Source organism: Dermacentor silvarum, chromosome 1 (assembly GCF_013339745.2).
Source record: "Dermacentor silvarum isolate Dsil-2018 chromosome 1, BIME_Dsil_1.4, whole genome shotgun sequence".
NCBI classification, from domain to species: domain Eukaryota; kingdom Metazoa; phylum Arthropoda; class Arachnida; order Ixodida; family Ixodidae; genus Dermacentor; species Dermacentor silvarum.
In genome coordinates this window covers 215,848,511-216,083,510 of record NC_051154.1, presented here as the reverse complement: position 1 = coordinate 216,083,510, position 235,000 = coordinate 215,848,511, and the positions used below count along the sequence as shown (strand labels likewise).

At 46.9% G+C, this 235,000-nt stretch overlaps 4 protein-coding genes across 4 annotated transcripts in view; 3 read left to right on the top strand and 1 right to left on the bottom strand.

Annotated features, from left to right (window-relative positions):
* LOC119436762 (uncharacterized) overlaps nt 1–2,643 on the top strand; it is a 115,339-nt gene extending 112,696 nt beyond the window's left edge. The window contains exon 5 of the mRNA XM_049659976.1: nt 877–2,643. Within this exon, the coding sequence (XP_049515933.1) occupies nt 877–1,130 (254 nt within the window). The 3' untranslated portion in view covers nt 1,131–2,643. The remainder of the gene's footprint in view (nt 1–876) is intronic.
* Nucleotides 2,644–30,517: 27,874 nt separating this feature from the next.
* LOC119436761 (WD repeat-containing protein 47) lies at nt 30,518–179,355 on the bottom strand. The gene is made up of 11 exons (XM_049659974.1): nt 179,155–179,355; nt 157,225–157,490; nt 156,187–156,430; nt 149,173–150,299; nt 143,419–143,533; nt 61,248–61,463; nt 58,750–58,915; nt 54,237–54,410; nt 52,356–52,496; nt 42,896–43,114; nt 30,518–36,114 (listed from the first exon to the last, which is right to left on the bottom strand). The coding sequence occupies exons 2-11, from the start codon at nt 157,464–157,466 to the stop codon at nt 35,969–35,971; spliced, it is 2,790 nt and encodes a 929-aa protein (XP_049515931.1). The 5' UTR covers nt 157,467–157,490; nt 179,155–179,355; the 3' UTR covers nt 30,518–35,968.
* Nucleotides 179,356–200,351: 20,996 nt separating this feature from the next.
* LOC119436975 (nose resistant to fluoxetine protein 6) overlaps nt 200,352–235,000 on the top strand; it is an 89,859-nt gene continuing 55,210 nt past the window's right edge. The window contains exon 1 of the mRNA XM_049660048.1: nt 200,352–200,754. Within this exon, the coding sequence (XP_049516005.1) occupies nt 200,448–200,754 (307 nt within the window). The 5' untranslated portion in view covers nt 200,352–200,447. The remainder of the gene's footprint in view (nt 200,755–235,000) is intronic.
* Nucleotides 220,771–221,641, top strand: LOC119436760 (S-phase kinase-associated protein 1). The gene has a single exon (XM_037703752.2). It carries the CDS (start codon nt 220,871–220,873, stop codon nt 221,357–221,359), a length of 489 nt encoding a protein of 162 aa, XP_037559680.1. The 5' UTR covers nt 220,771–220,870; the 3' UTR covers nt 221,360–221,641.

Genomic DNA, 235,000 nt, shown 5'->3' with positions numbered 1-235,000 from the left:
GCACACACGCGCGCACGCACGAACACAAACAGATAGAGGGAGAGAAAAAAAGCCCGCCTCCATTCCACCTTGTGAAAGTGGATGCACATCGAAGCTGTTGCGGACGTTAGACAAGCACCACCACCACCACCACCACAAGCGACGTAGTACCTCACGCGCGCACGCACGTGTGCGGAAGTGCAGCATACATCCTCATTCTCCTAGGCCCTCCGCCAAGCGCTAGTGGCTTATTGAACTAATTGAATTTGTCAAAGTAAATTGCGTCAGACAATTCATAAAGTACGACTTGCACACAAGCTGCAGACACGATAGCTTCGGATTGTAATTCGAATATACGAGAAAACATAATGCTGTTACGCGGAAACTCAGACAAAACCCTTTTCCAGCTGCCATTTAAGGTCTGTCTGAGTGGCCGCGGCCACTGGGTGGCGGTACTGTTTTTGGGTGAGCACAGAACGAGCCCACGAAAAGCCCCCACCAACTAAAGGCTTACAGCTTCGCTGTAAACTGAAGCGCGAGCTTATTTTCCAGCCTCGTTGCTGACGCTGCACGCATGCACTCTTTGAAAGCGCACTGATGATCCGAAAGCAGGCATGGCGAACAGGAGTGTTTAGCTGCTCGCGTAACAAGCACACTCGTTTGAGTGTTTGCGTAACAAGCGCTGTTACGCAACGTTTGAAAGTCCCGTGCGTTGTCTAACGGGCCTCGTTTGCCGACTTGTAGTTCCGGTTACAGTTGTCGCCGTCGTACTGTGAGAGAGGCACGAATTAATGAAACGCTAGAAGAGGTCATTCTGCGCAGATAGTTTAAAAGAGTAATGGGGCGCAAGCTGCGACGCCACCCTTCTTCTTTTTTTTTTTTTTTTCTCTCTCGCAGAGGAGACGGGGCAGACGATGGTGGTGCGCAGCTGTGCTCTCGACAGCGGGACGCTGACCGTGGACACGGAGATCGTGCGCATGAGTCACTGCGGCGGCTTCTACTTCGAGGACCGCTACGTGCGGGGCTGCCTGCAGAGCTGCTTCGAGGACGCTTGCAACGCGGCCGGTGGCGGCCCTCACAGGCGTCCACTGCTCATGCTGATCGCGCTCTTCCTCGCCTCAGCCGCCAAGCTCGCGTTGGCACGCTCATAGGACGCCTGGGCGAAGGCTGCTACCAAAGACTTGTTGATGCATCTCATGCCGCGTGCAGTGTTGGCGGCTACAGGCGGGCATGCATGTGTGCGCACGTGCGTGTGTGTCTATGATTCAGCCTCGTGTGTATAGGGGACTCCCGTGTGAGGAAGGGACCAGAAAATAAGCGCGGTGTGTGCTCCCCTTGCTGACGCATCTGTACATCCTATAAAGTGCGCGTGAAAATGTGTGGTCCTGAGTGCCGTCGGCGTTTGCCATTTACGTTTTTATGATTTTTTTTCTTGTTGCACGCTTGTCAGTCACCCGCTCACGGTATCGTCGCTTGTGCTGTATCGCTTTCTCCGCTGTTGCGAGAAAACAGGAGCGAGGGGAAGGGCAGGGTCATCAAACAGATGGGAGTATTTGGTTCGCTACCCTGTGCTGGGGGAGGGAAAACGAGGTAGAAAGATAATCGCAAGAGAGATGGAAATGGCAACTGTGGAAGGCCCGCGCAAAGTGTACCACGCGGTTGGTTGGTGCGCTGCTGCCCATCGCCCTGTGTCCTGTGTTAAGGCTAGCGCCGCATCGAGGCCCTCTGAGGCTTGACGGCTAAGCGCAGCCGGTCGACCGGCTATTTAGCTGAGTCGGAGCCACTGAGCAGCAACCTTGTCATTAAAGCGCGCAGTGACGTCCGCTAGAAGCCACATCCACTGCATTTCCGCTTTTTTCGATGAAAATTGTTGTAACTAAAGAAAACCAACATTCAAATTAACCGCAACAGTAAACATTAGGCCGGCGTCGTATGTTATAACCAGTGATTAAGAATACGGGCTTTACGGCTATTCGCAATACCATTGCGTGAGGTTCATATACAAGCAGAAGCGCCGCATTCTCAAACCAAATAAAACGTCCCAGCGTCACTTGAGTCCTCCCGTGCACGTTTTTAATTATAGCTGTGCCTATAGTTATAACGAATGCGCTATAAAGTAGAAAACGCAAATTAAGCCAAATAATATACAGGGCGCAGCAAATGTTTAAAGACTTTATGGCGCCGTAAAACATAAAATCGGGGCAAATAACTTGGGCGCTCCACTTGTGCCGTTAAAAGCGAGCAAAAAAGAAAAAAAAGAGACATTATTCCCCTTGACTGTAACACAAGTCCTTAGCCGTTTTACGCAGGCATCCATGGAGACCTGAAGGAACACTTTAGGAACATCAAGTCCTATACTATGGAGCAGAGCACAACGTTTTTTTTTTTTTTTTTTTAAGTATTGCGGGTCTCGTTACCCAAATGCCCTCATGTGAAGGTATCGTCATAAATAATTCAAGGCGATTTTAGAGGCAACCATTCTACCGAGACAACTGAAGTTGCGCTGTGTGGGTGCTTTCTGCGGGCGCGCTTCTGTGTCATAGCCATGTACATGAACCTGTAAAAAAAAAAAAATAGCACGACCTCGTTGGTAACCGTATTTGTTAATTGATGAAACGTTGTCATCCATGGACATTTTCCCCTTCTGATCGACTAGAGACACGACTGTATGCCAGTCAGAGAATGCCGCTGCTAAAAACATGGGCCGGTATTCCTTAAATCCTCTTACGCTATAGAGTTGTTGATGCTGGACATATTATTAGCGAATTCGACCAGCTAATGGCAAATAATTCGTGTATACGAACGAAAAGCTTTGTGAATTCGGCGTATCATTTTTTTTTTCGTCACCGGAATCGCCTTCGGTTCACCCAGTAAAGTGTTTTATTCAAAAGATCTGTCATTGTGATCGCCCATTTTCCTTCATGATATGAACCAAAAGACGCGAAGTCTTCCTTCGCGTATTCAAGGACGCCGAATGTCAAGCGTCTAAGGCCCTGTATTGCATTGTTTGGATTGAGCTCCTAAATGTGAATGCTAGACACAGGTTTATGAATGATCATTAATAGTAAAACCGCAAAATATTTTGTGGCTATATAGGGCGTCCCAGCTAGCGTTAGCCAAGGTGTTCAACGAAAAAAATTATTTAAACAACATGGTGAAACATGCCATTATAAAGACCTACGGCGTTCGGTCGTCAGACCTCTCAAAACCGAACATGTAGATCTTATAATTGCATCTTGAACCGTGTCTTTTTTATTCTCATTGAACGGCTTGGCTAACGTCAGCTGGGGCACGCGGTATGTTAAGTCGTCCCAGAATTATGCCGTGGAGTGTCCACATGGGCACTTGCGAACGAAACGCTTTGTGAATGTGGCCTCTCAACATTCTGCACCATAATACATTGTTCTGGCCGTGTTAGCAGCATGCGAGTAATAGCGCAGGCGCACTTGTAGCCTTTTATCCCAAAATAAGTGAAAAAGCTTCGCAGCGTTACACAATGCGTCAGATGCGCCAGATGTGATCGAGAGACAGCCAGTAAGGCTCGACTAATTTCGTGCGTGTTCGACTGAACACGTGCACGAGCAGTCACCAGAAGAGGACAGACGTCTCGCGGATGCTGACATTTTGTTTGCTGCGCTGACCTGAACGTGGCGTCTCAGCGAGTGTCAATGGCCTTTGGAGGCCTGTGACGCAAGGCCAAAGGACACGTGCAATTTGGCTCCGGTTTTTATTAAACGTACACTATGTTCTCGCATTTCCATAAATGTTTGCGTCGAAGTGAGGAATAGGCAGAGGATCCTCGACCACACCTTTTTTAAAATACACGCACGATCAAGCCAAATTATTATTCACCGTTAGCGAGATATATTCGGCTGCGCAGAGTTTCGTTACAGGGTATACAACAGAAAGGAATTTCTTTACATTGCCAGACGTGTGGTTCGAATGGTGGAAACAGATTTAAGCATGACTGGAATGATTTGTTGCAGCGGCACCGAGACAGGCTGAAGGCACGCAATAACTGCGTCTGCACTTCGTTTGTGAATGGGAGGCGTTATACAATCAGCGTATATAATGCGATTTCGTGACAAAGTATGGTATGGCAATTCAATAAAAGTGATGACGACGTACGAGTGCTCTGGCAAGGTAAAAAAGGACGCTTGCGCCATGTTAATGCGTCGGAGCGCGCATTGTTGTGCGTTGCATGAACTTGTTACGGAGTTGGGCCAGTGAGTCGCAGGGTCTTTATGCCCCTTTTCGCGCTATAGATGTATAGCTGAAGTTTTCTACAAGGGGGCCCCGCTAAACAAAGCTCATTTCATTCGTACTTATTTTACCGTCGCTTATACTGTTGTGCCACTTCATATGTGATTAAGCTGTCTACATAGAGCTTTTGCTATTACACTATTATACGCCTTCGCCTGCAGATGCTGACCAAACGTAAAAGCAAGTGCTTATTTTCGCTATTACGAATACTGTAATAAAATAAAACACCATCTACATCGTGTCTTCACGCGAAAATCTTTGTTGTGATGCTTGAAACGCTAGGTAGACCACCGATGTGTGGCGCATAACTCAACCACGCCATGTACCAAAGATGAGGCGGCGCTAAAGTTGCATGAACATTTCCTGCCGATGGTAGCTGATGCGCAAGGTGTGCATTTAAAATTTCTCACGCGGTAGTCTCCGCAGCTCCGAATCCCTGGAACAAAATAGTGCCTCACTTTCGGAAAATGCAACGAAAAAGCTAGCAAGAAGTCTTCTCCTCTACCCCGCACTACTTTGCAGAGAAGCTTGCTTGCGGTGTTTTGAATTTTGAACATGAGGTTTTTCTCACTCGAGCATGCATGGAGCCCGACCGCAAGGCCAAACAACTGAAGTAACTGTTTCCTCCGCAACGCGTCCAATTGGCTGAAATAAAACGGTTATGTAGTATACGAGGGGGTACCCAAAAGAAACCGCAATAGCGCTAGCGCGCTGGGTGGAACTATCGTAGTACGCATTTCCCCCGCTAGGTGAGCATCGAGCAACTCGTTTTGAGATCATTCTACCCAGTGACGTCTCCCGGGAGGGTTTCCTCCGGCTACAGTGATTTCCTTCATGCAAGGAGTTTCGCGCGCTCCTCGTCTTTTGTGATGGCCGATTTAAGTGAACAGCGCGCGGCTGTGAAATTTTGTTTCTTGCTCGGGAAAAATGCCGCCGAAACTGTTGATATGTTAAACACTGCTTACAAGGACGATTACTATAGGAAAAACTCAAGTTAAACTTTTAAAAAATTCAAGTGGTTATCTCGGTTCAAAAAAAGGGAAATGTCGAATCATCACAAACCTCGTTCTGGACGTCCGTCAACTTTACAAACAAATGAAAATATAGAAACAACTGGCGCACTTGTGCTTGAATAGCGACGACGGACCACTGAAGAGCTGGGGAACTTATCTGGACTATCTTCGAGCTCGGTTCAGCGAATTTTAACAGACGATTTGGAAATGAGAATGAACGCTCCGAGATTTGTACCTCGAATTCTGAAAGACCAGCAACAAGATGGTCGAGTGTAAGCATGCCGTGCTTTGAAAGAACAGCTCCAAACCGACCCAGACGTCCTTTCCTAGGTCATTACTGGTGACGAGACATGTACGGCGCTATTCTTAAGACCCCGAAACCAAACATCAATCAAGCCAGTGGAAGATGCGATTGTCACCTCGTCCAAAAAAAGCACGTCAAGTGAAGTCAAACATCAAGACCATGATGATTCGCTTTTTTAGTCATTATTGTTATTATTGTTACGTGAGGGGGACAGTGCATTCGCAGTTCGTTCCACCAGGTCAGATTGCTATTCAAGCTTTCTACTGAGAAGTACTGAAAAGATTGCGTCAGAGAGTGTGATAAAAAGGGCCTGATTTGTGGCAGTCGCGAGACTGATTTTTCCACCACGACAATGCACCAGCTACGCAGCTAAGTAAGTGCGCCAGTTGGCAAAAAATAGCATGACACCGTTACCCCGCGATCCCTACTTACCTGACCTCGCTAGGTGCGACTTTTTTCCTTTTTTATTTATTTTTTTTCTCCAGTGAAGAGGAACACGAAAGGACTGCGATTTCACGAAGTAGAAAAGGTGAAGAAAAAAATGTGAGAGGAGCTATCTGCCGTCTAAACAGACGAGTTTGAGAAATGTTTCCAAGAATGGAATCACAGATTGGACAGATTGGACAATTGAGTGTTTAAGTATAATGGAGAGTACTTTGAAGGTGATAAGGTTGTTTTGTAAGAAAAAATAAATACATAGTATTTTAAAAAGAATTCCGTTTTTTTTTTTTGTACCCCCTCGTATATCGCACGCAGACTGGCAAATACATGCACATCTGCGGCGGAAGTTCTGGAGAATATATTTAAGGAGGCCGGAGGGGGTGGGGGGGGGGGGGTGCTATGCATTGTTTTCGCGCTAATTAGCACACAATTACATACGTCCACTGCAACATGTTGAACAAATTGAATCGGCAGTTTTGTTAAACAAATCCTGTAGTAGCTTTCAAGAGAGCTAATTGGCATATTTCACCCGTTGCATGCAATCACCGGCGTAAGAAACGGCCGGTGATTGAACCTAATTTAAACCTAATTTATCCCAGCAGTAGTTTTTACAAACAAATCGGGTAGTGCTTTGTCAGAGAGCTAATTAGCATCTTTCACCCGTTTCATGAAATCGTGCGCCTTCGTAAGTAACGAAAATTAAAACTTGCTTATCGCAGTACCTCGCCTGTTCCTTTTGGAATTTTGTGCAGCTATGAAAACCGATCCAACGCTAGAGTAACCGCTAATTTTGTGCTCTTACCTCACCACGTCCGGAAAACGCCAGCTGCAGACGCTATACGCTTGCATGTAAGCGAAAATGTCACACAGCTGCCAGTAGTAAAAGTAGTAGTGAGTAGTAAAATGCGCAGCCTTTATCGCACATAGTCGCAGTTAGGTGCAGCTACGACAGTAGCGACGCAGAAGATACTTGTTTTTTTTTTTTTTTTTTTTTTTTTTCTAAGAAGGTTCTTTATGCCAGCTATTTTCAAAGGAATCTTTGCGAATCGAATAAAAAGAAGGCTTTAATAAAACATTTTGCTAGACTTAAAACCACTGCTGTAATGTTCGGCGGACCATTAACGGCAACATCGACGCATCCTGAGTATACTATTCAGCGCTACAGTAAAGGTCGATGATCGAGTTCGCTGCCCCAAGCACCGCCATAGTAAATGAACTTGTTGTTGGGCTAGACAGTGCATGCCATACAAGTCAAAGTATACAGCGCGCAATAAAACACCAACGCACAGACGCTTCTATCATCTTGTCCTTTCTAGTAGCTATTATTCCGCACGGAACCTTCAGTTTTTGTCAAACACCAGTGGAACGCGCAGAGATACACGCATATACCTCATGCTTACGCACGCAAGTTCAAATGGCACATGCCGCGCGATGGTTGAGTTGGATACCTCCGCGCACTATGTGAAAATAAACGAGGGCGCGGAACGTTCAGTCGCAGCCACTGAGTTAGGGGACGCTTAACAGAAGTAGCAACCCGTAACTTGCGTGCGAGTAATGTTCCACGGAATCAGACGGACAATAACTCAACGCCTTCTATAAGGCGTTGTGACATGAGGCCTGGACGTACGCAGGGGCGCTCTAACGTAAAGCTATTCCAAACTTTTCTATTCCAATTCTGCAATCAGCCCACCACGATTGGTTAAAACATTTTCGGGCCACTCCCAACTTCGCCTCTCTGTCACGCGACGTCACGAAAACCGCGATAGCTCCCCATCTGACATAACGTGTACACACTGATTATGCATGATTAAACCGCGCAAAAGGAAAATAATTATTCCTGCTTCGACGCCTTTTCAGCATTAGCCCTCTGATATTGGTCCAATGTTTTCGGGCTGCGCTTACTTCGCCTGTCTGGCACGCGACCTCACAAAACCGCGAAAACTCACCACGTCAAAGTGACGTGTACGCGAAAAAAAATGCATTAATATGCCGAACAATATTGAAACACTTTTCTGAATAGCCACAGACTGCCCCGTTCCGAAAGGAATAGAAGATGGATGCCCGCCGATCACTCAGGCCCTCGCTACTCGCACCTGCCGGTGAGCATGTATTTATTTGCGCATGATAAACCCATTTGCGTGCCAGTAAAACGTTATCGAGCCATTTCGGCACGTATACGACATCGCTCTACCAACGCTTCCTTGCTGAGGATCCGTTTTAGCGGCACTCTTATCCTTCCGTTGCACGCCGCCGTGATTTTCGACCAGCCACCGGAAGCTAAGTAAGGTGAAGCGGACCTTTCGGAGAAGCCGGCACCACCCTCTTCATGAGGTTATCTATTTTCACTGTGCTGGCTCGGCCCCATCGAAACCCTCTCCACTAGAGCGTGCTCCTGGTCTCTTGTCAGCCAATTAGATAAGAAACACCTCTCAGTGCATGCAATGTTATTCGCTTTGAAAGCGAACAAAGGTGACCTCCTATAAACGAGGAGAGTGTTTGGTTGGGTTGCTCAGACAACGCTGCGGGTCACCGCCCGATGCTTGCGACGATGGTTACGTAAATTTGACGTGAGGAGACTGGAATAAAAACAGTTTGGGAATAGCCTTACGTTATAGCGCCCCAGGCTCCCCAGGCTTCGTTAGAGGGCTGATGATTTCGTTAGAAAGCATGCAGTGACGAAAGCCTCAACTCGATACGCTTTACCGTGGACGTCCTGGTTTCCCCCTTTCGTTGCAACTGCTATCAGCCTACTAATGTGGCGTCACGTATCCGGTCTTCCAAACGTTAACTTCAAAGATAAGTTGCTTTAAAGCAATAACCAATGCCATGATTGGGAGAAAACATGCCGTATATTGCTATAAGTTGTTCCTTCGATGGGTCTGCACACTTCCGGACCGCAAAATGCTGAGAGGTGCGCGCCCCAACGCTTGCTTTTGTCACGATTTTTAATTGTTGCGTTAGCACAGAAACATACCCTAAAGCAGTTCTTGTCAACCACGCGGAATCAGCTCCGTTATGAGCTCAGTACGAAATGGGAGGAAAGACAACAGGAGGCGAATCATTGGTAAGAGGAAAACCGGTTTCGGGTTTACCTGGGCGCGAAATTGATTTTGACCACCCACGTCATGTGCAACTCGTTCCCAGATATATCTGTATATGTGGAGCGTAAGTTTGTGATCGCCGGCATTCTAACAGCGCCTCACCGAAGTAATTAGGCACATTTTTCATAAACTCTCTTGTCCTTGTTTACACGCCAAAATTTAGTCAGGCTCATTTTTTCACCAGACTTTTCTAACTTTTTCTTGGCGTCTCTCTCTCTCTCTCTCTCTCTCTCTCTCTCTCTCTCGAAGTTTTACGGTTTCCGCGAAGTGTTAAGAACATATCAGCGCAGTAGTGACCTGGGGGTCGCAACAATGTGCACAATTTGGACGAAGTGGGCCTTGTAGATAACAGAAGTCCTGAGCTCTTTCACTGAATGCGTCCTCTAGGAACTGTTTTACTTAAAAAAATGCTTTGCAAGAAAAAGCAGAGAGAAGGATAATATACGATGATGGTATGCATCGCCCATTGAAATATGCAGTCTCTCGGCCTTTCCATGTGACGTCACGGCTCCAAGTCTGCATGCAGGCCTTATCTTATCTCAAAGGCGTTGAATGAACATCCGCAGCTTCTTCCACGCAAAAGCGTAAGTGTCGGGACACTTTTCATCAAACGGGAATTTCAAACACGAATGTCGCATTCGTTGTAACTGCACGCGCGCAAATATCGAACAGCGATCAGGCGCCCACAGCTTAAGAAGAATTTCATTGCGGTGAGCGCGCTTGCTTTTCGCCATATAAGCGAAAGTCATCGCATGGACTACAGCAGTTGAACGTTTCACCGGGTGACATCGTATATTCTGACGTTACTATAGTCTGACGTTTTAGGTTTTGCGCACCCAAAAGTTGGGGGACGCGATTCGCCCGGCGTACAAAAGGCGTACAAAAGAACGAAAGCAGGCCTTCAATGGGTGCTCAAAGACGCTTGGGTGCACCGTTTCTAAAACGCCCTATTATATACAGTTACGTGGGTTCAAGTTTCGCCGTGAATGTTGTCGTCACTTGTTCTACCACGCCCCTGCTGCGCGCGTATACAAATAAACTATATTGTTTCTCTCACTGGAATCGAGTGCGAACTTCTTTCACGAGCTGGTGCTGCACGCACCCTCGCCGCTCCCCATAAATCCACGACGAAGTGTTTCAACCTCGTTTGCAAGGCAGTCACGCCGTGCGGAACTCGCTACATTTCGAAGCGAGGAACTGCCGCCGAGCAGCTCTCAGCATCTCCGGAGCTAACCCGCTCACTGGCGCGGCGAGCTAAGCGCGCGCAATTAGCGGCACCTGTTGCATCGACGCTCTGGCTGCCACGCAATCAGCGAAAGACGAATTCGTATAGTTACGTGCACAGTATTTACGAGGTGATTAAAGAGTCAGCCGGCACGTGCGACCAAAACTCGCTCAACGTCGTGCAATGCGGCGACGCTATATATGGAGGGCGATGATGACACTCTAGATTACCGGAGCACTGGATATAGACCCACTAGTGCATACGCTACTTCTGACAAATGGGTATACACGTGTCGGACATGGGGAAATTCCTTACAGATGTGGTACAGCTGCACTTTCAATCCATGTCCCGCGTTCCGGTGTTTGTTCCGGTGGCCGACTATAGCGCGCAGAATAACGCAAAGACAGCTCAATACACGTGAACGACTGTGTGTGTTTTTCGTGATCTATAGAGGGTGTTCCAGCTAACGTTAACCAAGCTCTTCAACGGGGCAAAAAAGCGGGGTGTTACAGTCGATTTACTAATAAGTATATCCGCCGGGATACAAACCAACCCGAGTATCAGTTTTGTGTGCATGTGCTACTTTCATGAGGTGATGTTCTCGTAATTTTGCTGGAACACAATGTTCCGTAAATTCACGAGAATGGTACTACGCAATCATGCATGTTTATCTTTCTTTTCTCTTCTTTTTCTTGCGCTCAGGGCGTTTAGTGAAGTGATGGCGAATTTGCCAGGCCAGACAATATAATATCCGGTGCGGACAAAAGCCGGAAAACAATAATACACCTTGCCAATTTAATCTCCTGCGTTTTCTTTTTCACCGGTTCAAACAAGCGCAGTTAGAACAAGCGCAGCGTTTCCTAAGAGACACCGGATTGAACGACAAAATGTGACTGTGCACTGTGTGGCGTTTTATGTCTCAGTGGGACATTGACATTCTATAGGACTATTATCGCGCCTTCCCAGACTGTGGGCAGCGTCCCCTATGCCAATTTCGTATTGTTCAATCCTTCCTTCTTTTCCCTTCTTTTGTACCACTTTCCCCTGCTCCAGAACAGGACAGCCAACCTTCCTGTGTTTACTTTGCTTAAATCTCTTACTCTCGGAAAAGTGTATACTGCCTTCAGCAGGGTTGGCTGCCCAAGCGAGGCCATCAAGACCGTCGCGTAGGCGCCTCCGTTATGAGAGTATTTAGGCATCGCCAGTGGGTGCACCTAGTTCTGCGCATAATACACTGTCTTTTGATTTGAATGTGGAGGCGGCGACATGTGTTTTATGCCGCCAACGCCACGAAGCCAAGCAGCGACATGCGCTTCGATGTCGAGTTTGACGACGCCACGAGGCGGCATGCGTAACATGCGCCGCCCCGCTGGTTGCCGCAGCCGCGCCCAGACTTAAGCAGTTCTTCAGCCAACAAAACTGATGGTGTGCACCTTACGAGTGTAGAAAACCCTGGTGCTACAGAGCGCACTCGGTGCACGTGACTGCTGACGCTGGCGCTGCATCTTGCAAGCTCGTTTTCTTTTTAATGGCTTTTACCCACTAAGAGGGGGTGCGGGTGAGGTGGGTGATGAAATATAAAAAAGTTTGCACATCCGGCGCGATGTGCAAGTCTATATGTGCATGCGAAGCATCTGCTGCACAACGCATGTGCATAAATGTTAAATAATGTTTAACACATAGATACAAAATAATGAGGGATCTCCGTATACGCTGTAGGAAAACGGCGACGGTTGATGTATATATATATATATATATATACATCCCTGTAATGCCCAATGTATCATATATGCTACGCTGAGTTTGATGCCTCAAAACGCTGATTGAAATGCGCGATACCTAATACACAAAGCCCATAGTTGCATTTTTACACGCTGGAGTGAAGTTTCAGCAGTGGACAGTGTAACTAACCATTTGCTAATTAATTAATTAGTACAGTAATTAAGTTATAATTGAAAAACATTTCTTGTTTTTTTTTCTTCTACTTATATGCTCTTCATGACCAGAAATAAATGTCAACAATTTGTTCCAATTTTTCTTGATGTGGAACTGTGTTTGGGCATCACAGGGATATATATTGTAGTGGGGAATATGCATGTAGGCGCCGTGGGCATTGCCATCGCTTCGGCGCGATACCCGAGCTCGAGCTACGGATGCCAACAGCTAGGACTGTGCCTACAAAGCCACTTGCGATCCCTCGGACGAGTCTCAATAAATCCCCCTTTCATTTGGTGGAGGTGCTGGGTAACCTCGAAAACTGGAACTCCGAAGCCGGACGCTACCCACTGCTACGACCATGCCTGACGACACCGCCCAGGAATATACACCTCAGCCTCCAGCGGTCATCGTTTCTGGTGTGTTGCGCCAGCGTGATCCTGCCGTCTTTAGCGGCACCGATGATCATGACGTGGAGGATTGGTTGTCATCGTACGAGCTGGTAAGCCGGCACAATAAGTGGGACGACGCCACCAAGTTGCATAACGTGTTGTTTTACCTTACCGGCGTCGCGAACCTCTGGTTCCGAAACCACGAACACGATTTCACCACATGGACTGCATTCAAGACCAGTTTTGCAGAAGTGTTCGGGCGTCCCGCTGTGCGCAAGCTTCGCGCTGAACAACGCCTACGTGGGCGCGCGCAACTTCACGGTGAAACGTTCACCAGCTATATCGAAGATGTCATTGACCTGTGTAGGCGGGTGAATTCGTCAATGGCAGAACAGGACAAGATAAAACACATTATGAAAGGCATTGATGAGGACGCCTTTCAAATGTTGTTAGCGAAGGATCCGCGTACTGTGGCTGACGTCATCAACTTGTGCCAAAGTTTTGACGAGCTACGGAAACAACGCATCTTAGCTCGACGCCCACCACCCACGGAAGATTCGCTAGCAGCATTGGTTATTGGCGACAACCAGACAACTTTGCTGACTCAGATAAAAGAATTTGTGCGGGAGGAGGTTGCGCGACAGCTCTCCATTTTGCCGACCACGGAGAAGCCTTCTCACTCTTTGGCTCCAGCGATCCGGCAGATGATTCAAGAGCAAGTGACCGAAGCTCTTCCATCTTCGTCTCAGCCGGCTCCCGTGGCCGCACCTCTGACGTATGCTGAGGCGGCTGCACGGGCTCCTCGCCTACCGGTGTTCTCTCCTCCGCCTTCAGCGCCTCGCCCGCCGCTGTTCTCTCCTGCGCCTTTGCCTCGGCAGCCGGCGGCTCACTTCTTCGGTGCACAACAGCAGGATACAAATCCTTGGCGCACTGCTGATAACCGCCCCATATGCTACGCCTGCGGCACCCCGGGACATGTAGCGCGCTTCTGCCGCCGGCGTTTCCCGGCCTTCATGGGCACCACGCGAGCCCCCAACTACGGATTCCGACCATTTCGTATGCCACAACAGCCGCCACCGGAAGTCTACGTTGCTGATGACGTACCAGCTCCAGAGTACCAGCCCTTTGGTGCTCGTCGCTCGCCTTCCCCTCGCCGCCGCTCCCTCTCACCTATGCGTCGTCGGCCCAGCGCCAGTACTGAGGCGGAAAACTGATTTCCGCAGTTCCTGAGGCACGAACTGCGTCGTCGTCGGAAAATCGAAGTCCTCGCTTCTCCCCCGCTAACGTTATTGAAGTGTCAGTGGATGGCATCAAATCTTTTGCGCTCGTCGATACAGGTGCCGCCATATCCGTGATTAGTGAAAAGCTTTGTCGTTTATTACGAAAGTGACCATGACGCCTTCGGTAATATCGCTTCGAACAGCCACCGCTCAACAAGTTCAGCCCGTCGCTATGTGCACTGCCAGGGTGCTGATTCGAGACATTTTGTACTCGATTGAATTCTTTGTGCTAACCTGTTGCTCCCACGATGTGATTCGCGGCTGGGATTTTCTGTCGCGCCCTCATGCCGTCATTGACTGTGCACGTGCTGAGGTTCAGTTCTCCGTTCTGTGCGATTTGCCACCTCACGACTTGCAAGTTCCTGATGTTAGCAGGATCTGTGTAGCTTCAGATACTGACCTTCCTCCACACAGTGCTGTATTTGTCCCTCTTTCATGCACATCGCTTGCCGACGCGACGGTCTTGTTCAAACCCGCTGCCATCTTCAGTCGCCGCCATCCTATATTGTTGCCTTTCGCCCTCCTCACGGTTCACCATGGTGCTGCGGAAATACTGGTTTCTAACCCAAATTCGCACGTTTTGGCTTTGCGCTGTGGCGAGACTATTGGCACCATCCAGACTGTGGACGATGACGTTATTGTGTCTTTCCCTGCTGCCGACGACCAGACTACAACTAACGTAACAGCACTGACGCCCCATGTGCCATCTGACCGGATCTCACCAGATGTTTTTTGTCGCTCTATTGCCGATGACCTCGACCCGACACAACGTGAGCACCTACTTACCCTTTTAACTGACTTTCACGCCTCTTTTGACTTGAACCAAGCGTCATTAGGCCGCACAAGTACCGTTTCTCACCACATTGATACGGGGCGACACGCACCATTACGCCAGCGACCGTACAGCGTGTCATCCACCGAGCGTCGTGTCATTACTGAGCAAGTTGCGGACATGCTTGAACGTGGCGTTATCAGACCTTCATGTAGTCCTTGGTCGTCTCCCGTGGTACTGGTTAAGAAAAAAGATGGCTCGATTCGTTTCTGTGTGGACTATCGTCGCCTTAACAAGATTACACGAAAAGATATCTACCCTCTACCGCGTATAGATGACGCCCTGGATTGTCTGCATGGTGCCGAATTCTTTTCTTCTTTGGACTTGCGATCGGGTTATTGGCAAGTCCTGATGGATGAGTCCGACCGCTCGAAGACAGCTTTCATTACGCCTAACGGCCTGTATGAATTTACGGTGATGTCATTCGGCCTATGCAATGCACCTGCGACATTCGAAAGAATGATGGACAATCTTTTGCGAGACCTCAAATAGAAGACGTGTTTGTGCTACTTAGACGACGTAGTAGTTTTCTCCCCTGATTTCACCACTCACCTTACTCGTCTACGCGAAGTTCTGACTTGCCTTGCCACCGCCGGCCTTCAACTTAACTTGAAAAAGTGCCGCTTCGCAGCCCGCCAGTTGACCATACTTGGTCACGTCGTTTCCAAAGACAGCGTCCGCCACGACCCTGACAAGCTTCGTGCTGTCGCAGAATTTCCGCGGCCGACTACAGTGAAAGAGCTCAGAAGTTTTGTCGGTCTCTGCTCTTATTTTCGTCGCTTTGTGCGCAATTTCGCCTGCATCGTCGCACCTCTGACGAAGCTCCTGGCTGGGCCTGGTGACCTTCGTGATTGGACTCCGGCATGTGAACAAGCCTTCATCACTCTGCGTCGTCTACTTACCTCACCGCCCATTCTCCGTCACTACGACCCGAGTGCTCCGACCGAAGTTCACACGGACGACAGCGGCGTTGGTCTTGGAGCCGTCCTTGCGCAACGCAAGCCTGGCTTCCCGGAATATGTGGCTGCCTACGCTAGTCGTGCCCTCACAAAGGCAGAAACCAATTACTCTGTAACAGAAAAAGAGTGTTTGGCTATAGTTTGGGCTTTAAGCAAATTTCGCCCTTACTTGTATGGCCATCCCTTTGACGTTGTGACAGACCACCACGCGCTGTGCTGGCTTGCGTCACTGAAAGACCCGTCGGGGCGTCTTGGACGTTGGGCTCTTCGACTCCAGGAATTTGACATTCGCGTCATCTATCGCTCCGGGCGTCAACATTCTGACGCGGATGCCCTCTCCCAGTCACCCATGCGATCCGACGACACGCAACCCGCATCCACGGACTGCCCGGTTGCTGCGCTTACTGTTTCTGACATGCCTTCTGAACAAAGAAAGAATCCATGGATTGCGTCTCTCATTGACATTCTAACTACTTCTTCAACGGATACATGCCCTCGAGCCCTTCGCCGCCAAGCCACCCATTTTGTGCTGCGGAACGCCATCTTGTACCGCCGGAAATATCAGCCAGACGGTCGCAAATGGCTGGTCGTCATCCCTCGCCATTGCTACGTATTTTATTAACTTCTATACGTGCTTATGCTACAAGTTTGGCACGCAGAAGAAGAAGTAGTTTATTGATGGGAAAATGGAGTATCTGGCCTGCTACTCTACGTAAGGGAAGGGGAAGAGGGGAAGAAAGAGGGTCACAATGGGGGATGATAATGGGAGAAACGAGGTGAAAGAACGCATCGCATAAATGTTATCATCACAAGCATGAGTCGAGGCCCGTGTCGCCTAACAAACGTGAAAGAGCACGCATTGTCTCTATCGTCTGCCAACTCTGTGGGCATGCGCCTAGCAAGAGGTCCTCCGACAGCGGTCTATTGCCTAATTGCCTCAAGGTAGCTGCCAGTGTCAGTCTTTCGCGCGCATACACAGGGCACACCACGAGCACATGGTCTATACTCCCTACAACGGCACACACTGAACAGTTCCAACACAGCTGGCTAATGCAACTGACCGGTATGAGGTAAGCTCATAAGGAGTGTTTCCAGGCTTCAAGAGAGCAACCAGGCGGCTGATCTTCCACTGCTCCAGAACAATACCTGAAACCCATGTGTCATTGTAATAATTGAGCAGCGCAGTGCGACCAGCCCTGCCAAGGTGAAAAAGAGACGAGTACGAAATACCGTCAGGGCCAGGGGCAGATGAATGCCGACACGACGCAAGAGCAGCCTCTAATTCAGGCATCGTAAAGAGCAAGTCGTAGTGGTCACCAGTGGCGTAGCCAGAAATTTTGTTCGGGGGGGGCTCAGGTTGCAGCGCGGCCTCCTCCTCATAGAATTTGTCGAGGGATCAAATACATGAATAATAACTTCATTGCCAATGCCATATAGTATATAAGATGCTGCAAATGAATTATTGAACGCTACGCACTGTCAAGTAAAATATGCATTTTTTCATAAAAGAATATATTCGTATGTCCTAAAAATTCTGGCAGAAATAACTGATATCAATGCGGCCGTGTTTTTTTTTTCTATTTAATAAGGAAAAAAAATATCACACGGACATTAGAACTATATCAGTTCGAAACCAGCAAAGCAGTGTATACAGCTGATATGAAGAACGTAAAGGCCATGAAATGAATAAGTTGAGGACAAATATTTTCATGAATCTTCGTCATTCAAGAACCTTGTTTACATTTTTGCACATATGCAACGGCCAGGAAAAAACCTCAATGACGCTGTCCCCAGTTGCAATAGATTGCGCAGGAGCAGCTGTTACCGGTCGTGTATTGTAGTTACACCGAGATTATACTCGCAACAGTGAATACAAATAAAAAGTAGGAGAGAGAGAGAAGTCATAAGGGAAAGGCAGGGAGGTTAACTATGCTGAGCCCGGTAGGCTACCCTGCACGGGGGAAGGGGGAGAAGGGATTGAAAGAGAAGGAAGAGAGAAGTTCACAGTTCACACGTTGCATATTTACAGTTAAGCATTCATCGCGGAGTTTCGTCAAAGGCGGTCATACAGGTTTGTGCACTTCAAAAAACACAGCAGCGCCTTTGTAGCCCTGCACATAGCAGACGCACGAGGCCACGCGCCCAAGATCTTTTCCTCCGTAAATGGCATGTCGCCTAAGTGCCCCAAAGCCGTCCGAAGGGCAATCCTCTCATCATCGTATCTGTGGCAGTCGCATAAAAGTAGGAGTTCTGCAAAATATACATTAGAAATGCGAAGATAGAATGGAATATACAAATGCGAAGATACAACTCGCTAAAGGGCAAAAAAGAGTCGCTGGAAACAAAGTTCACTGCTTGTATACACAACACCTCGCAACAAGATATTTAAATATACGTCTAAGTCTCCAATAAATCTGCGTATTTAAGCAAACGTCACTGTATATTGTGCGTCAAACAAGACAAATAAGCACGTTGCGGAGTCAGAGATACGCACAGAAACTTGCGCACAGAAAGACAGATGATCTAGGCAAGAACAAAACAATGATCGCAGAAATCGTGATATGTACTCGGGTCATGCAGCGGTCGCGACAGCACCATACAGGTAGAATAAGAGAGGAATAATGCAAAAATCAGTACGAAAATGTGTAATTTAACTGCCTGCACAGCGGCATCAATTATTCTGCACCCAAAATTAAAGGAGGGTTTTGCTTCGTTTAAAAAAAGAAATAAAAGCAGGTAGGTAAAAAGGAAAGAAAAGGACAAACGAAAGCCACAGATGATGCGGCAAGTTACTACCTAATATCCGAGTGTGTTTTTGGCAAACGCCGCGTGGACCGGGCTTTCAATGAGCAAGGTCGGTCAAAATTGGTTATTGATGTCCTCGTAATTTTCGTATTGGCATGATAATTTTGACCATGATGCTAACTGCTAGAATAAACAGCTAAAATTTCTGCGGTTTTAAAAGCTAACGAACAGTCATACGTTTTCATAATTACGAGCTTATGGACCTGAAGGAACAGAGCTTTTTACTTGCATTGATTTTTGCTGCTTCGCTATCTAAAGGACAAACTTCTCTCGGCGGGGAAGTTGAGCGAAGCGGTCAATGACTTCGGACACGTTGATGCCGACGTCTCTGTGGGTGTATAGAAGCACCAGTCTAACCATGCGTTCCACATACATTGTAGAGCGCAAGTAGTTTTTTAGTAAACTCTTGTTAAAAAATATTCTCTCTGCGCTGGCAGTGGTCACTGGAAGGGTGACTAGAATCTGGAACAGTTTGTACACATTTACACAGAACCTGCAGTCGCAAAGGTAGAGGGCATCTATTCCGGTGATAAAACCTAAAACACTCCCTCGATGTCGTTGGCATCCTTGTTTACTGTTTAGGTACCTTGCACAAACAGTAGACTGTTCGATTCCGGCGATGTCCGTCGTTTCATCAGGAAGTATGGACAAGCAGCCTGCTTTTGCAACTAGACTTTCTTTGATAATTTCGCCACAAACTTCTATAATTTGGTTTTGTGCATCTGGGCTTAAATACGAGGCATTACTGGGGCAACTTTCCAAATGGTTCTTCAGATATGTATTTCCACAATCAGCTCGCATGCGGAGAAGCGCTTTGAAAATACCTGTATTTTCAGGGGGGCCTATGCTTGAATCCATAGGGCCACTGTCCCTCTGGCCAACGAGAGCCAGACCTTGTAGCCCGCAAAAAGAATTTACTCAATAATAGGCCATTTCCTTTCTCCTGTTTTCTCAAATTTTACTTTGCCTGCCCTGGTCCAGCTGATCGATCACATTGGGCACGCGTCCTGAAAATGGTTGGAGAAAATTATCAGCTGCTAGCTCACAGTCACGGTAATATTTAGTATTTTCGTGTTTGTGGAAGATTGCGAGCGCGTGCTTTCATTTCTGGAATGGCTTGGACACGAGGGCTCCAGTACACGCATGTTCGTCCAAGTTTATAACAGCATTAACCCCATAAAGTTCCATAATTGAAAATCTTTTAAAGCACGCCTATGGAAATGTCAGTGCACCTTTCGCGTCAAAAGTTTATGAGAACTTTACACCCATAAAGTTTCGGAATTGAAATCCATGCGTTCCGTAGATTCCGCGGCTGCTGCGAGATGCCGCAACGCGCCCGCTCGCTATCGAAAAGCCCTTGAAAGTTTGTGCTCGGATCCTTGCGTTACGTGACCCCAGGTGCCACGAAATCCACCCCAGGCACCCCAGGTACCACGAAATCCAGCCCTTGTTCGCAATGTTCGTGCCGAAATGTCTTTCGAGCGTGAAAAAGACATTGTAGAGAGAATGCAGAATGATTGAACATAGCTCGCCTACACGAACATGTCGCAGCCTATGACACTAGGACACCTGAACAATGGGACATTCCGCACTCATGAACGAATTATGGCCAACAAATGCTTCGACATACACTTCCGACCTCACTCAATAACCTCGCCTTACGAGAAATAGACCTTCTGTCCTTATGCAGCCTGCACAACTACTTTCAGTCAAACTAATCCTTCTTGTTTAATGAGTTTATTCAGATGCAATCCTGTATGACTTCTCCCCCCTTTATTTGCTTTAGTCTATGCTGCACTGAATATAGTGCTATGTTATGTTTTTTTTTCCTATTTTCTTCCTGTTTTCGTATAATAAGACTTTCTTTATGTAATCTATAATGCTCATGTATAAATTCAATATTTCCTTAGTAATGCAGACTACTTGTTTTTCTGATTGTTAAAGTGTATTACTACCTGTCTCGTATACACATTTTTTTTTTTTGTAAATTGACACCTTCCCATCTGTTTACTCACATGTGAGCGCCCGACGCCCTCTGTTGCCTTTGATGAGTTTTTGGGCTAGTCAAGTTGCCTCCGTGCAACTTTTTATCCAGAACCCCGCCAGGTAATTCTGTTCATGGGAAATAAATTATTATTATTATTATTATTATTATTATTATTATTATTATTATTATTATTATTATTATTATTATTATTATTATTATTATTATTATTATTATTATTATTATTATTATTATTCGCGGTGTCGGTGGTAGTTTTGGTCGGCGGTGTATGCCGGCACGAAAAAATTTCGGGGGGGGCTGAAGCCCCATCAGCCCCCCCCCTGGCTACGCGCCTGGTGGTCACTTGGGGAAGGTGGCGTTTATGCTGAAGTACTGCAGTCAAAGGTGATATGCTGGTTGTCGCGTGCAGAAGAGTGAATAACGGTCTATAAAGGCTGAAATAGGAGGCGTAGGGCGCGGATCTTCAAATTGTGAAATCCGCTTGCGAACACATGCAGAATGACGCCCTTTGTGGGTGCTGTTGGTATTCTTCCCGAGTTTACGAGGTCGAGTGAGCGTTGAACCTGACGACATTGAGTCTTGTCACCGTGTTCATGCTAGAAACAAGCCAGGCTGTATTATTGTACAGTTCATGCGACGACAGAAACGGGATGCCTTGCTTGAGAAGGCGAGAAAGCTGCGCCTTAAGAACAGCGACTTTGGCAATAAATCAGCGTCGCCTGTCTATGTGAATGAGCATTTATGTCCAACACTGAAACGTCTTCTCGGAATGGCTGTGACTAAAAAGCGGGAAAGCGGGTGGAAATACGTATGGTGCCGTTATGGGAAGATCTTTGCTAAAAAATCGGATGGCTCAGAGACACTTGCCATAAGGCAGGAGCACGATCTGGACAAGATCCAATGAACAGCTCTGCATACTTATCGAGTACACTCCGAAATGGAGCAATACGAAGACAGCGGATTACGGCGGCACATTAGTAAGAAAAGCCATATTATAACAGAAGGTGTTGAAGCCAATCGGATAGTACTAAATCTAACGCGAATGCGCAGAACGAGGTGTAAACCTCACATTATTCTTTTATTATATTTTGTAGAAACATGCTATAACGAACATGGATTCTGTTCTTGGCAACGACTGTTATCGTGGATGCATTCATACACGAGGACAGTTTCGCAAGCTGCAATGCTGTCTATATTGAGTACAATAATTGAAATGGGATGGTCATTGCATGATGAAGTCAGATATAGTGTGATGTCAGCTATCATTTTGGTGACGAGCGTGCTGATAATCTTTTTCATGAATTGGCAGACATGGCGCGGTCGTTCATGCGCGGTAATAGTGGTTAAGGCATCCTGGTCAGTCTGTGTTTTTATCGAGCCAGTACTAGAGCAAAAGTGTTGTTTTTCTCGTCCGTGATGGCTTCGTCGACAAATGAAGTTGCAAAACTGATGCAGCTAAGTGACCTAACAGCAGCTGAATTTCAGCAATGCTGTAACTGTGTCCATTTTAATTTGAGATCCGGTCGAAATAAGTACGATGACATTGAATGTTTCTTTGGCGAAGTTAAAATTGTGTTTGACATTGTGATGTTTACGGAAACGTGGTTTACTTGCGAAGAGGATGTGTTTGAAATGCAAGGACATAAGTCTTACTTTGTAAACCGCTACGAGAAGCGCGGCGGAGGCGTATCTATTCTAGCCTCAAAGGAAGTGCAGTGCGAATTACTTTCTGAATTTTGTTGTTCTACTCCTGATTATGAAACACTTGTTCTGAAATCGCGGAAATCTTTATTTTGTGTCTGCTATCGCCCACCTCGCGGTGACGTTTCCTGCTTTTTTAGCTTTTTAGATGCACTCCTTGAATTTGTAAATTATCATACATATCATATAATTTTAGGTGGCGACTTCAATATTAATTTACTTGCAGATAATCCTAATAAAGCTGCCTTTGAGTCTCTCTTAGACATACACAATTGCCAAAATGTAATAACTTCTCCAACGAGGCTGGCAACAACCACAGAAACGCTGCTCGATCTCTTCATTACAAATGTTGATTTGCACCGCGTGCACTCTGGTGTCATTAACTACTGCCTCAGCGACCATCTTCCAATATTTATTTCTGTAAATGAGTCTTCTAAAATTATTGATCACTCTACACCAGTAGGGCAGGTTTCCTACAGATCAATTAACCCTTTAACATTAACCACTTTTCGTGAATCTATCTCACGTATAAACTGGGATGATGTACTGAGTGAATTTGATCCGGAAATCGCTTACGACAGATTCTTAGAAAAGTTTACAGCTGTCTACAATTCATGCTTTCCACAAAAAACATTTAACCAACCGAAGAAAGCTCGTAAGCCATGGATAACGACTGACCTTTTACATCTAATAAGAAAACGGGAACAGCTGTACAAAACATTCATTCAAACTAGATATCCTGGTGCGCTTAGTGCCTTCAAAAAACATAGAAATCACGTGACTAAAGAACTTCGTGCTGCTAAAAACAGATATAATTATAACCGCTTAATTTCTTCGAGTCAACGTTCTGGAGACATGTGGCGCAAATTAAATGCGATATTTGGCAGACGTACTGAACCTATCACAAGGATATCGAAAGACAACGCGGAAATTTCTGGAGTAGAACTAGCAAATGCATTTAATGATTCGTTTCTTTCTAATCTCCCATTATCGTCTGGAGGCGATAGCCTGTCTTACATGCAACCGCGTTGCGAGCATACAATTTTTCTGCGGCCAGTGTCTGAATCGGAAGTTATTACAACCTACACTAGTTTAAAAAACAGCACGGCCACAGATATGATGGATCTGCAGATAAAACCGGTAAAATTCGTTATTGATTTGATCGCACATTGCTTAACGCATATAATTAACAACTGCCTTTCATGTGCAGTCTTTCCTCGTAAAATGCAATGCGCAAAAATTACAGCAATTTACAAAAAAGGTGATAAGAACGACCTTACAAACTATCGTCCAATCTCCATTTTGCCAGTCTTTTCAAAAGGTCTTGAAAAAATAATTTTAACGCGTTTAATTTCATTTACTCATCGCTACAATATAATAACTGACTCGCAATACGGCTTCAGAAAAGATAAATCTACCGAGCTGGCACTGCTCACTCAAAAAGAACTAATACTTGAAATGTTTGAAACTCAGAGCTTGGTCCTTGGCGTCTTTCTAGATTTCACAAAAGCATTCGATCATATTAATCACAACATACTCATTCAAAAATTGCAGCATTATGGCATTCGAGGGAAAGCTCTGTCACTTATTTCTTCGTACCTACAGCATCGGTCGCAGTTTGTTACGATTAATGGTCACCCTTCTTCAGTAAAGCCAGTTAATTTAGGTGTTCCACAGGGAAGCATTCTGGGTCCTTTTCTCTTTGTTCTTTACATTAACGATATTGTTAACATTGATCATACGGCCAAACATATATTATACGCTGACGATACTAGCCTATTTTTTGCCGGCTCGGATGTCGCGTGCCTGTCTTCTCGCGCAAACGAAACACTTCGTCGCATTCATTTATGGGCTACAAATAATGAATTAAAGCTAAACATTAATAAAACTACGGCCGTTTTGTTTCACCCACGAAACAAATTCTGCGAACTCCCCCGACTATTGCTAAACAATTTCGAAATAGAAGTTGTAGAAAGTTTTAAAACGCTCGGCGTAATTTTTTCAAATAATTTGTCCTGGGATGCTCACATTAATTACCTGTCAAAAAAGCTGTCCAAAGTAATTGGTCTTATGCGTCGACATTGCGCTACGTTCCCTCTTTCAGTTAATAATATTCTGTACAATGCTCTATTTTCTTCCGCGCTAAACTACGGTGCACTAGTTTGGGGAACAACAACAAAAGAAAACATAAAGAAACTTCTTTCACTTCGGAAGCGTGCAATACGCCTAGTTTTTAAAGCTCCTTACTTAAGTCACACAGAGGACATGTTCAAAAGGTTTAAGATTGTTAACGTACAATGTATGTACAATTTCAGACTACTTCGGCAACATAAGCTGGAAACAAATAAGAAAAATTACCTTCTGAAATCAATGGCGAGGTTGATAAAAAATTCCCCTACATACCACACACGCTATCCCGAAAAATGGAAAGTTGGCAAATGCCGCACGACCTATGGTAAGCAAATGCTAAGGTACACTTTACCTAACTTGTTAAATGAGTTGGCCAAAAATGGCACAGATGTAGAAATGATCTCTTTTAATGAGCTTCGAAGCTTATACGTATAACTCTCTGTTGTTTTACCTTTTTGTTGAAACGCTAATTGTGTTTCTCGATTAACTCCATTTCTCATTCAGGGAATTTCTCGCAATGTTTTGCATATATTTATGGAATTTATTTATGCACATATTTGCCCACTGTTTGCATTCTTGTACAGTTTTCTGAAGTTTTTTGCGTTTTCTGCATATTGATTTTCTTGTGTACATGTATGGGACTTATACCACTGTATGCCATGCTCTGGTGCACGGACCCAGTCAAGCCTTTTCAGGCTTTTTGTCCGTGCTCCAAACATCTTAGAGATGTTGAATAAAGCTGAATTGAATTGAATTGAGTTCCAGTACCTCCTTTATGAACGCAGGAAACAATTTATTTCTTGCGCCAGAAACCGATGCTAAAATCACCGCTTACGACCATCGGCACATTTTTATCTGCGGCATATATTCTTTTGCCCGATGAATAAATTATAAATAAACCTTTCGTTTTTCGAAGCACTGCGCGTTCTCTATCCCGTTCTTGTCTTACTCGTAAGCCTCGTTGACGCTCTTCGTCGCTTTTCTCCGCAATGTGACGAGGTTTGGTATCAGCACGACGATGTTTATGAAAATTAAATCTGTTGCGCTTGTCAGAGCTCACTTGGGCGCAATTAGATCAATTTTTAGCGGTGAATATTCCGGATCGAAGCGAATACGAATGTTTGAGTAAAACGACCTCCGAATATCAAATCGTATATTGAATATATTAACATTTCAAAACAAAGTGAAATATGAAGTTTGGGCGAGCTCGTCTTTTCAAAAAGAAAAAAAAAATACGAGGGCTATAATACGTTATTCCACATATCTATGCAATATTATTCGCAATTGAACGTCCGAACAATTATTATTATTATTTGTTTTGAAGGCGTATATACACTTGAGAGAAAGGGAAAGCGAGGAACAGGCTGGCAACCGTCACCGAATGGGGCCCAACGCCTGCTTACTCTCCAGAAAGGAGTGGGGGACAGAAACAAAGAAATGTAAACTGAGGAGCCTGTAAACGAGTGAAAACTGCTTTCAGTTATCTGGGGCACCACGACAACGGCAGTAACGAAACAAGGAAAAAGCGCGTCACCGGACGCTCGTAGAGTGTTGTGTTCGTTGAAGGAGAACGATGCGATTCTACAGAACGGCGCAGACATGGCGAGATTGGCCAAATACTAACAAATCGAAACAATAATTAATATACTATAGGCTGCCAAAAAGGCATTTTTATTGAATGACTGGAATTTATTAAGGTGAAAACCTTTGGTGTCTATGTTGGCGGTGCTCTTAATTGGCGGTGACCTTGGCAAAATTGCGCCGTGACGAAAAATGGCCGACGCCGCAAATAGTAAAATCAAGTCAACAAATGTTCCGATTGACGTCATATTTCTCAGTGAGGTTCCTGCAAACAAAATGAGTAAGTGGTTTGAAAAGAAAATTTCGTACATTTCGGCCTGGGTGAGAAACAAACGCAAGGCCTCTGGGGTGCGAGACGAGCACGCTTCCCTGAAGCCACGGCTGCTCCACGGTTCTGGCTTACCAAGGGTGGGCCTAGTGGGTGCCTGATTGCACACGTCACATGGCCACAGAGACGCGCTAGTGTCACTGCTTGCGTGTTCGTCGTCGTCTTCGTCCACAGCTGGCTCCGACGCTGCTCATCATGCCAGCGTTCCCATACTGCCCTTCCCTCTGCAAAAGGCACTGATGGCACTAGCCCACTACCAGTAGGTGAGGCGATTTCGGTGACTTCTGTCGTGCGCTCCGATGGACAGTTGCCACATTTCTTCATAAACGTATCACAATCGTGACAAAAGGTGTGCCAAATGTGCAATCAGGCTTTCACCTTAACGTTTTACAAACATGTAACAGTTGCTTAATTTTTATGTCTCAGTGGGACATTGACATTCTATATGACTATTATCGCGCCTTCCCAGACTGTGGGCAGCGCCCCCTATGCCAATTTCGTATTGTTCAATCCTTCCTTCTTTTGTACCACTTTCTCCTGCTCCAGAACAGGACAGCCAACCTTCCTGTGTTTACTTTGCTTAAATCTCTTCCTCTCGGAAAAGCGTACTGCCTTCAGCAGGGTTGGCTGCCCAAGCGAGGCCATAAAGACCTTCGCGTAGGCGCCTCCGTTATGAAAGTATTTAGGCGTCGCCAGTGGGTGCACCTAGTTCTGCGCATAATACACTGTCTTTTGATTTGAATGTGGAGGCGGCGACATGTGTTTTATGCCGCCAACGCCACGAAGCCAAGCAGCGACATGCGCTTCGATGTCGAGTTTGACGACGCCACGAGGCGGCATGCGTAACATGCGCCGCCCCGCCGGTTGCCGCAGCCGCGCCCAGACTTAAGCAGTTCTTCAGCCAACAAATGATGGTGTGCACCTTACGAGTGTAGAAAACCCTGGTTCTATAGAGCGCGCTCGGTGCACGTGACTGCTGACGCTGGCGCTGCATCTTGCAAGCTTGTTTTCTTTTTAATGGCCTTTACCCACTAAGAGGGTGTGCTGGTGAGGTGGGTGATGAGATATAAAATAGTTTGCACATCCGGCGCGATGTGCAAGTCTATATGTGCATTCGAAGCATCTCCCGCACAACGCATGTGCATAAATGTTAAATAATGTTGAACACATAGATACCAAATAATGAGGGATCTCCGTATACGCTGTAGGAAAACGGCGACGGTTTATATATATGTATATAAATACCGGGCATTCAAAAATAAGCTTTACAGAATTTTTAGAAGTCGCCTGTGGCAGGTAGCACAATTCTTATCGTTGAGCTGTGTTATTCGCAGAGACGGACATTAGTGGCACGAAAAGTCGAAACACATATTCAACTAATTAACACAAATTGGCTAATGAACTTCTTAGGTAAATAATTTACGACGCATATTGCTATTTACGAATTGTAGCCGGTGAGTTTGCAAGATGCATCCACTTGAAATGAATTTCCAGGATGACACCAGTTTCGAGATGTTATTTCCCAAAGTGTGGGACGAAATAAATGGGCGTTCCAGTTACTTTTGTGCTTCAATGTATCAAACAGCATTTTGGTAAAAAAGTAAGTGGAACAACAGTGCATTTTTATGGCTAGTTTGATGTCGCGTATCTCATAACTGGTGTCATTCTGGAAATTCATTCCAAGTGGATACGCCTGACAAGCTCACCAGCTACAACTCGTAAATTGCAATATGTGTCATAAGGTAATTAACTAATAAGTTAATTAGTGAATTTTTACTAATTAGTTTAATATGAGTTTCGATTTTTCGTGCTACTAATGTCCGACTCATCGAATAACAAAGCTCTACGATAAGAATATGCTACCTGCCACAGGCGATTTCTAAATATTCCATAAAACTTAAAGATGACCACCCTGTATGAGTGCAGCGAACGTGGCGGTTTGCAGACGAGTTCCTAGGTGAGGTATATATACTTTGCCACTAATACCGTGAGCTTAAGAAGACTAATTAACAAAAAAAATGTCGCAGTTTCGACCGAAAGGCGAAGCATCTGTTGCGATAGCCAATTAGTGAACAGCTATAAGAAGTAAGGATAGTAATTTTATCGGCCATACAAACTGGCAAACATAGGCGTACTAACTAAATTAAGAAGCATGGTGTCACACGCGCACAAGCAAACATGAACGCATCTCACTCGATGACAGCGGAAACTCACTGTTGAAACGCTGGAGCGAGTATCCCTGCAGCAGCAGCGAGTGAATTGACCTTCGGCTGCCGCTCGCATTAACGCGAACTAAGCCGCGAAAACACAGCGCAAGGCGGGCTTTGTCCCCGCCGCAGATGACTTTCAAGATACAGCGGCCGGGCGGTCGCGCGTGGCATGGCAGATGATGTTAATCATTGTGGGACAAGTTAAGCCCCAAAGGGTGCACAGTTTTTAAGTGTGTAGGTCGAGCGTACACAGGCTCTCTATATAGAAATCGAAATCACCCTAGAATTTAGAAGCTTGTAGCGCTCCGCCGGCACGTTCACGAAACACCTTTAATACTAATACCTGTTCCACCCCGACAACGGTGAAGACGGATTAGTGCTGACAAGAAAGAGCATCTTGTCCCATTGACGGACAAGTGAAAAAGAAAATGAAAAAAAGAAAAAAAAAAAAACCCTTCACGGCCCATTTCGCGGCTCGCTGAGGGCTTTTTCACTTTTCATTGGCTTACCCAGTGGTAATTCAGCGGGCAATACTGGCAGTAAGGGTGGTGAAACGTTATAACAGTCGAATTAAGTTCCGCTACCCTTTCAATGAATTCATTACAAGGATTGACGGCTTTGTATTGTCGGACAACATTCAGTGTTTTTTATAAGCCAGTTCGTTGGCAGTTATAGCCAGATCCAGAGGGAGTAGAGTTAGTTTATATGACTTTGGTAGCATATACAGCAACTATTTTAGTTCACTACAAATAGCTCTAAGAGGGCGTAGAGTTACTGTACATGGCTCCCAAAGGGCACTCTTTGGACAGCACTGGCAAAGAATGAGTTTCAACCGGAGCTAGTGAAGCACAACATTTTCCATGTTTTTTTTTTTTTCTTTTTACATCCTATTAGAAAAATTTTATCATTCAGCGAGGTACATCAGCACGAACTTATATGTGAACAATTCCATAATTACTCCAATGCATTGTTTGATTTCCAGGTTCACCAGTATTCGCAACAGTGGCTTAGTTCAGGCTCCAAAATGTAGACTTGGGACTGCTCCATGCTTAGAAATTGACTACAGAGCGATCACATGTCGCCTTGCCATATAATTATGCGTTTAGTATACTGATGGCACATACAGCTCTGCACTGCTCAATGGATGCATGCTCATTAGAATTGCTTTCTGAAAAGTGTGAAGCCTAGGAAATAAGGTGTTTTATTGTATGTTCAAGAATAGCTTAAATCATTTGTCACTTGTCAAAGTTTATATTAATTGTCTGCACTGTTATATAGAAAAACTGCAATGTGATATTATGAAGTAAATATTTCATGATGATTGAGTTATCGTCATGAACTTTTTTTTTTGTTTACAAATGCCCAATTATGCGCAATTACATGTCTCGTATGACATATTCTATAGCTTGGACATACTCATCATGAATGAAGGTAAAAGAGGACAAGGAAAAGGGATGAATGGATATGTCAAAGTTGCTACACACTTCAACAATACCACTGTCTAAAATGCTTTGGATGGGAGAATGCATACATTCTACTCTAATGCTATTCCTTTTCGTGCTTCAATGGTGGTCTGAGTGGAGCACCCCCCACATTATCATCGGATGAAAGGAATGCTTACATATTGCCGGTCCTGGTTTTGTATACATGCCTGCTGTAGCTACTGAGAAGAACTGGCAACTTGTGTCCTTCACTCCACATCTAGGTTTTTCAAGATTGCATGGGATGCTTTCTTCACTAGCAAACCAACACTTTCAAAACCCTCTGATGTCACAGTTTTTCCCCTGCATAAAACTGCTAGATAATCACTCTAATTTAATGTATTTCTCATAAATAATCAAAAAGTACAAAAAGCAATGCAAAGATACAAGAGGCACATTACGAATGCTGCTGCATTTAACATAGTAACAGACACCATCTCCTGTCCATCACCTGAAAACCGACCAATAAAGAGTCGCAACAGGTGCTCAAATGTACAATGTAGAAGAAAGCCCATGCACATTTACATTTCACTAAGGTTCCGAGGCAGCTCAAAAAAGCAATGTTTATTATGCTGATGTTTATTACAAGCTATACAAGCCGCCATTGCATGTCATACAAACTCCACAGCTGGTAGGCAAAATATTTGTACAACTAAATTATGTTGACACGCAAAAAGCACAAAAAAAAGTATATGTACAATAAAAGACAAATTGCTGTGCTATGTGCAGCAGATCTGTTGAAACTGGCCTGAATGTGCAAAACACTGTGTCTCCGTATATAAACGATTTCACTCCAACACCTTAACGTAAGTCGCCATGCCCCTTTGCCAAAACTGATTCCTTTGTAAAAGACAAGGAGGGAATTCATGCAGTGCTCTGGTGGCTTCAAAGGTGTGTACAGTATGTCTCTTCAATTAGGCTAAAATTGAATATGGACAAACCCTTCTTTCCTTTGCAACAAGCTTACATAAGAAAAAAAAGAACTCTGATCCAAACAATGCAATTTCTTGTTTGCATCATATATATTTAACTGTGGTTTCAAGCCAATATGACAAATTTTTCAAGCTTGGAGGCAAAAGTAGAAGCGTTTCCTCATATTTGAGTAGATACCGCACAACTATAAGCGTTAAATAAGACATCATCTAGGATCTAAGGCAATACAAAGAAAAATCAGATAAAAAGTAAAAACGTCACTGCCTTATGTATGCTAAAAACGCTGTAGGAGAGATTCACAGGTATGCATACTCCGTTTTACTATACTCCAACAAATAAACCTCTTGGAAACACTGAAAAGTGAAATTTCCCTACACTACAGATGCATGACACAATTGGTAGCAAGCAACAAGAAATAAAGTTCTATACCAGCTCTAGAATGATAATTCATGGCACCTTCATGCAAAAAGCAGTCACTCAAGCACTGGTTGATAGGTTGCTGCAGCTTTTGTGGCATTCAAGCCAATAAGCACACTGAAGCCTGTCCGATTATAATTGGGCAGCAGTCCTCACACACGAGGACCTCTGCTCAACATAAACTCAAGTGTTTATAGATATTGTGACCCTTCCATGTTGGGTAAATGCACAGTGCTCACTCACAGAGCCCTAATCTCTGTCACCAGGTGTGCAAGTATAAAAAAAAGAAGTAAAAAAAAATAACAAGGGGGGGGGGGGAGGGAGGGGGGAATGGGGCTACAATACATCTGCGCAATAATTAATCAATATCAAAAACTATGAGTGCACACTCATTCTTCTTTATAATTAAGTATAATTATACTGCTGCACTTATGTACTAAACAGGCAAAAGAAATCATCACTCAAGTAATCCTTCCCACACTGCACCTACATTAACATGGCTACAAACTCAAAGCACACAACTAAAAACAAGAGCTTACACAGCTTATGCACATTATTGCACAAAAGTTTGTTCTCCACCCAATTGGGTAAGTAATAAATCTAAGATGTACCACGATTTTAAAAAAAGTATGGATGGCCAGTCCTTAAGTAGGTTACTTAAGTTACAACTCCCAAGCAGCACTGACCCCATTTAAAAATTTGAAATATGTACTTGCAAGGTTGCGCACTCAGTGATCCTTCTCTAGCTAACCTAGTTCACATTACACAAAATGCTGAAGTGGAACACTGCCGGCCCACCGATAACCTTGAATATTGCCCACCAACATTACTAAAACTAGACATGCTGACTTCTTTCCACAGTAGTGGCTCTTGCAAAACCCACCAAAGGCTGTTCAGAGTGGCAGCCACACACCTGTGTCACAAGGCACTTGTGAAACATCTTTTGGTTTCAGCAGAAGACCAGAAATAGGAAGGATTTGAGGCGCAGCTACAGACAACACGGCTCAAATATAAACTTTCCGACACTATTTCTAGCCTAGTAAATTGGCATAAATAAAAGCTTCGTAGAAGTGATCAGAGATCCAAAAGACTTTCCTTCAGCCCTGAAGTAGGATAGACATGTACCTCATATGCACCACTATTCATAAACATGAACTGACAGATCACAAGGCCAGATCATGGAATATTGTAACCTTAGTGCATCAGTAGCAGTGGATTGTGCTTCTTCTCTTTGTGAATGAACGTTATCTTCTTCCACTGTTCTGTAGCCTGCACTACTAAAGGTCTCCATTATAGCGTGTGATGTTACTGTCAGCACTTCCGCTAGTTAGTAGCTAAGTTCAAAATCAGATTTACAGCAGCTATGAAAACTGCAAGCATTGTCATCAAAACTAAATGTAGCAGCATAGTTAAAAAAGGGAGAGAGAGAAAAAAAGGAAAGGACACACAAATAGCCGAGTAAATGTGCGCACTGAAAACATAACATGTAGCAAACGGGCGTAGGGTGAGCGTAGCAGCTTCTACTTTCTTAAATGTGCGTGGCGGAGTGGGCGTATGTGCAAAACGATCACCAGTTTGAGAACATGCAGCTTCAATCAGGCCCGCAACACATTGAGCTGCTACAATACCACTTGAGACTCGCCACAATATTGCTGGCAGATGATGAAATGCCAAGATGCTAGTATGTGCAATGAACAGCTGTGCTTCCTGCCCAAAGGCTACAGTGACACATGAGTCACCACAAAGGAAATGAAGACACTGCCAACTGAAGGAAACAAAATCAGATCAGCATCACAATGCCAGTTCCACAGCTGGTACCATTAATGACTTTCCAATAACAGTGAAAACAGCTTATGCATCTCACAAAGGTAAAATAATATATATATGCCCAAGCATTAGGAATATCTTCTCATATATTTAATTCAGTGCAGTTCTCCCAGCAGGTATCTTCACTTCAAGGTGAACAGCAGTGCAGGTGAGGTTGCTTCTCGAAGCTTTCGAGGGCTTTAAAGGGGCCCTGAACTATCCCTCGGGCTTGGTGAAATAACATATCCCCCGGGTAGCATATGCTGCTGTGAACATCTCAGTTTTGTTGTCATACGCGGTGCATGGAGCTTGCAAGCGAAGTGCGAAGTCACCTTTCTCTCAAATGCTCTCTTTTCAACAGAAGCCATGATTCTCACTCTTTTCTGGACGCTTTATTTCGTAATAAAGCATATTCCCATATGCGGCTGCTACTGGTTTCTGCGGACGGCTACACCGCAGCCGCCGTAGGATGCCGCCCCGAGTCCATTGGCTAAGCGCACTGCGGCCTGCCGAGGACAACCACGTTTGGCTTACCACGTTTGGCTTATGTTTAGCGCGTTGTAGGCACCAAAATCAGAAGTCGTGGCGTCTATGTTAACCAAAATTAAACTTGAACTGCACGCCACGGTGATATTTCGAAGGTGGAGCGTTGTGGCCACGCCCCACTTTGCCATAGCCTTCACAGTGCAAGGCATTGAAGAAAGAACGGGAGCACAGTGGAGGCCATGTTTGATTGCTAATAACTCCGCTTCTGCTGAACGCGTTGAAGTACTTTTTATGGCAAAGTATTTCTGAAATAGCCTATTTTCACTTGCTCCACTTCGATAAAAAGTGGTTCAGTGCCGCTTTATGTTACTGTATAAAGCTACTATTATACAGCTACTGTATAAACCGAACTATAGGTCAAGTGGGAATATAGGTCGACCCCCTAAGTATAGGTAAAAAAAGAAGATAAAAAAATAAAACAACCAAAAATCGCTGAAACGCATTTATTTTCGAAACTGCACTGCTCACCCACCACCGAAGCCGCAGTCTCCTTTGTGGGAAGTAGCAGCACTGTCCTCGTAAGCCGACCGTTTGTCGCAGGCCGCTTCGAGTCCAGCTTCTCGTGCGAGCTCCGTGGCTTTGCAACGCATTGTACGCACGGTCACCGACAACGAGCGGGCATGAAATTCCCGCACAAAGTGCGCGAGTGTGTCCTCAAGCTGCGGATGAACCGCACTACGCCCACGAAGTGACATTTTGCATGGGATGCAATTCAGCAGCTCTCCTTTCTGCACTCTCCAATACCGCAAGCTTTTTTCCGAAACGCCAAACTGGCACTGAGCGGCCATGTTGCTGTTAGCTTCGGCAAAGTTGCCACAGGTAGCCAGACAACTCACATTCAAAGACCGCTATATAAGACGAGGGGTGACTTTGGCGTGTTTTTATGAAAAAATGTCGACTTATATCCCGGTTTATACGGTACAAGAAAGATTCATCTCGTAGTGTTAGGAAAGTGATAAATCGGTGACAGGGGTATTGAGGTGTCATGTCTGCACAATGCTCTGACACATTCTTTCTCACTGAACAAAGTACTTGGACATGTAATCATTTGCTTTTTGCCGTAACTACCATTGTAAAACCCAGTTCTCATATGCTTGACATGCCCATTTTTTTAAGAGCAGCCTAAGTCAAAAGTAATTTTAGTGGCAGCTGCGACTTCGTTATAAGAGGTTCGATTGTAATCAAGATATTATTATAAAATTAATGAAAATAAAGTTTTGAAAGGATACTTTATCAGATTAAAATGGCTCAGTGTTTCAGTTTAAGTGTCCCTTTAATGGATTACTGTGAACAGCAGATGCAGGCCCCTAACTCCTCAATACGCTTAGACTCCCATGTGATCTCGCGATTTCACTCAAGTGGCACTCCCACACTGTTCTGATGACACACATCACATACGGCCCAGCTCCTTTTCCAGTTTCTGCCCCATCTTAGAGTGCCATCTTACATATAAAGCCTCCCAGCACCTATGCCCTATCTTGCAAAACGATCACTGTTGCTGAAGATTGTATATCATTTTCGAAAAAGACAATGTTTAAGGAAATGCAAAAGGCTTGGATACTCACTGAACACAATGATGCTTTGTCTTTGTCAAATCTTTTAATCTAATTTTCTTGAACAATAAGCTACAAAATCGGATTCGAGTTCCCCATACCACAATGCAACTTCTTTTATGTTTTACGAGAATTATTCGAAATTCTTGTGAATGGATGGACACCTTCAGCTCATTCTCTAGCTCACGGCCGCTGCTCACAGTAAAAAACATAAATTAAATGATATAGACATGAACGAAGCACATCTGAAAACTTCAACAACAAATTAGATGACGCTGTCAAAGCTATTAAGAAATAGCCTTCCAAAGCACATAACACAGAACAAACACGACTGTTCTAATATAGGTGGACATGTTCAAGGAAAGAGCTATGAATTGAACGAACACATAATTAACAACACGTCTACACACAGAAGTGTGGCAGTCAGTGATAAAGCAAAGATGACATTAGCATGTCACCATAGTTGCAAAAAACATGCGTTTTGGTTTGATCATAACACTAGCAGTGCGCAACCTGCAAGACAAAGTAACGAAAATTCAATGACCAACTGGGCTACCAGATAAAAACATGGACGGGCCAGAAAGTAAAAGTTATGGCAGGATGGGCATCAATGCAAAGTTGGTGAAAACAAACTAAAAAGTGAGGGGAGGCAGAGACAGGGTTAGCGAGGTTTATCACAGGGCATAGAGTCCGAGCACCCACACCCCATGGAGGGCGTTTCCTTTCAATTGTGGGATGGGGGAGCCCTTCAGTTGACTGGCAGGGCCCAGAGGACGGCTGTCTTGTCAGCGCTGGTGCTGACAAAGGAGAAGTCACTGGGGTGCCAGCGGGCCTGGATCACCTTGTCTGCATGCTCTGCAACTACCACGCTCGGCAAAGGCTGCGTCAGGTCACCTGTGGCGCAGGAGGCATTGAAGTGACTGAAAACTATCTCTGGAAGGTTTACAGAAACTGCAGCACAAATTAGGGAGATGTGCTTTTATACTGACAGAATTGAGCAAGAGACTGACAGTTAAACAAAATTTCAAACTTCAAATGGACAAACAAAGCTGTGTGACACAGATAAAAATAATTTGGCGGCAAGACTAATAAACCAGCATGCATACAGTGTGCGCAAGGTATTTGACAACGTAATGACAATTTTAGGAGTAGCAACAGCATTTGAGATAAAATTCCATACATTCGTTCAAAATTTTTACAATGTTTCGCTTACTGCTGCTTTCTAAAACTTCCATAAAGTCATCTTCAGCCTCAATAAATGAATAAATTTAGCTTCGATAACGGCTGTATGTGCAGATCGGATAGTGTGTATTGATGTTGGCCAGTGTTTCCACAATGGTAGCCTTCAGTCAGCCTTTAGCATTGTGTGATTGTTTGTTAGACTTCCTCTCAGTAACACTCCTTCCCTCTTTCCATAAATATCAGTGTATGCAGCCAGTTTAAACACTGGAAACAAGAATGCCACATTGAAGGTGACACGGCTATCGCATTTCACCGCCAGCCACTCGAGGGTCACACAGTCCCTGTGGGAGGAAGCAACTTCATTACTTGGAGTGGCATTTAATGACCGCATGCACAGAAGACTCTGCCTCCTGAAGATGCTCCACAATGGCCATCAATGGTTTTTTAGGGTTTTTAGTTACAGTGTACTCCACCTGCTGGAGAAACTAAACTGGATGAATGGCATCTGACAATTGGCAGTGATTATTTCTTTGTCACATATGACAATTGGCTACAGGCTCTTCTCTCACTCTGGAAACAAAAGATTTTGCCACATTCAAGAAGGTGGAGATCCCCAAGTTGCTGTGGCTCGCGTGCAAGGCGATTAAGACTAATATAGCTGCATCTCCTGCGTCAGACTGGAAGCTGCTACCCTAGAATAAATCAGCTAGATAGGTGGCAAAAATGTTGGTGAAGATGAACTTAAGTGGCCTATTGCTGACAGAATGAGAAGGCTAATGTCTATGGCAATTCAAAGCTGCATTTTCAAATACCTCATGCACCCTGTATGTAACGTGCGATGAAACACTCCTATAGGCGCAGTAGTTAATACAGAATGTGTTACAGTTCTGGCTGTAAACATATCACAAATATTTCACCTCCTTTCATAACATCATACATACCCCCATTTCCTGTCCGAAGACACGATTAAGTGTGCTACAACCATCACATGATGATCCGCTTTTATTTGTAAGGAGATTCATGCACCACCATGAATACTATATGAAGCCAACAAATAACAAAGCCAAGAAAACCACATGGGAAATTCTTTGTTTTAACCCATGACAAATTTTGACAAAGTGCGGAATGTCTTTTTACACCTGCATATTTTGCGGCAATCTCTTTCTAAAAAATATGGTACCAGGAATGCCGCATTTTTTACTGGTCTTGCTGAAAAACAATAGCAAAGGTCATTGTGTGTTACTTATTTGTCAAAGTTACAAGAAACTGCACGCATACAGATGTGCAAAAATTGTGGAAAGTTCACGATGAGTTAACTGGTCATCAGCACCAGAGGATGCTCATTGTGATGACGAGTTACACTGTCATCAACTCACCACAACATCATCACATCATATGGGTTAATTGAAATGTAGAGATGATAAGGTAAAGGGAAATGAATGTGGACGAAAAAACAACTTGCTGCCAATGGGAGCCGAACCCACATTTGCATTCTCCACGTAATGTAGAGGATCGGCTATAGTTTGCTTTTCACGCAGAACAATGGTCAGTACAATAAACTGGTGTCTTAATTTCATTCTTCGTCAAGCAATGACGACAGTCTAACTTGCAGCATGAATGAGAGTTGCAATGTGAGGTAAGTTCAACTCTGAGCCACCGTCAGACTGGCGCTCCACTGCATGCAAGATAGCTTAACTGCGTCATGCACTTTTCAGTCTGTATGCCGTGAATAGGCACCCTATCTTCTTTTATCTGTAAATTGACCCAATGAAAGATAAATTGGTTTAAAAATGATGCATTGCAATCGTCGGCAATTGTTTTTCGAGTACCATATGTCATAGCTTCAAAGTGAAGTGGGTTGGGCCTAGCGGCACGCTCGGAGCTCGCTCGGCAACAAGCTGGCCAACAGCGCTGGGTGGCGATGAGCTGCTTGTATGGTCGTCCTGAAAACTCTGTCAGCCGGCAGGGTGTCACACGGAACACTGTTGCGGGAAGCTTGGCACTAGTGTGTTTGCTCGTTAAGAAAAAGAGCATTTTTTGCTCGTTCTGCAAGTGGTCGCAAATAGTTGCATGCAGTGCACGCACGCATGCATGCACCGCGGTAGCAAGGTATGTTACACTATTTGCACCATCTAGATAAAATTTGCCTAAAATTGTGTCTGCTGTAGCCGATAATCCGTTATAGCCAGGTCTGTTAAAAACGGTATTTGTTGTAGAAATAATATAGGCAGACCAAGCTAAGTGAGAAGAATGGCCGGTTATATTTGAAAGTATATTGTATGTGGATCCGTAGTAATGGGCATTGACTGTACTAGCCACCTGAACAACTACAGCTACTGAAGCCCTACAGTTAGTATTGACAGCTGGTGTCATTCAGCAAGACCTACCACAAGTGCACAATGTGCCATTTATGCAACCGTAGACAAACTGTATGTCCATTAGTATGCTGCACAGGCATAGTAAGCTGCACCTGTGAGTTCAATGTTGCTGAGATGTGCCCAAAAAGAAAGAGTGAACTTGGTGCAAAAAACAATACTGTAGACAGTTTCAGTGTTCCTCATTGCTTAGTAAGGCTTAGTTAGAACATGATGCAGAGCAAAACTGTGCTACTAGACAGGAGACAAGGACATCAAAAAGCCAAGGCTATGGACACTTTCTTTCAGACCTGTCGGCTGTCACCACCTGGTTCTTCAACCTTGTCTTCCTCATCAACTAAGCACTTGCCTCTAGCTATCGTCAATGCTATGTTGCAATCTCTAACAGCTTGTCCTTTCCACAGCATTACGATCCAAACAGTACTAGCAGTGAAACAGTGAAACAAAGATTAATAACAATCAATTCAAACACATTGATGCGTGAGTACTATAAAGCTGTATGACAAGGTGATGGGGGAGCAAGGTGATGACTCATGAGACAGGAAGGGCGGGTATGGCAGGTATGCATTACATGAATTCGGCAGTGATTGCCACCAGGTGCATGAGAAGAACAAATATGACCAAAAATCCTTCTGTGTCCTTGAGTTTCTGAAAATGATGTTATTTCAGTTTATTTCACATTAGCGGCTTTCATTAGCATCATTAACTTGATCATTAGGATTTTGAACTAGTATTCCTTTAAATTTCAGTTGTAAGCACCTTTAAAACCAGCCCAATGAAATTAAAGAAGTACACAAAGCTATGGACGTTATGTCAAAACTTCTGCCATCGATCAGTAGCCTTGCACAAATCTGCCTAGTTTAAAGGAAGCCACCGGAAACACTGGGTGAAGTGCATCCTGCGCACTGACTCAACTTCTAAATCAGGCTCAATGTGTTCTGTTGCATAGTAAATTTTATGGCAGAATACTGTACTCGAAATGGGTCAGGAGAGCATCTTACAGTGCAGACCGCTTAAAACGTAAGTCGCCGGAGTCGCGAATATCCGCACTATGAGCGGTACCGCACTATAACCAAAACAACTATTTTATTGCGATAATGGACACTCCAGGCGCATTTCTGCCGTCACTGTCACCATGCTCTAGGTTCCATATTCGCTTATTAAATAAATTAACAAGCACGGTGTCACGCGCGCACAAGCAAACATGAACACATCTCGCTCGTTGACCACGGAAACGAACTGTCAAAACGCTCGAGTGACGAAGCGCGGCAAGCGAATTGACCTTCGTGCTATCATGCCTCTCACTTCAACGCTACCTATAAGCAGCGAAAACACGGCGCGCAGCGGACTTTCCCCGTCGCAGGTTGCTGTCAAGATAGGGCCAAGGCGATTGTATCGCCGAAGTGTATCGTCGCAGACTACGTCCTGCTTCAGTCCACTGAAACCGTTCCACATTGCTTTGCTGGCGAAAATCCTCTCCTTTTGTTTGCGCCAGTCCCGAACGCAAGTTTCGGATTCTCTGAATGCCCGTGATGCGGCCCGATTTCCGTCCGTCTCCGCCCACATGATCACTTTCCTTTTAAATGCGGCATCATGATGAACTCGGTACTTCATGCTGATAGAGCAGACGCAGAGAACGTTAAGACAGACGGTAGACTATTGCCTAAGCCCGTGTACTGCAGCACATGGAGGAAGCTACGGTAGCTAGGCTCGAGAGTAGCTAGGCTCGACGTGCGTGCGAGGCGGCCATTTTGAAATGCCGACGGCTATATGGTAATGCAGATTTAGGGTCGTACTCGATTCTAATGCGCACGCAATTTTTGGACCTGTTTTATCGGAAAAAAAGTGCGCGTTCGATTCAAGCAAATACGGTATTTGTGGCTTGAGGGGAGTGTTTGCCGTCTAGGCTGACTGCCGAACTTGCAGGCAGCCGCACTGTAACCGGTATTTCGTGTCCCGCAACTGCACTATAAGCGATACGTGTATACATAGAGTGCTATGGGAAAATTAATGGGAGTCTGAAAAGACCGTATTATATCCGGTCCTGCACTATAAGTGGTTACATTATAAGTGGTCTATACTGTATAAACTCTTTCACATCTCATCACCTATAAATTGAAACGGTGGCAAATGCAGCTTCAGATGCTCGGTTTTACAAGCGTAATGTTATCATTGGGTTAGGCAGAGTATAATTTTCCCAACGAAGCACACAAGATCATGGGTTTCCATTCTTTCGATGCCTGGGAAAGTTCTTGCAGAAGTCGTATGCTTGCGAATTGCCCATGAGTGCAGTACTATTGCTTTTTGTTGTTTACTCTTGGTGCCTTACTAGCTGCCTATTCTAATGTTTCGTGTGTGCCGGTCTAATCCCATTAGCATTCATACATCAAGTACATACCCGAAAGTACATGCCACAGCTAACTGCTTGTTCAAATTCTTTGTAGTAGTAGTGATTCGGGACGAATATTTTCAAATCGCATATCGAATACCTGTTGTCGCGACTGGGGCTCCCGAAGTATATCTGATGTGTTGGGGGCGACGTCTGGGGGCTCATGTCGCATCATGTAGTTCACCCCTCTCTTTCTCTCTCTCTCTCTCTATATATATATATATATATATATATAATTACTATATTTGACTGCTTATGAAAGCAGATGTTATTAATAAAACACAAAAAGCATGATTTATTTAATGTGCAGTTAATTCTGGTGTCTGGCACTGTTTGGAAAATGCGCAAATTGTGGGTTCATTTACGTACGATATATCTAAGAAATTTCACACGTGCTTCAAATGATAACAAACTGTCAACTCATTCAGATTCCTAAAGGCATCCTAAAGTCGTGGCGCTGAGACTTCCTCCTGCAAGGGCTGCAGAATAGAGCGCGAGCCTTCCCCTCCTCGAGAACCACTTCAAGATGAAAGATACGTTGAACCAGACGAAAACAGGCAGCGCTCTCGACACAGAAAAAGCACTGACAGAGAGAGTCTCACAAGTCACAAGCTTCCAGAAAATTTTGGTTCGTTGGTTGATGGAAGGGAGCACCCTTTAACTAGTCAAAGGAGTTGCTAGCCTCACGGGTGGTGGGAGGGGAGAAGATGGGGGGCGGTCGGAACAGCTTTTAGTTTGGGGGCATGCCTCCACTGGTTTAGAACCTGTGGGGGCGACTGCTCCCACTGAACCCCCAGTTCCGGAGCCACTGTGTGCAGAGAAGTGGCTACAAACTTGTATGCATAGGAACTACTGCATGTTGGAATTAAGGACTTGTTCTGTGGAAGAATGGGAACAAAATTTAGTGCAGCAGAACTCGTTAACTAAATATCAAAGATACAAAGAGGTTAATATTGAATAGCAAAGCATGATGCAACTGCTTTTGTGCATGTAGTAATGAGAATAACAGTTAGGTAAAACAATGTGCAAATAAAAAATGCACACAACTGCAAGAACTAGAGAAAGTGTAAACAGAAGATATTGCCGTACGAATGCTTTTATTTTGATCAGACACCTCAGTTACACTTATTAGATGTCTCGGTGTTCGTACTGTGACCTGAGACAGTTCACACGTATATAAGGAGTGCATAGTTGACCACGTTACAATGCCCGTTTCCACTCCTGCTATGCTTCACTGCACAGCAGATATGCGTCACCGCATAAGACTACTGTATTACGGCGAAGCTGAACATAGAAAATCTATCAATACATTTTAAGAAGTCGAATATTAAATATCTTTTTTGAAGCGAATATAGAATAGCACCATATTCGAAACTACTATGCGGAAATTCAAATATCTGCACGACACTAGGTTTAAGATATGTGCGACGGCCCTACCAACCTGATCCCTTTCACCCTTCACCATGAGATCGAACATCAACACCCCACTATTATTGCCAAAGCTGGCCATTCAAGACAACAGATGATTAAAACAAAACAAATCCAAACCAAAAGAACTGTTGCATTGTCACACAGTACCGAACTGGGTTTCGGAGCAGAGAACATAAGGCCATTTAGAACCAATGCAGGGCTCGAAATTTCTATCTCGAAGATTATACACAATGGTAAAGTCACATTGGCCTCGCCAGCAACTTAATACAACTTGTGTAGAATATGACAGGCCACTTACCCTGCAGATCTGTGAGGACACATTTGCGGTCATATGATGCTGTCAGCAAGTAGTAAGCTCGTGGTGAGAAGCGTACGGACCGCAGGTCAGACGAATGAGGTCGGAACGTCTGGATGGTCCGGCCACCTCGTATGTCGTACAGCATGCACGTGGCATCCTCGTGGCCAGAGACCAGCATGCGCCCAGAGGGATCCACAGCTACAGCAGCCACTGGGCTTCCTATGGAGTAACAAGGTTGGTGTGTCTCGGTTACAAGATTCATGCATCTCAGGACAGGTGAAATTATAAAAAATTGAAACACACAGCCTTGGAAAATTATAGCTCTGTATCAGTTCTGCAAAGACTGAAACGGCAGTGCACAGTACTCATTCATGTTAAATCAATGCAAATCTTATGCTTTTTACACTATCGCCTTCGGGTGCTGTCTACAACTGTGCATGTCAACATAATAACACCTAAAGATCACCCAAGTTGTATAGAAGGTAACCGGCAACCACATATAGAACACATTGTATCAATGTCAAAGAGGTAGGGCCTCATTTTTGGTTTTCTCCCTCTCTCTCAGTTTCACATCTTTTCCCTTAACTCAACCTCAGCCTCACATCATAAAATTTCAATGTCCTCTCTCATGTTCACCCTTACTGCATTATCTTATTTCAGCACTCCCTCACCCTTAAGCTGCTCTTTATTGTTTCAGTGGGCATGCCAGTAGAGAATAAAACCTATATCAATGTGCCATGTGCAGCCTACCAACTAGTGCGTAATTGGAATCCCTAGAAAATTTTGGAGGAAATCAAGTACTCAAAGGAGAGTGGCACTGAACCAGTTGAGTTTGGGCCTGGTGCATTTGCTCTAACCAAATTAATCTGCATATGTTTGTTCTATCTGAAGCATGCTGTCATTATCCATACACAAGCTTTGTTGGTAACACTCAGGTTATCGAACCAAAAGTGAACACCCAAAAAATATATATATTTTGTGTGAACCAGATATGAACCAGAACATTTCTATTTTTTTTCACTCCTGAATGAAACTAAAAAAAAAGTTTTCGGTTCAGGTTGGCAACCTTCTCTCTGGCTTTTGATACATGCATTGCCTGCACTTCCGACTCAATCATGTGACCTCATTTGTAAGTGCACACAAGCTTGCTGTGATTTTAGAAGTGGCAGCACCGTTAGAGCGGATTTCAACATATTGCATTGGCAGGCAGGCATATTAGTAATACACCCATGAGCCCTTCAAATTGGTGACCACCAAAATAGTTCAAATAGCTCTCCAGCAGTGGGAGACCTATATATAATCACTGAAATGAAGCACTTCCTACCTGGGTGGTCGCCTTTGATCGCACTGGTATGTAAGCAGATGTAGGTATAGTTAAAATGACACATTGCTTTTGAGATATATTATGTCTCAGGTGCGCTTTCACAAGTTGATTTTTTTGTAACTACTTGTGGCCTGAAGAACAACATGCGTGCCCTTTTTGGGGCCTTTTCGTGCAGCTCAGAAGCACGCTGAGCTTTTTGTACAAGATAAATTTATGTGCTATATTCTTAGGTTATGTAAAAAAAGACTGGCTAAAACTGGTTTGGACTATCAAGTTTTCATCCTAGAGCTGAACTGGAACTGAACAGTTCTCACTGAACTGGAACGAAAACTGGAACGAAAGAATGTTTTGGTTTGAAACTCTGGTCACGCTGTCTTTATTCATATAAGCAAGCATTTCATACATTTGGGGTTGATATTATTGGGCCCAACTGTATCGTGGAGAGCTGTGAAACAGTGATCAATACAAAGATAATTCAATAATGTTAGTTATTTTTAATGTTAGTTATAAATATTAGTTTACCGACTTTTTATTCAAGTATAATAACCAGGTATGAGATCTGTCAAGTTTTGCATTTTGTCTTTTTCACTTACCAAGCCCTTCTAAGCTATCAATGCAAACATAGCTGAACACATGGCAGACAAAACATATAGCTGGTATGTGACACAATGCTACATATCACTTCTCCCATATGAATGATGAACCAGCAAGCTGTGCTGTCTCTAAATTTCTAATTCTTATTTATGCACTTTCCAATGCAATGTGGATCCATTTTAAGGCTGTAAATTCGATAAATTCACTGGATATAGCAAAGGAAACTGTTGTGACAGCCTAGAAAGAAATCTACAATCAAGAGCCCTTAAGCGCCAAGGCCCAGTGGTGCACCGATGGGGGGGGGGGTTTAGGTGTTGTAAGCCTCCCCTGAGGTTGAGTTACGCCAACCCCCCCCCCCCCCCTACGCGTCCAGCACCACCAGTCCAACGTGTACCTTCAGTGCTCTGTTCGCATCGTCATTACAATTCAGGAGGTGGCTTGAAGTCGAATTTTCCTTATTAACAAAAACACTATATCACTGTCTTGTATTTATTCATTCACTCTTAAATTACTTTGAGTAAAATGCTGACGAAATAAACATCGTCATCATCCTTGGTGTCATTATTATAATGATTAGCCATTTTATTTGCTGTTGGATTCCTCTGGCTAAAGCAAGGAAATTGCATATTATGCAAAGTGCTTGCTTCCCCCCCCGCCACAGAAATTTAACCCCCCCTGGCAGAGATCCTGGGTGCGCTACTGCCAGGGCCCATAGCAAACACTCAGCAAAAGAACTTCTCGAAGAGTAGTGGTGGCATAAATTGTGGCACATGTGCCTGGCTTCTTCCAAAAGGCTATTTCACTGTGTCAGCAGAGAGAGAAAGGGGGGAGAAAAAAAAAAGTAAAAGAAGCAAGTCTGTGACACTATTCAAAGCAACCAATCACTGTCATTTTAGTTTTCAGCATTTTGTGCTTGCTATTGCTTGAGGAAAAGGGAAGTAAAAAAATAAAAAGGCATGCACAAAAGAGGAAGGCATAGGCAAACACAGTGGAGCGTGGTGTGCGGTCACACAGTTGCCATTTGTACAATTGCCTACCTGTGCTTTCTTTGTCCCCACTGGCTTGTTTACCGCACAAAAAATATTGCGAGAGGCGCAATCGTGTGGCGAAATTGACCTTCATGCCTTCTAGCAATACTAACCCTGTTATTGAGACTGACGGCTGCACATGGGTGTTTTCCCATGAATGTGAAGCAGCACCAGCAACGCGAAGAACTAATGTCGATGCCGTCCGCGTTTTCCCCGCGTTCGCACCGAACGCGCGCGGCGTCCGTAACTGTTGCCAGTGCCTCTGGCTGTGGCTCGGAGGTTTTCGACCTGATCAGAAGTGGACAATCGTCGAGCAGCGTCGGAAGTCTTTGCCACCTTCTCGCCTCGCAACGTTTCTATATAAATAAGTTTCTTTTTGTAGATGTGTGCTTACTCATGCTTAAGCAACTTCCTCACGTGCAACACATGCATGCTACATCTACAATAAATGCAAATGTGCATGTTTTTGCGCTGCCACCGTCGTGCTTGTTGGAAACGTCTGGTTCTAGACGCGAGGTGACATATTTTGAATTGCAGTTAGTGAGTGTGGCAGGCTAGAATGCGCGACAAAGCTTTTGCTGCTTGCACTTGTCTCAGAAGTGCGGCAGCATATTATAATTGTTTGGTAGCGAGCATGGCAAGTTTCTTTCATTCTTTTCACTACATCGTTAGCTAGCTTCCTTTTTAAATGAAAGAAGCATGCTATCGCAGAGGAGTGTGACAAACAGGGCACTCAAGAAGGAGGTATCCAAAACAAGCAGTCTAATAAAGACATCATCATGCTGCAAGAGGGTGCTCACTCTCTTGAGATAACTGAGGCTAAGCGGCATTGGACTTTGCCAGTACACAACAGGGAGACCTGAGATGGCTGCCCTTAAGCAAGACAGTTACGGTGTCTGCAACCCGAGATGTCCCTCTCACTCTAAACACCCAACACTTTTTTTACGTTCATGTGACAGAAACAATAACTTTCATGTATGTCACATGCATGACTTCTTCTTGAGCACCTTCTACCATGTACGCTCCTCTGCAATACTGTATTTCAGTCATCAAAAAATGCTAACAAAGAAGTAAAAACAAAAAACTTGCAGCGCTCTCCACCAAAACAAGCACACTATGTACAACAAAACAGGCACAATATATTGACCCTTTTTGCGGAGCAGTTTGTTCTAGAGGAACGAGATGGCGCTTTCGGCGGTGTGCCATAAGTTGCCTCAGCGAATGCGCACGAATACAAAACCATTACTGCTTCTGCCCTGCTGCAGTGTAGACTGCTTATAACATAAGTCGCCGGAAGTCGTGAATATCTGCACTATAAGCAGTACTGCACTATAAGCAAAACAACGATTTTCAAGCTCTGCACGTATGCAAAACATGTAGACCAAGCAGCCACGCGTATCCGAGAATTGAAGCGTGCGACTGGGAGTTTTGCATCCATTTAAATTTACAACTGAAAGGTTAATGTCCAAGTACCCACGATCTTCGCATGAAGCAGACAAAGTAATCATTTTAAAAAAATGTCTCAGTTTCACTCGAAAGGCGAAGCATCAATTGTGATAGCAAATTAGTAGAGAGCTATAAGGAGTAACGATAGTAGTTTTATTGGCTGCATAAACTTGACACATTCGCTTACTAACTGAATTAACAAGCGTGGTGTCAACGCGCACAAGCAAACATGAATAGACTCGATGACCGCAGACAACCACTGTCAAAACACAGGCGTGGGGAAACACGGCTGCTGCACAGGCGAAGGTTCGTGTGGTCTATCGCTTCAACGGAAACTGAGCGGCGTAAGCACAGCGCATACAAAGGTCACAGCCGTGTGGAGATTGCTTTCAAGATATGGTGCGCGCGACAACACCGACAGCCTGCACAGGCACGAACGCATTTGTTGGCAGAGTAGAAGCCGGAAGTCGCGTTCGTGACGGAAGTCGCGTTTGCTCTCCGCTGTGCGTTCGCTCTCAGTGAAGGCGCGCGTCCCCCGCGCGCTATCACTCGCACATACAGCGCGCGGCGATGATTTTATCACCCTTGGACTCATGCTCCACGTCTCATGCTCCTCCTCCGCATCGCCCTCGTTGATCTCCTCTCCTATCGGTGGGTGCACCTCATTGAGAAGCGTGCTCGCTACCACCCTTGTCGGTGAGATTTTCCCGCGGAAGTCACATTATAATCGGTATTTGTCTCACGCGGCTGCACTGTAAGCGGTATACGTATACAGTGAAATCTCGATGATATGAATCTCACGGGGTCACGGAAAATATTCGTATTAGACGAAATTCGTATCATCGAAACACGATTAAAAGTAGCTAAATTAAAGAGTCGGGGGTGAACTCACTCAGGCATGCGCACGTAAAAAGCATTGACGGTATAGATCACTTATAACGTAACTGTTTATAGCGCAGAACTGGCTACAACGCGGCCTTTCTCGACTCCCGTTTACCCTCCCATAGAACTCCATGTATACGCATACCGCTTACAGTGCAGCCGCGTGAGACGAAATACCGGTTATAATGCGGCTTCCGCTGGAAAATCTCGCCGACAAGGGCGGTAGCGAGCACGCTTCTCAACGAGGTGCGCCCACTGACGGGAGAGGAGATCAACGAAGGCGATGCGGAGGAGGAGCATGAGACGTGGAGCATGAGTCCAAGGGCGATAAAATCGTCACTGCGCGTCATATGTGCGAGTGAAAGTGCGCCTTTCGCGCGGGGGACGCACGCCTTCACGCACGGAGAGCGAACGCACAGCGGAGAGCAAATGCGACTTCCGTCACGGCCGGGCGCGCCAGTCGAGCCCGGCCCTGCTTCCCTCGCGCGAAAGCCCGGGGGGTATGGGAGGGAGGGAGGGGGGGAGGCGACGCTGTGCTGCGGGGCACCAAATGCGTATCTTGCAACTGGGCGCAAGGGTAACTGGCGACGCAATCTACCACTGAAAGGAGCAAAAGCGGGAAGGCAACGCAGGAGGGAGGGAAGGAGGGAGGGGGGGCTTCTACTTTGCCAACAAATGCGTTCTTGTACTTTGCGCCTGTGCCGGCTGTCGGGGTTGTCGCGCGCACCGTATCTTGAAAGCGATCGCCACACGGCTCTGACCTTTGTATGCGCTGTGCTTACGCCGCTCAGTTACCGTTGAAGCGATAGAAGGCACGAACATTCGCTCGCTGCAGCGGCCGTGCGCAAAAAGCCAGATAAGCGCCACCGCGTCAACGTCAAACTCTTCGCGCCCAGTCGCGGCCTCCGCGCTGTCCGGCGCCGCATCCGCGCCTCCGCACAAAAGAGAAAGGGAAAAAGCGCGTGACCGCGCGCTGTTCTTTTTCGCGGCCGTCGGTGGGGCAGCATTTATTCGTATCAACCGACGTGGGTCGAAAATCGATTCGTAACAACCCTTCTCTAGCACGTTGCAAAGTAATGGGGCTCAGCCGGGACCACAGAAAAATTCGTATCATCCGGAAATTCGTATTAGTCGTGATCGTATCATCGAGATTCCACTGTACATGGAGTGCTATGGGAAAATTAACGGGAGTCTGAAAAGACCGTGCTATATCCGGTCCTGCACTATAAGCGGTTACATTATAAGTGGTCTATACTCTACTGTGCGATCAGCTGTCAGAAATGCAACTGGATGTTCGCTAATGCACTGTGGCCAATTCATGCTGCAAAATGTGTACCAATAAAGGCAAGACGTGTGCGGTAGTTAGCTGCAAAAATTGTGATTCGCATATAAAGAATGCAAATATATAAGGAATATATAAGGAACGGAATCAACCTGTGTCGCTGCTGCTACATAAGGACTGCCTGTGTTGCTGGCCCTTCGCGATGCACGGCTTTCCTCGAGGATAAAAATAGATAATTCATACACCAGCGCTGTATAGCTAACCTCCAAAGAAAGGACTTCAACTCCGGAACGCCGGCACTTAAGAGTGATTACCACTCGTTACAAAAGGAAGTAGCGCCACTTATTGGCATAGTAAGTTTCTCGCATGTTAAGTACACACATCTACCCCTACTCGCACGCAAGCTTACGCCCACCCTATCACCAACGTATCAATAATACCTAAGTGAATGAGCGCTCACTTGAATCAATGTGCCGAAGCATGAGTGATGGCGACTATACCGACAAGACACGAATGCTGGAAGCTGAGCGTTTCGTGACGGTCCACAGAGTAAGCGAGGGACTAGCGATAATATGTTTTTGCTACAAGCTATCACAAAGTGCAGAACATTTGCATTCCAAGCTTTGTGCACAGCAAGAACAAATCTGTCGCAGCAGAGCCCACCCGTGAGCGATTAGGCTGAAAATAAACAATCAGATAGTGGCCGCACAGAGGAACCGAGGAACTTTACTGAGTCAGAAATATGACAAGCCACTGCTGCAAAATGCTTGCCAAATAGAGCACACTGATCCTGATAATTTAATTCATAAGCAGAAAGTTTGGACCGCTTGAAATACATTTCTAGCCCCGCTTTTAGTGCAAGCACCGTATAAGCAGCTCGCGCCGTTTGGACAAGGCGTAATGAGCTCTGAAAGCACTTACATGTCCTCTAAAGCTGTGGCCAAAGTTTCGTGTCATCCACACAGTCACCGTCAACGATATGCGTCAAAATGGAGGTTTGCTGCGCCGCACCGGCGTCACGTGCTTGCATAGTAAACACGGAGGCAATGGAGGCAGCTGAGGCAAGCTATGGACGTGTAACCACGTGATCAAACATGGCAGTACCCATGGGAGTGCCGGGAAAAGGGTCAATATGTATAACAGAAAAATGGATATGATGAACTGATGGCCACTCCCACGGACCGTGCTATAATTGAGCTAGACTGTATCAAAATAATAATAATTGAAATAATAATAATAATAATCCTGTCGAGAAGCTACATTACGTAAACCCAGTCCTGAACTGCCTACGCGAAGTACTGCTTGAATTGATAAGCACTGCTGCACTCTGCCCTTCATGGTCTAGCACAATGTAAACTTGCATGCAAAAATTTCTGGAACATGTACCAGGTCAGCAAAAAGTTAAATTTCTTCCTCAAAGCAAGCGGCCTGAAATCTAGGCATCAACCATGTACTTGTCTGTGTGAACTAGCATGCGGTGCTTCCTTCAATCCTAGGCACTTTTTATGGGTCACAAGAAAACTTAGGCTGTCTATGAGTTGCTTATCAAAAAAAGCTCTTGTAGCCAAGCCTGTGATTGTAATCAGGAGGAAGGCACTGTGAAGAACCCTGCCAGTTTTCCTCTAGAGCCAGTTCACATATGTTTAACTAAAGCAAACTGGCCCAGCCAACATGCTTCATAGTAGATGGTTTGGTGACCTGAGCATTAAAAAATCATTTTTTTATGCTCCCATTTTTTTTTTTTTTGCTCCACCATCTCAAAGCAGTGGTATGTACAGTGTAGTGTACTGTGAACTGTATTACTTGATATGAAATCTATGAAAATTTCAACCTAATAATGCCCTAAAACACTGTATTGCCTGCTTTCTCTACAAATTATTCTTTTCTATCTGCTACTTTCCATTTCTATAGGGGGCGTTATTCCAAACGAAAATTCATGAACAGTTAACCAACCTGCTTACACACAATTATATCCCAAATACTTTGTGTGGAACTGTGATCAGAAGGCAGTTGATGAAAAAGACATCAACACAGAGAAATCTGCAGAGTGTGCGGAAAACACAGAGCAATGCTTCCAGAACAATGTTACCCTCCAAGTGCACTGATGTGACCTGGCTTTTTTTTTTTTTCTTTCACAATGACAGCTTTTCCTGTGAGAGAGCATTAAAATTAATTGTTCAATGCTATTTTTTTGTGTTTTTTTTTACCAAAGTCGCAAAAAGAATGACAAAATGTTTCTCAGCAGCAACCCGTTTTTCTTATTTTTCCTGATGATTGAGCTGGCTTGATTAGGACAGTTTCTCAGAATCAAAGCAAAATTCTGAAAATCTGGACTTTTCTCTCAGCCTGTATAGATTCAGTATATGCTACAGATTCAGAATAGGAAAGTCAGTGTTCACAGTACAAATCTCTTGACAGATTCAGTGGTGGTGGCGGGGGGGGGGGGGGGGGGGGTGGGGGGGGGGGGAGTGCTTTGGGTCTTCCTCCAACAAGTCTGTTACAGACTTATTGGTGACTGTGGTCTACAGATTAGAAGACAGTGCCTCAAAGAAAAATTCTGCTAAATTAAGATGTTTTGCTTCATTTCTTCCAATGACTCAACTTCTTTTAGCACTCTCGGTGTCATGTTATCATTTCGTAACATATCTTTCTTGAAATGGTATGCAACTGCCTTATTGGCTCCAAGGCTCTAGCAATGTGCCCCACTACCTTCTGAGTACACATCAATCTTCTGAAGCTGCTATTTGAAGGGCACAGAATCTATCAGTTATTCTTTACGTTCACTTTAAAATAATGCGGGCTATAGAGAGTTAACAGTGTGGCTGTACAATCAGAGATCCTTGTTCAAACATACTTTGCATGATCAAAGCTTAGACAAAAGAGATAGAAGGCACACAAACTGACCAGGGCCACTTCCGCTTGCTGGTGGTGCAGTCACTAGGTTGACGCACCCTCTGGTGCGCAGATCCCAGAAGCGGATGGTTCTGTCTTGAGAGCCACTCACAAACATGGCTCCTCCCCATGTGTACAAGGACAAAACATGACCTGCGAAAGAGTAAGAACATACAGGTGAACAATGAAATATCTTTGTTTTTAACTACGACACTGTACTGCTACTGCAGCAGAAAGGTCAAGACTGATGTGTGTAAGAAGAGGCACCCACGCCTAATGTTTTGACCCAGATATTCTAACTGTTCTTAACTTTTTCTTTAAATAATTTCTTTCTGTACACATACAGAAAGTGAAGCAATAGCAAAAGGCTGATCAGCCTGATGGAGGTTTTAGCTTTGTACAAAGTTTGGCACACAGGCCCAGAATACAAATGTTCAAGCAACACCTCTTCTTCAGAACTATCGACAATGTAATAGCTAAACAATTTTAAATACACTTATTTTTCCTTCATTAGCAAAAAGAACAAGTAACAGTTACACAATGTTAACAAAATGGGAAAAAAGACAAAACCCATGAATGCATACAATCACTGATTAATAATAATAAAAAATTTTCGCCTACTAATTAGGTAAATAAAAGCAAGTCGCAAGTAAAACATGCACACGTGTGCACACATACACACACGAGGGAAATTCAGAAAGTACCGAATAATTTTTAAATGAGGCACAAATACTAGAAAATGCAATGTTTAGGTATATATTCAGACAAAGTGATGCATCGCCTATTTCTCCAGGTGGGTGTTTACCACTCTTGTTTATTGCGATAGCAATTATACATAGACGGTCGACGTGCAAAAGCGCCGTCAGTATCGCTGCTGTCGGGCTGTCCCGCTCTACGGAGCATACGCAACTCGCATCCAGAGGGGTCAGAGGGCCTCCAGAGATGCAGAGTGCATTTGGCTGCAACGACGACGAAGCGATATCGACACACTGTCAACGCTATGCTCGAATGCCTCGATGGCGGAGCCAGGGCAGTGTTCTGCCTTCCGCTGCTGGCATGAACGCTCCGAGCATGCCGCTATAAGCAAACTAGCATTCCTGCTGAACTGCTGTGTGTACGCACTCTGAGTGGAACGGGAAGTAATCGTCACGCTAACATTATCTAATATTTCACTGGGTGCTTAATGCCGACGATTTTTTGTTGGTCTCATCTCGTGCACCATCAAGGTACGACGCCTGCAATGCCACTGGCGACTCTCATCACGCCAGCGTAGCGAGACACCTGGTAGCTGTCAGGGCACTGTTCCTTCTACCCAGCAGGAGTTGCCTTGCGTGCTGCATCGCGCGAACATGTAGCGCCCGTGCATAGTTAGAACATTGTTTCAGGAGTTCAAGCGCAATGCTAAACCTTGCTATCACTGTCAATGCCTTGCCCTTTGGGTGAAACTGCGAAATATTTTAGAAATCTGTACTAGCACAACAAAGTTTTATATGACAGGGTCGTGCTAATCTAATCTGCCCACATTGACTGAAACCAAATACATTTGTTTTGAAGGGGTATTATTAAAAAGCCACAATTACGTAAATTACACCAGAATGACAGGGTCAAGTCACAGCAGAGCCAAATGTCACATAGTAGAGAAGTCCTGGTGCAGCATGCACTTGTTGCATGAGCAGATCAAAGTAAATGCACTGCTACATGCGCTGAAGCTTTCAACAACATGATTCAGAATTTCAAATTTGCATTCAGATGTCAGATTCTTGTGATTACAGGTAGGCACAAGCGGGAAACCTTACTTGAATGGGCTGTTGTAAACTCCTTTGTTGTGGTAAATGAGCTGTTGCAGCCCAATATTAGCCCACTTAGCTGCAACCAAGGCAGAGGACAGCTCACCTGAGTGCCCAGACAGTGCCTGGAAAGGTGTGGCGGTCTCACAGTCAGTTACGTAGATCTTGCAGTCTCCTGCTCCACCACTGATAAGCAAGCTTGACCTGTTGCTTAGGTCCTCCACAAAGCAGACGTCACGGACAGTACCATCGTGCATCGTCAGCTCTGCCTCTCCACCAGCTGTTCAGGAACAATGTGAAATGGCAGAATTGGGTTATGACAGTAATCAAAGGTGCTGGTTAGTATGTATCTCGTCACCTTGGTGAAAGTGTAGATACAAACTGTGTATTTGAATTGAATTATAGGTATTAACATCCCAAAACTGCACAGTCGATTATAAAGGACGCTGTAGTGAAGGCTCAAGAATAATTTTGACCACCTCGGGATTCTTTAATGTGCACACAAAGCACAGTACACTAGTGTTTTTGCATTTCGCCCCTATCGAAAGTGGCCACCGCGGGTGAGTATCAAACCTGCAACATCATTCCCAGCAGCAGAATGCCACAGTCACTGTGCCACCGCAGTAGGTTGTTCGTATATTTCTCATCTGTGTCCTGTCCAGGGCACTGCTTTTTGAAAGACAGCCTGGTGATGAAAGAGAGTTAAATGTACTCTTTTATTCAAAAGCTTAAGCATGCCAGAAGTGCTGGAGTAGTTCCTCCTACCTGGTCTCTCACACACATGCATGCAAACACACACATGTAAACACAAACATGGTGGGCTTATACTTTGAAAAAGGCAGTCAACATTCTAAGTAGTGAACTGCCAGTTTGACTCCTTTAATGCCACATAAAAAAAAAAAGAATCCTAAATACAGCTTGAAAAATTACTGCATAGGCCCACACTTCAAGTAACTAGTAATATCCCAAATAACCTGGCATAGTAGCCCAGTGGCTAGGGCGCTGCCCTGCTGAGCTTGAGGTTGCGAGTTTGATATAGGCCACGGCAGCCACATTTTAACAGGGGTGAAATGCAAAAATGCTTGTGTACTTAGATTTAGGTGCACGTTAAAGAAACCCAGGTGGTCAAATATAATCCCAAGTCCCCCACTACAGCGTGCCTCATATTCATATCGCAGTTTTGGCACGTATATCTCCAGAGCTTCATTTTTATTTTAAATATCTCAAATAGAAATGCACAGATGTTCTATTGCAATTTTTCACTGCTACAAGATGACACACATCACAGTGGCATTCCTTATAATTTGCATAATTCGTAGCCACACCAGTGCATATAATTGCTTGCTTACAGCTTGCTTTACAGTGAACAGCCACTGGATATCTGTCCCACATAATGCCTAATATGAATTATATCTGCATGCAAATATTCATATAAATACAGAAGCAGGAAGATAGAATAGAAGAGACTCCTTCTTTTTTGTATTACATGTTTAATTTGAATAAAGGCCTACTTCACACTGACTGTTTGCATGTGTGTCCAGTGAAGCTCAAGGTATTAAAAATAATAAAAATAGAGAGAGAGAGAGAGAGAGAGAGAGAAAGCCCTTGCTGCTGAAAGATGCAGCTGCTGTATCATGTTATTACTCTAAATAATACAAAACATATAGAAGAACAAAGACGCTACATGTCTTACATCATGGACAAGTGCTTGTTGCATATGTAGCCTGCAAGAAAGGTATGCAATCTTTTTCTGGCACCATTTCTTGTTTTCCTTTTGAACTCGTATCAAAAGAACATAACTTGCCCTTGGCGGTTTCATGAGATGTTGTGCATCGTGCATTTTTCTGAGCACACAAAGTACTGGCGATAAAAAAAGTCATGCAAACACTTGCAAAACTGCATTTCCATGTCAAGTATTGTTGCATACGTGCTACTGCTTCCTATGCTATGTATGTGGGTCTTTTCCTTTATTCAATCTGGTGCCTGTTTGCTTGTTATTAAGTATTTGGCAAGTTCCCATTAGACAGGAAAGAATAGAGGCACTTGTCAACAAAAATTGGACGCTTAAGCTTCGCCCTTAAGAGTAGAACGTGATAGCGTTATCGGGACCCGTTCGCATCGCATCGTTCGCACCCAGTAAGCAGGCTTCAATCACTGCAACACAGAACGTGGGAAAGCCAGCTTACAAAGACGAAGCTTACACCGATCCCCTTAAATTCAGCTTCACATTTAAACAGAAATGCATTGCTGGGAAGACGTTTCTCCAGGGGCAATATAAGTCGTCTTATATTAAAATATGAAGGCCCTAGGACCTTTTTTCATCATTTTATTAATTGTTTGCTATTGCCCCAATGCGCGCGCGTGTCCAAAACAGCATTTTTGACCTGCCGCGGATGCCAGCGCCATCTGGATAACATTTTGCAAAGTAGGCTACCAGAGTGAGCTGGTGTTTTTATGGTAGAAATGCTGGCAAAACAGGTTTGTGTTTGAGTTTCCTCATAACAGAATTATGTTTTCTCATACATTCAAATAACAGTTTCACGCCACCATGTCTGTAGGCTGTGCTTAAGTTGTACTTTACCATTTTTCTGACGGATTTCACTGTAAGAAATTCAATTTTTGGTTCACCAAAGGCCTGCACCACAACGAAGGGCCTGCACGGTCGGGGTGGTTCGGAATGATTTTCTCCTGCACTAACACCTTGCGGATGCGGTGGTTGCGGATGATTTTTTCCACCACGGACGACATCAACACTGACGCCAACGCCGGATTTTCTGCGACACGGGGCCTTAACACTATCGTGTTAATATGTCAAGACATGAGTCTGAACTGGAGGTCTGGAATGAGCAACAAGGGTGACTTGGATTGCGAAGGGTCAAGCTGCCTGATGTACTAGCTTTGTCACTCTGCAAGTGACGCGCAAAAAAACAAGATGTGTTGTGTTGTACCCCCCACCTGTCCTGGTTTTTTTGCGCTTCACTTGTAGTATGTCATACCAACAAGGCTGAATTTCTACCCTTTCTTGTCAATCATTGCAGAGCTCCAATTCACATGCAAAAAAGTTTAAAGTGCGGGAACCAGCAATCTGTGTGATATGGCACCAGCAATGTGTGTGATATGTCAAATAGGTCAAGCTTTTGCATGCCCTGTGATCTCTGCATCTAGTAGCCTGCAGAGGTGCTAGATTCAGGGATAACCAAAGAGGATAAACAGGTTAGCTGAGTTCCTGTTACAGGGGAATGTAGTAATCTTGATATGCAGCAATGTGCTTCTAAAAGTACACTTCAATAAAAAATAATTGGCATATTTACCTCAATCTAACACAAACTATTTTTCAGAGAAAATGTGTCTGAAATTACCTACGCGTTACAATCAGATACAATACAAAAACCGTGTTCACAGTGTTGGCAATAGCCTATCATCAGAAACATCAGATGCAGCGTCATCGCCATCACAAAATGGCGACAGAGCATGTTTTTTCAAAGGTTGCCGTTGGTTTATTTCTGCTCGATTACGATCTAGAGCGGTATTCTCGGCCAATAACTTTCAGAGATACTATCGTAAGATTTCATGCGACTTTGCACTGAACACGTCAGTGTAATCGGCCACCAGCATTTCTGGTGCTGTGCTAAGCTCGCTATCTGCGCACAGTGAAAGGAACGCTATCGGCCAGGCACTTCGACAAGTCTGATGCAAAGTCTCATGAAAGTGATAGCAGTATTCAAAGTAATCACTCGAGAATACCATCCCTGTGTACTTGATATCTGTGGCCAATGAAGCGCAAATGGCAGCAACGATGCACTGCTTTCATTATGAAAGCTCATTAAAAAAAACTCCCGTCTGTGAAGGTAAATTCTGTACATCCTTGTACAGAATTTCACATTTCTAAATGTGAACGTGGGGGGCATGCTACATTTTTCTTTTATGAATCGGCGGCATGTTAAATTCAGGTGCACTTTTATTTTCTTACTTTACGGCCATGAAAATTGTGTGCACGTTAGATTTGGGGGCACGTTTTAATCAGGTAAATCCATGTGCTTGCTTTAACAACTGCATCATCAAACTGAGATGTATGCATCATAGATAACAGTGCGACTACTATGTGGTCTCTTACAAACAAGTGCACACCATGACCAAATGATGTTCATGTCGTGTAGTCGAAACCTAAACACTGGGAAGTGTGATCTTGACAGGTGAAATTTGACCAAATTTGTTCTGTGCACAATCTTTAAAGGTGCCCTAAGCTAACTGTGCTGCTGAAATCACTATATGGCATGCAGCTATGCCTGCAGCAAAAGAAGAGATGTCATGGTGCTCTGCACATGACTGGGAGTGTAGAACCTCCATGTAGCAAGAACAAGAGCACCTCATAAACATGGGCCTTTGATCCACCTTGACACTTCAAACAAGGGCCTGTGGAAGTCATTTGGGTACAAGGGGGCAGAATAAACACTTGGTGCATTGAGCATGTTCTTGCACACCCATCTTCAGTGTGTATCGCCTCCTTGTGCCCACATAGTGCTAGTGTAAAACTACTGCACAGAGTTCAAAGGCAAATGAAATCTCAACAAAGGGGATGCCCAACGGAGTAAAAAAACAGGTAGGGGGGCAATTCTCACTGTCAAGGGCACATGTCTCAGACTTGAAACGCATCAGCTTGATTGTCTTGTCATTGGAGCCGGTCGCCAAAAGGTCCCCAGTCTGGTTCCAAGCCAGGCAATAGATAGAGCCCTTGTGGTGCTTCAGCCGCTTGAACAGCACAGTGGGCTGGTGGGCCACGTCTCCCTCCCTGCAAAGCAACAAAAGAGTAACTTGAGTGACTGCAATTATTGGCACAAACTGACATGTCCCACATGTGTACTGACACAGTCTAAGGCACCTGGAAAATCCTGGGATGTTCTCATTTTTCTGTGTAATGGTGCCACCTTAACCCCCACAGGCACTTTCAAATGCAGCTGTATGAATGTTCTAACATTTCTATGTTGGCCATAACACTAGGCATCAGTGGAATAGTTAGAGTGCTCTTACAGCTCAAAATAATGACATCCCAGGCCTTTAGTTAAAATCAGCTAGGTAGGTTGCTTGTTGGTACTAATGTTGATTTTTTTTTCTTATCAGCGCTTTGAAACTTCACCTTTTCAACCAAAATACCATCGAACAGCTGTGGCTTCTAGCTACAACTGCAGGTGCCTGTTAAATTGAGCATATATATCTCTGAAAGAATGCTTTCCTGTAACAAAGCTGGGTGTAGTTTTAAGTGGCACTCTGCTCCGTGTAAAAGAACCTTTGAAACCAAAATGTTACAAAAACAGGGTAACCAATGCTTGATAAAAAGTTGTTTTAAGCAGGGTTCGGTATTCCAAATCAGACATGAAAATCAATGCTTGAATTTCAGCATCACATCTGTTGCTAACACTAAGTACTGGAACATCAACCCGCTTGTTTCACTGTGTGAGGGGGTTCCTGGTATCTGGTGTTTGTTTTATAGTTGTGTTGTTAAGTGCCGAACTCAATACGCTAACTTTTTTTTTTTTTGCAAAGAAAGTGCAATAATTCATATGACACAAGTAGTGACATTTAATATAAGCAAAGCTCCACTATATATGCAGCACAAATATAGTGAGGTCTAGTATACTGGGTGTGCGAGGTATTTGAGAACACTATTCCTTATCACCATAGACACCTGCAGGCTCATCATATCTATCTAGGCGTGCAGCTTCTTGTTGGTTGACCCCTTATCATTCATACTGCGCAGTTTGCTCAAAGATGGAAGCGTACAGGTTGACGCAGGAAATGAAACGCCATGCAGTCCTCGTCGCCCTGGCCGCACACCACAGAGACTTGTAAATTGCCACCTTTCTGAACGTAGTGAAGTCTTTCGTCTACAAGGTGCAGACAGAACTGATGTGTTCTGGCGGTGACGTGGCATCAGTGGCGAAAAGGAAATAGCACAGTCAGTGGTCAGACGTTGTCAGAACCCTTGATTTTCTCTGGCGGCTGCAAGTAATCGCGAGTGACGACCCAGGGAAGTCAATGCAGGCCATTGCAAAGGAGCTCCAAGTCGCAGAGTCGACTGTCAGGATTGCTGTGCATGAAGACTTGAGGTACCATTCCTATGTCATGAGGAGGGGGGGCAATTCATGTCCGATAAAAGTCAGGAGAATCGTCTGCTCCGGTCCGTCATCTGCGATGGTGTTAGCCGTCGTCTGCAATGAGGGTGATGTCATGCCACCACACTTTTTTGCAGAAGGACTCCGCGTTAATGCTGCCGCGTACGTGGAGGTGCTTGCCACCATTGTAAAGCCCTGGATAGAGGCTGTTTCGAAAGGAAGACCTTATGTCTTTCAGTAAGATTTGCTTCCGCCCACACCGCCTGCGTCACCCAGGAGTGGCTGGCTGACAACTTCTACGACCACGTCACTCTCAACTTGTGGCCTCCTAGTTCTCAGGATTTAAATCTGCTCGACTACTATCTGGGGCATCGTTGAGAGAGAGGCCAACAAACAGCCACATAATAAAAAAGACTCGCTGAAGGCTGTCATTGCTGACTCAATGGCCAACATCTCTAAGGACCACCTGATCCGTGCATGCAGCCGTTTCTGAAGCCGAATTGAATCGGTTATTGCTGTGGATGGCGGATTCATTGAGTAATTGAGGAAATAAACTGTAAGAGAAGTATTTCCCAAAGTTTGGTAAAATATGTCTATTTTTGCTGGAGATATTCTTCTCTGCCTGAAGCCAACATTGTGTTCTCAAATACCTCGCACACCTGGTACTGTATGGTGTTCTTGCATTCATACCAAACTATGACTACGCACATGCATCGCACAAATGTGGTGATGATGTACAGCCTCCCGCATTTTTAGCTATATCGCATCAGAACACTATAATATGGTCGTACGTCATTCTAAGGAAACAACGCATTAGACGACTCATGCACAGGAGAGCGCTTAGTACACTTGAGAGTACTTCTGCCGGTCTCGCTGATTATCGCTGCTTAAAGGCGCTAAAATGACACGTGATGGACGCTCGCGCGATATAGATAAAAATGCGGGCGGCTGTACATAGCTAGAAACTAAGAGGAAACTTTAAGCCAAGCCAAGCAGTAATGGAAAACATGCCTGAGATCAGTGATGGTTGGGTAGCCACAGATGCGAAGCGTTTTGGAGTTGGAGCCAACAGCGTAGAATTGCCCACTAGGATGGAAGTCACAGGCACGCACCACCTGGGCATCCTCCAAGTTGGTGACCTGCACAAACTTTGGCTTCCGTGGCTCATCAGTCGCATGTGCTGCCTGCTGTTGCTGGTTTTGGCTTCCATGATTTGCAGAGTACTGCATGTAAAGAGATACAGAAACTTGCGTGAGAAACAAATTGTTATAATGCTAGGCTGACTTTTGCAATATTCCATTTAGTTACTATAATGTGGAGCAATAATGAAGGCAGGTTAACAAAGCACAGGTGAATGATGGCACACAATGTCTTTGACCACAATCATAACACCTGCCTCTGCCTAATCAGTTGCAATTCTTGGGGTCACTGTTCAGGAATTACAGCTGCCTATTTAAACCTGAATACCTAGTAGATCCAAGCTAAGTCAAGACATGAGGCCAGAAATTGAGTAACAAGATTTTAGCTGGTTCTTCATAAGGATTTCTAAAATCTTGTCATGCATGAATGATGAAAGACAGTGCAACTGAAAATGTCTTTTTTTTTTACCAACTAATATCAGCTGTAGTGCCCTATAGCAAGCTCAATTTAATCGACACCCACTATAGCGGACTGTATAATCCAATGAGAAAGGTTCGTTACATATATGAAGTTCATTATACCCAAAACTATTGACCCTTTTCGCGGAGCAGTTTGCTCTACAGGAACGAGATGGCGCTTTCGGCCGCGCGCCATGCGTTGCCTCAGCGAATGCGCACGAATACGAAACCATTACTGCTTCTACCCTGCTACTGTGCGATCAGCTGTCGAAAATGCACTGGGTGTGCGCTAATGCACTGTGCCCAATTCATATTGCAAAATGTGTAACGATAAATGGAAGACGTGTGCGGTAGTTCGCTACAAAAATAGTGATTCACATATTAATGAATGGAATCAACCTGTGTCGCCGCTGCTACATAAGGGCTGCCTGTGTTGCCGCCCTTCGCGATGCACGGCTTTCCTCAAGGATAAAAAAATATAATTCATCCGCCTGCGCTGTATAACTAATCTCCAAAGAAAGGACTTCAACCCCGGAACGTCGGCACTTCAGAGTGAGTACCGCTCGTTACAAAATGAAGTGGACATTTTCCTTCGTAGCAATTCCAAACTCTGGTTGAGTCCGGCACACGACTGTGCTGTGCATCGACGGCGAACACCAACGCAGTGGCGTGTGCACACTCGCCGCCACCGACGGCTCCCGTCGCGCTAAGCTATATAAAATGGGCCGTGACTGAAGATTGGGCTAGTTTATAAGCAATTAAGAATGGGAAACCATTGCAAAGATAAAAGAACTACAACGGACAAAGAATGACTGACACATGTCCGATCGGCGAAGCAGCTCAAGAAACAGAATAAGGAAGACGTATGTCTCTTTTTTTTTTCTCTCCATAATTTTTGTGTTCTTCGCCTATTTACATGATTAAATACGCGAGAATGTTAACGCGCACAGCAAAATAACATTTGGAATATAACTGCTGGAGTTCCACGTGTTATCTTGCCGCGGTGAGCTCCGTTCGCGTGGTGCATTTGCATCGCAATTTGCGCTCGTTTTCTGCTTTATATACTACTTGATGCCACGAATGTGATCTGCCTTTACTGACGACCTCTAAAAGCAGACAAGCCGCTGGTTCAAATGCGTTTTCCGGTGCGTCAGCCCTTAAACAGAACCCGCAAAATCACTGCACGAGCGCCGATTTAATTCGTCCCGTCGTCTGCTTCACATGCCAGTGCTCTGACAGGTGCCGTTCGCGGCGCTGTTCGCCAGCATATCGCCGGCGCGCCGCTGGCGCCTTTCAAACTCAATTAATCGACGCCCATTTTAGACTGTAATGAGCTCCAGTGAGAAGGTTCGTTACATATGAAGTTCATGTCCCAAAGCTGTGACATGTTGTGAAAAGACGGGACACATACACTGCTAGTCTAATGTTCGCCTGGAGACCATCGAAAACAAAATTAAATTTAAAAAAAAGTTGTCACAGTTTCATAAAGGCGAAGCATACGATAGCGTAGAAACCCTGTACGGCGCCGGCGTTTTCTTTGCACGCGGAGGCATGACTGGAGGCGGCTGAGGAGTGACGAGATCACCACGTGATCAAACATGGCAGCGCCCACGGGAGCGCCGCGAAAAGGGTCAATAGGTCTGCGGCATGTTGTGAAAAGACGGGACTTCGCATATACTGCAGTCTAATGTTCGATTATTGGAGCCTGGAGACCATCGAAAACAAAATTTAATTTAAAAAGAGACGCTTTATGCGATAATCGTACAAACACAGCTAGCGGCATGGCACGCTGTCCCACCGTTTTCCGGATGCTGGCTGTCGACAAAGAAAATGTTTCATAGTTCCCCGTACAACGGCAAGATTTTCTTCTGGCGAAAAAATGAGCCCAAGCGACATTAACGCCATTGCGGCCAGCACCCTGCGAGCCGGCCGGCCAGCCCGAGTACGTCGCCGCCGCCGATACGGTACGAACATTTGCTACGGTTTGCTTTTCACACAAAAACCATGGTCGATAGAAATAAACACACGTCTTAATTTTGTAACGACCACTGTCAAACCTTTAGCACCAGCGAGAGCGGCGATACCAGGAAAGTTCAACTCGGAGCTCGTGAGCGGACGCCGCGATGCACGGTTCAGAGAATGCCTTTAACCTGCCTAAAACTAAATTTATATGCTAGCTTACTTGCGAAAACACACACGCTGAAAGCAATGACATATTATAACAGTACTTCCTAAAGCATACACGAGCATAACCAATTGTATTAAGAGAACTTGTGTCGATAAGGGTTGTTTTACTGAAAGGAAGCAAAGCGTTAATATATAGCATTGGCTCAAAAAAAAAAAAAAAAAAAAAGTGCGGGGGCTCTGCTCCTACATAAACACCGATATTACTAAGAAAATTGTTCCCTTTCGAGTTGATGACGTGGCATTTACAGTTCAACTCTTCTAAATGAAAAGCACCGACTAAAATGTCTAAGTCCTGCGGCGCTACCTGCATTCGAAGCGACCTCAGCTACAGAACCAAAGCCCTCAAGAGGAAAAATAAAGAGAAAAGCATGCCACAAAAGTTGGTCTGTGCCATAAAAGAGGATTTCTTTTTTTTCGCGGAATAGTGGTTACGAGAAAATGGCATTTACACCTCATTTAGAGCATTCCGACTTCTCCGCAAAACATGCGAAGGTTCGCATTCAATCTGCACGCATTGAGAGAACAAGTGGGCAGTAATTCGGGCTACTTGGTCAGTCATATACCTGGAATCCGAGTAGCACTAAAACGACAAGAACGGACATAAAATACGACAGATATAGCGTTGTGTGTTGCATCTTAATTATGCCCATCCCTCTTAGAGCTACTCAGATTCCCAGAATAAATGGGTTCTATTAGTGATAATTAGGCTTCATTATCATTGTTACGGTGTGCTTGTCGCGATAAAACTTTGTTGATGTCGTACTTGACCTTTGAATTGTCTAACGCTATGAAATTATCGGTAGAAGATGCCACAAGTTTAAAGATATCGACAATTGTTCAGACGGTCACTAGAAGTTGTGATGTTAATGGTAAGATTGTCTCACAATGATGAAAATAAGCATGATTTTATGATAAACGAGTAACTGTATTTTTTAATTGGCACAGAACGTTGCACAAAATGACATGATCGAGCTAACATAAATGTACACGTGCACTTCTGTTCTTGCTAAGTGCACTTTCTTTTACATAAAAAAATAAACAAGTTCCTCGATAGCTTTGTTTTTCCCTATCCAGCAAAATTCACTTGCTAACAAAAAAGAAGTCGCTGAAAATCGGTTGTTGCATGCATTGAGGCACCGGTGCATATAGCTGGCCACCGACAAATTCGGAACATCAAAACGACTAGCTGACAAGGTGAGCCACTGCCTCAAAGCAAAACGCAGATGCAAGCATTGCATGTGCATATTAACTGTATGGTCCGTCTCGATCAAACAAACATATTATGCCCGCGGTTACAGATTCACCGAGAAAAACAATTCCATCTTCCGCTCAACATCCCAGATATGTAAGTTTACTTCGATTCCGTCTTTCTAGAACGGCACTGCAACGCGCTGGGCGCCATGAAACAAATCGAGCAGTCAGTGAACGTGCGAAGCTAATTTCGGTTCAGCTACGTAAAAATGAGCCCCGCCTCAATGCGTTGGGTGACATGAAAACAAAAAGGGCGCCTACAGCTCTGTTGACGACAGCAAATGCGCGCAGGGTTCCTCCGCTAGTGACAACGCCAGCGTCAACACCGGAGTGCCTACGCCACGCACGTTAACCCACAGCAGTGGCGCCTTTCCGGCGAACTGCGACTGTCAAGGGCGCGCTGCCACCCGCCATCGGCGCTCGTGAATATTCAGCCGCGACGACGGATACAGAGAGACGCACAACGCGCTCGGGATGCTTCAGCCCCGCTCGTTCGTGCACGGACGAACCAGCGCGACTTCCGATCCGATTCTATTCTAATCACTGCCACCGCGACAAACTCTCAGGCTCCGGAGCGCGCGACGCCTGCAGCCGGTGCAGGCCAGGGGCCCGGAGCAGGCGTCACGCTTCGCAGGCAAATATGTGGGTCGCATATCCGCCACGGGGCGCAACCATGCGCACGTACCGTCGGCTTCGAAGTGACCGTGCAGTAAACGCTTACGAGGGATGACATACTCGGAAGGAAGCGGCACGCGCGCGCGATTTTCTCCACACCGACATCGTTCGAGCCACTTCCTGCGCGAATTAAACCACGACACCGGATCAATCGAAACAGGTCAGGCAGTAAATGCGGGACCGCCTCTCTTAACCCTGCTTGTTCACCACAAGAATACCAATGAAATGGCCACGTGGGCAAGTTGATAAGGACTCAATGTTAGCGCGAAGTGACAGGACGACTGAAGAACACGGCATATATACAAGCGCTTACTACCAACTGAAACAAATTTTATTACAAACCTACACCCGTGAGCAAAAGTATACGGACCACAGGGTGACCGAAAAAAAGCTGAACTTCTTCGTCATTAACATACATAAACTGAAATTGACGAGTGTACTGGAAAGTTCGCAATGCCAAGTTTGGACTGCAGTCTTTAATTTCAATATAAATTCACAGGCAGAAGAGAAAATCAGCGTTATTGCGCAATCCTTGGTCCGTATACTTTTGCTCACGGGTGTACGTGTATGGTATATGAACCACAATGCGTGCACAGGTCGAAAGACTAAAGCGTGTCATCATCTTGCCATCTACCAACTGTAGCCCATCTAAGAACTGCTGTAATAGCCTGTCAGAGGCGCGGACGAAAGCACATCCTCAAATGATAACCCCCTTGTCCCTTCGCGATTTTCTAAACATAGAGATATTAATGAAAACGCAGTTTTCTTGCTTTAGTTTCAATTGTATGAAGAGAGACAAAGTCCTAATGCTTATCAAGGTGTGGAAACGTCATTTTCCACCTAAACTATACAAGGTCCTTTAAAATGGGGCTACAACCGGCGCATATTTGGTAACGGAAGGAATAACAACGCCGTGGGTAAACAAACGGTTAATGGCGATACAACGCCTTAGAGGAGGCGTTGGGCGATAACTGAATTTGCCACGCTCCTTAGCCCTCAGAAGACGGAAGCGTGACATCAAGCAGGGGCGGCTCTACAGCGCGGCTCCACAGGGGAAGGGGGGGTGAGCGACCGACCCACCAAAATTTCCAGTCGTCTCAAAGAGCTAGTTGGCGTAGGCACGAGAGAAACATGCGTGGGATCGTGGCCTAACGGTTAGAGCATCAGTATATTGCATTCGAGTTAGCGGTTCGATCCCACCATCGGTCACTTTGAAGTTTCTTTTATTGAAGAGGCCAAAAACGAGGCGAGACAGGAACCTACCTACAGCAAAGTGTCAGGGATGAGCCAAATAATGTCGCGCATCAAAAAGAAAAGGAAAATTGATCGGCACTCGCCGTTCCCCTTTCCATTCTAAGTCGATAGCTTGAAGTGAAGTTTTTGTTAAAGCAATGCAGAATTGATACTGCCTAAGCACCTTCAGATATGCGACGTTGCGGGAACAGGGCAGCAAGTACGTGACTCGGCATACCTGTAGCATCAAAATTATCTCGAAACCTAGCGAGGATTCTACGTTCATCAACTCGACTATGAAGTTAGCTCGGACTAAGTTTGCGCTGTCGACCTTTTCTTTACCGGGCGCATTAGAAACAAAGGACGCTATATACTATCGATATCACGGCTCCGTTCCGAGTCGTGATTTCAACCTCATTTGCTCGACTCCGCGTGTGTGCTTCACCAACAAAATGTCGTTTTATATTGTGCTTTCGTTGACGCGGAAAAGTAATTAATATCTCGAAACTGCAGGTGTCATCCGGAGAATTCGTTCCAAGAGGATCCGCCTTGCGAACTCCACGGCTATAATTTGTAAATTGCTATATGGGCCATAAGGTAATTACCATAATATGGGCTATAATATTGACCATAATGTAATTAGTTAAAATTAATTAGTGATTTTTGTTAATTATTCGATTATGCATTTCATTTTTTTTTGTGCGAGTAATGTCCGCCTCTTAGAGTAGACCAGCTCATGAACTAGAATTGTGCTATCCGCCACAGGCAGCCCTTACATTTTTTTTAAAGTGTTCGCTGGAACACACGGTATAGCTCACACATGAAAGCCTCATTATGCATTGGTATTCTTTTGGCTCTTAGGAACCTTGCGATCTTTCGACACCGTTCGCTCCTGTGGGACCTTCAGACACGCCCTGGCTTACTTGATTTCGCTCGACGAAACACGGCAATGTCTACTCCCTGGGGATTCTACTTCTCTAACCTCCTATATTGGTGTAAAGAAGGAAGTGCTGATACGTAAGTTCATCTACGGCTTCAAGAACGCTAATCCCATCGAGGTGACTACATATCTTGCACCACTGCTCAATGCGCTATCCAATTAATGACAACTTCAGTGCATACAAAGTTAGCTCACTTTTTAACTAGTGGCGGAGACGTAAGGATTAAGAAATGAACAAAGCAGTGTGCTGTTGAGAAAGTTCTCAGACACAGAAAGAGAAAGTGCAGAACATGCTAGGTCCTCACGGAATGCCATAATGTCTAGTCGAGAAACTTGAGAATGGAAGAGCTTCAATGTACCTCACTGCTGAGAAAGTGTGCGAAATTTATGCACAAGGAAGGGCCGAATGTGGCACATTAATGGTTAATACAACAAAATAGAAGTTGAAAAAAAGAAAGAAAGAAATAGAAAACCGACCTCTACAATAGCAGATACACACACAACTTTTGACAGGTCATCAACGAAACAAGAACACCAATGTGTGGAGAAATATGCCGCGCTGGAGACGTTTAGTTCCCCAGCGTAATGAATTCTAAACAAAAAGCCCCAAATGGTTATGGTGGCATTCCTCAAAGAGCACTTCAGCGCTCAATTCTGCTCGTTTCGGACTCCGGCGAAACCACGGGCGCTGCAACTAGCTCGCGTTCCCCGGTCATTTTTTAAATATTTGCATATCCAAAGCTGTATATATAAATATTGTGGTCAAACAGAGCGCTCCGGCGCTAAGACAACCAGGATTTCAGTTACACTCCAGTAAGCGATGACCGCATGCAAAGGGCCGGGGCGGAAATGCAAAATAGCACATAGAAGCGCCGTAATCCGGAAATCCGCCCAAACCACATATTGCGGCACTTTTTTTTTTTTTTTTTTTGCTCTCTCTATCCTGTGCAGGCGAAGGAAAACAGGTCATTGCCGGCATTCCGAAAACTCTCGAACTACAGCATTTCTGACAGTTGTGCTGCTTTCGGAAGCAAGGCGTGACACATTTCAAAGACAAGCGCCGCTCGTTTTCCAGCATGCTCTGGAGCCGCTGCCGACACAACCGACTTCACAAGAACATGCAACATGTTTTCCGGGACGCTCAATCCCCACACGGTTCGCCAAAATTACACGCATTGCGTGTCGGAGTTCACATGGTCAATGCGGGACCAGCGCCCACGACCGCACCGCTCTGAACAGCAGCGATGATTGCAGCTCTGCAGCACGCGATAACACAGCACAGAAACTCTGTAAAAATTAAAGCAAGCGTGAATGTTTTATGTAAGCGGTAAATAAAACAAGTAAAAATAAAAACTAGAACAGGGGCATGTATACCGCGCCAATAAATCTCAAAGTTACGTGAGAATGCAATTTCTACGAGTGTCAGGCTCAGCACTTCGCCACGCGAGGAACTCCGCGGATATACAAGTCGTGCTCAGGACATGGCCCGTCTTCGGTAAGAACGTAGAAAGACCTCATGCATGCGTAAGAAGTCGCGGACCCCGTTGTATATCTTGGCGCCAAGTTCCACAGCTAACGTGCTAAGGATGGCTTCAAGCGAGACGTTGTCATATGCCCCTCAGGCATCCACAAACGCGGCGCCAGACAATCGCTTGAGGGAATTCTGATGTTGGACAAATGTCCCCAAATCAATCACACTATCTACGTTTAGAGGAACAGCCACGACGAAAGTCTACCATAGCGTACGGGCCCACTCGGTGATGTTCCACAAACCATTCCGTGCCAGAATCATTCCGTGCTAGAACCATTCCCTCCTTTACCTTCCCAAGAGAACTGGCAAGTGCGATGGGAAAGTACGACGCGACGTCCAGGGGTGACTTGCCAGGCTTGAGAAAAGAAATCAAGAGACTTTCCTTTAAATATTTAGGAACCGTACTAGTCTGCCATGAGTCGTTGTGGAGTCACAAGAGTTCCTTTCGCACTAGTTCACCGAGGAGACAAAGATATCGCTGTATCAGATCTTCCGTCCGGTCCTGGGGGCGCCGAACACATGCAGAAAGGAAGCGCCCCTTCAAGTTCATCCATGAAGAACGGACAATCCATGCGTGGGCGTCAATTTTCTCGCAGAACACGCCTGCAATGTGTCGATTTCTCCGTACTGTTGGTAGATCACCAGCGCTCGGAATAGGTGGTATTGACCAGGACTCATTCGTAGACAATGAAACAGCTCACCACATGCGCGATAGCGGTTTTGTGGGATCCCCCAATGAATGGCAGAAATTCATCCAACGTTAAGACGCCAGATGATGCAGCACTGTATTTTCTTCTGCATGCGTCTGCCAAATCTCAAGTCATGATAGACTTTTCGTGTCTGTATGTCCCCCTTCTGCGTACCAACGAATAACCTAAGATCTCTTCGATTTCAGTCCTCGCGCCTACGTGTTTGTGGTAGTGATTGCTTAGCGTACCGCAGAGTGCCCTTGACGACCCCGCGTCTAGACCGGATGACAAACCATCCGGAGATCCATGTCTTCCACCATAGGTTTAAACACCGGTCAATCAACACATTTGATGGATCCAGGTAACGTTGAATTAGTTAGTCCTTCAACCCTCGGGTAAGTGGGGAGAGGTGGCCACTTAGGTTTGTTTTGAGGTCCATGGACCATCGCACCTTCGGAGTAGGTGAAACGACATGAAACAAATGTTAAATCAAGGCAGCTGCTGTACACGGAACCGCGTAGGAAGGTTGGACTCCCCATCGTTTAACAATGTTCCTCATTAGTAGCCAAAAATAATCAGGCATTTACCTCTAGAATTAACATTTGCGCTCACCCATGGAAGTGGTGGGAGTTTTCAGTGATTATCCCCGGACGAGACATCGCCGTCAAATGCGGACAAGTCTGCTAAACGAAGGTATATGTAAGCTCCCAGAAGCAGAGCATGCCCTTTTTCACAGTAAGGCAAACGTACTGACTGTTGTCATCAGGTGGCACTGCTGAAGAACATTGCATAAGATCACAGTGTGTACATGTATACAGTGACCTTACTGATCCGCCCATGACATAAAGGCCTCATAAAACAGAGTATAATCGAGGTTGAAATTGAATGCACAAGTACGTCCAAATAAAAAAGGAAAAAACAACACTGTTCACAATACTTCTGCGGCCGTCCTCAAAGTAACACGCTCTGCGACACTTGAATTACCTAAGGGCCCATAAAAGTGCCGTTGCGCTGTAATGCTATCAGGAAAGCCGAGATATGCCGTCACATAGCAGACAGTGAATTTAAATGTAGCAGATCTTCCGTCTCAGGACCGGCACTATATACTACATCGGAAAAGTGAAATGATCCCTCCTGATTACTTAAAACACCAATACGATATAGAGCACTGAAGCTTAACGCGCGTTTCAGGTGCAATCGCGGTACAATGAAAGCTGCACGGTACGATGCACATTGCACACAGAAAATGTAGCGTCAATAATAGCTGTGGATGTCAAAGTACGTGGAATCCGATGCGAAACTTGAGCCAACTTTATCTTATTACTGCTATCCTTAAGGTCAGCTTTTACTCCATGTAGTTTTGATTCCTTAATTGTCAGAGAACATGAATGGCTACATCAGTCCACCATACGAAATTCTCTGTGGCACGCAATAGTATTAACAACCATACGAGAGTCAGACTATTCCACATACTCCATGTTTAGAAGTCTTATTATTATTATTTTTTTTTTTGCTATATCCATGCCCCCAACCCCAGCTTCTTTTTTTTTTTTCTTCCTCCGAGAGCTGCCCCTTACATGCGAAAAGTAGATGCGCGCAATGGTGGGAGTTGGTGTTAGTTTCACTTTTTCTTCGAATAGCTTACATAATCTTAGACCTGGAAAGGAAACGCTAGCAAACAACCACACTAAAGTACCAACCGTTGCTGTCATTTCCCGCAGGAGCTCGAAACGGGACTAGTTGGCAATGCAATCGACACAACTGTGCAGAGTAATACGTAAGATTCTATTACTGATGTCTCATACCGATTTTCAAAAATGTGCAACTGCGTCGAGTTCGCCACTATCAGGAATGCCATGGCCACGCGCATTATTCGTTACCGTAGCCCAGTTGGCACTCTACTTGATTGAATGTATTGTTTTCAATGATATTCGCTTTCCCTTCTGCGCAACGCTTGAGGAAATGCCCGATAATGCAAACTGAAGAGCTGATAATCGGCGACCGAGCTTTACGTGTGCTCTTTCGTCTTTGTTGTGCATTTCACGCAGGACTCCACGCACACTGCAAAGCAACTACATCACGCCGAAAAACACCCGGCATAAACTCCTTCGAAGAGCTCCCCGAATTACACGTCTCGCGAAGAAGACCCTGATTAAAAAAAGTAAGCCGGGCCAAATTGCGGCAAAACATCTGACGGTGCGTGTGCTTGCATGCGGTGCAGAAGTAAAAGCCGTTGAAGATGCAGGTGTGGACATGCAAGCGATGTGACAAATATATTAAAGTTATAGTCCGAGATGATCACACTTCGCGTCCTGCGCAAGGGAATGCTAGCGCATGTGTTAGAACTCCCCTGCGCAAGGCGTAGTATAAGGTGAGACGGTGCTACAAGAATAAGTATGAGGAACTGTCAGCAGTCTTGACCCGCAGTGCTGGATAGTTCGCTCGAGGAGCGCACACAGCTGCGTGCACAGAGTCGACGAGGAGTTACGGGCAAGGCAAAAAAAAAAAGAAAAGCGAAAGTCGAGCGCGGCTGATCACAACGTGCGAGAGCCTACCGTCGCCGACGCCGGCGCGGGCGACCGAGGCTTCTGCGGTCCATTTGCCGGTGCAGCTGCCGGCGGTGGTATCTCCAAGGGCCTGTTGCGGCCGATCTCACTGCGCGGGCACAAGCGAAACGGTAGCTGAGCGTAGCTCGGGTAACAGAAGCGACTCATCCGGACCGCTCCCGACGCCCGGGCTCAGGGGGTCCACAGCACAGCACGGCGGGGGGCGGCGACGACGGCTGCTCTAGGGTCGCTGCCGCACGGGACTGTTCATCGCGCGGTGGACTCGTGGCTCCGGCAGTGCGTGCGTGTGTGCAGAGACCCGCGCGCGCGGGGCGAACCACGCCGAAGGCCGGAAGCAGACGACAAGAGATGCGCGCCGCACGACGCCGCCGATTCCGCGTCAGAGGAGGACCTCGCGGCGCGGCGGCGGCGGCCAAAGCAAAGCCGACAGCATAATAATGCGGGGCGAGGGTGAACCACCGCCAGGTCCAGACGTCTTGGTGCGGGGACGACGCGCTAGACAATGCACAGAAACCGCTGTCTCGGCCGAGGACAGCGCGATGCACGCAGCGCTCGACGCCGAGAGCAAAACGAGTTCCCCGCCGCGGCCGGCCGGCGATCTGACGTCACGGGGCGGCGCTAGGTGGCTTGCGGACGGCGGCGGCGAAGGACCCGGCGGCACCAGTGCACGGAGACTGCCTGCTGACACAAGGACGTCGTCGACGGTCGCTGCATCTATAAACTGTCTTTATCAAGCGCACGCCGTTGGCGGCATTGTTCGCGCTACGCGAACCGCGCGCGCGAGCAGCGAGCGAGCGTGCGACGCGAAACTTGCGCTGCACGCGTTTCAGGGCGGAGGCGGCACGCAGCGGCCGAGGGAGAGGGCAGGCAGGAAAGAACGCGCGAGCGTACAACGAACGGCTTTCGCTATTGTTACACAGGTGCCTTTTTGATTTCTCTCTCTTTTTTTTTTTTTTTTCCTTTCCCGAGCTGTGCTTTCCCTTCTGCGCGTCCGTGGTTGACTGGCGCTGACGACTTCCGACGCGGCCGCCACGCAAACACAACTCCGCGAGCTCGTCGCGTTAACGCTCGCCGCTCGGACCTGACGGCACGCAGGCAGCAGGTGCGCCGGAGGATGCCTTCTCCTCGCGACTTCTCCGCATCAAGACAGAGGGAGAGAGAGAGAGAAGCGAGCGAGGTCCCACCAGAGCCCCTTTCTTCATTTCCTCTCCTTTTTTCCCATATGCTTCAGCGCTAGCTGGTTTTTCGTATCGCGTTGTGGCCTCGGCGTCGTGACCTGTCCGGCGACGCGCGTCTGCGCTTCTCCGCGGCCCTTTTACACGCTATAGGGAAAGCAAGAACGAAAGAAAGAAAGCCGACGCAGCGGGGAGACCGCACCGGCCCACGCCTATGCAGACACGTGCGGACACACGCAACGCGGACCACGCCCCCTTCCACGCTCCGTTCCCAGGTCTTCTTCTCACGCCCGACAGCTAAAGATCTGTCCCCTTCATTTTCTCGCACATCTAAACAACAACGAAGGAACTGCTTCGATCCCACCGAGCCGAAGACGAGGTTTTCCTGCGAGACGGTTCAACCGGAGCGAACGCACCGCCTCCGTCCAAACCCTTTTCGGTTCTCCGTCCTTCCGACGCCTCGGTGCCACGGCTATTCTGATAGGAGAGGCGAGGTAAATAAAACCAACGAGAGCTAGCGGCAGGTAGGCTCAGACGAAGGGAGCAAACAAACAAACGAAAAGGCTCCAGGGTGAAAGGAGAAAAATACTATCAAACGAATTCGGAGGACTGACCGGACGATGGCAACCGATTCGCCACGCGCCCAGTCAAGCAAGCAAGAAAGAGCAAGAAGAACAAATAAAAGCACGACGGGTGTAGGCCGGTGAAGTGCGAATGCGACGGACGCTCAATGCTGATCGAACGAGTCGAGTTAAAGGAACCTACCAAACAGGATCTCAAAAACACGTTTGGTTCGACGTCTCCTGGGGCGTGTGACAACCAATAGTAGAAGTAACTATGAAGTTAACGACAATCCGCGACTTCAGGTGGTTTACACAACCGTGCAGTAATAACAGAAAGCATTTAGAAATAGCCCGCCTGGTAGTTGCGACCAGTTTGTAAGAACGTCGCGCATAATTTTGCTGTGCCACATGGCAAGTTCTGAGCCAAGTACAATAACACCAGTCTAATAACTTTCCAACTATACATAGTATCTTATATTGCGCCCTCAACGAATCACGCTTGGCTTACACGACCCTCGCTTTCGCACACGAAGTGTCTTCGACTATGCTTCTTCTACAGAACATGTTATTTTAGTAAGAACCTTAAAATCGAGTTGCTCTGTCAGACAACGTATACGTTACATCAATACTTACTAGGACTCATTTGCACACCAACCTCAGAGGACTGAAACCATACACTTTCCGTGCCCTCATCTATCTCCAACGCCAACAACTACAAGACAGCCGGTAACACTAGCGTCTGTTATTGACCCTCCTCTCTCGTAAAGTCTTCGGGCTGTTAAGAGAGTGCGAAAATATTAAACATGACCAGTCCGGTTGCGCGAACGTCAGCGTGCATTGCAGTTCCTTTCCTACTCACGGCGCTATCCTCTACATGAAGCAGCCGATCCTATTCGAGTGTGAGTGAAAAAAAAAAAAAAAAAAATACAGCTTGCCAAGTTCCACTGAACATGCGGATACACAGGGTGTAAAAATAATAATAATAATTTGTCGGGCTTAACATCCCGAAACGCCACAGCTGGTTATGAGAGACACTGTAAGGTACAGGGCTGAATATTAATTCTGGTTCCTTGTAAGGTTCTTTGACGGGCACCCAGAGCACGGAACACGAGCGTTATCGAATTTCTTCCCCGTCGGAATGCGGCCACCGCGCCCGGAATCGAAACCACGACCTCGTGCTCAGCAGCGCAACGCCTTGGCCAATGGGATACCGCGGGCGGGTAAGGGTAACAGAGGGACAGCTACAGTATTTTGTGATGCCGAGGAGTCAAAAAGCCGACTATTTCCGAACTTGCGCACATGGTAAATACGCTGTATACGGCGAATACCTATAGTACAGCCACTCGTTTGAAGGCAGTCGTCGTTCGTTCCTACACGGTTGACGCTTCTGCTGAGCGCACGGTCAATCCCACGAGTGCGAGGAAGGAGACGGGAAGACTCCGACAGCACGGCCGTCGCGCGATGTCCACTGGCCGCCGCGTATTATCTGTGACCACCGGCGCGCGGAGATGCCGGCCGCCGCGGAACACCTTGGCCTCAGACCGCTAGCAAAACAGCACGCATCGACGAGGAAAAAAAATACGCTGGACGCGAGAATGTATGGGAGAAAGAAGGACCACTGTCACCTGACTGCAACTCGAGTACATTCAGCGGGGAAAAAAAAAAAAAAAAAAGGCGTAAAAGCCCCGCACAGCTTCGACTGCCTGCCGTTTACGCAGAAGGACACGCAAATAGCTACCGGCGAAAATGCTATAATCATTTTGCCTTCACGGTAAAACGCATGTTAATTCCCCTCTGGTCACTGCCAGCATTGAGCAGGAACACAGGAGAAACAGCGGGAGTGAACGCTTTTTTTTTTTTTTTGCACACGAATCTCGCGATGTCAAGCGAAGTTTCATGGCGCCAAGATGGTTGGGTTTTATTGTTAAAAAACTAAACAAAAAAGAAAAGAAAAAAAAGAAAGAAAAAGAAAGAAAGGAGGAAAATAATGTAAGAGTCGCAATGCTTGCCTGCAGGCAAGCATTGCGACTGTCTCAACCGTTGGTGGACACACCTTACCTGACCCGCGCGAACAAGAAACAGAGACAGTGGAGAAAAAAGAAAAAAGAAAAAGAACAAAGGAAAGAAAAAGAGAGGAGATAGAGGGGTATTGCGCTTTCACCTCGGCGAAGGCTTGTTGCCGAGCCAGAAAACATCGCACGCGTCTCAAAATTTTATTAATGATTCGCGCGTTTAACGTCCAGATGCAACACACGGGCTATTGTGAGAGTCGCCACAATGGAGTGCACCAGCCTCGCACTCAAACCTCTCAAGGTTCTCAACAATCGCGCTACCAGCGCATCGTATTTGGTTGCGTAAGCAATCAATTTACCACCCGGCCCACATCTACAATATAATTTAAATGAGTATTAAATAACATAGGACCAAGAATGCTGTCTTCTTGTCGACCAGCGACTGCAGGTGACGCCTCTGATAAATTACTGTCTCGATGCTTAACCACTTGGCTTTGGTATAGAAGAAATAAGAACCGATCAGTGGGAAACAGCCTTTCCACAATAGCCGTAACGTAATATATATAGCTTTGTAACAATTCACGATTCACAGTAGAGTGCATCATTGAAATCTACGAAGATCCTAAGTACCAGTTTACCTTATTTCTCCAATTTTTTACTATGTTTTGCCTGTGTTAGCGGGGCACATCCTACGAGAACCGAAATGAAAATTTGGAAAACTTTATTTGGTTCAAACGTCGTAAATCATTTTAAAACGACTCTTTCGAGGGTTTTTGAAAATAAAGCACTCATAGCTATTAATCACCCAGATACATGTATACATGGTTGTCGTTTTTTTTTTTTTAATGTAATACAGCTACACAAGCAGCTTGCTTCTTTTCCTTTTAATTTTTGAAGCAGCGCGTGTAAAACATTCTGTGCGAATTTTAGTTAAATTAACAAATTTAGCTGTTAGAAGAATTAAAAGTTCTCCAAAAGAGAGTGTTTCACATAGTATGTCTAAGTTAGAACCTGCCGAACGGACACACAACTCGCCACATATACACTAACCTTGAAATCATAAAACATTACCCAACACACACACACACACACACACACACACACACGCATATATATATATATATATATATATATATATATATATATATATATATATATATATATACAGGTTATTAAAGCGCTTCAAAATACAGCAAAACACAAATTCAAACTCATTAAACCAGTTAGCCTCTATGCGGCTGTATGAATCACCTTACACACATCGCCATCAACCCCACTGGATACTAATTTTCACAAGGAATAATTACGACCGTCAAATAGTTATCAATTACCACTTATAGTAAACAAAGTTATCGCTTCCGACGTTAACTATCCTCATATTGCTTTGTCGTCAGACCTCTGAAAAATTCATTTTCTTTACATATTGTTTGCGGCATTGCCTACAAAACATCATCCTCATCATCTATCTTGCGCTAGCTGATTCCAACTTGCGCCTGCAAATTTCCTAACTTCACCACCCCACCTAGTTTTCTGTCATCCTCGACTGCGCTTACCTTCTGTTGGTATCCATTCTGTAACTCTAATGGTCCACCGGTTATCCATCCTACGCATTACATGGCCTGCCAAGCTCCATTTTTCCCTCTTCATGTCAACTAGAATATCGGCTATCCCCGTTTGCTCTCTGACCCACAGCCCTGTCTTCCTGTCTCCTAACGTTACGCCTAGCATTTTTCGTTCCATCGCTCTTTGTGCGGTCCTTAACTTGTTCTCGAGCTTCTTTGTTAACCTCCAAGTTTCTGACCCATATGTTAGGACCGGTAGAATGCAATGATTGTACACGTTTCTTTTCAACGACAGTGGTAAGCTCCCAGTCAGGATTTGGTAATGCCTGCCGTATGCACTCCAACCCAATTTTATTCTTCTGTAAATTTCCTTCTCATGATCAGGGTCCCCTGTGAGTAATTGACCTAGATAAACGTACTCCTTTGTAGACTCTCTAGAGGCCGACTGACGATCCTGAATTCTTGTTTTCTTGCCAGGCTATTGAACATTATCTTTGTCTTCTGCATATTCATCTTCAACCCCACTCTTGCACTTTCTCGGTTAAGGTCCTCAATCATTTGTTGTCTTTCGTCCTCACTGCTGCTGAATAGGACAATATCATCTGCAAACCGAAGATTGTTGAGATATTCGCCATTGATGCTCACTCCTAAGCATTCCCAGTCTAAGAGCTTGAATACTTCTTCTAAGCATGCAGTGAATAGCATTGGATAGATTGTGTCTCCTTGCCTGACCCCTTTCTTGATAGGTAACTTTCTACTTTTCTTGTGGAGAACCAAGGTAGCTGTGGAATCCTTGTAGATGTTGGCCAATATATTCCCGTATGCCTCCTGTACTCCTTGACTACGCAATGCCTTTATGACTGCTGGTATCTCTATACTGAATCCAATGCCTTTTCATAATCTATGAAAGCCATATAGAGAGGTTGACTGTACTCCGCAGATTTCTCGATTACCTGACTGATGACCCGGATATGACCCAGTGTAGAATATCTCTTCCTGCAGCCAGCCTGTTCTCTTGGTTTATGGAAGTCAAGTGTTGCCCTGATTATATTGGAAATTATCTTGGTGAATATTTTATACAATACTAAAAGCAAGCTAATGGGTCTATAATTCTTCAATTCTTTAACATCTCCTTTCTTATGGATTAGTATAATGTTGGCGTTCTCCCAGCTCTCAGGTACACTTGAAGGAAACATACAAACATATTAGTCACTAAACCCAGTTACCAAGTGTTCCTTTACTAATTGTGCATAACGCCGCTCGATATAACTTTACCGTGTGCGCTGTCAATGTTTTTGATGATGCGTTCTTGATGCCTTGTTAGAAATGTGGCCTCATTAGTGAACAGTGCATTGACTTACTGTTGTCTGTCTGTCGATTGTTGCCACAGTTCACAAGGCGTATCTACTTAGAATGATTTCTCAGGATGATACCAGTTTTGAAATATTTCTTCCTAAAGTGTGCGACGAAATACTTAGTGTCCTAGTAATTTTGTGCTTCGATGAATAAACAGTGTTTTGTTAAAAACAGTAAGTAGAACAACAGTGCATTTTTACCCCAAGTCTGACGGCGTATGTCTCAAAACCGGTACGTGCCATCTTTGGAATTCGTTCCAAGTGGATGTCTTGCAAACTCACCGACTACAATGTGTAAAGTACAATATGCGCCGTAAAGTAATTAGTTAAAAACTTAATTGATGAAAATTTGTTTAATAGTAGATTATGTATTTCGATTTCTCGTGCAAGTAATATCCACCACTTCGAGTAATACAGCGTAAGGAGTGAAATTGTGCTATCTGCCACAGGCTATTTTTTAAAAAAAGCATGTACAATGTAAAAGATACTTGATATATATATATATATATATATATATATATATATAATCGATTAAAATTTCACGCTTCATGTCCTGTGGTAGATATAGTAATTTTGTCACGTTCGCTGGATTGCTTGAAAATGCAGATACTACTTGCAAGACAAATTCCAAAGTAACGTTAGCTAATAAGCATTGCTAAATAATTAACATTTTACTTATTCACTTTATAGCCGATGTCTCAATGGCAGAATTGAAGGCGAGAAGTAATAAAGTCCTATTCATTTAGTAGAAATCCTTGCTGAGCACCAGTTTCGAGAGACACGTTTTCGAAATCTTCAGCTAAATGAAATGATGTTCCAGTTAATACTTATTAGCACTGCGAAATATGGAGTACTGATAAGTTGAACTAGTGGAACATGAATGTATTTCGCTTTGATGTTCCAGTTATCAGTCAATCAAAGTTGAACCCACAAAATATTAGTATTTTTTATTATTATTTTTTTTTTCACAACAGTAAACTACAGGGTTTAACGTACGTCTCGAAACTGCCCAGTCGGTTATGAGGGAAGCCATAGTGGAGTAGCTCTGGATTAATTCTGAACACCTGCGGTTAATATTTAACGTGCACCAAATGCACGAGCATTTTTTGCAATGCGCCCCCATCGGAATGCGGCTGCCGCGGCCAGGGATTGAACCCGCGACCTCGTGCTCAGCAGCGCCATAGCCACTGAGCCGTGCACCGCGGCGGGCCATGGCGCGCACAGGCAGTCAGCGTCTATACACGCAGACAATTTCCTGCCCGAAGAGCGCACCTATGAGCTTCCAAACTCGGCACTCTTGTACCCTTTAGAAATCAGCGCGCGTCTGCAGCCTGTCAACCAGAACAGCAGGAGTGCAACCCAGAACGACCCGAACGCTGCAGGGCAGGCGACAACGGCACTGCCAGCGCCCATACTCACAATTAGGTTACAAACGCTCCTATCGCAGAGACTATAGGAGGATGTTGCAGCAGCACAGAAAGGTATGGTTGCACTGCATCCGTAGCCAGTACCGTACGCTAGCGATACCTCCCCCCTCTGTGTTTCGGTGTAGTATGCCTCCTTTGTTTCAAACGCCAGGAAAAAACGATTTCACACACGCGTCGTGATTCGCATTGCGCAAGAAAAAGGCGTTGCATGCAGGATCGGCGGCCGAGCGCGAGCGCGCACCAACCCCGATACATGCATATCCGGCGCCGGGGCGTGCGCTCGCGCAACGAAAGGGAAAACGAAGAGCGACGACGCGCTCATTGGGAACCGCGCGCGCGGCACACGTGCTGCCCGATGAGAGGGACGCGCACGTCCCGATCTCTGCACGCGCAGAGAATCAGGGCAGGAGAGCGAGGGGGGCCGCCAACTGCCTGCCGGTGGCGGCACTCAGTCGTAGGAGGGAAAGGGCGCGCGCATAAACGACGAGGAACGCGCCTATGTGGAATAGCAAAAAAAAAAAAAAAAAAAGAACAGGAGGAATCGTCGTTTAAACGCGGTTGGGCGCAGCGCGGACTGTGCGCCAGTGGGAAAGACATGACCAACGCTGGGGAGTGTGCAGCAATGCGTCGAACAGTTAAAGAGGGAATGGGCTGCACACCCGATAGGCAACGCTGACGTATGGTGAGAGATAAAGGGAAAAAAAAAAAAAAAAACGAAAAGCAATTTAACATTTTTAACGTAGCTTGCCTGCGCACACGGCTAATTCAATAAATGTTGGCGTGTCGCGAGGAGAAAAAAAAAAGGAAAAGAAAAAAAAGGATCAGTTACGAAAGCAAACGGCACACATAACGAGCCCCCACAGTTCATGTCAAGCGTACGTGGTGCAAAAAAGTGGAGGATGTGGGGGGGGGGGGGGGGGGGGGGACGGAAGAGCAAAGAGAAAAGGAGCGCCACGGGTCGAGAGGAAAGAGTGCCCGCAGAGCGAAGGGCGGCAGCCTTGATACGAAGTAGGTCGTCCTTCACTTTTCAAAAACGCCACGCATGGCAGGAACAACAACACTGCTCGGCGGGAGGTGCCCCCCCCCCCTCCCCTCTTCGCCCCTCGCCCACGCCTGCCCCGCAGAGTGTGCAGTCACGAAAATTAGGGAGGCTCAGCGCGGAACGAAGATCTCGCCGACGCCATCTGCGTATACGATTGCGGCCTGACTGATTGAAATTGCCTCAAGGACGCAAAATCACGCTCCCAAAGAGGACAGCGCGAGACTGCCGGTTCCGCTGCACGGCTCGTCCCCGCAGCTTGCGTTCGATGTCGAGGGGGGTGGGGGGAGGTACGCCAGGTAAGCGCGCCGCAGCGCTCACGTGCTTGCGACCCACACGAGGCTATATTGTACTCGTAGGTGGCGTATACTCGTAGGCGAACACTATAGCAAGAGCACGTCTCAAAAGACGTGCGTGCGCCACGTATAATGTCGCCGGCCGAAACGCAGAGCCCACTTTCAGGCGACACGAACAGCGTCTCCATTGTGTTCTTAACGGGCGTCGTGCGTGGACGCTCGCAGGAGGAGGAGGAGGAGGCCCTCGTAGGTCAAGGGCGCAGCGCGCCACGGATCGGGGCGACCGCACGGAACGGCAAACACGGTGCCGCAAGACAGGATAGCTTAAAAAGGAAGCCTGAGAGCGAACGAAAACGGGTTAATTCCATGCGCGCTGTCGCACCATATATACGACGGTTTGTCGCGTGTTCCGTGGCGCAAACGACCTGACATCACATGCACGCACTGCGGGCTCCACTGCCGCGTGGACCTTAGCCGTTTAACCTGGCAATACAAGCCGCATTCAAGAACGGGAGAATGGCCGTACAATCACTCGAAAACACAGATTATTCGGACACGCATCGTTTATTTGCCAGAGATCGGAACCAAAGCAGCCGGCTATAAGAGCGGTGTATACGAGGCTGATTAATCCTTATTATGACCGGGTGCGGCCTCAGCACAACAGACCACTCTTCGGCTGACTCGGACACTGGCCAAGACGACATCCTGGGATCCAATGCATGAACCAGTACAGTCTGACAACGCTTCCTCTTCCTCCACAGAAGCGTTGTGCCTCCCCCTTTAATAGTAAATGAATTTCGATCAAACAATATGTACAGCTGTGCGTTGCGCTTTGATTAGCTCAATAATCAAGAAAGGTTTAGGATCAGAAACTCTGCTTTTGGAAGCGGTCAGATAAGGTCCCTTGTGACGACGACCGAGCCCATATCGCATTAATCTTCAGTTAGAAACACCGAAACAATCGTTTTTCCTGCTTCATATAATAACTGATTTTGACTTCGTCTATGAAAGAACCCGTAGTGACGGGGGGGGGGGGGGGTGCCCGGATAAATTTAGAAGATGGTTGTGCTTTCGACGTGGACCGAAATAACGGTATGCCGCCCCATTTTTGCATCCCAACCATATATAACAAGCGGAGGCGCTGCGGGCGCGAAATGAACCCGCGACAAGGTAATACGCCGCAGCAGAATGTCACAGCCGCTGAGCCAGCGTATAGGGGCTGTTACTTAATCGATCGATCAGTCAATCAAGCAATCAATCAATCAGAATTTTATTATTACAAGGTGAAAAAGAGATTCACACAAAAATATTTAGACCAATAGCCTTTCCTGCTGTGTTTTTCTTTACGCGCCATTACGTACGTTACCTGGTCCAGAATAGCAACCCGGGGAGGTTACAAAAAGTGTCTCATGTTCCGCGATTACAACCTCGTGAAGCTAGACACGATCTACAATGCTACCAGAAAGAACCAGAAACCCAGTGGAGCAGAAACGTTTCGCTGTTGTATCCAAGAGGGTGCTTGGATGCCAGCACAAGAACTTGAATCACAGAAGCGGAATTCGCTCACTATAGGCGCGGTATGGTTATATTTCTGTCAAAGAAACGCGCTCAAATCCTACAATCACTTTCACTTCAACACCTTTCGCTGCCGCGACGGAACCTGCCAAAAGAATAGAAAATAAAGGAACTTGCGGACACCAGCAGCTATTTCTTGCACGATCGAGAACAGTCTTAAATTCTGAAGTCTGAAAGGAATAGGAAAATTTTCAGGCAGCTGAAGCACATGCTGAAGAAGAGGTCTATACACCGCGTATATTAACGACCGTGAGAACCACAGCAGAAAACAGCGAGGCATAACTCTTTATTCTGGTTCGCATTCAGCGCTTTTGGACACTCAAAGGGCAGCAATACTCGCTTGTCAAAAGCTGTGGTGCAAATAGCATTGCCTGCAGAACCACCACGGCTCGTAAAGACGTACTTCGGAACTGTATATATACGTATGTCTGTTTGCGGAAAGCGATCTTGCGCGGCCGACGACGATCGACTATACGGAATCACGAAATTACACCTGGAACACAATCTTAAAACAACCTGCGCCACAGAAGTGCCCTCTTGCGTTCAACAATAATTACCTACGTTTTTTTTTTTTTTTTTTTTTTTTTTTGCCGGATGCCTAAGACACGAAGTGAATGACCTTTGGGCCAAAGAGTCAAGCGTCTCCCCGGTCCGTTTGTGCGCATAGTTTTTTTTTTCCCCCGATGCTTTGTCATACGATATCAAACTGAACGCCCATAGAGACGGCAACAAGAATAATCTGGCTTATGTAAATACGTACGCACGCACACGCGAAACGGGGCACATAGCATAAACGCGAAGAACGCACGCTTATCAGATAGGCACTCGTTACTCACACCGCATCCTTTTAGCGCTAACTTCACTAGGCTGCTATAAGAAAGCTTTTCCAGATACGCGTTACGGCTCCGAAATGGTAATACAGCCAGTCCTGCTTCCCAGACCGGCGAGAGAAAGTAAACGACACACTTTGCGGCGTCACTTTACGACGATGGGCGGAACTGGCGGAGTGAGGAACGTGCGAAGAAACATTGGTCACTCGCTGCCTTTCTTGCGCCGCAAGCATGCACGCTGAGAAACGGACTTTTCAGTGTTTTTTTTTTTTTTTCTCTTTTTTTTTTTTTTTTTGATGCGCTTGAGATACGCTCGTTTTGCCGCTTGCTCTTAAGCTACTCTGTGATGGTGGGATCAAAATATAAACTGAACAAAGCAATGAGTTCGGCTGCCTTTCCAGGATTTTTGGGGCCGAGATGCGGATGCTGTGTCCTTTTCGTCATCGAGGTCATTTTCGCCACCTCGAACCTTCCTCTTTCAAGACTCCATCTCGCGGATTTCCGCTGAACTTATTTGGCTAAACGACGTCGCTTCTATATCGTATGGTTGGCGATTATACTTCCCTCTTCTGGTTTGTTTAAATTGTGCGAGCGAATGTTCAAGTGGTGGTCCCGCGTTTGATGCACGGACCAGGACGACCTTTTCCTCAAATGCGAAGTTTTTTTTTATTTTTCGGCCCGAGCTTCGTTTTTAGCTCCGCGCTACGTGTAAGGTGGAGCCTTCACACACACACACACACACACACACACACACACACATATATATATATATATATATATATATATATATATATATATTATATATATATATACTCGGCAGTGCTTCTTTCAAGCGGCGCACTCCATGCACACTGATTACCTATCAACAAAGACGATTACGCTAGCGCTGGTGCATTTTCCAAGGCTGATGCACAATTAGGCACGTGAAAAGACAACGGAACAGAAGAAACATACTAGGCAGAGCGCTGACTTCTACTGCATTTTATATACTGATCACGCAGATAAACAATTTAAACAGTGTTTTTTTAGGCTGACGTACTATTAGTGCATGCCAATGTATGCGTCAAACGCGTCTCTGCGACGAGAGTTGCGTATTGTATAAATTGCGCATCGGTGTGACCTGTACTAGTCCACTAATTGAATAAGGTACCACTTGCCAAGGTGTTTTGCTTGCGTGCGTGCGTGTGCGTGCGTGTGTCCCATCAAACGTCGAATTTCAATGCTCAAATGCAATAGATCCGCCTGCCACACGCTTAAGAAGTGACTTTACCGTCCCATGTTTCTATAGATCTAACATAATAATAATAATAATAATAATAATAATAATAATAATAATAATAATAATAATAATAATAATAATAATAATAATAAACGATGAGCCTTTTAGCAATGGACGTCCTAACATTGGTTTAAAACATGCTGGTCACTCTGCGAAAACACTGGGCGTTGTTCTTCAGCGCTGGCGAACACGTTCGGCATAATCGCTGTCACACGTAACTTGTGCGAGCGCGACGTAGCTGGACAGAAACAAGTTAATGTTGTTTGCCATCGCTTGGAGCGAGTCAGACTATTTTGAGTCACACGTAAAAAAAAAAAAAAAAAAGCCCGCACTTCTTGCGGGCCTTCTTTTAGGCTCGGGAAAAAAAAAACAGAAAAAAAAATACATTTATGTAGCACGTATAGAACAACAAAAAGATGGATCAGGAATTTCTAATGACGGCCTACAATTTTCGGATTGACAATTTTGCTCTCACGCTAATATTTGAGAAGTTAATTAATTAATAATAGCTAATAACGTAATTAGGCGAAATACAAAAAAAATTGACTTGCTCCAAGCGACGGCAAACATTACCTTGTTTCTGTCCAGCTACGTGGCAATCGCATACTTTTAAATTTTGGCACAAATTACGTGGGACACCCTTAGAGACTCTCGGGCTTCTTTAAAGACCGCGCCGTGGAAATAAGTGATGTTGTTTTCTTTTCTTTTTTTTTGGGGGGGGGGGGCGCATTACTAGTGATGGCTAGTGTCAGTAAATCCATGATAATCGCTGATAAACAACTGAGATGTTCTGCCGAACATTAATTCATCACTCTAGGGCACATAACTTCAGAATCAAAGCCGATCAGTGCTCGAGGCATGTCCACTTGCTATGGGAATCCCGAGACTATAGCATCAGTTTCGAAATTTTCCTCGCTAAACCAGCGGTTTAGCGAGGATACTTTCCAAAATAGTTTCCAAAAACTTAATCTCCCTCGCTCAATATGAGACAAATCTAAGTCGAACACGAATGCATTTCGTGACACAGTTTGAGGACGAGCCTTTCTTAACTGGAGTTATATACATGACTCCTATACTACATGGTTCCAGCACTGATCGGCTTCAATTCCGCCACATCAATATGCGACCTCAAGTAATTATTCAGAAAAAAATGAGGTAATATTAGTTAATTACTAATTAGCTATGACCACATATTTCAGTGGTATAGCAGTCGGACGACTGACTGCGCACTTTATTATCCAGAGGCTCAATTTGGTCAGACTATATATACATCGCATATCACGTTTTTCCCGCCACCTGCAGCGTATCATCCGAACGGTCACAACAGCGGCAAACGTGCCATTACAGAACACTTTAGCGAGGAAACATAGAGGCCACAAAGGGGTTTATCTAATCCCCGATAAAGCGTTCGGTAATAACCACTAGTACAATGCAGTTATACAGTCGTTCGGCCTAACGTGCGTGCGAGCGCACGGCCACGTATATGCACTCATGCACGCATACAAACACACACAAACGAAACGCAAAAAATAATACCGATGGCAAGACGCACGCGTCCAGCGTTTCCGCGAGATTATGCCTCGATAGGGGGCAAGGAAATGTTCGCCTCGCGCACAGACAAGGAAAGGCAGAAGAAAAATTGGGGCAGAGGCATTCCACTATTTACGCCAGCGCAGATAAGCCGAGGCCACATGTCGGGGAGAGAAAAAAAAAAAAAAAAAAAAGAGCCGGCTTTGTCGGGAAGCACGTGCTCTGGAGACGCGGCTGAGGCAGAGGAGAGCGTGGGGGGCGCAAAAATCATGCGCCGGTACACGCGATGTATCTTTTTGCTACCCCAACGGGTGGACAAATTGGAACGCAGCGAAGGCGCGCGAAACGCAGAGTCGAATGAGTAAGCAACCGCGAAGCTACGCCCCCCCCCCCCTCCCCTCTCAGCCACACACATACACACATACACACACACACGCACATGCACGCACGCACGCACGCACGCACATACGGACATGTACAGAGACCGAGGAAGCGCGCGGTATAAATAGAAAACGATAGAGATTACACAGGATCTCGCATCTGGGAATCGGCAATGAACTGCTCCGTTTCAATTCGGGCTGTCCTCCACAAAGCTGCGATTTCCGTGCATCTGGGAATCGGCAATGAACTGCTCCGTTTCAATTCGGGCTGTCCTCCACAAAGCTGCGATTTCCGTAGGGAGGGTGGAATGAGACGAGGGGGGGGGGGGGGGGGGTTAATGTGAACCGCCCAGAGCGCCACGCGTGACCTGAGGCCGTTCTCGACCGGACCGTGAGCGCAATTTTTTGCGCACTTGAAGACAAAGGAAAAGACGGTGCGCGGCTGGCTGAAGTTTAATTACGAGGCGGAGGGAGCTTCCGGCGCGTGGCGTGTGCGTTCGATGTCTACGCGTATATGGAAGGGTTTTTATCGGCTCAAGAGACAAGCGCCTTTTGTTACTGTTCGCTGATGAACGTGGAAGAAAGAAAAGGTGAACGGCGGTCGCAAAGTCAGCTGTTCAGGACCTTGATGCTATTTCGAACAGATATTGTTCCAAAGACGTACACCAACAAGCTTTCGCCCCAAGAAGCGCGCAGCGTATTGAGCAGAGGAAAAGAGTTATCCAGAAGTTCTCACAACTTGAATACAACCAATGAATACAACCCCGAAATTTCCCCCAATATACCACCACCTTGTGAACGTTTGTAACGACAGTCAACAGCAAGTCAAAATGAGTTCTGAGAGAAATGCCAAATGAGCCTAATATTAACGCAACGCCGGTACGCATATTCTCGCGCAGACTGTTGAGACTATACTATATAGTGCTCCTCAGGCTCATTTGCGCGACGAAACGCGTCCGATTTTATTAAAATACATTCCGTAGTTTTACGCGCTAAATCCACAATCTGAGTATGCGGCACGCCGCGGTGCAGGATTCCGGGTTAATTTTGACGCCATATCTATAGGGTTCTTTAACGTGCACCCAATGCACGGTACACGGCTCGTTCTCGCACTTAGCCCCCGTCGAAATGCGGCCGCCGTGGCCGGGATTTGATCCCGCGACCTCGGGATATAGGAGCGCAACGCCAAAGCCACTAGGCCACCACGGCGGGTGCGTCCGTCTTTCGCACACAACTTCTCAGTGTCGCGCTAGATCGTTCGCGATAATGTCCCACCGCGAGTCCAGAAAGAGAAGCCGCGCGAAACAGGTATTTTCCAGGCAAACACGGAAACAAGACCACGACACGGCGCGCACACTTTCCCCTACAGCTGATTGGATAGTTAGGATGACGGGCGCGAAACATGATACGAGCAGCGCCTTCGACACGACGAAGAAGAAACGAGACATAGGAGGGCATGGGCGGCAAACTCCGTGCGGTATTATACGATATACACTTCCTGATGCAGACTAAATGCAGCCACAGTTCAATCATCCCACTTACTATATACCGTGACACGTGTGTCTCCGGCCGTGAAGCAAATACGAGCGCAGGGCAAGTGAACAGCTGGGCCTTCCATCACGACGGCCCACTATATCGCCGTGCAGCTGCGTTTGACAAACCGCAACGCGGCACTTTTTTTTTTTTTTTTCGATTTACAGTACACGCGACTCCATTCGCTTTGCTGCTTCAGAACAGAAATCAAGGCCAGACATGAGAGAGAAGACTGCGCTAATGGAAAGCGCCACGCAGCAAAAATTGGCTTCTGAGAAGTAAGCGCCTTCCCCAAACGGCAGAGCCAGTTTGGTGTACACTTGTTCACCGCGGTTCACAAGTATGGGAATAAAGCGGCATGGATAGACGCATACAGTCCTCTAACGCAAACACTCATTTTCGTGCAAACTAGACGCGAGCTTTCGGAACGCTCGATATTTACGGTAGGAAAAAAAAAAAAAAAAAAAAAAAACATCACGGGAAATATATATAGTACCTTGCTAATGTCTCGGGAACACGAGTGCCTTACTTCGAGGCACACACAAAAAAGCTCCAATCTACCACTGCACTCGCGCTATTTCACCCATATGAACAAAAAGTGAACGACGGCCAAGGAATTCCGAGAAACGATAGTTCCAATAAACCTGCGCGGCAGAAAGCTCACAACCGTGTGAATTCGCATTGCAGTGCTAATCAAACAAGCGTTACGCACGCCAAGAGTCTGCGTACTACACGACGCCAAAGTGACCATGCAGAGCCCGATGTATATAGGCGTGACACGTCTGGCTTCCGTACGAGCTGCTCCGGCCGGCATGCCAAGGTAGAAAGGGGCCTTTTGCACCAGCAAGGTGCGCACGTGCCTAAAGTTGCAGTTCGGCGGAACGTGGAGGTGCGGGCATCGAATAAACCAAGCAACGGGAGATGTCTTCCTGCTAAAACGCACCAACGAGAAGTTGTGCGCAAGGATTCCCACGGTCAGACTGCAGATACCAACAAAACATGGGCGCCAGTTTGTCCTTACTATATAGAGAAAAAGATTAAAACGACCGCTCCGCCAGCCGGTCGCCAGTCATGCGTTCAAAGAGACCGGAGGCAGAGCGGGAACAGAATACCCTGGCAGTAAAGGGCAGAAACATGTCTAGTACCTGCGTTGCGCACGTGTAAAACGTAGCTGGAAATACGTTCCCCGACCTCCCGCATGCTAGACTCGAATTAGCCACGGTGGAATGTCGTACGCAGAAAACAAATGAGCGAAACAAAACGAAACTAAGCACAGAAGCCGAACCACGAAGCTATAACTTATAGTAGGGTGCCAAATGACCTATCGGTCTGGCAAAATAACCCCTCATTCCGCCCGTGACCTGCTTCCTGCTTCGTATAGTCTCTCACTGGTCCCCTTTAGGACACGCAATTTTCTTTTTGCCTTCAAGCAGGCGTTTGACACGTAACAAGAAAAGAAATCCCACCCAACAACGGTGTGTACGAGACCCACACGATGGCGCCACTTGCCAGCTCTGCAGTGCCGCGGTGCATTCGCGGTTGCTCCACGCGGTCAGGCGAGACAGAAATGGCGGGAGTTTAAAAGGCAACGCATGAGTCCACCTTCTGCTTACCTCGACCATCGTATATATAGGAAACGCTGCCCTAGCTCCAGCAGAGGCGATTGAGAGGAGCCTCGAACTGCCTGGCTTCGTTGCTTTAGAAGCCAAACGCACTTCGCGTCTCTGGAGGCTTTCTAATCCTACACGCGCGGGAGCTTTCACTCGCATTATTACTTTACTGCGACGAAAAGCGTTGTAGGCCTCCCCAGACATAGCTCCCCCCCCCCCCCCTTTATTTCTCTGTATTTGTCCCCCATTATTGTTTCTTCATTTAGTGCCAGGAAACCACGTCACCGCACAGCAGTGACGGCTTCGCTTTAGCTTGGAGGGCTTTGTTATAGCAACATAAGATACATATTTAACTTGTAAGCGGTATGTAGCCAGAACTAAGCCAGCCAGTGTCTAATTAAACACGAAAAATATCACAGTGTTCCAAATACACAGGTCTGGGAATATGAAACGACGTACGCACATATATAGGTACGAGGGGGACCGAAATGTAACGAGAATTTTCTTTTCTCATGAAGCGGAGTGGAAGTTAATACCGACGACTACCACTATGCAAACGTACTACACTATCGTCTCCATCACTAGGCAGAGTCCTTATGTGAAGTCTCGTCTGCTCCCTGTATGGCTTCTTTTCTTTAACCTCTGTTGCTGTCTGCGTCGGTTTTTCGATGTCGGACGTCAAGGAACAACGTGTGTAGTAGCACGTTCTGTTCTCTCCTCTTGGGAATTTTTTCGGTATTAAAGAGCTTGTTCATTTTAAATTCGTACCAGACAAAGTGAGATAGTCAAGCAGCATTTTTATGTTGAACTGCCCGAGCGGTTGTGTGATGCCAGTTTGACGAAAACACACCAATGTGTAGAGCTCAAGCGATCAGCTTGAGCACCACGACAACGCTCAGACCCACACCGCACTGAGCGGGCAGCTCTTCTTGACAAAAATGAAATGGATGGCAATGCTACCTCATTCTCCACATATACTACCCGTATCATATACGCCTTACGATTTACAAAAGTGAGACGAGACCTCAAAGGAAATAGCTTACAAGATGTGGAGGAGGCAATGAAGAAAAAGATCGAAGTATTGAGGGGAATCAGTTTGCAGGAGTAGCTGAACAATTTGAACAACGGATAAGGCGGTGGGACAAGTACATGGCGTTTCAGGGAGAGTATACTATAAACGTGTTGAAAGTTTGGGAATGTTCGCGTTCGAAGAACTACGCTATGTAAAAACAAACAAACAAACAGAACGAACGAAATCGTCAATCGATGTCACTCAGTCATGAGAAGCTTCACAACTCGTCGCAGTGCGGTGCAATACATTTCCACCAAATTTAACCCGTCGCGCACTAGCTGACAATATCGCTATTTTCCAGCCGAACGCCTTCATAACGAAGTGCTAGGGGCCTCCGAAATAATTCGTTATACAGGTCACTCCGCTGTAAAGGTCGTGAATGCATAGCTCACAATAGAACCGGGACAGAATTATTCCTTCGTTATACAGGTCATTTCGTTGCAGAGGCGTTCTTTGTAGAGGCGCTCGGCTGAATAGGTAGAGTCACGGCGCCGCGACTGCCGCCTAAACGCTTAATTAACATGTTTATTTTTTTCTCTGCACGGATAAAATCATCGCTTTATTTTGGTGATATGGATGAACGCGGAAGGGGTGCGGTACGTGTAAGGATTAGAGGTATTAGGGTTAGAATCGATATGGTTAGGTATTAGGATCGCTTGTACGTATACGTATACATACAGGAGCACGCTCTCAAAAAAAAAAAAAAAAAAAAAAAGACATTTTTCTTGGACGACCCCCCGCGGTAGGCCAGGCGTGGCACGCTGCTGAGCTCGAAGTCGCGGGTTCAATCCCGGCCGCAGCGGCCGCATTTTTATGAGGGCGCAATACAAAAACACTCGCGCATTTAAGTTTAGGTGCAAGTTAGAGCACCGGCAAAGTGATCAAAATTATTCCATGGTCCCTCAATACGGCGTGCCTCATAATCAGATCAAGGTAATGGGACGTAAAACTCCAGAATTTAATTTCAATCTTGTTTCTTGATTGTCCCTGACAGGTTGATGGCTTAGCCGCGAGCGAAGCTTGGTGGGTATACGAGTGACGCACGGGAGCAAGCGTGAAACACATTTAAGAAGCAGAACTGCGCTGGTACTGCTGTTCCAACCCTTCGCAACCTTAACTAGGACCGATTTATCTGCTTATAGACGTTTGTGTGACTATACCTCAGCCGGAAATAAGTTGTGAACCAACGCTTCCGATATAACGGTACTGATCGGTGCGGCGATGAATTGGACCCTGGAGGATCGCTGCTTCTGCTCTGATCGAGCGCCCCAATGTCGCTGTTGACTCTTTTTTACGTGCCACATACTTCAATCAAGACCTGCAGAATTTATTCTGTTCGTGTACCTCTTTTTTGATACAAAGCGTGTTTTCTTTCTTTCACGAATGAGCGGATTTGCAGCCTTTTTTATTTTTAAAAATATTTATTAGTTTCTGTTCTTTTTCCCATTTCCCTCTATTTAATTGTGTGGAAGCAGCATGACAGGCATTTGGATAGGATATATCTCTAGAGCCCTCATTAACATCTCTCTCTCGGACGCATGTTGTCGACCCCGGTGTAAGCTTTCACAAGTACTCGAATGATCGACAAGAAGCGGTAGCAAGTTGGGTTATTCGAGCTGTAACAATTCCGAGCAAGGTATTCCACAAAGATTATTTTCTCTACGAACTAAGGTACAAGGTGTAGACAACACGCACGCTGTGAAGTGTGAAACGCGTTATTGGGCAGCCTGTCGAATTAAGAGCACACATATATAACATCACGCACTGTGCCTTAACCAGCGGCTTATCGTTGAGGGACAATGTTGGTTTATGGACACAAATTATGCAATATCGAAAGCGTCCAAGAAGAACGAGAGAGAAAACAAGAAAAAAAAAAACAGAGAGAGAGAGAGAGAGAGGAAAAAAAAGTAATTCTAACCAAAGATAACGATGACATTAGGTCGTCAGTGTAGTTGGATCGGTCGAGAGATACTGTAACCATACACTGTGACGTAAAGCACATCACAAATTTCTGCGCCAGGAATATGTTGCGTGTGCAAATTAGATCTTTTACAGGTCCTGCCACAAGTTCAGGGATACGCTCATGGTAGTTAATCAAAATTTGCTCACTCACAAACTGCGTTGCAAGCGCTTGCTGCGTCTATATACCTTTTTGTTGTCTACGCACACAGGTCCCGAAAGACTTCCTTTCGGTTATATAAGAAAAATATTTCAACGATTAACGATACGAGTCTAGAAAGGCACGACGACCGCAGAATACCACCCGGACGATACGATAGTGGCAACTGTATAGGCACTACGTAGATGGTTGGCGTTTCACCCTCATAAACGACCTTTTGATGCGAAGGTTGCGGGTTCGGTAACGTGATACTTTCTTTCATTAACCTCGTCTTCATTATTTTCTACATTTCAATTTCAACCACAGCCAATTACCCCTATGCTTTCCTTGGTTTCATAGCCTGTTGGTTTTATATGGTCCTATTAAATACAAGTTGAAATCGCCTGCAAATAAATAAGCGTCAATCAACAGATGAGCATGGGGGAAAAGAAGAAAGAAAAAGAGAAGAAAAAAAAAAAGAAAACGCGATCGATGAGGTCCATACAGCGCTACACAGTGCTCTAATACCACGGTCCACTTTCGCCAATTCGCAATATTTAAAACGGATGTTACATACGACAGGGCGCCAATTGTATCAGTACGTGCGTGACATGTCGCCTCACGTGGCTGAGCGCAGTGTCGCGACGACCTTATTTCGCCAATGCACGACGACTGCATCCCACGGCAGAGCAGAAGTGCATTAATACTTGGTCAAGGGCGTCGCTGTCCTTGAGGAAACCGTTCAAGTAGCAGGTGCACCGCCTTTCTCGACGCGCTGCTTTTGATGCGCTGCTTTTGCCCGGACGAGAAACATAAGTGATAAAAATGTCGACGCGCAGATAACCCCACGAAGATATATAACAGACAATGAATCCCAGCAAATCATATGGAAAATCAGATGTGGTGCTCACTCGGAATGTGGCAATAATAAGGAAAAGGCAAATGAATGTGGACGAAAAGACAACTTGCCGCCGCTGGGAGACGAAACCACGTGTCGACATCTTGCCTTGACGCGAATATAACCCCATATAGTATATTATACCTTTATTATACTTTATTATAGACGTCGCCTGTACGCAGCCGGTTTGATGCCCTCGAGGAGCGGATGACTTATGTAATTGTCGTCATGACCCCACGACCAAGATCCTTAGATTTTAGCTATCGCACTGCCAGAGAGTAACAAGGGGGATCGGTAAATAGGTAATAAAACAAGAAAACAAATGTATATATAACATAGAACTGAACGGAGCAAGTGCTGCAACGATCGAGCGCTACCTACCAGGTGGGTTGCTCGCCACCGTCACGAACTCGCGGGTTGCATGTGATAACGCGCCTAATAACGTAAGGCGCTGTGCAAGTTCTGCACTTTCCCAGGTAGACCTTTTCGCCAAACCTCAGGAAAGCTCATTGGCCCAGCCAAGTCGGTGGCAAGTCCTGGGACTAGGAGGCGTCCGTTCCTAACCGGAGACGGAAGAGATGAAAAATAAATAAATAAATAAATAAATAAATAAATAAATAAATAAATAAATAAATAAATAAATAAATAAATAAATAAATAAACTACTGGAGTGGCCGTGCCTGCATCCACCAAGAAGACAGCTGAAGCTATAGAGGCAACTGCACACATTCATGGAAAAGAGCCAGTCGCCGCTGCTCTTCCCGATTAAATTCCAGACGTATGGGACGTAGATAAAACCTGCTACGGCGTTAAATTATCACCTGGAAAGCTGTGACACAAATACGTATGTCAAGCAAGGCGCCTACGGTCCCGCTTGCACATTAGACCAGGCAGGAAGCGTGAAGCGAACGCTTCCTTCGGGTCGCTGGATGCTACGGGCCACTGGCTCTTCTGGCACGGGGGCGCCGGTACGGCTTCACTTTCGGGACGCCTTCTACTTTCCAGTTTCATTCTTTTTTCTCTTTTTTATGAGCTCCTCGCTGGAGACCCACTGCAACCGTCGACGAGGCTGACCTCCGCATCGTGGACTGCCGAGCTGTTGCCGCGGAAGGCGGAAGGAGCACAGATGCCCTGTCGCTTGCGCAGAGTTACAGGGCAGGCAGCTACGGCTGTGAGCTCGGCAGGCATATATGCGCTGAAGCTCCACGCTTCAGGTGCAAACCCATCTTCAGTGCCACGATCACTAACATGCATCGTCGATGACGCGGCAGTATCAGTATACAGCTTTAGCTTATCTGTAAACTTCTGACCGTCTATGGATTACCGGGTTACCGGAGCAATGGGGGGCCTTAGCAAAGCTGGTGGAGACATCTTGCGACGCTTTGCACGACTACAATGAATTTGAATTTTCTTCTGTACGAGTGTTCTCGTTGAAGGGAAATCATAAAAGGACTGCACGTTTACGATTATGTTGCTACCAACGCTTGACACCAGCAGCTGGGTAGAATATGATATGTCACTGCAGTATTAGCTTTGCGCACCCTCTGGTGAAACTATGCGTCACAAGATGTCGCTATACCAGCGTTGTTGCCGCCGTACACCTCTCCACTAACCGGTATTCTGCGAAGAGTCATACGTTTAGGACAAGCTATAACCATCTTATTCCGAGTGCCCGCGGAGTCGTTGTGAAGATTGGTGCATAGTGTCAATCTGTCAAAGGCAGCATCAGTAAGAAGCGATCCAGCTGGTGCTGCTGCCAGAGCAAATGAGGTCATGTTGCCGTAGTCGTCGCACTGCGCAGCGCTGAGCGACGCGACGGGACCGACTTCCTAGAAGCAAATGATATATGGACCACCCAGGCAGCAGGTTACATTGGCCGTTTTTGAGTTCGGGCGGTTCGCGAGCGTCTCCGTCGCGGATTACAGGACGCGGAGGAACGATGTAATTTCATGTACAGGCAGAATACGCAGAAGCACAATATTTACTGCAACGCAGAACCAGGCGCATGCAATATCATACGAAGAGCGAACTAATTGAACCCACTAAGAGAAGTAAAAAAAAAAAAAAAAAGAAAGACGAGAGAGAAAAAAAAGAGGGTTGTCAATTAAAGATAGCAATTAAGTGACAGTTGCAACATTTACTTGCATAGTTTGCAGCGACAATCAACGTACGCTGGTGACTAATCAGGATTCATAGTACTACACAGACAATGCGGCTTAAAGGGACACTAAAGAGAAAAATGATTTCTTCGGTATCAGTAGATTATCCTTCCACAATACCGAAAACACCACTCTTACCGCGATAAGCCGCTTGGTAAGCCAGAAAGAAATGAAAAACACAAAAGGCGAGTGGCGACGCCACCTTGAAGTATAACCCGCACCAGCTCACCTTGACGTCATGGATTTTGACAGCGTCTTCTAGGTCTCGGTTAATTCTTCATCGGTAAAGATTGACTACATTGTAGTTCTAAAGGAGCCCAAGACCGAATATGGCAAGTTTCGCGAACTTTTACTGAGCCAACGTGGCCCAAATACGAAAAATAACTTTAGAAGTCGTGACGTCACACTGAAGAACTGACGTCAAGGTTTCCGGGCGAAATAAAAAAAAAAATAACTTTGAGCTTCATTTTCTCTTCTAATAATTGACCTATTGCTTGTGTAATTAACGACAGCAGAAATTTCGAATACTTTATCAGTCTAAGTTGATTTACTGTGTTGCTTTAGTGTCCCTTCAGGGTTTGTTTATTATTTGCTTACTTATTTATTCAGTTATTTATCACGCACTCAAGGCTTTACAGCATTGTACCACTATTGATCTTCACGTCAGCTAACAACTCTCGAAAGACGCGCCTCCACCCGCATAGGCGGCGAACACGATGGAGTCGTGTCACTAGCTCTCAACACACGACGCACGCACGCGCGCAGTGTTCATCGAAACGGACAGAATAGAAGCCTACGCCAACAGTAACTCAGTATATAGGCATCCCGGAAAACGCCTGGCGTCACGCAAATGCAAAACTCGCAGTCTCCGCGATCGGTGGCATGCATATGATTTGAAGCAGCACGTGCGGTTATCGCAGCTGCGAAAAACAGTACAATATCGGTGCATGCGAAACAAAGGCTTTTACTGGTAAACTGCCACCTCAGTCTCTACATCGCGTCAGGCACGTTCTGGTCAATTAAGTGCGACGGCGGCTGCATATATAGGCACAACGAGCGTTTTGGTTGGCGTTGGCCCAGCAAGATGCCGCCCGTGCCGTCAACGCTTCGCGGGATTGGGCTTCAGCCCAAACTAGGAGCGAGAATCGGCGAGAACGAGAGAGAGAGAGAGTATCTATGTTAAGGTACTCTCGAGAGAAGAAAGCGAAGACAGGATCGACACGCGGCCGCCTCTCCCTCCACAAGCATGAAATTAGCCTGCCTCGCTACATCAGAAGCGCCGCCGAGAACTCCAATCTGCGCGCACTCACGTACACACACGGCAGATGCGCACACACGAGTGATTAACATTTCTCACGAGGCCGAAACTGACACGCCGGGCCGCGCTAGCTCGAATTAATGGCTTTCTTATTTTTTTTTTTTTTCCAGTCACGAATTCCCCGACGAACAAAAGGAACGCGCTTCACTCTTGCGAGGACCACGTATAGTTGAGCGCATATCGGAGCTATAGCTGTTGCTCACGGGTGTCCTCCGCGCTCTCGCATCGTAAAACCCGTGAAAGTTTGTACAAAGGCGCAAGACGTGAACGCCGGAAAAGAAGACGCAGTTATAGTGCTTTTTTCGTTGTTGTTATAGTTGTTGTTCATTTGCTCTGGATCGCGTCGTGCATGCATCGCGAGATTCATTATCGCCGGAAAGCATCACAACATTCCAATCGAAACAGCTAAAGTCAGCAGCAAGCGCGCTTACGTATACAATATGCGCATACTAAGTCGCGCTGGAAGCTCCAACGTTGCATGACATGCATTTTATTTCATTTGGTTTGAACATTTAGGGCGCAGAGAAAGCATATAATGAAACGATACGGATACAAGAAGCGGCTCCAGACATTCAGATACTTTGCGTCTTGCTACACCCATGTCTTCGTTTGAGCAACACCCTCATACCACATTGCATCTACTATACTGGCGCGTAAGATGCCATAATTTAACATCTCTACAACGCCTACAAAGCTCAAAAATAATCATTGCGTCTTACGCCAGATATCTTCGAAGAAACGCCGCAGCTCCAAACACAGACGAAGCTGTTTGGGCGAGTTGGTTTTGAAGCACCTTGAGTGAAAGCGCAAAACGTTTGACAGCACAATTAAGATATTGACGAAGCTTGCAGGAGAAGCAAGCTGCAGGCGAGCAGGCACATTGAACTCAGCCCACCCTCGAAAAACCATCCTGAGATAATGGATAGAAGTATAGAGAAAGGGATCATAGAAGTATAGAGAAAGGGATCGAAGGACGTAACAACTCCACTAAGAAGTAACACATGTTTTTGTCATTTCGACAGCCAATGAAGTCTGTAGGCATTCGGGCAAAGGACAAACCATAAACGCACGATAGAACACGGGGCACTTCAATGGCAGCGGTCCAACCGACATAAAAGAAGACAGAAAAAAAAAAAGTACACTACATAAAGAAACGCGAATGACATTGGCTGGCGCAGTGTATACATAGACGCAAACGCGGGGAGAACAGGCAGAGAATAACCCGAAAGCAAACACCGGGAACAACGGGCTAAATACACGGCGAGTAGTAGCGGAGTCGCCCCTCGCTGCAGGTATAAAAGGAAGTCGGCGTCGTTATCTCAGTGAAATTGCACGGCTACAGCACCGTCATGCGCGACTGAGGACCTGCGACAGTGCGGCTCGACAAGAGACGCGCGCCAAGATGGATACATTAACAACTTACCACACAAGGACAAACAGCAAACACTATTGGCAGATCTGTGTACATTTTATACACCACATTTATTTGCTACGCGGTGTACTCGAGGGAAAAAAAAGAAAGCAAGAACACACACACACAGGAGAAGGCGGGTGCGACGCAAAGCGATGTGTTTATTTATTACGGCCAGCAGCGTGAAGAAATTCTCAATACAACGCCATCAAATTTGACAACGGAGCCAATTATCAAGGAACCAGAGTCGACGCAACACGGCAGTGCTGCTGCGCGGTCACTCGGTGACGGGCTTCGTCGATTTCAGAGCCACGCCGAGACGATGCTCAAATCAGTCCGTGAAGGAGTGTTCACCCCACGGGTTCGCTTGATCGCCTTAAGCGGACAACTTCGCTGCGCTTGTTCGGTGCGGCACTAAGCGATTTGTCAGCGCGTTCTGTTCTATCGCCAACAGCGGACACGATGCCGCAGGCGCAAGGACGCGACTTCGCGCTCTAGGACAACCGCGACTTTCGAGAACCGGCGCGCCACGACCGAGGTGGCATTGGGTGAAGCCGCATACTCTGTGGAACCGCACGTTCGTACACAAAGCGCTGCGGACAGCTGCACATTTCGAACGCGGTCCAGACACTCGTCGAGTTTTCGCGCAGTGGCACCATTTCGAGTCCGCGCGGTGAAGCATACAAGACCGGCTAACGGGCCGTTCCGAAGCTCTTTTATCTCGAAGTTGGCAGGTGCGCGCGACGAGTTGAACCACGAAGGAGACGGGGAAAGAAAAAAAAAGTACAACAACAATAAACAGCGTACACGCCCTCGATTGTCAGCGCGCCCGCATCCACCTGCAGCCCCGCCCACGTTTGCCGAACGGGTACTCCCGTTGACCATGATCTGGCGAGCGAGCGGGAACCCACAACGCGAAGAGGAGCCCGCGCTCTTCGAAGCGAAGCGTCATTGACAGCTGACGAGGCCTTGGTGCAGGCCCGCGTAAGGAGGTACACAGCCACGAGCTATTTGCCTCTTCCTTTGTTTCCAGATTCTTCATCTCGTTCTCACCATATTTGCGTCCGGCTCTCAGTTGACCTTTTTCAGTCGTAGTCCCCACTACAAGCTACGTGTCTGTCTGGTGATCGTTCCACAATAGACCCGGATGCACTGCGATATGACGACAACAATGACGTAGAATTTAGCGCGTACGTAATCACGTGCGCGAAGAGGTGGTGCAGTTCTACACCGCAGAAACGCTAGGCGCACGGAAATATCAATGTGGTGCATTCGGAAAAGTTAAAAATTTAAGACTTCCAGCTGCACGTGAGAGACCAAGCTACGTCTTGCTTCCCCTGTAAAAATAAACCGAGCAAATGTGTTCCGTAAACCACTACAACCTTAGACTCAAGTTTTGAAATCGCACTCAACATAAGCGAAAAATCACTTATGGGGGAGGTTAACAAGATGTATTTCTGGTTGGCTACCCTGCACAGAGAGGTAAGAGATGAGTTATAACAGGGATGAGTGAGCATTATTTTGCATGATCTTTGCTATCTCGTGGTTTGGCGTATGTGGTAATCGTATCTAAAAGTGGAGTTCAAGTAACGTTCCACTGTAGCCCAGTTTACTCAATGTAGCGAAGAAAGCAAAATAAATCAACAGCCTTTTATTTGATACCGAAGACAAACCAACGCCGAGCGGAATGGATCACGACACTCTCAGAACATGATCCGAACTCGCCTGGCGTAGTTATACGTTCACGAAGGCGTTCTGTTCATACGAGTTTCATTCAGTCGAGCTTCGGAACCGAGGGCCCCGAGTGCAAAATCATAACACGTTACCTGTCCATGAAACCTCGTGATATGACAATCGAGAAAAATTGCCTCATATGCTGACGGACTTTGTAGACTGCCCAAACGAACTCATCACAGCGCGCGCAAGACACACCGAGCACGTTAGACCTCGCCGCGGCTTCATCCGTAATTTGGGAATTTAGCGCTTACTGAAGCGCTAGTGAGCAGTTGCCAAACTTGTCCCTTTGAGCTGCGAGACTGGGTCTAGCCAGCTGTGGGAACTCATCCTGCAGTCTTCGCTACAGCACGCCGAGAGAAAAAAAAAAAAAAAAAGAGAGAGAGAGAGAGAAAGGAAATGCCAGTTTACTATAAGGAGCACAGCCGACTTTTTTACAAGCTGGCACGGAGCATGAGACAATCATGGCTAACCTATTAGAAATTCATAATATAGGCACTATACATTTGTAACGCATTTAAAAGGACAAAGCGAGTCGATTAAACAGCCGAAAACCAAGCAAAATGTGGTACGGCGAAGCGCGGCGCCCCAGTGGCAGCGGCGCCTTGATACACAGTTCGCACATGCAAGGCTCGCAGAGCTGGTCATGGTCTCCAGCGCCAGGCATGCCGCCATCATCTCTCAGCGTCGGAGCCTCGGGCGTGCCATCGTTGACAAGACAATACGCGATTGTCGTACAACGAGCTCCGCCCCAGCGGCGCTGCAGGACGCCTCACGATGCACATTGACGCGCCACTTGGCCGGGCGCCCGGGTGCATATACATGATCGGGAAGACACCGTTACTTTGTCTCTTCGGCGTTGGTCTCACGCGCACGGACCCGTCAGACGCGTACTATAAGGAAACGTGAAAAACGCCTGATAAGGGAACCACAGGCGCGGGCGGGGAGACTCTCTCGTTTCGCGCTTGCGCGAACGTTCATACTGTATACTCGCTCTAGCCTGCAGTATAACACCGGTCACTTACAGAAGCGGGCTGTTTCCCACAAAGCACTTTGCTGGGGAGAAGCCAGCTTTGACGATAACAGTTTTTTGGCTACAAAGGCGTAGACACCATCGAAACCACGTCGCAGTTCGCATGTACAGGTCGCTGCCTGTAAAACAAGTAATTATACTTACTGCCTCCCCTCGATGAGACTAATTATTTACGTGCAGCCTACAACAAAAAAACAACAAAAAAAAAGATAATAAAGGCCAGTTGGCTGGCAACGGAGCAGTGGCATTTACTTTTGTGCGCGGTATATAGGCTGTACATCACTACTGCACAAGGATGATAGCAGCGCGCACTAAACAACACAAAGAGAAAAATACGGGACAAGCGCTGTCCTGTCTTCCTCTGAGTTGTTTACTGCAATGTGCTATCGTGGATCACCATAACTTAGCCGCAAATGATTAATACTCCATAAACATGGTGTGACCCGACAGAAGACTGCACAACAGCCACCGAAAGCGCATCACATATGTGCCTTCTCTGCTAGTGTCAAGTCGCGCTGCTTTCTATTTGTCCCAGTTCTCGCAAATGCTCATTCAACTACACGGGGCTAAACAGGAGAACGGCGAGGCAGCGGCACGTCTCCTGCGCCGCTTGGCCACGTACATGAGATCGCAAATTTATACGAGGGAGCGGCATTCACTTGGACACACAGTTTTTTTTGCTCAACTCGCCTATCTTGCGGCATGAAATCGCAGCACAGACAGCGGTGGCATTGGGACCAAATATCCAGCAGCAGCAGCGCAAGAAAACAGATAATGTAAAGTTCTGCAGATATTCTGACGCAAATTACAGTGAGGTGCAGCGCGCGGCAAACGGCAGCAGCACATGCACCCGAAAGCAACAAGTCGAACCAAGAACGGATGCCACGTATAATACAGAAGTCCGACCCTGGTGTCACACGGAATACAGACTGCACTACCGCAGTTGCCGCGCGGATATACCGAAGTCGGGGAACAATGACAATGTTTCGAAGCTTCACAATGGGCTACGAGGTACGCCGTATATGGGAAAGGATCCGGATTAATTTTGACCCCCTAGGGTTCTTTTATTAATGCGCACTCAGATATAAAGGAACACGAATATAACACAGTTACATTTACAGTTACAGATATAGTTACATTTCACACCCACTGAAATGCGGCTGGCGCGGTCGGGAATCGAGCCAGCGACCTTGTGCCCAGATGCATAACGCCGTATATACCCACTAAGCTTCCGCGGCGCGGCTAAGGCAGAGAAAGTGTACAAGAGAGGGAGGATAATAATGATTTGCAACGAGCATTAGTCAGAAGCACTGAGGCTGCGAGGGAAAGTTAGCTACAAAAGACAAAACCACGCGGAGATGTACACAGGGATACATGTATAATGACGGAGGCAGCAGAAGCCAGCGGAAACAAAAGCGAGCGATGCGTGTACACACGCCACTCCACTGGAACCGCGTTGTTGTTCGCATCAACCCAGCTGAGAAAGCCCACCGAATACAAGCGCAGGGGAAAGACGCCGCAATTAGCGACAGCGCGGCCCTCTGCCCTTGGTGAAGAGATGGCGACAAGCCGCAATGAAACGACGCGTATCTTGACGGCCAACGAGCGTGCCTCGTAGGAGAAGCGTGGGACGCGGCGCGTATATTATGCGCCACCCACGTTGCCCTGGCCGCATGCTAGCTACCGCCCGCGATACTTGGCCGTAAACAGACGCTGTGCGAACGCCTGTATGTATACCTGCGAACACGCACAGAGAATAAGGACGCTACTAAGAGCGACATAAAAGGCAACGGCTCGGCTATGTGTCTACGTGTATCTAGATGCATATCCAATATCGCTTGGGATACAAAATCAATTCAAAGTGCATTTAGTGCTCGTTCAGCTCGGTATAGCTGTTGTATAGAATGCAATTGCGCGCACGCAGACATCACAACCCGAAGCGAACAACATACTGAGAAACCTCGATCTGCTTTTCTCTGTATGCTATGAAGGCTTATCTCTAACGAAACGTAAAATCGACGGAGCGTGACACTTACCACGCATTATATTAGCATTATACTTATTATAGGCGCGTAATCCTTGAGCGGAGCAGGAGGCATTAAACACTCTGCTGAAGCAACACATGTACCAATAGTAACAATGTGAAAATCGAGGGCCACGAAGGGCGCCGCAGTGGAAGGCTTCAAATTAAGTTTAACTGCTCGGAGTTCTTCGGCGCATACTTAAATATTGCTATACAAGAGCGATAATTTTTTGTTTCTTAATTCCGCCCCGACTGGAACGCGGACATGCCACCGAAAGTTCTGAGCACGTGCCCGGGAGTGAGAAAGGGGTCGGGGGAGGGGGGTGAGTTCAGAATTTGAGAGTATCCACAGGCGCAGCGTGCATGCTGCAAGAAAAAGTACAATTTTTATACGTCCGACAGTAGAGCACTGTAAAGGCAGGCTGTGTGGTGTTTCACCCAAGCGCGACTGTCGACGTTTGTGGCTGTTCGAACTAAAGTACACGTATATACGCGTACCCCCACGTGATATATCCCGCTCTCATGGATGTATGAGTGTACTTGCCGGCGTGTGTGCGCATCTGTAAACTGTCAGCTGCTAGACCAGAAAAGGTTCAAGATAGTGAGCAGAAGAATACCGCTAGCACAGTGACTCACTCGCAGTGACAACAGTTCATGTCTCCAGAAGGAATAGCAGAAGCTCAACCGCTCTCCACAACAGGTTATGTTCTGTGCATCTCGACCTGACCAAAAATACTCGGCGCGCCCGCTAAAGGGCCCAATCCATTGAAAAGAATCTTCCGGATCCCGTTTTGCGGAGAGGGCTTGCACTTTTTGTTCAGGCGCGAAAACCCGACCCCAGTGCACGCCGTTAGTCGAACGAGAATTGTTAAGAGCTTTCAGAGAGGGGAGCGCAGGCACGGTTTTAAAGAGACTCAGAAGGAGGAGGAAAAAAAGAAAAAAAGAAAGCGCCTTCCGCCTGTGCGTTGGATCTTTAGGCGCCCAAGAAAAGGGTCAGCGCGAAACGCCCACTTCGGCCTTCGCGAACAAACGTGACGAAAAAGAAAAATAATAAAAAAAGATCGCGACCATAAAGGAGCTACTGTGTACGGCAGCCCAACTTGACGGCTCAATCGAGTCGCTCCACACTAAAGCGTTTGCGAAACGCGCACGCACACATCTCTCTCTCACACACACACACCATAAATAGCGGCGGCGCACGAAAGGTTTTCGCGGCCGCCATCAACATGCCGACGTCAAAACAACGAGGCAGGAGCCGCCGCTGCCGTGCACCAATTTAGGTAGAATAAGAAAGGGCGAGCTACAGCGCGCGCCGCCCTCCTGCCAATCCGTTTCTGCGCGACGAAGAGTACCGCCGCGGCTGCAGCAGCTCCAGCTTTTAACCTTGCCGCCCGAGATTGAGCGCTTAACTATATATGGACGGATCGGCAATGCAGGATTCAGCAATATATATATAATTCACACACACGAGCCGCGCTACGCATTGCATATCGCGTGCGTAATCAGGGAAGTTCAACGAAAATTTGATGCCAGTTAATGCGAACTATATGGCCATTTTGAAATGTCCCTACACGGAACTACCCTTCTATAGCGATTCCCTTCAACTTTGCGATATAAACATGTGCCGTACTTTTGTACTTGAGAAGTTAATTGACACCCGCCGTGGTTGCTCAGTGGTTATGGTGTTGGGCTGCTGATCACAAGGTCGCGGGATCGAATCCCGGCCACGGCGGCCGCATTTCGATGGGGGCGAAATGCAGTAAACACCCGTGTACCCAGACTTAAGGGCACGGTAAAGAACCCCAGGTGGTACAAATTAATCCGGGGTCCCCCACTACGGCGTGCCTCATAATCAAATGGTGGTTTTGGCACGTAAAACCCCATAATTTATAAGAGAAGTTAATTGATGTAATTAGTGAATATATTACTTTGGTTTTTCTAGCAAATTAGGTCCGCCTGGACAGATATTGCATCTGTTGTGCCGTGATTCGAGGAAATTTTATAGGCTATAAAAAAAGAAAAGTGTTCCTAAGAAAAAAAAAAAACAATAGTTTATATATGCGTAAAGTTTACAACGCCGAATGCGCGAGCAGGCGACGCGGGTCGGCAATAAAGCTTGTATTCGGGGCAAGAAGCCTTCTGAGGCGGCCTACGTCGCATTAAAAGCTTGAAAGGTTCCGAATATAACGCTTAATTAAAGATAGGTAAAAGAAGCAACCACTGTTGACCGAAAGCTCTTCCGCATGCAGGTGACGCCACGGTATGCCCTGGCGCACACATGTGATGGTCAGTACTTCGAAATGTCAATCGCCCGGTCCATCGTTCCATTATTCCAGCACAACGATTACAACGATGCTGACCAGGCAATGCTGAAAAAGCAAAGCAAACGCATCCAGACCACGCGCACACCACGACGACGACAGATTCCCTGGGCCCTTTTCTGCTTGAACCTTCGAGACCAATGCTGGGCTTAAACACGGACGTCCCACCTACCCCAGGCCCCATCCAGCGGTCAGCCTAACGTATACCTAGCGATATTACTGGCTGCAACGACCGTATCACGACACAGGTGAAACGCAGACACTAACCAGATCACTACAATTCCTCTGTATATACACGCCAGCGATCCACCGGCTGGCCAGGCGAGAAGAAATCACTACATGGGGCGCGTATATACGACTCGGCCTGTTTGATACTTTGGGAGCTAAGTGGCTGTCGGGCTTGGGTATACAGTCGGACGTATTTGGAGCCGCTCGCGTGTCATTTGGCGAACTCGTTTTCCTGTTCTCTCTCTATACAGCCAACTCCAAAATTAACTCCCATCGGACCAAATTTCCTCCGGGCCAGTATTTGATGCCCAGAAGGATGTGCTTCTATAGAACAACGTGCGCATTATAACGGCTATTATTAAAACGCACGAACGCACCAGAAAGCAGGCTCCGGCCGTTGCGACACGCGGAAGAGGCGCAAGCGGCGCGAGGAAAATTAAACCCCTGGGCACCCTTTCTCTGCTGTTGTGGGCCACCGAACGGCGCGTCAAGGTGCTCGGGGCTGCTCCTCGGCCGGGTCCGCTCTTTGCGCGAACAAAGCCCGCTGACAGTGACCCACCACGCGGAATGGGACAGGGACGGCCGCGCCTAGTTTGATTTCGCTGTCCCACCTCTCACCGTCTTTACTGTACAGGTCAGTCCACTGTTAAAGGGAAACATGTGCGGCTATCACTTTCTATAGTTGGTGCTTTGCCTGCAAATATGGACTGAACTTATGTCAGTGCACTACACAGGGGTGTACATAAATGCTAGCGCTACCAATCGCACGTCATCTGCTGCAAAAGCCAGGTGATCCTACACATGCCAGAGAAAAACGAAAAAAGAACGTCTGTTTCCTCTAAAAGTGGGCCCAACTGTACATTCAACTACATGAGTCGGGCGAGCTAGATGGCAAACAGGCACGGTGTGGCGTCACATTGTACAGACGCGCATAACCATATATGGTAGCGTATATATGCACGCTCTTAATTATTACATGCGCGGCGTGCTAAATAGCAAAGGGTGAGCAACGTTTCAAGCAAGCCGTCGCAACGTGGAACCTCAAATTACACGTATACGCACCTCAGTTAGCGCTGGGATATGCAGAAAAATTATTAGCGTGGCGCAGCGATATCAAATGACGTTCTTTGTCGGATATGGCTGGCAATACCGCTTTATGGTTAGGTCTGGAACTTGATGTCTAAGTCTGTAACGGAACTTGCCATTCTTGGTAAAAATTCAAATCAATGCATAAGGTGAAAAAACGTCGCAGGTTATATATATATATATATATATATATATATATATATATATATATATTCCTTGCCGTTCACCCCCCCCATGGCATCGTACTTCTTCCCCTAATTTCTTTGATTTCATATTTCGCGCACCTGTAGACTTCGCGTTCCCTCATGTCCATTGTCATGCATTTATTAGACAGAACCGTTTTATGGCCTTGTCTCCTACTAAGTGACCGCCTCATGAATTCTCGCGCAATCATTGGAACATGATCTGAATCGGCGCGCGCGCGCGTGTGCGTGTGTGTGTGTGCGTGTGCGTGCGTGTGTGTGCGCGTGCGTGCGTGCGTGTGTGTGTGTGTGTGTGTGTGTGTGTGTGTGTGTGTGTGTGTGTGTGTGTGTGTGTGTTTTTCGTTTCACACACATAGCCATACCACTTGACGCTGTCATAAAATTATTCATCACGCGCGCTATAGTTCTGCGTTAACGTACCTTTATCTGTGGTAAAGTACTGTCATAAACCTGTCTTGACAAAACGCCGCGCGTACCGTTCCAGTTCAATGCACCAAAGCGCTTATATCCGTCCTCCAAACATTGGCCTCAGCGGCGACGCAGGTTGTGTGCTGGTTTCGCGTTTTGTTCACAGTGCATTCGAATAATCTTTCCTTATTTATTTTTTTTTCTGAGATCTGTTTTATCGAGGACACTCGTCGGGCGCCCTGTCAATCATTCGGAGCGACCGCAATTTGATCGTTGGAGCGCGGCTGCCGCAGTAAGCGCGACGGATCCAATTGTTCGAGCCTCAAATGCATTCAATAACGTGAACATTGTTATAAAAAATAATTTGTTATCAACATCAGCGCCGCGTCCTAAATTTCTTCGATGTCCGTATATACTTCCACGCAAGCCACAATTACGAAAACGAAGACTAACACCTAAAACAGCTAGCTTTCCTTCTCTTTGAGATGCTGCCGGGAATTAGGGGGGGGGGGGGGGGGGGAGAGAAAGATACCAAGTACGAGGTGTATAGCGCAGTAAACACTAAAGCCCGGCCCACACAACAACGTAGTCACTGCTGTTTCCTGCTTTCTGCATTTTTTTTTTTTTTTTTCTCATTTCGTTGCCCCTAACTTTCGTTCCCTGTTCCTAGCGGTGCGCCGCAATTCACTCCGCAATCAGGATATAAGACGCGCGGGCCGCCTCCAAACCCGCCAATTCTTCCCACAACAGGTGGCTCCAAGGCACACGTGCGCGAGCACGCAGGGGGGAGGGGGGGGGGGGTGGCGCGCGGAAGCTTCGAAAAAATATACGCTCGCAGCACACAAGAAGCCACCGCTTCCTATTTAACGCGAAGCAGAGAGAAGGCGCTGGAGCGTGTCCGCGGTTAATACGCCCTGCTATCGGCCCGAATGTAGGCCACATATACAGTGGCGATCGCCGTACGCGGCGGTGGCTGACGACCAGCGCCCTCGCATGACAAATTGTGTTCGCTATATCACGCAGCCTGCGCTGTGACCGCTATAGCCCACTCCCTCACAAGAAGTCACAGAGAAAGCCACCCGGTGCGAAGCGGGCGCTGCAAGAACAAGACGCGTCCGACTATATGAAACATACCTTTCCTACATGTAAGCGTTACAGGGGGCTCACGCGTTCAATGCCGTTGCTGAAATAAAACAGGGGGGGGGGGGGGGGGGGGGGGGGGGATGAAGTGCTACTCGGTTTCGGGGACGAAAAATGTAAACGAACACAGAAACACATATGACGAGCATTCTTATAGGACACCCAGATCGAGCGTATACGGGGGTACACTATATAGAGCACGACGACACTCGAATGCCTGTTAGCGATGACGTATAAGCTACGCCACACACTCTGACAGGATGCCGGCGGAGAGACACATAGCAAGGATGAAGTACTACACAGAAGGGCTTGCGTGCGGCATAAGAGGGGAGTAGGGTTGGCAACCTTTTTACTCAGCTGAATCAATGGCTGCATCCCGGTAACGGCATAGGCGAATGGTATACACAGCTGAAGATCAGCCTCTGGTAGACCGTTTAATCTTTACTATTAATCCCTAATTAAAATATCCGCCAGCGGTAACAAGGGTCGCCTTATAGATTTTGATAGAAAGTTACTGGTGGGACACATACAAAGAGAGAGAGAGAGAAATAAAAAGGAATATGATATAAATATAGCAGCATGTAGGCGTGCCACTAAATTGTCGAAAAAAAGCGCGAGTATCCGATCAGCCAAGACTTGTTTCATTCTATTGAAATGAAAACAAACGAATTCAGGAGAACCTCGTCGTCGTATATACGTAGGTGAAATCTACTAAAAAGTAGTCATATTGGGAAGAAAAATAGACTTTAAAAAACTTGAGGCAACCACCACTATATTACAAGATGAAGTTAAAATACTGCGCACAATGTCCAATATTTTTTTTTCAATTTTATTTTTTATTTTTTACCGTGGAAGTGGTCATCGCCTGGAGAATCCCAGGGTTACCGTGCTCGCGAAGCGCGCTGTATTGTAGTCACGGATGTTTGTCCGTGAGCGTTAAATTCCATTCAAAGTCAACAAGCTTCTTTAAACACACGTCAATGAAACACCTTAGACTGAACTGCTAGCGCGACTAAAGAAGAGCCTAATATTAAGCCACTATTACAGACATTCAGCTATATAGGTCTGCCGGCAGCGTGTAGTAAGTGCCAACAACCCACAAATTAGTTGTGCGATGTACACGACAGCACGCGCACACAAACACCAAAGAAAGAAAGAATGAAAAAAAAAAACCTTAAGTATGCAACGCCGTTCGTCGGCGAAGAATATGCGTTGGCGACGAAGGAATACCACACTGAGAAGTGTTCACACAACGATCTAGCCAATCCATTTTGTTGCCACTTCGCGTAGCTTTCCGCCCGATCAACGATCACTGATTGAAGTTATCTTAGCCCAGATACAGGTACTTGTACGCGTGCGCTCCGTGTACTCGTCCGCCCTTGAATGGCGTAGTACAGATAATAAAAAAAGAAAAGAAACACGTATACACATCATACGACCACTACACCTGATAAGATATGCGACGACAAATTAGTGCCGACGACTGCGCAACTTAAAACAAAGGCTTTACGCTGCCATTAAACCTGCAATCTCGCTGTTCGAATTTCACCTCCATAGTAATTGCGCGACCAGTCAATTTGAGCACGTTTCAGTTTGTCCTACAGTAGAGTTCGAGTGGCGAAAGGTATACAGCAAACGTGCACAACACGTTTGCGCAACACAGTGCTACGCGCAATAGACTGTGCGTCCTCGAAAATGGCACTTCCGAAAATGGTAAATCACGAGTGTCACATTGATGTTGCAGTTTGTCTCCTCTCAGAATAAATGCAAGCAAAGTCAGCAAGTGTGAGTTACGACGTAAAATGTGTAACCCGCCGAGTCACACTTTTTCGTTGCCGAGAAAGAAGAATGGAGAACCTTGCTAAGGATGTGAAAAAATACTCATTTTTAGGCGTCATTTTACGACACACACGCACACACAATGTCCGTCGTGTCCCTTTTCAAGAACGTGGCGTTGAACCTATAGCGGTAGGGACGACCAGGAGTACCCTTGAATGAAGTTAGTTCATTACGTTGTAGTAATAAGCGACGAAGCGTAAACACTCCGAACCTACTCTATCGCGTCACGCTGACACAATGGTCAGGAATAGCAACGGCAACTAACTTGCTTGGACGAAGGGAGTTAGAACCATTACGCAGCGTAGGCGACGGCGAACAAGACAAGCAATCGAGAAAAAAAAAATGGTAGTTGACACGCACACGCATGTACGCAAAGAGACAGAGCGAATGAGGGGAGGGATCACATGCTTGCGATATCTCCACAGAGCATGCTCAGTCTTGACCACGCCACATAGGAACGCGACACACAGGCTTCCCACGAAAAGACCCGACAGCAAGGGCGTGTTTACAAATGGTCCTACGACATGATGCGTGGGCGCAGCTGAGGCCCGCTTGCGCACACACATACACGCTACGCGGTCACGTGGGAGTAGAAACCCTTTCAGTTTCTACAAAAATGGAAGCGCGCTCGGCCGTGCAGCCTCCGCCAAGACCACGAAAGGCACGGAGGAGTACCTTACGCGGTACACGAAAAAATAGTGCGCCCGCCCGAAAATGCAGCGTTGCCTGAAGCTGCCACAAGCATCGTTAGGCGAAGCAGGTGCAGAGGAAACGCGACGCTCGATATGCTGCTGCCTTGCTAGAGGGAAATCGTAAGTCCCTCTAACAAGGGAAGACGTGTGTTTGTCGTTGGATCAGCTACACAGACGCGCGGTTTGGATACTCGTAAAGCAGCTAACTTTCGCCGGTACATCGTCGAAGTAGGTAACTGCAGCCGTGAAGCTCTTTGGCTCGTATACATGGACGAAAAATGAATTCGCGCGACCTTAGGCACATGCACCCACCAGCTCTGCGAATGCTCGTTACTGTGCAGATTGTCGTTAGCGTCGTCGAACCCCCGGCACCTGTAGCAGCCATTCCTGAGATTCACCGCACTGAGGACACGTATACACGGATTCGTACAGCGCACCTGGTATCGCGACTTATAGACACGGGGTCAGTAAACGGAGAATTCTTAAGTATACGGCGGTTAGTGGCCGGGTCACACTGACCTCCCAGTAGTGCTGGTAAGTCTTGCCGGGCCCCACGGGGGATCGCGGAGGCGGCGAAGGCGACGCCATCCTGCACGGCGGGGTGTGAGTCCTGATGATGGTCGAGCCCATGGGGCTCGTGGGCCTGGGGCTGGGACTGCGCAGCCGTCGCCGTTCGGCGTCGAACAGTTCCTGAAGACGCTTGCGCGTGCGCACCGTGTTCATGATGGCTGGCTGGCTGGGACTCTAATGACCGCAGAGAAAGAAAAGCAGACGCGTGGGAGACCTATACGAGTGTCCTTCTATATACGTCCAGCGAGGCTACTGAATGACCGTTCCAGATAATGCTATACACACACCACAGTAGTAGTCAGGAATGCAGTTTGGGACGTCCCGTAGCGTAAATCACAGTCCACGAGGTCTACCGAGGAGGGCTGATCTTTGGACCAACTCGAATGCCAGCGGGGGAAATTCTCCTTCGCAGAACGCAGTGCCAGGCTTGGCAGCTTATGCCGTACAAACTCACGAAAATCGCTCGGCGAGGGTAAAAGGCAAGAAAGAAAAGTTGGCAACGCGAACAGGATCGAAGAACGCGTCAGAGTTGTAAGGTACACAACTAAGTCGCACACGTCGCAGTGAGGCCCCGTCCACGAAGATGTGCCAAGGCGGAGGCGAGGCTAGAGGACTCGGGGCGGTTCAGAGAGCAGCACGGTCGGACGTCGGTGGCTGCTGTCTTGCACGCACGCGCGCACGCTTCACAACACGGATATACTTCTAGAAGAAGCCGACACTCGTATGGCAGTTCTCACGTCGGAGGTCCATGGTGCGACTGTGTTTCCACGACCACCGAAAGCACGCAGAGGCGGCGCTCCTTGTTGACCCTCTTTGAGCGCGCTGCGTCACGCAAGGACCGCGCGAGTGGGCGCACAGCGTTGGCGGCCGCGGCAGCCAGCCCGTGCGCGTATACAGTGGCAGCCGCCGCCAATGGATCCTGGAAAGGAGCGCTCAAGGACTGCGGCGACCACCGTCACTCGAACGCGTTTTGCAACCAGCTATACGCGCACGCACACCTCCTTGCAGCAGCAGCGAAGTAAAGTCGTTCGAGAGGCAGCCACGCGCTCGCAGACAAAAGGATACAGGGCGGCCCCGACGCCGAGAGCTTTGCGCTACGGAGGCACGCATACCGCGTCGCCGCTTGGCCTTGCATATAGGTCTCCGAGGCGAAAGCGACTACTGACGACGAAAGTGATGTCGCCCAGACTCGCCTCTCTTCTCCTTCGAGGAGCTCGTCACTTTTTATTTTATTGTACCCACGATGCCTCTCGCGTACGTACTACGGGATCACGAAAAAAGAAACAGAAGAGTCGACAGGAAATCAACAAGGGTGGCTCTGTATGCAGTTCTGAAATCCCGGCGCGTCAGGTTTCCCGTTGACTCACGCATACGCTCAGATTCTAAACTAGGCGTGCCCGTAATACGCCCCGCCATGCCAGCCAACGAGCTAGGCTCCGCATCGATGTCGGATTGCGCGACCGCGTCAAAGACGAAACACAGGCATTCAAGAAGCAACTGACACTCACGTATTCAGGAGGTCAGCGACGTTAATGACCTAAATGGAAGCGAGGTCGAAGTCAAAAAGCGATTCCTGTAGCCGTAAACGCTTCAACGTACAAAGTAAACAGGTGTGCGCATACTTCATATATAAACATTACGAAAACGCACAGTACATGTGGTCGCCATACTCTGAGCGCGGCAACAAGGGATATAATGACCAACAGTCGCGATGCTTACTCTCTTGCACTGTTTCTGATTGAGGCGGTGCCTCTCAAAGTGACGAGAAAACTAACAAACTTATTATAAACCATGTTTTTGTTAGGCTGCAAGTTTCACTTTTCCATGCACAAATTTTGCTTTTCTGAAAAAAAAAAAAAAAACATCGATTATCATTCATAGAAACAGTAAGATGGACTAACCCCCGTATTCCGGAACATTCATCCACTCAACAGTCCGCCTCGACTCAAGAAACTAGATGGCAGTGGCGCCCCTCGACAGAAGTGGTCACGGCGCTTCATTTGCACCCCACCGCAATTCTTCATAAACGCAGCGTCTTCTTCAGACGAGGGGCGGCGCTTTGCTCAAGTCGTTTGAGAATACGGAGTTAAGAATACGGAGCCAAGTTAAGGGACACCTCACTGCATGCGCCTGTTCTACTCACGCAGTAAAAGAGCACAAAGCTTACACACGCGCGCATTTCGGCTGCCCAAACCGCACGCGGAAAGATTTGTCACTCGCGGACACTCGCTTCTTCGAACGGACAGAAAGTGATGCGCGCTCTTAAAATATACTTTTGGGTTTTCCCAAGTTAATACGAAGAAAAAAAAATTTCGGCTACTCGAGCTGACATTGCTGGCGATGAGAAACGAACGAAATTTTGCTTACAAGGGATCGAAGCAGGGAGAAAGTGACTAACAGTTTCGATTTGCAAGACCAGATATAGGCGGGACACAGATAACCAGGGAAGACGAGGCAACTTTCACGGCAATGCTCACTTCGCCTACCATCTCTTCAAGGAGAATGAGGCATAGCTAGAATAATCTAATTTTGTTTTCACTTTCGCATCAAGTATATCACTCGCAATGGGATGACGCGGTCGCTCCACGGTAGAGCAAAAAGAAAAAAAAGACCATGAAGCAGTACAGCATTAACGAGTGACAACCGAACGAATAGGATGCCTGTATGCAGCGACGGATAGACTGATAAGAAAACTGGTGGATAATTTATTCGCGTCGGCGAACAATAAGCCGAGCCTTAAGTTCCCGTAAAAACCCCACTCACACACGTCAATGAACTCAATGTCATCACGCCGGTTTTGTTCCCAGCGGAACGCTGCGCTAAGCTCTCACCCTTCAGAAAAATAAGAGAAAGGAAAAACAATCCCTAATCGGGTCAACATGTAGACGGGAGGGCACCGGCGGTGACACTTCTCAGGGATTATAGCGACCGCCGTTCCATCATTCTGCATGAGCAAATGGCGGGGAATGTTCGTCGCTGTGCCGTTGCTCTTCTCTGCGTCCGCACGAGCATGCGCGGAATGCCGACCTCTGTGCATTCGGCACAGCAGCTCACCGTCAAAATCGTGTCTACGGCCGCACCTATATACGTATACATACTGCATAGTTCGTCGACACCCAGAAGCAATTTTCCTATCCCTGCTGCCACAGACGGTGAGATCATTTGAAAGCGAACAATGCACATTATGCCCGGCAGGAAGCAGTACGAGTGTAGGAGAAACGCACTAAAATACACGTGCAACTTGCAGGCATAGGAGGTTTGCAAGCAACGCTTAGCATGGTCATACGCAATCCGCACAACGAAGGCTGCCATTTTGGAAGAGGGCTTTCGGCACAAAAACTCGAAACCGGGAGCATTCGCGATTTTCCGCGCCTCACACGAGACTGGTCGAATGAACGCAACAAATGAGAACACACATGTTAAAAAGGCACGATTCCGGACAAAGTATATATAGAGAGGGATACGATTTCGCGACGCTGAGCCATCAGACTCGAACGAGCCGCAGACATCATGACGGCGAGCTCACGCGGCGAGCTAATAGTTGCATCACAAAAGCAGTATCCTCGCTGCGGCCTGAAAAGTCACAGCCGTAAAGTACGCAACTGGTCCTCTGCAGAGGTCTACACGCGCGCGCGCACGCCATCCCAGAGGGACACCGTCACAGAAGCACGGAAACACAAGATGTATACGGTCTCCGACTGCTCATGCAAAGACTGCGCAGAGCGAGAATTAAAAAAAAAAAAAAGTCGACATATCTTCACAAGAAATACCATCTGAGGATTTCCGCCGGAAATTCGTTAATGCCGTGCTATGGAAGCTACGCCAAGAGAAGAAGAGTGGAGACCAGTGGCGTTGTGAGAGGCATCCTGCGTACAGTCGCCCCGATTCTTCGAGCCACCTTATTTATGCCGTTTAATGTCACTACACACAGATGACGGTGCCATCCCATTAGGCATACAGGCGACACCTATGCACGAAATCAAATAAGGTGACGCCCTTTCTTGCAAGCGATGCTCTATCAACATCAACCAATACCGACATCGCCTCGAGCTGGTGGTACCCGCGGAGGTGGCTTAGTGGCTACGGCATTGCGCTGCTAAAAACAAGGACGCGGGTTCGATTTCCGGCCGGCGGCGGCCGCATTCCGACGGGGCGAAATGCAGAAACGCCCGCGTACAGTGGCTTACGTTAAAGAACCATGTGGTCCAAATTATTCCGGAGTCCCCCACTACGGAATGCCTCATATTCAGATTGTGGTTTCGGCACGTAAAATCCCCAAATTATTTTTTTTTCGAGCTGATGGCAGAATGCACAGAACACACGAAGCTCGTCCCCGACCATTCGGGAAATCTCAAATCGACCGAATGCACGTGGGCCACGTCCACTACCGGCGAACTCAGTGGCTCCGCTGCGAGCATCAGAAGTTAACGGGCGCGTGAGTGATCGTTCTCTCAACAATCATCAATCAACCACGTGGCGGCTCTCACAGACGCGCACTTTTCCTACACCTTCGATCCCTTTAGCATCACATCTACTCCGATGCCTTCACACCACACTGCGAAACCTGCCACGCGCAGATCTCGACCACGTTATCTGGGCACGCCCCGCAGCACCACACAGCATCAAACACAACCTATATCCAGAATCACCACGCCCGAGCAGTGAGAGGCCTCAGCGAATGCCTGAAGGACCAACTCTGGGTGAGCAGCCTCTTCCCGAAAGACAGACCTTGAGCGAGGTGGCTGCGTGTTCTGTCGATCAGTCAAGACTTCAAGTGGTATTCGATTCTCAAAGCGAATGACACGAGGGAGCGCCTCAATTTGATGGTCTCGACCTCCGGCCTCAGTATAATATATATATATCAGCTGCAATATTACTCCGAGCCGCACTCGTTGTAAAACTCACATACTGAAAAATGGCGGGAGTTCGCTGCACCTCAGTGTCAAGCAGCGCCGTTTCCAAGCCTGCCGATGAACGTCCCCGTACGCCAGACAAGCGCTTCACATTCCTGGCACGAACCCCAGAGCAGCCATGCTTGCGGCGCGTTGCCCGGTATCATTTTTATTTCAAGGTTGCATTAGGTGCATGGTATAAGGACGGCTCAGCGGGAATGTGCATAGATGCGCGGGGCTAATTATGCAGGTACAAAAGGACGCGCGCGCTGCCCTGCTCATTTCTTCCGTATGCATGGCGCGGAATCGCGCGGACGGAACGTGTTTCGACGCCTGAGCACCGCTTCCACTCGCTCTGAACGCGAAGGACAAGGCCACAATAGGCACGCGCAAGCGTGCATTATATGTTGGGTGCCGGAGGAGGGCCTCACGTTGTACTACACCTCATAAATGAGGGGAGGAAAAAAATGCAGATATAAGCTTCGACTCCGATAATTTTTTTTTAAATTATACCAAGCGGCAAGGGTTGGCTCTTCTTTGCATCGTGCACGTCTTTGATGCTGAACGTTTGAGGAAACAAGACACACAATACGGACAGAGGCTCTGTCGTATGTGTCCAGGCCACTGCGCCAGTGACAAGTTCTATCGCCGAGCCCTGCCGCAGGGATTTTGTAAGACATCAAGCACATGAGGGTGAGCAGCATCGTCCTTCGGAGCAACGATTGTTCTTGAGCGGCCCCAGAGCACAATACGGAAGAACATGCACGAACTCAACACGCACACGAACGCACACACACACACACACACACACACACACACACACACACACACACACACACACACACACACACACACACACACACACACACACACACACACACACACACACACACACACACACACACACACACACACACACGTCACGCAAGCAAGCAAGCAATTGCGCTTTAAGTGTGTGTGCATGAAGTGCATTGAAGTTCATGCCTTTTTTTTTTTCTTTTTTTTTTGTCTTCAGCTCCCGTATGGAGTACCAACGTGCGCAAACCGCCACCACACGACACAACGACAGATGAGAGTGAGGCTTGCTACACTACACTACACGTCACCGCGCAGACATGTTTCGACTTCTACAGTACAGGCTCCTTCGTGCTTAAGATACATAAGCACAGGTCAGACAAGTTTAAAAAGCACATGTCTGCGCGCAGACGTGCGGGAGCACGTCACGTATCGACCTCTTGCGCGTATAGCGCATGACAATATATAAGTTAAGACATTGCGACACACTATCTCAATGCAATGTATTTCACGGCAGTCTCCGCCCACTGCGGAGATCGTTGAAAATGATACGATCAATATTGGATGTACTTACTCGCCATTTCACAACGGTATACGACACTGACGACGCTCTGACGCGGAAAAACACGCGATACGAACATACGCATTCGTATGATCACGCTCCCGATTGGCTGATGCTAGTCGTAGCGGCCACTCCAACGCCACATTACTGTGAAGCAAAGTATAAGAGTTCGATGAAACATTAGCCACACTGAAACTGCATTCGAAGTGTTCCGAAACAGAGTAGCTTCTGCAGTCGACAAATGGCAAAGTACTGCGCGAACGTCGCACGTTTCTCTTCTCCGCAACTTCCCCAGCGCAATAAAGTGCCCACTGCAGCAGCCACAACTATGACAATCGGCCGACTGATAAAGCCCGTTCTATCTAATGCTTGCAACCATCAGCGCCAAGACTACAACAGTGAAGGAGACGAGGACAGCGCTAAATTTCTGGTTCCCTAAAGCTTTCAAGTCGCATTCGAAGTGCGCAGCCTAAAAGCTCATGTTCAAGGGGGTCCAGAGCTTAGCGAGCTCCGTTAGTGCCATTTCTCCACGTTTCAAAAACTCTAGGTGGCAGTCTAAATAAGATGCGCATACTAAAGCATTTATGACCACGCCAGCAGAACTCGACGGAAGGCGTCGGCGGGCGTACTCACATTCCTACTTCGGGGTCCGGACTTGCACCAGTGCGGCGTCACGCACGTCGGAGACGTCGACCTGCGAACGGGTCGCACCATCGGGGGCGGCGGAGGCGGCGGTGGAGGAGGTGGTGGTGGCGGGGCACGCGAGTAGAGCTCCGGCTTGCACGGCGGCGCGGCCGGGGGCACAACGCGGCAGCTGACCACGAACTGGTCCCACAGGGGCACCGTCTTGAGCTTTCGCACGCGGGGAGGCGGGCTCGGCGGCGCCCTCGGCAATGCCGTGTTGGACGACGCAGACGCCGGCGTCTTTGCTTGGGACGTCCCGGGGCGCCGGCACCAGACGTAGAGACGCCGCGGCATGACCGCGCCGCCGAACACTTGGCGTCCCGGCAAACTGTATTCCTTCTTCACGTGAACTGAGTTGGAGGCACGGAGTCGAGAGCCAGCATTCACGGGACAGCGGCGGTCGGCGAAGCGTCGGTGCACGCACTTGTATGCTCCGAGCAGTTCCGACCGGTCAGCGAACACCGATGTTCGTGACTACGTGCGGTACGGTCGCACCCGCCGCATCGGTCGGGATCCGCAAGAAGACAGTGCCAGTCAAGACGGCTTCAGCTTTCCGCCGACCTGTGCAAGTCGCACTCGAGAGTCGGGCAGCGACTGGCAGGACTCGAGCGTCAGGAACTCGTGATGGCAGGTTGTCGACTCCGGTCCCCGCGCTGGCTTCGTAGTTCAGAGGATTTAAGAAGGAAGCGCCCCGCCAGGTGCCGGGGACTCAGCTGCCGAGAGCAAGCATAACCATCCAGCGGAGCGTGTAGTGCAGTCAAGTGTCTCCGTTCCGCGGATCTCGTGTCCGAAAGCAGCGTGACGACGTCGATACAGGACCGCAGACGAGACGGCCACACGTGCGTATATGGCGCCGGCACAACGAGCCGTACCGCACCGAAGTGTATGGTGGCGTCTCAGAAAGCGAAACCCTTCAGCATCCGCGTGCGAGCGGCCGGCTGCCGAAGCGGATCGCTGGCTTTCTGGAGCGTCTCCGCTCTGTCCGCTAGGAGCGAAAAACACACGAGTCTCGGCCAAAAGAAAGCAAGGGGCTGCTGAAAAGGACAACACCTCGGAGTTGTTGCGAGAGGGGAACAACGAAGACACGAGGGGCCCCAGAAGCGGCCGCGGAGAGAAGAACAGGGAGGAACAGAGAGGGCGAAAAAAAAAAAAAAAAAAAAAAAAAAAAAAACGTACGAAATAGGAAACCGTAAATGGCGAGCGGAGAAAATGAGTGCGAGCCTGCGAGCGGTGCAAGAGCGCACGGCACCGGCGAGTGAGAGGATGAGAGTGCGAACAAGTGAAATTGCGGATTCGCTCGGGCCAGCAGAGACAGCGGCTCCTGAACAAGATCGACGAACCGGCAGCGGACGAGGGCAACGCTACAGCAACGCGGTAGAGCCGGGAGGAGGTCTTTCTTTCTTGGATTTCCTTTTTTTATTATTGTTATTTCCCGCAACGCCCTCGACCCCGTTTGCGGCCCTTTCACTGTTTCAGGTTGGTCGGACCAACTTACGTCTGTGCGTGTGCGTTTAGCGTGTGCAGAACAAAAGATGGTCCACTGGTCGGCGAGACACACGCGCGACAGAAAGTCACCTTCGTTATGCACGGGGTCAAATGCGAAAGTCTCGCCACTTTCGCCTCATTTCGCACTCCCTCTAGTGGCAATTTGCATGCCTTTAGATCCCAAGGCAAGCCATAAGCTGGCGCGCGCTCCGATCGTGTCTGCTGAGCAGTGGTTAACAAGAGTTGTACACGAGAGCCAGGGTCGGCATTCTCGCCTCATCACTTTTGTGCGCGTTGCAACGGATAATCCGGCGGAAATGAGCGTGACGTATGGAAAGGCACCTTCTAGCTCCCACCATCGTTATTTTCACGCGCGGCACAGTACTCGAGCGCGTTGGTGCCCGACGTCGCTCCGGTGAGAAGTCGAGCTTGACGTCAAGCCAAAAAATAAATAAATAATAATAATTAAAAAATGGTATACCCGAAGATGATCGACCGAAAAATCGAACGTAGGGTTTAGATAAAATACTCTAACCACGCGATACCATTTAGCAGTAGCGTCGATTTTGTGACAACGAAATTTTCAGGATCACTTTGACTGAATCAAGATAAGGAAGCGCTTTCCTTAAACGACACACACACACGTACACACACACACACGCGCGCGCGCGCGCGCAAGTACGCGAGCATTGCGTGTAGCAGTTTAGTAATGCAGAATCAAGAACAACACCATGCAGCATTTTTCCTATAAACGTGTCACTCCTTACAGAACATAATTTTAGCAAGGTGAGGGAGACGCAGTCGTGCCAGTTTCTACGAATCATCAGATCTGGGGCATAACCATTTACGACGCGCAAATGAATCATGCGCTCAAAAAAAGGGGGGGGAATGGACTATTTAGCGCGCACGATGCGGCACGAGTACAAAAACGAAGCTCCTTTGCACAGCAATTCTCTCCCGGGCATCATTTAAGCCCCCGCTTTTCAAAAGCCTACGAGAGCGCTCGCCTCTCCGAAGACGCTGTATATACGCTGCATCAGAAAACATGACCTTGCTCCTAGGCGGCAAAGTATACGTATACCGGAGAAAAGCAACGCCGCGCAACAAGGTTAAGGCAGGCACCGTTATGTTTCGTTTCATTCAAGCTTTTGGAAGTGGCATATACACCTCGATTCGTGACGATGGCGAAAGAACGAGATCGGCAGTGGATGGGGGGTCGTCTTCTGGCTGACGAACGAGGTCCGGCGCGAACCAAAAAAACGCGGGGTGAAACGGTGACCGCAAGTGAACTATACATTAACCTCCGCGCGCTTCTTGCAAAGTTGCAGCGCATGTGAGAGCCCTGCAGACGAACGCTTCTTCTTTTAGTTTGCGCCAGCAAAGGAATGACGCAAAAACAATAAAGTAACTCACACAGGACAAGAGGGAGAGAGAACACAGAAGTGAGTGGAGGGGGTAGAGGGGAAAGAGGGCGTCGTAAAACCGCGCAAGTATACCTGCGGTCTCCGGAGACCACGAAATTCCACGAGCGTGCATAAAATGCCACTCACGCCACGCTCGCTGCCCCGCGCACAGCCAGAGCAGTTTGGGCGCCTCGCAGGCCTGGAAACGCCATATAGGAGAAGCACTGCGCGCAGGAACGCGCCTCGAGCTTCCAAAAGCAGGAAGACGACGTATATATATATACGGCATCATGCTCTTGCGCTCGGAGCGAATGCCGCGCTTTCTCCGCCACAGCAGACGCATGCGGGAAGCCATCGCGCAGGCCGCGGACACCGGCAGTTATCTACGTATACAGCACGCTGTACAGTTTCTCGGCGGTGGGAGACATCCTATAGGCGACGTGCTCTTGTCCAAGGCGAGGTCCGTTTCGCTCCAGCATGCGCGGCGATACTATCGCGAGCGAGTGTTCAACGCGAACAGCGCGTGTGCTGTGGCGACAGTAATTGCGTCTATAGATGCGACAACAGAGCCGAGCGAGCCGCTAAGGGTTGGAAACAATTAGAAAGATGCGACACAGGAAGGAAACTGTCAGGACCCAGCGCTGCCGGTATCCAGCGTTTCCTACAGGTGTCCATGTGCGTGCCTGCGTATATAATGCGCGTGTGTGTGTGCGGAGGGAAATGAGATGTTGGAAAAGGTACGCACACGTACGTCAGGTACGCACACGCACAGCACACACACGAAAGAAAGAAAGAAAGAAAGAAAGAAAGAAAGAAAGAAAGAAAGAAAGAAAGAAAGAAAGAAAGAAAGAAGAAAGAAAGAAAGAAAGAAAGAAAGAAAGAAAGAAAGAAAGAAAGAAAGAAAGATTAAAAGGACAAGAAATAACAATACATCGGTAACTCTGAGGACATAGGGACAATGTTAAGTTCTGCGCCGGAAGACGCGGTAATAAATTTAACAGGCGGTTATCTAGCCGTCCCAAGCTTGCGGAAACGATATGCCGGCAGCAAAACAATGATTTTCCTTACAACCGCAATAGATATATTTGCATGAGTAACACGGGACGACGCCAGGAATTCTGGGGCGGAAAGCACACAGGAAAGATCGCCAGCCTATATACGCGAACGCTCTGCTGTATACCATGCATGAACCTATCGAAACATTTATGCCTGTTTTATTGCTACGTTGTATGCAAACACAGACGTGCTCATTAGAATAGAATTGTGGAGTTGAGGAATTTGTTTCGAATTATAAACCTAACTTTGGCATATAGCCATGCAAGCAGAAAGAGCCGAGTGAGACCTCGACCCTGCAGTGGTTGAACGTATCGGTGCTTCATTACTTAGACAAATACACCTAGATGGAACGAGGTGGTTCTGGACTGTAGCTGGACAGTAAGCAGTGACCGAAGTTCTTGTTTCCTCTCTCTCTCTCATGTCAATGCGACCAGATTTTCTATCAGCACTGATTCGATAATCCGGGCATAGGCACAAAGATCGAGCACGTAAGGGGACGCGGCCCGACTATATTTGCTTGTTCTCATTAAACTTCGCACACGAAACAAACATGAAAACATGTCACATCTATAGCCTTGTATTATGGCCGAACCACCGCCGGAGCTTTTTACATAATATATATATATATAATTCCATTACATGCATAGCACAGTTTTCATGGCACCAATAAACTAGATTCTGTAAATGGAGGGATATCAAGCCGTTCCGCTTTTTCACTCCATTTCTCCAAGAACGGGAAATCACGCCTATTTACTTTTTGCTCGAGTGGTGCTTTGGATATTTTGAGCTGTGAAGTTTTACAATATATAGTTTAGCCATCAAAATGCCTACAGTGAAATATGTGTAGCCACGGGGTCTTCTCTGATGAATCGTTTTCTCGCACAAACGCTAAATGTCATCCTATATATACGCTCCAGCAAAACCTACGTTTCGAACCTCACGCTATACGGCTGCGAGCCCTGAACAACCTGCTCTCGCCCTCATCAAGCGACTACGCCACTGCGGCACTTCTCGCAGCTAGTCGCCAAGTTCATGCATATACTCAGCCGTCGGGAGTCGAATTAACTGCAAGAAATGTTTCCTGATTTGACAGCTCTCCTTGAATATATGCTCGAAGAAAACTCCACGGAATTGTCAAAAGGTGCTTGAAAAAACACAAGGTGAGTGGATTCCGTCATCAGCGCTTCGACAAAATTATGCCACCTCATCCTCCTGAATATCGTGTTAAACTGCGCACATGCACGAGCTTCACGCCGTGTCGCGTCGGTCGAGTTACTGAAATGAAGACGCAGCCACTGCGAAAGCGAAAATCACTATCAGATGACCGCGCACGCTTACGACTCCGTGCAAGTTAGCTGCCTTAGGGCAATGTCGCTCACAAAAAAAGGAAAGAAAAAAAAACTCGCAGGTAAACAGCTGACCGAGTCCAAGCAAATAGCGATATCTTAGGCATCGCCAACACTACAGGCGCGTGAACTCCAGGTTCCTTGCATAGTGCAAGTCAGCGGGTTCAGGAACCCGAGCTATATTGACGACTGAAGCAAAGTGATCTGAAATTTCGCCTCAGCGAACGTATTATCCCCCGTATAAAAAACGCGCGCAGCCACGTTTTCTCTAACGTAAAGGCGCTAAAGATGCAGTGCGCACGCATTATACAGGGTGTCCCAGCTATCACGCAGCACGATTTTAAAAAAGAGGAAAGGCGTTACGGGAAGCAAACCTAGTGCGTATTGTTTCCAGTACAGTGGAGTAGCCCGCCAGTATTTTTTATTTGCTGATATTTAATTAATTATTTGTAATTAATTATCCAACTGGAGAAGTACTGTCCTAATTATCAAAGTGTCAATGAGAAAGTTGTAGAGCAACATGAAAAACTCCCGATACAGCTTTCCACTGCTCAATACGTGCTACATAAAAGTGTTTTTCCGAGCATGAACGAAGCCCACGAATACACGCAAAGTGCCTCGAGCGGCCAGTCGTGCGGCAGTTCTGCGTGTATTCGCGGGCTTCTTTCACACTCGGAAAAACACATTCATGTAGAACGTATTGAGCAACAGAAAGCTGTATCGGGAGTTTTTCCTGTTGCTCTACAACTTTCTCATTGATACTTTGATAATTATAGGACAGTACTTCTCGAGTTAGATAATTAATTCCAATTAATTAATTAATTAAATCTCAGTACCGAAAAAATTACTGGCGGCTACTCTACTGTACTGGAAACAATACGCACTAGGTTGGCTTCGCGTAACGCCGTTCCTCTTTTTTTTTTAATCGTGCTGCGTGATAGCTGGGACTTCCTGTATACAGCTCAATAAACAGACTTTCAACTCTTACGCCTCAGTTGTACCCCGTTAACCGTTTGTACGAATATAGCCGAAGACGCACCCTACCTCGTCAAGGTCGACGCAATGCTGTGTTTTGGTTACCGGTCGCCAATTTACTTTACGTCAGCTGATGCATGCACAACAACTTATTCCACCTTGCAGTTCCCGTTTCTTTATGATTTTGGACAATTACAGTTAAAGCCGAAAGTTTAGCTCACGTAATTACGGGAAAAAAATGACGGCCGTTTTATTTTTTATCAGTTGTACCATTACGACATACAATAACAATAGCTCATGAAATATCCCTTTATCTCACTCGCACCGTTCTTTCGGTATAAGCAATAAGCACAGTTCCTGCTCACAAGTTGCGTTCTTATAATGTTTCATATAACTATTACGTGCACATTTTGCTTTCATGCATTTTCTTTATATCGATGCACCGTGCAATGTCACGACCTGCTGCGCTGCCTTCACTTTATCTGTGCCGCTAATTAAATACTGATTGAATGAGAGCGTTTGGGTGTCCTAAAGCAACACAGGGGCTGAGGGAGCCGCCATAGCGAATGTCACCGATTGATTTCGACCGCCAGGGATTCCTTAACGCGCACCCAATGCTCGGCAGACGAATGTTCCGCGGCGTGCATAAGTGCACTTTTACGCCTGCGAGTTTGCGATTCTCCCGGTGCTCAGTGAGCTACAAAACACCGTCAAATGTAAATGAGGAGTCTCGACGGCATTGCGAGAAGGAACTGTGCAGTTTATACATGCAAACGCGACGCTTCGTTTCCAAACATTTGATGTGTATAGTATAAAATGACCAGAGCGCACAAATGTAACATAATGCACATATTGTCGTATAAACAGTGCAACAACTTGTTTATCTGGCCCTGGGCCAGATAAACATCATATCAACTCTTGTTGCGACTGGCGCAGCAATTGTTCTCGGCTTTATTCTCATGCCGGCGTACGTACAATCGCTGTCACGCTCACCTATATGCCTATTCCTATGTAGCATAAGGAGTACGTTAACGCGGACTCGACCACAGATAAAGAAATTCGCACGACCCCCCCCCCCCCCCCCCTCACCTTTCACCACGTATCTTATGCAATGAGACCAAAGGCTAAGCACGAAGCATTCAATGTATCAGAAAAGAGCCCTGCGCAGAAAAATGCCCCTTGGTTGTACGTTTAACCTCCGTCGGCTTTGTCCAGATCTAAATGGCTCGATTAACGGTTCACGCATGCAATGGAATTGCGCATAGCTATAGGGTGATAAGAGCAGAGCGAGACACTGCGACAGGAAGACACACAAATTTCTAACAGCATTTTTTTTTTTTTTTTCACCGCGATCGAAATGCGTCCGACGCGACCGGGATCGAACCAGCGACCTCGAGCTCAGCAGCGCAACGCCATATATCCGCTGGACTATGCCGCGGCGGGTGACAGGTTACATGAAAATTGCGTCTCGCGCTAGCGGAAACTGAGCAACGCATGCGCGCGCACAAAAGAAAGAGAAAGGGAGTGACGTAGAGGACGCAGCGCAACTCGCAGGAGCTCGCCCTGCAGCTTGGAACGGCCGAAAACACAGATCCACAGCCGTATTTCAGCCTGTCACAACTCGTAAGTGGAAAGACTTAAATTACGCCAGCTACGGCTAACAGACAAGTGCAATTCCAGAAAACAAAAGCCTATTATCATAACGAGCAAAAAAATAGTCATTTACACGCAGGAAATCTACTGCTCAGGTCCGACCGGCGTCCTGCTTTCATTTCCAGGACAATCACGGAAGACCGCGCAAGCGCGAGCTTGGAGCCGCGCAAAAGCGGGAAGGTGCGATGAAACGTCGGGGCAGCGTATATATACGTATATACACACTCTATTGTATAGTTTAACTGTAGGCGTATATGCCACAAGCGTATATGCGCTGCCAGCAGGGCTCCGCGAGTTAACGCCGTTCCTCTTATCTAGAGCAGCAGCAGTGGAACGGAGCACGAAATCAAAGCGCGGCATTTTCCTCACCAGCAGTCGCGCCGAGGAATGCGCGCCGTCGTCGCCGCCTTCCGCTGCCCGGGCACCCGGCGACAGCAGCGAGAAGAAAGGGGCCTTGTCGTGGAGGCTGCAGCGCGACGGTGCCTTCTTCATCGTCGCTCTCGGCGAACGGCTGCGGGTCCCGCACAGCTGGTGCGACGCCGCCGCTCTTCTATAATGTGTCTCGACCGTCTTTTTTTCGCGGACCCTCTCTCACCCTTCCTCGAGACCGAACGGTCCACACAAACACGCGGAGACACGCACAAAACAGCGCTCGCTATATGCCAGCAAATGACCGGGCGCGTGCCGCGGCGTGTTTGCGACCTTTACCTACATCGGCGGAAAAACGCCGCTGACGTTGTACGTCGTCGACCGGTTCTAACGTACAGGTCCGTCACCGTTGCAGACGGCTTCGACGCTCGAATCACGGCGAATGTTACTTGCCGAGCTACGGCCGGGCGATTCACGAGCGAGGTTGCAACTTGAGAGCGCACAATAACTTGCGGTCGAAGGTACAGGCCGCGAAGTACGAGTTCAACATGCATGCAGCGCCAAAGCAACAAGAGGAAGACGAATAAAAATAGCAGCCCGGCTTATCGGTCAAGTCACTGCAAAAGTCAAGAGCGCTACTCACGCACAGCGAGTCGATATTAACAACACGAGCAACGAGGGTAACGAAAAAAAAAAAAAAAAAAAAGGAAAGGAAAGGAGAAGACGAAGGCAAGAACGTCGGAACACCCGCAATATTCAGCTCCGCCGGTATGCCACTGGTCTGCCTACTTCTCACATATGACGACCGCGCTGAACTTCTTGCCTGCAATGGTGGTCTTTGGTGTTGGTCGCTCACAGTGAGATGAAGAAACGAAGGAACGAGGATATTCGGCGTACAACAAAAGTGAAATCGCACGGCTATATATAAAGACGGCGGCAATCAGACACGGCGCGCTAAAGAAGCTAGCGGACGCGTCAAAGCCTTGCGGCACAACCAGCCCGCCGCTCGTGTTGCGAGAGAACCGCCCACGGGGGTAGAATGCAATCTGTGCGGAGATGAGATTGTGAAGAAAAAGAGGCCGGGGGGTGGCGGCATTCCGAAAGGCTGATGCAGAGCTCTTTCAACGCGCCAAGAGCTATTACGCAACCTCCCTGACAGCGATATACATTTTATCCGCCAGAGGATCGCTTTCCACACATTGCCACCGTGTTGTAAACAAAGGGCTCCCTGCGTCGCCGCGTCACCACGTTTCGCGTATCTCAATGGATGCCGGCTGGATAGAGTCGGTAATACTTGTTGCTGGGCTAGTCGGTTCAATCATACTGTAATACGGACCTAGAGGCTAGAGTTTCTGGAGAGGGTTCGACGTTAGAATTGTAAAGCGACACAGCTGGTGGCTCATCCTCGTTATGAGAATGAGAGCGTCTGTGTCGTGTTGCGTGGGTGGGGGTTCTCTTTAAAATTCTATTTGCATTGTTTCTAGAGGAATGAGAGGTAGGGAAATGATACACGCCGTTCGAATTATGATGACGACGACCGCCGCAGCAGCAGCAGCTTAGTCGGTACTGTAAACTACGACACTATAGCTGTATTCGAGAAAACCAGACAGAAATTACCTGTATCAGTTGTAGTAAACATTCGCAGGCGTGCAAGAGCAGCCTACTTTCGACAAGTACGAGTGTTCTTCGTTTGTGGAAGTGGTGCTCCGCGGTGGTGGAACAGTTGAGAAATACACTTTTTTTTTTATCCTCCCCTTACCTATACTGCCTTTCGCTTCTTATCGCTGGCTTCGTTTAAATTATTTCACCTCAGTGATGGTTTACTGTGATTGGTGGACTTCACAGCACAACGAGGCCTTTAATTTTCCGGGACGAAAGAATGAAGACTATAAAACACGTACCAAGCGTATCGTGGTGTAAGGACCGGGCGCACGAAGTTGCTGCCGAACTGCTGGTGGTAAGGGTAATGACGACGGATGGTGGGTCGTCAAGAGGTGAATGCAATGGCCGCTGTGCTCCTGGCCCCAGAGGTCATTGACACTTGACGCTCCTAGGCAGTCGAAGCCAGGATCGTGTCCACGGGCTATACTGTCCCTCGGCCGTGTCGGAGTCCCTTTGCCGAAGTGTTCACGACCGGCTATCCTGCTGCCCGAAGCAGTCAGAATGGTGAAAACATATAGTGCTGCGGAGGCTGCGTTTCTGACTGCGCACGGGAAGGGCTACGGGCCGTTTACTGAAGCCCAACGACTATCGACGAGATAACGGGAGACAGCGTAGAATGCCGCCGTCGTTTAGTCCAGCGACTTGAATAAAGTCCGTTAGTGGCCCATCTGTGCCGACTAGGACTAAGGCATGTATTGCACGCGCCAAGCGTGCCTTGCAAGCGAACGTGGCATTGAACAGTTATTGCTATATAGAGCCATACATACGAAGGTTTTTCTTTTCTTTTATCGTGTTATGTTGTCCTTTCGTCAATCAGTTTATGTCCAAGCCATGGAGTCATAAGGATGCTTTTCGTCGCGTGTCCTGTGTTTTCTCCCCTGTGTCCGAGTCAAACCACCATATTTACGGATAATTTGCAGAGCGTGGCGTCAGCCAACCACAGCAGCTGGGGGCGTGATCGCGCTCTCCAGGCGAAGTATTCTTCTCTGCGTTGTAGCAACAATGCTTCGCTTTCAGGGCGAAACTGATTTTTTACAGCGAAGCTGTTAAGGACTCACTCTTCTCTGGTCGCGTCCGGCAATAGAAAAAAAAGAAACTCTCATGATGATGATAAGTGGTTCTTGAGGGAAAGGGAAAGGTTGGCGCTATCTTCTGCAAAACTCTCATTGGCCGTATGCTGTATGTGCGAGTGAAAGCGCGCGAGGGCGAGGGACGCGCGCTTTCACGGGAAGCGAACGCACGGCGGAGAGCAAACGCGAATTCCCAGTGGAAGGGGAGCGGTGGACGAGGAGGGCATCGAGGCACCCTAGACTGTTCGTGTGCGTGCTCGCTCTCCCACTGCGGCGCATGCGCGCAGCCCTGCTGGCCTCTGTCGCCTGTTCCGCCGACTCTCTGGGCTCTCGTCCGCCTCTCCTTTACAACGGTGTTTAGCCGTTCCGTCACGCAGCCAGCGATTTGAAAGCGGTTGTGCGCGGTCACACAAACAACGCGCACAACTGTTGTCGACGGCGGCGGCGTTTCGCCCGCGTTCGCACCGAACGCGCGCGGCGTTGGTGACGTGTTTATGAAGAACGTGTCAACCTTTGCCGTACACCCTATGGTGTACGGTAAAGCTAAACAGACGAACAGAGCAAAGCCGGCAACTCCTCGCTAGTACCTATAGACACAGGCGAATATTCAAGAACAAAAGTCCCTATGTGCATTTTTTTTTTATTTCTCGCGCATGCGCAGTATAGAGAGCAGGGCGCGCGTGAAGTTCAGGTCCGCGAAGGGAGTTGATTGCCAATAACTCCGCTTCTGTTGAACGAATTGAAGAACTCTTTAACGCGAAAGCGTTAAGGGCCCCCTGTCGCATAAAATCTGGCGTCGGTGTCGGTGGCATTGACCGTTGGGGAGAAAATCATCCCGAAGCAGGCAGGCCCTCGTGGCGCATAGGAATTACTGAATTAATTGAATTTCTCAAAGTAAAATGGGTCAGAAAATTCGTAAAGTACGACTTACACACAACCTACAGACATGATAGCGTCGAATTGTAATTTCAATATACGAGAAACATAATTCTGTTACGCGTAAACTCAAACACAAACCCCTTTTTCAGTTGCCGTTTGAGGTTTGTCTTAGTGGGAGCGGCGCGCCCCCCTCGGTTCCTTGCAACACCATCTATAGATGGCGCTTGCCTCCGCGGCAGCGACGGATCCCGCCGTGAAGGGAAAAAAAAAGAACCAGAAAGCTCGCCTTCGTGCACAGCGTTCGCCGCCAGCGTTTGCAGATAAACGTTACATCAGCTGCACTTGCTGGGAAGCGTGAGAAGCAGTCAGGGATATTGCATGCTATCGCGTTCCACTCTTAAAGGGTCCCTCACCAGGTTTGGCCATTTTGAGCTGACAAGCACAGTGCGTACAATGCGTGCTTACGGTCGTGTCTGCTAAAAGGTACATCGCTACGCGCCGCGGAAAGAGCTGAAATTTCAAACTAAACGCCGTTTTGCCTTCTCACGGGCGCCGCGCTCCAAGATGTGGGGTGGGGGGAGTAAATCAGCAAGTGCGCCTACGTATACATGTCTATGCTGTGACGTCGCTCATAGTGAGGGACACTTCGAGAATTATTCAAGGCGACATCAGTCCTTTGTGTAATCTGTTACGAATTGAAGTTTAAAGAAAGAATAAAACACACAAACCGAATGTCTGCGTGTTTTTGTTTTATTTCGCACCGCAGCAAGAGATGTACTTCCATTTCGTCTGCTTGTTCTGCACGTCGTGCAGTCGCGCGCGCGGACATCGAAACTGTGTCATTTTCTACCGTGTTCCAGCGCGCGATCATGTTCTGTGATCTGCTTGTGTCTGCCTCAGTGTTCGTACGTGTAGCACTGATTTATACCGCTAGTCAGGTGTTCTCGTGCACAGCGCGCAAAATCGTGCGCTGCGCGAAACGAGACAAACGCAAAAGCTGCCGCGCGACCACCTTTAGTGGAAGTGCGCCGCGCAGCAAAAAAGCAAGGGAAAAAAAAGAAGACGGGGCCCGTGACGCATGCGTCATGCGATCCTCGAGCTCCGGTATGGGAGAACGCAGGGAAGGAATTTCGTTTACGGAGGATAGACGGGGGCAAGTGGAGAGATGGTTATGTTGGCGGTGACGCTCGCCTCCCGAAATCGTGGGTTCGCGGCACTGAAACATTTATCTCGGCTATTAATGAACCAATTTGAAAAATTCTTGCGGTAGAACGCTCCCTAGAGGGCACGTAACAACTTCCAGCGTATTGACCCTTTTCGCGGAGCAGTTTGCTTTAGAGAAACGAGATGGCGCTCACGGCGGCGCGCCATACCTCTCCTCAGCGACCGCGCACGAATACGAAACCATTACCGCTTCAGCCTTGCTTCTGTGCGATCAGCTGTCTGAAATGCAAATGAGTTTTCGCTAACACACTGCGCTCCAATTATGCTAGATTGAATCATGTGGATTGAAGACGTGTGCAGTAGTTGACTGCAAAAATAGTGACTGGCGTGTTAAGGAACAGAATGACTCTGTGTGGCCAAGTTCGCGGACCGCTGCTGCAACTGTCCGAACGTGTTACCGGCACCTTCGTGATGTACGGCTTTCCTCGAGGATACAGACATTTAATCATCCGCCAGCCTTGTATCGCTAACCTTCAACGAAACGGCTTCATCCCCGGAACGTCGGCAAGAGTGAGTACCTCTCGTTAAACAATGACAAAGGGAGTAGCGCCGCTTCCTGTCATAGTAAGTTTCGCGCACGTTATCTATACACATCTTTCCCAAATGGCAGGAAAACTTACGCCCACTCTATCGCCGACGTATCAAGAATAAGTGAATGGGCGCACACTTGAATATATGCGCACTGTATACGCATAATAAATGACGGACTACACCGTAGCCGTCATTTCGAAGCTGACTTTTCCGTGACGATCGATCCACAAGAGTAAGCGAGTAACTAGCTGTAATATATATTTGCTACAAGGTACCCAATGTAGAAAACAGCTACGTTTCAAGCCTTGTGCATGCGCAGCAAGAACAAATCTATCGGAACTGAGCACACCCGCGAGCGATTAGGCAGAAAATAATCAGATAGTGGCCGCACCGAGGAACTTCACTGAGTCAGAAACTGACAAGCCACTGCTTCAACATATTTGCTGAATAAACAACAAAGAGCAAAACACACTAATCCTGACTGAATTCATAATCGGAAAGCTTGGATAGCTTGGAATACATATTTAGCCCCGCTTTTAGAACAAGCACCATATACGCTGCTCGCGCCGTTTGGACATAGCTTAATCAGCTCCGAAAGCGCTTTTGCATGTTCTCTGAAGCTGTGATCAAAGCTTCGCGTCATCCACCTAGTCACCGTCTACGATATCTTCGAAAAGAGAGGTTTTCTAAGCCGCGCCGGCGTCATACACTTCCACTGTAAACAAGGAGGCAGCGGAGGCAGTTGAGGCAAGCAATGGACGCGTCACCACGTGATCAAACATGGCAGCGCCCACGGGATCGCCGCGAAAAGAGTCAATAACTAAAATTTTCTATGTGGCCTGGTGAGGGGCCCTAAAGGCGAAGCGCAAGCGTCCTCCAAGTTTTGCGGCAAAACATTTCTGAAATAGTCTATTTTAACTTCAAATGCATTTCTCGACTTCGATAAAAAGTGATTTAGGGCCCCTTTAACGCCTCTATCACTATATTGTACCTTTACCTACGCTTGCAATGACTCCCGTGACCCGCCGGGGTGGCTCAGTCAGCTAAGGCGTTGCGCTGCTGAGCACGAGGTCGCGGGATCGAATCCCGGCCCCGGCGGCCGCATTTCGATGGAGGCGAAATGCAAAAACGCCCGTGTGCTTGCGTTTTAGTGCACGTTAAAGAACCCCAGGTGGTCAAAATTAATCCGGAGCCCTCCACTACGGCGTGCCTCATAATCAGAACTGGTTTTGGCACGTAAAACCCCAGAAAGAAGATGCAAGGACTCCCGTTCTATCAATGCATTTGGTGGTCTTTTTCCACCAATCCTCTAAGGATATCTCACTTATGTGATGATGATGATTTATTGGCCTCCCCTTTGAAACGGGGCGGTGACAAAAGGTCACCTAGCCTGCTTGATCTAATGAGGTATGCTGTACAGTCGGCGTCACCCTTGTCAGCCAGCAACGTCTAACGCTAGCTGCTGCGTTCGACGTCTAACGGTAGGCACTGGGCACGTTTGGGTCCAACAACTACCGTTAGACATCGCTGGCTGGCTCCGGAGAGTCGAGTTACATAGAGCCCCGGAATCGCAGAGCTCAAACAGACAAAACAGCTAATATTGCAGTAACCAAGTGTATTTTACTTCGCTGCTTGTGTAAATTTTCGGCAGCATCCCGATTACGCCACTGCCAAAACTTTACGCCAGCAGCGAAGCAGAATACACAGGCAATATTAGCTGTTTTTGTCTGTTTGCGCTCTGCGCCACCAGGTGGCAGCACCATACAGGCCGCTCACATTTACGGTTCCGCCAACACGCCCCAACGCCCGGTCCGCCAGCGTTTACCCGATTACCGGACAAGCTAAACCTCTCTAATAATCTCATGGGTGGCGGCAATGTAAAAAAAATGCTATGAGTAAGAAACATCTTATTATAACTCAGAGGGAAGCTCTTCACTTTTCGAAGCGAGATCAGGATGCCTTAGAACCCGTAGTTATAAAGTGAGGTACCCTAGCGCCTCCTCTTTTTCAATGCCAGCCAGATGCGGCCGATCCAACTGTTCACCACCCTCTCAGATTGCCCTTTCCTACTCTGCCCCGTCGGCTAACGTTCGTGCCTGCTTTACGGTCGTGGGGAAGATGGATGGATGGATGGATGGATGGATGGATGGGGCTGAACCCTTTAAATCAGGCGGTGGCACACGCCACCTAGCCGTGACTATTAACATATATTGTACTTTATGGAGGGTGAAATTTCACACCTGCCTTGATTTTAGCCACCATTCAGATAACCTCCGTTTGGTTATTTCTACCCGCTTAATGTCTATTTTGCCTCCACTGTCCCTAAACCCCAATGCTTTGAAAAAATCAGCCCCATTGCTTTGCACTGTAGGGTTAAGCCCTTTACAGAAAAGTATGAAGGTACACCCTGGGAGGCGCTTCACGACGGAAGTCGGAGGAAATAATCCTGACAGACGCGTGAAGCGTCTACCGCATCTCCTCCGGAACGGCAGCGGCGCGCGCTCAGACGCATGCGTGACGCAAGCAGTCGTGCCTAAAGGTAGAGAGGATTTATTCGTACCATAGTCTAAGGGATTATGGTCGTACCTAGAGTTACTGTATATGCTACCAAAGGTAGTAGCATATACAGTAACTCTAGTCGTACCCTCTGCGTAGCGTCGCATCGCGGTCACTCACTGAACTAATGGCGAATTCCATTGAGAAAACAGGAGTACTCAAAAGCACGCTGAAAGTGCTCTTTCCAAACGCGGCGTGTTTCAGTGATCGAACAGGAGTGGGAGCGCCGTCATCCAGTGGTAGAACAAGAGCAGTTAATTTCCCAGCGCCGAGAGCAGCCGGGAGCAGTCCGAGCTGCTTGCGCCTGAAAAGCGGAGTACGAAGAAAGTCACGTGACTTAAACCATCATATCCTCATTTGTTTTTATTTTGCTTCAGCCGGTGAGCCCGGCGGCAATGGCGGCAGCCAAGCGTAGTTTGTGTTTTGGCCCCGGTGACCTTGACGTTAGTCAAAATTCCGCCGCATGCGGCGTCGGATCGCACGCGCCGCCTGCTACCAACTTGATGGATATGGTCGCACGACTGCCGCATCCGCCGCATAGGTCGGACGGATGATGATGATGATGATTTATTGGCATCCCCTATAAAACGGGGCGGCGACAAATAGTCACCTAGCCTGCTTGATTTAATCGGGTATACTGTACATGTTCTTTATCTAGCATTTTTTGTATACATCTCATTAATCTTTTCTTTTCTCAAAAATTTACCTTGTACGGCTACCTATGATTTTAAGAGATCAGGTCGTATCCATCTTTTCCCTGCTTTTTTTCCATCAGTACTCTAATCGTCTCTTGCTTATCTCTACGGCTGATCTGTTGATGTTTCCTTCCACTTTAAACCCACGCGCCACTGGGAATTGCACGTTACCTACGGTTCTCGCTGGGTGGATCCCGTCGTATTCCATTAGGATGTGCTGAGTGGTCTCTGGATCTTTACTGCAGCATACACAAGCCTCATCTAGTTCCGAATATTTGCTCCAGTATGCTTTGGTCCTTAGGCAACCGGCTCGAGTCTTAAATAGCAAGGCACCGCCCTTTGTGTTATCGTACAGATTTGCCCTTCTAATTTCTTCTCATTCTTCTAAATCTCCATGGTCCTTTTTTGTTTCCATTTTTTGCATCCAATTCACGGTCTATATTTCTCTCACTTTCTTTCTGATGACTCCTGGTTGTCTATTTACAGTTTCGATTATCAGGCCTGTACTTGGTTGCCAACTTCCTAGGCATCTTCCTCCATTCTCTGTCCACGCTTTTCATGTACACATACTTGTGCACTTTAGCCGCCCATTTATTTTCATCCATGTTCCTGAGCCTTTTTTCAAAACTAATTTTGTTCTGTGCTTCTCTGACTTCAAAAGAGGCCCAACCCATGTCACCCTGCACTGCCTCATTTGTGGTATTAAGCCCGTTTCACATGGTGCGATTTTGTCTGCGAATTCGCACGTGCGAATTCGCAGCTGCGTAAAATAGGCCGCCGGACCCTTCGTGCGTGCGTTTTTTCGATGTTCGGCGTGCTGAACTTCTCTGCGAAAAACGCAGATGCGGTGGTAGCCACTGTAGCGATGGAAACAGACGACCAATAGGAGGAGGCTCGCTCACACGTCTTCGCCAGTCAGAATGCTTAACGAGTATGCGAAAAACGCAGCTGCCGTAGATCCATGTGAAACGGGATTGCGAATTTCGCATCTGCGGAAATCGTAGCTGCGAAAAACGCACTGCAAAATCGCACCATGTGAAACGGGCTTTATACCGTGGGCTCCCAAAGCCAACCGGCCTACTGATCTTTGGTTAACTTCCAACCCCGAAGATATCCGGCGCTGTCATTAGCCGCAGCCAATGAAAGCGCCGCCAGCGTGTACGTCATGATCACATGGCAGACCCGGCGGGGCGGGGCCGGCGAGCAAGAGCTCCGATCGTCCCGGTGTTTTTTTTTTTTTTTTTTTTCCTGGTCGAGACGCTGGCCTCTTCGCCGCTGACGGCGACACAAAAATCGGATACAATTTGTTTCCGACACGAAATAACTTATAGAATGAAGTGAACTCGAAAGTGTGCATGTTATAAAACGTTGCGCGATCAGTATCAAATCGTTGGCGTGATATCCATTCGGAAGCGGGCAGCGCAGACGCCGCAGCCGTCGTCTATGCGAAGCGGCTCACTGGCGTGTTTTCTCTTCGCTACCAACGGCGTCGGGGAAACTAATTGTATTATCACTTATGAGCGACATAAATGTTCAGACGTTGATTATGCTGACGAATATGGACGCTTTATTACGAGCTGCGGACGGATCGCAAGGGCTGTCGACCCCCGATATGACGGCCAGCGAGCTAGGCCTATACAGGGTTTGTTTTTTTTTTTTTTTTTTTTTTTAGCTGCACTAAATTTATAAAATTAGAAAAATATAAATTTTGGTAACGTTATGTTTACCATTCGAGTGTACGGATTGGCGGCCTCTAGATACACTTACGTGCGTAATTAGCATAAGCACATACCAATACAAATACCTTGGGGCATGGACAAACGAAGGCAATAGATATGTGGAAACACAGGAAAAAACAACACCAAAAAGAAACATAAATGTGGCAATAAAGAAAGACAGAGCACTATGGTGATACAATAGGTATGAGGTGCTCCAGAGCATGTGGAAAGGTGCAACAGTTCCAGGACTTATACATTTAGAAATGTGGTTGTTTGCTTGAAGTCAAGGGTACAATCAGGATTCGATGGCAACCAAAGGTCAGTGGGACACCTCGCATTGAGCTCTCATGGGAAGACTACAAATGAAGATAATACAATAGAGTGATATGGGCTGGACAAGCTTTGCAGTGGGGGAAGCTAAGAGTAAAATTGATATTGAAGAAGGACCGAGGAATGTGAAAGAAAGTACGAGGGTGATCCAGAAAATAAAGACCGTATAGTTATACAAAATGAAAAACACAATATTTATCGGAAAAAACAATTATGTTACATACATGAAGCTTCCTTCACTTCTCTACATAATCACCTCCTACATTTAAACATTTATCGTACCTGGTCACGAGCTTCAGAATTCCCAGGTTCCAGAATTCTCTGCCGCCAGTTCATTAAGCCAGGTGGTCACTGCATTCTCCAACTCTTCATCGCTTCAAAAATGTTTACCACCCAGACACTCTTTCAGCTTAGGGGAAAGGTGGAAATCGCTAGGAACAAGGTCCAGACATTTTCCCAATAAATATGTTTTCGAATAAATTTTGTGTTTTTCATTTTGTGTAACTAAACGGTCTTTATTTTCTGGATGGCCCTCGTAAATGGGTTGCGAGAGTGTTCAAGTATTTGTATAGGACAAATATTGGCTCCCATTGGAGGAAAAGAACTAAGATGCTTACCAGCAAGTATGCGACAGGTATAGTAAGCGACATGGCAACAAAGAATCTCAAATGCAAAGTCAGAGAGGCTGAGACAATCTTCTGGGTGGTGGCAATGGAAAAAAAAAAAAAAACTGCTATGAGTAACTACCTAAGAGGTGAAAATGAAATCGAAAAAGATACAATTTATGATAGCTCAAAGGAAACCTCTTTACTTTTCAAAGCGAGATCAGGATGCCTTACAACGCAAAGTTATAAAGCGAAGTACACCAAGGAAGAAGAAGCATATGCTTGCTGCAGTAGAGCTTAGGAAACGATGGAACATGTTTTATTAGAATGTGGAGATATCTAGGGCTTCACAGATACCCAGCTATCGGCTGAGGTTCCTGCGAAGCCCTTGGGTTCAGGAATAGCAGCGGGAAAGTAAACATGTCCGCAGTAGAGATTAAATTATGTGGTTTTACGAGCCAAAACCACAATCTGATTATAAGGCACGCCGCAGTGGGGGACTCCGGAAATTTGGACCACCTGGGGTTCTTTAACGTTCACCTAAATCTAAGTACACGGGTGTTTTCGCATTTCGCCCCCTTCGAAATGTGGCCGCCGTGGCTGGGATTCGATCCCGCAACCTTGTGCTCAGTAGCCCAACACCATAGCCACTGAGCAACCACGGCGGGTACGGTTGGGAGGTTTGGTGGCAGAAAAGTAGGGAAACCACAAACAATGGAGGCGCACAAAAACAAAGTTCTCAATATTGGTTCAGAAAGTTTGATGCTGGAAATTTTTTGTCTGTATAAAAAAAGAAGATAGGTAAGACATTAGGCAAAATAAGAACAAGTACTTGGTCTTGGTGGTGCAACCCACTGCCCCGTTTCAAAGAGGACGCTCATAGCATCCATTCATACGACACAATACCTGGACAGTCTCAGCAAATTGTTGCTAAACAAGAACAGAGTTAAAGATACACTTTAACCAATTCCCACTGTGTGTGGGATCCGCATATTTCACACATATGTATATATACATTTTTTTTTTTACCACGGAAAGAGAAAACATGTTATACAGTCGCCGCCAAGCTTAACAAGAACACGCATGACACTCGGTATTTGAGCAGTTTTACATATAAAATCAGACCAATTTTTAGAGAAGACAATAATTGGCATGTATCACAAAACTCTGCCCCCATAAGCAAGAGAAACAAAACGGCCATTAGGAGTGTTCGGTTGAAGTGCAACACATGGGTGTACTTCGCAGCACCAGGAGAGCCAGAAGCGTGCAAAATGCCCACCTACTAAGGGGCAGTGATAGATGTGGTACCAAGGCAGTCCAACTGTACAAAAATACTAGCAGCAAGCTTCCCGCAACAGCATGCAGCGCTGGCATAAGACAACTAAGCAATACGTGAACGACTCGAAGACCACGCTGCGGGCAGTGTAGTGCACGCATTTTTATAGATAATCGGGTGAAGTAGAGGCTTGCGCAGCTCGTCAGATTGGAAAGCCATGGTAGTACAGCTTCATTATAGTTTATTTCAACCCTGGATCGGCAACAATAAAACAAATTTAAATTATTTTTGCACCGACGCTAGCGCCACATAGCCTACATACCAGCGTGCACGAATCGATACTTGTTGGCAATCTTCGTCAAAAGTACGCAGAACACTGCGACTGAGCACACATTTCGTACTTTGCACTCACTGGCCTACAGTTCTGTAGTACCAGCAGAAGCAATCCATATGTGCACCAAACGACCGCAGCCATGGTTTCCGCAGGGTGGGTTGTATGCAGAGTTTTCGAACTTGCGACAGCATATTATCCCTAATGTTTGATCTGGTTCATGAAAGTTTGCCTGATGCCGTTTGTGTGTAATATGGCCAATCACAAAAAATAAAATAAAAAATAAATTATATATATATATATATGTAGGGTTGTTCATTTTCGTGTATGATATTTTTTTTAATTCGGGGGGCGAAAATCGGGTGCTATTTTGCAAGCTGATAAATGGGGAGAAATCGGGTTTTTCTGGAACCATTCTGAAATTGGCGTTTTTTCGGGTGAAATTTACAAATGTACGAAGAAATATATTGCAATTGTTTTTGTTTTTTTTTATTTATGAAGGGTATCATGAGCTCCTTAACGCTAACGCATTAAAACCCGGGATCTGTTTCAAGCTGGTAATCGGGGGAACATCAGGGCAGTGTTTTCTAGCAAATACTCTGAAGTTCGGCATTTGTTTGGAAATTAATAAGTGATAATGACAATAAACAGCAGTGATAACTTCTAGGAAATTAAACATTTTATTCACGAAAAGCTGGCCATCGACTTTTTACACACCCTTGTTAACATACATTATCTGCCTGCGCAACGTGTCAGTCTCCATCTGAGACCTGTCCGATCTTTGAACGTATCTCAGCTGAGAGACAGTTCTGTCGACATCAGAGCTTCCATTAGTTAAGCACAACAATGTCAATGCTATTGAAGAAGAGCCTATTGTTGCTTTTCATCAGCCAGCCTCCGTAGAATGTCACGGTGGGTTACTAACAGAGTTAGGCACGCTCGTTGGGCGGTTGGTTGAGAGCCGTGTAGCATCCACAGTGCTGCACGCAGCTTGTGAAATGAAGTCTATAGGTCACTGGAGGTCAACAGGATCTAACTTCCGTTGTCCCGAGGCAGGGTAGCTAGTGCGTGTGCACTGAAAACTCCGTGCAGCGTAAAAAAAAAGGTTGGTATGTGGTTTTTGCATTCGGGGAGAAATATTCAGGGAGAAATTGGGTTTGACCCAATACTCCTGAAACATGTTCGGGGTGTAAAAATTGAGTAAAATCAGGTTTCACCTCAAAACGAACAACCCTCTGTCTGTCTGTCTGTCGGTCTGTGTGTGTGTGTGTGTGCGCGCGTGCGTGCGTGCGTGTGTGTGTGTCTGTGTGTGTGTCTGTGTGTGTGTGTGTGAACAAAAAGCAGGAAAATACGCAAAGTTGTGCACTGAAATTTCGGAGGAAACATACATTGTTCACCAAGTGCATGCTACATGGCACCACAAACTTGGAGGCTTCACGCAGTATCAGTGCCTGCTAGCGTACGTTTATCAACATGCACTTAAAGTGGCGATTGATGAGCAAAAGCACATGCGACAGGTGCGCCGAGTGAGAGAGACCTGAACTTGCGATCGCATCTCCTTTTAGTTGCAGTTTTAAGGGAGAGCCCTTAATTAGTTTTTTTTCCCCCCCATATTATGTTGAAACTACAAAATAATCTGCGGACAAAGGCAATCCCCATGTCAGATGGAACCTGTTGGATTTCAGTCGAAGGGCAGAAGAAAGCTGCCTTTGCAGCCGCCATGTTCGGATGCATGCCTCTGTGAACATTTCAAGATAAGCTCGACATTTTTAGAACAAGCGTGACTCGGCGAAAGTGCCGAGCTTGCAGCATAAGGTCAAGTTCTTTTCTTTCCGTGTGTATGTGTTTGTGACAGATAATGTTTTACAATTAATGAAATAGCATAATCTTGTTTTTACCAACAGCCCAACTTCTGGCATTTTCCTTCATTTCTTCAAATTTATCTCTCTTTGCAACCTGTTTAACACTTCGTGAAAAGGCATCGCAAGAAGAAGCATGACAAGCAACTGACTGTGTTGATGAGGACTCTGGCTGATCCAGCACTCGAAGGCTGTCCTGACGACCGAGACTGGGCACTTATTGACCTCGTGTCCGAATGAACGCTTGAATCACTGTGCTCTGGAAAGCTAGAAGAGACAGCAAAAAATTTATCAGCATTTTCATTCAGCAACTCAAGAAACATCCATGGGTACAAGGTAGATGATCCAAACGAGTGTACACACACGAGGAGAGGAAAAGACAGGGAGCTTTGCCAGCAAGTAGACCGGTGGCCTACCATTTGCTGGGGTAGGGAGTCATCCTAGTGACAGTAGTGCTAACATTCATGAAAGGTGTGAACAAATATTTGAGCTTTTAGGTAAGAATACAAGTTTTATTTGATTCATATTCAGAAGTTCATATTCGTTATAGTACTTAAACGTGTAGTTTAAGGACACTAAAGACAACGCTGTATAGAAAACCTTTTGATAAACAACAGTACCTAGACTATACAAGCCACCATCCCAGACATTGCAAACAAGGTATCTTTAAAGGCCAAGCCACACGACTTCGTCGCATTTGCGTTGAAAACCATGACTACATAGACAGACTCGATCACCTTAAGGAAACCCTATCAAGCAGGAACTACCCGAACACTGCCCTTCAGAAAGCCTACACCGCTGCAACCAAGCTTGATCGAGCCAAGGTCCTCAAACCCCGCCCTAAGATCACAAGGACAACAACGCCTCTTCTTACTACTAAATTCTCAAAAGCACTCCCCAACGTGAACAATATCCTCAGGAAATACCACCCAATTCTCACCAGCAACCAGAAACTTAATAAGATCTTTCCCGACCCGCCCAGAGTAGCCTACAGACGGAACAGTAATTTCAAGGACATTCTTGTACACGCCAAACTAAGGACAAAGACGAAGCCAACATCCGGTCTCTGTGGCCGCTCCAGGTGTTCCACATGCAAACATATTCAATCTACTACTACAGTAAAAAGTACAGCGTCAGATTACATTCACAAGGTAACTGCGAATTTCACCTGCACGTCAAGCAACGTAGTCTACTGTCTAGAATGTGCCACTTGTAACAAGCAATACATAGGTGAGACTGGACAAGAAATGCACACGAGACTCAACGGCCATCGCGCAGATACAAAACACAATTTACCTAAAGCAGTAGCCAGCCACTTCAATGAGCACGGCCATATATTTGATGAAGCAAGACTCTATATACTACAAACAAATTTTCGTTCACCTCGCGAGAGAAAATATACAGAATCATACCTCATACATAAGTTTAAATGCCTGCACCCCACGGGGATGAATTTATCGCGTGGCAACTTAGAATCGCTAAAAGCAGTAACATAAACCTTAAATTGTTATACCATTAACAAAGGCGCAAAACAAGTTAAACCTCCAGCTAATCTCGATGCTCAACCTCACCTATTCTTCCATTTCCAGTTCTTCACTGCATCTCCCCTACCACTCAATTTATTATCCTCCTCCATGCTTTTACTCATTGATAAACCATACGAACGCTTTTCCAGGTACACCTGTCCCCTCAGTGTTCATGTTTCAAATTATATTTCTTCCGCTGTCACTCACCTGTGCCGTTTTTTTTTTTTTTTCTCTTTTTTTTTTTTTTTTTCCTCAACCTCACCTATTCTTCCATTTCCAGTTCTTCCCTGCATCTCCCTTACCACTCAATTGATTATCGTCCTCCATGCTTTTACGCATTGATCAACCATACGAGCGCTTTTCCAGGTACACCTGTCTCCCCCCCCCCCCAGGTTTAAATTTCTAATTATATTTTTTTCTACACTGTCACCCTCCTGCACCGTTTTTTTTCTTTGTTTTTTTTTTCACCTCAAACGCGCGTTTTCTTTTTTTTTTTTCTCCACACGAGATCCACACCGAGACAGTCCAAAATCCCAGATGCCAGGATACCTTTTTCGGCGCCTTGACCACACAAGGTCTCGCCAATTCTGTATACCGCCGCGACGACGCCTAGGGCGAACTAGTGAGGCTAACGTCCCTTGACGGACCAAGCTGCTCCCTGTCAACCACAAAATTACCCGATGCCTTGATGCTACGCTACTCAAGTCATGCTTTCAACTCGTATTGTGACCTACACACTGACCGGCTCTTCAGGGACGCTGACCACGACTCCTCCGAACGCTCACTCGCCTCTCGCTCCCCCAACCCCCTCTGACGGTGTTTTTTTTTTTTTTTTTTTTTTTAATAATTTTTTTTTGCCACTTCATTCTCTCCCGCTCTTGTCCCCTCGTCTTAGAAACCGCGCCTAGCCAGTCAAGCGCCGGCGCTCATTTTCTTTTCAGTCTCTCCCTTTACAGACAGCCACAGCGGACATCGACGTGACGTCACTCCACTAACCCTTTAAAACTAACCCGCCGAGGATGACGAGGCCGCCTTTGACGAAGATAGGTCCTCCTATCGAAACGTTGGCCAGCCTTTCTGAGGCACCTTATCCCTGTTTATAATCCTTATTCCTCGTGTGCTACTCCATTAGTCAGCCATCTTTTTTTGATTTTGGATTTTAAACGTGTAGTTGAATTTGAGTGAGCTGGATTATTATTTGAGCCTGCACAAAGCGAGAAGCCACAGAAATGTGCACTGGCTACTTAATATATTTACAGTTAATCCAACTCGGAAAGCAACTTGGCTGTTCCTGTGACCTCTGTTCCAAAGAAAGATTATTTGGTGCTTCAGGAGCTATCATCACTGTGCAGTGGCTTCACATAACAGACAAGCATGTGGACAGGTCAGTTCATTTCTTGCATGGAAACTTCCAGCGAGCCAACAATGCCTCATGCTTAGGCTACTCGTATGTTTATCACAACTTTTGCCCTTGGGTGCAACCCCGAACTGGTATTTTTTTTTTTTTTTTTCGGCTCAACACTTGGCTCAGAACTGCTGCTGACAGTAATTGAGTTAAGGAAATCAGAGTCACTGAGCATTGGCCATTTTTTTCCCATTTGGAGAAGTAATCCAAAAACAGGGTTTTATATTTGTGCATTGCACCAGTGCTTCCGAATAAGATAGCCCCTCTGTTCCCGTGTGCTGAGACACTGCCGCCTCCCCACTCCCACATACTCCACGTGGCCTCCACAATGAACATCATTGAGACATCACCCCCACACCACTGAGAAGTCTAGAGACCACACGTTGCTTCCCTTTTGTTATTGAAAAAAAGGAAAAATTGGAGACACTGGTCCGTGGAAAAGATCTTTCCATTTGAAGTGAGTAACTTGATAGGGCAGGCCACCTATCAAATTTAACAAATTTTTCATCACACATATATATTAGCCAAGAGTATACATAGTTCTCTTGCTTTCACACGACGTCTGAGCTGTTGAGTATGAAGTCTCATTACAGCACCCAATCTATGAAGGTCACATCGGCGATGACATGCTTTTGTGAAGTGTGATGTCCCCGAAATGTAAATGTGTAAAGCTGAAAACAACTGAGGTCTTTCAGAACATCATTCTTTTTCATAAAATTTACAGTGTTTTCTCTGCTTATAGTAGTTATAATACTTTAAAGAGTATGGGCACATACTTTTGATTTTTGGTATGGTGTGCTGTATGATTTCTCTCCTGCCTCTCACAGTTGACATCACTATGTATGCATGCCTATTTTCTATAGGACAGCCGACTAAGTCCTTCATTTTAAGAGAGAGGTGATGCATCGAGCTGTATGCTTTCCATCCTGCCTATCGCCATCGACATCACTGTTATATGCATGCCTATTGTTTAGGACAACCGAGTCCCTTCATAAAAAGGGAGAGGTGATGTGTCGAGCAGTATGATTTCCCTCCTGCCTATTGTCATCAACATCACTGTTGAATACATGTCTATAGCTGCTGTCTATTGCCATAGACATGGCAGTTGCATGCATGCATGTCAATGTGTATGAGTGCACGAAGAATGCAGTCCCTTTTCTTGGCCAGCACTCATCTCGATCACCATGTCCGCTACCGTCCAGCTCAGTGGCCTAGGCTACACGTGGTGACCGACACCACAATACTCAGTAAATGGCGATTTTTAATCTATACCCTTAATTCAATGACAGCACCAGAAACTTTTAGAGGTGTCATTTGTCATGCTAGTATTCTTCTAGTCCTTGTTGGCACATTGCGTGACACATCTGTACCTCAGCATAAATAGAAATGTGAACAGGAAAAAGATCATTACATCATACTTTATGCATCATTACACAACCCTGCAGCGCTGCATTACAGTTTACTTTTGTTAATTCAACCTTGACAGAACTGCCGACATTGATCTATCTGGCAAGCCCCTGAATCTTATGCGCACCCATTTTTTATGACTTCAAAATAAAAACTAACATCAAAATGACACCAGAGCTCCTAAACAAAGCACGCCCGATTTCTTAACAAGAAAAACTTAGCATGCCTCCGATTCTGGCAACCAAAGTAAGATGAAACCATGGAGCTTAACCTTCATAAAATAGAAATTTATTTACACTTAATGTCCATCGTTGCTTTCAGGCACCCCTTTATCACTGTCTATGGACAACAACATTTAGGGCTCTCCAATGTGCATTTGTTATTTCGCATTTACCTCATGACTCCTTAGCAATCACAAACATGACTTGTGGGTGGCCCACGCCCAGACTAATAACTTGGCTCGGAAAGTTGAAAACACCTGATGTGACCTTGTCGCTAGCTTAGCATCTAAAATAAATCTTTTAGATGAGCTTTTGTAGTCAAGCACTGAAAGTGGCACATCGCCGTCGCCATTCTACGACAGAGCTCGTTCTGTTGTCATCTTGTGATGACATGTAAGCACTGGCTCTGACGGTAGGCTGCTGCAAAGCCACGAATGTGGTTTCTTATCTTAACAGATTACACTATGCAGTTAGATTTTGGACCAATTTTCCTGAAAAAAAAAAGACATATGCACTAGAAATGGGTAAATATGGTAATCATTCATGGTGAGCTGCCACTTTTGTTTGAAAATCTTCCTAGAGCAGATAAAGAATAGGTGTTTTTGGAAGAAATTAGTGTGTCGTTGACACATGAATGGATGGATGCTATGAGCGTCCCCTTTGACTTGGGGTGGCGGGTTGCGCCACCAAGCTCTTATTATTTTGCCTAATGTCCTACTATTTAAAAAAAAAAACTCCCACAGAATTCCCAGTATCAAACTTTCTGAACAACTATTGGGAACTTTGTTTTTGTACGCCTCCATTGTTTGTGATCTCCCTACTTTTCTGCCACCAAACTTCCAATCGCCTCTCACTAATCTCTATTGCAGACACTGTTGAACCCAAGGGCTTCAAGGAGGCCATAGAAGCCTAAACAGACCGCTGGGCAGATATCTTCACATTCTAATAAAACATGTTCCATCGTTTCCTTACATTATGGGTGCAGGGCGAAACTTCGGTTGAGATCAAATTAACAGAGGAATTAGCAGAAGTGGAATTAGCAAAAGTCTCCTGTACTGCGTATCTGGTCACTAAACATACCGAAGCCCCAAATTTCCATAACAAAGATTATCACATTGAGTTGCAAATGTAGGAATGAAAAGGCAAGTTCCAGAAGCTTCTGAATAGTTTGCCTTCCACCTTGTGCTGATTATGCATCTTGGAGAATATGTACATGAAGTTGCTTGTTCATACCTTGCATTAGATACTACAACACTTTGCAGTATGCAAATGGTACTGTAGCTAAGGAACACATTGCTAATCAGAATGGAAATTACTTGCAAGAAACCACCCATAGCAATCACTGACCTGTCAGTGGACCGGAGATCTTCAGAGAGGTTCTTCACCACTCCATCTATCATAACTGTTGTCACATGTGGAGGTGCTGTCCTTGGATTTCGTGGCGTGCTTGTCCTAAATTTTACACTCCCTTTCTGTGGTGTTGGACCAATTGGCGTTAGTGATGGGGACACAAGTGTTGCGTCAGCCGCAGCAGCAGATTTTGTGCGTGAAGGTGCAGAGGTAGTGGCACTTGTTGGGGCAGAAGTAGGTGAAGGTGTTCGTGTTGGTGGAGATGGAACTGCTACCACTGGGTTTGGCGTCCTTTTGTCACTCTCAACCACTGCTGGTGACATGACCGGTGTTGCCATAGCTGCATCCAAATTGTGATGAAGGTTCCTCCTGAGACGCTGGAACTCTTTCCAAAACTGAGATTTGTCTGCATCGCTGCCTCTACTTTCACTGCCATCCTTGTTCTCTTCCTCTTCCTCCTTGAGCAAATCGGGCAAGGTGCCTGTCCGAATGTCCGTGCAGCTCGTGCTGAATACATCCCCAACTTCAAAGAGCCGGTCAACAGATGTATTCATCAGCTTTTTCCCTGTAAGATGGAAGGCCCCAAATGACCGTGACATGGATGAGGACAGGTCTGCCATTGAAAGGGCCATCTTGGCACAACCACTGAGGGCTGAATGGCTGCCTGCAGAAAAGAGGCCACCTTCCATGCTGGCCATTATGAGTGAACGGCTCATTGGGGTGCGTGGAACGGCTGAGTGTGGGAAGACACGTGGCTTGATTGGTGTTGCCAGGATCTGCTCTGTCCAGGATGCTTCAAGGAACGGTTTCACCAACTGCCGGATGTCGACATTAAGAACTTTTTGTTCAAATGGGTAAGAGAACACTTCTGGCGGGAGGCACTGAAGCCATGAAAACAGACTGAGATCGGCATCGGCATTTCCTAGGAGTTCGGCAAAGTGGAACTCGTCATCCTGAGTGCTGCTTGGCGGAAGGGTTGCCTTCTTCTGGCACAGGTTGACGCAGGATTCATACAAGATGCCCTTAATGAGCAACTGTACAAGACGGTCGCCAGACGATGTACGCTGAACTGACACAGGGGACTTGACAGGAGATGGTAACAGCTTTTCCACAAGTGGCAGCACCTACAGGATGAAAAAAAAAAACAGGCTTTTGGGATGATCCATAGATAATTAACATATTGCAGTGCCCCATGCACATCCCACAATTATGCTTGTACAACAAACAACTCACTATAATAGCTGACAAGTCAAGAATGCAGGAGAAGCTCTTCCCACAAAAGCATGACGCACATGCTATCCATGCCTCTATGCTCACAGAAAGTAGTTTCTTTGCAAGTCATACAGGCACGAAGAGTAAGTGACCAACTTGTCCAGCAACGATCAATAAACATATCGTGGCCACGGAAAGCATCTAGAGAACTATAAGAAAGGATTAGGGGGAGGGGAGGATATACGACCTCACCTATGGTCCAGACAAACTTCTCGTGCACAGTTTAGAAAATAAATTATAAAAGATGAAACTAATCCTTTTACCGCCGGGTGCATTGTTTCTAGCATCTTACCTAAATAATCGCTGGGGGTTGAAAACACAGCAACTGAGTAAGGCAAATGTAACATGCATAGCAATTAGAAGGAAGGTGAGGGAGTCATACGAGGTGGTTCGCTGGTGCATGTGTACATAGTATTTCTTTTCACAAGCATTTTCCGCTACATTCTCGCCCCAACACTGACTATAGCTTTTTCTGCAACAAACACATTTTAGTCATTCTAGAGTAGACTTAATTTTGCCAAGCTGTTTAAATAAAACCGGTCAACTGTGAGAACATAAGGTTGACGCTGTGGGTCACTTTTCTTTCGTTTAATTTCCTCTCATAAATTAGCATAGCAAAAATACAAGAAAGCTTGCAGTGATGCAGCAAGTCTATTGAGTATACATTTTGCAAGAAGTTATTAAAGGGACACTAAAGGGAAAAATGATTTCTCCTGTAGCAGTAGATTGCCCTTCCACAATACCCAAAACACTACTCTTACCACAAGAAGCCGCTTGGTAAGCCAGAAAGAAACGAAAAACTCAGAGGCGAGTGGCGATGCCACCTTGAAGTTCCCGCACTAGCTCACAGTGACGTCATCGATTTTGGCAGCATCTTCTAGGTCTCAGTTAATTCTTTAGTGGTAAAGATTGACTACATTGTGTTCTAAATAAGCCCAAGATTGAATATGGCAAGTTTCGGGAACATTTATTGAGCCAAGGTGGCCCAAATACGAAAAATTACTTCAGAAGTCGTGACGTCACAGCGAAGTGCCGACGTAGGCGTTCCCACGCGAAATTAAAAAAAATTACCTTTGAGCTTCATTTTCCCTTCTAATAATTGACCTATTGCAGCGTAATTAACAATAGCAGAGTTTTTGAAGAATACGTTATCAGTCTAAGGTGATTTATTGTTTTTCTTTAGTGTCCCTTTAGGAACCACCACACAAATCATATTTTTTTCAACTATAGGATACAAAAAGCATGACATAAACATACAACTGAAACAAAAGGCTTGAAAACCGAATGCAGTATTGACGATGCTGTTGCAGAAATTACAATGCACTTGCCCAGTAGTTGGTAGCACTCAATGGCTGCTCATAGGCAGGTGCTGGATAGACAGGGCATCATGGTGCTGTTACAGCAGTGAATGAAAATACAACTGGGTATGCAAAATTAAAATGATAAAATGAGATCAACTAGCAGAATATTACAAATCATCCAACAAGTGCATGTTAGCAGAACAATATGGTGTACCATTAGTGCTTCTGCAGTGCCGTTGCTGCCAAAGCAAGGTAGAAATTGAAATGAGCTGCCCTTGCTGTACAGTGATGTGTGCATGCAAAGGTATACTTGGCTGCGCCGATAACGGAAGTAAGGTGGTAATAACACAATAAACTGTTCCAGTAACTTACACCTGCCTGTAAGGCTTCAGTAGCAGATTTTTCAAAATGTAGAGAACACTTAATTTTCATTTACTGCTTCAACAGCACCATTCCTGTTCGTACTTGGCTGTCTTACGTTAAAAATGTATACTGTTCTGGCAGCACTCGTCTCGTATGAGTCACTCTCCTGCTGCCTCTGAGTAGCCAAACAGTGCCACAGACTGATAAATGAATGAAATAATAATTAAGACAGCCTCGAGCTGTTTTGTTGTACTACTATACAGTTTGCACTACCCAGAGTGCAGAATTCTAAATTAACTGTGCAAGAATAGAGATGAATACTTCAAAAGAATATCCTCCAGAAGTAGCTAATGGAGCATATGTACTACATCAACTGTGAAGTTATAAGCACAACTCTGGGTGGGAAGCATGAGTGAAGCTCGCAGGGCCCTTCAGAAAGACAATGCGGGAAACTGTGTCTGAGAAAAGGACTATGCTTTTACAAGCAAAGGACTAATGCCCATCTGTCCTCCACCAGTTCAGCTTATATAACTAAGTGTAAACACTTTCAAATCTGTTCTTGCTCAATGATGCTACTTTGTAAATGCAAGAAAAATGAAATGTCAAGACACAAAGTCACTGCAGGTATATGCCTGCATTACACCTATGCATGCATGCACACCTTTTTTCAATCAATAATAAAGAATTAAGAGAACTTCATGTAGGGCAAGTTGGTATCAATTCATTATAACTATATTAAGGTGCCAAAAAACACACAGCACACAAGAGAAGACAACGGGACAGAGTGCCACACACAACTGCTTTATTTTACGGAAGACATGTACATATATACCTTCAGTCGGGGCCTGCGTCACAAACGCACTCATTCAAGCATTAAGTGCGGTATGATAAGGAACGCTAAAAAAATTTTTTCTCGGCCTTGTACATGGATATGGAAATTTCACTAATGCACAAGCTACCTTTCTTGCCGATATGAATGCTTCCATCATTTCCCTGGCTTTCGTATCTCTACTTCTGGCAAGAATCCGTGCATCAGAAAAGCATGACCCGCAAGAACACGAGGGGCAGTTTCTAATATGCTTAGGCAAATTTGGGCCCTCTTTATTTCGCTCAACGTTTCGTTCGTGATCTCTTATCCGCTCATTTACACAAAGCCCAGTTTGTCCTATATAGGAACGACCGCAGGAGAGGGGAATTTCATAAACTACCCCTTCGGCACATCTCATGAACGGTCGTCCAAGCTTAGTTCCGCAGCCTCTTTCTTTTTCTTTTTCCTTTCCTTTTTCTATCTGAGAGCAAAGGCCTCCGAGTTTTCTAGGGGCTGTAAAGACGAGCGAAACACCATGCCTGCTCACAACCTTCTTCAAATTGTGGGCCAACTTGTGCACATACGGCACCGCCACCAGTCTCACCTCTTCTCGAGGGACCTCTGCCCCAGCTCTCACTGCCCTTCTCTTCATTTTTTGCAAGAGGCTTTTGGCAACGCTAGTCACAAGCGAACCAGGGAACCCAGCTGAAGCCAGCCTGGTCAATTGGTTTTGAAAACTCGATTGCATCCTGTGAATACATGATTTCCTGAGAGCAGATTTAAGGCTAAGTGATGCAATTCCTTTTTTTACTAGTTTTTACTAGTTGCGCAGGTGCCAACTGAAAGTTTATATGTACGTGTCTTCTGTAAAATAAAGAAGTTGTGAGTGGCGCTCTGTCCCATTGTCTTCTGTTGTGTGCTGTGTGTTCTTTTTGTGCCTTAAGATAGTTATAATGAACAATAAAGAACATTAGTAAAAAGAAAGCTTGATGCCTCGACAGGTTTCTCATTCAATGCTCAATAAGGTAGATGTGCAATTGTCCATGGCCTTTTAAAAGCGCAGTTGCTTTGTAAATTCAGAAAAACACAATTACTGGGAGACTGCATGTATGCACCGAAAACTGGTTATGAGAAAGCTTTAGCTTGGATCTAGACAATTTCTGCATTAAAAAAAACATTCGGAAACAGAAGGGCTCTCATTAGATATCTGTTTGCTCAACCTATTGAGTAAAGTTGTCTCTATTGGGTAAAGCCACATTTTCATGATTTATGAATGGAAATAGCACTGATTTAGGCAGTAAATTGTTCTGAAAAAAAAAATTAACTTAAAGGACCCCTCATAAGGTTTGGACATTGCAAACAGACGAATGCAGTATCACATGATGAGGATAGTGTCTGCAACGTATGAGGGAGCTGCATGGCCTCAAAAACAGTGGAAATTTTAAACAAAACCCATACACCCTTCTTCTCAAGAAAGCCCCACTGCCCGCTGGAATATCAAGGACACATACAAAGATGGCTCTATGTCAGATGCACTGCTGCAAATGTCATGAATTATGGCATGCGACTTCAGTAATTTATCTAACGCAGAATGCGCAAAACCGCCGCTGGAAGTGTGCTGCACAAAAAAAAATGTAAGAGAACAGACAGAAAAAAGACGGAAGGCGAGGCTCATGGCGTGAACGTGATGCGGTCCCTGGGATCTGGTATAGAAGAAAGCAAGGAAGGAATGTCGCTTACAGGTGCTAGTCCAGGCAAAGAGAGAGAGTGTATATGTTGGCAGTGAAGCTCACCTGCAAGCAGCATGATGGCGTGACATTTCAATTTCACCTATATGCTCTAATAATGAACCAATTTGAAAAATACTTGAAGTAAAATGCTCTCTAGATGGCACTTTACAACTCCCAGTTTATAACCTCAATTTTTGCCAAGACCCTGGTGAGGCACCCTTTAAAGTTCTAGATCCCCCTTTTCTCCTGCTATCTCTCTTCACTTCTACTCAAATACAGTGTAGACCGCTTATAACGTAAGTCGCCGGAGTCGTGAATATCTGCACTATAAGTGGTACTGCACTATAACCAAAACAACGATTTCCAAGCCCTGAAGGTATGCCAAACATGTAGACCAAGCAGCCGCGCGTATCCGAGAATCGAAGCGTGCGACTGGGAGTTTTGCATCTGTTTAAATTTACGAACGTTGAAAGGTTAATGTCCAAGTACCCACGATCTTCGCATGAAGCAGACAAAGTAATAATTTTAAAAATGTCTCAGTTTTGCAAGCATCAATTCCGATAGCAAATTAGGCGAGAGCTATAAGCAGTAGGGATAGTAGTTTTATCGGCTGCATAAACTTGACACATTCGCTTACTAACTGAATTAACAAGCATGGTGTCAATGCGCACAAGCAAACATGAATAGACCCGACGCGGGCGCGAGGAAACGCCGCCACCGCAGCGAGCGAAGGTTCGCTCAGTCTACAGCTTCAACGGAAACTGAGCGGCGTAAGCACAGCGCATACAAAGGTCAGAGCCGTGTGGAGATCGCTTTCAAGATACGGTGCGCGCGACAACACCGACAGCTGGCACAGGCGCGAACGCATTTCTTGGCATAGTAGAAGCCACCCCCCCCCCTCCCTCCCTCCCGCCTGTGCTACCTTCCCACTTTGCTCCTTTTGCGTGGGAGATTGCGTCGCCAGTTCCCCTTGCGCCCGGTTGCAAGATACGCATTTGGTGCCGCAGCACAGCGTCGCCCCCCCCTCCCTTCCTTCCATACCCCCACGGCCTTTCGTGTGATGGAAGTCGCGTTTGCTCTCCGCTGTGCGTTCGCTCTCCGTGAAGGCGCGCGTCCCCCGCGTGCTTTCACTCGCACATACGGCGCGCGGCGACGATTTTATCGCCCTTGGACTCCTGCTCCACATATCATGCTCCTCCTCCGCATCGCCCCGGTTGATCTCCTCTCCCATCTGTGGGCGCACCTCGTTGAGAAGCCTGCTCGCTACCGCCCTTGTCGGCGATTTTCCCGCGGAAGCCACATTATAACCGGTATTTCGTCTCACGCGGCTGCACTGTAAGCGGTATGCGTATACATGAAGCGCTATGGGAAAATTAACAGGAGTCTGAAAAGACCATACTATATCCGGTCCTGCACTATAAGCGGTTACGTTATAAGTTGTCTATACTGTAGTCAGTTGTGCCAGACATTTCATTACAGGACTATGACCTTACCAGTGCACATCAGCCTTCCCAGGACCCCTGTTAAAGAGAAATACCTCTCTGAAGCAGTTGATGCGGGCATTGCTGGGATTCCAGTGCTTGTAGTCAAGATGATCACATAGTCGGGGAAAGGTGAGTAGCAGACAAAGCTGGTTGTAGTGCTCCCGTGAGGGGCTGCACTGCTCCAGGGCCTCAAGGCAGGCCACCATTTCATCGACACCCAGCTCGGCACTCTGCACGAGTCCAGCCTCAGATCGTATGCACAGCAGCTCGAGAAACTTGTGCTTTAAAACGGAGAACCTGGACAGCAGAAAAAGGTGCATTTGAGGAACATAAGTGGCGCCCAAGTGCCTACGTAAGCCCCTGATATGAATTATACACTCAAGAGCTTTGTCAAACTTTACATAAACAAGCTTTACGCTCCTGCAAGCATCAAAGTCTTAAACCTTCCTATAAGGGTACTAACTGTATCCTAGCTTGTTTCAAGTTTGAAGGCAATGTTCACTTGCTACATTCTTACAGCTTATAGTTGAGGTATGTGTGTCGTAAGATGGCAATGGGCTGCACCTATTGGCATTGCAGAAAGAAGTATGTAACCCTTGCTTACACTCCCTTAAAAAGAAGGTAAATGCTGCATAAAATATCTGACAGGATAGGTTAATGTTGAGCACATTTTACACCCATATGTTTAGCTGTACCTCAAATGGCAGAGGTGCAGTGAAAGTACAGGCTATGGAAAAGTGTGGAAAGTACTAAGAGTGTCACATTTATTTTCTCAGAAAAATATCTGATGACAAAACAAGACGTACAAATTTTGTAAACATTAGTGGACCACTGGTGTCACAGGAAAGCCGAGTCTCTTTGCATTCTGGCAAAGAAAGTCACAATGCGGATGTTGCAGCCACAAGTGTGGACTTCATCCTCTCAATTCTAGGGCAAGAAAGCAGACTGACAAAAGTTCAACCAGCTCAAGTGTCCCAATAACTCTCAAGAGCAATGACACTTTCGATCCTGATGAAGTACCCATGAAGCCTTAATGCTGGAGCAAACAGAAAAGAGTGTAAAGCGAAAGGCAGACATAGTAAGTTACTAACTTGAAGCGTTTGCTGTCAAAGGCTTCCATGTCTTCCAATGGTTGGACAAAGTCCAGGGTATCATCCCACTGGCCATCCAGTATGAGTTGCCTCAAAAAGAGCAGGTCATCAGAGAGGGCATCATTTATGACACCAGACTCCCGCTCTAATGCTAATTGGCTGATGCTTAGCTCCCGATTGGCCAGAAACTCAAGCACCAGTCGTACCACCTCTGCTTCCTCCAGGCACAAATGGGCTGCCATCTCAGCAGGTCACTGCTGTGGCCACTGCATAGACATATCACCAAGTTCAATAATAACCCTCCCATTCAGATGACAAGTGATTGGTTGATTTATTGGTGGGGTTTAACATCCTAAAACAACACTGCAGCTATCAGAGACGCCATAGTGCAGCGCTCCAGACTCATTATGACCACTTCTTTTTTTAATACAGACCTAAATCTAAGCACAGGAGCATTTTTTTCATTTCACCCCATCGTAATGCAGCCACTGCAGTCAAAAGTTGAACCCGCAACACCGTGCTCAGCAGCAGAATGCCTATAGGCACTGAGCAAATGTGGCAGGTCTAGATGAGAAGTCACAACCACTGACAGGTCCATCAGTGGGTCTGTGGGTGGTGTGGGTACATTTCCAAGCACAAGGAAGGCTCATATCCAAAGTTGATTGTTCCAATGGGTACCATCTTCAGCATGTGCTTGCATTAACTACAGCAGCTGAACCAAACCTTTGAAATGTTTACAAGCAGGCACACTTTTTCCATATAGTGGTCCAATGCTTTACTTGTGAAGCTCGCCATCCCACCATACCTAAACTAATAATTTCTAAATGATGGCATAGAGTAGTAGATTTATTATGGTTATTACATATGAAAGCATGACACACCTACAAAGAAAAAAAGGGAAGGGACAGGCTGGCAACTGCCACTGGAAAGGGCATGACACTTGCCTGCTTCAAAGGGGATGAGTATAAAGAGAACACCAAAGAGGATGAAGAAAAAAAATCATAGAAAAATAGAGAGTTTGAAGGGACCACGCTAAAGCTACTACAAGAGTTGGCCAAGCAACACTACATATAGTAACAAATATACACTACATATAGTAACAAACTTCCAAATCCTGCACCACACAACACTAAAGTTGCAGCTATTGCACTTCTAGAAGATATTTACAAGCAGGAAACTAAATGCTAGGTTAACAATCAGGAATTCTCACCAAGTCACACTTGGGCAATACTCATGAAAGCATATATAAATCACGCAGCTCATAAAATCAATCACCACGCTGATACTATAACACCCTCGGGACTGCATTACCAGATGGTTAATTATATTATTATTTACAAGATTGTTTATTACTAATTTATTTCCATGACACATTTCTGTAAATCTTTGTGTTGCCAGTACTTTGCGCTCTAGGTTAAATATAACCTACTAGCCAAACTGTCAATCCTGTTGCAGTGCATTTTTGCAAGTCTGTTTATTCTCCTCATTCATCCCTCACTCACTTTATATTAATCAGAATAAAGCAGCGCCAAATTTAGTCCACAATGTTGCCAAAAAAAAAAAAGAATGCAGTGCATGACCTCTTTCACACAAAGAAATAAAGCCTGATCTGGTATGCTTTCCTTGCTGCCATTTCGAAATGGGTCCAACATGTTGAACCCTACTATGAACTGCACCTGATGCTTGGCCTTTCTTGCACTCAACCCATCACCAGGGGCTGAATATGGGTTAGTTAAAACATAATTGATGTATTTAAAAGCCCTTTCGTCTGCATGCCTCCTTCCTTATGGAAAGGTATCATCTTGGCAGTGCTTGAAAATGCATCCTTTATCATATCAGTATGCCTTAGTTTGCCAATACCATCTAAACAGCACTAATTTCAATTTCTCACAGGAAATTGTCAAAAAATGCACTTTTTGCAAGTGTGCAAGTGTACGTCTTACATCGTAGTTGCAGTACTCAAAGGCGCAAGGAAAGAAAAGGGGTTAAACAAAAGAGGGTTAACTCGGCCTCAGGGGGGGGGGGGCTACAACCCCCCCTCCCCGTTGGTGCGCCACTGTATCATATTCTTATATACAAAAAGTGCACATGTAAGTTCTATATTTAACCTTTATGCATGAAATTAAAAAACTACAAACCTAAAAAACAACTAAAAGCAAACATGAAAAGAAAATGTATCATTAAAAGGACTGTTTACCGCTCAGAACATGTCTTTGGATTGTGGTAGGAATGGGAAGATTGTGTGTCATATTAACGGAAACGAGCATGCCTGGTATCCCATAAACAAAGAACTATTGAACCTTTTTGCGGCGATCCCCTGGGCGCTGCCATGTTTTACCATGTGGCGACGCGCCCATTGCTTGCCTCAGCTGCCTCCATTGCCTCCATGTTTACAATGTATGTCCATGACGTCCGGTGCGGTTCAGGAAACCTTTGTTTCAGAAGATATCGTAGACTCTGACTGGGTGAACGACACGAAGCTTTGGCCACAGATTCAGAGGACATATAGAAGCGCTTTCGGAGCTCATTAAGCTTTCTCCAAATGACGCGAGCAGCAAATATGGTGCTTGTTCTAAACGCGATGCTAAAAATGTATCTCAAGTTATATTGTCACGGGACCGTTACCCAAAGCGCGCGCACGAGGATGCAGCAAAAGAAAGACGATGAAGGCGCGCCTCGGCTCGTGTGTGGATTTCGCCATGTTGCCTGTTGTACACGTATATAGGCTCCTGTAAATATATATTTTACCTCTCGCTTTCCTTGTTACATTTTGGTGAAAGTGAGGGGTGAGGCCACTACAACACGGAACTCCGCAGTGGACTCCTCGTATGACCGAAGGCAATGGTGACACAAACTGGACTACTGGATAGTCAACGTGAGTCATCTGCAACACCATCAGTCATCTTAGCGCAAGTTCGTAACCCTGGCATGTATACCAGAACTGGCAATGTCGACGTAGACGACTGGTTGAACTGGTACAAACGTGTCAGTGCCTCCAACCGCTGGGACCTGATGTTGATGCAGGGAAACCTTGCATTCTACCTGCAAGGCACAGCTCGCATGTGGTACGACACGCACGAAGCGGAGCTCACAAGCTGGGACATTTGCAAGCAGCACCTTTGGGATCTTTTCGGTCAGCCAGATGGTCGTGAGCACGCTGCGAAACAAGAACTCGCCTCTCAAGTGCAGACCACTACCAAATCCTACATCACCTACATTCAGGATATTTTGTCCCTTTGTCGGAAGGTCAATAACAAGATTTCGGAATCGGAGAAGATTGGCCCCATATTGAAAGGAATTGCTGACGATGCTTTTAATTTACTCGTCTTCAGGAACTGCACCACAGTGACTGACGTTACTGCAGAGTGTCGGCGGTTTGAGCAAGCGAAGAGTCGCGACATCCAGTCGAGGTTCGTCCGGTTGCCTAACATCGCCACTACTTCTTGCGAGGACCTCCCGCTGCCTCGCCAAGTTCCTCCAACATAAGACATAGTGCGCATCATTTCGACACGAGATAGAGGCCGCTTCACCTACTGCTTTTCATAGCCGCAACCACGAATCTCGACCAATCATTGCACTAATTCAAGCGGTTGTGCGCCAGAAGTTGGAGGACGCTGGTGTTAGGCCTGTTTGTGCATTCAGTCGTGCGGCCATGGACCCCTCGCCCATTCGACCCCGGAAGCCCACTTATCGCCGATATCACGACCCAGCCGAGTGGCGTACACATGATGACAGGCCAATCTGCTTCAACTGCAGAGGGATTGGCCACATTGTTCGCCCCTGTCGCAATCGGACGTATCCATTGCACCTGTCCTTCCTGACCAACAGCCGCCAAGATTCCAAATACCCAACATGTGGGGAGGGCTCTCAAGTGCATCATAATGACGCAAACTTGCCCGCACGGAGTTCCAGCCGTTCCCCGTCACCATGCAATCGTCGGTCACGCTCCCCACTACTTCGTCGGTCCCCATTGCCCAATTCCGCTGGACGGTTCTCGAAAAACTAAAGGATGCAGTGTCTGGAGATGCCACTGCATCACCTGCCCAACCTGAAAATCCTCTTTTGACTGTGCCCACAACTGGAAACCTCTTGGACGTTGAAGTAGACGGTGTGAAAGTGTCGGCGCTAATTGACACAGGCGCACATATATCAGTACTGAGTTCGCACCTTCTTCATTGTCTCCGCAAAGTGCTCACGCCTGCTACTTCGATTGCTGTACGAGTCGCCGCCGGCAGTATACCTCCCGTCCTTGGAATGTGCATCGCTGGACAAAATGTCACAGTTTTGTTCGGAGTCCTGGACCAGTGCCTTTACGAACTAATCCTTGGAAATGATTTCCTGTCGTCCCACTCAGCCCTCAACAATTGTGCCGCTGGTCTCCTACAGTTGGAACTCCCTCTGCCCCAAGATGCCGCCGATAAAACACTCGTGCACTTGTGCTTCGTCGAATTTGTTCAGCTGATGCCGAAAGCCTCTGTGTACGTTAATTTGTCACTTGTTAATTTGAAGGCGGCTACATGCTATCACCAACGCTAGATATGATCTTTACGAGCAACATAGCCCAGGCTTGCCGCATGCAGTTGTGACGGTTGCTGACAACCGCACATACGTTCCTCTTTTGAACTTCGGCCCCATTCCACAAATCTTATCGCAAGGCATCGGACTGGCGAGTGTATCTGCTTTTAAAGAGCACGTACAGTTTGCTATTGATCCTGATACCGCCTTGCCGTCTCCTTGCCCCAAGACACAGTCCAAGATAACTGACATTACTGATAAAATGATAGCACCTGATCACTCTACGTCCAACTTTCAGGATCTGTGCCGCTTGCTAACATAATACCGGGACATATTTGATTTTTACAGCAGGCCGTTAGGCCAAACCTCTATAGTAGCACACCGGATCAACCCTAGTGATGCTCGTCCAATTCAGTGGCGTCCTTATCGAGTGTCCGCGACTGAACATCACGTCATTCAGAAAGAAGTCGACAAGATGCTGGAAAAGGACATCAATGAGCCTTCTTGCAGCCCATGGGCTTCCCCTGTTGTCCTCGTAAAAAAGAAGGATAACAGTCGTCACCTAAACAAGGTCACTAACAAGGATGTTAATCCATTGCCGCGAATTTACGACCGGCTTGATTGTCTCCACGGAGCTACGTATTTTTCCTCAATCGACCTCCGTTTGGCCTCTTGGCAAATTGCAGTGGACAACAATGATCAGGAAAAGACTGTGCTCATAACACCACATGGTCTTTATCAATTCAAGGTCATGCTGTTTGGTCTGTGCAATGCCCCAGCGACATTCGAACACGTGATGAACTCCCTTCTTTGGGGCTTGAAATGGTCCACTTGCCTATGCTACCTTGACGATGTCATCGTGTTTTCATCTACTTTTTCAAGCCACTTGCAGCGTCTGTCAGTGGTTCTCGATGTGTTCCGGAGAGCTGGCCTGCAGTTGAATTCCTCGAAATGCAATTTTGGTCACCGTGAAATTACAATCCTTGGGTACCTTATTGACGCTGCAGGTATCAGGCCAGACCCCGACAAGGTTCGTGCAACGGTCGATTTTCCCATACCACATTCCATCCATGACGTTCGGAGCTTTATTGGCCTCTGCTCGTATTTTCATCGTTTCGCGAGAGATTTTGCAACTATCGCCCAGCCACTTACCGAACTTCTTAAGAAAGACGTGCATTTCTCCTGGGGTCTATCACAAGCTTCAGCTTTTACCACGCTCATAAGCCTGCTTACTGCAACCCCTACTCTGGCTGACTTCGATGACTCCGCCCCTACGGAGGTCCGCACCGATGCAAGCGGTCATGGCATAGGCACTGTTTTAGTACAACAGCAGCATGGACATGACCGAGCGATAGCTTACGCCCGCCGTCTTATTTCGAGATCCGAGCAGAACTACTCCATCACCGAGAGGAGATGTCTCGCTCTTGTCTGTGTGGTCACAAAATTTCGAGCTTACCTCTACGGCCGACAGTTCTCTATTGTCACTGACCACCATGAAATATGTTGGCTTTTATCCCTGAAAGATCCAACTGGCCGCCTCAGTCGCTGGGCTTTGCAGCTGCAGGAGTACTCCTATTCCGTCATCTACAAGTCTGGTCGATTACATCAGGATGCAGACTGTCCATAGGCGCCGACTACGGGGGGGGGCTCCGGGGCTCGAGCCCCCTTTGGAGTCTTCCCGGGGGGGGGGGCTGCGATCCGTAGCCACCCCCCCCCTCGGCTCCTGAAGTGTCATTACCGGAATTCTGTTACCCACATAATCTGAGGATTATGTTGCGTTGCCTCTACCTTTTCACTTTTGTTGTGGCTAAAAGCTTACGGCATCACTGTAGGCGCGGACGTGCACGGCTTTTATATTTATACTTCCGCTTTATTTCGGCAAATCCTGACAACAGGAGGACAAGCGCATTAGAAGCACCAGCAGCGGCTACCTCATCCGTGTTTCCTCACTTCAACATTTTTTTTTAATTTCCGCTGAGAACACCATGCACAGCCACAATATATCTAAATATATACACAGGACAAAGTTTATTATATTTTTTAAAGAGAAGCAGGTAGCCAACTAAATAGATATCCTATGCCTAGAGAATGAATATGTTGATGTATGTTCACCTCCCTTCAAATTATTTTCCATGCTTTTCTGACCCTGAAAAATACCTGCGGACTTCAGTGACCCCTTCGGCAGAGTCTTCTATCAACGGCATGTGAAAAGCCTGTGAGTGATATGTGTCTCGATATTGATTCTCTTTCCAGTAGGCACACGACTGGCGACAAAAAAAAAAGAAAAAGAAATCTCTTCTAATTATTTACATTTACGCATTTGGGATGCAAAAGCCATAAATACTTTCAGCAAACACTTTCAAAAAATTTTTAAAGGTTGCGTGTGGCAGATGAAACAATTCTAGTTCATGAACTGGTCTACTCGAAAAGGCGAACATTACTTGCACAAAAAATTGAAATGCATAATACACTAATTAACAAAAATTCACCAATGAGGTTTTTAACATATTAACTTATGGTCCATGTTGCAATTTACAAATTCTAGCAATGGAGTTCGCAAGGCGGATGCACTAGGAACTAATTCTCAGGATGGCACCAGTTTCGAGATGTTAATTCCTGAACATTGCGGAGAAATGCATTGGCGTTACAGATACTTTAGTGCTTACCCACCGTGGTTGCTTAGTGGCTATGGTGTTGAACTGCCAAGCATGAGGTCACGGGATCAAATCATGGCCACAGCGGCTGCATTTCAATGGGGGCAAAATGCTAGAACACCCGTATACTTAGATTAATATGCACGTTAAAGAACACCAGGTGGTTTAAATTATTCGAGTCCTCCACTACGGCGTCCCTGATAATCAGGATAATCAGATCATGCTTTTGGCACGTAAGAGCCTATAATTTATATATCTATTCATACTTTTGTGCTTTGATGTATAAAATGACGTTTTTTTAAGAAAGTGACTGGCACGCCAATGCATTTCTCCGCAAAGTTAGACAATTATTATCTCGACACTGATGTCAGCCTGAGAATCAGTTCCAAGTGGATCCGAACTCCACAGCTAGAATTTGTAAATTGCAACATGGGCCATAAGATAATTAAATAATAACTTAACTGGTTAATTTTGTTAATTAGTCGGTTATGCATTTCAATTTTTTGTGCAAGTAATGTCCGCCTCTTCGAGTAGACGAGCTCATGAACTAGAATTGTGCTATCTGCCACAGGCAACCTTTAAAAATTGTTGAAAGTGTTCGCTGAAACATCTTGTATACAGAATTCACTCAGTAACCAAAATGATGCCAAGCCAGATTCACTCGAAATCAGAATAAATAGAAGTCTAGAAGTCAAGCGCAGCAGCGCTTATACTCGGACTCAAAGTACTAAAAAAAAAAAAGAAGAGTGCAGTTTGGCCAGGAAGGCGAAGCAGTATTAGTGATAGCGAAGCAGTATTAGTGATGGAGGGGGGGCCCGAGGGGGCTCGGCCCCCCCCCTCCAGTTCTTTATGAGGGGCTCGGCCCCTCCTCAGCAGCTCAGTTGCAGCATTGTGGCACCCATTCGACAAGATCTGGAGGTGATTTTATTACCAGTAGTACCTTAACTGCGCGGGGCAATTGTAACTATCGAATTTTTTTAATAATGATTTAAGCACGATTAATTCGTTGATGTGGCATGACCCAAAACAGGAAAGCAGGTATTGTCACACTGCTCCAGGTATTTCTCCTACACGCTTCCATTCTTTTACCTATTTCACTGCCAGAGCTTGTCAACGCGTCACTGATATATATATATATATATATATATATATATATATATATAGAACGAGAAGAAAGGGAACCATGGGGCCCGATTTTTATTAATCATATCATAAGAAGCCAACAAACATTAACACCAAGGACAACATAGGGGAAATTACTTGTACTTTACTAATAGAATAATAGAAATGATAAATTAATGGAAATCAAAATGGATGAAAAAACAACTGTCCGCAGGTGGGGAACGAACCCACATCTTCGCATTACGCGTGCGATGCTCTCACCATTGAGCTACCGCGGAACCGTTTTCCCATCCACTTTCTTGGGTATTTATGTTTTACAACTAGAGCTAACCCTGGGAGTGTTAGTTAGGGTTCGTTCCCCACCTGCGGACAGTTGTTTTTTCATCCATTTTGATTTCCATTAATTTATCATTTCTATTATCCAATTAGTAAAGTACAAGTAATTTCCCCTATGTTGTCCTTTGTGTTAATGTTTGTTGGCTTCTTATGATATATATATATATATATATATATATATATATATATATATATATATATATTTCAAAAATGTTTAAAGGTTGCCTGTCGCAGATAGCACAATTCTAGTTCATGAGCTGGTCTACTCAAAGAGGCGCGGACATTACTTGCACAAAAAATTGGAATGCATAATCGACTAATTACCAAAACTTCACTAATTAAGTTTTTTAACTAATTACCTTATGGCCCATATTGCAATTAACAAATCATAGCCGTGGCGTTTGCAAGGCAGATCCAGTTCGAACGAATTCTCAGGATGACACCAGTTTCGAGATACTAATTCCCGAACTTTGCGGTGAAATTCATTGGCATTCTAGTTACTTTTGTCCTTGAATGCATAAACGACATTGTGTTAACAAACAAATATATATATATATAAAAGCGTGTGTGCGCACGCTATACTGGTCGACGACCTATTAGGGCCCCCTTTCCACTGAAGCGAGACTTTAAGCCCTGTCATGACGTACCCATGGCGGGCCACCTCGGCGTTTCTCGTACATACGGCCGCTCGAGCCACAGATTTTACTGGCCCGGCATGTATTGGTCGGTGCGCCAGTACATCGCTCCGTGCGAGCTCTGCCAACGCTGAAAGAAACGTACCATTTCCCCTAGTGGTCCCCTTCAACCACTGGACATCCCATATGCGCCTTTCTTCCGCGTCGGTGTCGGCTTGCTTGGCCCTTTCCCAGTGTCTTACTCTTGGAACAAATGGATTGCCGTTGCAACTCTGGAACAAATGGATCGCCGTCGCAACAGATTACGCTACACGGTACGCGATCACGCGCAGCCCTCTCTACAAGCTATGCCACTGACGTCACCAACTTTTTGTTGCGCGATGTTATACTTCATCACGATGCCCCTAAACAACTTCTTACGAACAGAGGCCTGCAGTTCCTCTCAAAAGTAATCGCCGACATTCTTACATCGCGCGAAATCCGACAAGCTCTCCACCGCTTATCACCAGACTAATGGCCTAACAGAACGCTTAAATCGCACGATCACGGACATTTTGTCGACGCACATGCCCTCGGATCACCGCGATTGGGACGTTAACCTTGCATTCGCGACGTTCGCCTACAATTCATCATGCCACGATGTCACCGGTTTCTCTCCATTTTATTTGCTGTTCGGCCGTGATCCAGTTTTACCCATGGATACCCTGCTGCCTTCTGATACGTCTACCACCACTGAGTATGCCCACGACGCCATTGCTCAAGCTGATCACGCCCGTCAGCTTGCTCGCCACCGATTAGCCACATGCAAGCAAGACAGAAAGCTTTATGCGACAGGCATCGCCGGCTCCACCATTTTCCGCCAGGTTCCCTCGTTCTCCTCTGGACTCCAATGCGCCGAGTCAGACTCGCAGAAAAACTTTTGTCGCCTTACACAGGCCCTTACCAAGTCGGTGCTCTTGACGCCGGGAGGCTGTCACGGGACCCAAGTGCACGCACGAGGACACAGCGAAAGAAAGACGATGAAGGCGCGCCTCGGCTAGTGTGTGTAGATTTCGCCATATTGCCTGTTGGCTCCTGTAAATACATATTTTACCTCTCGCGTTCCTTGTTACAATACATCCAAACTTTTGGCTTATGAATTGAATCTGGATCTGTGTGTTTTGCTCTTCGTTCTTTATTTAGCAAACACCTTGAAGCAGTGGCTTGTCACTTTTCTGACTGAGTGAAATTCATCGGTGCGGTCACTATCTGATTATCTTCTGCCTAATCGCTAGCGGATGTGTTCAGTTGCAGTTGATTTGTTCTTGCTGCGCACAAGACTTGGAACAGAGCTGTTCTGTACTTTGTAATAGCTTGTAGCAAAGATATATTATCGCTAATAACTTGCTTATATATTACTCCCGTGGACCGTCACGAAACATTCAGCTTCGACCATTCGTACGCTGCCGGTATAGTCACTGTCACCCATGCTTTGGCGCATTGATTCAAGTGTGCACCCATTCATATATACATTGGCGATAGAGTGTGCGTAACTTTGCGTGTGAGTTGGGGTAGATGTGTGCAGATAACGTGCGCGAAACTTACTATGCTAGTAATATATATATATATATTTTTTTTTTTTGATCCACGATGAAAGTCGTGCATCGAGAAAGGCCGGCAGTACATGCGGTCCGCGAATTTTGTCACACACATTCATTCTATTCTTTAATATACTAGACACTATTTTTGCAACCAACTACTGCACACATCTTCAATCCACCGCTCCACATTTTGCAGCATGAATGGAGCACAGTGCATGAGCGAAAACAGTTGCATTTTCGACAGCTGATTGCACGGAAACAGGGCAGAAGCAATAACGGTTTCGTATTCGCGCGCTTTCGCTGATGCAGCGTGTGGCGCAGCGCCGAAAGCGCCATCTCGTTTCTCAAGAACAAACTGCTCCGCCAAAATCGTCAATATCATGAAGGAAGGAAAAAACTGAGAGGCCCTACCCCCTCCGCGCACTAGGAGAAAAGTGTGGAGGAAGTGACGTAGTCATGGTATTTTTCATTATTTTTTCACGATTTTTGCACTGTAGCGGCCATGTTGTGGCACAATGGCGGCTTTGTTATCTCATGTGTCGCGCTGTAGGTTTCTTACCTTGGCAAAGGTGTCGTGTATAGGCAGGTTTGCGTTAGTCTCTGTGTTTCGTTACGCTGTTTTATCTGGGCCGTGCTCTCCCGGATGTTGCTGTGGCCAGGTGGGAGTGAGATGAATGCGCATGCAACGCTGTACGCAACGTACCGCGCTACGGCAATGGCCACGGACTAAGGAATATCTGCAGGAAATTTTGCCCTCTTCGACGGAATCATACTAACATGCCATTGTAGACCGAAACCACTGTTTCAGAACCTGTACAATGAACGCCTTGGAGGTCAGTGACAGTCGTGCAGTATTCCTGTTTTTGACAGCAGGTGATAATAAGTAACGATGATAACGTAGAACGTTAGAACCTGGCTTTAGAACTTTGTTTTCAGTAACAACTTGCTTTTGTACATATTAAAACACGTGTTGCTCAACTGTTACTTGTTTCTCGCAGTACTCGCGACAGCACGAGCTCATTTGAGGAGAGCGCTTTCGAGGGTCATACACACCTGCACAGGTGTGCCGGTGGAGCTTTACACATAATATGTGCTTCATTTTGCTGCCCTCGACATCGGCATTCTCAATGCCTGCTTACCCACCTGTAGTGTTTCATGACCTAGATGTGCACGTTGACGTTTATAGTAGTGCTCAAAGCGCTGCAGAATCGCTGCGGAGCACGTGCGCCTGAGCAACCAGGTTGCGTGCAGTGCGGCGTGGTTTCATGAGAAATGTAAACAAGAGAGGAGAATCTGCCACGACAAGATGGCGGAGTAACGCCAACTTCCGGCGTTACTTGGCTTCACAAAGAGTGATGTTTTTTACTCAGTTTTACTCCTCAGTTTTTTACTTCCTCCATGGTCAATATTTTTGATGGACCTTTTCAGAAAGTCACATGCGCCCCTAGCGGCAGCTCGCTGAGGAGCCAGAACTAAAACGCGCCGGCTCCGCAATCGTCTGCTACGGTACGTTTGCTATCGCCATGTGTTTGCATGGACAGTGTCACCGGCACAGGCAATGTCAAGCGTTTTATAGCTGTTTTAGATGAGCAAGTGCTGTGCAAGCTTCCAAAAGTTTCCCACATGTACAAATATTCGCTCATTGCTTTTTAAAGCTCGGTAAATGATGCATGTCTACACTTTTCCTGCGTTTCTTACACTTTAGCACCGTCGGCAAGAGTCTTAGGGTTCTGCATATTTCGCTTAACACCTTTAAAAAAGATTTTGCACTTACGACTGTACTGTTCTTGCTGAAATTTTGCAGGAGGATCGCATTTTGTAGTCTACGTCGTTCAGTGTAAACTTGACACAGTTAATTGCTAGGTTTTCAAGAAAAAAGTGCAAATTTGGATTCGTGTATGGGGATGCGAGCTGCTGCTGCCGCGATGGCGCAAGCATAAATTTGTGTAGCCGCCTTCTGGCAGCTGCAGAAAGCAGCTGGCCGGGGGGGGGGGGGGTTACCGCGTGTTGCCCGCTCCTGAAACACGCGGAAGCCATCCCTGAAACGCTGCTTACTGCAGCTGCCGGCAAGTGGCCACACAAGTTTACGCTTGCGCCATCGCGGCAGCAGCTCGCATCCCCATAAGCGAAGGCAAATTCGCACAAAAACCAGGCAATTAACTGCGGCAAGTGTTACACTGAACAACGCAGACCCCAAAATGCGATCCTTCTGCAACAATTCAGCAAGAACAGTGCAGCGATAAGCGCAAAATCTTTTTTTCGAACACGTTAAAGAAATATGCAGGACCCTGTACAGGGAAGCGCGTTTTTCTCTTACATCATAGAAAAAAAGGTTCTTCTTGCTCAAATGTTGCAGAAGGATTGCATTTTTCAACCCGGATAGCTCAATGTAACACTTGACGTTGTTATTTGCCTAGTTTGTCAAGAAAGAACTGCAAATGTGTGTTCGTCTGTCCCTCTCAGATGCAATCCCGAGCAATTACTAGAAGCGAATCTTGAAGTTCATTTTCTGCCGTACTGAAGAAGGCGAGATTACAGACATGTTTCAGACATTACTAACTGCGAGGAGAGCAGAGGAAGGCAAATTTGCAGTTTTTCTTTTTTGACAAACCAGACAAGTAATAGGTGACCCGTAAAAGAGCGAAGGATTCTGGGATGCGCCATCTGCTTGCTGTTTCCGGTTCGAGGAAGCGCAGCCGCCGCCATCGCTTCGCCGTTGAAGCATATATATTAGACAGTTTTAGTTAAACGTAGTTACCGGAATAGCGGGCATACCGGAATAGCGGGATCGAAATGCGCATGCGCAGAACGCTAAACGACCCATACCGTTTACCGTGCGCACGCTACTTCTCAGAGTTAACCATGTTAGCGTGGCTTACGTAGTTTATGTAAAACATGGCGGCGGTCCCGGTCGCCCGCTTCGAACTGAATTTGGCATTGTTTTTGTAGAATTCACTTCGTTCGTAGCAAATGACTGCGTAAACGGCTTTTGCTTAGTCTCATGCCGCTTCGCCGAGAGAGTGTTATGGCTAATCTTAAGGAATTTTCGAGATTGCTTCTCGTTTCGAACGCGCCTAAGCCTAACGAGAGAAATTTTCTCCGAGATGCAAGCGCCACCTTTCGGTAAAGTCGGGAGATAGGCGCGACGACGGCATATAGCCTCTGAGATGGGTACATTTCAGAGGCTATGGTAGACAGCTTGTACTGCTTGTCTGTTTCGCTGCAGATCGGCGGACATGAGAAGTAAAAATACAACACGCTCCTGACTCCCATTGCACTGCCTCTCGCACTTTCCGGACGCACACACACATAGACTTAGGTGCCCTATGTATGCGAAATTCAAAGCGTAATGGAATAGTGTCCCGCACGTAAACTACGCTATCACGCTATACTAAAACTACCTTTCTGCAAAGTTCGTTTGCGGAACGGTAACGCTATTTCCCTTAAGCCCGCTATTACGCTAACGTTAAACTAAAACTGTCTATTGATGCGCTTGCAGTCCGGCTTTGTCACACTAGGTTGCAGGCGCCTAGCAAAACCATGGTCGGCTGTTCAGCCGTTGGCTACTCAAATTCAAGCGTTAAAGGTAAACTATGTACTATTATGAGCAATATGAAAGGGAACACAGGAACGCGTGGCAAACAGCCTCGAAACAGACTCAGAGCGCGATACGCGGATGGCGCTGTGAAAAAAAAGGGGGAAAGGAGGGCGCTCTTCTACTAACTGTTGGCACTCCCACCACGCTGGCATTTCTACAAAGCAGCAGCTTACGTCATTTCGCCGATAATATGGTGTCGTCCGACAGCCGATAAGACGGTAATTGTCGTAGGGACTTACACCGATTCATTTTCTTTTCTTTCATTCATTATTTTTTTTTTCTTCGCGCAACCGCGTGATAGGACTCTTAGACCAAGCTTGCCCTGTATTTCAAACCGATAATTTATTTGAATCGACGCACCCAGGTGTCAGTGACGCAATATCTAACAGTGTTATCTTATCACTGTCTGATGGCGATGCGAAGTTCCGCACTTTGCAGACGCACGGCGGGAGTGCGAACAGTTGTTAGAACAGCGTCCCCCTTTCCACTTTGTTTCCGATGTTTCCGACGGCGGCCGCTGTGTATCACCGATAGCTGGGTCAGAGGGTGTTTTCTACGCGTTCCTGTGTTCCCTTTCATATTGCTCATAATAGTACCTACTGCCTTGCAGCATCCCTTGCTGAGTCAGCTGTGCACAAGCATCAGAGGCATGGCTGCCACTTCCAAAACTGAACCATCAGTGAACAAAAAGAAAATGAACGCACAGTGCCACTTATCAGGCGGCGATGAGCTGCTTAAGGGCCGACACGGAATGATTCCCCAAAATATTTCTCTTTCTCTAACACTGACTCAAGCAACAATAATTATTTCAGTACTCGCATGCACATATAGAGGTATTATGAAACATGGTTCTACGGCGCAAATTTAAACAGGACACAGCGAGACACATACATAATATACTCGTAACCAACTAGCCCACCTCAATTCCTTAAGAACAAATAGAGGTAACGCGCAGCCGTAATATGTCGGCGATACGGCCATTTCCCCATCTTGTTAACAAAAAAGCGAAAACTTCTAACGTACCACTTAATTGAAATGAACCTCGAGTTTCGACCGAGAAATGCCATTGACAGCGCGCAGTTTCCGAACATTTTCAGAACTTCATTTTATAATTACGCTAGCTGCGCCGTTACTGAAGATATCGGTTGCAGCGACGATCACAGGGCAGTATTTACCAGGGTACTATGGCCATCGCCTCAACACCCGATTTTCTAAGTAATGCTTCTATAAGCTTGATAAATTATCGGATAAAGATAGCTTTTTCATCTGTCTGACTGACCCGCAGGCAGAGCAGTCAGTGACGGCGCGATCAAGCAGCGGCAAATGTCGTAGAGCTAAACCTGGCAAAAACAAAGACGGCTGCCGAGACGAAAACCAGAGTTCGTTTATGAATAAAAGCGTATCCTTGCCTTTCTTGGCTCGTCATCGTCGCGCCCAGAGTGAACTGAAACCTAGAAATCAGCTGTATGAATGGCACGACATTGCTGGTCGACAAAGCGAACGGAAGGCTTCGCACGACTGACAGTTGAAACCGCGTAGAAAAACACGTGCGCCGGGCATGCCGCCGATGCCGCTGCGTCGTCCGTCGAACCGGAAGCTGCTAGCAGACGGCGCGCCCCACAATTCCCTGCGATTGCTCGTTTTACGGGTCACCTATTGTAGTAAGTCTTCCATGTCGAAATAATGTCTAAAACACGCTGGCTATGTAACTTCCTCCGTCTACAATAGAGTAGAGCATAGCCTTCGATATTCTCCTTCTTATAATGGCTCGGGCGTGCATCTGAGAGATGCAGACGAAGACAAATTAGCCGTGTTCCTCTTATTGTTCTTTTAGAAACAACGCCAAGTGTTAGAATGAACGATCCAGGCTATAAAATTTGATCTTTATGCGAAACTGTTTGCAAGAATGGAGCTGCAGTAAGCACAACATTTTTTTTTTCTACGATCCTATGCGTTCCATATATGGCTGATCTAAGCGTCACTGCAATACAAATATGTATTGCTGTGAGAATGCGAAAATAAAAATAATACCGGCAAACGGAGGCCTCAGGAGAGCACCTGAGATTACGATGAAGCGGATGGCGCAGGATAATTCGCACGACGTCTTCACGCATTCGCATTGACGGCAGCTGTCCGGCGCACCCTCTCACCAAAAGACATCACGAAGGGAAATAGCGGCGCTGCATGTTTCTGAAAAGTATAGTTACTGTATAGGCTCCATTTAAGCTCCCTAAAGGGAGCCTATATACAGTAAGTCTATGAAAAGGCCCACTTTGCGGCAAGGTTCTTACTGGTGCTGCAGAAATCGCGGGACGCTTTTTTCGTTGCGGGGTGCTTCTCTCATCGCAGTATCACAGCAAATATTTTTTTTCAAGTACTGCCCCAGGAGAGCACGTGTAAGCGGTAAACAGAGGCCTCAGGAGAGCATCTGAGATTATAATGAAGCTGGCGGGGCAGGATCTCCAGGGCACACAAGGGGCAACGGGATCAAAGCTGGAAGCAGGGCGGCCCGTGGGTTGGGGCCGACGAGGCCGGAGTGTGTTGTCCGCGATAGCGGACAGCCGATCTTAAACCCCCCTGGCACGCGCAGGCCTCGGCGAGCCCCAACCCATGGACCAGTACGGGTTCTAGCTTCGCTGTCCCCGTTGCCGCTTTTTGATGTCCTGGAGGCGGCGCCAATAATACGAAACAATGACAGGTCGTTACAACTATTGAAAAAAAAAGAAACACATTAAAGAACTAGAAATATCCTCACGCCCAGCCACCAACTTGCGACGCTAAGTTCAGCGCTGCCGCGCCCCCGCGACTTCTGCAACACCAGTCAGAACCTTGCGCACTATAAGCTCTGAAAATGGCGCAAGAATGACATGTGGCGCCGCTCGACGGTGAAACACTGCAACCAATCTGTATACGGTCACGTAACCAAAAAGCCGTGCAGGGAGAGTTATCTTGCTTATATAGTCGAACCCGGATATATCGAATCTGAAGGGGATCACAAAAAAGTTCGATATATCGGTCATTCGATATATAAAAATTTCATACAGAAATTTTCAAGGAGATTTTACAGCTGTTCTATATACATAATAATTCGTTATACGTGGCTTCGATATATCCGGGTTCGACTGTATACAATATTGTATTGCCGTAATTGTATTTTATGCTCTTCAGCGAACTTTGCGTGAGAGAGTAATTTACTTTGCTTCCAGCTAGTGAGCAAGTGAGAACCAATAATATGTGAGTAGGGCTTTTGAAAAACCCTTGTAAAGAAGGTAACAAATTCACGCAAGATTACGCATCAAATTTGTCCGCTATGAATGCAGTTCACAGAACTGCGATATCTGTTTTTGGTGCAGAGCTACGAATTCGTAAACTTCGTGCTTCTACTTTTTGCAAACAAACCAATTCTTGAAAATTCCTTTAAAAAAATGTAGGCCTGAAGGTCTTAAGTGAAAATTCCGCTTCCAACAGTCACAATAATTTAGCTTTCTCTCAAAGTTCAACAAATTTCATTAAACTCAGCCCAGTGGTTATCTCAGAAAAGCGTTTCTGCGTTTTACATGTATTTAAATAGGCGGAATCGGAGTTCGGTCTGAGCTAAAGCTTCCTCTTAAGACACTACGCAGACCGACAAAATCCGTTTAAAAAATTTCTACTCGCTTTCCAGAGAAACCACCACAAGTATAAAACATAAGGTGCTTGAAAAACGGTGGAAATCTCCATCTAATACGTATTTTTAAATGACATGCTAAGTGCACAAAAACAAACGACAGGTGAAATTCTATGGGCAGCCCCACCCCACACGCATACTCGAAACCACACAGTTTTTGGCAGTACACCCCCCCCCCCCCCCCCCAGCGCGCGCGCACACACACACACACGCACACACACACACACACACACACACACACACACACACGCACACGCACACGCACACGCACGCGCACACACACACAGTTCAAAAACCATAAGCGCCTACTGCAGGGCTTCTCTTTGGTTACCTCGTCACTACACTTTCAAGAACAGGCACAATTTAAAAAAATGCATTTCTGGACGGTGTACGAACATGACGTCACCTTTCACGTGTCCTCCGTTTTAGGGCTCATACTTAAACAGCTTGAAAATGCTCATTATACAATGTGTTGCAGCATTAATCTGCAACGTAATTCGCAAGATTAACCGCAAAACTACAGGAATCGGTCACCATAATAATACAACTCATCGCGTTACTTCAATTTCATCACGCGTCCAAAATTTTGCGACCAGTGCTTTTTTTTTTTTTTTTTTTTTCACACTCTCCTATATCATCCTATTACTACTTGGCTCATCATCAGATTACAGGATACGAAAATGCTTGTATTACAGCCAATATGAACTCGTGCGACCAGCGGTTTTGTGTCAGGCTGCGGAATTACATTTCTCCGCCGTTCGAGAGCGGCCGTTCTAACTGTGACGCGCCGTACCCTCCCATCCCAAGGACTACTGAACGCGGCAACCTAGAGAAGGGCAAGGGCCACTTGTGGAATGTCAAGAGCGCCGCGCGGTAAGTACAAACACAGAAGGGCACGCATGCGATACGCAGGAAAGGATTAGAGAGAGAGAGAGAGAGATGTTCTGCAACAGCTAGGCTAACAGCTGCAAACCAGATTGCGCCTGCCTCTTCGGCCTCTCTTTCCTCATAGCATACGTACATTTCTCTCAAATGACTGCAAATGAACAGTCGACCTGACACAAACAAGTTAAGAAAAACATTGCGCAGAATTAGACAATCGACGATGTTATCAATACAAGCGAATAGCCGAACCGCTTCAAGAAAGCCGTTCTTTTCATGAAAGGAAAGGTGTTGTAGCAGTGAGGATACGTAGGTAGCGTTTGTCGATTTATCGCGTAATTCTGTAGAGAACACATACAGCAAGTGGGTCTTGGCGTTTGGCAACAAACGCGCCTCGCAATTGACTGCTGCGCAGAGTGCACGCTCTCTTTGCATAGGGGAATTTGTATCGGAGGCAAAGTCCAACCTCCGACCACGAAAACTGACCACAGGAACGGGCGAACGAGCAAGAGAAAGCTGTTTGCTTTAAAACGAAAGTAGCAGCTCCGGCAGCAGCATATGCGCACCGTCGGAAACAAATCATGTCAAACAATACGGCACAAACGCTGTTTTTTTTTTTTTTTTTCGCGCCCTTATTTAGACGGATATGAACAGAACGATATACAGCGGAATGGCGGATAAATAAATCTAAAAACGTGAAATGTGCATGCACACACACCACCGGCGCGGTTTGGAAAGACATAGTTGAGTGCAGAAAGTCGCACAGTTACTGCTATATTAATGAACGGCTATTACGGCTAGGTTAGCGCTGCCAATATGTATGGGAGCACTGCTAAGGTGCAGGAAAACCTTTTTTTTTTTTTTTTATAGAGCCAATTGAAAAAAAAAAGAAAGAAAGAAGAGACAGAGAAAAAAAGAAAGACTCCATCCGAAAGAAACTTAATTAGTTCCGCGGGAAAACAGCATTGTTTCTCTGTATCTCGAGCGCAGTATGAATTCAGTCTGTTCAAAAGCTAAAATGAAGCCTATGGTTTATATTAAGAAAATGAACTGTGCTAATTAATCAGTCATCATATTCAGAAAGCTTAATTATATATCCAGACAGAAAGCTGTGCCGCATAATTTACGAGTGTGTCGCAGGCATTATGAAAATAATTGCGTGCAAAATACAAAAAAAAAAAAAGACCACTATTGGGGCTGTGAAGTACACAATCAATGCAGTACGTGCTCTAGTGAACGTAACCTTCCAGAAATATATTCATCACAAAGAAAATGACCCGAAAAGGAGTTGAGTCACATTAGGGAGAATTAGAAAATGTTGATCGCACTACAGAGCACGATGCAGTACCGATGTCCAGCTATATATAGCACAAAAGTGAAATTGAACTTCTTGGGCTCAATGCATAGTCAGAGATTGTTCATAGGAGGTATTTGCAGTCATAAGCTTGACGATAATGCCAAATGTTATCTGCGTGCAAGATAACGTAGCAAACCGCTCGAGCAACTTATTGTGTGAAGTTTTGAAAGTTGGCCTCAGCGCACGCAGTGCCTGTTCCTGTAAAATAATGAAATACAGCCTGGCGTACGTTTTAAGACATATTAACGAAACTCAACAATGCAAGCTATAGAGGTTCGATCGAGTGATCAAGCAAGCGTAGATCGAGTCTGTGGATCTCTTCAGAAATACGTGGCAGACATTTACTTAAAAATACAGTTGCAAAAATTTAAAGTTCAGTTTTCACTTACCAAACGTTCAATTGTTTTAGCTGCAATTATATTTTTCTTTCTCCTTAGCTTGCCTTTTCTTTTTTATTTGCGACATGTACGTTTGCACTCATTTGCTTTGCTTCGTTAATTTTTTTTCTTTGCACTTCACAGGCGACAAGGGTGAACAAAACTGAACAAATTTTCTTCCTTTCATGAACTTTAATTTTCACCAATCGTAAATGCAACAATTTGACAGCTGTACACGCTTTTTAACGCTGAAGTCATCTTCTTGACAAATGAGAGAATAGCAGACGAGTCGGCAAAAAGCAAAGAAAATCGCCAAGCCATGGTAACCGTTCACAAGCAACATACACAAAACTGCTGAAAATTTTCACTGAGAAGCTATACTGACCGCAAGGTCCGAGCTCAACGCAGCCCTAAGTAGCCTTGGACCATAACTTGCTTTTATGGCAGATCTGGCTACATCGCTACACAGAAACAAGAACCGCGCTAAGCAGGCAGAGACACCAGTTACAGCGACCGAAAAAAACAAACAAAAAATAAACACCGGACAGCAATCAAATATGTATAACAAGATGGTACTGGTCATCGCGCTAATGCGGAGCAAAGGGCACGCCCACGGCCGATGCCTATACATTTGATTAGCCAACAGCACTCCGCAGAATAGCGGTTACGAACAATCTTTCTTTAAACTGGCGAGCTAAAACACCGAGTAGCCACGATCACCATGAAGCTGTACGACACCGCCCAGCACGGACGGAAGAGCAGGCTGAGCGGCTCAATTATCTCGAGACGGCCCGCTCAGTGGAGGCTAAATATAAACACCGCGACGATGTCACATTAAATGAACTAGCCCTTCGGCATTTCTACGTACCCAGGGCAGTGCCGGTCACAAACGTCAATACGCACAAGTAAACACTACGTAAGGAGACAGGAAGCGGACAATTAAACTGATTCATCCATCCACTCTTGAGGCTGACAGTCTTTTACTGAAACGCGAAGCGAGATGCGACGAACCCATCGTATATCGCTCCGTAGTTGACAGACACAACAGAAACCCCAATGATCAGTCACCAACACAACATAAATGACCACACGTTACTGCGACAGTATGTCTACTGAAACGTCAGATAGGCAAAAATGCTAGAAAACACTGGGATAATCATTAACCGATGTCGCCGGCAAGCAGCGCAGGCATGATTCCTCCACTCACCTCCCGTGCCTTTTGGTGTGATGAAAACCAGCCGACAATAATTTAAAGCGGCATTAGGGCACACTTACTTCAAACACTGAACTTTTAAAACCGTAGCGAACGTGCAGGAACACACAGAAACATATTAAAACCACATCGGCGAGTCAACGAAACACCACGAAGCCATTCAACTCAAGCCATGCACGGTAGACAGTAGACATGTTTGCTTGCAGACTGCTGCTGCCCCCTGGGCAGCGAGGGCGGAAGCTCTGGAAGACGAAAAATTTGAACCCATTTGGCGCGGCGACGGTTGGCTGCACAGCGCACTTTTGTTGTTGCCACTGAATTCTTCGTGCCTACGGCCTCTTATTGTAGTAAGTTACTCGTGCGTAAAACTTGTCCCAAAAATCTAAAAAAGTACTACTAGATAAGCATCCGGCAAATATTTCCTTGCCGTTGTTTTCGTGCGTAGGTTAACAAGCTGGCGTTTTGCTGCACGTAGGGTAGCCAATCACGTTTCCAACGGTCTTATGCGGATATACCTCGTGTTTCTACGACGACTGTATCATATTATTAAGCATAAGGGATTCGAGAAAAAATTCGAACTTTTGCTGACCACACATCGTAGCAGCGGCGGACATCAAAATTTGAGCGATAATCACCAATGCGATTGATTATTAATTAATACAATTTCAAAAACTAACGCATTATATAGGGACCTTAGGGGGCATGTTGTACTTGCAGAATTGAAGTTAGCCAGTTCTAAAAGCTAACCCTTGACTACAAACATCGTGTGCCTTTCACCAGTTTCAAGGTAGTGAAATGCATTGTTGTTCCATAACAGCTTTTCGTATTCAATTTTTCTAAAGTGTGGAGACATACTATCTGCACTGCGCTGCAGATTTTGAGTACTTTAATCGTGATGCACGGCACGTTTTTTTATCACTTAATTTGAAACAGACTTCTCTGAAACAGGAGGTATCAACGTTTACATAAAATGCCTAGTTGCTTACTATTATTTTTTCTCATTATAGGAACCCCAAATTGTCAATTTGAGAAAATGCAACTGGGACCATTTGCGTAATAATTAAGCGATAGTAATAATAAAATCTGTTTAAGCTCGAGGTCACGGGTTCGATCCCGGCCATGGCAGACGCATTTCGATGGGGGTGAAATGCAAAAACATTCGTTGACTAGATTAAGACGCACGTCAAAGAACCCCAGGTGGACCAATTAATCCGAAGTCACCCACTATATACGATATAGAATAGTGATTTTCGCAAGTAAAACCCCAGAATTTAATTTTGTAAGTAAAGTCAATTTGGTGACAAGGCTGGTAGCTTCGTCATATACTTCCCCGGACGCTGGGCAATGCCCGTCGTTTCGCGGATTGCTGTAAGGGTGATACCGATCAATCACGGAATATTGTAGTGCGTTCGATTTGGGCCCGAATCATCATCATCATCATCATCATCATCAGCCTATATTTATGTCCACTGCAGGACGAAGGCCTCTCCCTGCGATCTCCAATTACACCTGTCTTGCGGTAGCTGATTCCAACTTGCGCCTGCAAATTTCCTAACTTCATCGCCCCACCTAGTTTTCTGCCGTCGAAGCAAACGACGCCACCTACTTACTGGGCCGCGATTTTGTAGCGATGTCTTCCGCTCAAATTATATGCCACTCTTATCATCCCCGTTCACGGCCGGCTGATCGCTTTGATAACGTGGGCGGGACATCGCTTTGACCACTGACAAAGCGCGAAAAGTGCGAAAAGGAATATCATCGGAGAAGGAATCGCTACAAAATCGTGGCCCTGCTTACACACTCGGAAACATATGCCACCTATTTGGGTATGACTGTCGTTTTAATTCGAACCCATGTAAAGATATCCCCCGTGACAGAGCAATGTTATCTCTTAGTTGCATTACCTGAAGAAGCATATGCCTTCCATTAGAAATCACAACGCGCAATTGGCAAATTGTATCAACTCTATACTTAAGTGATTATTGGGCTTACATTACAATTATTACATTGCAGCCGCATGCTTACTTATCATAGGAATTAATCCCAAGAGTAGAGAGTTTGCCGATATCCGTCCCCGGAATATGGAACGAATAACAATGGCTTTTTACGCAATTCCACCCCGCGGGGCCTGCGGAAGGATTTTCAAAAACCTTACAGACCTGTAGGCTATACAACGAGGAAAGCCAGGGGAGGAGGGGCTATGCATTTTACCACAACTTCGGTGACTCATAGCTTTTTCAAAACCGGGACTATAGAGCAAAATAGCTTCTGTGCTCTATTGAGACCCATAGTAAAGAGACAAGCCTCGAGCCAAGTAATTCCTTATGTGAAGTTACCCACTTGCCCATTTGCACAATAAGCAGAATTAAGGCTATTTTTCAAGGGCAATAAGAAAGGAAAAATCCGTTAGAAAGCCATAATGGAACGTTTTCAACACACGCACACACACGCACGCACACGTTCTGGTTACGTCACCCAGCAGCCCGCTGGCTGCCTGCTGCTGAGTGACGTAAGCAGAACGTCGCACCGAGGCTTTGCGCTCGCTGCAGCCTCTCAGTTTCGGTTTCGCGCGCTCTGATAGCCGAAATTCGTCGTGCCACATTTCCGCGGGTAACGGCATTTTTCGAGATCCAAAAGTTGATATGGGTTGTACGGAGGGCTCGCTTCAATTTCCCGATGCCAATGAGCCCGCTGAAACTAAATTTTTAAATGCTAATTTCAGATAAAAAATAGCTACTGATTACCCTGTGGTCGCCACCGCTGACGGCATGTCTCCGAAGGAACCGCCATTTTAATTCAAAACGGCTATTTATAAGTATTACTTAAGTCTTCGTAGAAACACGCGCTATATACAGGGGGGGTCATTTTTACGTTTTATGAAATTTTTATAATAGCCTGTTGCAGATAACGAAATTCTAGTGCTTGAGTTTGATCATTCTGAGAGGCGGACATTACTTGCACGAAAAATCAAAACGCATAATCAATTAATGAACAACAAATCCACTAAATATATTTTGAATTAATTAATTTACGGCACATGTTGCAATTTACGAATCCGCATTTTTCATGGCGCGACTAAAATCCCTATATAAGAAAAGTACCGCCATCCTTTGATCAACGCCGCTTCTCTCTCTCCTGTATCTCCGATTGGACGATGATAGCGCGCGCTTTTCACTTCTTTATATTTTGTTTTTTTCCGCCTCAGAGCCATGTTGAAAGTCCTCTGCGCAGCCGCAGTCGCCGGCGGCGGCGCGCGCCCGGCCACGGCCGCCTGGATCGGCGCGCGGCGGGGTTGCTACGGCCGTCCCATTCGACGCGCGCCCCATTGAAAACATGTAATTGAGGAAGTTGCCCGCGCGCCGTGAGGCGGCGCTGTGCTCCCACCCCTCTGCTGACGGCGTCGCGGCCGTGGATATGCTTGGAGAGATGCGCATTTGACATCGTGCACCTGAAGATAGGTTGATTGTTGGCCCAAATTGGACTGACAGTTGCAAGAAACTGCACGAGAATCAAGGCACGTGGTGATAGATTCTTAAGCCGGCTTTACACAGTGAGGGTGTTTCTTTGTAGCATAATGATGCAGCTAACGCTTAGGCAGGGTGTTCACGCGACTTCGTGTGGCGCATTGCATGTGCCTTGAGACGTATTCTGGCGAGTGAGTTGCCGCTGTGCCGAAGCGCTTCCCCTGACCACGCTCGTCATTCTTTTCTTGCGCTCGCTTTTCCCTTCAAAAAGAAACGTATTTCATCATCGTGGTCACTGTATGGCTACGTTCTCGGGTCGAGCGCTGTGTTCACAGAAGTCTTCATATACAGAAATCATGCTGGTAATAATAATTTTGCAGTACATTTTCTCCAGCCTGATGTACCAGCCGAATTAATTATTCGGGGCCCTTGCATGCGTGTCGCATTTACATTGTGAAGTTCCCACGATACATCAGTGCATGGTGCTGAAACGGCTTTTCGTTCAAGCCTCGAACTACTATATGTTACTTGGAAATGTTGCTGCTGAAGGCCCTGTGTAACTAGCATATATGCTTTCATATGCATTTCACATTGTTGTACCACATTGAATTGAAGCAAGTGATTTGTTTTTATAATCTCGCCTGAAATTCTGCGTGTAATTTACTGTATTTTTCAAAAACATGCCGTACTGCTGCGTGCCGTGCTGCAAGTCGAGAACCAAGAAAAAGCTTGGTCTAAGTTTTCACGCATTTCCAGTGGAGGAAACTGGAGCAGTGGAGCTTTAATTTGTCCTCACTTAGAGAGCTGCCCTCTTTTTGCTTGCCAGGCAAACGAAAAGCATGCATCAGCGATTTCTTTATGAATTGCAAGCAAATTTATTAAGCCCCTACTCTCAAATATTGGCGGAGTCGTTACGGACAAAGCGGCTTACCGCAAAAAACTAATGAGTATAAGTCACTGAGCCGAAAAGTTATCCGCGTTTGAAGGAGTACTGCGAGTGCACAAGCGCTGTGTGTTTGCTATCGTAAATAAATTGTAGGTATTGTGAATGTGTTATGCTGGTAATTTTGCAATGAATACAAACATGGCATTCCATTATTTACTGATAGCTCAGAAAGTTGCTGAAAAATGTCTGTCCGTGGCTGTCGACTCAGGTAAGCAGCTTGATACTTCGTGCAGGAATACGCGCGATGAGTTCGCTTATTTAACACGCTTATTTAACACAATAAACAGCGCATTCGTATGTACAGATGCAAGACTGCCGCGACTTCAGCTCTCCATTTAAAAGCACCGAGTCATATCTCTTGCTTTCCAAGGCGTATTTTGACAGTCAATTGGTCAAGCTGGGGAACATGCAAGTCATAAACAAAAGTTTGCGGGCTGCGTATTCGCGCAAAAAAAAAAAAAATCTTGCTTGCCTCGTCAGTCAGCTGGCATTCTTTCTAGCAGATAGAGCTCGAATGCCTTCTCTCACGTGCAGGCTTTCCATTGCCATGCTGCGCTTGAGGGCGCGGAAATAATTTTCCCGCAAAACTTTGGCTTACGAGTGTACGCGTTTCGGACAGCATCATCTTGACAGAGGCTGGAGTGCAAAGAAGAAAAAAAAAATAGCGTCAAGTGACATCGGTGCTTTTGTGTGCCTTTTTGTTCGGCACAACTTCTCGCGGTTTCTTATAAAGCGATATTTTCATTATAGCGCGAATTATAGCGCAAATCGTCTCGCGCGCAGCCGTAGCAAGGGAGTTGAGGGGTTAAAGCTTTATGAGGGGTGGGAGGCGCGCGCCGCGGTGCGGCGAAAGCAGCGGCCACGCCCCTTTCCGCAATTACACCCTCTCCGTCCGAATGGGACGGCCGGAGCAACCCCGCCGCGCGCGCCGATCCAGGCGGCCGTGGCCCGGCCTGAAGGCTTCAACGTAGACTTTCTAGGTGCGCCACCGTCGACTTGGCTTTCGCAAGCAAAAAGTAAAGAAGAAAGCAAGCGCTCTAGGAGAGGAGGCGGCGGAGGAAAGAATAGATGGCGGTACTTTTCTTATATAGGGATTTTAGGCGCGACGGCGCATGTGCCATGCCCTAGCGGATTAGTCGCGAAGCGTTTTGGAAGGGTCGCGCGCGTGGCCGTGCGGCCCCGTCTCGGGGAAACGTCCCCCGAAAAAAAAAAAAAAAAAAAAGCGCTCGGACGCGCGCTGCTGCAAACTCGTTCCGTGTACCGCGTTGAAATTTCACTGGTAGTTCAACATCGGTGCGGTACCGAAAACGTACGTAGCGTACGACTGCAACTCCACTTAAAAACAGAAAGCGGCGAGGGCTTCGCCCGGACTGCACAGGGAACCACGTAGTTGCCGCCTTGCATTGATGGCTGAAATAGCAAATTTATCGATAAACCCCTGCGTTCCACTTGGACGACACTTAAAAACACGTTGCTGACGAAGACTTCTTGCAGCGTCGGTCCTCGCTTGCTGGTAGTGGCAGCGTGTGCCCGACTTCACACACGCGTTTAAGGCGCGGTAACACTGGGACGATACGAGACCGACAAGACATGCACGCCTACGACTGGCCGACCATTCAGCACAGTGTGTCGTTGAGACCATTTTATCATACCAGGCCTACCAGGCCAAGCTGGAAGCTCATTACGGCAAGCTTCCTTGACGCTAGGTGAGCTACATTCATGTACCGCCTGGCACGAGGCTGTTTGCCGATTAGCTTCCGACCCTTCACAGCCATCCCGGCTCGTGGAGTTGTGCCCCTTTTGTGGCGGTCGAGAGGATACAGTTCACATATTTTCGCAGTGTTTACTTTCTGCTGCTCTCCTCCAACGGATAGCTAGTCTGTTTAGTCTCCCAGGCGTCCCATTTCAGACCGTTCGTTTCCTGCACCCTTTGCCTAGCCAGGCGATCAACCAGTTCGTGCTTCTTCTCGTCGAGTGCTCATACCAAGTTTGGTTAGCACGCTGTGATGCGGTTTTCGGGGGAGGGGCGCCGGTTCTTCACGAAGTGCTTGGAAAAGCACGGAAGGAAATCTGGTTCCATCTCACCCGGGAGCGGTATCACCTAGGCGAGAAGTTTCTCGAACTGTGGGCTCGCCCTGCTGTGATTTTTGATGAGTCAGGTGGAAAGCTTTCCATTAAGCTATGATGCATGCTTCTAAGGTCACTCGACTGGACAAAAAATTATGGTGAGGCATTAAAAAATAAAATAAAATAAAAGCCTCGCCTGTGCCGCATGCGCCAGTCCATCCACGTGTTTCCGTTCGCCTCAGTGGAACACAGAGTTGGAACCGGTGCTGGCGCAACAGAGTGCGCCGCGCCGCGGACGGCTTCTGTTGTCTCCATGGTTGTTTGCTTTGACACCTTTTCCGTCGAGGTAATCCAGGGATCTGATGGGCTCGTGTCCCTGACGACCGACATGGCTGTTTGTGTGAAGCGCGAAATAGCGCGGTATGTGCCGCTCCACAGTGGCCCCCTTGTCTGGGAAGGACCGTTGGCCCAAACCAAAGCCCCCCACCCAGTCAGCCCGGGGGTGCCGGGGTCAATGTACCGAATGATGCTGGGTTGATATGAGTACATGTACGCTCTGGGGAGCGGTACCTACGGGTGCCAAGTCCCCTCCCCATCTGACAACGGCACCGACGAGGGCGAGTTGTTGTACTGCGACAGGCTTACTTGTCGACGGCACCGATAAAATCAGCGTGCCGACCATCGTAAGCAAGTTATAGGACGAAGGAAACTGCTTTTATAGCCCAGTTCTAGCCTTAGCGATTTGAAGTAAACTAGTCTTCGCTTCCGCTTCGATCGTCGCGTACACAATAAGCTACAAGCGGGGACACAGCGCTGTGCCCAACGGCTGTGCCAACATTTGTACGTCACCGTTCCCGTAGGCTGCCGGTCATATTCGCAACGTAGATGGGTGGGTTTGTACGTGTTGGCATGCTGACACATTTTTTAAATTCCTGAGATGTACTGTTTATCTCTGCGTCAAACGCGAAACAAGAGACGGTACATTCGGTACAGCAGCATAAACAGCTGCCTCGATCAATTATATACCAACGGTGTCAGCGATGGCATCCACGTTTTTGCGGGAGAACAACGCGGCCTTTAAATGGGCGCTTATGGGAGCACAGATTTCTCTAATAATGATTTATGACGCGCGCAATCTAAATATGATGAAGTTAAAGAAAAGCGAGAATCAGTAATAAATCAACAGCCCGATATTTGTAACAGGATCACAGTCGCCATTGTTTAAGTGGCTCAGCCGCTCATAATGACTCGTCTCACTATGGAACAACGCGGCTCATATCAGCAGATATGTGTGTTTTATTCTACGCTTTGACATTATTTCATATCAGCGATGCACCTTTTCCCCAATTTTTGACGCTAACAACGATATGTGGCTGTAGATGTCGATGTAAACAAGTACACCGCTTTCCCAAATCCGACGCGGAAGGCTGCGCACTCGAAAACTTCTTATTTATGCGAAATGTCTAAAGAATGTGTCAAAAGTCTTGTTTATACCAACTTTTCGGCTGGTGGGCCAGCCTTTGTCAGAGTGGTTCACCAGCCGGTCCTGGCCCGCTAGCGGAAACTTCGTTGGTAAACAAGACATTTCGTATGTGTCTTGTGCCAGACCGGGCGCCTATCATCGAGGCGACGAGCGCTCCCCCCCACTGCGTTCTTCTGATCATCGCGACGAAACAAGAATGAGACGCGGGTGTTGTCCTAGCTGCAGCGCCGGGCCTTCTCCGCGACGAATCAAGAATTAGACGCGGATGACTTCAAGCTGAACAGGCCTTCTCTGCGACGAAAGAAGAATGCGACGCGGGTGACGTCAGCACCCACCCCGCCTCGTTCCTGCCGATGAGGAGCCAAAAAGGGATTTAAGGCAGAACCGGCCCTTTGTGGAGAGAGAGTGGCCACCAGCCGCCCCGTCGGTCTGGTGCGCTCTTACTGCTATTTGCATGCTATTACCAGCTATTACCAGCTATTACCTGCTATTACCTGCTATATCTGTGCACACTGCATACAGCTTTCGTCTCCTCTCCGTCTGCTCCAAGAGTCTGTCTCTCACCATCGAACTAGAGTCACAATAGTGTCCTTCCCTTCACTTGTGTATATGTACAGGGTGTCCCACGTATCAAAATTGGAAAAAAAATATGCGAGTGCCACGTAACTATAACGAAGGTAATTTTTGCCGTCGCTTGGAGCAAGTCAGACCATTTTTTGTATTTTGCCTATTTGCATAATTATCTTCTCAATTATTATAACCAGAGCAAAACTATCAGTAAAAAATTGTAGGCCAGCTTAAAAAATTCCCGATCCATTTTAGTGTTGCTCAATAGGTGCTACATAAACAGAGAAATATGTCGCGCGGCGCTTTTGCGGGCTTCTTTCAGGCTTGGAAATAACTTTTATGTAGCACGGGCAGAGCAACGGAAAGATGGATCAGGAATTTTTCATGATGGTCTGGCCATTATGATAGAATTAAAAAAAAATCACCCGTGGCATACCGAACAAATCTATTCATTGAGCTGGATTACTCGAAGATGCGGCCATTACTTACACTGGCAATCAAAATGTATAATTCACTAGTTTTTTTTTCTAATCAACTTTATAACTAGTTACTTTAGAAAAGATATTGCAATGTACGAATCGAAGCCAGTAATTTCACAAGGCATATCCACTTGGAACGAATTTTTAAACTAGCAGCAGATTTCAGATAAGAGCTATCAAAGATGCGGTAAGAGTGCATTGCCGTTCGACTTACTTTTTTTTTTAACAAAATGCCTTTTTATGTTCTGAAGCTCGAAAATTACTGGAACCACAATGCATTTCGCCGCAAACTTTGGGAACGCCTATCTCAAAACTATAGTGTCATCCTCAGAATTCGTTCCAAGTGGATATGACTTTCGAAATTACCGGCTACAATTCGTAAATTTCAACAGGCGCCGCAAAGTAATTACTTTAAAAGTTAATTGGCAAAACTTTCTTAATTAGTCAAATAATCATTTCGATTTTTTCGTCTATGTAATGCCCACCTCTGACAGTAATTCCAGTTCAAGAAGTAGAATTCCCCACCAGACAGTGTGGGGAATTCATGATGGCACAAATTGCATTTTTGGATTATATGGAGGTTACTGATATTGGATGGGGTCGTCATGTACGTCCCACGCTAAGTGGCAGTACTTTATATATGTAATGCAAGCAAGCTATTGTAAATAAGAATCTTTATATATTTGAGGAAGTAAAATTTGCATTTGTTAAGGATGCCATAGATCCGTACCCCGCCGCGGTGGCTTAGCAGCTATGGCGTATGCGCCGCTATATATGTATAAGCACGAGGTTGTGGGATCGAATCCCGGCCTGCGGCCGCATTTCGATGGGGGCGAAATGCAATGACGCCCGTGTCTCGTGCATTGGGGGCACGTTAAAGATCCCCTGGTGGTCAAAATTAATCAGGACTCCCCCACTGCGGCGTGCCTCATAATCGAATCGTGCTTTTCGCATGTGAAACCCCAGAATTCAATTCAATTCAGCCACAGATCCGGGTAATTTTATCTGTGATCAGTTATATATGCTTATTTCTAGGGGTGTGCGAATAGTGATTTTTGAGACGGAATCGAACACGAGTCGAACAGGACCAGAAACAAATCGAATCGAATATCGAATAGTTTTCTAATGGTTTTCGAATAATGAAAAGCCGTTATCACAAGTAATATATAAAACGATGTTCAGATCCTAGTACTCTTACAGTTAGCAAGTTTATGTCATTACGTACTACGTTATGACGCGTTGCTTACTAAAAGCTCAAATAAAGCATTAGGAGCAAAGAAGTAGTTTCTTCGATGCACACGACTCTTCATCGCAGAGTGGGAATGATCGCTGTATAGCCTGTAAAGTATGGCGACTTAAGCGACATAGCCTGCTCCAGTACACAATTTCTCATGTTTTATTTCTATACTATGCCCACGGTGTTGAAAATTTACCGCACTTTTGCTCAAACTTTATGTCTAATTGGGTGCAGTTGACGTATTGAAATACTTGAAAAGTATTCGAAAAATATTACCGTTTACAAATAGTGGCTTTTCAATTCGTTATTCGGAAGTTTAGAATACTCGCACAGCCGTACTTATTTCATGACATGTTTTCTTCCAACAAAACTCAGAGGCTCTTAATACAAGGCACTATTTCAAGATGTGAATTTTCATAATATAATTCGATCGGAAAGCCCATTCTGGTGGTTTTAAGGTTTCATCAACACAGCCTTTCTTTTCAGGAATTTATACACACACCTAACCCCCCTCCAGGAGGATTCCAACACCCCCCCAAAAATTATTCCAGACCAACCTCCCCCCCCCCCCCCTTCCCTCTTACAGACAGGCACTCATCCTGGAAAAAAATTACGCTTATCCCAAGTATCCCCGATATTAGAAATGCAACAGAAAAAGTGTCACAGTTTCGCCCTAAGGGCGAAGCAATGAATGCGATAGCAACAAAGCAATGTCATACGACGTAAGGTGAGCGGCTTTGGTAGCAATATGAATTGTAGTAAACATGACCTGATTAAGTAAGCAGGTGTGCTGCGGCGTAAGTAGACCGACATGAAGAGAGACTCGATGACCACGAGAAGGCGCGTGTGAAACGGTGGTGTTGATGAGAAGCGCTTCCCGTGGGCAGCGCGTGCGAAGGGACACACCTGTAGCGCTGCACTGCCGATCCGGGCAGCATTGCATGTGTAGCGTGCGTTGGAAAATGTGGCCCGACTATTACTAACTGAATGAACAAGCGTGGTGTGAGCGCGCACAAACAAACATGAATAGATCACACTGAATGACTGCAGACAACGACCGTCAAAACTCTGGCAGCAAGCGGATACGCCGCAGCGGCGAAGGTACGTACGTGCGGTCTATCGCTTCAACGGAAACTGAGCCGCGAATACACGGCGCATAAAGGTCAGAGCCGTGTGCAGATAAGAGACGGTGCGAGCGAGCGACGAGCGCGGTTGTTGGCAGAGTAGAAATGCGCCCCCCCCCCCCTTCCCCCCGCTCCCTCCGGCGCTCGCTTCCCGCTTCCTTGCTTGCGCGTGGAAGATTGAGTGCGTTCGCTCTCCGTGACAGCGTGCGTGCCCACACGCTTCCGCTCGGGCATACGGCGCGCGGCAGAGATTTTATCTATACGGAACCTCACGGCGACGGCGACGCCGACGCCGACGGCAGAAATACGGTGGAAGTGTCCATATAATTGCTATCGCAATAAAAGGAGTATTTGCGGTTTGTGGACCGAGCCAACATGATGTGGGTTAAGAAACTACGTCGGGTATTGTAAATACGTGCGAGGTGACACGGTGCAACGATATGACGCGGTATAGTTTGTGTATTCCCAGTTTTTTTAAATTAATATTTCGTGAATGTGGCAGCCGCGGTGGGCCTAGTAGTTTCTTTGGATATTGTATGTACCGGAAAAAGCGTTCAGCCTTAATTAAATAAAACAACGTGGTAAGAAGAGCGCTAGCCCCTTGAACCTCTCCACCCCCCTCCCCCTACCGCCTTTCGCTCAAAAAAGATATAACCATATATGATATAACCAATAACTTCGTATCCACACCCCCCTGCGTTCTGATAACACCCCCCCCCCCCCCCCCCCCCAAAAAAAAAATCTCGGTAAACCCCCGTTTCTTTTAACCGCATTTACCTTAAGATAATTAATTGCCCTCACTCCGCGTTGACAATGTCCCTAATGCACTATTGGCACAATTTATTGCGTCAGCAGTATCACGGGTGGTGAAAAGCATTCTACTGTTATCGCGTGTATTATGAATCTTGCGGAACTGTCAATTTTGACGATGTCATTACTAAGCAGACACAACAGAACTGGCCCTATAATACTCCCGTTGTCACCGGTACTAAGCACCTTGAAATGTGAGGCTTGTTGCTTAATATATATTTGCTGTTAGCGATGCTCGGGGTAAGAATTGAGCAGCTGCAGAAATACCCCATAAAAACCACAATGACTTTACTTTTTGACCAGTGCACGTGTATTGTGATTTATGCCATCAAAAGCATTCGAATAGTCTACTAATACGCCTAGCGTACACATCTCACACTAAAAAGACTTTAAAGGGGGCCCGAACTATTTTTTATTGGAGTCGAGAAATGCGCTCGAAGTTAAAATACACTATTTCAGAAAGTCTTCGCCGCAAAAAGTACTTCAACGCGTTCAGCAGAAACGAAGTTACTGGCAATTAAACATCCCCTGCGCGGTGCTTCTGCTCCTTCTTCAATAACTTGCACGGCGAAGACTACGGTGGAACGAAGCGTGCCCACAACGGTCCGCCTACTGAACGCCATCGTGGCGCGCAGTTCAATTTTGATTTTGAATGTTCACGTACACGCCACTACTTCTGATTGTGGCGTCTACGACGCGGCAAACGTATTAGGCAAACGCGGTTGTCCTCAGCGAGCTGCAGTTAGGGGAACACTATAGTTAGGGTGTCTAGAGCTGCATGGGAGGTGTGAAAACCGGCAGCTCCAAGCTTGCCGGGATGCGCGATCCCGCCGCCATGGCGCTGTCGTCGGGGGGCGCTTAGGGCCTGTAAATCCCCTTGAAGTTAGAAAGTAGCGACACTCTCCCCCACGCGCGCGCTTTCTTCCTCAATTCTCCTCGGATTTCTCCCCCTCACCGGGCCGGCGCGGCGCTGAACCCTCCAGTGGCTCGCTGCAGCCGCATTAGAATCAATGCGCGCGCTTGTTTATTCGGCCCTTTGAAGCGTTGTATGGAAATTTATCCCTTGTGAAACTGTCATGACGAAAGTACGTTTCCGATAGAACGTCGTGCCATTCTTTTAGGACGCTTCGATAAATACAAGCGGAAGCGCTCCGAAAAAATGAGTACCAAGCAGTGGCTGAGCTGTTTACCTCTACGTCGCCACTTGGGTTGTCCGTAACGCGGAGGTGTATTGGGTGCATACAATATAAGCAGCGTAGAGTATAAACGAGAATTTGGTTCACTATCTTCGCTCTTAAAAGGCTCAGAGAAGGTAACCAAGAAGAAATGTGATAGTTTACTTAAAGTGAATTCACCAAAATGAGTGGGCCAAAAGCCTTTGTACCAATGCGACTGTGCGAAATACGTGCTGTGTTTGCGAAACAGCCAACATAGAACTTTACACACGCGCCTGTATTCCGTCACTATGAAACGACGAGAAATTACATTCCATCACCTCTGGGAGTAACCTAAGTCTCTCTCTCTCACAAAAAAAAGGCTGATTGCTTACACGGAAACTGCTAAGACTGGCACTTGATAATTAACTTACAGACTTCAAGATGTCAAGTTTATCAGAATTGAGGGAGATTATCAGAAGCGCGTGGCTTGTACTTAATGAGCATGCGCGAATAATACATAATATACCACTTATCTACCTATATATTGCGGTTCATGCCTTCGCAACATAAAGTACATAAAGAAAAAAAATGCTCGCAGTATTGAAACTTTGCAAAGATGCAATAAGCACGCAATAAGAGTAAAATAGTTCCTTGGCTTCACGAGTATCAGGCGCAAGGATCACACACACACGCGCACACACATACATGCACACACATACACGCAGACAAGCACGCACATACACAAACACACACACGCACACAACTACAAAATATGAGTTACAGGCATTAACTCACAAATTACATACATTTGAAAACTAACGCACGCGCGAAAATACAAAAAAGCTTTGTCACGGCTCGAAGAGTCAACGAAAATTTCAGCCGACTCACTTAAAAAAAACTATATGCACAGTTATCGGTGCTCTGTATTAAACTGAACGAAGAGTCCGGCTATGCGAAGAGCATTAAAATCTCCATGCAACTTCATCCACAAATATGAGGAAAGCTGCATCATTCACCTCGCAAAGAACGGCGTGCTTAGAAGGGGCGAAATCCCTTCTCCCGATGTTATGGAGCCACTGCTTCCGACGCACGACATTCCGTTCACCTCGGGGGATATAAAATAAGGCTTGCCCTTTCTCTGGCCTGCTGCTGCATTGAAACGCGCAGCAGCAAGGCATTTTCACGGAGAACGAATATCAGATTCCTACGAAAGGATGGAAAAACATGGGAAACAAACGTTCGGAGCGGCAGGGCGACCACCACTTGGACTGCTCATGGCGAGCGGGAGAAACTAAAGGCGCGCGAAAGCAAGTTTCGCGCCGTTTTCGTGACGTCAGGGTCACCTGACGGGGTAGTCTCGAGCGCCGCAGCCATTCAGCGTGGCGGATGCGCTGCCTCCGCGAAAGAGGGGGAGAAAAAGAGGAGGTTGACCGCGCCGGCGAGGGTGTTGCGGCGTAGATCAAAGCGTGTCGCTACTTTCTAACATCAAGGGGTTTTAAGGGTGCCTCGATGCCAGCGCCGCCGTTCAGGGTGGTGCCAACCTTTGACCGCCCCCGCGCCGCCGCTTTCTCGCAGCGACGCCATATTGTGTCACAGCGAGCCGTTGCGATTGCTTGGTGCCGGTGCTGAGTTGGAGGCACAGTGCGCGCGGATGCTTCGCGGACGCTTCTACTTGCTAGACAGTGTTCAGCCGCATGACTGACAAGCTATCAAGTGCATCGTGTCGACATGACGGGCTGTTGTGTTCCCAAGTGCGCCGGATCGACGCATAAAGGACTGCGTTGTTTTCGCTTCCCCCGGGACCCAGAGCGACGGGAGAGATGGGAAGCCCAAGTAAAGCGCGATCACTGGAAGGCAACGGATAACTCCTGCATTTGCGAGGTAAGTGTCAAGAATTTTTAAACGACCGCACCGTGTTTTTCATTTAAATAAGAAAGTATTCTCTGATCCTCGCTCACGTACCTACGTTCGCTCACGAACTAAGTAAGCACTGCACCGATGCTGTCTGAGTAGCGTATGGTTTGCGAGCGCGCGTCGCATAGGCTTTTTTCGTTTTGATGGGCGCAGTCTGTACCCTTATTTTAAGGACTGACGAAGATGCTTAGCCGCGAAATAGTCTTACATTAGCTACGAATCGTCACGTAAGCCACCTATTTTCCTTTTTCACCGGAAGCACACATCGTGTGTGTCTCTTGTTTCTTTTTTTTTCTTTTTTCGGTACTGGTTATTTGGGACTAAAGAACGCAGTGCTTCGTCTGGGGAGAGCGGCTGTTTTGTACGTGGTAAGCGAAACATTGTGATTTTCTCTGATTTCTCAGGAGATATCTTGCGGACCTCAGGGTGTTACGTTACATAGCTGATTTTTTAGACTTGTACATATTTGTAGCGTGGTGATCGTAAGCCGATGGTCATTCGTGCTCATTCCCGATCGTAGTGGGTACTGTGACGGTCTTTAAATGCCTGTGCACGGTATGCCCAGGTGTAGTAGAGTTAAGGGGCATCATGGGACCAAAATGTTTCGGCGCTTTCTGGCATGGTGTCTGTTGTAGCCTGTGCATTTCTTCGAAACGTGTGAAGCGAGGTAATACAGCATTGCTTCTGCTAAAATTTATTTTTAAGCACTGTAATGGGTTCTCTGTATTTACAAGGCAACTTTTCATATCAATAATCACTTTTGTTGTTTTACCTGTACTTAGAAACACTTTGAAGAGGACCAGTACGAGGGAAATCGACAGGATGGGCGCCGTCTGTTAAAGTCAACAGCCCTACATCATCATGGACTATATTTTCGAAGTGAAAAACATTGCTAATCTGTGTTTGACTGTCTTAGTTTCATTTACGGTTTTTGTACGTGATATGTATGCAGTGTTATTTTTTCAATGTAGTTATCAGTGTTCTAATGGTTATTTATGAAATGTTCTGTACTCGCCATCGATGTGTTTGGCTGATGCGACGTATTCGATGGTAGCTGATGTATGTATTCTGGCTGGATATCTGGCTGGATATCTTGATTAATATTACCCGCGGTTGCATTTTCTTGTTTGCATTCTTGTTTTCGATTTATATTGTGTGTAATAAGGTTGATGTACTCACTTGAACCCCCCAGCAACATTCGAACGAATGATGGACCCCCTTCTTCGCGGTTTCAAGTGGTCTACTTGCCTGTGGTATCTATATATGGCATCGTCATTTTCTCGTCTACGTTCTCAAGCCATCTACATAGACTCTCGGCTATTCTGCGCGTCCATGGGCAGAATATGCCGCTTCGGCCGCCGAGAGATCACTGTACTTGGCCATCTTGTCGATGCTACAGGTATACGGCCTGGCCTTGACAAAGTTAGGGCCGTTACCAGCTTTCCAACACCTCGTTCTGCCAAAAAGTAACGACCGTTCTTTTTTTGGCCTTTGTTCTTATTTTCGGCGGTTTCTGAAAGAGTTTGCAGAAATAGCACGGCCCTTAACCTGCCTTCTTAAAAAAGAAGTGACTTCTTCCTTGGGTCCTGAACAAGCGCTCACCTTCTCACAGTTGAATGGACTACTGACATCCTCACCAGTGTTGGCTCACTTCGACGAATCTGCCGCCATGGAAATTCGTACCGACGACAGTGGCCTCGGAATCGGCGCAGTTCTAGCCCAACACCAGCATGGTCAGGACCACGGTGTAAGATATATACTCTTTAGGTGGGGACACTTCTCGGCTTGCTTGCTAGACGCGATCGACCAGATAAAGTAGCAAGGGCGCGCGTCTATCGGGGTGGTGACGGCAGCGGATACCTATCGGCGGAACGACGCAACTTCAGTTAGAACGCAGGCGAGAGCGTGCGCCGACAAGGAACGCGCGCATGCCCTCTCCCCGGTAACCTACTTTCGTGCGTCACTCAATCATTTCGGATTTCCCGCGAACCGCCGGTTGCTATAACAACAGGAGATTAAACCAATAAAAAGCTGTCTGTGTTGAAGTTGCGTCGTACTGCCGATAGGTATCCGCTGCCGTCACCGGGTCGATCGGCGCGCGCCTTTGCTACTTTATCTGGTCGATCGAGTCTGGCGAGTGTCCTCACCTAAAGAGTATATCTTACACCGTGGTCAGGACTGCGTTATTGCTTATGCCAGCCGCCTTCTTCCCTCTGCTGAGCGAAACTATTCGATCACACAGAGAGAGAGTGTGTCTTGCTCTTGTTTGGGCCATCGTCAAATTTCGATCTTGCCTCTACGGCCGACCCTTCACCGTCATTACTGACCAGCTTGCTCTCTGTTGGCTGTCTTCTCTCAAAGATCCCACTGGCCGGCTTAGTCGTTGGGCACTGCGACTTCAAGAATACTCGTATACCGTTGTTTACAAATCTGGCCGGTTGCACCAGGATGCCGACTGCTTCTCCAGATACCCCGTAGATCCACCGGACACTGCCCTGAGCGACCCCCACACTTGTGTACTTTCCATCTATCAACTCTTCAAGATCGCTGCCGAACAACGCCTTGACGCGTCTCTACGCAAAGTCATCGAAAATTTGCACTCCCACGCTCCTGATCATTCCCTCCGCCTTTTCGCACTCCAAAATGACACGTTATATCGTCGCACTTTACTCCCTGACGGTCCTAACCTGTTGCCTGTGATCCCGGTACCACTGTCCTGGCGCAATTTCACGACGCGCCAACGGCGGGACTTCTCGGCGTGTCACGCACATACGACCTTGCACGCCGCCGTTTCTATTGGCCTGCGATGTCCCGCTCAGTGCGCCGTTACGTGGGCTCGTGCGACCTTTGCCAGCGCCGGAAAACTGCCGCCGGCAGGCCATCTTCAGCCTCTGGACATTCCGTACGAGCGATTTCACCGCGTCGGCCTCGATTTACTGGGTCAGTTTCTCCTATCCGCCTCTGGAAACATGGGGTCGCCGTTGCCACAGATGATGCGACGCAATTTGTCATTACGCGTGCATTTGCTGTGCCACCGACGTTGCATACTTTTTGCTGCATAACGTTGAACTCCAGCACGGGGCTTCTCGGCAACTGCTAACTGACCGGGCAGACAGTTTCTGTCGAGGGTGATCGATGACATTCTAAAACCCAGCGTGATGCAACCTAAATTATAACTACGGCCTGCCATCCAGAGGTGAATGGCTTGACAGAACGCTTGAACGGAACACTTACCGGCATGTTTGCATGTGTGTGTCTGACGACTACCAGGATTGGGACCCTGCATTGCCCTTTGCAACATTCGCGTACAACACGTCCAGTCATGAGACCACTGGTTATTCACCGTTCTTTCTATTACACAGTCGCAACCCTACATTACTCATGGACAGCCAGGTGGCTTCTTCTGGATGACCACCCACTGAATATGCTCGAGAGACTATTGCCCGTGCCGACCATGCACATCAAGTTGCTCGCACTCGATTTTCAGAGTCCCACATCCACCAGCAGTCTGATGTCAATCTTCCGCCATATTTGCTGTTGCTGCCCGACTTTTAGCCTCCTTGTACACAGCGTAAATAAACCCCCTTTCCTGTAGAGCTCTCCATAACAATATTTTGAAGGTACCGCATATATATTACATTTGTTGCGAATGCAAAATGATCTCTACAAATTTTTAAGTGATTTATCGACGTAGTTAAGGAGTGGCCCGAGGTTGTCCCAGCGGGAGGGTAGTATCTTTCACCAATATTTCATTGTTTTATTTCTCTGAAATTGGCGTGCGCTAACGTGCGAGACATCATAATGACTCTTACTGCGGCAGTTGGGAACATTTATTGCGAATGATCGTGTCCGTTTATGTATTGTCTTTTTCTAAATGCATCTTTGAGTGGCGCCTAAGGTCGTGTAACCGCGGACCCAGTATATATGCTCAATGTTCCAGAGAAATTTAGACTGAACGTTTTTTCATCGCTTTAATTGTAACACATACGTTTATCAGCAACATCATCTATGACTCTGCGGTGGACGGTGCCTTAAGCTACGCAAAGCTTCGGCCTCTTAATTTTTTTTTTCACTTGCTGCTTGGTTGAGGCCACTTAGAAGGAAATTAATCCTGGTGATAAAAAAGAAATCTAACAGATATAATCAGGTTAGTTCTGTGCAATACTTGGCAGCCAGTTTGTGGTACGCTACTGCCTGCAGCACCTAGGCTGCCTACAACCTTTGAATGCATGCACATTGTGCTAAACATACGTTAGCCTGCTTAATTCGACAGCATATGAATCAAGTTGTACAGTGACTCTCCCGGCTACGTAACACAGAAGCCCTCCAAAATCCCCATTCCTTGTATACGTCTGTAGGAACTTCCGCTGCAGCACCGTCTGTCACTTGGCACATCGCAGGGATCCCTGCATATGAGGGAAACCGCTTTCTTGTCACGTTGCCTGCAATATAGTACGAAAGGCGAGCATCGCTGCGTTGCTCTGTGTAGTCAGCATTTGTTCCACGGTCACTTCTGCTGCCTCCATAGGAACTGTAGCATTAGACCCTCCTGTTGAGCCTCATTTTGATGTAGAATCTCCTCTAGAGTGCACACACAGCGGAATTGCCCTGTAGAGCTGTGCCAGCCCAGGATAGCCCGCTCCCAACTCCCAAATTTCTCTTTGCATGCCGCCTCACAGAAGAGGGAATTCATTCCAAGTGGCTTTGAAAACTCACCGGCTACAGTTCGTAAACTGCCATATGTGCAGTAAAGTAATTAATTAGAAAGTTAATTAGTCACTATTTCTTAATTAGTGAATGTGTGTTTCGAATTCTCGTGCAGGTAATGTCCGCCTCTCTAAATAATCCAGCTCAAGGACTACATGCAGCTATGTTATCCGCAACAGGCGAGTTTTGAAAATTCCATATAACTTAAAAGTGATCCCCCCTCCCCCCTTATAGTAAAAGCCATCGCTATCTGCTTTGCAAAAGCACCTTGAGGCCCTCCTCAATTAATGCTTGTATGGTGAAAGTCCTGAATGGCTTTCTCGTCGTCGTCCACCCGGTGTAGTTTTATGTGCACAGAAACACCATTAGCTTTTGCCAGCGCGAAAGGTCGCCTTGGGCATTTCGCTAAGCCGAGTATAGCAGGCACCAGGGACGATCATGGACATTTAGCTTAAACGAATAGACGGTTCGTGTTAGGTGGTTTCTTTTATTGCTTGCGGTCTATGGGACAATTAACCAAGCATCCGAAGATTTGGCTTAACCACGTTCGTTTTAGTGACAGTCTACTAAATATTGCATTGAAATTCGCCTAAACTTTTGCTATCAGTGCAGTCTGAACCGAGCTGTTTGACAGTTTGAAACAAATCCCCTTAAATATTGTTGAAAATCGGCATTTATGCAGTCAGATATTCAGGTAAAAGGAAAACTTTGTTGACAGGCCCAGGATATGCGAAAAATGACTCGAATACTGTGGAAAGCGCTTGAAGTTCCCCCCTCCTCTATCGCCCACCCCGCCTTCTCTTCCCCCTCGTTCCTTTTTCTTATGTTTTGCGTTTTCGTGAAGCGAGAGTTACATCACTATTGTTTGCGCGGGTGTACGAACAAGATCTGAGCTTCCAAGGACTGGCTTCTTTCCTCGTGGAAAAGGCTGAACCTGTCATCTGCCCTATACTTGGCGTGACTCTCACAATATATATGCGTCTATTTGTCCCGAACCGACCCCGCTATGGATCATGAACTGTAGACTAAAAATGTGGATGCGAGCTTATGGGCGCTCTCCTCGCGCGAATGTCGAGCCCTCGAGGAAGTTTGCTGAGCATACAACGACGTGGAGCTCGAGGTGACACAACGCCGACGCGTCGGCAATGCAGACTCCGACGTTTCGGGTGGCGGGGGCCATAGGCGAATACAAGGAAACGAAAAGCCGCATAAGGGCATTTGGAGAAACCCTTCCTGCGGCGGGCTTTCTGGAAAACCGCTGGCACAAGTGGGCACCTTTGACGCTACTGGAGTAGCCTCACTGCGCGCGAGCGTTCTTCTGAGCCGGCATCCATGAGTCTCATTTTCCAGACAGCCTGCCTCGTGACCGTCTGCGTCCAATGGCTGACTTCGTCCCCACTGGTATCCACAGAGGAGTGGAATCAAACGACGACCGTGAGTCCGACTACTACAGCACTGCCGAAGTCAACGACGAGAAACTTGAACGCTGACATAGAAGGCGCGTTCAATGCTATTGAACCAAGACTCAGGCCTCTTCTCAAGTACATCCACAAGCACCCGATGGTCAGCACTGACTGCAAGCTAGGTCTTCTGAAGACGTCGCTCGCGCTGAGAAAAGGCGAGATGTGGGCGTTCAAACGTAAGTACATGACCAAAGTCTCTTTAACTGTAAAACATGAGTCATAACTGGCGCTTTCCTGGTTCTTCCCCTATAAAGAGAGAAGAGAAAGAAAACACATCCAATATATCAAATAATCTGATACAAGGTTATAAGATCTTATGCAAAGCCCATATTACTATCAGATAATTGATACTGGGATTATAAGGGGCAGATGATTTTTCTTTTGTGTGTGTGTGTAGTGTCATATAAAGTTCGAATGATAGAGCCATGCACAGTCCTTCTCAAAACTTTCGAAGTCACTGCGCACGTGAGCAGACTTGTCGTCTGACCACACACTAGGGCGCCAGTACATTTTTGTCGCTCTAATTGCTGAAATTGAGAAGTATTCAGTACTCACATGTGCTTTGCCATGCCAGGCGTGCTGCTTGAGCTCTGCAACAAAGCTCGTTGGTCCAATTCGGCGAACGCGTGATACTTGCAGAGTGGCTTCCAAACTATCGACTGTACCTGTCGCGTCATTTTTTTTTCTTTTTCGTTTTTTTTTTGCGCGCAGTGATCCAAGTGCTCAGCAAACTTGCTCAGACTCATTTGGATCATTATTACTATAAAGACTGTTGACATGCACGGACGCGACGGCTGCATGCAGTTAGATTATACTCCTAAATTGCCTAGATAGGCGGCTATATAGATCTTGCTTTATTCGGAACACATTAAAGAAAACGGGCATATCTAGGTAGGCCCCTGCCGTTTTTGCTGATAGGCTATGTGACTAGGCGAACATTAGCAGCAAGCAAAAATTCGACGATAATGCTAGTCTTAGGATATCTGTTAAGGATACATGACTTCACTTCTACACGGCTTCAATTTCGCAAATAAAACACGTGCCCTAAAGTTAGTAACTAAAAAGTTATTGGAAAATGTCAATTAATCAGCGAAATTATCGCTGAAAATTTTTCTTGCTGCTAATGTCCACCTAGCCCCGTCGCCTATCTTCATAAACGGCCGGGGTCTGGATACGAGCGTCTCTTTTTTTCTTTTTTTTTAAAAAATGTCACAGTTTCGCCCTAAGGGCGAAGCAATGAATGCGATAGCAACACAGCAATGTCATACGAAGTAAGGTGAGCGGCTTTGGTAGCAACAACACGCAGAACTGTTGTCGACGCCATCGGCGTTTTGCCCGCGTTAGCTCAAAATGCGTGCGGCGTTGGTGACTGTTGCTGGAGCCTCTGATATAAATAGGCACTTGGTGCCGCAGCTAAACGTCGCCTCCCTTCCCTCCCCCTCCCCCACGGCCTCTCGCGCGTCCGAAGAAGGCGCGTTTGCTCTACATATATGGTGATTGTAAAGGAGAAAAGAGACGCCTACTTCTGCAGCCCTTAAGCGAGCACGGCGCAGAACGCGCGTTTGTTCTCCGCCGTGCGTTCACTCCCCGTGAAAGACGCGCCCCTCGCGCCCTTTCACTCGCACATACAGCGTTCGGCGCGCGGCGACGATTTCATCTCCAAATGACGTCATACGGAACCTCACGGCGACGGCGACGGCGACGGCGACGGCGACGGCGACGGCGACGCCGACGGCAGAAATCTGCTTTTGAGTGTCCATATAATTGCTATCGCAATAATAAAGTTTTGATCATAAAATGAAACACTTGGTATTACCTTGGCGTACGGTAATTGATTGCGGTAACTCGAGGCGGTGGCAGCGCGACTGAAGTGATAAAGAAAAGCACACTTTACGTCAACATGACGCTGGACGTCGTTAAACACAGGGAGCGCGCACGCGGATTAAGCTTGAAGCCATCGCATAATGCATCTGGCACCAGTATCAGCTCACGCGAACGTGCGACTTCCCATGCCGGGACATTTGTTCAATGTGTACCATGTTCGAAGTATTCGGGTTTGCTATAAACGTGTTCGGCTTATTGAAGGTTGATTTTCAGTGACTCTGTTTCGCTTGCTATCTATGAATGGGTGAAAATAGCTCGAATTACGACTCGTGACCGACACTGATTTTTTCGATTCAAACTCATGTGAAGCGCTGAATCGTTCTGCCCGTGTGCCATGTCATGCTTAGGTTCTCGTCCATTCGCCAACGCCATAGGCAGAGTTGTGCTTGGTCATTACTTGGGAGGGAGTATAATCGACCAGGGGATTGATCGCCGAATTAAAAAAAAAAAAAAAACGCGCCAGAACTATTGTTCCGCAACTCTGCATCAGAAACGTAAATTCTGCATACATCAGTGTGTCTAAATCGAACAAATGATGCGTCAATTTTTTTTTCAGTTTACGTGAAATTGTGATTTTTACCGGTATAGTTTAGAACCGTGTACAATACATAGATTATGTCTGCATTAAACGCCCTAACAGATGCAATGTGCAAAAGTCCGATGCTGGTCTTACTGCGAACAGAAATTCGGAGCTACGAGACTAGTAGATCCTGTTGTTCGCTTTCGTCCATGGTACAGCGCGATGTAAGATATCCGAGCAGGTATAACTGAGATCGAACCAACAGTCACAAGTTTCGAAGTTGAGCATTGCAATCAGTGTGTCAGATCTGTTTCTGTTTCTTTTTTTTTTCAACAAAATAATTGTATTTACGCAAATATGTAGTGTTAAAGGCTGGGAGGTAAAAGGACACCAAAGCGAAACAATCAGTTTAGACTGATGAAATATTCTTTCAAAACTGTTTTTTGCAAAGTTTGCCGTAATAGGTTGATTATTAGAAGAGAAAATAAAAGTCTTTTTTCTTAAATAATACAATCTACAAAAATAAAACAATCTTTTTTCTTTAAGTTCTCGCTGTAATCTCAGCGCCAGTACGGCTGTGTAACGTCACGGATTTCAAAATATACTTTCGTATTTGGAACGCTGCGGCGCTGTTGTAACGAAGTTCTTGAAACTACTTGTGAACAGTGTTGCCAGGTCCGACGAGGCGGCGTAGCCAAAAGCTAGAGAAGTTGTAGCCCAAATGTAGCCAAACGGAAAAAAGTGCAAAATATTTCGTAGCCAAATATAGCCATATATATATAGCCATATAGCCATATGCAATTTTATTTGTGAGTAGATTTTCACCGTCGACTACGGCAATCTTTTTTTGCACAACTCGTCGTAACAAAATGTCCGTGCCGCCGTGACGGTCGGCCCTTTACATCAACAACAGCGACATCATATGCTTGCACAGGACACTTTTAGGTTGGCTCCGGAAGCTCTTAAGTTCCAGCGAATCGCTGCAGAGGGCGAAATGAGTGCTTTTATTTTATGACAGATAGTACTAAGTTATTATTTTTAGTTATTTACAGTAATATGAACTACGAACTTTGCTTTTTAGCTGTCGTGAACACAAAATAATGTTCAGCGTCATCAATCTCTCACGTTATTTCTGGATACGGCTTAGAAGTTCAGCTGTCCAGCGATCAGCGACGGCGACGTCCTCACGGCTTCTTTTTTGATGAGCTAAAACAAGTCTTTCGCGCTATGATACCTCGCGTTATTTGTCGCATCGTTCTATCTTGTTTTCTCGTCGTTTTTTTTCTGTTTTTCAATTAGCTTGGCCCGGATTAGCTGGGACACATACTACCTATATAGTGTCAATTTACATCAAACTGGCCGACATCTTAGGTCTCTAGCACGCCAAGAACGCGCGTTACGAAAAGGGACTGCAGGTAACAGATGCCACTCACTGTCTGAATGTGTGAAGCGGAGCTTTAAGAGATTACTGCGCAAAATGGCACACTAGTGTAAGAAGCGCGCAGTCGTTTTCGGCGACGAGCACGTCCCGAACTAACTCGCTCGAAATGGCAAAAGCCGCGACGGCGCACAAAGAGCAATGGTAAACAACAAATTGATAACAGTGGTAACGCTGTGAAAATCGGTTACTGTCAAAAATAAAATCATGTTGATGGCTAATAAAGTTTTAAAATAGGGGCTCCTAAAGTTTGGGGCCCCAAAGAGCTTTGCGGGTGTTAGCGTTAGGGCATGCAGGTGTGAAGAGTTTTTAGAATAGACGTTTTGCGTTTGCGAGTGCGTGTTGCGTTTGCAGAGTCACTACGGCGTCAAAGGAAAGCTGTTATAAATATTAAAATAAAATATACCATTTTATGATAACAAAAGTAATTTAGACATTCGTGTTTTAGCCTTTAATTACAGTTTAGAACTTATTAGATTAGCAGCATGCAACTTGTTGCGCTTAGTTTTGAGGAACCAACTTTACGCACCTTCACCCAGCCAAGTCAATCCGTGATAGGCCTACGAGCAATGAAATCGACAATTGAATTCAGAATCAGTGGCGTATAATGAATCCATCTTCATAACACATGTTACTTGAGAGAAAGCGATAACCGCAATCACTTCTAGCGTACGAACTTCACGCATTACCACGAATCGAGCCCAGTTGTGTGCTAGGTTACAGCCCTCGCCTCGATGGGCGCCGCCACGTTTGTTGACGAAAGCTTTTGGGGCAGCTCTTGGGGCTCCCTCTAAACCGATGAAATAGCGTGCCCGACGCTAAACCCAAACACAGTTTCCGTCTTTCGCATGCGAAGTGGCTTCGACGCTATTTCTTTGGGGCCCCAATACGTGTGAGGGCCCCTGTTCTAAAACTCTAATAATTGCTGGGGTTTTACGTGCCAAAACCACGATATGATTGGGAGGCATGACGCAGTGGGGGACTCGGGATTAATTTTGGCCACCTCGAGTTGTTTGACGTACACCTAAGTACACGGGTGTTCCTGCATTTCACCTTGATCGATATGTGGCCGCCGTTCTTCTTCTTCTTTCTGGGGTTTTACGTGCCAAAACCAGTTCTGATTATGAGGCACGCCGTAGTGGAGGGCTCCGGGTTAATTTTGACCACCTGGGGTTCTTTAACGTGCGCTACAACGCAAGCACACGGGCGTTTTTGCATTTCGCCTCCATCGAAATGCGGCCGCCGCGGCCGGGATTCGATCCCGCGACCTCGTGCTCAGCAGCGCAACGCCTTAGCTGACTGAGCCACCCCGGCGGGTATGTGGCCGCCGTGGCCGGGAATCAAACCCGCGTCCTCGAGCCAGCAGCACGACACCTCACAAGCTAAGCCAACACGGCGGGTGAAGTTCATGTGACATGGTGTACTGATGTCTTCGTGGCAAACATGGTTCGATATTAGCAGAATGAGTATCTGCATCCGTAACGTTACGGGCAAAGCATCTAGAAGTAAAAGCACCAGAACCCACCTTTGGCTCGGGGTCTTGCTTCCTTCTTTTTTATACGTTCTCGAATACTTGGTCCACTTCCCCATGCTTGGTTTCTCCTCTCTGAGGAGGATCCGATCTTACGTACAACCTATCGAAATGAATCTCTAATCTAAGCACGAAGAAAAATTCATCTAGCAGGAGAAGGAAAATGGCAGTAAAGCTTGGCGCGAGATACGTGGAGGATCCTGGTCGAAAGCTGTGCCCGGTGCGATACCTCACCCAGAATTAAGACATGGTCATGAACACACTGGGGCGTGTCATCCACCCGTGCTTCCCTTCTTTCATGCTGGCGCCACGATCGCCCGGCGGCCCCGACCCTATGTTATTGCTCTCCCTTCCTGAGCATAGCCATGTCAGTACAGTGTACTGTGAAAAACCCACTACTCCCAGATTCATCCCGATGCCCGGGGATCGGGAGCCTAACGTTCAAGCAGGGTGTAAGTTTAAGTGCATCAAAGCTCAAAGCCACCGGCTCAGACAACGGCGCAGAGTGGAAAGGAAAGGCGGGGGGTCATTTCGGCCACGCACACACGCACTGCCACGCGGCCGGCTCAGCCAGCTAAAACACAGCCTTCGAGATTTGCTTCTACCCGATCAGAGCCACCTCTGGAGCGTGGATTAGGGCGCCACTTATAGCCCAAACACAGCCAAGTCGCAGATTTTCAGTAGCCCAAATATAGCCACATAGCCAACTCGTCCAAGTCGACGCCAAAAAAATTTTCCCGTAGCCCAATTTGACTATATATAGCGAAACCTGGCAACACTGCTTGCGAAGCTTTGCCTTTTGCGTCTTTGAAATACAGTGCAGTCTATCTTTAAATCTATAACCGCCGTGGTAGCATAGTAGCTATGGAGCTGCGCTACAGTGAACTCCAGTTGCGCTGCTGAGATTGAGGTGACTGATTTGATACCGGCCACCGGTTGGTATCAAACCAGCCGCCGGTCGAAAGGGGTGAAATGCAAAAACGCTCTTGCACTTATAATTAGCTGCACCTTAGAGAACCCCAGGCGGCAAAAATTAATCCGGGGTCCCCCACTATAGGACGTGTCTCATAATCATATCGTGGTTTTGGCATGGAAGACCTCAGAATTTTAATTAAATTAGGCTGCCGGGTTGGAAAACTGACAAGCACCTTAGCAGACTCCCATCAGTGAGGTCATTTCACGCGAAACGTCCCAGACCCAAAAAGTGACCTTCGCCGATTCTCTTGGGAAAAATTGGGCTAGTTGGCGATTGTGTGAATGAGGTTTCCCTAGAGAATTTTCCTCGAAAAAAGTTTTTGGGCAACGTCAGCGCTCTTTGGAGTTTCCGCGAAGCAGCAAAAGGTGATTGGAGGAACGTTTTTACAATAAAGTGTGGAACTAGGTGCAACGAGAAATCTTATTTTAGAATATTCTACTGGCGTGGTTCTATTATGTGACGCCATAGGTGAACGCATTTATGAATTTTCCGTGTTTAATTGGCTAAGTAAAAAAAAAAAAAGAGAGAAAAAAGTTGTGCGTTTTCAGATTGTTTCGCATAAAAAACCCACAATATTTCTTGCTATTTTTCCCTTTGCTATAATTTATTCTAAAATAATTTTCGACTATGAAATCAAGTACTTTTCCAGAAAATTACTTCCGAATTTGGCAGAGGGTCTGTTTTTGACGATGTTCAGATTAATTAGGCATTAAGACACTCCTGATAAAGATATGGGAAATAGCTCATTATATGCACCAACGGTTCATCTTGTGAGCTGGATACTTTAATTCGATTAAATTTTGTTTGACACGAGAACATTTTTTGCTAGAATTGGCAGCTTGAAACCGCTGTTGTAGTGTTCGGCGGACCATCAAGGGCAACACCGACCCATCCTGATCACACTATTCAACACTACAGTAAACGTCTACGATCGAGTTCGCTGCCCCAAGCACCGCCATATTAAACGAAGTTGTTATTGGGCTCGACAGTGCAGCCCACACAAGTCAAAGTACAGCGCGCAATAAAACACCAACGCACAGACGCTTCTATCATCCTGTCTTTTCTAGTAGTTATTATTCCGCGCGGAACCTTCAGTTTTTGTTAAAAAAAATAAACTGTAGAAAGTGCAGAGGTGCACGCATAAGCAAGTTCAAAGTGCACATGGCACACTATGGTTGAGTTCGATACCTCCGAGCACAATATGAATATAAACGAGGAAGCGGAATGTTCAGTCGCGCAACCGAGTTAGGGGCCGCTTTATAGAAGTAGCAACCCGTAATTGCGTGCGAGTAATGTTCCATGAATTCAGACGGGCAATAACTCAACGCCTTCTATAGTACACGAAATAAGCCCGGCATGGACGTACTCAGGCTTCATTACACTTTGCCGTCGACTTGCTGGCTTTCCGCTTTCGTTGTAACTGCTGTCTGCCTATGAATGTGGCGTCACGTTTCCGATCTTCCAGGCGTTATCTTCAAAAACAAGTGGCCTTAAGACGACAACCAGTGCCGTCATTGGGAAAAAAACGTGCCGTCGAAGGAACAACCTATAGGTTGTTCCTTCGACCGGTGTGTACACTTCCGGATCATAAAATGCTGAGAGTGACCCCAGGCCTCAACGCTTGCTCTTGTCACGATTTTTAATTTTTGCGTTAGCACAGAAACATAATCTAAAGCAGTCCGTGCTCCTGGCAAACGCGCGGAATCAGCTCCGATATCAGCTCGGTACAAGAGAGAGAGAGAGAGATAAATGAGATGCGAAAGGCAGGGAGGTTAACCGGAAGGTAAGTATCCAGTTTGCTACCCTACACTGGGGAAGGGGTAAGGGGAGACAGAAAGATAAAGAAAAATGCACACACCTAGAGAGGGAGATAAAGAAAAGAAAAAAAAAACACATACACACACACACACACACACACACACACACACAAAGGAACTCAGGAGCGTCACAGTCGTTCAAACAGGTCGCTTGACCGGAGGAACTTCAGTAGCGCCCTCGTCGCCTTCTGCTGTGAAGACCGTATCAGTCGGCATTCTAAAATCGTCTGCTCAGAAAGCGGCCGGTCGTCGAGGCGTGCCAACTCCGTTACGAGCGACTGTCTCTGGGAGCTGTAGCGGGGACAATGACACAGGATATGTTGGAGTGTTTCCTCGCTGCCGCAAGTATCACAGGCAGCACTGTCAGCCATTCCGATGCGACAAGCAAAAGCATTCGTAAAGGATACTCCAAGCCACAGTCGGCAGAGAGCAGTTGTCTCGATTCGAGGAAGTCCAGATGGAATGCGTAGTCGGAGGGATGGGTCCAGGCGGTGCAGTCGAGTATGTTGGAAACCAGGTGTGTTCCACATGGCTCGTGTGGAATCACGCGCGATTATGCGAAGCTTTGTTACTGCATCGGCTCTTGATAGCGGGATGGGTTCCTTCACAGCATTTTCGTGAGCCCTCCTCGCAGCTTCATCGGCCTGTTCGTTGCCCATGATGCCGCAGTGGCCTGGGAGCCACTGAAAAGTGATGTCATGTCCTTTTTCTGCCAGTTGGTGACAAAGGTGCCTTATTTCCAGCACAAGTTGGTCTTGTTGTCCACGACGTAGAGCGGATAGCAGACAATGCAGGGCGGCCTTTGAATCTGTAAATATGCTCCATCTTCATGGTAAGTCTTCGTGAATTATGTGAAGTGCGCAGCGAAGTGCAGCAAGCTCCGCCGCAGTCGACGTTGTCTGGTGAGAAGTTTGAAACTGAAGGGTCACAGCTTTTGCGGGGAAGATTACAGCCCCTGTAGATCCGTCAAGAGTTGTCGAGCCATCAGTGTAAATGTGAAAATGGTCCTTGTATGTCTCGTGCAGCATGAGGAGAGATAGCTGCTTGAGAGCTGGGGACGAGAGTCCTGCTTTCGTTCGAATCCCTGGTACCGAGAGTCGAACTTGCGGACGAGCCAAACACCAAGGAGGTGATAGCAGTCTCTCGGCAGGCGTATAATCTCGAGGGAGGCAGTCACGGTACGCCGATATCGCCTGGCAAAAGGAGGCATTGGGTCGGTCATTCGGCAGAGTGGCGAGGTGATGGAAAGGGGAGCGGGCAATGTGCCTGATGTGTGCTCTGAGCACTTCCAATGTCATATGAGTTGTCACTGGGTAATCTTGAGCTATTGCAATTGTTTCCGTTGTCGATGTGCATCGTGGCAATCCAAGACAAACCCTTAGTGCCTGCGCCTGAGCACTTTCGATTGTGCGGATGTTGCTTCTGCAGGTATTGCTCAGTACAGGTAAGCTGTATCTCAGATATCCGAGAAACAGTGCCCTGTATAGTTGTAACATTGCGTGTACTGACGCTCCCCACGTTTTCCCTCCAAGAAACTTGAAAACGTGTGAAATGGCCATTAGGCGCTTCTTCAGGTAGGTCACATGGGGACTCCAGTTGAGGTCTCGATCAATGATCACCCCTAAGAATCTATGCGTCCTGGTGTAACAGATGTTGTGCCCATTGATGGATATGGCATAAGGCGTCATTGACTTCCGCGTAAACGCGACCAGCGCACATTTCTCAGGTGAAATCTGGAGGCCTTGTTCGCTGAGATACGCCGATATTGATGTCGCAGATTTTTGAAGTCTCGCGCGCACCTGAGGACGTGTTACACCTGACGTCCACACGCAGATGTCATCGGCATACATTGATATATGGACAGCATTTGGTATGCGTTCCACGAGACCGACAAGAACAAGGTTGAATAGTGTGGGACTCAAGACGCCACCTTGAGGAACACCACGGTATTTGCAGTGTAGAGACGTCGGACCGTACTCGGTCTGCACAAAGAATGACCTCATGTGTAAGTAGTTGCGGGTCCACCGGTACACGCGGCCACCAAGGCCAACCGATTCCAGAGCATCAAGTATGGCATCATGAGCAACATTGTCATAAGCTCCTTTTACGTCCAGAAACATAGCGACCGATAATCGTTTACATCTCTTTTGATGTTGGACGTACGTGACCAGATCGATGACGTTATCGATGGAGGAGCGGAGATGTCGAAAGCCGGCCATAGCATTTGGATAAACTTGGTAGCGTTCCAGGTACCACTCTAATCTGGCAAGGATCATGCGTTCCATCACCTTCCCTACGCAACTTGCCAGCGCGATTGGGCGGTATGACGCGAGCTCGAGTGGTGACTTGCCAGGTTTGAGGAGTGGCACCAGGCGGCTTGTCTTCCATTCTTGAGGAACGTTTCCATCCTGCCAGGATTCATTGAATATATCCAGCAAGGCATTTCGCGCTCGCTCACCCAGGTGGCACAAGATGTGGTACGATATGCCATCTGGTCCAGGAGACGACGGCCGATTACACAAAGCAAGAGCCGCATCAAGCTCCTCGGTGGTGAAAGGCAAGTCCATGCGTGAGTCCCGTGTATGCGGCTCAATGCTATCCGTACCAAGGGGGCCTGTGTAGGTTGATTGACCTGCAATCTTTCTGCAGAAATCTTCCGCTACCTCGATGTCCTCTCGACGTTGGAAAAGTGCCAAGGCTTTGAATGGCACACGTTGTTCGGGAGACGTACGTAGGCCTCGCACGGTTCTCCATATGTGAGAAAGAGATTTTCGGGGGTCTAGGGATTCACAAAATTTTGCCCACCGTTGAGATTCCAGTTTGGCCATTCGGCGCTGGATTTTCTTTTTCGTGCGTCTGGCTATTCTGAGATCATGGATGGACTTAGTGCGTCGGTATCTTCGCTCGGCCCGCCGACGAATCGCACGGAGTCGCTCTAACTCCACGTCGGATTCGGAGAACCTTGGATTGCATTTCAGCGTGCACATCGCATTCTGTGTTGCCTCCTTGATAGCTTGCTGAAGGCCAGAAGGGAGACCGTTGCGACAAGCTTCTTCCATGCTGGTTTCGAATGTAGACCAGTCAATTCGCCGGATTGCGTTTGGCGAATGGCAGCTGGCCAAACCCTTGATCTTAAGGTAACTGGGGATATATATGATCACTCCCATGTGTCTCAATGTCTAAAAACCACTTTACATGAGTAGCCAAGCGACGTGACACAAAAGCCAAGTCTAAGCAACTGCTGTATGATGAGCCTCGTAAAAAGGTAGGGCTCCCATCATTAAGAAGGGACAGTCCATGGTCAGATGCGAATGAAGCCAATCGTCGGCCGGTTGCGTTAATTTTAGAGCTTCCCCAGATAGGATGGTGGGCGTTAAAGTCTCCTGTGATAATCCATGGACCAGGGGTTGCTGTCAAGATGTCTTCAAGTCTCTTGCTATCAAACCGGGTTGAAGGGGATAAGTAGGTACCCACCAGTGTAAAGGCTACCTTTTTCTTCTTAACAATCAGGCAAACATACTGATTCTCATCATGAGGTGGCACTTGCTGAACGACGTAGGTAAGCTCCCGACGAATAAACACAACGACTTTGCTGCTTTCGCTGCAAGTTGAGGACATGATTGATTCGTAGCCGGATAGACGGATTGGGTTTGATAATTTCGGTTCACAGATTACGATGATTGGGAAACGGTTAGAATGTACAAACTGACGAAAATCAGGCATCCGACATCTAAGTCCTCTGGCGTTCCACTGGATAATAGATGCCTCTCTGACCTCTTGGCGGAACGATTGGTGATTGCCATCCATGGTTCTACTCGAGGGCTGCTAGGACTGGGCTCAGCGCGTCCAGCACTTGCAGGCCACTTCGAGCGGCTGGGGTTGCAATACTTGTCAGTAGCTCTTTAATGACATTCATTAGGGACCGCAGCATCGGTATGATCTGTCGGTCAACCCTTGGTAATTCATCCACCGAAGTGTGCGTGGAAGTAGACATCAGGCGGGGAGGCTCCTTGGCAGGCTGTGTGCGCGGAAGCGCAGGCCAGTCTTCCGCGGCTTTAGATTTGTCAGTCTCAATCCTCTTCGTGCTGGTATGCTTACTTGCACTCGAAGGTAGTGGGTTGGGTGCGTCTTGCGTATGATTAACACCACGTCTTGTACGCTTGCGTCGACGATTACGCCGGCGTCGTACAGTCTCAGCAGCTTCCCTATGGGATGAGCTGTCTCGGACCATTTGTTTAAGCACGGCAATTTCTCTCCGGATTTTCGGGCACTCGGTACAAAATTCTAGGCGAAGCATCGGTAAGAGGAAAGCCGGGTCCGGGCTTACGTAGGCGCGAAATTGATTTTCATGACCAACGTCGTGAACAACTCGTTCCCGGATATATCCGCAGATTGGAGCGTAGGTTTGTGATCCTCCGCATTCTAACAGCACCTCACCTTAGTAATACTTCATGTACTGTCCCCTTACTCAATTCCTCAATTGAGGCCTGTACGGTATTTTTAAATAAATAAATAAATAAATAAATAAATAAATAAATAAATAAATAAATAAATAAATAAATAAATAAATAAATAAATAAACAGGCACATTTTTTATAAACTATCTTGTCCATGTTTACACTCCAAAACCTAGTCAGACTCATTTTTGTGCTTGAATTTTCTAACTTTTTCTTGGCGTCTCTGTTTTGAAGCTTTACGGTATGTGCGAACGACCCAACCCGCGCAGTGTTAAGAACATATCAGCACAGTAGTGACCTGGTAGCTGCTACAATGTCCGCGATTTGGATGAAGTGGGCCAAACCTTGTAAGATAACAGTAGTCCTGAGCTCTTTTACTGTATGCGTCCTCTAGGAAACCCGGTGTTCCACTTGAAAACAATGCTTCGGAAGAAAAAAGCCGGCAGATCCCACGCCCTGTGAGAATCGATGTTATGCGAAGCAGTGTGCGGGAAACCTACCAAGTTAACGAAACGTTCACGGACACGGTCGCATGTCATGACATGCGTCCTCAGGAGTCCCTTTAGCTACACCTAAGAGACCTTAAGGCGAAAGCCTTAGTCATGCTCATGACTATGACTTCGACCATGAATCTTTAGCATTTTCCTTCACTTAGTACCACATCCAAACCCATTCCACTGGTTTTTGAGTGTTAATCTTTTTTCGCTGAGTAATTCTCATTTTGCTAAGTCATGGTCATGACTATGCTTCTTCCAGCATCCTATAGTGTTTCCTTCACGTAGTGCCCACGTCCGAACCCATTCCAGTGGTTTTTGAGTGTTAATCTTTTTTCGCTAAGCCATTGTCATTTTTGCTCAGTCAAGCTCATGACTATGACTTATACCAGCATCCTTTAGTGTTTCCTTCACTTAGCACCCACGTCAGAACTAATTTCAGTGGCTTTTGAGTGTTAATCTTTTTTCCCTGAGTCATTGTCATTTTTGTTGAGTCATGCTTATGACTATGACTTGTACCAGCATTCTTTAGTGTTTCTTTCACTTAGTACCCACGTCCGAACCAATTTCAGTGGTAATCTTTTTCGCTAGGTCATTGTCATGACCTACATGACACTCATATCATGACATTTATGTCATGACCTACCACTTATGTTCGTCATGCACTCTTGTCATACTATGCCGATTTTCGTACCTACCAAGTTAACGAAACGACCATGAGAGCACCAAGATGTAGGGGGCTGTTTTATGACCTACATGACACGCATGTCATGACATATCATTTATGTTCGTCATATACTCTTGTCATAGTATGCCAATTTGGGTACATACCAAGTTAACGAAACAACTATGAGAGCAGAAAGACGTAGGCGGCTAGCTAGCTAGATAGATAGATGGATGGATATATATATATATATATATATATATATAGATAGATAGATAGATAGATAGATACTGTCAAAGGTGCAAATGTTCGCCAAGAAATGTTTCGCATTTAAAATTGACCGACGCTTACGATGCTCCCTAATGCGAAATTTGAGTGCAGCTCTATACGTGTTTTCATTTCGCGATATATTGGCTGTTGCGGACAATCTGTCTCGTGCGGCACGTTGTGAACGGAGTGAAGCGTTGCAAAGCACGCAACACTCAAGCACAACGATAGCGGCGAACAGAGTTGGCGGTCGTCGAAAGTTGATCTGCGGGCCAAGCGCGTCAATGCATAAAACAGCGTTTTCCTAAAAAGTTATCTGGAAGCATGCATTTACTTCGATACTTTGAAAATTAGTATCTCGAAACTGGTTCATTCCTGAGGATTCGATCCAAGTGGATACACCTTGCGAACTCAGCTGCTATAATTCGTAGATTGACAGATGTGCCGTAAAAATGAATTAAAAAGCTAATTAGCATAATTATGTTAATTATTCAATTAGGCATTTTGATTTCTCGCGGAATGTCCACCTCATCGAGTAGTTTAGATCAAGGATTATAATTGTGCGATCTGCCACAGGCAGTTTTTTTTAAATTTGGTGCAGCTATAATGAAACACCCTGTATATACTATAACCTTTAATAACAGTTGCACTTGAAGACACTTCTTGTGACCTCGAAGAATTGTTGACTGAAGTGACGGCTTTACATAGGCACCGACTGTGGGGGCCTCCGGGGCCCAAGCCACCTCTGAAGTTTGCCGGGGGGGGGGGGGAAGCAGAGCCCCCCCCCCCCCCCCCCCGGAGCTGCCGAAGCCTAACTCACCCCACCAACCTACAGTGTCATTACCGGAGTTCTGTTACCCGCTTCACTTCAGGTTTCTTTTAAATTGTCTCTGCCTTTTCACTTGAAATTTTATCGTTTTATTTTATTGCTCGCTGCATTATTGTTGGCGCGGACGTGCACGGTTTTAATTCATCCTATCGTTTTATTTCTGCAAATCCTGACAATAGGAGGAAAAGCGCATTGGAAGCACCAGCGGCTGCTACCTCATCCGCATTTTCTCACTTCAACATTTTATTGCTATAGCAATTATATGGACACTCCAGTCGCATTTCTGCCGTCGCCGTGGACGTCACCATGAGGTTCCGTATAAAGTTCAAAAAGGGATAAAATCGTCACCGCGCGCCTTATATGCTTTCTGTGCGAGTGAAAGCGTGCGAGGGCAAGCCTGCGATCGCCGGGTGAGAAGCAGGAGGAATTTTCACGTCCACGTCGACGGCGACGGCAGAAGTGCGCCTGGAGTGTTCATATAATAGTGGAACCAAAAAGCGCATAATCGAAGCGCACGCCGCGCGTCACTCAAACCAGCAAGGAAGCAGCCAGCCCCGCGGCAACTTGTACAGAGGGAGAGAGCGCATACGCCACACACAGCCGACGGGATCAACGGAGTCTAGAAGCTACGACGAGATACGCGAAGGCGACGGTACGGTAACGAGAGAAAGAGCGCGCGCGCACTGAAACACCCTCTCACCCATGCGAGCAGAGAGAGAGAGAGGGAGTACTACAGCGTGAACGTGCGCCTACCGACGAGTCAGCACCCTCCTTGACGACGCTCCGACGGCCACGGCTGAAAATGCGACAAATGACTAGAAGATTCCCAGGCTTTCTTCATGCTACGGGATCACAACTCCGACCGAAGGTTCCAGAACCACCGGCGAATGCAATAAAAGCGCCATGCGGGAATCAGAAGTTGGGATCAGACCGCGCCGGTGAAGAGATGTGACGTGAAGACCGAGCGTCTGCGGAAGAAGGGGATTTCCCGGCAAGCTAACCGACGAGTTCATCGAGCGTCTGCATTTCCGGAAGAAGTTCCTTCTTCGAGATTTGCCTCGAGCTATGCCGACATCGTCGGGCGAAGACCGACACGGGTGAATACGAGTGGACACTTTGTGTTCCTATTCATTCTGTTCTCTAAGGGTTGGACTCTTAGTCATCATCATCATCATCAGCCTATATTAATGTCCACTGCAGGACGAAGGCCTCTCCCTGCGATCTCTAATTACCCCTGTCTTGCGCTAGCTCATTCCAACTTGCGCCTGCAAATTTCCTAACTTCATCACTCCACCTAGGTTTCTGCCATCCTCGACTCGAGGAAAAGGTAGAGACAACTCAAAAGAAACCTCAAACCTCAAAGGGGCTCTGCCCCCCCCCCCCCCCCCCCCCCCCCAACCCCGTAGTCGGCGCCTAGGAAGTGAGCTACCAGAGGCTGAACTTGTTAACTGCAACACTTTTGGTGGCTTGGTGCATCGCACTAAGTCAATGTTTTCCCCTGCTGCTCGCCACAGAGCCCGAGTTTCAAGAGAACTCGGAGAAACGGGATGTTTACGGTCTAACAATTGACAATGTGATTAATAAGCACACGTTTGCTTTTCCATGCTCTGATCACAAGGAAACGATTATGGCTAATTTGCTGCGCTACTACGTATCAATGAGAATGCGCCAGTGTGCAAAAGAAAAAGAAATCGGAAAGTGGAGGACAACTCTAAAAAACTAAGGAAGCTATCATAGCTGGTTTGAACTATTACATGCTTCGCAATAGGAGACATAGGAGATTTCAGGTTCATGTACTTTACTGCGCTTAATTGCGTCGTCGTGGTGCATTTATTTAATTGTACACTGCAACCTTGAAAAAGTATTAACTTTCTAGCACAGCGTAATTGTATTCACAAGTTAAATGCCAATAAAACTGTTTTGTTCCTTTTATTTTGGAGACGTATCTTCGGTTCTTAGGGAGCTGAACAATAATTAAACAATTGGTGACCGCGCAACAGCGAAATTTAGTTACAGCTAGGCAATCATAAATTAACTACGTCTATAAGCCCAATGCTACCCACAATGACGTGAAAACGAAATATTTTTTTCACGCTGGACCCATGCCGGTAACAATTTTCACGCTTCCAGAAAACACACGCGTATCATTTGCGATCGGCGCTGTGTGTCAGTCTTGTCGAGATTACCCGCGCCGATTAGTAATAAACTGATTTTTGCAGGCATGGCCGGCAGACAGCCTCTACAAGCTATGAAAAACATAAACAACGTTTTAAAGGCAGAAAAATTGCGATAATAACCGACCTTTTACAGCACAGCGAAAGCTTGCGATGCCCATCTTGGAGCCCATAAAACCCTTTTCGCCACCTGGCGACTGCAGCTGGAGCGCTTGCGGCGCTTGTTTGGCCATCTCTCCGATTTTACCACCGCGGCCCCTGGGATCTGCATGTAGGCTAGTCGTATAGATCGGCATGTTCTGTGGGCTACCTACACATGGTGGCCCGATGCCAGCGGCAGCAGGAAAAAATTGGAACCGCACGTGGGTGCTCACGGTGGAACAAGACGATGTCCAACTTGGCTGTTTAAGAAAGTACTTTTCAGTTTCTTACAATTTTATGTTAAAAGGCATGTGTTTTGTGTGTTTGTATATGACAAAACTGAATATGTGATGTTGTTTTGCTACAATATATCCAAATAATACATAAAACACACATTTGCTAACTTGAGCTACCTAGTAGGTCAGAATGAGTACTTGAGCCGCAGGCACAACGCTGCAATATACCTCGCCCTTAACATTGCAAACTTTATTTGGCAACTACATATTGTGAGTCAAACTAAACATTGTATAACTCTGCAAGGCTGAACGAAAGTACAATGTAATAGCCTAAACATTCTATAACTGTTCGAAACTGATCAAGTTTTATGTTACAAATGCCTAGTGTATAATTGTGTGTAATAGTGTGTAAACAGATACCAATATATCAAGAAAAATGAATGGTGTTACACCAGTGAATTGTAAAAATGTAGAGATGACAATAAACTTCTCTTGGTGTACAAATTGTTGCACTGACCTTGGTCCCTCCATGGCGAAAGCAATTCAACAAGAGCGGACACTCCCGTAGAGCAGCGCACAAAGCCCTCGGCATTCATACCTGAACCACACTTCCGGTTTCGGGTGTGGGCCGGCGCTTTTTGGAGGCTAGCTGGCTAGCGTTACGCCGGCTGCGCCGATCGGTGCGGCATTTTCTTGCTTCTACTGCTCAACCGCGCGCTGTCCTGGTGCGGAATCGTTTTTTTTTTAGTAAAAATCATTGCGAACGATAGTTACAAGCCTCCATCGTATCTGTGCCAGGCGTAATTTCATAATGTAGACGCAAGACGCCTTGTGCAATGAGGAAACATTTACTTGGCCCTGTAAAAATGCTCGTTCCTGGCTTTTTGTTCATTCATCCCACCCTGTGACACCAGGTAAGCAGTAGTAGTTTCCGTACGAAGCTCCACCGGACGGCAGCAGCTGAAAGAAGTAAATTACAAGCATGCCATTTTGGTATACACATTATAGGAATACTGCGTGTAGAGGCCAAACTTGCGAAAGTGGTGAATAGGCGGCATTCAAAACAAAAGCAATTCGCTTTTACTTACATGGCGCAGAAAATACCCGACCCGTCCCAAACAATACCACAAAATAGGAAGAAAACATCTGATTTCCAAGCATTCCCCCATTCCCGGGCATTATTTCCTGCCCGTGCACACGTGGTCGTCAGGGTGACCTACGTCACGTAATGAAGAAGCAAACGTAAGATCCGGCGAAAACCGTGGTATAACCTTGAGAACTTGATCGAAAATGCGTCGATGACACGAAAGGTACAAAAACTATCATCAATGGCTCACACACCCTTATGTCTTACCTGTTTGCAAAAGCTCACGCACCAATTTTGCTGGCTTGCTTGCTTCTTATACCATGGCGCATACCCATTACGGGGGATTGGCCAAGAAGCCGGCGGTTAAAGGGCGGGGGGGGGGGGGGGAGAAAACTTGAGGGAAAAAGTATTGTGAGGGAACATTTGAAATTATCCAATGAAACGAACTGCTGTCAGAAACATTTTTTTTCTTATAGGAAAACGTGCGCTTTTGGAAGGAGGGCGAGCAGAAGGCAATAAATTTTAATTAATGTAATAGGAATTTTCTAAATTAATAAATAATAAATAAGTAAATTAACGCAAATTGGAATTTTGTAAAAATAATAAACCAGTAACTTAACAAGGTATTCTCCTGGTGTCACCAAGGAACTCGCATACGGCCCTGCATACGTTCCTCTGGCTAAAACCCAAACGCGGATGCCCCAAATGAGAGAAAGTTTTCGGTGTTTATAGCAATGCCAAACTTTCGGAATGGAATTTCGAAGTATTTCTTTCTCGGGATTGCGAATCGGCGGCAGTGTAATAAAAATTATGGTTGATCCCTCTTTGATAGGAAATGATAGAACACGAAAGAGAAACCTGTCTTCAAAGAAGCTGTTGCATGTTCGCTACATGAACTCACGGTCCGCTGCGGCGAAAGGCGCACGACTTGCGGGACGGCGACCGTGTTGCATGTTTGCTTTGCGCGCAGCGTCCTGTGGGCGAGCGGCGTTGAAACGTGCCAGGCGTCTCAACGCGCTGACTTTCTCGCCTTCGCTTGGCTCTAATGGTTCTTCTGTAACTGTAATGGTCCACCGGTTATCTACCCTACGCATTCCATGGCCTGCCCAGCTCTATTTCTGTCTCTTAATGCCAGCTAGAATATCGGTTATCCCCGTTTGCTCTCTGATTTACACGGCTCTCTTCCTGTCTCTCAACGTTAGGGCTAACATTTTTCGTCCCATCGCTCTTTGTGAGGTCCTTAACTTGTCTCGAGCTTCTTTGTTAACCTACAAGTTTCTGCCCCTTGTGTTAGCACTGGAAGAATGCACTGTTAGTACACTTTTATTTTCAACGACCGTCGCATAAGCTCCTAGTCAGGATTTGGCAACGCCTGCCGTATGCACTCCAAACCAATTTTATTCTTCTGTAAATTTCCTTATCATTATCAGAGTACCTTGTGAGTAATTGACCTAGATAAACGTACTCCTTTACAGACTCTAGAGGCTGACTGGAGATCCTGAATTCTTGTTCCCTTGCCAGGTTATTGAACATTATCTTTGTCTTCTGCATATTAATCTTTAACCCCACTCTTGCACTTGCTCGGTTAAGGTCCTCAATCATTTGTAGTAATTCTTCCCCATTGTTGCCGAATAGGACAATGTCAATGTTGCCGAATAGGACCGAAGGTGGCTGAGATTTGCTTCATAATCATCTGGACGTCGCCTTGCGCTTGCAGTGTCGAGGTCGCCTTTCTGCTGATTTGGTTGTGATCGGGCTAGTCGGACTTTCACTCAACATGCCGAACATCAAGCTGCAGAGCTCGGACGGGGAAGTCTTTGAAGTCGATGTCGAAATAGCAAAGGCGTCGGTCACAATCAAGACTATGCTGGAAGACCTGGGCATGGACGATGACGAAGACGAGGTGGTGCCATTGCCGAACGTCAACTCTGCCATCCTGAAGAAAGTCATCCACTGGGCCACATACCACAAGGACGACCCACCCCCGCCAGAGGATGATGAGAACAAGGAAAAGCGCACGGATGACATTTCCTCCTGGGATGCCGACTTTCTCAAGGTGGACCAGGGCACCCTGTTTGAACTTATCCTGGCTGCGAACTACTTGAACATTAAGGGCCTGCTTGATGTCACCTGCAAGACTGTTGCCAACATGATCAAGGGCAAGACACCTGAGGAAATTCGCAAACAGTTCAACATCAAGAACGACTTCACTCCCAGCGAGGAAGAACAGGTTCGCAAGGAGAACGAGTGGTGTGAAGAGAAGTGAGATATTCTGTGATAGCGGTACCCGAGCAGGCTTTGTTTAGACATCTGGCACCGCAGCATTTTTTTTTCTTCCCCTTGCCCACCCATACCTTCAAGTTCAGTTAGTTCAGTGCTTTCACCACTCTTTATTTTCTTTTGTGGCGGACTGTGCAATTACTGAACAAGACTTGAGAAAAGAAAAGTGAAATTTCGGGTTTCAGGGCACCCTGTGTACAGCGCTTTTCTAAAGGTTCTGTTTTCTGTGGTTTTTATTCATTAAAGTGAAGATGTCTACCAACCATTACACGCGGCTTTCACCGAGCTGCGGGAGCGTTTGCAGACTCCACCAGTTCTTGCTCACTTTGACGAGGACGCTGATACTGAAGTCCATACCGACGCCAGCAACGTGGGTCTTGGCGCCATCCTGGTCCAACACCAAGAGGGCACAGAGCGCGTGATAGCTTACGCCAGCCGTACTCTTTCACGCGCAGAAGCAAACTATTCCACCTCAGAAAAAGAGTGCCTTGCAGTGGTATGGGCGACCATGAAGTTTCGGCCTTACCTCTACGGTCGCCCCTTCAAAGTAGTGACCGACCACCATTCATTGTGCTGGTTGACCAATATACGAGACCCCGCTGGGCGACTCGCACGATGGAGCCTTCGTCTGCAAGAATTCGATCTGACCATCGTATACAGATCAGGCCGCAAGCACGAAGATGCGGATTCGTTGTCGCGTGCACCCACCGATGTTTGTGATCCGGCCGCTGAGGATGACAGTGGATTCCTTGGGGTCCTCGCCGCAACGGACTTGATTGCACGACAGCGCGAGGATACCGCAATCCGCGCAATCATCGAGAACCTCGAAGGACGCAACTCTCCCATACCTCGACGCCTTTCTCGCAGTCTCTCGTCCTTCTGCCTTCGAAGAGGTGTCCTGTATAAGAAAAACTCGAACAGCAACGGCAAACCCTACCTTCTCGTCATACCTGCTGACATGCGCGACGACATTCTTCTTGCCTGCCATGACGAGCCCACATCTGGTCACTTAGGCTCCTCCCGAACTCTCGCCAGAGTTCAACAGGCGTACTACTGGCCCAAACTATCTACATCTGTAAAGCGCTACGTCAAGAGTTGTCGGGAATGTCAACGCCGCAAATCCCCGCCACTGAAGCCCGCGGGGCTGCTGCAACCGATCGCACCACCCAGGGCACCATTCGATCAAATAGGCATGGATTTACTCGGGCCTTTTCCACTATCATCAGCCGGCAACAAGTGGATCGTAGTCGCCACAGATTACTTAACCAGATACGCCGAGACAAGGGCTCTACCACGCGCTACGGCTGCCGATGTTGCCCAGTTCTTTATAGACCAGATCGTTCTTCGACATGGAGCCCCGTCTTACGTGATCACTGACAGAGGCACAGCTTTCACGGCCCAGCTTATTGACGACGTATTCAAGCTAAGCTACACGAGCCATCGCAAGACCACTGCATATCATCCGCAGACCAACGGGTTGACGGAACGATTGAACAAAACCATCGCCGACATGTTATCCATGTACGCCGATGTACAACACAAGACGTGGGATCAGGTTCTACCGTACGTAACATTTGCGTACAACTCTGCCATCCAGGAGACGACGCGATTCACGCCGTTTCGTCTTGTCTATGGACGTGAGGTTCAGACCATGCTGGATGCGATGCTTCCACACGATTATGACGCGCTGCTCACCCCTGACGCTGAGCAATTTACGCAGTACGCCGAAGAAGCTCGCCAATTGGCACGCCTACACATCACGCAACAGCAGAGTGTAGATGCACGTCGCTACAATCTTCGCCATCGCCAAGTGGAATACCACCCGGGCGATCAAGTTTGGGTGTGGACGCCGGTGCGCCGCCAGGGGTTGTCAGAGAAACTGCTCAGTCGCTACTTTGGACCCTACAAAGTGCTGCGTCGCGTTAGTGACGTGAACTACGAGGTTCTCCCGGATAGTGCCATGTCACCCCAGCGTCGAAGGCAGCACTCGGAGATTGTGCACGTTGTACGACTCAAACCTTATTTCGCGCGATAGTGCGACAGCGTCTCAACTTTATGATGTACTTTATTTTTCTCTCCCTCACCCCCCACTTGTGCTTACTTTATGTTCCTTCCCTTTTTTCTTTCCCTCTACCTACGTCGACCAGCGCTAGCATCGGGACGATGCCCGTTTTTTTCACAGGGGGAAAATGCCACGAGGTCTCGAGCTGCGGCGAGCGCGAGCCAATATTCAGGCAAGGAGAGAAGAAGAAGAGGTTTTTCGTTTTTGGGGTCAGCCATCTTCCTGGCTAGTACTCGTCTCTGCCGGTGCAGGACTTCTTGCTCTGAAGGCCTTCTGTTGCACGTGACAATATTCGCCGTTTATCTTCATTCCTAAGCCTTCCCAGTCTAAGAGATTGAATACTTCTAAGCATGCAGTGAATAGCATTGGAGAGATTGCGTCTCCTTGCCTGACCCCTTTCTTAATAGGTAACTTTCTACTTTTCTTGTGGAGAACCAAGGTAGCTGTACAATCCTTGTAGATATTTGCCAATAGAGTGCCGCGAACCATGCCTTCTGGAGTGTTTTATTGTGTGTTTTGTTGCCAGCGTCTGGTACGCTGCGGGGTGAGACTAGGGATGGTCGATTAATTGTTTTATTCGATTAACGATTAATCGTTCATCCTTTTAGCCTTTAATCGATTAATCGCTTTCGATGCAGGGTTTTTCATCGATTAATCGATTAATCGAAATTTTCGCCGGACACTTTCAAGAAGGCTGAAACGCGGTTATCTACTTTTGTAGGATGGATGGATGGATGTCCCATGCCCTACTTTTGTAGGGCCCTATTTTAATATTTGAGAGGTGGAACCAGGTTTGAAACACAATTGTATGAACGTTTGATAAAGGTAATCATTACCTTGTTAATGATTAATTATAGTTGGCACTAGTGGCTTTTGACAAGATCACCAATATATGTTATAAAATGGCACTTAGCCCAGAATGAAAAAAATTGTCGGCCTTACCACTCCTTGAAGATGGTTAACCAGCGAAGATGAAACGTGCGGCCCCGGTATTAATCACTGGGTTAATCCCTAGGGTTCATTAAAGTATTTCGCAATTATGAGCCATAACCGTTGGACAAATAAAGTTTATTCCTATCCTATCCTATGAGGTTACACACACGTTCGGCTGCGACGGGGAGAACGTCAATGACGGTATGCCCGCAGTTCGCCGTTGTCGCTTGCGTTCGATGTCTCGAGTTTTCTCGATGGCGTGGTTAGCAGCATTCCTCCGCCACTGCCGCTTGCGGTTCTTCGAAATCAAATTGCTTCAAAAATTAAATCTGTCCCTCACGTAAGACAATAAATGGCTCATACCCCCTTGAGATCATAGCGCCGTATAAACGCGGCCTCCTCATTACGACGACAGAAGAGAAGTGAAACTCTGTGCTGGAATGATTAGCGGCTACGCAGTCAGCTATGGAAGCAGACGATGACGACGAACGCGGGAGCAGTGGCACGAGTGCAAGCCGAGCACGAGCACGAGCGCAACCCGAGGGGCATCAACGGCCCAGCTGCGGAAGAAGACGACGACGCTCGAGCAAATGCTGATGATTATAGTTTCGTGTACACAGGTGATTTCGCCTAGCCATATACGATTTCGCCTATAGTAGGATACAACGTTAAAAACAGCAGTTGGCAAAGAAGGCAGACGGAGTGCGCGGGGTTGTGTTACTCCGCCAGCCAATCACAGAAGCACACAAAATCGTCGTCATGCGACGTTTTCAAAATGGTGTCATACTTGATACGACTCTACTTGACGTACTTGTACTTTCCACTATAATAGTTGAGTGAAATTTTATTTTTATGGTTACCGCCTTATTTAGATAACAGGGAATCTTTGAAGTACGAACTATTTGCAGCCTCGCGGAGGAACAGTGGCTGGTGGTCATGAGGGCGTGGGCGGGGCTTCACTGCAGACTTAAGGTGTATTCGACTATAGACATATAAAGCTTCTCTTTATTAAGGTACATTGCACTAGTGAATCCCAGCACTGTACAGTAAAAGAAGAATTAAGAAAAATGGCAAAAGTGAAAGGTGAAGTTCAACAGAAATATGCAGGAAATTGCAATGTACACAGAGAAAAGAAAGTCAGTGGTTTAGGATTTTAAACCACATAATTTTTTATACAGAGCGAAGGAATGCCAATTGGCTGGCATGTTTGGGCGAAACCGACACTTACTTTGAATCACAACCAGCATGCGAGAGTATAGAACTCCATCGCTATGAAAATACATGGTCTAAGCCGGCGCGAATTCTGTGAAACATGTTTAGTGGACTGGGAGTGGCACTAGGATTAACGACTGGGTTGCCCTGAATTGTGAAGGCATTTCAAGCCTCCGCCTGGCGTGGTGGCATGTGCGATGGGGGGGGGGGGGGGGAAGAGAGGGGAGACGCTCAGGTTGGCATCACTCTGGACTCGGAAAGACAGTCGACAGTCGCTCTACCCCAGCCGCACAGACACTGCTCGTGGGCCGCCATTCCAGTACGATTTCAAAATTGTCGTGCCACTGCTGTCGAACTTTTGATAACGATTAATCGAACAGGCCTAATCGATTACGTCGAATAAATGAAAGGTGGACATCGATGAAGATTCATCGTTTTGCGGGATACTTTTAATCAATTATTCGATTAATTGTTCATCGATATTACCAACCCTAGGCGAGACGCTGACTCGTGTCTCGGCGAACGCTGACTCGTTTCTCGGCGAACGCTGACTCGTTTCTCGCAGAACGCTGACTCGTTTCTCAGCGAACGCTGGCGGCGTCTCGGTCACTGGAACGCAGCGGAGAGTGGGAGAGGGACGCGTCCGCTTGTGACGGCGGCCAGCAGAAGAAACCCGCAGACCGCCCGTGCACGTCGCTCTGTTGGCTGCTCCTTCGCCGCTTGTATCTTCTTTGAGTTTCTGCGGAACACAAGTTCGCTCCAATAAACCTTGTTTACCGAAAGAACCCTGCATCGTCCTTGGCTCCGTAACATCTGGTGGAGGTGCTGGGTACATGAACCCTAAACCCCCGGCAAGTCGCCAGGCGAGCCCAACTCGTACCAGCCGCCGACAGCAAGGTCTTCAGACGGAATTAGGACTGCTTCCCGAGAAGGAAAAGCAAGAAGACGTCGTGGCCGCCACTATGAACAACGCTGCCACCATGACCAGCGCTACCAATCCTCCCGTAATTCTTCAGCAACCCAGGGAGCCGCCAACATTTCATGGGTCACTCTCGGAGGATCCCGAAGACTGGTTGGAGCAAGTCGAACGGGTCAGGCTGTTTAATCGCTGGGATGACGAGGATACAGTGAGGCAAGTGTTCTTCTACCTTCAGGACTCCGCTCGGACCTGGTTCGAAAACCATCAGAGCTCCCTAGAGTCCCGGCAGGAATTTAGGACACAACTTTTAACGACCTTCACCACGGTTGTGCGGAAGGAGCGGGCCGAGGTCATGCTGCAGACGCGCATGCAAAACCCTAACGAAGGTGTTGTTGTGTTCGTCGAAGAGATGAAAAGGCTCTTCAGGCGAGCTGACCCTGCAATGGCGGAAGAAAAGAAGTTACGCTTCTTAATACGTAGCGTGAAGGAAGAACTGTTTTCAGGGCTTGTCCGTAATCCTCCCAAAACCGTCGCCGAATTCGTGTCCGAGGCCAGCACAATTGAGAAGGCCCTCGAAGTGCGTGCTAACCAGTATAACCGCCCTCCTGCTGGTACGGCCAATTCGAACTACGTTGACGGGACGCGGATTCCGACGGATACGCTACACGAGACCATCCGCGCAATAGTAAAGGAGGAGCTGCGGAAACTGTTCCCAACGGTGCCGCAACCCCAAGTCGCTTCGCTGCACGACGTGATGCGCGAAATTGTGCAACAGGCACTGGGGACTCCTACGCTGCCGGAACCACCCCGTGAGCCGCAGGCTATGGCCTACACTGCTGCTGTTCGCCCCCTCGCCCGCCCGTACCTCGCTGTCAGGAGCCGTCGTACTACCGTTCTTCGTCGCCCGCCCGCCCACCTACGGTGCAACGCCCAACGCCACGGAAGACCGACGTGTGGCGAACCCCCGACCGCCGTCCGCTGTGTTACCACTGCGGCGAAGCTGGCCACATATACCGTCGCTGCCCCTACAAACAACTTGGCCTGCGAGGTTTCTCCGTCGACGCACCGCGCCCCTTGCCCGGCGAACGACCGACCGAGATCGACGAGTACCTGTCTCACACCAGCCGTAGACCAGCGCGCTTCAACCGTTCGCTGTCACCGCATCCATACGGATCAACGAACCGCCACACCAACGCTGACTTCGCATGTGGAAGGTCCCCCAGCCCACGAAGGGGAAACTAAAAGCAGCAGTTTCGGGAGGTGAAGTTGCACCATGGCGAAAAAGCGAAAACCCTCCCACGACGCACCGGCGCACCAAAGACCAAGATTCACGACGCGTCCAGAGCCCGACGCTCCAATCTAACCCTGACATGACCCCCCAAGACGACGACAGCCACACGGCGCGGCGCATACCCGACGAAACCAATTCCGCAATTAACAAGCCGACGACAACGACGACGCTTAGCCACCAACCATCAACACGAACCAGCCGCGATACGACGCCCCAAAGCACACGAAACTCGAAAACGACTACTTCTGACATACAGCTATCCATCGACGGTCTTGACGTAGTCGCACTAATCGACACGGGAGCCGACTATTCAGTGATGAGCGGACCATTCGCGTCGAAACTGAAAAAAAAGTTACGACAACTTGGGACGGCCCGCACATACGCACAACAGGAGGCCATCTCTTCACGCCTAGTGGAACCTGTACTTCGCGCATCACCATAAACGACACCACGTACCCTGCTGTGTTCGTCATACTGCCCAACTGCTCCCGCGACGTAATCCTAGGCATGGACTTCTTGACCGAAAACCGTGCTATTATTGATTTGCAAGCGAAGTCGATCAGTTTCTCCGCCGATCGCACCGTGCCACCAAAACCAAGTGCCAAACAACGTACTTCTTTAAGGATTGCCGATGACCACGCCACCCTGCTTACCCGTGCAAGCCTGATGATCGCCGTCTACTCTCCAGACGCTGCTCCTGACACCGACGCTATCGTGGAGAACGACCAGAGCTTGCTTCTGGAGCGTGGTGTCTCCGTCGCAAGAAGTATCGTGCGCTTGAGGCACGGTAAATCCCACGTTCTGATGACGAATTTCACCAGGGAATATCAGCACCTAAACAAGGGCGCTTCTATTGCGCTCCTGGAAGAAATTCAGGAAGGAAGTGACGTGATCGCCGTCGCCGACTTTCAGCGCGAATCAGACGACGCCTCCAAGTCTGCTCACGTCTTCGATGTGAATCCGGTGCTACCGCAAGAAAAACAAGAAAAGCTAAGGGATTTGCTATGCCGCTACAGCGACTGCTTTTCGTTGACTTCGAAGCTACGTCATACGCCCATTGCAAAGCATCGGATAATCACCGAAGATGGCGCCCAACCAACGCGACAGTCACCTTACCGCGTTTCTGCCCACGAGCGCGAAGCGATCCGGACACAAGTTGAAGACATGCTCGGTGACGACATCATACAACCGTCGAAAATTCCCTCGGCTGCCCCAGTCGTGCTCGTGAAGAAAAAAGACGGCACTCTGAGGTTCTGCGTCGACTACCGACGACTGAACAAAATCACAAAAAAGACGTATACCCACTCCCACGAATCGACGACGCCCTCGACCACCTTTGCCACGCGAAATACTTCTCTTCGATGGACCTGACAACCGGGTACTGGCAGATTGAGGTGGACGATAGGGACCGTGAAAAGACAGCGTTTATAACACCGGACGGACTGTATGAGTTTAAGGTGATGCCATTTGGACTGTGCACGGCACCAGCAACATTCCAAAGAGTGATGGACACCGTGCTAGCCGGCCTAAAATGGCACACTTGCCTTGTGTACCTCGACGACGTCGTCGTATTTGCCCGAAATTTCGACGAACACCTTGCGAGGTTAGAATCTGTGATCGAAGCCGTCCGTACGTCGGGGTTAACGCTGAAACCTGAAAAGTGTCACTTCGCGTAGGAGCAACTGAAGTCTTTAGGTCACGTCGTCAACGCCGAGGGAGTCCTGCCTGACCCCACGAAAACTTCAGCCATAGCCAACTTTCCCAGACCGAAAGACAAGAAAGGCGTGCGAAGATTCCTCGGAATGTGCGCGTACTACCGGCGCTTCGTCGAAAACTTCGCAAAAATCGCCGAACCGCTCACGCGCTTGACGAAAGACAGCATTCAGTTCTGCTGGGAGGAAGCGCAGCAGAACGCATTCTGTGAACTGCAAAATCGCCTACAGCGCCCGCCTGTGCTTGCACATTTCAACGAGTCCGCCGAGACAGAAATGCACACGGACGCCAGTGACGTAGGCTTGGGTGCTGTCCTCGTCCAAAAGCAGAATGACTGCGAAAAAGTAATCGCTTACGCCAGCCGCGGCCTATCGAAAGAAGAAAGAAACTATTTGGCCTCGGAATAAGAGTGCCTTGCCATAATATGGGCCATTTCAAAGTTTCGCCCGTACGTCTACGGCAGGCCGTTCAAGGTGGTCACGGACCACCATGCGCTGTGTTGGCTCGCAAACTTGAAGGATCCTTCCGGCCGCCTGGGGCGATGGAACCTGCGCCTGCAGGAATACGATGTCACCATCGTTTACAAATCCGGCAGGAAGCATTCGGACGCCGACTGCCGATCACGTGCTCCTGTCGACCCGCCGCCACAGGACTCCGATGAAGACACCGCGTTTTTCGGAATTGTGACGGAAAGCGACCTAGCCGCCCAGCAGCGTGCCGACCCCGAGTTACGCGTCATGATCGACCACCTCGAAGGACGCAACGTCACCGTGCCCAGGGCGTTTAAGCACAACTCCGCTGCATTCTGCTTGAAAAATTCGGTGCTGGTGAAGAAGAACTTCGCCCCTACAACGCGAATGAAGTACCTTCTTGTCATACCCGCTGGCTTCCGCGACGAAATATTGCAAGCGTGCCTCGACGAACCAGCATCAGGGCACCTCGGCACGGCACGCACGCTCGGAAAGATCAAGGCGAAATATTACTGGCCCCGTCTTACAACCGACGTCACCCACTACGTCAAGGGCTGCCGTGACTGCCAGCGGCGGAAAACGCCGCCGACTAGACCCGCCGGACTTCTGCAGCCGATCGTTGTACCATCGAGGCCCTTCCAACAGATCGAAATGGACCTTCTTGGCCCGTTCCCCACGTCACGAGCCGGGAACAAGTGGATTATCGTAGCCACAGACTACACGGCGCGCTACGCAGAGACCACCGCACTCCCAAGAGGGACTTCTGAAGAAGTTGCCAAATTTTTCATCCACCAAGTGGTGCTACGACATGGAGCCCCTGAAGTCCTAATCACGTACCGCTGAACGGCATTCACTGCAGAGCTTATGCAAGGGGTCTTGCGCTACAGCAACACGGATCACCGGAAGACCACGGCGTGCCACCCCCAGACGAACGGACTAACCGAACGCTTCAATAAGACGATCCCGGATAAGCTGTCTATGTACGTCGACGTTGAACGTAAGACATGGGACGAAATCCTCCATTACGTCACGTTCGCGTACAATACAGTTATCCAGGAAACTACGCAAATGACTCCGTTCGAGCTTGTCTACGGACGACAGCCGACGACGATGCTCGACGCCATGCTGCCACACGTAAAAAACGACGACCTCAACGCCGACGTCCAAGCGTACCTTCAACGTGCGGAGGAGGCCCGCCAGCTTGCTCGAGTGCCTACAACGGACCAGCACCTCGTGGATGCCGGACGCTACAACCTCCGACGTCGAGACGCCGATTATCACCCAGGTGATCTTGTGTGGGTTTGGACTCCAATTCGACGACGCGGACTCAGTGAGAAGCTCCTGCGACGGTATTTCGGGCCGTACAGAATTGAACGACGTGTTGGCCAACTCGTCTACGAGGTCGTCCCCGACGGTGACTCCGGAACATCACGACGACGCACGCGGCCCGAAGTCGTCCACGTGGTTCGCCTCAAGCCTTACTACGCCAGAGCACGGACTCTTCATTGTTTGGACTACTGTTTTAGCATCGGGCCGATGCCCTTTTAAGGGCGGGGTAATGCCGCGAACCATGCCTTCTGGAGTGTTTTATTGTGTGTTTTGTTGCCAGCGTCTGGTACGCTGTGGGGCGAACGCTGACTCGTTTCTCGGCGAACGCTGACTCGTTTCTCGCAGAACGCTAACTAATTTCTCAGCGAACGCTGGCGGCGTCTCGGTCACTGGAACGCAGCGGAGAGTGGGAGAGGGACGCGTCCGCTTGTGACGGCGGCCAGCAGAAGAAACCCGCCGACCGCCCGTGCACGTCGCTCTGTTGGCTGCTCCTTCGCCGCTTGTATCTTCTTTGAGTTTCCGCGGAGCACAAGTTCGCTCCAATAAACCTTGTTTACCGAAAGAACCCTGCATCGTCCTTGGCTCCGTGACAATAGTCACGTATGCATCCTGTAGTCCTTGGCGCTTGTCGTTAATTATTCTCCTGTGTTTTGTTAAAAGCCATCTGATTTGCACTGTGATGTGTTTAGCCGAAGTGTGCACGTGTGTTTGTATCTGCCTTGCTTGAAGGATATATTTTGTTGTGTTTTGACAACTCTGGGCTCTGACTCGGTCTTTGGACCACAACCGGCGTTTGCTGGCGCACCAGAGGGCCCCTTAGTAATTGTCCTTGCTTTCGTGTGGTTGTTTTTGGAAGCTGATAAGTCGGCTTTGGAATTTGGCCCGGCGTTGGCACCTCGATCACGGGGTGTGTGACAAATAGCTATCGCAATAAAATGTTGAAGTGAGAAAATACGGATGAGGTAGCCGCCGCTGGTGCTTCTGATGCGCTTGTCCTCCTGTTGCCAGGATTTGCAGAAATAAAGGGAAAGGATGAATTAAAAGATGTGCACGTCCGCGCCAACAATGATGCAGTAAGCTTTTAGCCACAATAAAATTGTAAGGAAAAGGTAGAGACAACTCAAAAGAAACCTCAAACCTCGAAGTGGCTCTGCCCCCCACCCCCGTAGTCGGCGCCTAGGAAGTGAGCTACAAGAGGCTGAACTTGTTAACTGCAACACTTTTGGTGGCTTGATGCATCGCTCTAAGTCAATGTTTTCCCCTGCTGCTCGCCACAGAGCCCGAGTTTCAAGAGAACTCGGAGAAACGGGATGCTTACGGTCTAACAATTGACAATGTGATTGATAAGCACACGTTTGCTTTTCCATGCTCTGATCACAAGGAAATGATTATGGCTAATTTGCTGCGCTACTACGTATCAATGAGAATGCGCCAGTGTGCAAAAGAAAAAGAAATCGGAAAGTGGAGGACAACTCTAAAAAACTAAGGAAGCTATCATAACTGGTTTGAACTATTACATGCTTCGCAATAGGAGACATAGGAGATTTCATGTTCATGTACTTTACTGCGCTTAATTGCGTCGTCGTGGTGCATTTATTTAATTGTACACTGCAACCTTGAAAAAGTATTAACTTTCTAGCACAGCGTAATTGTATTCACAAGTTAAATGCCAATAAAACTGTTTTGTTCCTTTTATTTTGGAGACGTATCTTCGGTTCTTAGGGAGCTGAACAATAATTAAACAATTGGTGACCGCGCAACAGCGAAATTTAGTTACAGCTAGGCGATCATAAATTAACTGCGTCTATAAGTCCAATGCTACCCACAATGACGTGAAAACGAAATATTTTTTTTTACGCTGGACCCATGCCGGTAACAATTTTCACGCTTCCAGAAAACACACGCGTATCATTTGCGATCGGCGCTGTGTGTCAGTCTTGTCGAGATTACCCGCGCCGATTAGTAATAAACTGATTGTTGCAGGCATGGCCGGCAGACAGCCTCTACAAGCTATGAAAAACATAAACAACATTTTAAAGGCAGAAAAATTGCGATAAGAACCGACCTTTTACAGCACAGCGAAAGCTTGCGATGCCCGTCTTAGAGCCCATAAAAGCCTTTTCGCCACCTGGCGACTGCAGCTGGAGCGCTTGCGGCGCTTGTTTGGCCATCTCTCCGATTTTACCACCGCGGCCCCTGGGCTCTGCATGTAGGCTAGTCGTATAGATCGGCATGTTCTGTGGGCTACCAACACATGGTGGCCCGATGTCAGCGGCAGCCGCAAAAAATTGGAACCGCACGGGGGTGCTCACGGTGGAACAAGACGATGTCCAACTTGGCTGTTTAACAAAATAGTTTTCAGTTTCTTTTCTTGCAATCTTATGTTAAAAGGCATGTGTTTTGTGTGTTTGTATATGACAAAACTGAATATGTGATGTTGTTTTGCTACAATATATTCAAATAATACATAAAACACACATTTAATAATTAGAGCTACCTTGTAGGTCAGATTGTAGACATAAATATAGGCTGATGATGATGATGATGATGATGATGTAGGTCAGATGAGTACTTGAGCCGCAGGCACAACGCTGCATTATACCTTGCCCTTAACATTGCAAACTTTATTCATATTATTTGGCAACTACAAACATCTGACAACGGCACAAATTGCTGTACTGACCGAGGTCCCTCCATGGAGAAAGCAATTCAACAAGAGCGGGTACTCCCGTAGAGCAGCGCACAAAGCCCTCGGCATTCATACCTGAACCACACTTCCGGTTTCTGGTGTGGGCGCGCGCGTTTTGAAGGCTAGCTGGCTAGCGTTACGCCGGCTGCGCCGATCGGCGCGGCAATCTCTTGCTTCTACTGCTCAACCGCGCGCTGTCTTGGTGCGGAATCGTTTTACTTAGTAAATCCAGGGGTCCTTGCGCTGCTCGGAAGCGATGGTGGGAAGGTCGATGGAAGACACAGTCAACCGAGATATATATGTCGTCAGCAAGGGAGAGCGTGATAGGGCATCGGCGTCCGAGTGGTGTCTTCCGCTGCGGTAGAGTACGCGGATGTCGTAGTCTTGCAGGCGAAGTGCCCAACGTGCAAGACGGCCGGACGGATCTTTGAACGACGCCAGCCAACATAGTGCGTGGTGGTCCGTGATGACATCAAATGGGCGGCCATACAAATATGGCCGGAACTTATTAAGAGCCCAGATGATGGCGAGACATTCTTTATCAGTCATGGTGTAATTATGCTCGGCTTTCGTAAGCGTTAGGCTAGCATAAGCAACGACATACTCAGGGAACCCTTGCTTGCGTTGCGCGAGGACAGCGCCAAGGCCAACACCGCTGGCATCTGTGTATACCTCTGTAGGGTCGTAGTGGCGGAAAATTGGGGGGGAGTCAGCAAACGACGAAGACTCGTGAACGCCTCTTCGCACTCTGATGACCACGAGGTGAGGAGCCCGTTGCTGCCTAGGAGCTTCGTCAGGGGCCATACGATGGCGGCTAAATTCCGAATGAAGCGTCGGAAGTAGGAGCACAGACCGATGAAACTGCGCAATTCTTTGATAGACGTTTGCTTGGGAAACTCGGCAACGGCGCGAAGTTTGTCGGGGTCGGGGAGAATGCCGTCCTTGGATACAACATAGCCAAGTATCGTGAGTTGCTGCGCAGCAAATCGGCACTTCTTTATGTTTAATT

Excerpts from the sequence above, each read along its gene's own strand:
- LOC119436761 (XM_049659974.1), bottom strand. The coding sequence starts at position 157,466 with ATGGCAGCCCATTTGTGCCTGGAGGAAGCAGAGGTGGTACGACTGGTG. Across the intron at positions 58,916-61,247 it reads CCATCACTGATCTCAGGCAT|GGAGACGTGGCCCACCAGCC; the intron begins GTTTTCCATTAC and ends CTTTGCAGGGAG. Across the intron at positions 36,115-42,895 it reads TGTCCTCACAGATCTGCAGG|GTGACCTGACGCAGCCTTTG; the intron begins GTAAGTGGCCTG and ends CCTGCGCCACAG.
- LOC119436760 (XM_037703752.2), top strand. The coding sequence starts at position 220,871 with ATGCCGAACATCAAGCTGCAGAGCTCGGACGGGGAAGTCTTTGAAGTC.